This window comes from Cyprinus carpio, chromosome B2 (genome assembly GCF_018340385.1).
Source record: "Cyprinus carpio isolate SPL01 chromosome B2, ASM1834038v1, whole genome shotgun sequence".
NCBI classification, from domain to species: Eukaryota; Metazoa; Chordata; class Actinopteri; order Cypriniformes; family Cyprinidae; genus Cyprinus; species Cyprinus carpio.
The window spans coordinates 10,817,718-11,045,193 of record NC_056598.1 but is presented as its reverse complement, the minus strand read 5'-3'; the positions used below and the strand labels follow the sequence as shown (position 1 = coordinate 11,045,193).

Genomic DNA, 227,476 nt, shown 5'->3' with positions numbered 1-227,476 from the left:
TAGTCCAATGGCTAATGTGCTATTGCCACAACAAATACCATTTTACACAATCAATCATACCATTTTGAATCATTTTACTTACTGATTTGAAATATTAGCAGTTTGCCTATTTTAATTTAGCATAATCATTTAGGCAAATATACCTTTTTTAATTTTCAAAACAATTGAAACAGAAGGATCTGCTGTAAGAATCTATTGACAGTCAAAAAGTGTCTCAATATGTTCCTGCCACATGCTTTCTGTCTTTACTAGAGTATGTTTACTCAGCTATTCATCCTGAGCTATCACATTTTGCATATGCTCTGGCACTGTGTGATAACGGCACAAAATTAGGCAAAATTCACATTATATCACACACCATTTGTTAGTTTTAAAAAGGTCAGTTTGTAGAGAAAATGAAATATCAAGATAAAACAAGATAAAGTATACACAAACAAATGTAGATATTATGTAAAAACACCATGAAAATTAGAACAGCCTTATGGATCAAGATGAACCATACTTGGTTAAAGTTATGCCATATTGACAGGGATTTTAAGCTCCAGTCAGTGATCATAACAGAAATTACACAATTCTCTTACTATTTAGGAGCGATCTCTGTATCTAAGGCGATGCGCATCAGTATAAGCTAATTCAGTCCACTAAAGCTAAGCTAATATGAGTTAATCCATACCAAAAGTGTCTTATGCTTCTAACACAGAGTGGGAGGAGGGGGTCTCACTTGCAATGAGATGTTAAAGCTGCTCAATCAAACTTTCTAGGTCATGTTCAACATCAGCCAACTATATGCAGTTATTGTGAGTTTAGAAGATGTGGCTGAAAAGGCTTTAAAATCAGTGTGGAAAAATAAAATTGATTATTTTTCATAGGCTGGTATAATTCAATCTGGAATAGTTTCTCGTCGTATTAGTTTTTGTGTAAAAACCACAGGAAAAACATTTGTTGTGTAGGTACACAGCATGAAATGCATACTGCAAAAACATAATTGTATGTTTACAAAGAAGCAAGCGAATTTGTTTAATTAACAGACATCAAGTGTCAAATGGTAACTCTGCACTTCTCTCTAGATTGGACACAGCTAGGCAGCCATCTCTGTAGGATCGCCTTGTCTCACCTGGAGATCACCTCCTCTTACAAGAGAGGATTAAAGAGGTGGTGGAGGGAGTCAAATGGTAACTCTGCACTTAGCGGGTCACCTCGCACAAATGGCAAAATACACATACCCCCATCTGACAATGTTTATTTTTACTACCCAGAGACACACAAGTCCACTGCTTGTAAGTGTCTTAACAGTGCAGCATCACTTCGGGTATACATCGCACAAATGGCAAATATTTCCAAAATAGCATTACCTGTAAATGTCTAAGAATAAAGAAAAATGAAGAAAAATATTATACCTGTAAATGTCAAGTGAATGTGTCAACATTAAAGAATTTTTTGAAGTGTATAGAATATTTGTTTTCCTTCTAATGAAATTTTCCATATCCACCCAGAAAATCCTTGTGTATACACAATTACAAAACAGATGGACAATAGACTCCTTTTCCACTGAACAAAATCACAGGAATAATCAATATCCAAATTAAATCTCTCTAACACACTTTTGGCTGGATATATACCATGTAAAATTTTTAATGTAACCTTTTTACTTGATTATTTAAACCGAAACATGCCAAGTTTTATTCCAATTTATATTTCTAAATACATTGTTCAACAACAAGCCTTTATATCTAAATCACCTGTTATAATATTCCTATTAGTACAACTAGTACAACTTCCTAGAAACATGCTGTCTTTGATTAACATATATTGCCTCACATGGTCTTACAAAATCTTATGCTAAAAGTCAATCGGTTCCAGTGTCATGTCACAAGTCACTCTGCCCTCTAGTGGATAACTGTTATTATGTTATAATCATTATGAACTGGTAAAAATCATTAATCATTAACTTTGGCCGAGAAACACATGAAAATAAACATCTTCCTTTCAGATGGACAGAGAACTGAGTAACATGGCACTCAGCAGTAAGTCAATTAACAATGATGAGTCATTTTAGAAAGAATATCTGCTGAATGCCTTCAGTATAAAAGTACATGCACTTTTATAACGTTTTTAAAATCATTACCGTATTTTCCGCACTATAAGGCGCACTTAAAAGCCTTTAATTTCCTCAAAAAAATGACAGTGTGCTTTATAATCCGGTGCGTCTTATAGTGCGGAAAATACGGTACTTTTTAAACTAACAAAAAAAAAATTTCTTTCTTTCTTTTTTTTTTGATATTGACATGTTTCACATTTTGGTTACAGACTTTCTGCTGTGAAATGGTAGAAGAAAGAATCACAACATCATCAAGACTGACAATGCTGTTTCCCAAACAAACGTTGCGTAAGATACTGGAAGGTGCTTGGGGCATTGCAGAGGCCAAATAGTATATGGTCAAACTCAAATAATCCAAAAGGAGTAAGAAAAGTGGTCTTGGCTTTATCCTTTTCAGTAACCGGAACTTGATTGTAGCCACTGGCTAAGTCAAGAGTAGAAAACCAGTAGGCCCCAGAGAGTGTATCCAAAGACTCTTCAATACGAAGATGGAGTATTCTGATGATGACTTTCATACCTTTTATGGACCTTGACACTGTTATTTACTTGGCAGTCTATGTGATAGTAACAGGCCTCCCGGTTTTCATCCAAAATATTGGAACGACACGGGGGTAAGTGATTATTGACAACATTTTCATTTTGGGGTGGAGTATCCCTTTAACATGATGATAACACGATTAGGGCCTAGTGCCAAGTTTTGACATGGCAAGCACCACTCACATTTTCTTCAGAATATATTTATTTTTATTTAACTTTTTAAAACACAATACCCTGTTAGGGCAACCTAATGGCTGCACTTTGTTACCCTTTGATGCACTATGTTTGTTAACTTTAACTTTAAGACAAATGGATTTGTTTTTTTTTTTGTTTTTATGTTATTTTGATTTTGATGTAGCTTTTTTGGGGGTTTTTTTGGGGTTTGTTTTGTGTGTTTTATGAATAATAAATTTGTTTATGAAAAATATTGATCTGTTGAAAGCAGTTATTTTGAGTTAGATGCAAAATGTTCTCATCCTATTCAAATTTGACATTAAAGGGTTAGTTCACCCAAAAATGAAAATTAGCCCACGTTTTACTCACCTTCAAAGCATCCTAGGTGTATATGACTTTCTTCTTTCAGACGAATCCAATTGGAGTTATATTAAAAATGATCCTTGCTCTTCCAAGCTTTAGAATGGGAGTAGGTGGGTGTGTTTTTTTTCAGCAATCCAAAAGTAGTAAAATAAAGTGTGAGCATCCATAATAAAACTCGATGTGATGCATACGTCCTACATCATCAGCCAGAACAGCTTGCACGTATGACAGTTAGCGGAAGTGAGAAAAAAAAGTATTTATAAAATTTTACATAGGGATATTTTTCTTACAAAAACAAACAAACATCTGTTCTAATCACCTAGGGTGTCTTGAGTGAAACATGGGCTAATTTTCATTTTTGGGTGAACTATTTTAGGTATTTTTTAAGGTTGCATACATATTTTTTGACCAGCAGCTATATATATTTATTTACATTCGCAATATGATTTTCAAAAAAAAAAAAAAAAAAAAGGAAAAACGTGTTTGTAAATAGTTTAATTTTCTAGTTACAATTATTATACTTACATGTTGTTTATTTATTTTTTATTTTTATAATCATTAATTAGAATTATTTCAATTTAAATTAGACTTTTCTCTTGTCCAGTATAGATGAAGCAACAAGAAATGATTTAATGTATTTTTCATTATATGAAAATAATTAATTATATTCATTCACTGACTTCCCATCACCTATCATGTTTCCCAGGTGGACTGCATTTGAGCCATGAAATGCTAATGCGGTTCTATTGACGGCTACAAAGCTTAATCTGATGTGATGCACCTGGTGTTAAATATGAAGGGAGGCTTGGTGAGAAATAGACACACACACACACACATACACACTTAAACACACAGAGGTGTTGTGACAAGAAAACACAGGTGTTTTTGTTTTGTATCTGGGTCAAGTCACCACTTATTGAGATGCAACAGTCAACTATGGATCAGTTACAGACAGAGCATTTAGAGCATTTGTACTAAACATTCAACCTGAAACCACACACCTGTACAGGTGTGAAACATCCACAATATGACTCCAGTCCATCAATTAACATCTTGTGAAGTGAAAAGCTGCATGTTTGTAATAAACAAGTCCATCATTAAGCTGTTTGAAACTTCAAACTGTTGCTTCTGGTTAAAATACATCCATTGCTTTCTCCAGTGACATCTCATCTGAATCAGGAGAGACAAAGGAACAGATCAAGCACTGTTTCCGAGTGAAAACAGGTCTAAACAAATATGTTGGTGGATTTTGATGTGAATGGTTGGACTTTTCCACTAGAGAAAGTTTATGGAATATTGCATTTTGGCCAGAAGTGACAGTTTAAAGAAAAAGAAAAAAATCTTGAGGGATTTTTTTTTATTTCAACCTTTTCGCTTCACAAGATGTTAATTGATGGACTGGAGTCATGTTGTGATTTATTGTGATGTTTTTATCAGCTATTTGGACTCTCATTCTGACGGCACCCATTCATCCATTGGGTCTTTTGGGTGAGATATTCCTTTAATGATGCATCCTGTAATAAACCTATAATGTAAAAAACAAGGTGTTTGTACGAATTGTCAGTTTGTCACATTTAGTTGATGAGACAAATATAAACAATGACACTTGATAATGATAATTAACACCTACAAAACCTTATGGCTATCAGAAAAGCATTGCTAAAACTTACATCACATGCATTAGTCACAATGCCACATATGAGTTATTATGGCCACATTGTTTACAAATTTTGTTCATGGCAAAGTCTTTGTGGCTCTACGATAGTTCTAGGTAATCAAATATCAAAGTTTTCAATGTGAGGTTGAAGGGTTTGTGGTTATAAAGTTTTACAAATAAGGTTAGATTAGAGAGAACATTTAAAATACAAAATATTGCAGAACATTTCTCCAGCTGACGTCAGTCACAATCATGTAACCTTGTATTTAAAATGTTGCACATCCTACTATAATATTAAATAGGGATCATACAACTTAAATACAATACACAATAAAATCAAACACCATGCTCAATAGTATGTCACAAGCTGTCACAAATAGTAAAAACATTCTAAACACAATAAAGCTGAAAACAGTATTGTTTAACGTTAAGAGTTATATTCTGTGACAGAAATTTGATCTGAAAGCAGCCATTTTCTGGAACTGGAATACAGCAAGGGACAACTGAATTGTGATTGAATGTGTTGTTTACTTTCAGTGACAAAGCGAACAGGACAAGAGAGACAATGGGAAAGTCAAAGCATTTATTAATACACACAATACTGAAACGGGAGGATTACAGATGCAAAGGTATAAGTACACCTTGAATGCTGCTGTTTTACCAAAAAAAAAAAAAAAACTTGGAACAGCATCCATTTACTCTCACAGACAGAAACTGATTTAATAGTTCTGCACCCATTATTTAATTAGTCACAGGCTGTTTAGGCCATTAGTTTTTTTTTCTTTTTCTGAATGCCTTTATATTAGAGATGTCTTGTCATGCTATGCAGATTGTTAAACAGCAGAATAAACTGGAGTGAACAACAAAAGAAATAAATGTGCCCATAATGACTACAAAATACTAAAATCACTTAAAACCATGCATATTTCAGAATACATTATATAAATCATCAAAACATGCATTAACACTTTACAATAAATAACACACATTTTATTTACATTATTGTATTTTTTTTATTTAACCTTAACATCTGTTTATTATGAACAAACACACTAACAGTGGTAATATATATAATACCAACATTGTTAGTACCCTGGTATTACACCACAGAGAATAACCTTCTTTCAAAATAATAATCTGAATGAAAATATTTTCTGAAATGTATATCAAATATAAACAGAGATAGAGAATCAAACTCCAGTTTTTAAAGCTTAAATACATACTAGCTTAGCAGCGTCCTGTTCAAACACAGTTATATATGCAACACAGTTATATGCAAATGTAATAATTTAACCTTTCAGCATTATTTGTTCTGCAGAAATTCAGTCGTTAACATTTTCACCCTCAAACAGAAATGAGCTGCATGTGAAATTTTGAAATGACTACCAGTTTCAGAACTCTTTGTATGTAGTATGATCTAGCAGTATGATTTAAGTGTATTAAACTCTTAATGATGTGTCTCATTTACTTTGTAGATGTGCATTTGAGAGTACAATGACTGCTAACTTACCTAAAATGCTTGTTGGCACCAAAAATAGCCTTAAATTAATCAGTCAAAACATTTAGATTCAGATGATTCACTATATAAAGACAATTTAGATAAAATAATATATTGTGGCCAAAACAACTTTATGCATGGGCACCTAAATTTAGTAATTTTTAGTAAATTTAGACTTCATAATGAATGTTTCACATGACTAAAAAACCTCCATAGACAGTGTAAACATGTAAACTACCATTCAAAATTTAGGGGTCAATATGATTTTTAAAAATGTTTTTGCTCAGAAAAAAACTTTTTGTTATAGGCTGCGTCCGAAAGCCTAGGCAGCTGACTTGCTGCCTTATGAGGCAATGATTTTGCAAGCAGCGGTTTTCCACGAAGGCACCTCATGAAACATGAAACTTCAGACAGGATTCTGAGGCAGTGTAACGGTGTAACAATCTATGACAAAATAGAACAAGTTTTGGTGATAACTAAACAAATATTTCATTACTGTAATGCTGATTTCTCGCAAATAACATCAAAAGTGCAAAAAATCTGTCAGAAATATACATTTACACACACAAACCACCAAATGCAACTTTCAGATGCCATCTTTATTTATTTTTTTAGCTCAACCATCACAGAATGGAACACACAGGATTGTGGGATATCAAAGGCAGTGAAGGATACATCTATGATGCCTTCAAAATTTTGATTCGGATGTGCTTTGATGCTTTCCCGCCTTGGAATGCTGCCTCCAAAGGCAGCATTTTTGAGCTTTCGGACGCAGCCATATTCTTTTAGCTATATTTAGCTTTATAGCTGAATAATTTTTTTTTAATCTTCTTGATCCCAAACTTTTGATGTTGTTAAGATTAAGCAAAAAAAAAAAAGGTAAACTTAGTTTTGTATCTTTTGTTGACCTCCCTATTCCGTGTTTTAAATACAGAGGCCACTGTCTATTTGTTAACACTGTTGAGACACTGTTGTCCATCTCATCCCACTTGTTTATAACTTATACAGTTAACTCGGCGAAGTCTGACCCCTCAATTTCGCCCTCATGCTCTGTTGTTATGGCAGATGGGATGCTGGTGGCCATACAGGTGGAGGCATTAGTCTCTATACTGGCTGCAGTCTCCGCACTGGTTATTGTTCCAGTGCTGCTGCTCTCTATGCTCCCAGTGTGACCACAGCTGCCACAGTTTCCCCAGAAGCAAGGCAGAAATCGTGGCATATTCGTGTAGAGCTCTTTGCAGCGCAGGCCAAACACCACGGGGCTCAGGGACTGTGCAAAACTGAAGAGGATAAAAATCGACACTGCTATGGGGAGCGTCTCCTGATGCCGGGAAATGATGATGAGAGAGGGAAGAATGTGCAGGCTCATCTGCAGGCTGTGGATGAGAATGGTGCGGCGGCCTTTACTGTTGGATCGTGTGAAATGTCCAGCACGTCTGCCTTCCAGGTAAATCACCACGTAGCTTATGATAATAAGCAGCACCAGCAATAACAGCAGTGCTAAAGCACTGGCAATGCATGCGGTGCCCTCCAAAGCCGTGGAGCACTCGATGTCCAGCCCGACCACATAGTCCCACGGAAAGCGCACACAGGCTAGGATGGTGAACACTACGGGGTTGAGTAGAGCTAGAATGCAAGCCACCAATGCGACCCAGCGGTATAAGCGCTGGACCAGAATGGGGTAGCGGAGTGGCATGCAAATGGACAGACAAGTGCTGATGGACATCAGTGTGAGGGTGATCATCAAACCTCGTGCCATCACCACCTGCAGGTCGAAGAGGATCCAACAGGTGATTCGAGAGACTGGCCAACGTAGGCTGCGAAGAGTGTGTACAGCTGCACCCATGATGTTGAAGCCGGTCACACAGACACAGTGCTGACACAATAGGATGTAGCTAGGGTTCTGATGCAGCTCCTGCTTGTTCCGCACTGTTGCTATGATGAGGCAGGTAAAGAGACCAGTGACAATGAAAGCTCCAAAATGGACAAATGATTTTATGGTCTCCAGAAGCCTATTGCTGTCAGCTAGATTGGGGCTGGTCACTTGAGAAAATGAAGAAGTAAAAAAAAAAAACAATGATAGCTAGATGGAGATCGAGAACATGAAGTCACAAATCTACAGAAGCAGATGATCATGTTGTGTTCATCTGAGAAGTTTGAGAAAACAAGAAATCCACTCACCTGTTTGAAGCACAAAAGCCAAATCCATCCGATCACTGGTGTTAGTCATTTTTGATCTGTCACTTGTTACTGGAGCTTGATTAATAAATTGTTCAATCTCAGAAAGACCTTCTTCCTCAGTTTGTTTGGAGCCAAAATGAACAACTTTGCCTTTTAGTATCCTTCCCTGTGGTCTTTGTCATGCTTATTCACAGATGCAGACTGTCCGAGTGATTCTCACCTGCAGCCAGCTGTCTATTCACAGCATCTCAGGTTCCCAACATCCCCCCCACGAATGGTCTTTTACTGTGTAGTGACACATTGCCACGCAACAGTAATCTACTGAGCGTATGAGGGGTGTGTTTTAACCACAAGCCCATAAATAACTCAAGTCTTATTATCTCAAGCATACCGTTATTTAAAATAATCAAGGAGAGCTGAGGTGATTAATTGGCACTTCTCCAATGGCTGTGAATATCTGAGATATAATTGTTGTTGACGGGTTTAATGACTGCTAAAGCTGATTCTGGATTGCCATGGTTATCTACTTATGGTTCAAAGGAATCCAGCAACAGATGAGCTGTGAAATAATTGGACTGGAATTTTTTTTTTAATTTTTTTTTGGAACTTGGATAATTGGTCGTTTTTATACCAGTGTTTTTACTAATAATTGAAGTATTTGAATATACTGTAAAACATATTATTGAAACGTGCTATTTATTTTAATGATCAAAACAGGACCGTTTTTGCAACAACATAACATTCTAAATTTTTCTACATTTTAGGTTTTTATTCACAAAAATTGGCATCTGACAGGACAATACTGTTGGAACTGTGGGAGTTATGTAGAGAAAACACATGTTGCGTAATCTCAGTTTTTGGATATATAGTTAAATAACCCCAAAGATTATTATGTGGCTATTATGTGTTTATTTTACAAGAAATGCAGCGTAAATATCATGATAAGATATATATATATATATATATATATATATATATATATATATATATATATATATATAAATATATTTCAAATATATATGAAATATATTTCACCTAAAACTGGTTCTTTGGCTAAAAAAACATTTTAGATTTGAGCAAATGTAACAGTGTGCACACTATTTGCAAGAGTGAATCTTCAATGCAAGAAAAAATAGTGCTTAGAGAAATCAGACTTAAAAAAGGCTTGGCTTTGTAGACAGTCTTCAATCGTTTACTCCAAAGGTACTGAAGAGGGATTTGGCTCATTTTTATCCTCACAGGGCGGATTCTCCTTCTGCTTCCGGCGACTAATCTGCATCTGCAGCTGCAGCTTGTTGGTGAAGAAAATTGTCCTCCAGCCAACCTCCTCAGCTAAAGCCTCCACTGTTGGTGTCACAGTGTCACAATGCTTCCTCACTGTCTGCTCCCAGAACTCCTCAGAGTTACAAAGCTGGAGAGAAAAAAGCCCACAATGGAGTTAACAGACAACGCAGACAATTTCCATGTAACCATTTAACACACAGCAACCTCAAAAAGTAATGAAAAAATGGAATAATGTAAAAATGTTAACATTTCATGTGAAATGTTTTGCTTGAAATGTGTGCTTGAGCTATTTTATTTCAAATAAAAGCCATTTGGATTTGTTAAACAACAAAGGGATTACAATAGGCCTTACCTCTCTAAACCTACGGCAGGTGCGTGAAACGACTGAAATGTCTTCAAGGTCCAGATGTACCATGATGTTGAAAAGTAAAGCATTGGGGAGATGGACAATGTAATCATAGTGTCCCTGGCATAAATTTTGGGAGTATTGCAAGATGTGAGGACCAAATACCATGCCCACTTGATCTGGATGAGACACATCAGACTTCATTTGAAATTTAGCTTAAAAATATGAAGTGTATACAAGTCTGGAATACAGGTCCTTCTCAAAAAATTAGCATATTGTGATAAAAGTTCATTATTTTCCATAATGTAATAATAAAATTAAACTTTCATATATTTTAGATTCATTGCACACACCAACTGAAATATTTCAGGTCTTTTATTGTTTTAATACTCATGATTTTGGCATGCACAGCTCATGAAAACCCAAAATTCCTATCTCAAAAAAAATTAGCATATTTCATCCGACCCATAAAAAAAGTGTTTTTTAATACAAAAAAAGTCAACCTTCAAATAATTATGTTCAGTTATGCACTCAATACTTGGTCGGGAATCCTTTTGCAGAAATGACTGCTTCAATGCAGCGTGGCATGGAGGCAATCAGCCTGTGGCACTGCTGAGGTGTTATGGAGGCCCAGGATGCTTCGATAGGGGCCTTAAGCTCATCCAGAGTGTTGGGTCTTGCGTCTCTCTACTTTCCTCTTCACAATATCCCACAGATTCTCTATGGGGTTCAGGTCAGGAGAGTTGGCAGGCCAATTGAGCACAGTAATACCATGGTCAGTAAACCATTTACAAGTGGTTTTGGCACTGTGAGCAGGTGCCAGGTCGTGCTGAAAAACGAAATCTTCATCTCCATAAAGCTTTTCAGCAGATGGAAGCATGAAGTGAGCATTGACCCTGCCCTTGATAAAACACAGTGGACCAACACCAGCAGCTGACATGGCACCCCAGACCATCACTGACTGTGGGTACTTGACACTGGACTTCAGGCATTTTGGCATTTCCTTCTCCCCAGTCTTCCTCCAGACTCTGGCACCTTGATTTCCGAATGACATGCAAAAATTTGCTTTCATCCGAAAAAAGTACTTTGGACCACTGAGCAACAGTCCAGTGCTGCTTCTCTGTAGCCCAGGTCAGGCGCTTCTGCCGCTGTTTCTGGTTCAAAAGCACACGCCTGTGCACGGTGGCTCTGGATGTTTCTACTCCAGACTCAGTCCAGTGCTTCCGCAGGTCCCCCAAGGTCTGGAATCGGTCCTTCTCCACAATCTTCCTCAGGGTCCGGTCACCTCTTCTCGTTGTTCAGCGTTTTTTGCCACACTTTTTCCTTCCCACAGACTTCCCACTGAGGTGCCTTGATACAGCACTCTGGGAACAGCCTATTCGTTCAGAAATTTCTTTCTGTGTCTTACCCTCTCGCTTGAGGGTGTCAATGATGGCCTTCTGGACAGCAGTCAGGTCGGCAGTCTTACCCATGATTGCGGTTTTGAGTAATGAACCAGGCTGGGAGTTTTTTAAAAGCCTCAGGAATCTTTTGCAGGTGTTTAGAGTTAATTAGTTGATTCAGATGATTAGGTTAATAGCTCATTTAGAGAACCTTTTCATGATATGCAAATTTTTTGAGATTTTAAAAGCCTCAGTTCATGAGCTGTATGCCAAAATCATCAGTTAAATCTTTTTAAAAACAATAAAAGACCTGAAATATTTCAGTTGGTGTGCAGTGAATCTAAAATATATGAAAGTTTAATTTTATCATTACATTATGGAAAATAATGAACTTTTATCACAATATGCTAATTTTTTGAGAAGGACCTGTAGTATGAAGCACAATAATATATCCTAACACGGACTGAATGACTCACTTTGCAGACGACGGTCTTCTAAAAAGTCTTCATGTGATTCTCTCAGTTGTCCTGGTGGTGTGTTCCTGCAGTCTGATCTCAAAGATATCTTCCACCAGCTCCAAATTACCTGCAGTGAAGGATGTTTGTAATTGTGATAAATAATATCAAACAATAAAGATCTTGAAGTTATTTTCCAGATTACATTTTGTAGGATCTTCAGTAGACACCAATAACTAACGCCTTTATGTAAAACACTTAAATTTTTACATTTCAGTGTGATCATTAAAGCTAGTAACTTGTACAAAAAACTTGTGCCAAAAGTCTGCAATCCCAGACATGATGAAGACACGCATGTATTAATTTTGTTCTCTACCACCAAGCAGTTTGGTAACATTTGTGATTTGTAACTTACAATTTAGCCTTGCGTTTGGACGGTCTAGAAGAGAAGAGATAAACAAACAGCACACTTTTGGTCATGCCGCTAACTGGTGTTAACAACATAAACAACTCGACAAACCTGAGATTTTGTTATTGCAAAGTGGAAATAGTCCTTTATTGGTGCAGGACCTTGTCCACTGATCTCAAAGAGAGTTTCTCCCAGTAAACTCGCCATTTCCGGATTCCGTTGACGCGTTACCAGGACAACATAAACTCCACAACCTGGCAGCCTGCGTCATCTCCAGAGCATGGGCGTCGCCATTCAAACATGTATGTTTATAAGCTTTTTAACATTTCTATTTAAAACGATATAAGAAGAGGTAGAATAAGACAAATAATAAGTTAGCAATCATATGAAATTAGTATTAATAAAATAATAATTTGTACTACAGAGTGTGCACAGAAGAACACAAAAATGGCTTGTACATTTTCATACGTTTAATGAGGCTCAGAGGTGACATGAGTGCAATTAAATTCATAAATTCATGTGGAGATTAATGTTTTAAATATAAAATTTTGAATACAGAAATATTAAATACCTAAAAATGAAACTGAAACCGCAAGCAAGCGGCGAAGGTCACTGCTTTTAACACTGAATCATTCCTTCAATTGATTCGTTTGAACAGCTGATTCATTCAGGAATGAAGCAAGTGACTGTCTTTATGAATGGGTGATCATGAATCACTGACTCAAAAGATTCATCCAAAAACGCACTTTTATTCATTAATGAAACACCGCTGTTTGCTTTTAGAGATGCGCAGCGGCTCAGCTGTTACTTTGGGCGAATTACAAACGAAAGTGAAGTTATGCCCTATTCGCTTAGAAGGGCAGAGCACTTGAAGTGTGTTCTTTGAAGGGTGTAGGGCATTACTGTGTCTCGTAAGCGTTTGGTACTCCCTTGGTGAAGGGAATGGCCATGTTACATTGACAACGCTGCGCGTGCAGCATTCAGCACTCCGTAAGTTGTTGCAAATAAATCTTCTTATTATTTTATTCAAAAATTGTCTAATTGTGTCTTATTTAGAACGTTTTCAATCTAAACTAACTTACACTATCGTCTTAAATCATATTTTTATCACTGACAAATAAGTTTTCTTACATTAAAATAGACTAATTTAATTAGCCTATTCTATTTATGTTTGTGTGAACTCGAAATCAACCCAAACTTTGCTTTAAGATCACATAATCACAAACGGAAATCACTTCCGTGAAGTGACCTTCGCATGTTCCCTTCCCTAAGGGACTTCTGGAAGGGCCCTTCGTGAAGGGATTCATTTGTTCGCATTCGTTTGGAACGTCCCTAACCAACGGCGCCCCCTTCCCGAAGTGCCCTTCAAGGGTGCAAAAAAGCCGTTTGGAATTCGCCCAAATTTATTTGGAACATTTTTTTCGTTTATGAAATAGAGCAAAATCAGGCTGTACTTATTTCGTGAACTGTTGTATTAAATCAATATCACATTTGCAAACTTTAATAATTATCAAAAGCTGTTACTTCTTATCGCGATCTGTGAGCGCACAGAAAATGAGTGCGCGCAAGTGAGTTTTCAAGACTGAAGCACGTGCAAATGATACATCGCGTCATCTGCCATCGCGTAATAAGCGCGGACGTTTCGTGGTTTTGTAGATTTGTTATTAATATGCGGGATTGAGTTGAGTTATTATTGTTTGCTGTTTTTTCTCTGTTAATTTCAAGTCCTGTGTTCTTGCGAGCAGCGTTATGTTGTCAGTGAGAAGCTGCAGCCGTGGCGTGGATGATTTTTGGTGTGCGGCAGAACAACAACAATGCGCTACATGTTTCTTTTCCCCTCAGTTTTTTTCCAATTGACGGAAATTTGTCATAGATTTGTCATAGCAAAGCATCTGAATACTTAATTTACATCAATTCAGTATTTCAAGGCTTTTTTTTTTCCTGTAACTGCAAAGTTCCGTGTTTATGGCTTTGTTACCGCGTATTTTAGTGTAGCCTAGATGTGAACAATTAAAATGTGAAAAAAGTAAATGGTTTAATTTTTTTTATTATTATTATTTGGAATATAATGAATATTGAATTTATGATTCTACTATTCTACTATTTATAAAAATAACCCGTCATCATACATCTTTGTTGACAAAAAATAAAATGGATGATTTCATCTGGCAGCTTTAACAGAATAAATGTAGAACTCATGAACCTGGTCATATGTATAAATTTGTTAATTAAAATGTTCTAAAGAACATCTGATGACCGTTCATGCAAGAACAGAGGGGTTTAAGTAATTGATGAAGAAAAAAAACAACAACAGGTGTCTCTCAGTCTGTGGGTGTCAATTTGATTCATTAGTTCCATCTGCTTTTTGTAAACGCAGCCCAAGATGAATCTGAATTTTTCAGCATTAAATCTTTCTCTTCTTTGCTATTATTTACATTACTAATTGAAATAACACTGCCAGCTAAGTTTACAATACATTCTTAATGTCACTTATGCTCACCACTGCATTTACTTAACATAAATAAAGACAGTAATATTGTGAAATATTATTACAATTTAAAATTCCATTTTCTATTTGAATATATTTTAAAACGTAATTTCCTTTCTGGCAAAGCTGAATTTTCAGCAGTCATAACTCCAGTCTTCAGTGTGACATGCTCCTTCTAATACGCTGATTGGGCGCAGAAGAAACATTTCATATTATCATCAATGTTAAAAACAGTGGTGCTGCCAAATAGTTAACACCCTTTTCGTTCAAAACCATTAAAAATATTCTTAATTATTCCAAACTATTGTCCAGCAGTGTAAAGTGGGAGATATTAACATTATAACCATACATATCACTTAGTTAGAACAAACTAAAAACTCAAGCAATGCTCAAGGAAGTACTAAAAACAATAAAATGAAACAAACAGATGCATGTTACACAGTATTTAAAAATCATTTAATATTTTATACATATATTTATATATGTACACATTAACTTGTATACCTGTAATGGTAACTTTTGATGTTGTCAAAAATCCATCAACGGAGATCACCGCAGGTCAGACCTGTCAATTTCCCAAGGTGCAGCAATAGAGACCCAGAGGGGAGATCATAGAAAAGCGAAATCTACCACTTACATCTACTTCAGTCCTTTTGTGCTGTATAGACACCTGCTTTTTTATCTACATAGTGCTGAGCTCCTCTGCCCTAACAACAGATGTCAGGTTTTAATCCAAACCATGTTTTCTTACCTCCTTGAGGCGATTAGTGGTATCTATTCCTCACAATGTGTTTTGGCCTCAACAGAACGAAACATTTCTGCTAGAGCAGGTGCGAAGGACAAACTGAAGTTGTTTGTAACAGCTAATCACAGCATCCCTAGACACCATTGTGTTCCGCTGTACGGTCACAGTTTCTTTGTGAATAACATGGTTTTAAAAGGACTACAAATGCTGATATGCACAAGGAGCTTACTTTCTAGGCATAAAACATTACTTATTGAGTCGAAGGCATAAATGAGGAGGGTTTTGTCCAGAATACACAGATGGGTGGGGAAGACCGTCACCTGCATATCCACAGCTCTTTCTCTAGAAATGTCGAAGACTCAGTGCAGTAAATACAAAATCTGAATACTTTCAGATTCTTGAAGACAACGTTTTAGAGCATTGGTGATGCGGAATGTGTGCATGAGATGTGGCGTAAAAAGCAATTTAAAGAAAGGGGTTTGTGGAGGAACCTCCTGTGGGGTATGGTCCTGCCGGACCTCCACCCTGAAAAGAAGAAGACAAGACAATGTAACCATCAGAGTTGATGAAGAAACATTGTTCTGAAGGTGTCATTCATAGCAAAAACAAATGAGCACATTAGAAGTGCTGTTACTTTTCAAAGGAAATTTGACTTGGCCAGGATTGGAACTAGGAACCACTGCATTAAGCATCTTCAGTGTAGCCTAATATCAGAAAAGACTTAGCGATTAACGCATTAAAAGTAGTTTGGTGCTAATTTAAAACGTTTCAAACATTAATAAATAAATTGTGTTTTTTTTTTTTTGACACATTTTATCTTAATGTGTAAAACTTTTTGTTGTACTCATAATAGTTTTCTACAATTGTTTTAATTATGTTATAGGGCTGCCACTAATGATTTTGCTGATTATGTAAATCTGTTTTATTATGTCTTCAATTAATTAGATAAAAAAAATAAGCTCTTTATTTTTGGCATTTAACCAGTAAATTATTCTACTGCCTGCCCAATGTTGTCCTACAAACAATGTGCAAATTAAATATAGTGAACGGATCTGTTTAGTCTACACCATACGTTATGTGAAAAAAGGGTTAAAATATTAACATTACATTTTAAAACTAGACAAAAAACGAGTGTAAATATGGGATGGCATACATAAGGAGGTAAGATTGGCTGACGGAGAAAGCCCTGAGTAGTGACACCAAAGTCACTTCTCTTTTGTTCGTCAAATAAGAGAATTTATTATTGTGTATTCATATAATAATAATTGCTAGCTAGAATCGCTACTTCTACAAAATGTAATTTTAATTTTTGTGGAATGTGGGACTTAAAACACTGGCAACAATATGATATCTAAAAAGTGCAGTGAAGATTAAAAGGTTTTCAGACCTGTAGCTTGTTTACTTTGCAGTTACTTTTGGGACAACATTGTTACATGGTTGCCAAAAAAAAAGGCAAAAGTTAAAAACTAACCTAATATGGGTGCACTGTCTGTGTTCCAGGGTTTAGTTCATAGAAGCATTTTGGATTTCAAGATGACTTTTGTCGTCTTTCGATTAAATCACCATTATTTCTGCATTCCAGTTTTAAACAAAATTAGAGTTTTCTTATTTTTCCATTTAATTTCTTTATTCTTTAATTTTTCCTTTATTTAAGGTTAGTAACTATAGATTTTAACACATTACAGACTACAGCTCTTACAAGTTTTAGAACACAAACACAACAGCTCCCAGCTCTCTAAACAAAAAACAAGCAGCTTTGTCAAAATTATAGCTGATGTAACACAAGAAAAGGGCTCATGAACTGAGAATTCAGTATTTCCTTGATCTTTTGAAATGTAAGGGGTCATTGTGCTATAAAAACATTCCATAAGTTTCAGAAATCAAAACTTTGTTGCTATACTAAATACAGCTTATATTGAAGGCAGTTTGCCAAAACGACAGCTTTTGGAACATGCCACTCTATGATGTAATAGTGTGGCTGAACCCCGCCTCTGCAGAAGATCAACACCTGCTTCTATATCACTGCCTGTTTAGCCCCACCCACCGGTCCATGTTGTGGAAAAACAGTCAATGTTGGGAAAGAGTGGATGAACTTTATTTTTTAACGAAGATCCAGACCGCATCAGTAAGAATTTGGTCCTTTGTTTACTTGGATTCACCGTGGATTCGTTTACAAACAAGGCACAATTCGATGCAGGATCTTCAGAAAGATTGAAACTAAAATACGATGCTGTGCCGACTATACTGAATCTGACAGTAATGCCGCACAAGTGTTTTTATTACATGGTCACTAATGCTTTGTCTCTTCTTACAGATCTTGACAACATTATAAGTGGACATCAGAAAACAGAACACAATAAAAAACAAAGGCAGTTCATGACCCCTTTAAATATTTTGTTGGACTATGAGGGGCCTTTGAATATTGTGTTGGATTATGGGGGACGTTGAGTCCTAAAGGTTAAGAACAACCATTTTAAAATAATGAATGAAGGATTTCTATCATACTTTGTATTTACATCCTAGCCACTGGCTTGCTTACCATGAATGGGTTGCTGGAGATGCCAGGTCCTGTGACCGCCTGCCCATAGTTACCCAAAGGTTTGGCCTGTCCATAGGCTGGAAAGCCCCCTGAGGAGGACCATAAAAGAAGAACGGCTATGGAGCTAATGTATTACACTGAGAGACAATGCTGAAGCACTGAACCTGCTACTCCATCACATGCAACACCAAAACTCACATCAAAGCATGAAAATCAAAAAGAGCTGATGCTTAATAAAATACAAATCAAGCCTTTCTCATGACTTATAAGAGTATGCATAAAAGAAAGGCATAAGCCACTGGGGGATCGGGCCACCGCACACTCACAAAAACACAAATATAGTCTCACATACCATTGGGCTGTTGGTGGAAGGCTGCAGGTGGGGGAAAGGGACCTTGGCCAGGGAATTGCTGCTGGAAGGTCCCACTAAAACTGGTTGGCAGGCAGTAACTGGATGTGTTCCCAAAGCCAGCTGGCATGCTCATAGAGCCTGTGCCAAATGAGGCTAAAGTAAATAAAAGGAGACCAGAGGAGGAGTAGCAACATGTTTCACCTGCTCATTCCTTAAATGGACACACACATAACGGGCATGCTGATGTCGACCAAAGCTAGGTTTTACCTGAGGCTGCTGCTCTTCCATTGGTTTGGAATGGATTTGTGGACATGGGCTCCTGAACCATCCCAGCCGCCACAAATGGGTTTGTGGAGGGGGCAGCTACACAATAAAAAGAGTCGAGTCAGTTAAAAAAACAAATGTTAAAACAAACTTACTTAAACGAGTTTTGCAGCTCCACCTGCAAAACCCTGTTGCATGTTGGGTAGTCCTGGCTGAGTTGGAGGTGCAGCAGCTCCTGGGACACCTCCAAACACACTGGTAGCACATGCACACACAAAAAGACATACGTGAGCGCACAAAAAAGATTAAAGCCTAAAAAGTAAGGTGGATTGTGTAGCAAGTAATAGAGTAATCTCTCACCCTTGTACGCTTCCACTAGTGGCGGTTGAACTGAGGGCACTGTCAAGCTCAGCCAAGGCAGCGTAACGGTCCTCTGTTGATAAACTGCTCTGAGGCGGGGCAGGAGCCATACTGGGTAGTGGAGGAATGGACATGCCTCCCCCTGAATGGCAAAAATGATCTTTAGCCTAAATTTATTCAAGATTCTTATTGGATTAAATAAACACATAAGGATCAACAACAAAACAGTTTTCACAATAAGAAAACTGATAAAGGGTGCACTCTTTGTATTCATGCTGGTTTGTTATTATGGCTTTTATCAAATTTCCAAGATAATGACGTGGTATTACCATCAATTAAAAATTAATACATATTATTTACTATTAAATAATAATATCTAATATCTATTAAACATTGAATCAAAACCTTAAAAAACTTGTTGCTTGGGCAATTAACTAATATACTAAAATAACTTAAATACAAAGTTACATAGAAATATAAAAACAAAATAATAAAAAGGAAAGCACATAACTAACATTACTCAAATTAAAATGAGGACTAAAAACACAAAGTTCATTCAAAATGTTAATAAATACTGTAATAGTATATAAATAATACTTAAACAACACAATTTACTTTTTAACGCGGGTTGCTCCACATGACATTAACAACCTGAATTAACCTTGCTTTTTCACACAGTTCTGCAGGGGTCCTCTCTAGGATATATTTTCCTATTTTATACTCAATTTATGTTAATTAATTGATTTTTTACCCATATACTTTGGTCGCACCACATGACTTTTGGTTCTAACAAAGGTTTTTCAAATATTAATATGCAGTTTTGTTTAATTATTTTTCCCCCTAGGAAATTTTAAGTTAAGATTATGTCCAACTACTTAATAATGTTTTCTTTTCAAGACTAAATTCTTTTATTGATTTTTGAAAATGATTATTTCTTCATTATAATATCAGGACAGTTGTATCACCCTGACTTTTCTGACTTCATGCACCCAGAATGAATTTTAATTCAGAAATGAAAAACATGCTCATTATAGAAGAGTTGATTGAAGTCATTCTATGTATGAACTGCATTTTAAATGTATTATTAAATAAATCAATAGATGAAGATTAAAAAAAAAAAAATAATTCACTGACCCATCCTCTTCCTTAAATGACTGGTACATTACTGTTAAAGTAAGACAACAGCAACAACAGCACAGATGTGACATTTAGCCGATTACATTCTGCAACAGCCATGAAAGGAAATGGAAATAACCGTGAGCATAACACACAATGGATAGGGCAGGGTGTGGTACCTGTGTGGGGTTGTTGAAGGGAAGGCTTTGAGGGGGGTGATGTGCCAAAATGTGACGGTACACTGGCATTTCCAAAGGAATCAAAGTTGGCAAAGTCTGTGGTGGAATTATTTTGTGCTACACGTGGCACAGGGTGAACAAAATACATGAATGAACAGGACTGATGAGGAAAATTAAGTGACAGTGTGAAATCATGGTTCTGACATAAATTTAGGCAACCCAAAGCAAAACAGTGAGCTGACTGACATCATATACAAATGGTTGGTAGGCTGGAATAGTTGACATCACGAGATTTCAAGCAGTGACATTTAAAAGGACTGTTCATCCAAAAATGAAAATTCTGTCTTCATTTACCCACCCTCATGTCAACTGCTTTTATACCTATAGTGAAAATCACTTTCCCCACATTATTTTTAAAATTTTTTGTGTTACTTAGAAGAACGCAAGCCATGCAGGTTTGGAACAACATGAGGGTGAGCAAATGAAGACCATTTTCATTTTTGGGTGAACTTTACCTTTAAACGAATGACAGAAAGCTACAAAATGATTAATAGTGGTGAAACAATTAAAGGAACTTGTTACCAGCCACAGCATCTACATGAGCTCTTCACCTTATACATAAATTAGAGCTGTCAATCTATTAAAAATTGTTACCTGAGGGCCTGTTAAAATGTGCAAAATTAGCAAAGTTTGAGGAGCTGGAAGTTTGAGCTTGAGGGGCAGCAAAAATATCTCCACCCAAGTCAGAGAGGAGGTCAAACTTCTTCTCCTGGCCTGCAGACTGAGCCTGAACACGACTGGTCACTGGGGACTGAGAGAGAAATGCGGGGGAGTCATGAAGAGGAATACAGGGCATAACCTGGTTTTTGTGAAGAAGAACTGACTGTTCTGTGGGTACAAATGTCAAGGTGGTTGTGCGTCATTACCTGGTTGGCTGGAGTCTTGGTAAGATGCAGGGTTTTGAGGGGCTGGGGAAGAACCTCTGGGGTGCTACTGGTACTGCTAGCAGATGAACCAGATATTGAGGCCTGCACAGAGGCGATCACCTTGGCTTGTTCTGGGGGAACATACCTGCAAATGATGATGGGACAATAATAGAGCTGTCAACTTGTAGGCCAACCTGAAAGGCTAATTTGCCACAGGCACCCTGGGGAGTTTTTAGAATAAAAATTTTTGATTTATGAGTAAAATAAGGTCTGTGACTGGTTAACATGACTTCAAGAGCAAATCAGCAAATGTGTTAGGAGCCAATATTTTCTGTTATAAATTTTTTGTCAAAATTATTCCATGGCGCTTCAGGTCTGTCAGATGTCAGATAGTGTTCCTGCTAAAATGTGGATTTAGAGTTCTTTTTAGCATTTTTTATTTTATTTTTGCATATATTGGGAAGAGAGTACAGCCTTGGAAACTTAGTGTAGTTTCCTGATTCTACAAAGGATGTTGGGGTTTCCATCAGAATTTACTGAATAATTGATTTCAGAACCTCTGTATAAAATTGAACAGCTTTATAGCACTACAATAACAATAATGCCAGTTAAAACGATGAAACTGCATAATCTCAGAAGCATTTGTCTCATCAGACACGTGTACAAAGCAAAAAGCAACATGCTGCTACACAAAAACACACAACACAAAAGAAGGATGGATCTGACCAGAGACTCCTTACCATCTTTTCTTCTCATATTTCTCCTGAAGAAACTCTTTGACTTTCTGAGGTTCACGGAAATCTGGGACACGGAGCTCTTGTCATCATACAACCCCAGCCAGATGTGCTTGCAGCCCTGAGAAAAAAAAAGTTGAACCTCAGTATGTTTATATATTCTAATGTACCCTTTGTGTAAAAGTATGTAGTACCTCGTTGCTGTGTTTTTGTAAGAACTCGATTTCCTGTTGGGTGAAAGTTGTCATAGAGATGGACTTCACTCTGTGTGGAGGGTTGAGGCCTCGCCTGGGGTACAAATCAAATGACATAAGCATCACAGATTGGTCACGGCACAGACAATACTAAACTTCGAGAGCCCTACTTCTACCACTCATACATTATTAGTGGTGCTTCTATTTGTTATTCTTTTAGACAAACTTTCTTCGCACTTTAAGCACAAATGATACCTCAAAACATTTTTTTTTCCAAGAGAGATTTTCTATAACATTTCTAAATGATGATCAAACTAAATATTTTTGTTGTAAGTCTAGCATAATTATTTGTTGATTTTTGGCATTGTCAGTTAATAACTAAATTTGACATAATATTAACATGTAAAATACATTTAAAATCATTTTAATTATGAATCAATTATTTCTTACAAAAATGAGAGAAAAAAAAATCCTATACACTTGCACTGAAAAGTGTGACAAGCCACGAAGAAGCCAGAGCCAAGCTATCAGCCCAGACACCAAAATAGCAATATATCAGCATGCCATGGCTATATGAATGAACCATGAGGGTGGCCTCTTTTGACACGAGTGGTGTACTGAAGCACCATTAAGAGGCCTTAGGCTTTGTTTGGGGTCTCTGGGGGCCCCTGTCCTATTTAGTTGTATCTTAGCACCAGAATAGAATAAAGACACTTAAATCAGGGGCGACTTATTGGACTAAGAATTGTAAATTGAGGCTCACTGCGGAGCCCCAAAGCCTTTTGGGGGCCCTCGGAGGCTCTTATGGGTCCCTGTCATATTTAGTCATATCCCTGCACCAGAATTAGTGGTCGCCAAGAATTACCTGAATTAGTATATCGCCAAGGCCAATATATCGGTCGATATTTGCCATTTTTTAAATATCGGCATTGGCCAATAAGTTTTTCTGCGTGGCCGATGTATTCGAGGAGGGACTTTTATTTTGACAGAACACAGAGTCCTCACATTCTACCTCCTGTTTACTGTCGTTGTTAACAGTTCTGTCTAATACAGATAGAAGTCTGTCTAATAATCCGATAGAACGGTTAAACAAAGAAATTAATGTACACAGAAAGTATTATAACGATTGCTTTTATATTATTAGTAATAGAAAGGCAACAATTATAATACTTTCTCATTTGCCGTCAGTATTAAGCTAATACGCATTTATATAATTTAAACAAATATTTGAATGACTAATGAACATTTAATTTCACAAACCTTGCAAACTTAGTCGAATCCAGCTGTGAGATCTTGTGAAGTGTGCATTTTTATCCAGCATGATCGCGTGTTCTCTGTGTGACGGTCGGTCCGTGTGAACTGAATGCTTTTAACTCGTGATTTCAAATTATGCTGCGCTTTATGCATTTGCTCACTGTCATATTTATGTCAGTTTCTCTGTGTGCTGTATGTAAAATGAGTGTTATCCTTGCTTTATTTGAAATGATTCCCAATGCACACAAACTTCCGAGAATTCTGAGTGCCTTGTTGGTTACAGTGTTTACTTCCTTTTTATTTATATTTTTATTAAATATTTATTTATTTGTGAAAAATACTTTGTCATTTAAGTATGTTTATTTTACATATTATTTTTTTAATCCATTGTCAAGTGATTTCAAATTTCTTAAATATGAATAATAATAATAATAAAAATTATATTGGCTTTATATTGGCCCCCCTGTTTGCCAAGATATCAGCATCAGCTGTCAAAAAAACCAATATCCGTCAACCACTAACCAGAATGTCATAAAGACACTGACCACAATGGTGGCCCTTTTGACTTAAGACACTAAACTGAGGCCCTGCATGGAGCTCCAAAGCCCTCTGGGGGCCCCCGTCTTATTTATTCACATCACTGCACCAGAATTTCATGAAGACACTGACATTGAGGGTGACTTTTTTGACTTAGGACCCTAAATTGAGGCCCTGTGTGGAGCCCCAAAACCCTCTGGGGCCCCCAAGAAGATAATAGTTGTCCCCTGTTGTATCTCAGTACCAAAATGGCTCTTCTGACTGGCTAGTGAACTGACATGGGCCCCAAACTCAGCACCACAATATCATACAGACATTGTCTGTAAGTTCAAAACCACTCACATTTTCTTCAGTTCATCCAGTTATCGACATAATCTATGCATAAGCACCTGTCGTGTTTAAACATGGGTGTGTCACCCGTTGAATACAATACTTTCCGAACACACACTCACAAATAACACCAACGTCACACTGTCTTATTTGAATAGGAGCCGGTCCTATTTGAAAAGTTCGGCTGCTTTGGCCCTGAATCTCGTGCTATTTTTGTGAAAGCTGATGTTATGATGATGTTAGAAAGGCAGCTGGGACACATTCTGCAGATGATCTCTCAGATGGGAGGGGTTGTTAGGCGTCTGCCCGTGCAGACTCTTGGGGGAAAACAACAAGTTCATACACCATCTGTTTGAATATGAGGGGCTTCGTTAAAAACTTACAGTATTCCGGAACAGGTGGTGCACACAAACGAGCCCACTGTCATGTTGGCGTAGGTCGGGCCGCGCTGATCGCAATCAAAGCATTTCCTATTGGGAGGCAGGCTGGTCATCTCCCGGAGCATCTTCAAGTGTTTCTCCTCCTGTTTTCGTTTGGCACTCGCCGCCATCCCGAAATAATAAAGCTGTCGAGTCTAGGGCAGGTGGAGCTGTGAGTTATTGGTAAATCTAGTGCAGAAACACGCCCGGCAGCGCTGGAAAACCGTTCCACATAGGACAGCCAGGAATAGCCATAAACGTCTGGTTCTTCACTGGACTGATGTGGAGCGCTAGAGGCTGTGCATGTCAATACTGCCACCTACTGCACCGGCTGGTACACGCCTCTGCTGGCACACGTTCAAAAACACCATAAAAAGCTCCTTAATTAATTAGGTAGGTTCAGAATCTTTAGACTCTTAGGAAATTACAGCGATGGTAGAGTGCCTGATGGTAATAGTTTGGTATTAAATGATTGCCATGTTATTTACATGGTACTCAAATGTACTTTGAACACAATTAAACTATAAGAGAGTAGAAAAGCCACGGTATCATGTCTAAAAAACAAGACAGATCATTAGTTGGTACTTTGTAGTTTGTGGATGTATCAAATGCAAATAAATGCAAACATAAAGCACAAAGTGCATCTGACACCAGAGTTAAGGGTAAGTTGATTAATAAGTAGCCCTTTGTGAATGAGTGAGTGAGTTACTCACTTTGTGACAAAGTGAATGTTGTACAATGAGCTGTTTTTTTTTTTTTTTTTTTTTGGAAATTTAAAGTTGTTTAGCATTTTAAAAATTCTAATTTGAACACTTGAAATCTTAATTGTTCAGTGATTTAATGTTCTGCTAGTAAATAGCAAATTATAGGTTGTATATTATGAAGAATAGAAATAAAATGCAGAATTGAAATATTTCGTAGAATGGTATCAAATTAACATGTTGGTAACACCAAATTAACAATGGAACAAAGTCTTTATGAACTAAAAAAATATGAACCATTTTATGTTATTGATCATCATTTCTTACTTTGATAAATAAAAGAAATATCACATGAAAATTGTGTTTTTAATAGCTTTTGTGAAGCATTGTTTCAACTGTACTCTGTCTACAAATGTTACTACTGTCTAATAAGTGTTACTGTTTATGGGTTATGGACTCGGTTTAAAGTTAAAATGCTTTAGTGATGGATTAGTTACTTGTAAACATGCAGATTTTCACTTCAAAAGATCGACTGACTGGTGTTGATTACTTGTAGATTATTGTGATGTTTTTTATCAGCTGTTTGGACACTCATTCTGACGGCACCCATTCACTGCAGAGGATCCACTGGTGAGCAACTGATGTAATGCTACTTTAAATTTCTGTTCTGAAAAGGAAACAAACTTATCTACATCTTAGATAGCCTGTGGGTGAGGAAATGTTCAGCTAATTTTCATGTTTGGCTGAACTATTAGTTTCAACACAAACCACACTACTACGGCAACAAAGAAACACAGTATACTTTTAGAAATAAAAAGAAGTTTACTGTAATTACATACAGGCTCCTGAACAATTTTGTAGGCTACATGATACAAAAACCTTAAAAATATATATTTTCTTGGCACTGGTGTTGCCTTTGAACAATATAAAACCTCAAAATACACATCTAAAAAAGATCCATGCCATTACACTTTTGACTCTTCGGTCCACATGATGGTTTGATCAATACTTTTAGATTCATGATTCAAAAGGGTCCTTCTTATTTCATTTTTGATCGCTTTCTCCCACTGGATGCTTCCACAGCTGCAGACACAGCCTAGATAAGGAAGATAAGATTGTTTGTTACAACGTTCAAGCAAGCAATCAATTTACACTACTTCTTAATTGATATCTGACCTTTCTCCTCCGTGCCGCAGGGAAAAATTCTTCAAGACGTGACTGTCTAGTTTGGCCCATTTTCTCATCCACCTCCCTCTTTTTTCTTCTCTTTAAGAGAGACTCACGAAACTTCTTCATGCGTCCACGCACCTTTTCTTCCCTTTAAACAGTGAATACCGTCACATACCCAAAGAAAGGTTAAATGCACAACAAAAAAACTAATAATATTAAATAACATCAGTTAATATCTCACTCTTGATCAAATAATGTCAGATACTAGTAAATACTAGAACACAGATATGTACTTCAAAAGCCTCTTTTCGCCCAGGAACTGCACCAGACCCTCTTCATCAGGCTCACTCCAGGCCAGGACAGGGTCGTCGATTTTTGGGGTTTCAAAAAACAGCTTGCGGGCATCCTTGTACTGCCAGTTTGGAGGGATTGGGTGTGTCTGGAAGAATTGACAGCCAAAGTTGCCGTTTATTTTGATGTATGAACAACCTGAACATTCTTCTGAACATCTATTTTTGTGTTCCACAGAAGAAAGAAAATAGGGTTTTAAAAGTACTTGAGGGTGAACAAATGATGTCAAATCTATCAGAATGTTGCCTTCTACAGACTTCTAAAGTCATGATGTAATTCAGATATTCGGATATAAATCACAAAAGACGAACACAATTCCCGCTAACTTTAGCAGTGCTTGATTTTTTTGGCTTATATTTTTTTTTCCCTGAAAAAGCACCTTTCTGTTGACATGTTCCATCACACCCTCTATTGTACGGTGTTGTTTAATAAGCTTCAGTGCTCGCCTCGGCCCAAGACCCCCGATCTTCTCGCAGTAGTCACAGCCCAGCAAGATACACAGGTCAACAAACTATGAAAGAGACACAGGAAGAAAATTAAGCAAACCAAGACACACTATTTTAACAATAACCATCTAATTCTAATGGTACTCAAGATCTAAAATAATTTACAACCACTACATTCAGAATTTATGCCAATTTCATTGATACATTTTAGATATGAATATTAGCAGCTATTTACATTCAGGCACTTGGATTTGTTTCAAAAATACAGAACAAGTGTCAGCAATCTAGTAAAAAGATAGCAAGACACTGAAAATACCTCTATATATGTCAGCTGTAGAGCTTTCAATAGCTTTGGTAAGGAGTACTCTGTGACCTCACTGTGAGAGAAATGATTTAAAGACATAACAGTGATAGTTATTGCTGTAAATATTGCTGTAATACACAATTAAACAGAAGGTCATTAATAAAAACATTCTTTATCTCTATGTCAATTTAACATGTCAGGAAACATGCCTTTCCAAATATGTGTAGGAATTACTATTAATACCTGTAATTCTATAAATGTATATATATATAGTCAATATGACATGAAATAATATATGTATTATGCAATACTTGTAACAAATAATTTGGTTTGCAAAAGGTGATATGATAAAAACAACAACCTTCATAATAATTATTAACGTCACTAATAAAATATCCATTATTAATATTTTAACGCGTAATATTATTATTACAATTATAAAGCATAATTTATTTAAAGCTCTAAAAATTGAGCTCATGAGGATTAATCCTATGAGCCAGCCTGTAGATGGAATAAATGTTGCACACCATTCATGCCTTATGTTTTATATTTACATTTGCTTAAATCTTTGTGAATGTATTCATCTATATTCATATGCTTGTAAGATAAAGTCATAGCAAATATTTGTAATTTGTAGCTGTATTTTAAAAAAAGCATGGGTAACACTTTATTTTAAGGTGTCCTTGTTACACGTTACATGTGCTTACCATTATAATAACAATAAATTATGTATAATTACATGCAAGTAACCCTAAACCAAACCCTAATCCTAACCCTAACCATATAGTAATTGCATGTAGTTAATTAATATTACTCAGTACTTAAATGTATAAATTCACTGTAACAAGGACAACTCAAAATAAAGAGTAACCAAAGAATGTTTTATACTTTAATGTGAAAACTAAAACAATATTATTGCTAATGTTCTCCGGCAAGATCTACAATCAGACTACTTTTTCACCTGTCTCTCTTTGCATTGAGCTGGCGGAGCAGAACAGTCCCTCCAAACGCCAGCGTGTCCATATCCTCTGAAGCTACAGCATTAACTGTGCCACTTTTGACCAGGTGGGCACACAGCGCTTCTGCTTCACCTGGAGCCTGACATTCACGGTGATGAGAAAGTCCAAATAAATCAAACAAAAACCTCTCAAATTAATATGTGTGAGGATTTATTTGTATACATGTAACTAAATTAAAATACCTTGATGCATGGCACACCCATGAGGTGCAGGAGACGCAGGCAGTCCTGTTTAAAGTTGGACACTAAAGTACAAAACGGTATACATAAAGGCCATATTCACCAGCACACTAGAAATAATGATTAGCTGAAACAGTGTGATGAAAACAATATAATGAATAGTTTTATTTTAATGAAAGGAAATTCATTATTTATGTCGAAAATTTCTACTTCAAATAAATGCTATTCTTTTGAACTTTCTATTCATTATTCATGAAAAAGTATAACTTTTTACAAAAAGATTATGCGGCACAACTGTTTTCGACACTGGTAATGATAAGAAATGTTTCATGAGCAGCATGTTAGAATGATTTCTGAGGGATCATGTGACGCTGACATCTGGAGTAATGGCTGCTTTACAATCAAACGAATAAATTACATTTAAAACATATTAAAATTAGTGCTGTCAAACGATTAATCGTTATTAATCTCATCCTAAATAAAAGTTTTTGTTTACATAATATATGTGTTTGTACTGTGTATATTTATTATGTATATATAAATACACACACATGCATGTATATATTTAAGAAAAATATGTTATGTTAATGCATTTAAAATATTTATATATAATATCAATTATTCATATAAACATATACATGGAAATTATTCTTTTTTTAAATATATACTGTTTGTGTGTGTATTTATATATACATAATAAATATACATATATTATGTAAACAAAACCTTTTATTATGAATGCGACTAATCGCGATTAAACATTTGACAGCACTAATTAAAATAGAAAACAAGTCAAATATTTCACAATATTACTGTTTCACTGGGTTTGTTTTCACCACATATTTACAATACAACTGCACACACCTGTGTTGGAGCTGTGTAAGCTGTTCCAGCCTGTGCTTTGAGCTCTTTTCTCCAGCTAGAGGGATTACAATTATATGATATATTATTACATACAAAATAATTACACAATTATTACATGTATAGGATTACTAAATGATTATTCTCACCACAGCTCTCTTTTGATCAGGTGGTCTGCCATCAAGAACAAAGACAGGCTTGATGTCATGCTCCAGGAAAGTGAGAGTGCGGTAAAACAAGCCTGTGAGAGGGCTGCAGCATCACATGTTCATATTATAAGATAACACAACTATACCTAAAACCTCATAATATTTACAAAAGACTCTGATATTAATGTATTTTAACAAGCTCTGTGACTGAATAATACTTTATGCTGAACTGACCTTAGCTTCAGATGACTGGGGAGAGCCGAGCGAAACTGATTCACCACAATAGATGTATCCAGTGCAATGATCTTCCCTAAATCACAGATATATGACCATGAGTACAGATTTATGCAAATAAAAAAGAAGAGATGTACTTACATTTACATTTAGCAGAAGCTTTTATCCAAAGCGACTAACAAATGAGAATAGAATCAAAACCAACAAAAGAGTAATAACATGTTAAAGTGCTATAACAAGTCTATACACACACACACACACACATATATAGAGGCCTTTCTGAGTAACGTTAGATAACCACTAATAACAATCTAACTCTGAAAAGTAGATTCGAGATTCATTTTTCGCCTGTCAATGGTTTATCTTACTGTTTTGTCTTCTTTCGATGAGGTTTAATATATTATTGGATGCATTATTTTCCAATTGTTAGCTGTTCTCTTACATTTTCAACAGTGATACATTGATCTTACCAGAATAATCGCCGATCTCTTTGTTGCGTATAGACTCTGACGCGTCAAAATCAATTAGATTCGCTAACTTTGTAATCCCCATATTAAATTAAAACCGACTTTAAATCGCGCAGGTACGACAGTTGTTGTTGTCATTCATCACACAGCTTCATTTCCGCATTGTGCTATGGTTGCCGAGGTAACAGAGCGCTGATAGGCCACCGCGACTGTCGCCAACTCGTCACACAACTCGCTTGCCGTAGACAAAGCTCCAGTGCGAAAATACTTTTGAAAGTGATGCGCGTGTGGAAGCAGAGGACGGACAGACTTTGAGTCTGAAAGATTGTGTAAATGTTTTATTAGGTCAGTTCGGCCTAAATTTTCCCAGTAAAAATGGAGCAAGAACTGGAGATGTCAGCAGTGATTCCTGCATTGCAAGAACTGGCCAGGTAACCTCAATGGCTGCTAATAACGATAGGTTCTCTTGTTAAATTATCTTGTAAAGTGTCCTCAACACATATACATGGAAATTATTATTTTTTTATTTTTATAATATATACTGTTTGTGTGTGTATTTATATACATACATACATATATATATATACATATATATATATATATATATAATAAATATACATATATTATGTAAGCAAAACCTTTTATTTTGAATGCGACTAATCGCAATTAAACATTTATATATCACTGCAAAATATAAATACTGTCATTTTTCTATCATATCATTGTATGCATAACAAAAAGAATTTTGGGGAGCATTGACTGCCATTTTATGGAGGAACAAAAACCACTGAGACCTTTCTGAAAAATACCTTTATATTCAGCAGAAGAAAGGAAGTTTTCATGGTTTTTAACAACATGCAGAATATGAAATTATGACAGTTTTTTCTGAACTGTCCCTTTAAACAAATTAATAGAATATTTGAATCTATTGGAACTTTCTCTTCATCCTTCTCATGTAAACGAGTCTCTTTCCAGTATAATTTTACTGCTTTTAGTCCATGTTTAGTTTCATGTTTAGTTTTACTCAGTTTTTTTTTCTCACATTTTAGTTGCTCTAGAGTTATGTAAGAAGACCAGTTCTGAGCCTGTCTGCCTCCATTCTCCCTTCACAGATTTCAATAAATGGACCATTAACCGCCTCTTGCGAATTGCTGCTTGCCCAGAATGTGAAGATCTTCATGTGAATATCTGTGATATCTCGTCAGTCATCTGTTCCTTGCTTCATATTTTCAGAGCCAAGGGTCCAGTCCTATTTGGCGTTTTTTTCCACAGAGCTAATATGTTTAATGCAAGATCTAGTGCATATGAATCTCATGGTCAGACCATCACCACAGTGGCCAATGGTGGTGGAAATTTGGCTTTTTTTTTGTGACATTTACCTGACCCCCACCATCCTTAATTTGTCCTCATATGCCTCAGCTCAGGTGTTGTTAGTAACTTCATTAACGGTGCTGACAGATATTTTGCAAGGCCTTTTCTTCTCAAGAGAAGTGGCCATCATATGGGACTCTACTTGGCTTATAATGTCTCACGGGAGCCAAGACTCAAGGCAGCATCAATGGTGCTTTTAACATGCATTGTGACTCTGGGAGGTTTCCCTGAAGACCATTAACAGCCATTTATATATATATATATATATATATGCAAATTAATTTTCTGCCAGCAGTAGGCGTTATTAGAACGGGAGAGATAGAGGTTTCTCTGGTAACGGCTGTGCACAAAGTGGTGCTGAGCTCACAAACGCTGCTTTATCAGACATTACATGCAAGATGAAATGAAAATGACATCGAAAATTTTCTGAAGACAGTTGGTTTCCCTCTGAAATACAGTGATATAAAAACACCCGTGCTGGTTTCTGATTTTTAATTGTGCAGTGCTCATGTTTATTCAACGAAGTCAAAGCCTTTTGGAAAATCTATTTGTGGCGGTCAGTTTTGATATTGTGGGCAGCCTGCCAAAAATAAATCAATGTATGGGAAACCCTGATATAAAGTTTTATTCATATGGCCTTCTAATAATCGTTTTAAATAATAGTAATTACAGTATTGACCAGAATAATCATGATAATGATTTTTGTTATAATCGAGCAGCCCTACGCTAATTTGACTGAAGTAATGAGCTTTCTCTATCTCTTTGTTCACAGCGGACACTACAGGTCCTTCCTACAGCTTCAGCCCTGATCCGCACTATTGCCAAGCAACTGAATGTCAACCGCAGAGAAATGCTAATCAATAACTTCAAATATATATTCTCCCGTCTTGTCTGTTCCTGTACCAAGGAGGACTGGAAATATTTAAAATTCAATAAAGAGCAAAAGACATATTGCCTATTATGAAATCAGGAGAGTAGTGAGGAAAATATATATTTTTTATATTATTATTATTATTTTCACAGAATGAGACAGAAATTGAACTGGGCAGTCTGCTGAGACAGGATTTCCAAGGTCTTCATAATGAGCTGCTCTTGCGTCTAGGCGAACACTACCAGCAGGTCTTTAATGGACTTGCTATTTTAGCTTCTTTCGCCTCCAGTGACGACCCCTGCCAGGGCCCAAGAGAAATCACCACCCCAGGATGCATGGTACAGCTGCTCTAATAATAATCATCAGATTAAGGCCCTTGAGTATCTAGCAATTAATCTTTTACAAACTGATTCAAGCACAGTTGAATGCTTTGGAGTTTCAGTTACAATTTCAGTTTTCTATTATAGTCATTGTTCTGGAAATAATGCTGTCTGTCACGGTACTGTATGTCTGTGCAGGCAGATTATCTGCAGCCCAAGCTCCTGGGCACTCTGGCTTTCTTCAACATGCAGCTATTGAGCTCTAGTGCTGGAGAGAAAGAGAAAAAGAAAATGGTAGGTGTTGAATACTATTCGTCTGGTTTTAATGAGAAACATTAGCTTTCAGTAGCTATGATCTGTTTTCTTGCATTATAATTTGACCATACACCATGTTCTAGGCATAGCATACTGTAATAGTTTATTTTCTGTCCTCACTGAAAGCAAAATGCTGTGGAAAAGGACAAATCCACCTGTCAGAATATATTTAATTTTTAATATGCTGTTATATGCAGCTGGATTTTGAACCAGTGTGATTTTTCTGGGGGTGGGGCAATATGTTCTGTTCTTCATTGCTTGTCATGGCTGGTTAGGACAAAAGGGATAGTTCAGCCATAAATGAAAATTCTTTCATTATTTACTTTCTGTCATGTTGTTCCAAATCCACGTGATGACTTTCTCTCTTATATGAAAAATAAAACGTTTTGAATTGACCGAATCAATACAGGAGCAGGCTGTTATGCATCAAAAATTATAGAAAAAAAACTCAAACACCAAAAAAGTGTTAGAAAATTAAATGTTTAGTCTTACTTGTGAACTAAAGCAAACATTCTTTGCAAATTCTCATTTTTTGTTCTCAGAGAAAAATAATATGAATCATTTTATGAAAGAAAATGAAGAAATGGCTTTTTTTGTCATGTCACAAGACAAGTATAGTTCTCCATAAACTCTGGATTTTAAGTATGTAATCTTTATCAGTGTGTGGGTTATATAGTTCAAAGAATCAAAAGCTGTAGGAGCTCTTGAGAAAACTTAGTACTTGACGTAGCAAGATTGTTCTAGCGACATTATGTCTGTAAATTTATGACCTTTTTTCTCCATTCAGGCTCTGAACAGTTTAATGGCCCTGATGAAGCTAATGGATCCAAAGCACATCAGCTCAGTCCGAGTGAAGATGATGACCACACTCAGAACTGGCCTGAGGTACAAGGACGACTTCCCAGAGCTCTGCTGCAGGTGTGCTTCTCGTTGTGTGGTGTGAATGCACAGAAGCAGCTGTGCAAACAGATTATGAAGAGGATCAGAAGCACCACATGCATGAGAGTGCTGCCGATAAGATCCAGATTGTTCTTTAATAACTGCAGGGAGCTCAGCAGGACACCAGATTTGCATTTATATTTTAACGTTTAAGCACAGCAAGAACCATCTGTATCTAATATGCAGTCAGGCCAGAGGATGAAATTGTAATTGCACTTTACCCACAAAATAACAAGGATATGGGCTTTATTGTTATCTTGTTTGTTTACAGGACATGGGACTGTTCCGTGCACTGTCTTACCTGGGTCTGCTTCTGAGTCATGTAATCGTTGCTCTATTACCTCTCATCTCCATCCAGCTTAAAGAGACGGCAGTGATCATGTACTACCTCATAGTGGAAAACAGGTGTGTGCCATTCCTCCTTTCTCTTTTATGTTGTAGGTTAGATTTAGTTTTATTTCTTTATAAGGTTTTTGATGTTTTTTTATATGTTTTTATTAGTGCTGTCAAACGATCAATCGCGATTAATCGCATCCAAAATAAAAGCTTTTGTTTACATAATACATGTGTGTTTACTTTGTATATTTACTCTGTCAATATAAACACACACACTATATGTTATGGTTATATATTAAATGTATTTATTTGTAAAATAAATTATATAAATATATACATGTAAAAGTATTTTAAAAATGTATACTGTATGTGTGTGTATTTATATAAAATATACAAATTATATAAATGTTTATATAAATATTTTATATAATTATAAAAAATTATATAAATATTGTGAATAATCATTTGATAGCACTAGATAGATGTTTTTTATTAATGTGTTGACAACATACTTATTAAAAGTAAAGTGTGTAATTTTTGCACAACTATAGCATCATCAAATGGAGTTGCAAAAATTATTTTCAGTCAGGTTGAACACTCCCCCCTCCTCCATTAGTTGGACAAATAGATATTGCCACCCCAAATTCATGCTATTGGCTGAGCCAGTTTAGTTTATTGTCTCTGCATATTAAAGGAGAAATTATTTTAACGACTGCACTCTAACACTAATTAATTATACTAAATATCATTTGTTATTAATTTGCATTTTGTTTTTCTTGGTAAAATCTTTTTTTCATGATTTTCTTATCTTAGGTAGGAAATGCAAGACTTTCTTCATGAAATCTACTTACTCCCTGACCACCCAAAACTGAAAAACATTCACAGTTTCCTTCAAGATTACCGTAAGGTACAACCTAAACAAACTAATTATCTCATCAAAGAACAAAAAAAAATAAAACAACATAAAAGTCAGATCTATAAAATGAAATCATTTTAATAATTATGGTCAACAACAGCAAAGCTGAAAGAGCACTGACATGCAGGCAGCGCTTCAGCTCTCCATGCGGGCCATCCAGCATGAGAATGTGGACGTACGCATCCATGCACTCACCAGCCTGAAGGAGATGATATACAAGAACCAGGTCAGACTCACTCTTAATAAATAAGAAAGCATTTCCAGCTTGGATGCAGATACACGTATAGGTGTCTTTATTTTGAGGAGGCTTAAAATAAAACACATCAAGGGCCTGAAAGGTTGATTTACATTGTATTCGTTTGTTCTACAGGATGCTCTGTTAAAGCATGTCTTGGACAGTGAGATGGTAGAGCCAGTGATCTCTCAGTTAGTGACGGTGTTGCTCTGGGGCTGCCAGGACGTCAATCCTTAAACCAGGCTTTTGTGTGGGGAATGCCTGGGGGAGTTGGGAGCAATTGATCCCGTTCGACTTGATTTGTCACCCGCTGACACTCAGGGAACTGGCTCGACATTTGTGGTAAGACGTTCCTCAGACAGTTTTGTTCCTGTATGTGTCAAGCAGAATCATGAAGATCGTGTTTTAAGTGTGAAGCTTTGCATTTTAGGCATTTTGAGTGTTAAGCACGGAATCAAGAGAATGTCTTTATGCTTTTAGAGTGGGATCGACGATCCAAACTTTGCCTATGAACTACTGACAGAGCTGACCAGAGCCTTTACAGCCTATGCAGATGATGTGAGAGCTCACACTATGATAAAGATAATGACCTTTGTGACTCACTTTTAGTCTTGCATTGAGCTTTTAAAAGTGTTTAGCAAGTAGATTTTTAGTCAGTTTTTTACTCGCTTGAAATGGATAGAAGCATAGAATTAAACTATATACAAATGTTAGCCTGATAAATGGTTGATATTTCAGTTTTATATCATTTTGTCTCAGTAAATTTAAAAATTAAATATTAAAAACTAAAATCAGATTGAAATGCTGCAAGTGAATTTAGGCATGTACAGTATGAAAAATGATAACCATTGAGTACTGCATTCAGGCTAGTGTTATTAAATCAATAGTGTGTTTAAAAACTAACTTTAAGTGGGCGTTAGATGATGACAAAGGTAATCTAAATGTGAAAATTGTGGAAATGAGCATGCATATTTAAAATTCTAGATATCGACTGATACTGATAAATTAAAAAAATCTCAAATATCAGCAGATAAATGTTGTGGTACCAATATGTTGTAAGTTTTAGGATAGTTCAACTCTGTAACCTTCTGTTTCAGGAACTGCTGTCATTATTTGAATGTCGGGAGGGCAGGACTGACTCGCCAGGTCGCCGTCTATGGAGAAGATTCCCAGAGCAGATTCAGGAAATCCTGGAGCTGCATCTCAATACAAGGTTGGGCATGATCCTTATTCTTGGCTTGTTGTCTGCTGCTTATTGTGTATCCAGTGTTCATAAAACAGACTTGTTTTTATCATCTAAAGGTATAAGACCTTAAAAATCCTATATACTGTATCTTACCAGCCGTGGAAGCAAATTCTCTGACTGGTCTGCAACATGGGCAGGATATCTCATCAGTAAAGTAAGTCCACATCCATTTGTTTTCCAGCCTCAGATATACCTAAAAGGCTAATTCAACCTTATTTTTGAATGTGTTTCAGGTTAGACATGAACTTGCTGGCAAAGTGTTCAACTGCTGTAGCTATATCATAAAGCATGATTACAAAGTGACCATCCGCTACCCCATATTTTGGTCTATGTGCTGATTGGATGCACTCAGGAGAAGCAGCGAGAGGTGCAAATTCAAGCTCTGTGGAAAGGACCCACAATTCATTTTTGATAGGAAACTGCTCATGCAGTTTTTCTCAGTGAAATCTAGTAAAAGAGATAGTGAAATGCTTAAAATAGTGTTTCTGTTTGGGTCCTGTAGTTGAATGAATAGATGATGGCAGTGCTAAAGGAGGGTGACCCGCGGTTAATGCGACTGCAGGAGAACGCCTCCAGTCTGAGTCAGCTCAGCACACAAACCGTCTTCTCTGTGCTGGACCACCTCACTCAGTGGTCCCGCCACAAGCTGCAGAGTCTGAGTATCAACAAGAGGCCAGGCAAACATGCCAGAGAGCAGGCGCAGCCACAGGTCACTTATTAGATAACATTTTAATTTAATTCAGTCCTGTTTTCTTCCCTAAAAGCTGATGGTTATTATTTATTCATGTCTTGACATTTTTTGGGAATGATAATAGGCAATATGTCTTTTGCTCTTTATTGAATTTTACTTCTCCAATTCCCTTTAAATATTATTATTTGTGACCCTGGATCACAAAGCCAGTCATAAGTTGCACAGGTATATTTGTAGCAATAGCCAACAATACATTGTATGGGTCAAAATGATCGATTTTTCTTTTATGCCAAAAATCCTTAGGATATTAAAGGGATACTCCATCCCAAAATGAAAATTTTGTCATTAATCACTTACCCCCATGTCGCTCAAGACTAGACCTTCGCTACAAATAGACCGTTGACAAAGGAATTATTGAATAAAGTCATTATTTTTGACTTGAGTCAAAAATACGAAAGAAAAAATTCCATAAAGTAATTACTTTTATGTTCAAATTTGACACAAGAATGATATGAAATACATGAAAGGAACACAGCCACACTTCTGTTCAAAAGTTTGGTCATTAAGGTCATTACGTTTTTTTGTTTTGTAATGTTTTCGAAGGCTCACGCTTATGGCCTAACGGTTAGAGATTTGGACTTGTAACCAGAAGGTCGCAGGTTCGAGTCTCGGTGCTAGCAGGAGTTGTAGGTGGGAGGTAGTGAATGAACAGCGCTCTCTTCCACCCTCAATACCCATTGCTGAAGTGCCCTTGAGCAAGGCACTGAACCCCCAGTTATATCCCCGGGTGCTGGATATAGCTGCCCACTGCTCCGGGTGTGTGTTCACGGTGTGTTCACTTCTCACTGCTGTGTGTGTGCACTTGGATGGGTTAAATGCAGAGCACCAATTTCGAGTATGGGTTACCATACTTGACAAATGTCACGACTTTCACTTTCTTTCATGATTTTATGCTCACTATTTATTTGATCAAGAATACAGTAAGAACAGTAACATTGTGAAATATTATTACAATTTAAAATAGCTGTTTTGTATTTTAATACATTTTAAAATGTAACTTAGTCCTGTGATGATAAAGCTGAATTTTTAGCAGCCATTATTTTAGTCTTCAGTGTCAACCACGAATAAGTAAACTAGAAGTAAACTAGAAGTTAAACAATGTAACACTAGTGACATGTATGATTTATATATTTCAACTCTATATAATTTTGCATATTTAACAAAAACAAATATATTTTTTTTTGTGCAAAATGATACAGAGTCTATGATGGACCAAAACTTGTAAAAAATACAAACAAACATATAAATAAACACATGTGTCACATGATTCTTCAGAAATCATTCTAATATTTAAATTTAGTGTTCATAAAACATTTATTTTTATTATCAATGTTGAACACAGCTGTGCTGCTTAATATTTGTATGGAAACCATGACACACTTTTTTTTCAGGATTCTTTGATAAATTGAAAGTGCAAAAAAAAAAACAGCATCTGTTTGAAATAGATTTTACCATCACTTTTGATCAATTAAAAAAAAAAAAAACACTTACTGACCCCAAACATTTGAACTGTAGTATATGTACTGTAGAAAATCAGTTGCCTGAGAAAACTGCTGTTATGTACTTTGTACAATGCTACAGTTTATCAATCAGAAGTTTTTATTCCAGAAAGTCATGTAATATAATAAAATACAATCTGATCTATCAAATATGCTTAGGGTTTGAAAATATTCACACATTAATGTACATTAATCTTGTTGTAATTTGTCTAGAAATCAGATGTACTCTTAAGTTCTGTTGTAACCTGTCTGTTTTGCTGGTCCTATTCTAGACTATATATGCAGCTATGCACGAGCCAGATGGCATGAGGGGTGTGAATGCTCTGAGGAAAGAGGAGCCTTCATTGAGAGAGCAGATCCTGGAGCATGAGAGCATTGGACTACTGCGTGAATCCACTGCCTGCTACGACAGAGCCATCCAGACCAGGTGAGAACCACACACACACTTATTCGTATGAGTAGCTGCCAAATTCAGGTCAGTGTGTGCTTCCAGTGTCCAAACAGACAAGTTAGTTAACAGTGAGGAGTGATTATCAGTGAGGAGTGATTATCAACACTATATAATTTTGCACAAATGATACAGTGTCTATGAAAGACCAAAATTTTAAAAAACAAACAAACAAACAAATAAATAAATAAAGTTTGTTTATACAGCTGTTTATATTTATGGAAAATTGTAATTCGACATAATATGAAAAATAACTTGGTGAAAATATCTTGGAATTCTCCCATTGATCTGCAGTATCCCATAGAAATCTGGACAGTGTGTAAAGTAAAAAAATACAGAAAATAATTAATAAAGGAAAAAGTATTACAAAAAATTTAGCATGTAGAATTACATTTAGGATTACTCTGAATTAAAAATTGAATTGTTTTTGTTTTATCAAGTAATTTTCCTTTATTTATGTATGTATGTATGGTGCCGTGAAAAGGTTTTTGCACCCTTCCTGCTTTTTCTTCTTTTTTTTCTTTTCTTTTTGCATATTTGTCACACTACAAAGATTCAGATCATCAAACATTTTGATATTACACAAAGATAATGCAAGTCAATAGAAAATGCAGTTTTGAAATGATGATTTCATTTATTAAAGGAAAAAAACTGTCCAAACCTACCTGGCCCTATGTGAAAAATTAAATGCCCCACCTGTTAAATCATGAAAGAACTGTGATTAAGCACATTACTTTAGAAAGCTGAGTTATATTTCACTAGCCACACCCAGGCCTGATTACTGCCAGACCTGTTGAATCAAGAAATCACTTAAATAGACCTTCTGACAAAGTGAAGAATGCTTAAAGAGCAACACATCATGCTGCAATCTAAAGCAATTCAAGAACAGCTGAGAAACCAAATACATGATATGTATCAGTCTGGAAAGGGTTATAAAGCCATTTCTAAGGCTTTTGGACTCCAGCGAACCATGGTCAGAGCCGTTATCCACAAATGGATAAAACTTGGAACAGTGGTGAGTGGCCGGCCTACCAAAATTACTCCAAGAGCGCAACATGACTCATCTAGGAGGTCATACAAGAACCCAGAACATCTAAAGAACTGCAGGCCTCATTTGCCTCAATTAAGGTCAGTGTTCATGATTCAACAATAAGAAAGAGACTGGGCAAAAACAGCATCCATGGGAGAAAAGCCATTGCTGACCTAAAAGAACAAAGGCTCATCTCACGTTTGCCAGAAAATATCTTGATTATCCCCAGGACTTTTCAGCAAATATTCTGTGTACTAATGAGACAAAAGTTTAACTTTATGGAAGGTGTGTGTCCCATTACATCTGGCGTAAAACCAACACAGCATTTCATAAAAAAAACAAAAAAACATCATACCAACAGTCAAACATGGTGGTGGTAGTGTGATGGTCTGGAGCTGCTTTGCAGCTTCAGGACCTGGACGACTTGCCATTAATGGAACCATGAATTCTGCACTCTATCAGAAAATCCTGAAGGAGAATATCTGGCGGTCAGTTTGTGACCTCTAGCTCAAGCGCACTTGGGTAATGCAGCAGGACAATGATTCCAAACACACCAGCGAGTTCACCTCTGAGTGGATCAAGAAAAACAAAATTAAGGTTTTGGCCAAGTCAAAGGCCACTTTCAGGCTCGAAAACCCTCCAGTCTGGCTGAATAAAAACAATTCTGCAAAGAACAGAGGACCAAAATTCCTCCACATCGATGTGAAAGACTCATTGCCAGTTATTGCAAACGCTTGATTGCTGTTGTTGCTTCAAATGGTGGCACAAGCAGTTATTAGATTTACAATTACTGCAATTACTTTTTCACATAGTGCCAGGCAGGTTTGGACAGCTTTTTTCCTTTAATAAATTAAATCTTTATTTCAAAACTGCATTTTGTATTTACTCAGGTTATCTTTGTGTAATATTTAAATTAGTTTGATGATCTGAATCTTTTAAGTGTGACAAATATGCAAAAAAAAAAAAAAAAAACAAGAAGGGGGGCAAAAACCTTTTCACTACACTGTATGTATGTATGTATGCAGATTTGGGGCTCCATAAGAGTCAAACCATTTAATTTTATTTAATTATAGAATGATGCAATTTATATGGGGTTGCTGGAATATTTGATATGCTTTTCATGACTGAAAATTCAAGCAGCATATTTTGAGAATTACCCAGGCAAATTCAGTAGATCCGATATGACTTGTTGTTGTTGTTATATCCTGTGGAATCCTATGCAGTAATTTAAGTTAATATCTTTTATAATACAAGTGAGGTTCATATCTTTTAAGCAAGATCATATTGGAAACATGATTTGATTTAGTTTAACTTGAGAGTGTTCTGTCACTGACATTTGCATGGTTATTCATGTATTTTCTAATTTTTAGTATTATGGTAACTACTTCTTTTCCCTCTCACTTGCTTATCTTTGCATGCAGATTGTCCATTATCATGGTGTTATGAACTCTACAGTATGTTGGGTCTTGGCCAACTCTCTACAGTAATAACCCAGGTCAGTGGAGTTCTGGCCAGCAGGTAGGTGTACTGATGTAGACGCAGCATTCTGACGCTGTTTCATGCAGCCCCAGGTTTTGTGTTTTTAAACTGATGTTATTTCCTTTGCAAAGGCCACGATGGAAGTCCGGTCTAAATGCTTACCGGGTCGAGGCAGCATGGAAGCTGTCAAAGTGGGACTTAGTTGAGGACTATCTCGCCTCTGGTAAAGGATTTTTGCTGTTTCTAGAAACATAGAAATGTTTTTCAGATTGAAGAAGCGTTAATGTTTGTCATATCGGTTTTATAGATTGTAAGCCCAGCACATGGGGTGTCAGACTTGGCCAAATGTTGCTAGCTGCCAAGAAGCAAGATTCCGAAGCATTCTATGAAAAGCTTAAAATAGCCAGGAAAGAACAAGTCGTCCCTTTATCAGCATCCAGTTTTGAGTGTGGTACCTATCAGAGAGGATATGAGTACATTGTCAGGTAATCTAGTGGTTGACCATTTTGGAAAAAAAAAAACTACACATACAGCATGCTCAACTTTCGTGTTGGGTCTTAGGCTGCACATGCTGTGTGAGTTGAAGCATGCCTTCACTGAGCTGCAGAAGGAAAGCGCAGAAAAAAGCCTGAGCCCAAACTCTATTGGGACACCCGCCAACATATGACCCAAAACTCGTTCAGAGCCAAGGAACCCATCCTGGCCCAGCAGAGTGCTCTTCTCAATCTCAGCAAGAGGTGTGTATGATATGAGGTGTGTACTTTCAGTTCAAAATACAAAATGTTTTATTTCCATGTCAGAAATCCAAGTAATGAGTTCATTTTTGAATATGCTTTTAAATATACTTTTAGTATATTTAAATTATTAAATATACTTTTTATTAAATATACTTTTAGTATAGTAGTAAATTGTCTTTTCTGTTTGTAAATCATTTTAATTCATTAGGGTTAGGTATTCTGTAACTACTCTGTTTGAGTGCTGATATATTTAGATGTGAGAGAGTGCGCTTGTTCTGCTGATGAAGACTTCTTTGCAGTTCTTCATGTGAGGAGCAGGTTGGTGAGTGCTGGCTGCAGAGCGCTCGTGTGGCCAGAAGAGCTGGTCATCACCAAACAGCTTTCAACGTCCTGCTCAATGCTGAGAACTCCCACCTCTCTGAGCTCTTCATCGAGAGAATCCAAATGGCTCTGGTCTAAGGTATAACAATTGAGCTAAATGTTGCTTATACCAATGCAGATCTCTTTGATTGAGGTCTTATCCATCATTAAAATTGTCATAAGATAAAAATGTTGTTTTTATAGGGGGATGTGCATGAGGCTCTAATAGTCCTTCAGAAAGGTTTGCTGCAGTGTTTTCCTGATGACCAGCCACTCGCGGACCCAAAGAAAATCCAGATTAAAGGGAATGCCATGCTGCTGGTGGGCAGATACATGGAAGATACGGCCGACTTTGAGAGCAATGCTATAATGAAAATAGGTATTTCAGTTACTTACTGCCGAGGACAAATGCAACAGGAATCAGATCGATTAGACTAGGGCTGGGTGATATGTGGAAACATCTTTTAACTAAATAACTTAAAAATGTAATTACAACGAGATTCAAGTACTGTAACACTCTCTTTATTAAAACACATGAAGTGGTCAACATAGTGTAAATGTAAAATAAATGCACTTTTCCATTGTTTCATTGTTTATAGTGAAAAATGGTTCTTTAAATTTAAATTATTATTATTATTATGTTTTTCACAATTAAATATCTTCAGCCCTAGTTTAGACAATGACAATGGCAATGATGTCACACATCTGTTACCAGAATGGGAGGATGGTAACTTCTATCTGGCCAAATATGACAAGGTGATGCCCATGGTCACTGACAACAAATTGGAAAGACAGGGCAACCTCATCCGTTATATCGTCACATATTTCGGAAAGTAAGATGTTTTCTATTGGTAGTCCTCCTATAGGAGCAGTTCTGAATTAAATGTGTGTGCAGTAGATGGATACAGTAATGCTTGCTCTCTTCATAGAGCCCTGCAGTTTGGCAGTCAGTACCTCTATCAAGCCATGCTGAGAATGCTAACCTTATGGCTAGACTTCGGAGCCAAAGTTTATGAGTTTGAAAAAGGTAAAACACAAAATGATTTGCGATAGTCTGTAGTGTTAAAACTAAGCATTTAAATGATTAACTTATTGTATTACAAAAACATAGATTACAAATCTTGTAGAATCATATGCATTGATTTTGAAATATTTCAATTTTTTTATTGGCCTGCAATTGATAAGTCAATATAATCCATCAAATCGATTAGCTATTATAGTTTTAAAAATAAACAGTTAAAAGATTGACTCATTTTATCAATGCGTTGATTATGAATCGAGCAGATTCATATGCATTGTTCTTTAAATATTTCAACCTTTTAAATCGTTTGTTGACCAGTAATTAATTTCTAATGATAAAAATTGAAGGATTTGCTAAAAGAGAAAGTGCAATATTACAAAAAAGTGAAAATATTAATAGTATTGTTGTGATACTAGGTGTAATTCTTAGTTGTGTTATTTTTATTATTCATATTGTGAAGTTGTTTTTTTTTCTTGCCTAATGGAACTGAATTTGCAGTGGCCTAGTTAATAAAATCAATGTACTAGTTATAACAGACCACCATGATACACCAGCTTCCTCCATCGCTCTGACTGAGCCCAAATGGGTGCTGAACTCACTAAGATCAAGTCTGTCATCAGCGAACACACCAGCAACCTCTCGCCCTACCAGTTCCTCACGGCCTTCTCACAGCTCATCTCCCAAATCTGCCACTCCAACAACGAGGTCTTTGCTGTGCTGATGGAGATTGTGGCCAAAGTTTTCTTGGCTTTCCCTCAACAGGTCATACATCTCAGTCACATCTACAACCATAAATAATGTCTTTTCATGGAAATCAGCTGTGTAATGTATGCTTCTTGATCCTGAAGAAGGCTGTCAGTCTAAATGAGTCATTTGGGAAATTTATAGGAGATGCCAACAGACTGACTGACAAGCTGGTGGAGCTCGGCAATAAACCAGTAGGACAGACTGTACCGCTAGCAAGAAAAGAATATTTAGATTTCCAAGGAAACAGCTTTTATGCATTTATTATGAATCTTTAGCATTCCTCAACTTTCCCCGTAGGCATTCATTTTAAAATCAGTTGGTTCTAAAATTACTCTTGACTGTTTAATTGTGTAGGTGGACGGGAACAGCAGCACCCTCAGCATGAGTGTACACTTCAAAATGCTGAAGAAACTGGTGGAAGAGCCCACCTTCAGTCAGATCCCCATCCCCCTGCAGTCTGTCCTTATACCCACCCTGCCTTCCACTGGAGGAGCCAACCCCAAACATAATGCCTTTCCAGGACACTGGGTCTACCTCGCTGGCTTCGATGACACAGTCAGGCCCACTATACTCCAGTTTTTGAGCACATAATGCATCACTCTCATTTTCGACGATACTTTATTCGTGATATCATTATACGTTTCATTACATGAAGGTTGAGATCTTGGTATCTTTACAGAAGCAAAAAAAATTTTCGCTCAAGGGCTCTGATGGAAAGTTCTACACCATGATGTGCAAACCTAAAGATGACCTGAGGACAGATTGCTGCCTGATGGAGTTCAACTGTATCATTAATAAGGTACTAGATTTGTGCTGTTCACGATTTACTTGAACGATGAACTGCATTTTCCTGAGAACTTTTCTAAACAAAATGTGCCTTTGTTAGTCTTTGAGGAAAGATACAGAGTCTAGACAGAGGGATTTGCACATTTGGACATACGCAGCCATCCCTCTGAATGAAGAGTGTGGCATAATATATTGGGTCAACAACACGGCATGTTTATGGCACATCCTCAAGAAGCTGTATAAAGAGAAAGGTGTGCTGATTTCATAGCCTCTAGTTCTCTTAAGGTTATAAAGTGTGTCATAATGGAGTAATGCTATGTGTTGTTTTTATCACCAAATAAATAAACATAGGCCTACTGCCATTCAGATCTTTGGGGCAGTAAGTTTTTTTTTTTTTTTTTTTTTTTTTTTTTTTTTTTTTGATAGTATGCATTAAATTGCTAAAAACAAAAAAGGGGAGTGAAGACATTTTATAATGTTACAAAAGATTTCTGTTTCACATTCATCAAAGAATCCTGGAAAAATGTAATAATAAAAAAAAAAAATAGGCAGCACTATTTACAACATTGATAAAAATAAGAAATATTTCTTGAGCAGCAAATCAGCATATTAGAATGATTTCTGAAGGATCATGTGACACTGAAGAAAATTCAGTTTTGCCACTACAGAAATAAAATGCATTTTAAAACATATTCAAATAGAATAAAACAGTTATTTTAAATTATATTAGTTTCACAACATTTCTGTTTTAATACATTAACATATAAATATTACATTAATACATTTTTATTTGAATGGTAATGTATTTTATGTAGGCATGAAATGTCGGTTAACCAATATTTCAATTCTAGAAAGCGTAACACATGCTGTTTTAATATTAAGTTTTTTTTTCCAGACTGTTTTCACTTCCATTTTTTTTTTTATTGTGAAATTGGTGTCTTTTTTGAACAGGGATCTATGTCAGTGGGACAGAGCTGTGAAAGCTGATTTTGCCAAAAACAGCATCTTTTCAGGAGAAGCTGAAGCTGCACAAATATGTGCTGTGTGCCAGACACCCACCAGTTTTTCATTGGTGGTTTTCAGTTGCTCCTACGGACGTTTCCTGATCCCACTTCTTGGTATACTGTATATTACAGGCTTTCAGAGTTTTATTCATATTCAAAGTATCTTTGCACAGTAAAATGAGTTTTGAGTAATTCATTAGAAAAGCACTTACTTGAATGTCTTCACACACAGCACAAATGTGGCATTTCACAGTTACAACAGCAGGTCTGCTTACTGTCGCTCTACTGCGGTCATGTCTGTGGTGGGCTATATTCTTGGCCTTGGCGATCTCCATGGAGAGAGCATTTTGTTTGACTCCCTAACTGGCGAGTGTGTCCATGTGAACTTCAACTGCCTCTTCAACAAGGTGAGATAAATGAGGAATGTGACCATTTTATTACTCCCTATATTTGATATCTTTGGGTAACTGAAGAATAAATGTGTTTTTGGTACTTAAGCGAGAGACATTTGATGTTTCTGAGGTGGTTCCCTTCCGGCTCACTCAGAACATGGTTCATGCGATGGGGCCGATGGGCACAGAGGGCTTGTTCAGACAGGCCTGTGAAGTCACACTCAGACTCACGAGGGACCAGAGAGAGCCACTCATGAGGTCAACATCTCTGAATGTACACAGGCAGACAAACTTACACTACAGTTCAAAAGTTTGGGGTTGAAAAGCTGCATTTATTTGATTAAAAATACAGGACTAACTGTGATATGGTGAAATATTATATTTGAAAATATAAATATATATTTTAAAATGTAACTTATACTTGTAAATAGAAGGTTTATAAGAATTGCCTTTATTTGAAATAGAAACCTTTGAAACCCTTTAATGTCACTTTTGATCAAATTTAATGTTAATGAAATAAGTGAAAAGTGCATGAATTCTGAAAAATTTCTCAAACCAAATCTCTGTTCTATGTTGAGTGTGTTTGATTTGTGTCATGAGTTTAACATTTCATACAGTATTTGTGTAATACTTAAAATTTCATGATGTCTTTTTATTCCTTTTCACCAGTGTTTTAAGAACATTCCTGCATGATCCTTTGGTAGAGTGGAGTAAACCTGTCAAGGGTTCCTCTAAGACACAAGTCAGAGAATCTGGAGATATCCTCAATGAGAAAGTACTTGAAGATCCTTACCTATGATGTCTATCATATGTGCTTTTATATTCAGCTGAGCAGGCTTGAATTATGAATAAACAAGGTATTATGGTTAGAAATTAGAATGCACTTGTTTTGAGTACTTTAAGTGCCTCGTCTTTACATGCAATTTGAGCTGCTGCATTTTAACTATAGATTAAGTAATGAGCTTAAGTGATGGTTAATAAGTAAATAACCATAATTTAATTTTATTCCACTCTAGGCTAAGACTCATGTTCTGGACATAGAGCAGCATCTTCAGGGAATGATCAAGAACAGGAATAAAGTGATGGGCCTGTCTCTGTCCATTGAGGGCCATGTACACTACCTCATTCAGGAAGCCACGGATGATAACCTCCTGTGCCTCATGTACCTTGGATGGGGTCCTTATCTGTGATCGACATTTGCACTTTAGAGTTGGAGAACATATTTCTGTTTAGTTCTGTACTTTTTTTTTTTTTTTTCAAAAATGGTTATGTTTGTCAGTGTTATTTTCAGTGTTCCTCAAAACGTTAATTAAATTTTGTCCACATTTCAAGAATCTTCATTCTTTTGATTTGTTTTGAAGAAATTCACAAGTAAAATATAAGCATTAGTGAAATAATACAAGCAAATATTAAGCATTAGCTTTTAGCACTAAATATTTAAAATGATTCTAAGGATTCAAATTGCTTTTTTTATAATATAGCTGGAGTGGAATTAGTGGGTTGGTGTGATACACTGGTTTTCTTTCATTTTTTTTTTTTTTTTTTTTAGGAGAATATATTCTTAATACTCCGTTTGAGCCGAGCCTGGAGGCTTTGTTTCTCAACCAGAAATGTTATGAAAGCCCTTCAGTGATATTTCAGTGTCCACAGAGTGTGAAAACGTTCCGCGCTCATTGTATCCAGGGGTATGATCAGTGAGTGTTGATGCTGTGTTGTGAGCGTTATTCTGTCTTCTGATTGGCTATCCTAATTATCTTCACACGCGCGCTGACAGCCAGAGAGCATCCCATCCTGTCACGCGCCTGTGAAACACCAGCTCCCGCCAAACGCCTTCTGTCACAATCTGCTTCAGGTATGTATTGAAATGACGTGCTATTCGAATTCGTTTATTTATTGGAATTCAGTATGCTGGGTTTTGGGCAAAAACGTGTGTATCAAGGCGTTGCTTAAATGAAATCGAACGACGAGCTGGAAGCCAGTAGGGCAGAGTACGTTACAAACCGGAGTTATTCCTAAATATAAAATCAATGGCATTTTGTTTTTGTCAGGCATTTACGATTGGCTCGTTACCGTTAGTATGACCCGTTGTTTATTGGAAATTATAGAGCCAAATAATGCTCAATCTTGTCATAATATAGGCTTCTTGTGTGACCTATTTTATAAGCTACACAGACTGTCCTTGTGATATCAACGAAGTGCACAATAACATCCTTTTTTTATTATTATTTTTTTTACTACGAATAAACCTGTCATCTACTTTAAAATATGCGTAGTATAAATACTACTAGACGTATTACAATTTACCCGATTACGTCTAATAATAGCATACATCAAAATAATATTGTCGCTGTACTGTTTAATATTACTGAATAGTATTCACATATGTATGGCAGTGAATGTTTTAGCTGTCAGGAATAATAAAAGAAAACCCCCAGACACATAGGTTATGTGGGATCTGCATTACAATTATGTGAATGAGTTTAAAATCCTTTCAACATTGTTGTTCAGCTGATAAGAGCAGTCTTCATCTTAATGTTTCTTTTATTTTTCTCTGAAATAATGTTCATTACTTGTTTTGAAGATTCGTTTGATGTGAGTTTCTGTTCAAATTTCTCTCTGATCTCATAGCCAATTTGAAGTGTAGATTCAAACGCATCAAAAACTAAAAACATTAGACATAAAAATGTTTTTTTTTTTGTTAAGTTTCTTTGAAATGTTCTTAATCTTGTTCAGATTTGAGTGATAAAGGACGAGATAGCAAACACATTTATAATTTAAGTACAATATAATATTACAAAATATTTGAAAAATGGCCTAAATTACAGTTAAATAAAAATCACAAATAATCCTCCTATATTTACTGTATCCTGTATTTGTCTCATGTCTAGTTACAGTTATGTATATGAAAACATGGAGCTGTCAAAGAGCAAAGATTCTTCAGATGATCGGAAGAGGTCAAGTAAGGCACATGGCCGATGTAAAGGGCCTGAAGAGCACAAATCTCAAATCGCCATGAATAATGGATTTGTGAATACACACAGTACTGATGAAAGCCCATCCTCACTGCCTGTGCCAGACACTCTGGCCATGCTGTCTCCAGGGGTTAGTGATACATTCTCAGAAGGTCACAGACGGCTCCGTAGCTCTTTTAGAAGAAGCAGAACCCATGACTGTGTGAGAGGAATGGGACAGCAGCAAGCTGAGAGCCCTGGATACAAAGATGGGACCAACTGGCGCCATCACCATAAGCTGGTGACCAGTGTCAGCTTTTCAGGGTTCGAGGTGCCCCTAAAGTTGCTTCGTGAGAATCGGGAAGCATCTGGCAGCAGTCGTGAAATCATCGATTACCGTAACCTAACGCCTCAAGTGCCCTTTGTGCCCTGCATAGCCAAATCCATTCCTAAAAAGAGGATCTCCCTGAGGAAACCTAGGAAGGCCATTAAGGACTTGTTTGTTCACAAAAGACACAAACATGAGAAAGCTATGTCACCAAGTACACCTTGTCGTGTTGTAGGTGAAAATGTTCCATCATTGAAACGGACGAGGAAGACGGTAAGGCACAGAGAGCGTACCACTGCAGGAAGCAGATTTAATGACGAACTCAGTGAGACGCCCTCAGATTCTTCCAGTGATTGTTGTGCTAATGTCTGTGAGGATGCTGCTTCATTAAAAAGCTTTGGATCTCAGGCTGGATGTGGTGAGATATTTGCTGATGATCTCGTATCACCTGAGGGGGTTCTTAGTCCAGAGCGTGAACCTCCAAAGCAAAGCCCTACTACTGTAGGTTTCCAGGGAGGTAAGGAATGTCTGGCCTCTCCAGCTCACGCTGAGGTCCTGGATATGTTTGGGTTGTGGGAAACCCTAAACAGAACTTTGCTATTAGGGCAAAGTTCAAAAGCACCAGGACATGCAACGAAATCCACGACACCTATCACAAAATCTCCTTCCACAACCAAGTCAGAAGATGTAACAGCAAATACACCACTACCTGTGGAGTCTGAGATCAGGGAATTTAATACTGATGTGATAACACCCAAAAGTGACAACCAAGGGAACACCAGTGATGAGGGCTACTATGATTATGTTTCTCCTGGTTTTGAGGACCACAGCAGAAGTTCCCTCACTCCAGTACACTCCAGTAAGTTCCCTAGGGACACGTACAGTGGAGATGCTCTTTATGAGCTATTCTGTGACCCCAGCGAGGCAGAGATTACCCCAATCTTTGATGATGAGCTCGATCTAACAGACAGCATTGTTGGTCAGTGCAGTGATCTTCCATTGTCCATGTACAGCTTCCATGTTGGAGCAGAGGAGAACCTTGCCCCACCTTTGGCTCAGGACTTTGTTGGTCAAGAGCTTCTGCAAAGTAAATGGATGGGGAAGGATTGTTTACTAAAGCTTTGTGACACTGAGATATCTATGGCTATGGGTATAGTTAACTGGCTAAAGCATAGGACAGACAAAAGCAACCCAACAGAATTGAGATCTTCAAAAATTAACAGTGAAGATACAAGGGATGTATGTCTGAGATGCGAAACCCAGTCAGCAAGGGTTAGAAAACCAACAAAAGGAGCACGAACTGTTAACGGTAGAGGAGACACTGTTCATTTCAAAGAGTCAAGTCAAAAAAGTGTTGGTGTTCTGCCTTCAAAATATGATACAAAAACAGTGATGTCAACCTTGGCCTCCCCAGAGAGCCAGCCTAGGACCCCAATGAGTGGTGTGTGTTTCAGGATATTCAATATTGACTCTCCTACGACTACAGGTGGAGATTTGCAGTCCCCAATGGTAAGCTCCCCTGGCTCTGGGACAAGGTCTTTGTTTGTGTTGGCCATAAACAAGGATTCTCTTTGTGAATCCTGCAAGAATTCGCTGAAAAATGGAGCTAAAGAAATGCACCTATGCCGTTCTTGTATGTCTCTCATTGAGCACATCAAGACTTCAGACCTTTGGGCCCATGCCAGTCTTCCCAGATCCACTCCACAGCCTATTACCAGAGACCTACTTTCTCCAGCCAGCACCTGCGGGATAAGAAGTGACATCAGCATAGCTTCCCTTGTTGAGCAGTGTGCTAGTCAGTTGTCTTTTATGAAAATCAACTTAACTCAAGCTCCCTCAAGCTGTGAGATAAGAGATGCCCTTGTGCTTGAGCAACTGGCAAAAAGGAACAAAGAACAATCTGAAAAATACATGAAGTCAAAGCATAAGAAAAGCCCAGTGGCAACTACTGAGAGAGGCTTACAGGCTAGACATCGTTTGAGGAGGTCCAGCTTTTCTGAAGATGTGAAACCTTCCCTTTTAGAGACTAAGGGACTTGTCACTGCCAATGCTTCCGATGATTTGGTGTTGGAAACTTACGGTCCATGTGATGTTGAATCTGGTGATGCAGACGTATCTCAAGCTACCAGGCCTACATCTCTTCCTCTCATGGCCTCTGCCTCCTCAGATTTTTTTTGCAGAGAGGACCACCATAATAAGGTGGAAGAGGGAAACCCATCCAAAAAGAAGCATAGATTACGGCATCACAGGAAGTCTGCTGTGAATAGTGAGGGATCATGCAGTGTCTTTCAAGGGGATAGGAAAGTAGAACGCAGATGCCGAATGAAGAAGTGAAACAGGTGCTGGATTTATCTAATTAAGAGTTAATACATATTTGCACAATTATGTCTTTTCAGTGCTGTCACATCCATCCATCCAACCATCCATCCATCCAAATTCGGTTAGACTTATTAAAAATATTTTATTTAATTAAACATTTGGCATTAAATATGATACAATAATTGCAATCTGCAGTCTAAAATATATTTAGACACTTGCCACACTGCAGGACATGGCCACTGTCACATGTCATGGTGACTATCCAGTTCATTAATTTCTTTTCTTTTTTTTTAAATTTCCTAAGCTCTAGATTTCAAGTGTTGACACTCCTATTATGGCTTAAGACAATTTGTCGTGTCATGCATATAGTATTGCATACATACATATATATATATATATATATATATATGTAGCTTTCCAAATTACTGTAATCTTATTGCAAGAAAAATAGAGCTAAAAAAGTTTTATTATTAATGACTGTAGGGGTGCTTGAGAAGCACCTTTGCTAGTGAGGCCTCAGAGGAAACATGTCACTTAGTTCTTCTGCTGTCAAATTCTCACATGCCTTGCAGGTATACTCACAGCAAGCAATTTCTCCTTTAGTTCACTCACAAACAGTGGCAAGAGGTGAATAAATTGGCATGCTGTACTGTAACAGGCTGTCAGTTGCAGGAGGAGAGCATTATGCAGTTTTTTTTTAAAAAATAGGAAAATTGTAAAGGTTCAACAGCATAATACTTAAACTATTCTAATATCTTCTTTAAAGCATTTTCAAAGTAGTTTATTTTTACACTGCCAGTCATTATAGTGCAGAAGCACATTTTGCAGATCAGGGCCTTTAAAACCTCTTCTTTAATTACATCATAAGGGAGTCAGTGGCCACTGTTTTGTGCTTGTGTCAGGGGAAGTGTTTGTGTCTCAGCATTTGAAGGCTTTCTGGGAATGATTCTGCTGTAGCTGGGTCAGCAGAGGTGCTCGAAGACTCTGATCTATAGGTTGTGTGGTGTGTGCGTCACTAAGCTTTGATGGACTGAATGTGTAATTAGGATTTTAGAGGGAGGGAGGGTTTAGTCATTTGGTCTATTATTAGTACTCTCATGCAAACTATTCCACAAAAAAGATCTGAAATGGCTACACATTGTCTACTGAAATACATTAATATGGATACATTGAAATCTACAATAAGCATCATCTCTCTGGATTTGTTACTTTATAAATGACTTACTTGGCAGCTTTAGAATTATAGTTCTCCAGGCGAGAGTAAGTAAATGAGCACTAAGGATAGCAGAGCTGCTTTTGATAGGGCTTCAAGGTCAGATATCCTCCCTACATATCTGTCTTGTTCTATATTTCAGCTGATATCTTGAAACCATAGCAACAGCACTTAGATGGGAAAGCTCTCAGTATATTGGCAGTGTACCAGCATGAGTGTGGAAATGATGTGAGTGTCGTAAGCTTCTGATTTAGGGTTTGATGCTGCAGGTAATTCTTTCATGCAATTGTTTTATATTCCTTAGGTGTATGGAGTTGTGTTTTGATGATGATTTTATTATTTTTATTTTGCTTAGATCCTTTTTGGTGATTAGGACTTTTTGTCTGAAAAGAAAACATCTGACCTGTGGTAATTAATAATTTAAAATTATAATGGTGGAACTGAAAGTAAATGGAATTTGAGGAGAATAGCTTGTTAATAATTTAACAAGGCTGCCTAGTCCTGTTGAAAAAGAATTTGATTCAAAGGTAAAATGTCCTAAATGTTTTTATTTTTCTTCATTTTTTTGTAAACTTTTGATAGACATTTTATAGCCTTTTGCAAATCTGCTTCCCCCATTTCTGCTGCCAAAAGGGGCCCCAAAATGTGGTACCACAAGAGCACTGATTGTGTCAGATTGCAGGTTGCTACATATACTTATTTACTCTTAAGGAACATTTATGTTTACATATTATTTGTCTTGAAGGCCCCCCCATTGTCCAGCACAATATTTACCCCCCCCCCCCCTCATATTGGCTAAGGATTTATGACAATGCTGTTTGTTTTCAACCTGGGAGTATTGATATATTAAATTAATCAAGATTAAATATTTTTTTTTTCTGTATGTGTTTTAAATAAAATTATATTTATTGAGAGGAAAAAGTATATATATTTAATTTTACCATATTAGATATTTTTAAGTCATCCCTTGGCCCCCTTGGAAGTGAACCAGTAGTCTAGGTGCAATGTTAGATGATGTGGAATTTTGGGAAATGGTAAAGAACCAAATCAACCCTAACAAGTTTTAGACAAATAGCCTTTTAACTATTACTTTGCCTGTGTACCATAAAATGCTGAGCATAGATGCTAAACTCATTTTGAGTTCCCTTTCACTCTAATCAGACTAAAGTGGATTTTTATCCACCTTCAGTCTGTGCCTGTTCTTAACAGAGCTGCTTTAGGAGATAAATAAGCAAATAAAACCAGGACAACATCAAACATTTTTTTTTTGTTAGAGTTTGTGTTTCTTATTGCAAAATCAGTGTACAATAAAAATGTGAAGCTTGTTTTCCTTAGCAGGAAATGTATTTGAATGTGGTAGGTATATTGCTCGGCTTGTTTTGGATGGTAATATCATGGTCACAGGGTTCGACATGAGCAGTGAATGGTCTATTGACATGCTTTTATTTCCTGCTCAGCTCTCAGTGGATCTTCACACAACAGACAGCTGTTTGCATGCACATCTGGAAAATATGAAAGCGTGTATTCAGTCTAAGCCACCAGTATCTTGCAGCATGGTGGGGGGAACAGTTCAGCCAAATATGTTTTATTATGAAGTGATAGATGTTGACATGTTTGTTTTTAATTAAATGGAGAGGTTTACAGATAAAACTGTTTTTTTTTACACTGTAAAAGTGTAGTTTGGCCACTATGTGGCAGTAAAGACATATCACAAACCCAGTATGAGATTGAACAGAATGGTTAAACCACCTGCATTTCTTCACCAGAATCAAACTAAGCCTGTCTGTATTTCCTCATACATTATCTTTCATCAGAGCAGGACATTTTCTATGCATGCTTGTCTCATCTGATGCTGCTCTCCAGCAGTTCGGCTTGCAGCCAGAGGGGAAGGGGTTCATGTTGGCTTTGACTGGTCTATAATCCATCAGTGTGCTCCTGGGAGTGTTCTTAGCAACCCGGGAGCCACTACAGAGCAGATGTATAGAGCTGGCTGACTGCTGCCCATTGAGAGAGGTGATGCTGAACAGGACTCTGTTCTGTTTTCTGGCTTAGGGAATAAGCCTCATGCTGTTAGTTTGGTTTCATGACTCTACGGATGATTTAGTCCAATGACGTGGGACACAATGGGGGACTGTCAATACTGAGGGATGGAATTAGCTATTTGTGCAGGACACTAAGATGGAAAGGGAAGAGACTGCACTGATGGAACGCTAAACCCTTGTTGAGCTGGTTGATGCTTAAAGGAAACAAACATTTGCCTCAAAGTAGAGTACTTTATCTGGTGCAGCTGCTCCAAATAATTGGCAATGACAATGACAGGAGTGAAATTTACTCACTTCCGATGCTAAAAGAGTTTATGAATAATTATAGGATCACAGTAGTGTTTGAATGTCACAAGATCTGTCTAAACATCATAGTTTGCATAAACAAAAATGTAAGAAATGTTTAGGACCATTATTATTATTATTATTATTGTTTTTGTTATTTTTATTATTATTATTATTATTATTATTATTATTATTATATTGTGACATTTAAGCACATTAAGCAACAATTCTTGTTGTTGACAGTCCAACCAATAAATGATTACAAATAATTAAATAAATCAAATTCTCCTTATTGTAATGTGAAAAAAATATATATTATTTAAATAAGTGGACAGGTACATCATAGTATTTGTTGTAGTTTAATGTATGCTTATCAAAAATGTATGCTTTTTTTTTTTTTTTTTTTGGGAGAAATAATGTCAAAATACATAACATCTTTATCTATAAATGTATAATTTCTTATTTCTATTTTAAGTCTTATTCATGTGTTTTTTTTATTTTGGTGGGGGACATATTTCTTGGTGAGATTCAACCTTACAGCTACTTGCACATTGAAACATTGAATCTTTTTCTAATTTTTTTTTTTTACAGATTCTGAATTTGTGGATCCTGACTGTCTTAAAATCGTTTATTTCGTCCAGTACCTCAGCCCTCCGGTCAGCTGACCTCTCGACCAGCTGTCAAAGTCTCTACCTTTCGTCCGCAAGAAATCTGACATGTTTGCTTATTTTACTGTCAACTCAGCATGCGACACTGTCAGCCTGGAGCAACAACAGGTCTGTTGATCTGTTTGTTTGAAAAGTGTCATTTGTCTGAAACCTGTCATATCAGTGTTTTTCTCTCTCCATAGTGTTTCTGCAATCACTGCTATTTTTTATTGCAAGTTTATTGCTGGAGTTTTCAAACCAAGGATCAGTGACAGTACATACTAGTGCAATAACTACAGTAACACTTTATTAATGTCCAAGGGATGCATTTTAAACTGTTGTATTAAAAAAAAGTTATGGAATTTGACATTGTGGGAAGTTATACTTTAGCTTGTTTTTGTGTATCGAAACAATCTGACAAGCTTTTTGAAAAGCTCTATTCTGGAGTTTGGAAGAGAAACAGCCAATTTATTGAAAGGATTGGGACAGCTGGAGACATAGCAATGGAATCAACTTTGCATTTTCATTTGTCCAATTAAAGTTCAAAACAGAGACGGATAATTGTGTATCAGTGAATAAATGAGGTAAAGTAGCCCTTTGAAAGAACGTCTCTGATCTGGCTGATGTGACCAGAATTGATGAGAGCCCCCCAAAAAGGGTCCATTCATACATATAGTAGGCCTCTTCACAAAGCAGGCAGGTGGCACTTTTACTTGTCGTCTTTGTCCATTTTGGAATGTAATTCTGCCAGTTCTGTCCCTTTTTCACTTGGTAAATACTTCAACTCAACCTAGACTGCCTAGGGTTGTTATTGAACAGAATTCCCATAAATACAACCCCTGGTATGACTATTAATCTATACATGTCTTCACATCTATCTTTGAACAGACAGTTATCTGCTTAAAAATAGACGTCTGTACATCTATATTTTGGTGGCCAGTTAACATTGTACTTAACTTCGAGCCATTTATATATACGATCTTAATGGTTATGGATGTACTGTATATATGAATTAGGGGTGGGCAATATAGTTTGCATGCGTTTGTAAGCATTGCAGTTTAAAAACAAGTGATATTAAGCACTGTCAGAAAGGGGCACGTGAAGACGATGCTCATAACGTAAGTATTGAACGGAGTTATTTTTGCCATTTTATAGGCCTGGAACAGTTAAATACACACACTTGTATGTATCAAAATGGCGTCTTTGCAAGTTTCCTCATAAATACAGTAATTAAGGTCTTAAGTGAAAGCAAACAGCTGAGAAAGAAAGCACATGTGTAACAGTATATTGGATCTGGGCAGCTCTTAAAGTGACAGCAGTCTAATATTCCTGCTGTCTGTCATGCATGTAAATCAAACAGCAGAAGAGAGGAAATCTCTCACTGCTCTTGACTAAATCACTTTTGTAACTTTAATAAGAAGAAATATATATTTAATTTAAATAGTGAAGAATATGCAGATTTTTATTTATTTGATTATACAATGTAGCATTTTTTATTTGTTTGTTCTACCGTAGTTTTTTTTTTGTTGTACTGTTTGTAATTAGTTTCTTATTTAATCACTCTTGTGTTTATTGAGGTTGATTTTTTTTTTTTTTTTTTTTTTTTTTTTTTTTTTTTTTTTATTTTTTGTTTTATTTTTTTTTTTTTTTTTATTTAGTGTAGTTTCTATGGTATAAAAAATTGATATTCTAAAGACCTCATTTAAAGCAAAAATAATCATAATGTGATATATATTGTTACCGTGCAATAAAATTACTCATATCATGATAAGATTTCGGTGATATCACCCACCTCTAATATGAATAAACCAAAATTTTAAAAGATAAAGTCAGGTACCAAAGAAATGGTACCTTTAGAAGTGGCCTATATATGCACGCAATCCTTGCTCTAAACAAATGTAAGCCAAAGGGTCATTTCGAAGAAGCCCTTTCTGCTATAACCTGAGCAGCTATTAGTAAAGTATTATATTTCAGGGCCTCAACCTGTTTTCCATTAGATCAGCATCAGCCATAACAACATCTGGTACAGAGTTGGTGTCAGTAATGAATGCAATGTTAATCCTCAATAAAAGCACTCTAGTTTGGCATTGACAATTAAAAATGTAAGCACTGAACAGAAGCTTTTCAGATAGCTTACTTTTTCTCATATTATTTGATAAACTTAAAATTGGGGAAGTTGTTTTATCTGTGCTGTATTTATTGTACAAATGTAATTATATTACTTCTCAGGACAAGCTGTGTCAAAATCCAAGAATTAGATAACAGATAATAGCATGTAATGTTTGAACCACTGACAATATCCTAATAATATGAATGACTATATTGCAAAACGAATGTGTTGCATGAATTTGTAGACTATATAAACTATCTAAAGTGTTGATTTTGTTGGAATGGAATAGTAAGACGGTTATTTTGTCACCTCTTAGTGCCATTATATTCTTTTCAAGACAGGGCAGCTGACAATTAATCGTAGTTCTGTGCAATATTTATATTGATGTACTTGCCTTTGTCACTAAATATTAATAAAAACCTATTTATGAATCCATTTAAATTACATCTTTTTGTATTTGTGGTGTACTAATGGTTGATTTCACACTCAAATCACTCTGAGCAGAGGTGTCAGCAATGTACGTATTGACTATAGCGCAGACATTGCTTAATAGACAGAACAATAGCAAAGCAAACAACAGAGTGACTGAACAGAGCCCTGTATCAGGCCTGGCGCCGGCTGTGCTTTAAGACAAAATCACGTCAACAAGTCTGTGATTGAATGTGGGTGTAAAAAAATGACTCTCTCTTCACAGAGCCATTGATTTGATGCTTTTTCTCTAAATGGATTATAATAATGTCAATATAATACAATAAAGAGCTTAATGTTTTTATGGCCAAGGGTCTGTGAAGATACAGCAGGGGTCAGTATGACATGCAAGATAAAGGAATAGTTCACCCAAAAAATGAAAATTTGCTGAAAATTGAGTTTTTGGAGAGATTTGGCATTACATTACCAATGGATCCTCTGCAGTGAATGGGTGCCGTCAGAAAGAAAGTTCAAACATCTGATGAAAACATCACAATAATCCCCAAGTAATCCACAGGACTCAAGTCCATCAATTAACATCTTATGAAGAGAATAAAGATGTATGTTTGTAGCAAGCAAACCATCTAGGTTGTTTTTAACTTCAAACCGTTCTCGCTAAAATGTGTCCTCTATTTATAATATTGCTTTCTCCAGTGAAAAAGTCATCTCATCTGGATCAGGAGAGAAATATGCACAGACCAAGTGCTGTTTACAAGCAAGTCCGAAGTCCCAAACAAATATTTTGGTGTATTTTGATGTTAGAGGACAAAAGGGGGTGGACATTTTCACTAGAGGAAGCATTATTATGGACTGGTCTGGTATTTTGGCCAGGTCTAAAGTTAAAACTCCTTAATAATGAATTTATTTATTATGAACACACAGCTTTGCGCTTCAAATACATTAACTGATCAGCTAGTTGTGTGGATTACTTGTAGATTATTGTGATGTGTTTATCAACTGTTTGGACTATCATTCTGACGGCACCCATTCACTGCACTCAGGTTCCATTAGTGAGTAAGTAATGCATTGCTATGAAGATGAAGAAACAATCTTATGTACATCATGTTGTACAGCCTGAGGGTGAGTAGCCTACATTTTCCACAAATGTATATATTCATGTGAACTATTCCTTAAAGACAATGATTTTGATCTTATTAAATCATTTATTAATAATATTTATTGTTTTATAATCTATTTTATATTGGTGGTCCCTGTCTGGATGAGGGTCCTTGGGTATGTAAAGCTTATACTGCATTTCTTGACAGTAATAAATGATCTATTATTAAAAGAAACTGCTTAAAATACGCAACTGACCTCATAATTCACATCCGAATCCACACTTAAGTTGTTTACAGTGCAAATGAACGTACATAGATGATTTCATTGATTTTAATGTGAGTGTTCTAGTTTGTCGCGTCGCGCTGCACGTGTAAACAAACTCTTTGATTGGTACACCGGGGGCGTTGACGTCAGAATTCCATCCACTACTCTGATAGCTGGCAGTGTACACAAATTCGCGACTTGGAGGGCGCGTTCAGGTTTGTCGCGTCGCTCGTTTATTGTAGACGGAGGAGGTGCTGGATGTGAAACTCTCACTCCTCTCCCCCCGGCTGTCACCGACAAACAACGTTGGACGGAGGAATTTGTTATACCACACCACAGAGACTTTTGCACTGGTTTTTATACACCGCCGCGTCACAAGTAGCCTAAATCTCGCGTTTCGCGGAGCTGGAAAATATGTTTAAACTACTGACAGCGGTAAAATAAACTTTGCACTATCACCCGCGGTTGAGTACCCAAAAAATGTCATGCACTTTTCAAGAGCCTTTGCCTTCTGTGACATTCAGAGGACTTTATAACAACCAACATGAAGCAGACAGGTACAGTTAGAACGCTTTGCCTATCCTAAAGGGCTTTTAAACTTGTTGAAATAGTTGTAAACATGGAAGAGGCAGGCGCTGGGAACGGTACTGAGACGCAGGGTTGTGAACCGGAGCGTTCTGGAGACGGAGGACTGGATGAGGTCCAGATGCATCTCGCCTGCTTACCGGAGAGATACATGAGAGCGAAGTTCTCCCTCTCTGCGTACTTATTTTGTTGGACGTTAGTAAAGTTGTGTCAGGTAAGGCATGTTACATTTGAAAGTACAACATGAAATAATGACCCTCAAAATATGAATATTTTACTCGGTATATTTGTCTTGTTTTCCAATATAAATATCTGAACATTCTTAAATCAAGAAACGTTTACTTGTAAAGAAAAATAGAAAAGAATGTTAAGTATTGTTTCCCGAAAAAAAAAAAATACAATAAAAATAATAATAATAATAATAAATAAAAAAATGAACTGACTTCATGCTTTAAAGCAAGTTTTATTTTTCTTATACCATTAGCAGGTTTGTTTGTTTATTTATTTATTCATTTATTTTTGCATTAAGTATACAATTTTAAAACATTTGTCAAGTCATTATGCTTTTAAGTAAAATGTATCTTGGCGGTTCACTTAAATAGCTGTGTAGAATGACAAATTTATTTTTAAGAGTACAAATGTTAAAAGTAGATATGTGGTCATAAAAAGTGTAGGTATAATTATTATATGAGACATGGGTTTTCAGTCTTTACAAATATCTAAGCATTTCAATTAAAACTATTTTAATCGAACTTATAATATACCGAGGCCCCCCTGGAAGTTTGCCGAGACCCCCTAGTGAGACCCAGCCCCCTGGTTGAGAACAACTGATGTAGAGTATAGTCTTGTTCATAACAGATGGTGAAGGTTTGCTAGACTCCCTCCCAGTCAGAAAGTTAAAAGTGCTTTGAGTGGAGTCAGACCCTCCACCTTCCCTAACCCAGGAGGTCTGTTAAGCTCATCAGTATTTAACTACCCAACCCTTCCCCTCAATCTCACCCTTTTTATACCCCAGTCATATTATGATATGATGCAGTTGAAAGGTGTGAAATCATCTTCACACTGGCCATTGTAAGTACATTAAATGGTTGTTGGGGGTCTGTGAAAGGTAAGGTTTATATACCAAAAATTGTAAGGGGCAAATGTAATTGTTCTGATTACTGTCCTTGATTAAATCAGAACTGGTCTGATCTCCTTCAGCCTGTTTATGGGACTAAAACAAACAACTTCCAATTAAGTAACACTCGCTTTTCAGTTCAATAAGACCCATTTCTTGTATTGTCTCCATATTTGCCTGTTAAAATGCAGCCAAGTCCTTGAACCTGTTCCAAAAGTGCAGTGTTTCTCAGGCCACTGAAACGTCTGTAATGGCTGGCTGACTGTGGCAATTGCGCTATCCCTCTACCAGCCTGTGAAATGCTGCCAATTTGCTGCAAATCACAGCAACTTCACAATGACCTGTTAGGGGTTTATCTGGGTTTTAGCATCTTTTATTCTAAGCAAGGCGTAGCTAGAATCTCTGCATGCCCAAACATCAGCAACAAAGTGGTTTCTTGGACTATTGAGGAAATAAAAGACTGGAGTTTGTATTATTAGTATTTTTTTGGTAGGCACTATCATTTCAAACACCTTCAGTGATCCTATTCATATGTGACTTCCTAATGTATTAATGGTTTAAAATGGATACAATCTGACAACTTAATCTGATATAATAAAAGATGATATAAATAGTGTACCTTGTAATGAAACCAAACCGGCTGTCTTAGGTCGGAGGTCACAGCACAACCTTGAACTGGTTTTAATTGTTTTGATTGGTTAAAGAATGAACACTGACATTAAACACTCAGCAGGAGTTCGTTTTTTTTTTAAACATGGTAGAGAACCATATGGCTGGCTAGTAGATCAAACAAAGGCATGTATTTATTAAGACATTTATGACCGAACCAAAATTGCACAAGAAACAGTAGCTTTTAACAAGCACCACGGGTTGGATTTTTCTCTTTCATGTTTATTTGGTAGCATCACTTTTAACTAAGATACCTGTTTAACCTCAAAAGAAGTCGTGATATTAAAGGTGTGGGCCATACGCTAAGAAAATCTTGTTTACCTCACCCTAATTAAACACTAAATATGATTGTTCCAGTAATACTGTACCAGTTCCCTGTGGTTTGCATTAACGTCACATTGCTTCTGTTTTGTACAGAATTGTTGGTAGTTTAATTCACGACACACCTTGAAACGTTCTTGTATATGTTTCCTTTTTGTTTGTCTCCAGAGATTAAGACCGTCGCCAGTTCTTCCCCAGGTAAGCTCAGTCTTTCTTTTGAGTTTGATGAACCTGATTGTACTCTTCAAATCTCATACCAACAGAAAAACACACATAATTTACACTGTAGCAAAACCGTATTTTGCCATAATTCCCATTCAGTTCATTTAGATTATTTAACCAATGATGCAGTGAGAGTTTATTATCCAATACTCTTAGATCTGTCATTTTCCATTTAATGCAATGATTCATTCATTTGAATTTAATCCCACTAAGCGTCTTTCAGCCAAAGGGTTTGATGTAATCATCATCGAGGAGCAAGCATGCACCATCAGGACATACTGTACTTCTCCTCACATGCTGCCAACAGCTTATCTGCCTTCACCCCTGTAGAGGCTGTGCCTTAACTTGTCGGTTGTTGCTAAGGAGTTGTGCAATGCATTGAAGTCTGATGTCTGCAGATGGTTGGTGCACTTTACTGACATCATGAACAGAAGATTTGCGGTGTGTTGTGTTGCTCTGATCAGGTATGAACAGGCCAGAAAATGATGTTGGTTTTAGGCAGTGTTGCCTCTTATTTAATAGAATGATTAGTCCTGATAGTTTACCACTCCTCCCTACAGCAGTAGTTGTTGATCCCTGTCATATAATTTGTTCACTTCCTTTCTTGTTTTATTGAAATGTTACCTAATATTATTGCATAATATTTTTCATTCATTAGGAGTTATATATTAATAGGAGGCTCATAGTTATAGTTTTTGCATCAAGGTTTTATAGGCACTAATGATCATGTTGAGGTCAGGTTAAAACATCCAGCAGAAGTGTTATTTTGATTGGCATTTATATGTTCACTTCTTTTCTGAAGTTATGGCAGAATAAGACAGAACTGGATGCGTAGAATCATAGCCTTTGGATGAATTCAAACTGGATTACAGGCATCTTGCATCATATTATTAGCATTAGGAAACCTTGTTTAGAGTCACATGAAAAATTATTAAGACCCTTAATCCTCTGCAGAGTTGTTATTTAAAAGAAACTCTAAAATATTCTGCTAGTCTAAGTATTTAGTCCTCACATTTTGATATTAGATATTAGATTAAAAAAAAATGGAACAGTTTATAGAGCTTTAAGACAAAAACAAACAAAAAAAATTTGCATGTGTGTTTTTTGTTGAGTATTACATTTGATACGTCAGCTCATATAGCTCATAATAATATGATATAAGAAAATATGAAACTCATACTTGAGGAGCAAAAAACACACTGAGCAATATATGCAATTTGGTGTAGTTGATATATATATATAAGCAAAAATAAGATGAAATTCACATAACATATAAAACAAATAATGCAATGCAGAGATGCATAAATAAATGTTCCTCAAAAGCCCGTTGTGTCATATTTGATACTCACATTTTAACATAGATAATCAAATAAACCTAAGTTGCTTTAGTCCACTAAGTGTTCATCATCAAATATTACTAACAAGTTATTCTTATGTTTACTTTATAAAAATCAGCAAAGACTTCACAGCAAAAGACGTGCACCACAACCTGAAGGGGGACGTTTTAGAATTATATTAAAATACATTTTACTTGCTAATTAGGTATATAGTACTTTATCAGTCAGAGTGCTTGTAGCAGATTGTGCACAATTTAGATGCATTGTAAATTTACAAATCAAATATGATGCATTAGGCTTTGTATGTTGTGATAAGCGTGTATATCATAGCATAACTGACAGGTGTGAATTTGACCCATTTATCCTGGCAGATTTGCTGTTCTTCTGGTTGGTTTAGTAGAGAAGGATTAGTCACACTTCTTGGTGCTGTGTTGTGTTAGACTTGTGCAGCATATATTGATTTGATTGTTGTGTCATTTAACCATAAAATCTTTCATTGTGAGCTCTGTTATAGTTTGTGGTTCTCTTGAATGCCATAGTCTATTTCAGTTATTTGAATGATGGCATCTGTTGTGCCACCCACTTTTAAAGGCCAGTGTTATGCAGAGCTCTTGATATGGTTGACTGCTGCACCTTTACTACATTCCCCACTACTGCACTTTGTATATCTCACCAAAAGATCTTGGCCTCGCTGTGCTTCTCTCACAGATCTGTTTATTCCCACTGAGAGTGTGAGGCACAACCTTTCAGTCATTGTCTGGGTGATTTATGTAGCTTTCTGTTGTTGATAATTGCGCCAGTAGTGCCTTTTGGAACATCCAGACTTGCTTTGGCTGTACCTCAGAATTTTCTTTGGAATGAGGTTTCATCTAAACACCAATAAAGCAGTGAAGATAAGCACTTCTACAAGATCACTGAAACACCAACGTTCACAAGTTTGAGATTGGTATGGTTTTTTTAATGTTTATGAAAGAAGTCTCTTATGCTCAAGAAAGGCAGCATTTATTTGATCAAAAATGCAGTAAAACAGTAATGTTGTGAAATAATATTACATTTTGTATATTAAATATATTTCAAAATATTTAAGATTTAATTAATTCTATTGGCTAAGCTGAATTTTCATCATCCATTCATTATTATTATCATTATTATTATCAGTAATCATAATATATATATATTTAGGATTCTTTGATGAATATAAAAAACTGAATGTATTTGTGTATTTACAGATAATATATATTAGCAGTGCATACAAATAAAAATATCACAATAAATAAATTTGTAATTTAGTAAAATATGAGAATGAATTTCTAATTATACTATTATATATAGTTTTGTATAATTACACATTTATGGCTATTTTTAAATGCTTGCTTAAATAATAAAACATACTATATATAACAAATTAGGCAACTTTAAAGTGAAGGTAAAAGCAGTTGCCTTTAATGAAAAGGATTCTTGTAGAAGATGAAATACTGGTAGAATTTCATGCTTTTCCAGCTCAGCTCTAATCTGCCTTTTCATGTCTCAACTTGTACCTATTTTACAGTAATAATAAAGTCAGCTGTGTCACTTAAATCATCTTCTGGGCGTTTAGCCTTATTAGAGTTTCGAAAATTCCTTTGAAAAATATCTGAGTGTATAAGTTGTAGAGGTTATGGCTTTGACTTTAGGATTTAACTTGGTACAAATGCATGTTTGTATATTTATATATATCAGTCTAATGGTTCCTTCTGCACAGTATGGTCTTAGTTGAGACTTATGAAAATCAGGGTTATATATAGTGTATGTATTACAAAGTATTTGCATGCTTTAAATGGTGCACCATTATGTTCAGCAAGCCTAGTGATATATTCTTGGATTTCTGGTCACGTGCTCCTCTGAAGTATGCTTTGAAGGGTTGTGCCCTACAGGCAATGCAAGCTAGAGGCATGAGTTATAATGCCACAAACATGCGAATAATGCTGCATCAGTCATAAACTCCCACATTAATTCTAATAATAACAAATAATCTTCTAAAATCACAGCATTGCCCTTCTTGTTTGTGGACCGGAGGAAGAAGCTGTCACAATGCTCATGACCCAGTGCTGAACTTCAGAGTTGGCTTTAGACTGTTGCATTGGCTGTGGTAAACTCTCTTGTGGCGAGCGTATGATAGCAACGGACTGCCAGGGTAAACTTCACCCTGGGTAAAGTTCTCTGGATACACGCTCCATAATTACTCTACTTTAGACAATGGGTTAAACACTACTGTAATCACTAAAAATGTCTGGGAACCACAGAGATGTGAAAAGAGGAGAGTTGGCAGTACTTGTATTGTTTCTGTGCTTCGGATCTTTCTTCTGTGGATTAGCTGGAATGACTGGGTTTTTTCCATGCATTTGAAGTTCAACGCATTTTTACGTCGTCCGTTAATCAGTCATGCATCGGAAAGAGCTCCTCATTATCATGTACCGCCCCACTTGCATTGTGACCTCTTTCAGCTTCTGACTAACAACTTCCCTCTGTGCTCGCTCCCCCTCAACCCGCCCAACGCTGAATAACTGATTTTGATCACTCGCAGTAATAAAAGTCACATGTCTGCCTGGAACAATGGCCTTTCATTTGGTGGCTGCATTCATTATGACTATAATATGTTAGTATTTAGCGCAAGATGCTAGGTGAGACAGAGGGAGAGTGAGAAAGAGAGAGACCGACAGTTATTCAGGGGTATTCGTTATGGACTAAACAAAGAGATCTGGAAGTGCTTGCTTTTCTTTTCATTCCCTCTCCTTTTAGAATAAAGCGACTTCTCACGCACACTTTTCTTCTTTGGAGGTGGTTGCCGCAGGCGAAAGGCTGCAGGAGGTGTGCCAGATTTGTACTGGCAAGCTGTTTATTTATTTCCTTTTGCCTCAAAGCTCTTAAACCTGCTCAGGTGGACTACATAGAGTTCATATATGAATGCTGTCCTGTGGATAAATACTTGAGTCCTTATCAGATGAGTGTGATTGGGCTTTAAAATGGGAATTGATGCTTCCCTCCTCTGATAATTGTTCGGTGATTCTCAGCCTGGGGGATAGTTGGAAAGATTTCAAATTTGTTAAACCTAGAAAACAGACATTGCAACACAAAACTACTGAATTGAAAATGTAAATTTTAATAGTAATGATAATAGTAATAATAACAAAAGATTGTCGGCCTATGAATTAGGGGTAGGAATTTCTGCAGGTTACATTGTTAGTGAATCTTTGACCCAACTGATTCATTCAAAAATGCTTATTAATTCAGACTAAAACATCTTTATAGATGAGTAATTGAATTATTCATTTAACTGATTAATTTAAAAACACTGATTATTTCAGCAACAAATCACTTAAATGTCTTTTTGAGTGAGTTATTGAATTATTCACTCAACCAGTTTGTTCAAAAACACTGATTCATTTTAGGAACGTCTATACTGTGAACTGCTTGGAACAGTTGATTCTGCTTTGACTAGACTCTGGAAGTTAATCCACAGGAAAAAGTGGTTTGTTTTTTGCTATCTTTAGTCAAAATCTAAAAATTTGCTTCCTCCATGGAATGGAGTTTAATATCTGATGATATCAGTTTGAGAAGAACCTTGAGTCTGCTGTGAACTAGAGTTGGTGTGGATGTGTGCAAAAATCAAGCCCCGCCCTCCATTTTTCTCATTTAATATTTGTTTCACTCAAACTTCTGAGTGCAATTTCTGGTTCACGCATACTTTAAAGGGAGAGGTCGGCCTAAAGGAAGCTTTGAGTTTGATTTTAATGCAAAAGTGAATCATTGTACAGTGTGGATGAAAGGGTAATTTAGCATTATTAGGCTGTTGAGTTACCTAATAAGACAAAAACATCATTAATAAAACAGCTTATTTTTCAAAACACTTTACGCAAATCACACCCTTTGACCTGAAAGAACGCGTTTTATATTTCTTCCACTATTGTCCATCTGACCTGCATGTTTTATCTCTTTAAAACATTCACTTGTTTGCGGAAATCTCACGAGGAAACGATGCCATGTAAACACACTGTTGTGAAAATAAAAGGAGTGCACCGACTTTACCTGTCAGACTGCACTGAGAAATGATTAGCATCCTCTGGGCGAAAAGGAGGAGGGAGTCCGCTCCCCTGTGATTGGTTGTTTCTCTCCCTCTCTTTATTCAGAAAGCCTCAATTTCTTAGCGGCATCAGGCTGTCCTGACTGGCCCTTTTCTCTTATTCCATTTTTTTCCTCCCTCTTTCACTCTGTGTTTTGGGATGGGCTTCCTCCTCCTTTGTTTTCGTGTCACTGTTTGAGCCACAGGCTGTGGAGTGAGTGCACTGTAAGTCTCAGTGCTTGAGGAGCAGTCAGGGCGATGAATGCACACTGGGACCCAGTCTGGCTGAACTCAGATCAGCTTTCTGAGAAGAGTGGCTGTTAGGATGCCAAACAGAGGCTGTGGCCACAGAGACATGGCACAGGTATGTCTTGATGTAGATCTGATGACCATATTGCAGTGTTTCTCTGGTTTCTTTACTTTAAAAGTTCCATTGGTGCATACTTGGCAGTGCAGACACCTGCACAGGGGTCAAACACATTGTGCTTTGTTCAGCCATGTTATTTTACACCACGCTGTAATGTCGCCACCAATGTGTTTTGTTTTACACTGATAGGTTGGGAATTATTTTGCCATTTTCTTTAGATGTTATGATATAATAGATCATATATAGAACCGTTATGGCAGTTGCGCTCTCCAGTTTTCTATGGCTAAGCCAATCATTTGTTGGTGTATATGAGTATAGGCATTTCACACTTGGACGGATTATATAATAAAACTCCATTGTTTAGATGTGAAGCCTGTAATCTCAGGGATTCCATCACACAGCACTGATCTTGTGAACTCTTGTTGTATACAGTATTCGTATTGTGTAAATTTGAGTTTTGAGATAATGTTTGTATAAGCCTATACAATGCTGATGTGGTTCTGTATTTTATACAATACTGATGTGGTTCTGTATTTACAATTGCATGCTACAGTTCTAAGTTTTTAAACGTTTACTCTATTTGAATAAGAATTCAACATGTGTTTTATCTAGGGAATTATATGAATAGTTAGTCTTGACAATGAAACCACAGTACACTTTGGACAGCTTAGCATAATAAAATAAATGAGTGAATATCACAAAAACATGGCCATTTCTTGCCAAAATCTGAAGAAAGTAAATAGGATTATATTTATTTCTATTTTACATACTTAACATTCTATGAATATTTTTTTCTGCATTGTTGCATTATTTTTTATGACAATTACAAACCAGATCTTCATTATTATAATATGTATAGATTTTTAAATGTATTACAATATTTATTTAGCATAAATTAAAATTTCAGCTTGATTAAATGCTGCTCAACAAAATTCCAAAATTCCAAAATTCCCAATTTAAGCAAGAAATGCATTTTTTACATTACAGTAATAGTAATGAGATATAGTATTTTTCATTACGGAAATGAAGAATTGACAGAAGTGAATCCAAATGATGCTTTGCTGATGCTCTCCACACGTTCCCTGTGATTGGCTGTTTGCTGCACGTGTCACACATTCAGGTGCACGCGCTCCAGAGTTAATCACAAACTCTGAGTTGAGAGAAGGTTTATATCGAGCTTTGTGAGCCCAGTGAACCTGATCTTAAACAGATTGGCTTTATCGGGTTTTGTCAACTCAAAACTTACTCTGCAACTCTGAGTTTGTTCATCTTGCTTCATGCTACAGGCCACAGAAATCTGCTTAATTGTTCTTAATAGTCTGCTTAAAAGTGTTTGTATATACAGTATATATTTTATTTTGTATTATTTTATTTGTATTTTTTTTCATGAAATTCACCAAAAATATCTAAATGTAGTGATAGAACAAGCCGATTCAAAAATATGTTACTTATCCTTGAAGCTGTTTTCTGCTTCATTTCCTAGACTTCCTATTGGATTAGTTGGGCTGAAGCAGTAAATGAGGAATTCTTTATTTGTCCATGTCTTGCTGGGATGTCCTGATGGAGCCCCCTAGTTTTAGAATAATCTGTTGTGCCCGTCACGGGCTATTTTAAACTCCTGCCGAGTTCAGAGTTAAAGGGCAGTCAAACAAAGCAGCAGAAGTCACCATCCATCCATAAACTAACAGTCTCTTATATAGCACTGATTTAGTATCACAGCAGGTACAACTACAAGTGTCAAATGAAACTGTAAGACAGTTTGATTGTAAAACTGCATACTAATAGCTGGCACTTGTCAGAATCCTAAACAAAGAAAGACAGAAGAGAGCAGAACAGCTTTTAGCCATAAATGTTTATAATGTCTTATACAGAACTAGTTTCAACATTTGTGTCTTCTCCTGTCCTTTGGGATGTAGCTGGATAGTGAGATATGGACAGCTCTGGAAAATATCTGTTGTGCTCATGCCGATGGAATTGTTGCTGTGTCAGGTACAGTAGTATTCTGCAGCTGCTAGTGTATGTCACGAAACAGCTGTTGTTTTTATCATTGATATCATTTCTTTTTTCCTTTTTTGCACATAGCCAATAATAAAAGTGCGTTAGGAGCGCGGTTCAGAATAACAAACAAGGCGTGGTGTTGTGTGGGGGTCATGAATGTGTTTCATCTGTCCCAGAGGAAAAGAAATGTGGAACGTTCCGGTCTCGCCCTGTACTGCCTGCCAGCCTTCCAGCCCCCGTCTAGTCCTGACTCCTTCAGAGCCAGAGAAACATCCTGGAGTGGGCCTGATTTACAGTAACAGTCTATCAGGTTTTGCATAAGTTTGCTCACAAAAGCCTCTGTCCTCTGGTAGCCAACTGTCAACTGTGCTTTTCCCAGAGGAAAGGGGGAAAACAGCTTCTCAGGACACTGGAGATGAATGGTGCTGAATACTAAATAGTGTCCATAGTGCACAGTCTTGCCCAAGCATTCTCCCTGTCTTAAAATTGTAGGGTGGATGCTTTCCTATCCAGGATCTGAGGCTGAAGTATTTTCGCTTCTCCGGTCCATGCTGGTTTTTCCAACTTATACACATAGAGTAACTAGAATATGACATTGCCAGAAGCTAGTAGCTCATTTGTGGCTGAAGAAAGCTGGACAGGATGATTGGTTGCCTCAAGCTTGCCTTTCCTTGCAGATCTGGACCACAAGACTGGGGCAGCAGCCAAGCGTTCTTTTGAGCCTTTATCCTGGTGTTGGTGTCCTGGTTGGACAGCTGTAATGGAGTTTGACCTCCTTTTCTGCAAAAGCCTTTCAATCGGTGATCAATATAATTAGATATTAGTTCACGTTTAAACATCCTGTATGCGGTATATTTGTACAGTATTTTGATGCAGATTAATCTGTCACAAATAAGACATTGACAGGTTTTGTTGTTTTTATTTTTGTGATGTTTTATTTAATGAAGTGAAGAAATATACTGTGAAAAAAAGTAAAAATTTATTTGAAACAATTATCACTCAGGAATTGCTAAAGTTCACAAATAATTAAAGGAACAGCAAATAACACTGAATTAAACATGGAACTTTGAACTACTGACTGAAATACTCCAATTATGTTTGTTTTATTTACAACTTAGAATTTTTTTTATAGTGTATATACAGTAAAAGCTACAGTATTTAATATGATACAATACAATAATAATACATATATAATAATGCAATAAAAAATAAATAATACAAAACAATAATGCATTCATTTTTATACAGTTTTATGTTTACATTCCTCCTTTGAATTAATATTAGTATTCATTCGTTTTAGTTCATTTTTAGTAAAACTTCATAAAAAGGTAAAAACATTAACAATATAGTTGTCAATAAATAAATGAATAGATCGATGGATAGACAGATAAACTATAACAGACAGAACCTATAACAGATCTAATTTTATATTAATATTATTAAAACATCTTTTAAACATCTAATTTTATTTTAGAAAATCTTGCCAAAGGACTGCAGTTGAAAATTAGCCGACTGGCTAACACTGGCACATTTACAGAAATGTTGATTAATGTGTGTTGTAAAAAAAATGAAATATTAGTGTAATTATGATGTGAGTTACAGTACGTTCTGACTAGCGCGTAACATCCCTTTGCAGTGATCATTTTCTTTGCAGATGTAAATTATAATGTTAAATTTATGTTGTGTATAAGTAAGTAATTTCATGTGTATATATAGAGTGAATTTTAATGAGGCAGTTTCCTGATATCAAAGCGGTTGCAGTGGGCCATATTATTTCAACCAAATTCTTTATGGATTTTATTTCTTTAAAGGATGTTGGTGCATTGTTAATACCTTGAACTGTTTTTGTCAGCATGCTTTCATCAGCAGTGCTTTAATTAAAAATGGTCATATTTTTTCTCGTCTTCAACAGCATTTTTGATGAGATTAACAACACGTGTGACCACAATGTGTTTAGTGCAGTGGGTTATTGACTACAGAGATCAAAAACACATCATCAACATTCCCTATTCAGCTAATGTGACATTAATAATTGTACCTATTGTTTGGCCTTATAGTTCATGGTAATGTTACATTTCAATATTAAATTTTAAGGACATTTTTGTTGCTTTTGTGTCGAGTTGCTACTTGATGTGCAATGAAAGGTCCTGAAGCAAAACTGGTTGAGAACCACTGCACTACACCCTAATGGCTTTAGAAAGTAAATAGTGGTGCTAGTGTGGTTTAATGTCAAGAATTCAAGTAATTTCCTGGGCTTTCCTTCTGTAGTATATCGGCCTTCTGTCTGGAGTTACGCAAGCTTTTCATAGGTCCCTTGACCCTGTGTTCTTATTGGCAGTCCTGCAGCTGTATGTAAGAGTGAGAGCAGCACTTTTTCTAGTGTTCCAGACCTCTTGTGTTTTGTCCAACACTTTTGTTCAGCAGTCTGATGGTTGGAGATCTTTCTTTCGTTGTTTCTTTCTTCTCTTCTTCCCTCCCTGTGAGCTAACCATAGACTTGTACAGAACTACACTCAGTACCTACATGACAGATATCATAGTCCAACTAAAAAACGTGTCCAACTCCTTGGAGAAATTTCAGCCAACAAATGAAGCAGGGAATTGGTTGTCAGATGTTGCTGGGAGACACTTTTGAGGGTTTCCAGAAATCCCATTTCTTATTCTGGACTTGTTTCTTTGTCTCGTCCTGTCTGTGTTAAGCCTGAAATGTTCTCTATGCAAATATGTTAAAAAGTTCACCCAAAAATGAAATTTCTTTCAATATTTTATTTACTTAATCTAATACTGTAAGATTTTTTTTTCTTTTGCTGCACACAAAAGAAGGTATTTTGATAAAGGATTCTGTGTTGTTGTTTTGTGTACATACAATATAAGTCTATCCAAAACTTTTTGGTTACCAACTTTTTACCAATATCTTCTTTTGTGCTCTGCAGAAATAAGAGAGTCATAAAGGTTTGGAATGACATGGTGAGTAATTGATGACTGAAATTTTATTTTTGGGTGAACCACTTCTTTAAGGCAAATTATTGCTCCAGGTTTATTTCACTCTTTGTTGCATTTCAGAATGTGTTAGAACTGCAACACAATTCTCAAAAAGCTGTGATGATTTCTACCGATTTAGTTGAAACGATAGCATACACTCCTTGCATCAGTGTCTTTCTATGTTGATGGCCATTCATAAATTGTGTTTTAGCAAATAGATTTTTTGCAAGCAACAAATATGTTGCTAAAATTTCATATAGTGGATGTTAGGGATGTAACAATGCCACCCGAGCCGGTTAAAAATAACGATAACAATAAAACTAATCGCGATACAACTGAGGGTTGGGGTTTATATGAATGTATCTCTGAGTGGAACTGATCTTCAGAAAGATGGTAGTATCTTTCCATCTTGCCTCTGTATAATGCATATTAAATGGAATGTTCACCCAAAAATGAACATTTTGTCATTATTGTGTCATTCTGTCAGAAAGCTCTCGGATTTCATCAAAAATATCTTAATTTGTGTTCTGAAGATGAACAAAGGTCTTACGAGTTTGGAACAACATGAGGGCGAGTAATTAATGACAGAATTTTCATGTTTTGGTGAACTATCTCTTTGATGTAGTATTTATAAGCACAGTGCTACTTTGTTTATAGCGGTAACCAAGGAAACATGCTCTTGTCATTTTTACCTTAATTTCCCCTCCCCCTGTGGCGTCTCTTTTCTGATGACCTGCACGCTGCCACGAGGGTGGGACAAAAACCTGTCACTCAAATGAGATCACAGCAATTAGCAACCGACAATGATCCAGTCAATTGCCCCTTTGACAAAATCAAGTCTCTCCCCAAATTTTTTCTTGTTCGGGAAGCTATTTTACTTGAATATACATCACATTAGGGAAGAAAAGATGATTGCAATTTCTCTTTAATGCATATTTTAAGGGCAATGACTATTCTGATGCCTAGAAACCACAGCTTATGATAGTTGTTTTGTTGTGCCATTAGCCAATCAGTTCCAATCAATGTCTTTTTTTCTGGCTTACAGTAACTGACACACAAGTATTCTAGAAAGCCTATAGGCCATCCTCTAATAATAATGTGTTTGTCAGACTTGTATATTACACAAGAACAACACACGCTATATTTCCAAAGCTGTCTCTAACACTCCTTCCATGGCAACAATGGCCAAGCCAGAAATGCGCCAAGATTCCAAGAAGTCATGCCCTTCTATTGGCTCACCGCACCTTTGCCTTCCTGTGATGCAACAATTTACCTCACATGCAGACTGACAATTAAAAAGCAAAAAACATGCATGAACAAGTCTGCATCAGCTTCAGATTCCCCCTCCAGCTCACCAGGAACTTCGTTTGTCTAGAAGAATTGCACTTGTTATTCAGGGCTGTTGGTGCAGGTGTTGTTGGCTTGTGGGTTTGTGAAACAGATACCCCATTTTCTCCCTTCTCTTTGTTTCTTTCACAGCAAAGCAGATTTATTTAAACGGAGCAGTGGGATAATGCCAGCAATGCAAACCGATCTTGAGTCAGAGCTTCTCCTCCGCATGGGAACACGTTGATAAAGGATCTGGTTTCTCTCTCACCTCCTTTGTTCTGTTTGAGGTCGCTCAGTTCTGGCTGAACTCGGAGTGTGTGTTTTTAGATTGTTTTTGTTTTGTCAAGTACTGAATAGTATTGGACTTTTTTTCAAATTTGATTTCTTTAATGTGTATAGCTCTTGTCTAGGGTTTTCAAGTCATATTTTTAGATTCGGCTTTTCTAAGATGAGGGCAAACACATTATCATGATTAAAAGGTTAGTTCAGCAAAAAATTAAAATTATGTCATTATTTACTCACTATTATTGACTTTCTTCCAAGAAACACAAGGAATGTCGAAGCCACTGTTTTCTACACAATGAAAGTGAATGGTGACCAAGGCTGCCAAGCAATTCTGTCATTATTTACTGTCAATAATTACTCACATTCATGTTTTTTTGAAACCAATACGACTTTCTTTATTCCAAGGAGCGTGAAATGTATAATGTCTAAGCAGCTGTTTTCCATACAATAAAAGTAAATGGTGATCACAGCTGTGAAGCAGTCAATGTTGACTTTGAATTTCAGTTTTTTTTTTTTTTCACACAAAGCTATCACTTGACTTCTGAAGAAGTAGTATGGATTACTTTTATTATGCTTCTGTGGAGCTTCTTTGTCCTTTTCAAGTCCCCATCTATTTTCATTTTACGGAAAAGAACAGCATGAACATTCTTTTAAACTTCTACTTGTGTGTTTCACTGAAGAAAGAACATCAAATTGCTTTAGGTGAGCAAAAGATGGCAGAAGTATTAATAAAGTATTAATAAAGCAAATAAAGCCCATATAGAGTAGACAAATAGAGTAATTAAACTCACATGTATGGCCTCTGCCCATGTGGGAGTCTCACAGGACTCAGTGGTGCTCCAGAAAGGCTAGATTCCATTTCCTGCACCTGCTAGTTGGTCCATCAATGTGATCATGTCCTTTCAACAGCATTCTGCCTTTCTTGTTTACTGTGGTTATGACTACTAGGATTCATATGATCGACAGGCATGTTTTGGATGAGCCATCCAGTCTGTAACGGGTCTAAATATTTGCTCTGACAATGACAGATTCAGTTATGACAAGCACCTAAAAAATACACTTTGTGCTATACATTTATGGTAACCTAAAATATTCATGTCACATACAGTGATAAAGTTGCTATTCATGTGCATGAACCAACTGTATTCAAAAATATGCTGTGGAATATTAAAAGGAACATGTGACAAAGGTGGACTCAAAGACAGGGGAGCCAGGATTTAAATTAAATGCTTTAATTATAATAAATAAAGGAATACAAAACAATAGGAGTACCAGAACCGAGTAAGAACACAAAGCAATCATGAACCGGAAGAGATAACACAAACTACGGTAATTGCTAGGGAAGACAACCAAACCTTAAGGGCTATTTACAGTATACAGCAGATGATAAGGAAACATAACACACTTGAACATAATCACTGAATTAATCAACAAAGAAACTACAAACAGATTACAAGACTAGGGCAGGAAATAGGAAACCGCGTAACTGGAACTGCAACATAAATGTCCAAAACAAGATACAAAATGGAATTTTGTGACAGAACAATATGCCTTTTTTTAATTCACATATAGTTGTATATTCTCATGAAATAATATTCTTTGTAAACAGCAGGTATTGCTAACATTTGTGGTGCTAGTCAGCCATTTGTGTTGCCATTAAATAATTTTTCCGGTGGTTCCGTAATTAGTCACATGGAATTAAGGGATTGCCTCAAAAACAGTGTACTTTTCTGTAGCCAAAGTCAAGTCAATTCTCTCGGCGGCCATATTTAGGTCATGTTATGCTAACTCCTGTATTCTTGAATGGGGAAACACAGGAAAAACTGCTTGCCAAATTCACGTTTAAATGACATTTCAAATCAGCAACATGATCTGCCATGGAATGGACTGACCTATAAATGTTCTTTGTTACCCTTAGATAGCTTTTAAAAAGCATATATTTCAGTTTGGTAAAACCAATGTGCATGCACAGTCCCAATTAGGCATGTCTGTTTTATGGGAACTGGATCTTCTAATGGCAGCTGCAGTGATGACTTTGCCAATTTGTGATTGACTCTTTATTTAGAAGGTGGCACTTCCACCATATTGCATATTGCTGTTTCTTGCATTCAAAGAGTTACGATTGATTGTCTTGGTACATTGGATGCACTGGATTTTCACTGTCACATTGATGCAATCTACATCCATAGTATGTGTATGCAAGTATGTATTTTGCTGTGATGGAGGGGTCAGTACATGTGTATGGCACTCAATTCTCTTAGGAGGAGGGATTGAAAACACTTGTGCCTCTAAATCACCACTTGTTTGCTATGTTTCCACACTCTTAGAGCCATGTGTCATTATGGGCTTACAAATGGTCACGTCACGCAACTGGTGGAATAAAACAAAACAAATACAAGACTAACATGCATGGCCAGGAAGACTCATGTAGGAATCATGGGCTATGTTTAGGCTCTGTGCAAATGACCAGCACTGAGTCGTATAAACATGGATAAACACAGACCAATGTAATGCTCAGGTCTTGTTGCATACTGGTTGATGCATGAGTGTCTCAAATGACATTTAGCAGCAGTGCTCATAAGTGAAGTATATAGCGCTAAGTGATGTTTTGGAAAAGCTCTAGGATAATTTGTGTCCTCTTTGAGTCTTTGTTCAATCTGATTCATGTTTTTCTGTAGAACTGGACACATTCAGAGTGGCTTATAAATGATGCATAATTGATTCTCTTCCTAAATACCCTTTTCAGGTGAGCAAGTATTTGCAGCTTAGAAGAGAATTTTAGTAAAATTAATCGTTCAGCAGCTGCTGAAATGAAATTATACCAGTGCTTCGTTGATTCTTGATTGGTTATCAGAAGATTTCATTTCAAGATGATGATTAATTTGCTAAAAAATCTAGATGATAAGATCAAGATGATATGATATATGATAAAACAATTTATTATTAAAAATATCATCATTACATATTGAACTATTTTAATTATTAATATTTATATTTAATTTATATATAATTTATTTATATAATATTCAATATAATATTTAATTAACATAAATTAGTATTTCAAAAAATGTATACCATAACATCCAAAATCAGCTGTCTAAAATTTAAATTGGCTAGAAATTTAGTTTTAAATGTAGTTTTAGTTTTAAATGTCATGTTTTCATTATTATAACAAAAAAAGTTTCAGTCCAAAAGAAGTTAAATAAAAAGCACCTATCCATAAAAAAGTGTCTCACACACCTCTGGGGTGAACAAAGGCCTCCTGTAGCGAATCAATGCGTTTTTGTAAAAAAGAAAAGAAAATCCATATTCAAAATGTAATAATCACTTTAATCTAGTTTGCGTTCACCGTTGTAAATGAAGTAGCTCCGGGAGCATGATGTATGAGGTCAGCGTTGCGCATGCGCCGGTGAGTCTCATGAAAACCAATGTTTGTTAACAGGAGCAAAGGAAGCAAAGTTTCCTTACATTAGCAAAGGAAAACCAGTCTCCTCTTGGCTTATATCGAAATCCTCTGACATTCTTCTTTACAAATCCTCATTTTTTACTTCTAATTCTTGACTGTTGTTTTGTTTTGATCTCTCCGCTGCTTTTCCGCGTGTGTCACTTCTGAGCGGAGCATGCGCAAAGCTGACCTCATACGTCACCTGCCCGGAACTGCTTCCATTTACAACAGTAAGCGCAAGATTCAAGTGATTATTACGTTTTGAATATGGATATTTTCTCACAAAAACGCATCGATTCGCTACAGGAAGCCTTTGTTCACTCTCCAGAGCTGTGTGAGACACCTTTTTTATGGATCGGTGCTTTTTATTTAAATTCTTTTGGACTGAAGCAATGCAACACCTGTTGACTGCAATGATAGAGCTTGAAAGATCAAAGACAATATTTACTATAACTCAGAATGGATTCGTCTGAAAGATGAAAGTCATATACACCTAGGATGCCTCAGGGGTGAGTAAAACGCAGCCTAATTTTCATTTTTGGGTGAACTAACCCTTTAACCTAACATTTTGTTTTTAATCCAGAAGTGTTTGGATCACTAAGTGTAATGCTGTGTTCAGGCCAGGCAGATCTGCAAGTGTAATATATCCTTGACTCTGATGATTGAGAGCTCAGTGTTGATCTTCCAAGTGTGAGTTCTGTGTGTTTTATGGTAAATGATTCATCTTCAGAATCCATGCCATTTTCCTCACTGTTTCAAAAATGCAGCGATTTCACAAGCTCTCTGATTGACAGGCCCTGGAGACCATTGCCTTCTCTTCTCCAAACAGTTGGTAGTAATAAGTGAAGGCAGTTAAATCTGAGAGGGTTTGTGCTCTAAAGGTGGGAATGGAGGTTCTTCTGAGAAGAACACTCCATAGGAGGCCTTTGATTTGACCCTCACAGTATCAATGAGCCACTGTTGCCTGGACAGCAGTGTGTAATATGCACCAACAACTTAATTGTGTGTGTTCTTAAGTTGCCATGGGCAGCATGTTGCATTGTTCCTGCTTCTTTCTCACGCTCCGTGTCCTGGGAGGTTCTGTTGTCATGGGCTGGGTTATAGTCTGTCCGATGGGAATGACATCCCTCGCCTCAGGAACACGGACTCTACAAATCCAGAGCTCAAGAGCTATCAGTAAGATCTTTCTCCACCTAGACAGCTCCCTTGGATTAATAACATCTGAGGTTACCTCACATGTATCATTACATATAACACGGCTCCCTGGAATACTTTACTCTGATTGGTTGATTGTTCTACTATGACTGCTAAACTGTATAATTGACTGAATTCCTACTTACAGTAGATGGGCTGGTTTTCAAGAATATTAAACTTAAATAAATTTCATGAATATTTATTTATTGATTTGATAAATTTGGATATGTAAAAAGTAGGATAATGTAACATCTGCTGTTTATCACAAAACAAATAAATCTAAAATAAATATTTTATTATTATAATGACAATATATATGTATATTATGTACATATATACTACCGTTGAGGTCTGTAAGATTTATGTTCTTCAAAGAAGATTGCATTTATTTGATGAAAAGTAATACTGTGAAATATTATTACAATTTACATTTTTTAAAATATATTTTAATTAGTGCTGACAAATGATTAATCACATCCAAAGTTTTTCTTTACATAATATGTTTGTATACTGTGCATATTTATTATGTATATAAATACACACACATGCATGTATATATTTAAGAAATATATGTTATGTTTATATATTAAATATATCAATTATATGAATATAAATATATACATGTGAATATTTTCTAAATGTAATATTTTCTAATTTTCGTATACACAGCACACACACATATATTATGTAAAGAAAACCTTTTTTTTTGGATGCGATTAATCATTTGACAGCACTACTTTTAATAATAATTTATTCCTATTATGGCAAAGCTGAATTTTTATCATCAATATTTCAGTTTTCAGTGTCACATGATCTTTACAAGGAACTTTTCTTATTGATATCATTATTACTTTGTGGAAACCTTTTTTAGGATTCAGTCTGTTTTCTGGTTTGTGTCTGTGTATATATTTTTTTAATAATGATTGTGTTTAGCTGAGTTTGCTGTTGTCCGTATGAGTGCATTAACCGCCATTTCTGTTAAAAGAAGAGGACAGAATGAAACCATTTTATGATGAAGGCCAGCATACAGTAGCTTGAGAAAGCAAAGCAAACTGCCCTATTTTCCAGTCCATTAGGTGCACATCTATATTCGAAAGCCAATATTCAATGTTGATTGTGAAAGAACGATGGTGGGATGAATGAACTGAATGATGAATGCTGTGGTCTGCTCTATATGCCGATGAGCTTACCCATATTCTTTGATCTAATCAATGCGATTTAAGTGCATAAATATTTTAAAGGGGTCATATGATTTTGCTAAAAAGAACATTATTTTGTGTATTTGGTGAAATAAAATGTGTTTATGTGGTTTAAGGTTCAAAAAACACATTATTTTCCACATACTGTACATTATTGTTTCTCCTCTATGCCCTGCCTTTCTGAAACGCATAGATTTTTACAAAGCTCATTGTTCTGAAAAGCGAGGTGTGCACTGATTGGCCAGCTATCCAGTGCATTGTGATTGGCCGAATACCTCAAGCATGTGACAGAAATGTTATGCCCCTCAACATACTGTGATGCGTGTCCCGGTCAGAACACCGGTGCCACAAGACAAAAACAATAAAACCTATTACAAACAAGCCATTTGTTGCATCCAGTGGGGACATAATTACTGTTTATAAGGACTTATACTGTTTTCTTTTATACTGTAAAACCATGTCTGCATTTGTGATTGGAGAAAAGACAAACAGCAAGCGCTACTCTACACTGCTCAAAACTTGTGTTTGAATCATCATTGGCAAATTCTTTAAATATAAAAAAACGTACTTACAGTCTGTGAGTCAGAACAGCCGGCAGATCAGGAAACAGTCCTCCAAAAAATATTTGGATTTGAGACTGTAGTCTTTGCAACTTTACAGATCTTCTTTATGCACCAAGAGCTTGTGACACTCCAAAGAGAAAGGAAAAATTGAAATTGCATCATATGACCCCTTTAAGTTGTTCGGGATGCTCAAAAACGCAGAGCTAATTTTGAATAACACCCACAAAGCAACAGTGTTGCACTTTTCATGAAAAGTGGCCTGCAGATGGTTTACTGATAGACGTCTCTGCATGTTGAGCTGAGATAGGAGAAAGTATTTTATCGGAAAAAAATGATACAATTTCATGTTAACTTTTGAAAACATTCACTGCTGATAAAATAAATGCCATCATGGCATAGACTAAACATTTTGTTTTGTTGGAATTTAGATGATTAAATAAGTCAATGTCCTTTCATGAAGAAACTCCTAAACAGGTTCTTTTTTTTTGTTGTTGTTGTTTTTTTTTACTTGTTTGGAACAAATAAAAACACAAAACTGAGAACACGTGACTTGATACTAGTAGACGAGTTGTCATGTCATGTAATTGGCCCACACAATGTTTGAGGGTCATGTTAAACGTGTCATGTCAAGGTTTTGGGACCCTGGACACCTCAGGGTGTTCATGCTACATGCTTTTTAAATTTGTCTTGCAAGTGACTGCTGTGACATACTATGACATAAAGGTTACAGAACTTGTCAGTTCTAAAACATGAACCTGTGAAGATAAACGTCTCTCATGCTTACGGGATTTTCCACAATATTACTTTTTTTTCCAGTAAATGAGTAGTAAACAACATGTCTGTGGTATTTTATGAACCTGTGAAGATAAACGTCTCTCATGGTACACAATGGTAATTCAAAGTGCTTTACATAAAAGAAGGTAAAATAATCATGAAGAAAAATAATACACAAAAATAAAAAACAAAGCAATTTTAAAAACATAAAACAGGCAATTTTAAAACATTGGAAATGATTTAAAAATTGACGTATTTAAAATGAATTTAAAACAGTTAAAAATAGAAAATGATTTTACATAGAATATAGTGAATATGTAAAATACAGTGCAATCAATTCGGACATCGCACATTGCTCATTCAACAAATGCACAGCTAAACAGATGAGTTTTGAGTCTAGATTTAAATGTGACTAATGTTTTAGCACATCTGATCTCTTCTGGAAGCTGATTCCAACTGCGGGCGGCATAGTAACTAAAGGCGGACTCCCCTTGTTTTTGTGTGAACCCTTGGTATTTCTAACTGACTGGATCCTAATGATCTGAGTGGTCTGTTAGGTTTATATTCAGTGAACATATCTGCAATATATTTTGGTCCTAGGTCATTGAGTGATTTATAAACGAGTAAAAGTACTTTAAAATCAATCCTAAATGTAACTGGAAGCCAGTGTAAGGACCTGAGGACTGGTGTGATATGCTCAGATTTTCTGGTTCTAGTCAGAATCCTGGCAGCAGCGTTCTGGATGAGCTGCAGCTGTCTAATGGTCTTTTTGGGAAGGCCGGTGAGGAGACCATTACAATAGTCCACCCTGCTGGTGATAAAGGCATGAACAAGTTTCTCTAAGTCTTGACTGGAAACAAAACATCTAATTCTTGCAGTGAGAGTTTTGATGATAGTATGCTGATTTAGTTTGTGCTTTGACATTAATGATTGAACTAAGGTCTGTCTCCAGAATCACACCAAGATTCCTGACTTGATTTTTAGTTGTTTGTCCCCTTGAGTCAAGGTATGCATTCACCTTGAAAACTTCATCTTTGTTTCCAAATGCAATAACTTCAGTTTTTTCCTTGTTTAACTGAAGAAAGTTCTGGCACATCCAACTATTAATTTCATCAATACATTGGCAGAGGGAGTCAATGGGGCTGTAGTCATTTGGCGATAAGGCTAGGTAAATCTGGGTATCATCAGCATAGCTGTGATAGGCAATTTGGTTCGTTTCTCATTATCTGACTTAGTGGGAGCATATACAGGCTAAACAAGAGCGGTGCCAGAATTGAGCCTTGTGGGACTCCGCATGTCATGGACGTCCACTTAGACTTATGCTCTCCTAGACTCACATAATAACCTCTCCCTTCTAAGTATGACCTGAACCATTTGAGTACCATCCCAGAAAGCCCGACCCAGTTTTCCAGTCTCTCTAGTAGTATGTTATGATCGACAGTGTCAAACGCAGCACTGAGATCTAGCAATACCAGCACTGATATTTTGCCAGAGTCAGAATTTAAGCGAATATCATTTATTATCTTAATGAGCGCTGTCTCTGTGCTGTGATGCAGTCGAAAACCAGATTGAAAATTGTCCAGGTATCCATTTGAGTTTAAGTATTTGTTCAGCTGATTAAAAACTACCTTTTCTATAATTTTGCCTATAAAAGGAAGATTAGATATTGGTCTATAATTGCTCAGAATGGTGTTATCAAGATTGCTCTTTTTCAGGAGGGGCTTTACAACTGCAGTTTTCAGGGAGTTTGGAAATGTCCCAGAAAGAAGTGAGGCGTTCACCACTTCTAAGAGATCTGCTTCTAAACAGTTAAGCACACTTTTGAAAAAAGATGTGGGAAGTGTGTCAAGATCGCAGGTTGACGATTTTAGGTGCTGCACTATTTCTTCCAAAATTTTGCTATCAATTGCTTCAAAAATGGAAGTTGTTTATCCCTGATATTGCGTCCAGATCTGTCTGACCTCTGCATTACTTGAGGATGTGCTAATTGCCTTCCTGATATTAATGATCTTCTCAGAAAAGAAGGAAAGCAAACTCATTGCATTTGGTAACTGAGAGCATTTCACTGGGAATCTGACTTGGGGGGTTTGTCAGTCTCTCAACAGTGGCAAAAGAGAGTACGAGTGTTGTTTTAAGTTACTGTTTATAAGGTTTGAGAAGAAATTCTGTCTAGCTGTGGCTAGTTTCACATTAAAAGCATGAAGGCTGTCTTTATAAATGCTATAGTGAATTTCAAGTTTCGTCTTCCGCCACATCCGCTCGGCTTTTCTGCATTGTCTTTTCATAGTCTGAACTGCTGTTGATCTTCTCCAAACTGATTTCTGTCTGTTTGTTTTCTTACTGACTATTATTGGAGCAATATCATCAATAACATTCTTAACTTTTGAGTTAAAGGAATCAAGGAGAATATCAACAGAGTCTGCAGAAATGCTTGGTGTTAGAGATATAGCCTCCATAAACCGCACACTAGTGTTATCGTTAATGCATCTCCTTCTGACAGAGACAGATCTTAGATTCATTGGTAGCAGAGATCAATATATAAAAGAAAAATACAGAAGTGATCAGATAGTGCTACGTCCTTAATAACAATGGATGAAATGTTTAGACCCCTACTGATGATTAAATCTAGAGTGTGTCAACCTTTGTGTGTGGGTCCATGCACATGCTGAATCAGGTCAAAAGAGTTTAGAACCATTATCATTTCTTTTGTAATTTTGTTTTCTGCATTATCTATATGAATATTAAAATCCCCCTGCAATAGCAAAACAGTCAAACTCTTAGGAAATCATTGATAGCATTTCTGTGACCTCTTCAACAAAGGCTGGAGAGTATTTTGGAGGCCTGTAAATAATGATAAACAGAATGCGTGGAGCACCTTTCAGCACAATCCCTAGATATTCAAAAGACAAGTACTGACCAAATGACATTTGCTTGCATTGATAGACATCTTTAAATAGAGCAGCTACACCTCCACCTCTCCTAACAGTCCTGCAGACACTCATGAAAGTAAAGTTAGGAGGGGCTGCTTCATTGAGGACTGTTGCACTGCAGCTGTCTTCTAGCCATGTTTCATTTAGAAAGATAAAATCCAGATTGTTTGTGGTTATAAAGTCATTGATTAGAAATGATTTATTTTTTAGTGAGCGAATGTTTAAAAATGCCAACTTGATGGCAGTACTTTGTGTCTTTATATCAATCTTAGTTTGATGCATTATAGGTCGCAGATTCGATGAGTTTGCCCTTGAGCTTGAAAAGACCTTAGACTTTCTATCACGTGATAAAACTGAAATATAGAAAGCTACAGGCACGCTGGGTTCCCGCTTGTTCTGTAAACATTTGTGAATGTTGCTGCTATTATAGCGGGGACCCGACACATATCACTGAGAGCTGCTATCAGTTGTTTTTTTTGGTTCACCTACAGCAGATGGAGGGTTTGGGCCCTGGCGTTGTGGCAGCGGTGGGAGAGCTCTCACAGGAGCAGGGCCCACAGGCTTTGGTGGTTGGGGGGCCCGCCGTTTTTTTTTTGGTGATATTTGCGGGCTTGCAGCGAATGAGTGAGAGAGTTTAGTCCCAGCATACACCAATTCCTCCATTTTCTGTGAGAAGCACAGAAGTGGAGATGCTGGAGAGAGGGATAATGTGTCCGGTGAGAGGGGCTGTGTCTCTGGTGTTTCCAGTGACTGTGATATGTTGTCCTGGCTTCCCTGGCTGTTTTCCAGAAGGTCGTCCTTGGGTGCTGAGTCTTGTATCTGTTTTGATACATCACAGTCTGTCTGTGAGGAGCTCTGTGGGCAGGGCTCAGCCGGTATAGTGTCCATCAGAAGTGCTTGTTGTGGCTGGATGGTGTTATCAGTGTCCTTGTGGGATATGTCAACCACATGATGACTCGGACCTGGTGTGTGTGTGCTGAATGAATTGACATACTCTGCTGAAGGATGGCGTAAGCAGAAGTAGAAATTGTCCTTAAGCACTCTAGCTCCAAGTTTGTTAGGGTGGAGGCCATCCGGTTTAAACAGTTGTCTATGGCCCCAGAACAGATTGAAGTTGTCGATGAAATTTACTCCTTTTATATTGCAAGATCTTTTTAGCCATGTGTTCAGCCCAAGCAACCGTGAAAACATAATTTGTTCCCCTTGCTGGAAGTGGTCCACTGATGAACGACTGAACTTTGAGTCTTCGAAGTGTTTCAAAGAGTTCACTGAAGTCCTTCTTAAGGAGTTCTGACTGCTCTTTCCGAATATCATTCTTCCCCACATGGATGATGATTCGATTTGCAGTCTTGTGCTTCATCAGAATGTTCTGAAGTTCCTTGTTCACATCAGAAACCGTTGCTTGAGGAAGGCAGCATGTTGTTGTAGTCCTGCTACTGATGTTTCTGATAATAGAGTCACCCACTATCAGAGTCCTGGGCTCGGCTGCGCTCTGAGCTGAATGCCGCTGTCTGCTCGACCTTGAGCGCCTGTTAGTAGCAGTGTTAGCTGCTGGCTGATCCGATACATGTTTAATCACATTTGGGGATTCCTCACCCGCATTCATTAATGCTTCAAATCTGTTCTCAAGATGTATAGGGGGTGGCAGAATACCAGTATTCACAAGCCTTGTAATAGTCGAATCTGGGGTAGAGGATGCTACAGCAGCAATACGAGAAAACTCGTGACAATCTGATGTCTTGTGTTCCTTTGGGTCTCGCTCCCTGTTTGTGCCATCGATTAGTGTGGCGATCAGTTTCGGCTTGTTCCTCTACACTTGGTATAAACTGTTGAGATTCAGAAGATTCATGGGACTCACCGGCTGTATGCTGAGAGGGTCCATGACGACGGTCTGCTGAGTGTTCCGCCTGTTTTGGAAGTCCAGCAAGTAACTTTGTTTCAAGAACCACAATCCTTTGTAGAAGTTTGCAGCAGTTTATGCAACAAGTATATTCAACAGGAGGCATTTTCTCTCTCTTCTGTTTGAATGTAGGCAGTTGTTTTCCCGTCTCCGGAATGTAAGCTGCTGGCAGTGGGAGGCAAAGTCTTCTTTTTGTAGTATAATTCCAGTCCCAAAGAGTTTTTAGTTTTAGGTGTTTGTGCCAAAAATCTGTTGTTTGAGCACTGTGCTGATCTGCTGAAGTAAAAATCTTAGAAAAATCTGAGAAAAGTACAGAAATAAGAAGCAAAGCGCAGAGCAGTAAGCTAGAACGTCCGAACGGTAGCAAAGCCGGAAGCATAAAGCAGTAAGAAAGATAAACTTACAGGGAGCAAAGATCAATATTGTATAAAAATAAACTAAAAATTAAACCGACAGTGTATAAAATAAAGTATCAAAAAAGTTTAGTTTAAAAGTTAAAAAGATATAACTTTTTACAATGAATTTCAGTTTGTAATACATTGAATTAGTCATCTTTCAATCAATTTATCTTTTATTTTAAAGACCTAGTTGTCATTATGTATTCATTATAAGATAATCGTAGTTTATTTAAACATATCTAATATTTCTTACTGCAAAAACTTTGGAATTGTGCCTGTAATTGTGCCCAAGATCAAACTTATTTTTATATGAGCTGTTTTATTTGTTATTATTGTTCTCTCAAAATTTGCAATATGTTTATAGCAATAAATGATAAATAAATAAGCATACAAAAGACTATATATTTATAAATATGCTGCCATTCAAAAGTTTGGGATCGATAAGTTTTTGAATGTTTTTTTTTAAGTAGTTTCTTATGCTCATCAAGGCTGTATCTATTTGATCAAAAATACAGAAAAAAACTGTAATTTTATGAAATATTATTGTAATTTAAAATAGCAGTTTTCCATTTTAATATACTTTAAATTTCATTAAACTCACATATAATTTATTTCTGTAAAGCAATGCTGAATTTTCAGCATCATTGAACAGCAAGCGCTCATTCAAAAGAGATTTAAATACTTCACATATTGATAGCGGGTCCCTGAAGCACGAAAATTCTATTACTCCAAAATTCTAGATAAGTACTTTTTTTTCTTTCTTTTTTTTTCAGAAAGGATGTGTTAAATGGATAAAAATTGATAGTAAAGACTTATATTGTTAGAAAAGTTCTTTTAAACTTTATTGTTCTTTTTAACTTTTTATTCATCAAATAATTATCACAGATTCAAAAAAGCACATTAGAATGATTTCTAAAGAATCATGTGACACTAGAACCTGGTGTAATGGCTGATAAAAATTCAGCGCTGCGTCACAGAAATAAATTATATTTTAAGGTATATTAAAATAGGAAACCAATATTAGAAATTGCAAAAATATTTCACAATATTACCATTTTTCTATCAAATAAATACAGCCTTGATGAGCAGAAGACACATCCATAAAGAAAAGAAAAGAAAAAAAAACATTATTTATTGAAAACTTCTTAAAAATATATATTTTTCTTTTCTGCTTTCAGCAAAACAATGAAATTCATACAGGTTTTGTAACAACATGAGGATGAGTAAATAATGACAATTTTGGGTGAACTATGCTTTTAATAATGGTTAAAAGATAATACATACAACATATTTGATTTGTTATATAAGTACTGTAAAGTATTTTATTAAAATTATAGTAAATTTACTAAAAGTTATTTTATTTGATATAAATGTTTATTGAATATTAAATACAAACGAAAACAATACTGTATTTGTACCTCTGATGCTTTAAAAAAAAGGGCAATGGGACACGTGCAAAGACCTTATATATTTAATTTGCAAGAATGAAATACTAGCCTAGTAATTTCCTGAAGAAGTTAAATGCGAGTCCTGTATTGCTTATATAAATGTTGACCTTTCGCTACAGCTTCCGTTTGGGACCACGTGCACACGGGCCGTTGTGTACATTTCAGTGCGGGTGTGTTTTCTTGAGAGCTTTTGCATCTAGAGCGGTGCTGAGTTGTCAGAACCGTGGTGGGAGGCCGTGTGAGTGATCTGCTGGGTAGCTGAGTGCTCTCCGACTGCTTTTGTAATTATAATGCGTTTTGTGTCGATTCCCGGCATACTGCCTTCCCACCCCTTTGTCTCTGCGAAAGCCTCTTGACAGGGTTCATATCCATTATGAGAATATCATAAGCTTCTCTTCGGCCCACACAAAGCTTCTCGACAGAGTCCCGCCGTCTCACTCATGCTGTGGAAATCTTCATCTTCTAAAGTGCGGGAAATCGAAGAACGGAGGTTTTCCTTCGTGACTGTCATTCAGTCGCTTTGTTCACAATGGCCTCATTCAAGAAAGGCCTCCGACTAAACAGTGTCAAACTAAATTAGAGAGAGAAAAGTGTGAGGGAGAGAGATAGAGGGGTACCGGTCACTAGAGCTACTGGTCCGTCGCCAACTGCCCTGACCGTCTACCTCCCAGAGAGAGCTGACACACTGAATAGCCCCGAGGGAGGCTGCCGTCACCCAGGGAACAGCGGAGTCTACAGGCAGAGACACAGAGGACGGGCTTGAGGGGTTCGGCTGAATCGTCCGTTGTTGTGGGCAGCAGGCGGTGATTTGTGGTCACAGCAGACTATGAACGAAGCCAAAAAAGTGTAGACAAAACAGAGAATAAAAGACGTTCTTTGATGTTTTTGTGTAAAATAATTTAACTATAGAACAAAAATAGCAAGTAATTTGGATTTTTACAGTCTGGTTGTAAATCTTAACACTTGTCACCCTTCTCTTCATTTGGATACATTGCCTTTCTGTTTTTTAGCTGGCAGGTGTGCAAAAATAGGTTGACCTGCTTATAAGATTTTAGATGACAATTTTTTTTTTTTGCTTTTGATACTTGATAGCTTGATAAATCCTCATAATAGTTTAAATTCCCCAGTACCCTACCCAGCAGTGATCTCCGGGCCTTTACTGCCCCTCGGTTGTATTTTCACATTTGTACAGCAGAGGGCGCCCTCTGTCAAGAACTCCTACACTATTTCAAAGCTTGATTAATAATGTGAAATGTGAATCTGGATACAGAAGTTTTATTCTGTTTCCTGCCAGCATTATGCTACTGTCACACTGACATGATTTAACAGGCCCTTTTGTGTGTGAAATCTTTTGTGGCAGTAATACAGTACTTTGGAATCACTGTCTTTTCTATTAAATTACTCAAAATTTGTCTTTCCTCATCCACTCAATTTGCATCAAAGAGATGCTTTAAAATTCACAACAAGAAGTCCCCTCAGTTCATCCTGACCGTTTGTGGAAATGATTAATTTTGAATCAGGAATTTGATTTGAGTAAGTTCTATTAACACACTTTGATTAGGCCTAAAAATGCATTTATAGGAGTCTTTAAATACCTAACCTAACAGATCTTTGGCAAGAAAGAAACAACTATTCAAAAGATTTAATTCGAAAGAAATTAATACATTAAATGAGAAAGCATTCATTAAATTGATCAAAAGAGACAATAAAGTCATTAAGGATGTTACAAAAGATTTTTTCAAATAAATTCTTAAAGTTAGGCTTTTTCATTAAAGGAATAAATTAGATTTTAAAATCTATTGAAATAGAATATAAATGTATATTATTTTTAAGTTATATATATATATATATATATATATATATATATATATATATATATATATATATATATATATATATATATATATATATATATATAAATAATTTGTGATGTAAAACACTCTTAAAAATAAAGGTTCCAAAACAGTGTCTTTGCAGTGATGCCATAGAACCTTTCAGTGAACAGTTCCTCAAAGAACTATTTTGAAGTACTTTTTTAAAATCTAAAGAACCTTTTTTGACTTTAAAGAACCTTTTCTGCATTTGAAAGGTTCCATGGATGTTCAAGGTTCTTCATAGAAACATTGATGCCAATAAAGAACCATTATTTTTAAGAATGTAATGTTGCACAATATTACTATTTTTACTGTATTTTACTGTTTACTAGGGTGATCATATTTTAGTTTTCCAAAAAGAGGACAGTGGGTGCGGGGGGCTGGGGTGTGGTTGGTTGGTTGTTAAAGTAATGCCAAAAGTAGCACAATGACCATATCCCAAATATCAAAACTCAAAATATGTCATTTCCATACCTAAAATACATATTTTACATTTACAGTCACTGTTATGCATAATGACCATAAACACAGCTAAAAAACTTCCTACCAGTGGCCATCATTCACAAAAAAATTAAACATCTAGAATGCAAAATGTTTCAATACAAGTATTTCAGTAAAATGTAATTTATGCAACATTTCAAACGGGGAAAATCAACCCATGGTAACAGTTCAAAAGTAGCCCAATTTCTTCTAGAAAAAAAATGTGGACTTGACAACCCTGCATCCAACACGAGTCAGATTTCACTGATGACGGATTGAGAGGAGAGATGGCTGACAAGATCATGCATGAAGATTTGCTGTTCAACAGATTCTGAGCTCATTGACAAATATCTTATCTTCCTTTACACAGAGTGTGCGTGATCGCTAAATCGATAGTGAAAGTGAACAGCAAGCGCTCATTCAAAAGAGATTTAAATACTCTGCATAATGATAGCAGCTCCCTGAAGTGCGAAAATTCTCTGCAGTATTAGAATGTTTGCTGGAGCACTGGACACAAAAATCACGGGAGTGGGCGGTAATGGTCAGAAATTGAGCGGGACTGGGATTAATAAAACAGTCCCTCTTAGGGCTCTAAAACAAAAATGCACACAATGAATGGCGACATTTTTGGCGATTTAGAAATCCCGGCCAGACTCAATTTTTTAGGTCCGAAAAGGAAGAATAGGACGTATGGTCACCCTATGTTTACTATTTTTGGATCAAATAAATGCAGTCTTGGTGAGCATAAGAGACTTCAAGATGTTCAAAAACATCTTATTGACCCCACATTTTTTAATCGTGTATGCAAATAGTGTATGCAAGTGTATGTAGTGTATGCAAATAAAGAAAATAGAGAGACAATACTGAATCTTGGAGAAAATTATGGTCAGGTTTCAATGAAAGTATCTTTATTACAGAGAAACGGAGAGTATTGTTTCACCAAAGCTACGTATTTAGTATTGAGAATTTTTTGTGCAAGATAACATTAAGTGGACCACCAGGGAAAAACAAAAGAATAAAATGCTACAAAGTGTATAATATCCCCCCTTACAGGTAACTATATGTAAGCTATCTGTCGGTTGATTTCTCTGAAAGCAGCCGTGGGTCTGTGGCACAGTCAAAAGATTGCTCTGTTTGTTTGATCTTAACCAAACTGACACAACCAATGGCATCTATTTGGGGCAGGACTACCTGTTTGGTTAGCCAGTGGCAGACGGAGAAACATAGAAACAGTAATTTAGTTGTTTTTGGTGACACAAGTTACACACTTCAGGTTTAAGTATACCTCTGCTATAAGACGGAAATCACTTTCCACTGCAGGTCTTCTCCTCATGGGTTAAACCTTCCTACAGTATGTTTCTCAGCACTATCATGAACACGTGATAACACCAGGCTTTTGGAGAGCGTGTACCCACTTGACCTCACTGCAGGGACGGGCAAGTGATGTTTACTTTTACTTCACACTCATAGTGTTATATAAATCAAGACACTGCAGGTACAGTTGCTGGGCGGGAGGTTTAAGATTAAAGCATTAACACAGACACTGGGCGTTCCACAGACATTCACCCAACAATATAAAAAATCAAATAAAATGACCTAATGCTTTCCCACCCACAACACCCTTTTTAATCCACCCCAGCCCGACTCACACGCTGTTATTGTACCTCAGACTGGCCTCAGACAGCGTAATTAAATCTTTTTAAGATGCTTGTAGGATCAGAAGTGAAATGGTTAAATGATTCTCTGGCTAAGACGGTTGTTTTTACATAGCTGAGTTGAACAGAGGAGTGCTCATTGTTAGGAAACTTAAACCACTGGCATGGCATGACAGGTTCATTCTGTCTCTCTCTGCATGTCTCTCGCTCACTTTCTGTCTCTCTCTGGCTGTGTCATGAGTCTTAGAGCGCTCCTAAATAGCAACAAGTAAGCATGTGGCCGGAACAGGCTGGAGAAACTCTCAACAGGACATGAGGATAGAGAGAGAGGGTTAGAGGGGGAGTGAAAGAGGATTGAAGCCGTCCCCTCCTCAACACACTCACAATGTTGAGTGCTTTATACTTCATACGAAGCTTCTTTAAGGTAAGAGTGCTTTAGCTTGTTTTCATAGCTCTGTGTTGGTTACGGATTGTCAGAACGGATTAACATCACAGTGTCATTGTGGTTAGTTATGGCATTCAGTTAATTTTCATTTGAAGCTGTTCTTAATAGGTTATCTTGCAACTTTGTTTCTTGGAAAGAGGACAGCCTTGAGTTCAAAGGAACATTTTTGACATATTTGCTTTGGTGAAAGATATGCTTTAGATGTTTTAGATTAAAAATGTCATAGCAGATAATATTAGCATGTCAGGATCTGATACATTTGCTTTTATTCAGTGTAATTATATTAAGTTTGCTCTTTTTGGATTAGTGATTCTTTTAGTATCAAGTAAAGATGTATTTTTTTGTTTTGTTTTTTTGTGAAATGTCTGACAAACTTCCTATAATGGCAGTTTGGTTGTATACTTTGGCTTGTTTCTTGAGATCACATATGTTTTTGATTTAATGAAGGACGCCTAGATCACTGCCTGGACTTTCTCCCACTGAGTCAGTGAAGCTTCACCAACGGCCGCTTTAGTGTGCGTGAGTGGACTCGCGCAGTTGGGAGGCAGTATTGGCAGTGTCTTCAACGTTGTCATGGATTTGGGGAGGTGCTGGTTTAAAAAAATGGTTTTCAGTGGCATAACAAGGCAAGTAGTTTTTCAGCTTGAGGAGGGTCAAACTTAACTTAAATAAAAGAGAGAACAAGAGTGTCCAGCTAGCTGAATTTACAGTTATTGTCACTGCCGAGGTGGAAGCCTTTTGACATGCTGCCATCAGCCTCCAGTGAGTCAGTGTGTGTGGAAAAGTTTTGTCATTGCAGTGTTCCTGTTTTTAAATACACATTCATGCATACAAAATTCTTCAAAAATCAAAAGAAATAGTGCCAAGATATGTACTGTATGTTTGGTCACACTTTATTTTAACGTCCAATTCTTGCTATTAACAAACCATTAACTATGAATTTTGCCTCAATAAATCCCCAGTTTGCTGCTTATTAATAGTTAGTAAGGTAGTTGTTAAGTTTAGGTATTGGGTAGGGTTAGGGATGTAGAATATGGTTATGCAGAATATGTGCTTTATAAGTACTGATAAACAGCCAATATGTTAATAATAGACATGCTAATAAGCAACTAGTTAGTAGTGAAAACTGGTCCCTATACTGAAGTGTTACCGTATGTTTTAAAACATACGGTAACACTTTAGTATAGGGACTAATTCTCATAAGCAGTTCTCTTAAAATAAATAAATCTTAAAACAAATATTTTAATGAATTAATTATTTACATTTTTCGGAATTGCATTGAATACAGTGATGGATGTCTAACATTTTGGAATAAAATGACAGACTCCTTACATTCGTAGCTAGCATTTTATGTATCCTAAATGCACATAATTACTAAACAATTACTAAATAAAATATTGTCACAAATTAGAATTTTGGCATCAATCAATCAATCAATCAGTCAATCAACAGACAAAATGGCAATATTGACAATATTTTGTTTAAAAGTGATATTTACCTTTTTTCTTTTTCTTCAAATCATAATTCCTATTTTATCTTTTATTTTATTTGTGATTTAGATACCATTCAGAATGAGACCATTTGGATAACATTTCATTAAAAAATGAAAATTCTGTCATTTACTCACCTTCATGATGTTCCAAACCGGTATGACCATCTTACTTCTGGTAAACACAATAGATAATTTGAGTTTTCTGAAAAATGTCTCAGTGTTTCTTTTCTCCATACGATAGAAGTCAAATTGTAATGAAAACTGTTTGGTTACTAACATTTTTCAAAATATCTTTCTTTGTGTTTCACAAAAGAAAGAACGTCATACAGGTTTGGAGTGAAATGACGGTGATGAAATTATGACAGAATCATCATTCCATTTTTAGGTGAACTATCCTTTTAAGTGTTTAAATATTTCTTGGAGCCACTGTACATCATGTCTGCTACTTCTTAAACTGCTAGAAAAGCAAACTAAGCTGGTTTCATGGAATGTTGAAATGTGCCATGTAGATCTAGCCACCTTCCCAGATAGCAAAATTACTGAGGCCCAGATCAGGCCCACAACTGACACTTTCATCTGACCCAGATACTGTGTGGAATGATTGCACTTTGGCGGTCCACACCTGTTTTCCATATTTAGGCCACGAGTAAGCCAAAAGAAGGCCCAATGTCAGCCATGGATAAACCAAATAAAGCAGAACTGGCCCAAATCTGGGTCACATTGGTTTTAATTCTGGCCCAGATCCGGCCCAGATCCAACAACTTACTTCGGCCCACATACTGTGAAGAATGTTGACATTTGGGTGGTCCACTCCTGTTTGCCAAATTTGGGCAACAAGCAAGCCAAAGGAAGGCCCAATATCAGCCATGAATAAACCAAATAAAGCAAAACTGGCCCAGCTTTGGCCCAGATCGAACACCTTGCCCCTGCCCACATACTGTGAAGAATGATGGCATTTGGGAGGACCACTCCTGTGACCACTTTAGGGTCACATTCAGATTACACATTGCCGTCAACACTGCAACTTTACCTACAGAGGCTCACATGTGATTTGATCCATTTGGGCCATTTTTGCTATTTTACATACAGTATGGGCCACTTCAGGCTTACATCCATTTTGTCCGGGCCCTAAGAAGGCCAGCACTGCCATATCATTGCCTTAAGTGGCCCACATCCGCATGCTATCTGGGTTGTAATGAAGTATGAGTGTCCTGAAGCAGGACTGCAGTTGCAGCTCAGTTTAAGCGCAGTGTTATGTGTCTTACTCAGCTCTTCCAGCAGCTTCATCTGTGATGTAAGAACTTGAGGGGCATTGTCGAATTGCAATATGTCATGCACAGCATGAGTCAGATTATGGTTGTGAATTAATGCATCCCCACAGCCTGGCTCTCTCTGAAAGAGATTCTTTTGAATTCATATTTTGCCTTTTTTTATGCATGGGAATGTGGGCAGTTTATGCATGCGCTCAGTCAGCATTACTGCCTCCTGATCAGTGCAGCCATAATTTTGTTGACATAAGCGCTCAACAGCTTAGTCAATCAGTTGTCAAACTTCATGCTATGAACATAAACTGCCTTGACTTTTGACCTTTTATATCTCTATGCTGCCAGCTGAAATTAAAGCCGGGAAACAGCACTTTTCCCAAACAATACCGTTTTCAAGGGAAGAGCAATGCGACAGATGATCCGTCCCAATCTGCTCTCCCGCCAGGAATATGAGCGATCAGATTGCACATGAATGGGAGTTGTTTTTCCCATCTGTGTTTTCCTGGGGCAGTTTGATTATCCGGTTTCTCTTTGAATCACAGTGTTTTGGCATGTCAGAGCTAAACATGAGTAAAAGTATGGGTGTGGATGCATGTGTTAGCACGCATGTTGTTGTTTGGGACTGATAGGTGTATGTGTGTGTGTGTGTGTGTGTGTGTGTGTGTGTGTGTGTGTGTGTGAGTTGATGCTCGAGGCCCCCAATCCCTCTGACATATAGGTTTGAGAATGCCGATTACATACCACATTCAGTTACTCAATACATCGGCTTCTATTACATTTGGCCTGACAGGGAAATGGACAAATTAATTGAAGAAAAAAACAGTGGAGCAGTGAGAGATTTATGTGCTTCATTAAGCAAAACATTTAGTGAAATTTGAGTCTTGTGGCATGTGACACATGAGGAAGCTCAGAAGTGTCTGTAAATGCAAGCAACCAAATGATTTTAGGTATTATTTTTCAGTAGCTTGTGTGGCCTTTCCAAACAATCTGATTTAGAGTATAACATGAAAGCAAGAACTGATTGTGAACATGCAAATGAAAGTCTCAGCTAAAGAATTTGTTATGTAAAGCCCTAAAGCTGTTTAAACGTCCCACAATGAGGCATTTTCAGTGTCTTCCTGAAGTCTCATAATGTTTATAATAGATGTGGACAGATTTTCTATTTCCCCAGAGTAGAGACAAGACCAGACCATTCAGACACAGAGAATGAGTGCGATAGCAGGACAGGAATGTAAACCAACTCCAAGAGGCTACTAGTTAACTAGTGTGAAGTAGAGGTGTTGTAGCCCCCCATCTCTGACCCCATCCTGTGCTTTTCTTAATAGATGGTCTATGATTTTTGGCCATAAGATCTCATTTTAAACATTACCTCTGTAGCTTAGTCAGATTTTACATAAATATATACATTAATTAGATGACTTTAAACAAGTATTGTGTGGAATCGGTTCAGTGATTCTTGAGATCGTAGGTCATACACTCTCAGAAAAAAGGTGCAAAACTGTCACTGGAGCATAAGTGTACACTTTAGGTACTAATATGTACTTATAAAATACTGTACCATTTAGGGGTAAAGAAGGTACAAAGTTGTATCTGTTATATCTGTGTTTTGTTTTACATATAGCATTTAGCATTTAGCAATGATTCAATGGATGTGTTGTGCAAGTTATGTCCCTGCCCTGTAAACCTGTTTTTGGGAAACAGCTCCCTTGTGTTTTGGCGATTGTGACTGTTTAGATTATGCAACCACTGATAAAGTATATATCATTCTGTTTGGTAAACAAACTTCTGCCGATTAGAATGGACAAGAGAGATTAGGGAGCTGTGGCATGAGTTTATAGGGCAAAGGTCATTTCCCTGTGCATTTTTCTTCTGTCTCTTTGGGAGTTATCAGAGCAAGGCTTTAAATTCTGTCACTCAGCAGGGGAGCGTTGCATAAGCTGCTCATCACCTCCTCATTAGGAACAAGAAACCACTTGTTATTTGGTCCACTGATTCAACACGCAGTGCCCTTTATCAGGGATCCCTTATAGTTTAGAGAAATTGCGGGAATGAGGGTGTATTTAACCGCTTGTGCTTCAGTGCATCATGAGGGATTTCAGATAATATGATAATCAGATTTGGAAAGCAATAAACAGACTGGGAGATTACGTTCTGCCATCAGACTCCTGTGAGAAAAGTCTGACTTATGGTAAATCAGGTGAAAAGCACAGGTTGTAAATCACATGATCCAGTTCATGCATAGCGAGTGCCATGAAAATGTAGTAATCAAAAAATATTTGGGCAATTCAAGTAATTTTAACGTGTTTTATGGTTGTCAAAGTGCAAGCAGAGTTGAAAATGGCCGATCTCAGAAACATAACATTCCTTAGCGAGGGAACGAATTAGTAAATCGTGCACACAATTTATAAATCGAGGGAACAAAATAATAAATCATGCACATGATTTAGCCTACTATTTTTTCTTGGATGCCATGTGCGGGGCTCTGTACTCTACCATCAGGGCAGTGGTAGGAAAATATTAATGCATTATAGTTCATTGCACTTAATCTAAATGTTTAATTGTGGGTCTACAATTTTTAACCAATGCAAATACAGTCTCAAGGCTGTTGTTTACAGTGTTTTTGAATGAATGAGTGTTTTAAAAACATTAAGGATATTGTAAGAAATGGCATGGCCTATGGTGTTTTTGGAGAGAGCTTTGTTTATAGCTGTTTGTCTGATCTGAAGTCAGCTGATTTAGTTGGCACAGGGAGGATCTCAGTTGTGTGTGCACCTGCTCTAAATCAACACAACCACTTCTTATGCACAGCAGTGCTCATGAAGGCTTCACTATACTTGAAAAGCTAAAGCTCTTAAATATATCCACTGGGTTTTATTCAGATGCATTTCAGCTAAAATTATTTCTAAAGCAAACATTTCTGCAAAAACATCTTACTATTTTACTATTACTTTAAATCCTGTCTGATGAGACCTGATGATTTGAATTTTTTTTTTCATATTTGTCATACTTAAAAGAATTAGATCATTAAACTAATTTTAACATTACACAAAGATAATGCAAGTAAATACAAAATGCAGTTTTTAAATGATGATTTCATTTATTAAGGGAAAAAAGCTGGCCAAACCTACCTGGCCCTACGTGAAAAATTAATTTCCCCCTCCTGTTAAATCATGGAAGAACTGTGATTAATTTTAGGCTAACATTATTTTAGAAAGCTGAGTTATATTTCACTAGCCACACCCAGGCCTGATTACTGCCAGACCTGTTGAATCAAAAAATCACTTAAATAGACCTTCTGACAAAGTGAAGCATGCTTAAAGAGAAACACATCATGCTGCGATCTAAAGCAATTCAAGAACAGCTGAGAAACAAAATAGTTGACGTATCAGTCTAAGTGGGTTATAAAGCTGTTTCTAAGGCTTTGGGACTCCAGCGAACCACGGTCAGAGCCATTATCCACAAATTACTTCTAGAGTGCAACAACGACTCATCCAGGAGGTCATAAAAGAACCCAGAACAACATCTAAAGAACTGGAGGCTGCACTTCCCTCAATTAAGGACAGTGTTCATGATTCAACAATAAGAAAGAGACTGGGCAAAAACAGCATCCATGGGAGAGTTCCAAGGCTAAAGCCACTGCTGACCAAAAAGAACAAAGGCTCGTCTCTCATTTGCCAAAAAATATCTTGATTATCCCCAAGAATTTTGGGCAAATATTCCAACACAGCATTTCATAAAAAAAAAAAAAACATCATACCAACAGTCAAACATAGTGGTGGTAGTGTGATGGTCTGGAGCTGCTTTGCAGCTTCAGGACCTGGACGACTTGCCATAATTGATGGAACCATGAATTCTGCACTCTATCAGAAAATCCTGAAGGAGAATATCTGGCCGTCAGTTTGTGACCTCTAGGTCAAGCACACTTGGGTTATGCAGCAAGACAATGATCCCAAACACACCAGCAAGCCCACCTCTGAATGGCTCAAAAAACAAAAAAGTTTTTTAAGGTTTTGGAGTGGCCAAGTCAAAGTCCGGACTTAAATATAACTGAGTTGCTGTGGCATGAAATTAAACCGTCCATTCATGCTCGAAAAACCCTCCAATGTGGCTGAATTAAAACAATTCTAGAAAAGAAGAGTGGGTCAAAATTCCTCCAAAGTAATGTGAAAGACTCATTGCCAGTTATCGCAAACGCTTGATTGCAGTTGTTGCTTCAAATGGTGGCACAATCAGTTATTAGATTTAGGGGGCAATTACTTTTTCGCATAGTGCCAGGCAGGTTTGGACAGCTTTTTTTCCATAATAAATTAAATCATGATTTAAAAACTGCATTTTGTATTTACTTGCATTATCTTTGTGTATTATTACAATTTTACATGATGATATGAATCTTTTAAGTGTGACAAATATGCAAAAAATAAATAAAAAATACGGAACTGTATTGCATGATATATTACTACTACTACTTCTACTACTCCTAAAACTTTTATTTATAGCAGCCTTTCATGGCATACAAGGACACCTTGCAACATAAGTCAATAAAACACAAAGTAAAAGACTGAGTTAAAGTAGACCTAGACCCAACAAAAAGGACTTCAGTTATGTTGGCACTGTGCTTTAAGAAATTCTTTGTCATCCAAATGTTAACATCCTGCATTAATAAATATTACCTTTTGTAGATACGTACAGTTGTGTATCATCGGCGTAAAAATGAAAATGAATGCCAAAAGTCTGATGAAAAATATGACTAAAAGATAAAATATAAAATCCATAATAAATAAAAATAATAAATAAAAGCAGACCCAACACTGACCCCTGTGGAATGCAGTGAGTATCTGAAACTGGCTCAGATTGAACAAATTGTATTTTTATCACTTTAAATACAGTGAAAGAAGTACAATACAACAAAAGCCAGTCGATCTAATAATACTGAATGACAGTGTCGAATGTGGCACTAATATCTAAAAGAATAAATTTGATTGATTTGATGGCATAAGACCTTCATTATGTTAAATCTGCTTCCTGTGCTCCTCGCCCGTATATTTAGAAATAAGAGCAGCCCTCATGTGGAGCACATGTAACTTAACCAAAATTATCACCTATACTGAAAATATTTAGTGGAGAAATCATTTTCACTCAGAAATTGGTAATAAACTTGGCAAGTAACGTTAAATGTGAATTTTGAAGTAGAAAGACTAAAATTGTGTTATTGTAAAATGCACTCTTAATAATCTTTATTTACATCTTTGAATACAGTATATTCAATATAGATTTAGACTTGACACAAAATCATTTATGAATATAGCATAAAAAAAAAAAAAATTGAGTGTGGGTATCTCCTGACAGCGACATCCTTGCATGTGTGCAGATGTGTTTGTGTGTGTTTCCCTCTCTGCGGTTGGCCTCCCTGATGGGATGAGCTCATGCTCACGTTGACATAGCAGCAGGATCCTGTAATTGCAGCACTTCAGTGTGCCAGAGTGATCTGATGCACCCTGTACCTCCTCCTGAACCTCAAACACCTCCTGACTTTAAAACCACCTTCCCCTGAAATCAAACCACTGCTCCTGAATCATGAATCCTCATAAATCTAAACTGAGGAGGTTTATAATGCCTGTGTGTCTTATGTGATGTTTCTTGGCTGATGTTTTTATCGTTGTATTCTAATATACAATGCATACATAAATAGATGCATAAATAAAACAATGACAGAGAGAGGATGTTGCTTCTAAAACTTTGTAAAAATGCACAGCCAGTTTTCCCCTTTAATAATTATTAAAACACTGTTACACTGTCACATGACCTCAACACTGCATGTGCAGTAGTAAACAGTATGTTGATGTTACATTTGCATGTCTTCAGGGTTAGAGGAAGCAGACGCTCAGTCTGGACTGTTCAGCTATCCTGCACCCATGAGGAATGATGTAAGCAAAAGAACGCTGAGCTCACTGTGTATTCTCAGTGTATCTCATTAGCGAGTGCTCTCTCTCTCTCTAGTGCTGTTCCAGTGACTTTAAGACACTCCATTGCGGGGATTTAAGATCAGAACAATCTGATCTGCCACACAAGTAATGGATATTAGTAAATATCTGGGAGTGTATACCTCATTATTATTATGACCGGTTCAGCAGCAAATTGAAAGACTGTGATTGCATTTTTGCTTTTTATTTATTAGTTAATTATAATCTCTTATTATTTTTCACTATTTGTACTATTGCTGGCTGAAGAATCATGTCTGATGTATTTATAATGGAAATGACAGCAGAAAGGCTGTAAGAAACATCTAGCCTATACAGCAGATGGTGGTGCAGCTTGTTTTGGTCCAACTGGTGGAACTGATTCAGACCTGCTTCTGAATTTCTTACATAACTTTTTTTATGTATTCTGTAACAGCAGTATAAATACTGTTTATTATTTTCCACTGAGACTTTTATTTATCACATATTTTGGCGTCTTTTTATTGAATACGTTTATTCAGCAAGAACACATAAAATTCATTTAAAAATGACAATAGAAACTTTTACAGAAGATTTCTATTTCAAATAAATGCTGTTCTTTCAAACTTATTATTCAACAGAGTATCCTGAGAAATTATATCATGGTTTCCACATATCACTGTTTTGACCGTTGATGTAATAATAATATTTGTTGGCTACTAATAATAAATGTTTTTGAGCACAAAGTCAGCATATTAGAATAATTTCTGAAAGATTATAACGTGACACTGAAGACTGGAGTGATGACTGCAGAAAATTTTAGCTTTGACAAAATAAAAGCAGTAAAAATTTCACTAGTAATCACAGACTTTTAAACGTGGTGAGAATTTCTGATGCTCAGTACTCTATATTTTGATCTGTAAAAAAAAGATTAGACATTAAACTCAAGTAACAGAAAATGATGAAATGTGAGTTGGACTGGTCTCTTTAGCTCACTATCAGAGTTGAACATCTTAGCAAAATTGCACAAGCTTGCTGTTGAATGGAGATAATTTGTGAACTTTGTGGTTCAAAATTGGACTGAGCTCTGGGATTTGCTCTGGGACTACTTCAACTACATTCAGCTACATGGAGAACATAATGTCTTTATTTTTTGAGGAATACTAGATGGCTTTTGCTGTAATTTTTTTAGATTCATTATGTTTCTGAATGCTTCGCTGGAAGAGAACTTTACAGATCATTGAATATTCATGACCTGTCATGCATCATATATTCATGAATTGTATGTAAGCTAGACAGTAACTATACTGTAGTTTTGTAATAGTCCTTTTTGTTAAATTGATACTTTAGTTTTCCTGGATGTACATGGGCTCTGTCTTTCCATTTTTACCTCATATGCCTACTGTATATACTGTATATTCATGCTTGAACACAAACCCAATCCCCCCATTCTCCTGCACAGCCTACGATGTAGTGTTAAGATGTTAAGCCATTTAGGGAACTCAACTGTAATCAGTTTGCCAAAACAAGCTCTGGTTCCTGAATGGGGTCAGATGACGTTGTGTTGTTGGCTGAGGCCAATGTGGACAGGTTTTACTCTTGGCTAATGCTGTACCCCTATGTGCTCTGTCACAGTTTTACACTGATGTTTTGTTAAACATGTAAGACATAAGTTCTGTTAATAGGATATTGAACTATCTATCTATCTATCTATCTATCTATCTATCTATCTATCTATCTATCTATCTATCTATCTATCTATCTATCTATCTATCTATCTATCTATCTAGTATTAATACTTCCAAAAATAAGATTCAAGCAGACTGTGCAGGAGTAATTGGCATTCTTTGATACCTGTATGTTTGCTCTAAGCTGGATGATGGCGCAAAAGTCTGCTCTGGTGCAAGTTCCAGTCCCTTTCGACATCCTACTCGCTATGAGTGGTGCTCAAGGGGTCAAGTTTTTTCCACTTAAGCATGGTCCCTAATGGTAGATTTTGTAACCACACTATCTGGCTACAAATGCATTTTTCTCTATTGACTCTGATATATGGTGTTACTTACACTATGTGCAGTATGTTGTATTGCTGTCATTTACTTTTCATAAGCTTTTTTTTTTTTGACAGTTGTTAATTTTTGTTCCCATGTTGTTTGTGCTAACATGATGTTAATGTTTCATGCAATCTGTTGTGCTCTCATGTGTTCATTACATCTGCATCTGTTCATCATCATGTACAATTTTGTTTGTGGGAAAACGATTCCTTGAACAAATGAGCTAATGGATCAGATGCTTCATATAAGCAAATGCTTTCTAAAGAGCTTTGATTTGTAGCTGCATGAAGCAGGACATGGTTGAGTGACACATTAGTTCCAGGTGTGAAAGGAAAGAATTCAAGAGTAATTGAATGATTATCATACCTCTGTGGGTAACTTCGCAAACATATGTTCTTCTTTAGAGTTAAAATGATTGCAGACAAAAAAAGATAAAAAAGAAGACAAATTATTAAATTCCGATTTTGAATTGCTTCACTGATGTCACTTATCAACTGTTTACTTTAAGAAAAATAAAGTCCTCTTTGTTAAGAACAGCAAAATAACTCACATATTCTCTTTGTCCTCTTAGGCCTCAGCTTTAGAGGACTCTGGGAATGAGGCAGCCTGTCTGGATGATGGGGAGTCTCCGCAGGAGGAGCATGGAGAGCAACAGGACCATCAGGAATGGTGTGAGCCAGTTTCTGAAGCAGCACAGGACACAAAAGAGGAATATTTTGACACACACTCACGGCAGAGTGACACTTTCTCTGGCTTGAGTCATGAAACTAAGGACTGCTGCAGGACACCGCTCAACTCTGTGGGTCATCTGGCCTCACACTCAATTTCAGTTAGAAGGAGAGATCCCTCTTCATCAAAACAGCATCATTCTGTCAATCATGCTGACAGTCTCAGTAGAACAGAGGATAGAGAACAATTGCAAAAGCAGACTGAAAATATGGGGATCATGTGCATGGGAGTTGATGGCACTGGAATGTCTGAAGCTAAGGGTGCTCCGGAATGTGAGGAGGTTTTCAGCAATTTTCCAGCGGGATCTGGAGTTGATTCTTCTTCAAGGAATGACCAATCCTACATCGTAACACCCCTACTGGCATTAGAGAATGCTGTAGAACCACAAGCACTCACTGAGCCATGTGCTAATGACTCATTATTGACCTTAACAGACTGTGATGGAGCCAAGTCTCAGTTTGCTGACACCTTTGAGGGAAGATCAAAATGGGATCAAATTAACAAAAATATCACAGACACTCAGTCAGGACACAATGAGCCACAAATACAGTTCATAACCTCACGTGAGAAGGAGTTACAGCAAAATGAGATTGGCAGTAGTAACACTGAAGTACAGTTGATTTCGAATGCACCTGTTGCGAATAGTAAAGATAAAGAATGTCGTGAGCTGGGTGTTGATGAAAATAATATCAGTTTATCTGTATCACGTCATCTTTCTGTATATGAGTCTGTATCAGTTGAGAAGCCTATTGAACAGGAATTTGAAGAGTCAACAAAACACAGACAATCACAGCTCTCAGTAGAGCACAGCAAATCACAGCCCTTAGTAGAGCACAGCAAATCACAGCCCTCGGTAGAGCACAGCCAATCACAGCCCTCAATAGAGCACAGCAAATCACAGGCGTCAACAGAACATAACCAATCACAGGTTTCTATAGAATGTAGCCAATCACAGAATTCAGCAGAACACAGCCAATCACAGGCATCAACAGAACATAACCAATCACAGGATTCTGTAGAATGTAGCCAATCACAGAATTCAGCAGAACACAGCCAATCACAGGCATCAACAGAACATAACCAATCACAGGATTCTGTAGAATCCAGCCAATCACAGAATTCAGCAGAACACAGGCAATCACAGGCCTCAACAGAAGACAGGTCATCACAAGATTTTGTTGAACACAGCCAATCACAGAATTCAGCAGAACACAGGCAATTACGAGACTCAATAGATCACAGTCAGTCACAGGATTCAGTAGAATGTAGGCAATCACAGAATTCAGTAGAAGACAGCCAATCACAAGACTCAGTAGAACATAGTCAATCAAAGGATTTTGTAGAATGCAGCCAATCACAGGATTCTATAGAATGCAGTCAATCACTGTATTCAGTAGAACGCAGCCAGTCACAGAGCTCAGTAGAAGACATGCTATACCAAAATGTAATCATCAACAACAACAAATCACAAGACCCTCTGACCTCACTACAGCACACCCAATCACAGGATTCTGTAGAACTTAGCCCATCTAATGATTCTGTAGAATGCAGCCAATCACAGGATTCAGTAGAAAACATACAGTCACATACTACATCAGAACACATTCAGTTACAGAATTCTATAGAATGCAGCCGATCACAGAATTCCATACAACACAGGAAATCACAGGATTTAGCAGAACAAAACCAATCACAGAACACCACAGAGCACAGCCAGTCACAAACTCCAGTGGAACACAGCCAATCACAAACTCCAGTGGAACACAGCCAATCACAAACTTTAGTGGAACACAGCCAATCACAAACTCCAGTGGAACACAGCCAATCACAAACTCCAGTGGAACACAGCCAATCACAAACTTTAGTGGAACACAGCCAATCACAAACTCCAGTGGAACACAGCCAATCACAAACTCCAGTGGAACACAGCCAATCACAAACTCCAGTGGAACACAGCCAATCACAAACTCCAGTGGAACACAGCCAATCACAAACTTCAGTGGAACACAGCCAATCACAAACTTCAATGGAACATAGCCAATCACAGGTTGATTTCATTAAGACAAATTCTATGGGCACCCAGTGGACTATGACGGAGTCAGAATCTGGTTTTATTTCAAACACAGCAGCTCTTTATGAGAAGGGACAATTAAAACAGGACTGTGTGGACGTATGCATAAATTGTGAAGTCAGTCAATCCTTCAAAACATCTGGAAGGCTTTCATCAAAGGATACTGACAAAGAACTCGATTTGAACTTCGAAAAGAATAACAGTCTAAATTTTAAAAAGCAGAACTTAAATGACACCCCACCTGTTGTTTCCGAATGCGAGTCTTTTTCAGCCGAGAGAGCTTTCTCAAATATGCCTAATGCAACTTCTGCTGGAGTGTCAGATTCACTGAATCAACATGTGATCAATGACCAGACCTCAGAACAGTCAGATCTGCAGGCTAGACCTCATTACGATCAACAAAATTTCCCAGTTTTACAAATGCACACTGAAAAAACGGATTCCTCAGTTAGTAGTTATCACATGGACAGTCATTGCTTAGAGGACATTGTTTCAGGGGAACATGAGCCTGAGGCAGATATTTATGAAACCCATCAGTGCCCTAATAGCAGAATTAACTATAACACACAGGGTGAATTCACTGAAGCACAAGTGTATGTTAACACTGAAACTTTTGATACCAATGATGGTGACGTTTTAGAAGGAACGCTGAAGAATAGCAAAACACATCACATTATTAAAGGGTACCAGAAAGAATTTACAATAGTTCCCTCGGTAGAACAGTCAGTAATTTACTCTGATAGTTCGGGATGCATAGAATACACTAGGCCTAAGTCATTAAGTGTCGCGTGTCCTGACATGAAGAGAGCTGAATCCGATGGATGTCCTGTAGACAGTCCTGTCGAATCTCTGGCTAGTCTGTTCGAGATTTCGTATGACAAAACTCAAGTCAGCCCCACAGATGTTTGCTTTGAGCTCAGTGATGGCCTTCATATGAACTGTAAACAAGTGGCACATTGCGTTATAGAATATACAGAGACCTCCAAACAATTTCATCGACCCGACACCCTGTCTGACAAACAAGCAAGACAAAACGAGTCGGTTGAAACAATTGAGCCGGATGTTGATACTTTGTCTAGTGCATGTACTGATCCTTTCACAAATGCACAATCCCCTTTTGATTATTCCCAGCTGAACAGTAGAAAAGATGAATACAGCTCAGACACAAATAATAATATTAAAGCAATTACTTTTGAAGAGTGTGCCTCAGGTGAACAGATCTCTTTGCCCAATTCTTTGCAGAAATACAGCAGGTTTGGTATCAATGCTGGATCTTTAGTCTCAAAAGGTGGTGATTGCAAAGACAATGTCCTTCCTATTCAGGCTACTCCCTTTAAAGCACCTGAAATGAGGTCTGCAATTGACAGAAAAGATAATGTTGCTAAACCTTCTGAATTCAACGAATTCAGCAGCCATAGAGATGCTATACTAAACCAGCTCTGTGATTGCTGTGGTGGAAAGGAGTGCCAGCTGCACTCGTCTGCAGTGGAAGGAGAGCAGACAGCAGGAAGATTTCAGTTCAAGGGCACAGATGGCATCAGTCAGAGCAGAACTGTAGTGTTGCAAACCTCGAGTACCTCATACACAGATGACCAATGCAACACACATGGAGAGGTTAATGCAGACTCTACAAACTGTGAATTTTCACATATTGGCCATTTGCTTGCACACAAACATCCGGAGTCCGTCCAAGAGAAAAGCATATTACCACTGAGTGGCTCACTCAAGGTCGATGATATTTATGCATCGGAAAACAGCACTGATTCAATATGCAAAACTTCTGATCCTCTTTGTAAGCAATCTTTGCAACTGTGCAACTCTGAGACTGAGGGCGCATTTGTTACATGTTGCCGTATTTTACCCATCACTAATTTAGAGGCCATTTTGGAGTCAGACCGTTCACCGGAGAGCTCATTTGTGATAGAAAATGGACTGGGGGAGCAACAGGGAGGAAGTCCATTATCAGAAGGTGGATTCAGTGAGGAATGGAGCTCTTGTGATGATGTCACAAACCGCCCACATGCAAACATTTCTGCCATGTGTACAAAAGCCAACGTAGCCACTGTCATGAATGAACAAGATTCTGGAGAAACAATTAGCTCTTTATCAAATGGTTTTGATAGCAGTGATGGTTATAGTTTTTCCAGTGAAGGAAAAGAAGAGACGGAGGACAGCACTCAGTCATCATCTAGTCTTTATGGTTCTGCAAGAAATAAGAGAACCCAATCAGGGAAGGGCTCTGTGTTTTCTGTTTTTTCTCGAATGCCCTCATTCCGCAAGATTAAACGAGAACACAAAGGCAATAGCAAGGTTGATCCAGAAATTAAGGACTCCAGTGAGGAAGGAGATGAACGGGGTGAGTTGAAGTACAATAGGTCACCCACACAAAACAAATCCAACTCTTCACTGAACAAGACTTCTATTTCTCAAAGTACAGATCATCTTTCAGACATTACAAAGTTTGTTGACCACTCCAGTGATGATATTTTTGAAAAAGCTTTTGCTTTAAATATGCAGAATAGAGAGAAATCCCCAAATTTGTATCAGCAGCACAAAGATGGAGATGTACTGAATTTTAGAGTTTCCCCAACGACAGAGGGATTTCAACAAAAAAGAAGCAAGAGTACCGATAACTTAAACTTGCGCATGAAACTCGCAATGGCTCACAAGTCTCTGTCTAGCCTGTTTGAGTCCAGGTATCCTGAGAGGGACAACCAGGAGCAGATTGCACAGTCAGAGAACGAGGAGGTAAAAACCAAGCAGTCCTGGAGGAAGTTGAAACGGTCTAAGGAAGCAGAACTTTGCAAAAGAACTCTATCGGTTCCTGGGATGGTCTGTGACAAGTCCATACATCAGAGCCATATCGATTGTGCCTTCTGTGCTCCTCAGAACAGGTCCAGACTTAATAGCTCACCAGCTTCCCAAAAGAGTTTGAGGAACACTTGCCATTCTGATTCACAGAGTTTGAAATCTTGTCCTCAGGAACAGTCTGAAGACAGAAAATATCTGGAAGGAGGTGAGCTGCCTTGTGCTCCTTACTTAGATTCTTACCAGATCTCAGAAGATGGCTTCGAGTCCAGTGTAGAGGATAGGTCGCAATCACCTGTACACCCAACTGTTTTTGCACTTGCAAACCAGATGTCACCTACCTGGACCAGATCTTTAAGCTGTTTTGAGACCACTGATACGCCAACAAGGCCCATGAGCCCTAAACCTCACAGTCCTGGTCTGGGCTGGACACACCGGAGGAGCTTCCGTTACCCCTCGAGATCTGTTGCATCTTCTCTCTGTTCGCTCGGTCAAGGAGTGAGCACTGACGGTATCTCTGATCCACCTCAGAGACCGACGTCTCTGAAACCAAGAACAGCACAACTCACAACAACCCACTCTTTTGATTCTGAGTCCTTACTAGAGGACAGCAGTTCAGACAGCCAGTCTCAAAATAGCCTGAATTCAGCATCCCTGATCAACAAACCAGAGGTAAGTCAAAGTCAATTATGAAGTTAATGATGTCAGGAGAGCGTAAATGTGTCCTTTGAATATTTTGGACAGGATTGCTATGTGGTTTCTCACTTTCTATATTTAGCTTTGCTGTTTGTATAGTAATTCTACTTAAGTTTGATTTTTCCCAAGGCTGTTCATATGTCAAAGCAAAAGTGGATTGTTAAGGTGCTTTTTGGAATTGATCTGGATTAGCCAGCATATTACAAAGGTTGTTACATGTTTAAGTCACAATATTTCTCAAAGGTAGTGCCATCTAGTGGTTAACAAGGAGCATTTATGGTCACATTGTCCACCCTTTCACAAAGTTTGGCCTACAGTGCAAAAAATACTTAATGATTTTTTTTTTTTTTCACCTAAAGTAACACGTAAAATATTTTAAGGTTTGTTTTCATAGATTGTATCTCGAATATAAGTGTATTTTGCCTTGGTAGATTTTTTTCCATTAGTTCAGGGTAAAAAATCTACCAAGTTGAGGGTTGGTAAGATTTTAAAACGTATCTTAAGCTCACCAAGACTGCTATAATGTTCAGATTTGGTGCTTATGAAATGTTTCTTATTTTTGTTATTGTTGAAAACATTTGGTTCTGTAATATGTTTTTAATGCATCTTTGCTGAATAAAAGTACTATTTTTTCCTAAAAGATCTTACTGACCCCAAACATTTGTTATGTTATGTACTAAACTGCAAGTGCAGACGAAATACACATGTATTAGGCATATATTCAACAGATTAATAATGTAATAACTGAAAAAAATTTTTTTGAAAATATTTTAAATGAATATGTTGATATTTTTTAATTGTTTACTTTTAACTTCTTAACATTATTAAAAGTCAACATATGACAAACTTCATCCCTAAGTGGAAATCCATCGAAAGACATGTACATGTACTGTACAATAACCACCTAAATTTGCACTCAAAGCATGTACAGCACAGTACTGAGCCAGCCATCCAGTCAGAAGAGAGAAGACAACAGGGAAGTGCATGTGTGCTTCGGGTGAAGTCCAGACAGCAGGGTAAAGCTGCACCCAGACCCGTCTCAGACATCTACGGTTGGACCGTGTCTCTTCAGGGCATCAGGGAGGTGGCGCTTGATCTGGAGAGGAAGAGCAATTCGACCAAAACACGTCGGCGTTCATGCTCATATGAAACATTGACTGATGTGGAGAACATCCATAAAAAGAAGCTTAACATGCGGCAAAGTTTGCGTCAGCTTAGCACACCAACATCTCAGAAGCACAAGAAAGTAAGGAACTCGTCAAAAAGGGAGAACAGCCTGACCATCAGAATCTCCCACTGCACCTTTTCTTCTCTTCTTCTACTTTCTTTCTGTTTTGTGCTCCTGGAATCATTCCCTTGTAGTGCCTTTAGGATTTCCAATTTCTGTTCCGTTTCTTGTAATTTGTCTGAATACACAAACATCTGGCTCAACACTTTCACCATTTACGATGTCTTTTAGAAATATCAAATGAGCTTATGAATTTGAGTCATTTAAAATGATTACAGTTTTTCCTCAGTACATGTACACAGTACAGTACATATTGACTATAGTATCATATTTAATAATAATAATAATAATGATTATTAACACTTTCTCAGTGCTTTTCATCATAAATAAATATAGATATTAATTTTTATTTATAATTCACAATATTAATAGAATATTATAGTAATATATACTGTTTGTCACTGTTTTGTCAGTACTTTTCATTATAAACTGTATATACATATAGTAAATAGTACGTAGTAGAGTAAAAAAGTATATATAGCAAATATTATTTACTCATTATTATTCACAATATATACTTTTATCTCATCCATAGGTGCGTGCCAGACTTTCCCTCACTTCTCCAGAGCAGTTCCCCTCTGTTCCTCTCAAAGACCACTTCTTCTCCCAGAGCACACCTGTTGGGCTGGACTTTTTGGGCTGGCCTCACCGTGCATCATTTTCAGGTACGGAGCATTGGCATTTAAACTTTCTATATATTGCACCACAACCTTTTATTACAGTGCAAAGTATATTGACTTCCTAAATCTTTCCTTTAAGTCTTGGTGTACTTTATTGTCCTCCAGGGGGCAATGGTTACCTTCATTCTGCAACCTTTGATAACCCTCTGTGAGTTATTTATAGTTCTGTTTGTGACAGTCGGAGCCCAGAGACTCACAGACGTCTTTGATGTAAATTTATAGTCTTTCATCTTCAAACACTAACCCATATGCGTTAAGATACCTGGACATAAATCTAAGGAGGTCCTTGCTCAGCTGCAGTCACAAACAAACAGTACATCTGTGATGAGAGATGAATTCCACCTACAGCGTGTGATTTCTTAAGAAGAAGCTTTATTCAGTCGTGTGTGCACGTAGCGGGAGCACAGAGGCTATCTTTGTGCAGTAATGCATGGAGCTCAAAGGCCGCCAAGTGCTGATCCTCTCTCTTTCTGCCAAACAATCCTGCTGATTATTTCTCACCCACTCACTGGCGCCAGGCCCTCTCTCGCTCGCTCTCTGAGTGTAGAGGTAGACCTGGCATGGGTTAATAACCCCCACTCTTACATATGCTCACATACACACACACATTTAAAAGGAGACTTTGATTAAGGAAATTGAGTAGAGTGTCTCAATAGAAGTGTAAGCTACTATGAAATGGGTTTTGGCTGACCTTGAGTTGGCTGTTTTGTTTGCCTGCTGTTATGAGAATTATGTTTCTATGATCAACATGAAACCCTGACTAAATCTGAGCCAGTTATATATTAAAGAGTGCATTTTTCCCCCCACAATCTCTGATCTGAACTGAGACTTCTTGATCTTTTTAACTGTTGTTCTGTTTCATTTATATTTATATTCTTATATTTATTGATGTATTGTTGTTTTGTTGTTCTCTGTATTTTGCAAGACCTCTGTAAATGCCTTGCCTTATGTAATATGGATTCCTATGAGGAGAAAGAAACAATGACCTCATTTTGCCCCTTGCTGACATCATGCCCACTCTACGACCTTTCTGTACGCCGCATGACAAGCCAATGCAGGATTCCTATTGAGGTTATGCTAATGTAGAACGTCTAAGTTTGTAGTTTTAGTTCAGGAGTTCTTCATGAGAGAAACTAACACCGATACATGCTTCTCTCCACAGAATCGAATCTCAGCACACCAGCACAAGAGGCACATGGACAGGTCCCCCCTCTGGGTGAGTTTGCTCCTTCTGAACCACAATATGAGCTGGACAATGCTGTGAAATATTGAAGGGACATTTAAATCTGTTTGTTTGTTTATCTGTGGCTGTTGAGTTGAACTATTGTATTTTCTCAGCTTGTGCATTTTTATGAATTCTAATATGGTGATTATATTATGCTATTTTATTCTGCTGGCTAATAGTCCAATTGGCTTTTTAAATGTGTGTGATTTAAACTGGGGGTTTGATGTCATTTGATTGTCTTTTTATATTTTTTTTATTTATAATGGGGGTTTTTTTTCTTTTTTTTTATGTATTGTTGATGTTTGTCAATATTTTCTCTCTCTATATTAAATATTATTACTAATAAAAATATAATTTATATGATAATGAATTATAATAGTAACATTTTTACTGTTACTACTACTATTCATAATAATAATAATAATACATTTAATAATAAAAATAATAATAAATAATAATAGTAAAATGTTACTGCTGCTACTACTACTAGTACTAATAATAATAATTATAATAATTGTGAGGGAACCTTTTCCAATCAATCAATCATTAAATATATAAATGTTTTTATTATTATTTTTCAAATACTACTTACAATAATTACTATTTTCCAAATGTTATTTTTTATTTATTAATTTATTTTATTTTATTTTTTTTACACTGAACTTTTCCACGGACCCCCTTGGGGCCTCCTGGGGATCCCCCGACCCAAGTTTAAAAACCCCTGATCTTAACCAGTGGCCGGGCTGAACTGTCATATTCAAGAATGTGAGGAATGTTCCGCTGAGTTTTATCTTTGTTTCGGATCCAGCTCCCTTGTTATGTAAAGAGTGGTCACAGCTGCAAGGGTTCACACAAATCAACATTCTCAAGTTTGAGTCTGATGAGGATGGCTTCACACCAGCCACATTCCTTTCTATTCTTAGTTTCCAGAGATCCTGACCATTTCTGTGGAAATCACGTCCTTTGGTATCACATCAGCATACTGCGCAAGCATGCTTGGGCTTTTTGTTGTGATAAATTGCGAACATTTTTGGGCTCGTCATTAGTGTCTTCTCAGCTAATTATGGGTTAAATTCTTAGAAGGTGTTTGCAACTCTCAACATCGCTAGTGCTCTCTCCAGGCGCTGTCTTTTGGTTTACTAACAGCTTGGCTTTAACAGTGGAGGAGGGGAGCTCAAGGGGGGACTGGAAGGGAGGGGGAAGGCGGTCCGTTTCAGCGCCAAACCGAGCGTTTCGCATTGAGCCATGTGAGTCATATGAATCCTCCTCCCCTTAAAGGATCCCCAGTGATGCCAGCCTGTGACTGTATGCGTGTGCGAGAGAGAGAGAGAAGGCTGATTGTGTGTCTGGGCGTCTTGTTTTGAGCCGTGAGCTCTTTGAGACTGTGCATCCAAGAGTGAAAGTAAAAGAGCAGGAGAGCGAGTGAGGAATGACAGAGGGAGGCTGAGGCTACGCCAGCATACTTGAGCCTCGGAGACACGCTTTGGACCCGACACCTGCCCAAGCGACACCACCCTTCTTCCTCTCGCTGTGCGTCCACATGCGCACCCAGCACAGTGCCGGTGAGGTGGGCGTCCCGCTGGCAGGAGGTGGCTGCAGTGGTGGCAGCTCAGAGCAGTCACCAGGCTCTGACTCAGACTGTAGCCCCGCTCTAGGACTAGCCGGAGGGGTTAGAGCAGTGCGAGGGGTCATGTCCCATTACTGGAGTCTGGAGAGCCTTCACTCCACCAACGGTAAGACTCTCTCTCACCTTTGGAGCTGAGATGTTTTGAGCTGCATTTCGAGCTTGACGTCAGTTGACACTCATGCAACGGGTGACGTTCTGCCTCTGTGAGATTCTTGTGACAGCTCTTGTTCATTGTATTGCAGTCTTTCGGTCAATGTGATGGTATTGTCTTGAGCCCTTGATGGACAAAAAGAGGTAGCTGAAAGAGCCACTGTCTCTATGCAAATGTAAACACATAGCGTAGCTGTCGCTCATGCGATTCGCGTGTCAAAGCAACAGGAGTTTGTCTTCTGACCAATCGACATGTATAGAAGCAACATGAGTTGGAAATTGAGGTGGCGATGTGGGAATCGAGATACCTTGCTGTTGAATGAAGATGCCACTCTCTTTACCGTCTGCATCTTGCTTAGATTATTGCATTACTGTCACGGATGTCATCTATTGATCTATGTTCCTGCTGGCTCGTAATTGGTTAAGTGGTAATGTTGTGGAAGCCTCTGTCAAGTGAGCCAGTGTGTACGGTAGATGTAGATGGATTGCTTAGGAGCGAAGTGACAGCTTTCCCTTCGTTGTCTGCATTTCTTGTGTTCAGCAGCAACATGTATTCCCTCGCAGGATATTAATGTGCAAAATTAACATGCGTTGAGTTTTTCCACACCTATGTGATATTAAACACTATGGCAGTGTCATGTCAGCATTTGTGTAAAAATGCAGCATTGTATTCAGCACAGTATGAGTGAAAGCACAGGCTGTGTTAAAAATATTTAAGGGGTAACCAACACTGCCCCTTTTGCCTCTATGAACAGAGCCGATATATAGATTAACGCAAATTCTTCAGGTTTCCTTTCTAAGATTAGAGCAACACTCTCTCTGTGCTTGTACTACCCATAGCCGTATAGTAGACAGTGCAAAATGAGTGATGTGAAATGAGATGAGATGCCAGTTTGAGCAGTATTTTGGTCTCATTATCTTCTCTCAGGGTTGGCATGGTGACAGACAAGCCAATGACCGTCAGCCAAGGTAGCACTGATGTCACAAACGGCCACCGCTACCAACGTCAGCTGCAATTTGGATGCTTTTTCTCATTTTCTGCTTTGTCCTAAGAGATATGGGATGCGATTTTTCCTGTGATGGAGGGAAATAAATGGTGCACTGTGAGCCGGGGGCAATAGCTACAGACATTTCAAATAGCGCTGTCACCTCGTCACGGTCCGCTGACCTCATTACAGCGCTCATATAGCTGATCGCAGAACAGTCGGAAGAACAAAAACTGGAGTGACACGTGAGAAATGTGTTGAACTGGAACGTTTGTAAGTTTGAACAGTTGAAGTGTTTGATGAGAGTTTGTCTGTGCACAAATCCCAAAGCTCTTTCTTGGCATCTCTAGACAGAAAGAGATGGTTTGGGTCCAAGCCAGACTGGACCCGCAGAACTCATTCACTAAAGTGAGAGACTCTCTACCCTAGTGTTGGGCAACCAGAACTGGTTTTTAGTGTAATTACTGACTGGGAGGTCTACAGTATGTACTTTAATATCTGGAGAAAGCTATCCATTAGCTTTCCGTTTGTCTCAGTGGCATTTGCTTAGCTGGTGCAGGATACCACAGAAGACTGTGACGGTCCGTGTCTAGTTCACTTTTAAGAGTGGTAACACTTTAGTATAGGGATCAAGTATCACTATTAACTAGTTGCTTAATAGAATGCCTATAATTATAATAGCTATTATTATATTAGTAGGCCTACTCATAAAGCACATATTCTGCATGACCAATCCTACCCAATTCCTAAACTTAACAACTACCTTACTAACTGTTAATAAGCAGCAATTTTGAAACAAAATGTGTAGTTAAAAAATGTGTTATCAAAACATGCTATTAAAAAGTATTTTTCGTTTTTTTCGTTATAATACAGTGACCTCAAAAGGTATTTAGACATTTAATTGTAATGCATTATACAATAAAATTCAAGTGCTGTTTATAGTAAAGACACAAAATAATATGATCACCTGGGAAATAGGCAATATTTCATTATTAAGATGTTTTGTACCATGGATATTTTTATTTATTGGGATGTTTTGTATATTTTTTTATTAAGATCTTTGAATAGTCTCCAGTCGAATTACTTTGTCTTTAGATTATTAAGATGTTTTGTACCATGTTGGAGGAAGGAACTGGCTACTTACTTTTCTTTCCAAAACTGCCCACAGTGGTTGACAATATTCAAGTCAGGTGATTGAGCTGTAGAGGGCGGATGTTGAAGTTTTTCTGGGTGCTTAGTGGAGTTTATGACCATGACACCATATTTTTCACATTTTTCATATCACTGGTTTCTGTGATAAAAGTTTTAGCAGTTGCTGCTCTTTCATGGATGTTGTTGTTTTTTAGTTTTTTTAAGTTCTCTGTGGTCATTTATTTTTTTAGGAATCATGGTCTTGAAGGTGAATATTGAAGTTCAATGTCACTTTTCTAATGTAGTTCTGTGTTGTTTGGACACAGTCATACTTGTTTGATGGGCCCTATCATTCACTTTCAGTTTTCGCCCCTTGTTCTTCTTCACTGATTAAGTCTTGCCATGCTTTGCGTTTGCATTCATAATCATAAACCCTGTTGGACTTAAAACACCAAACAATTTGGCCGTTAAATTTAGAGACACTCCTTGTAAATGGGCTTCCCTGATTTGCCCTTTTTGTAAGTCTGATAAATCAACATTTAACCCACTTGAAGGCTTGTACTAAACACAACACAACTATTCTAAAATGATTTACAAACTAGAGAATATAAAAAACAGAAAGATAAAATAGAAAACCATCACAATATTTGTCTTTTCACTGTGGTCTACACAAGTTATATTAACCCCTAATAATAATGAGTGTTCACATGATTTTGTCCAACTCTTGTATATATGCAATAAATTTATCAAAAGTGGCAATAAGGACATTTATAAAGTTACAAAAGATTTCTATTTCAAATTAATGCTGTTCTTTTGAACTTTCTATTCATTAAAGAGTCCTCGAAAATATATATCACAGCTTCTACTAAAATATTGAGCAGCTCAACATGAGATACTTCTTTCAAGAACATCTCGCTGAGCCCAAGCTTTTGAACAGTTTCTGCATGCATCATGTTAATGCATGCACCCTGACACATTTAATACCACAAATGGCTTTTCCTGCATTTACACATGTCAAGGACACCTGCAAGTATAGATGTGGTATAGAAAGGGTCTCACAGAATGTGTCACCACCACCACTCATCAACATATCGTGCTTCTATAAATCCTCTTCTCTTCTGCTTTCATCATTTGTGTGAAATGCACGACCACTTCTCCCTTGTCTCAGAGCCAGAAATAGAAAGTCTCAGTTCTTCTCAAAAGCACTTTCATTAAAGTCTTGAGTTTCCACGCTGGAAGAGGAGCAGATGTGTTGCTGTCCGTATTGTCCCTGCGGGGTATTTTGTCTTTTGCGGAATCTTGTGATCGCCCAGTGTGAGCCGGATCAAGTGATCTCGAACGAGTCTGAAGTTTGTTTCTAAATGAACACTCATTGCTTAATCCTCATAAATGATCGTTCCTCAAGAAACTGAATGACATGCCATTCAGTGTTTAATTTAACCAAATGAATTACACTACGCCTTTGCTTTTCATAGTCCAACAATTGCTCTCCTAATCTTTTTAGCGTGTATACGGTACAGGGGGCCTACAGCCCCTCAGGCCCTATCACGACTGACGGCAGTAAGACAGATGGTGTTTCATTCACACCTTTATACATAAACCACAGCCGTACAGCTTTACGGTATGATAGCCTGCTTCAGGCACATAATGATCTTTCTCCATATACTTTAGTGTCTTTTTCTGGTTTCTCTTATGCAGAAAAGAAGTGAAGGGATTAAAAGTGTTTGACAAGAGCTGTTATGAGTGTTAAGTCTCTAAATAGATATTCAAATGAGGGCTACATCTCTACAGGATTTCAGCATTTCTCTTCAAAATTTAGGTTCTTTGCAACATTTCAGGTTCAACGAAGAACACTTGAGTTCTTAAGATGACTGTATCATTCTTTGGAGACTTGTTAGAATAATCATTATTATAAACACTGCCCATATTTATCGCTTTGCTTCATACCATTTGTGCTGCTCACAAGAATAATAGCTCAGGTCATGTGACCTGTTGAAAAGAGGTGAAGAATTCAGAGAATTCAGACTTATGATTGTCACTTGGCAGGAAATAAATCATGAGAAAATCCCATATACTTGTGCTGCAGGAGGATCCCGAGCCACAGAAAAACATACCCTAGCAACCACATAGCAACACAGTAAAACCATAACCCATAACTCTTTAGAGTAAACTAATAACTGCAAACCATATTTTTGAGGATAATTTAAAAGATATTTCGGTTAAAGCCTTTATATATAATTCATTATAAAAGTAGTTTTAATGCATTAATTATGCCTTATAATGCACTTTACAATACATTGTATGATCTTATGAGTAACTGTAACCACAGTTATAATGCATAATAATACTTATATCTATTCATTGTTACACCATTAGAAAGTATAATGCATTAAAACACATGACAAGCAAACCTTCAAATATTCTAATGCATTTTTACTTTGGTTACAGATATGAAAAGATATAATGCATTACAATGTACATTACCTTTATGATGCGTTACACATAAAGTGTTACCAATGTGTTTCCTATGGCATCAGGCTGTACTGTATCAGCCTTGTTTCATCACTGTTACTATACACAGTGTTTGTTTGCAGTATCCACTGTGACTCAGTTGCTTTGCTCTTTGAGGTATTTTGCTCAGTCTGTGGGTGAAATGGCACTGCAGTGTGATGCTACATCCACAGTCACAATGAGCAGAGGCCCACACGGCCACAGTGTACTGCAGCACTGACCGGAGGAATGCTCACTATTGTGTGAACGCCTCAGCTCGGCTCTCAAACAGATCACACTTTGTTGAACCAGACGGCTCAAAGGCATCTTTTTATGGCTATGTTCTTCCTTATTATTATGATAGCAATTCTTAAAACTGTAGCTGTTTTAGAGTAGCAGATTTTATAGGAAGACACAGGTGAGAAAATCTCAGCCTTAATTTCACTGCGGTCAAGATGTGGTGTTCACACCCTAATTCCATCCCTCATAGCCACAGCATAGAGGGAGACATCATCACTGCTATGAAATCATTGTGGCATATTTTAATTTTCTGCGAGTTCATAGAGAGATTCCAGACACTCCTCCCTCTGTTTGGGTCATTTAATAAACTTTGATCCTGTTTTTCAGGGTTAGTAATAATCTGCAGTCTACACAGATTACTGTTCTAGACCTCTGTGGCACTGACATCAGTCTGCCAGGAAGTCAAATGAGGGTAAAGGCTGGAGTTTTGCTGGTTGAGGGTGAGAAAAGACAGGAAGTAAGATCAAAAGATAAATAAAGAAAAGAAGAAGGAAAAAGAAAAGAAAAAGTAAAAGCCCAGAACAGGATTGGAGCATTGATGTAGTGAAGAACATAATTCATATGGCCCTTACAGTTCCATTGTTAATATAGTTTGAAGTCTAAGTTCAATAGTTTGCATATTATTGTTATATATTGGCTAAACTGGTAATGTTTTCAGTTACTAAAAACTGTAGTGGCTTGTGGCTTGTAGTCCATGTGTGTTAAATTTGAGGTCATACATATGCTAGTGTACTCCTAAACATTGACAAAATCAGCTTTTTGGTGAATTTGGTTCAATTGATGTTTTCAGTTACCAATAAAATTTGACCCATTTTATTGTACTTAAAATGAAACCATGGCTTCTGTGGCTTTTAATCCATGTGTGTAAGCTTTCAGGTCATTTATATGCACATATCTATAAAATCTATGTATATAAATTGGGCTTATCAAGCGATTACACACTCAAAAAAGGCCTGTTTAGGCCTAATAGATAAGATTATTTATATTAATTGCATTTAAAATTTTCAATCATTTGTATTACACAGTATTAATATAAACTGATAAACATAACATATGTGATGCATATTGTCAGTCATAAATAAATGAAACAAGAATACACAGTAAACAGGATTATATATTAATCACTAGTAAATTAAATGTATTATATGTAAACCAATCTCATATATATTTTAACTAACTGGATTTTGCTTGTTATACTTATAAACCATGTGAATACTTTTTAACCAGTTTAATTGTTTAACAATTACCAGAATGTGAATATTTTTTTTTTTTAAATATGAAGATTTAAATACATTTAAGTGCTTAATAATAAACAAAGCTTGAGTACAGGATCTCATCCATTGATGAGCATTGTTTTTAACATTGGTTAACATGTTTTCTGTTGAAACAGAAAGTTTAAATGGGACACAATGAAGAGCTTTTGTTTCTATAGAATTCAACATAATGAGGGCACAAAATACTGTAGCAATCTTGCAAATTAGCAGTTAATCAGTCAACTTTAAGCTTGATGCTTTGTATACTAAACAGTGAGAAGAAAAAACCAGGTGAAGGCTAATTGCCCTCCATTTTCACCTCAGCCCTCTGTTTACTGTCTGAGCAACACTTTACCCAGAATTCCTCAGCCATCGTCACTTTGCCTGGAGTCCATCAAACTGTCCTGGCAGCTCAAATGCACATCAGTAATCTTGCCACAGACATGTTTAGCTTAAAGTGAGGAATATCAAGCAGCTTTAATTTGTCAGTTAATGATGTGCGCCTGTCTGTAGTGAGTACAGCTTATCAGTTCCTCTAGTCTGTTGTCAGACAGGCACCAGCAGGACCGCCCGGCTGAGCTGTGCTAGGCACAGGCTGCTCCTTTCTAGCCCTAGCACAAGCCCTAACGGCTGCTTCCTCTTAGTTCGAGTCACTTTCACAGCTTGTTTTATACATACTAAATTAGCATGTGTATTGTGTCTTATACAGAATAAGAGAAATGTTCTTTGGAACCTTGTTTACACTGTTTTACATGCAGTACACTACTGTTGAAAAGTTTGGCATCAGTTTGTTTGGCTGCATTTTTAAAATTAAGTTAATTCTTTGATGGCAAATTGCAGCAGCCATTACTCCAGTCTTCAGTGTGTCACATGATCCTTCAAAAATCATTCTGATATACTGATTTGGTGCTCAAGAAACATTTCTTATTGTTGTAAATGAAGAACATTTGTGCTGCTTAGTATTTTGTGGAGTTTTTGATTAATAATAAATAAGTGTATACATTTTTAACTTAATAGACATCTTTACGGATACTTTTGATTTAATGTGTCCTAGCTGAACAATAAAACAAACTTACTTTTGAATGGTAGTATATATAATATATAATTCTGTAATTCAATTGATGTGTGCTCACTGGTGTGTATAGAACCTATTTTAGAAATGTCTTTAGTGGCAAATCCAGTCAGTTGTATTTCCAAAATAAACTAATAAGATAAACTGACCCATTATTGTACAAGGCTCTTATTTTGAATGTCAGGTTCACAGCAGACATTTGTCAGATGACTCTGGCGTGGAGTGTGAGTAATACTCTTTGACTGGATGTGACGTGGAGATTCCTCACAGGGCCGGCTGTCTCTTCTCTGATACACAGGGAATGTCAGACTCCACTGGGCTGAATGTTTACTAGTGAGGATCTTATCTGTGACTCACACGCTATCTTTCTTTGGTCAGACACTCTTAGCATAACTCTTCATCAAGAGTGCTTATCTGTGGCGAACTGATTAGCTAGCTTCATTTTTCCCTCTAAATATATAGTCTCTGTCAGTCCAAACATAAGTTTAAGCTGTAATGTTCTTTCATTCATCACCATAACTTGATTGTAAGATTTTTAAATGTTTTTGAAATAAGTATTTTATGCTCAACAAGGCTGCAATTGTTTAATCCAAAATACAATAAAAAACAGTAATACTGAGAAATATTATTTTCAGCTGCTATTACTTCAGTCTTAAAGGGATACTCCACCCCAAAATGAAAATTTTGTCAGTAATCATTTACCCCCATGTCGTTCAAAACCCATAAAAGCTTTGTTCGTCTTCGGAACACAATTTAAGATATTTTGGATGAAAACCGGGAGGCTTTTGATGGTTCCATAGATTGCCAAGTAAAATACACTGTCAAGGTCCAGAAAAGTTTGAAACGCATCATCAAAATAGTCCATCTGCCATCAGTGGACTATAAGTACTAGTAAACAACCAATATGCTAGTAATATCCATGCAAATAAGCAACTGGTTAATAATGAATAGTATTCCCTAATCTAAAGTGTTACTGACTTACTTTCTTTAGTTGAACACAAGATATTTTAAAGAATGTTGGTACCTAACAGTTACTGGTAGCCATTGACTTCCATAGTATAGGAAAAAAAATACTATGTAAGTCAATGGCTATCAACAACTAAAAAATATTTTCTGTTGTGTTCAACAGAACAAAGAAACTCATACAGGTTTGGAACAACATGAGGTTGAGTAAATTACATTTTGGGTGAACTATCTCTTTAAACTCTCCATGCTGATGCAGACTCTCTCTCTTGTTTCACGACAGAACTGGTGCATTTGTCCATGCTAGCCTCATACTGTGGTGTGTGCAAATATCAGCACATTATGCACATATGTTTGAAAATGAAGCACATTCACTGCTTGCTTAACTGATTTTTTTTGTTTGTTTGTTTGCTCCATCTGTGTTGTTGCCTGCCGTACAATCATTTCACCCATTTACATTGGTCAGGCTGAGCCGTGTGATTTGTTTTTATTTTTGAGTTAGACACTCATTAAAGCCATCTCACGAAAGTAGGCTACATGTGCAAATGGACTCTGTGATTTGCCTCGGGTCCTGCAGCTCTGATTTCAACAATATGTGGGTAGTAAGATCAGTGGTTTGTGAGTTTTCACATTGTAATGCAGTGGTAATGTGTGTGGTTTACTTAAGCACAGCATCATTACTCCTGGCAGGCTATGACAGCTCTGGGACATTCTTCTGCTCAGAGCTCTGATCTGAATTTGAATCAGACACATGTTGCTGTTATAGAGGCGGAGCTCCATGTCTCACACATTTGTTTCAGATGCTGCAGTACACCTACGCATATGGTAAAGTTAATGTACAGTACCTTAACAATTATGCTATAGTCCTACTGTTTTACTCCTCAAAGATTAAAATAAAGACATTTATAATCCCAAGGAAGTATGGCACTCATCTGATCGATTTGATGCTGTCTGTTGTTTAAAGTAAATGTAGGATACCTTTGGAGTGTTAAAACAGAGTTATGTGATCATGAGCTGATGAGTTTTTTTTTTAGAAGAGCCCTTTGGGCTTATAGATCTACATTGATCTCTGTGCCACTCAAAGTCAGCTTCTAAACCAGCTCTTTAAAGTCTATTACATTGAGTTCGCCTGCTTTGTGAACTCTGTCGCACTCGCATGCAAAAAAAACCCCCGGTGGTGCATTGATTGAACTCTGTTAGGAAGAGTTTGCAATCAATATGAAATAAAATCTTTATTTATTGCTGTATGTCAAAATATTGGGCCTATGGTAATGGTCAAGGTTTGCAGGGGCTGTATATATTAGCTGCTCAAGGACTGCTGGGATACATTAAAGGGACAGTTCACCCAAAAATTATCAACTTTAGTTAGTTACCAATAACAGTACTGCATTGTAGTACAGACAACAGCTGTAACATTCTTTAAAATATCTTTTTTTGTATTCCATAGAAGAAAAAAAATATGAGGGTTTAAAAAGTGAGGGAACAGATTTACATATTTTGAGTGAACGGTACTTTATACATTAGTGTTGTCACAAATCATGCCCGTTTTGTCCCCCTCTGAATACACATTTTAATGATGTAATGCCATAGAGTGTTGAGTAGTTATCCTTTGTGAAGTCCCAGTGTGGACATTGCATTATGGCCACAAAGGGGGCGCTCGTAAGCAACCATTTAAACCATAAAATCATTAATGGGACACCCTGCGGTATTGTTGGACTTTGCGGATGGGCATGAGCAAAGGTTACAAGACCACAACTCAAAGTGAGCCATTTGGGAAAGGGCCATAATGTACATTATACATTTATCATCCATCAGTATGGCTGCTTTTATTCTAAGAGCAAACCTCTCCTCTAAATGCAGGTATTGGTTCAGTTACAGAAAGAAAAAAAATATAATTGCCTATAATTTGTTCAGTGTTTTTATTTATTGATTGATTTATTTATTTTTTAGGTGAATGACCCCTCTTTTGTTGACTTAGTGGATAATGAAAGTATTGCGATTTTTGACAAGGAAATAAAGTATATCTACAATACAAATGAATACTTCTGCAACTGGGTTTTGTAAAACTAATCTGCAGCAGTATGAACATTATTAGCTAAATAGATTTGAGACTTGACTTGACAGATAAGACTAAGGGACTTTTCTGACTTTTCTTCTCTTAATTTTTATGTTAGTTCTTCGGTGTTTGCCACTAACTTATGTACTTCATAGGTTTTGTTGACTGTTATAATGGAAGTTAGTGTCATTTTAGAACTAGGTCTTAATCTTTAAAGTGCATGTGTATTAGGCTGAGTGGAAGTCTTCATGTGCATGGCTCAGAGGTGAATTTGTGTGGTCGGGTGACTTTATCTGAGGATGTGGACTCATAAGGAAGCAGGTCAGTGCGCATTCACAGTCCTGCCTATTTGATCAACTCCTTATATTACCCTCAGCAGATCATGAATCACACATAAAGATATATATGTTTGTGTGTGTTCATGCATGGGGCCTTTACATGGTAAACAGATAAAACATGCACGAGTTAACACGCTCAGGTGCGTGGATGCTTACAGTCTTTGTGCTTTTCAGGGACTGATTCTAGACTACATACAGTGCTAGAGTTTTTATATACTGTACTCAAAGAGCAGTTTTATTACAGGAATATTTCAGGATCAAAACAAGTTATCCTCAATAGACAGCATTTATATCCTTTTGTTGATTAATAATAATAATAATAATAATAATAATAATAATAATAATAAAAAGATTTAAAAAAGATGTCTTGTTTTCTTTAAAAAAAGCATAAGTCAAGGTGATGGTAAGATATTTACAATGGAATACAATAAATTGCATTGTTAAAATATATTATTTACCTGTTTACCTAATCATTTTACAGTCCTTTTAAAGTTTTATGCATTATGTTGTCATTTTAAATTGGATATTTTGTCACAGAAAAAGTTTTTTTTTTTTTTTTTTTTTTTCACACTAAATTCTTATTGAACACAAAAATAGTGTGTATTTTAATGGATTGGCCCCATTTACTTCCATTGTGCTTCACTTTATCCCAGAAGGAGGGATAATTCAAAATAAATTTTGTGGTAATCAGCATTATTCCACAAATGCTGTTGATTGAGCTTAACATGTACTGAATCCAGAATATTTCTTTAACTGCACCCATCAATGTAAAGGCAATATACATTTATACAAATAAGGCTTTCAAGTTCTTAAAATGGCATCAGTTGAGAAAATCTTATGTTTATGCAGTACATCAGATTTCAAAGTCTCCTCACTGATTCTCCATCTAATACCTTCTTCAGATCTGTGCAACAACATCCTCCAAATGCTTGAAAACAAAACCCAAACCCTGTTCTGTTCTGTTCTGTTTTAAATCCAAAGGCAATATTACAATCAAAACATTCCCTTGTTGCACATGAACACAGTTGTCCTAGACAGGATTGTTTGGGTTACCCCACTGTGACCGTCTGACTTCGGGCTCTGAGTGAACTATATTTAATATCATCAGCCCATGTGGCTGTAGAAATGCTGAACTCTGCTGACATGTGCTGTCGCGTTGCTCTATGCTTTGAGCCATACTTAACAGCCTATAAACTAATCAGGACGATTTAATGCGCTTGTCTGTCTTGCTAATCAATCCACGGCACCACAATTAACCTACATAGAAGATCATAACAGGATTACCAGATGAATTTTCACACGTACAGACAGCTTTTGTTGTAATGACTGCAAATCTGCTATGTATTTAGGGTTGTTTTTTCCCCCAAAGATCCATTTCAACAGACATGAAGCCACTCTCACCACAGTTTCAATGCCAGTTACATTCTCTATTACATCTTCAAGATTTAAAGCAGTATTCCCATTTACCCTGATTTCACGGACCGTCCTCTCATGCAACACCAGAACAATGGATCTTTCAGAGGGTGTAAATTTCTCTCCCATCCATTTATTATGAATGAGACAGGAAGAGAGATGCTTGGCCAGGTCTACTGTTCCTCACTGGTTTACTGCACACTAATAAATAATAGCAATCCTGTTAGTAGAGAAGCCAGCTAGCTATAGAAGCAGAGAGTGTTCCCAGTGTTTCAAACAGCAAACACATGAAAGGGCACATTAATGTACCACTGTGGAGCCAATAAACATCTCACCAGAGTTTTATTGGAGCATTTTGGTCACACTGTTGGCTCAAAAGTGAAAGGAAACGCTAACTGCAAGCTTGTTGTTATGGTCCCCTTGAGTGTCTGCTAACAATCTTAAAACCACTGGTTTGTTAAGAAAGCTTTGTTTTGATGCTAGACCTGTTTACAGTTCTGGTGACAAGTGCTTTGGTTACTTTCTAAAAGAAAGTTTAGCAAAATACTAAGTAGAAGTGAATCAGAGGCTGTCAAAGAACAGTACTTTGTTTTTATTAAACGAGTCACATGATGCAGGAGACTTTTTCTGTTGCTCTTCATTATTGGTTTCCCTGTTTGTCATGTTTTTGGATGTACTGTTGCTGGGACAGTACAGATTTAGCTTCAAGCTATTGTTGCTACAAATGACACAAATTTAGCTTGACCATAAAGCATTTTTAAAGGGAAAACAACAAACTGTGGGACAGATGTTTATGCGTGTTTATGCGTGACGCTGGATAGTGGATTAAAAAAGGATGGAAGGTCTGAAGATGTGTGTTTAGAATCAGCATGTCACAGGTTTGGCCTTTCAGTGTGATGGTATGTTGATCTTCTCTCAGTATGTATCAGCCAGCTGTTAATAAGATGCAGCTAATCAAATATTCCAACTGCTAATTAGTGGATTAATGCTCTTATCAAGTATGGCCATACAAGTGGAGGTAATTAAATTTCCTGGCTGGGGAAAGGGTTGGTAACCTCAGGCTTCCTGTGGTAAACATTTGAATCTTGTCATCTGGTGACTGTAAGATTGGTTAGATGCTAAATCAGTTTTGAAAAAATCTGCATACTTAAAATTTTGCTCTTGAACTAATGAATAGTATCTGACATGAATCTGACATGTTTAAAATGATCATGTCAGGGTCACATAGAGTGACACAAATTAAATTAAATTAAATTTTATTTTATTTTATTTTATTTTTTATTTTTTTTCTATGGACCCCCTAGCACCCCCTTGTGGCCTCCTGTGGGTCCCACCTGGCCTAGAAAAAGCCATTTTATTCCATGTAGAGTGGGTCACATAGAAGGCACCATTTTTGGATCACATGACCAGTCAAATACTATTGCATTTAAGGTATTTTTTAAGACATTTGGTTCAGTCATAGGCCATTACTTCACTCTAAGACCACTGTCATATTGGCCAACAAAACATAAACAAAAATGACTTATTAATACTTTTAAACACTGTAAATATATCATATACTGTTTAAGTGTTGCAAAATGACAATTTTATTGTGATCCAAACTGAGGATTTATAAATCTTTTTGTATCTTTTAAATACTTTCAGTTTGCCATATTAACAAACACAATATTATTGCAAAACTAAGTTGAATATGCATTTGATCTTGACCCCTGAACTCGACCCCTAAATGTTGCAGTACTGACAGTTTTGTGCTTTACTTTTCAGCCTTGGTGATAACTGATGGACCGCAGGATAAGTCTGGCCTTGCTGATGAGGTGGGGAGTGAAGATGACCTGTACAATGAGTTTCGCAGCTCCTCCAACCGATTCGGACACCCAGGAGGAGGAGGAGAACAGCTGGCCATAAATGAGGTAGAGCATACAGGCTGTCTATGTGTCACTGTTTGTGTTCACAGATTGTGCTTGTTTCTCTGTCAATGGCAAGACATTCATAGATACATGTTCGTTTACATCTTTGTTTGAAACCCAAGGCCTTACAGTGCCAAAACAAACTGTGTTTTTGTATGAATCTAACTGGTTACAGACAGGCTTTCAAGGCACCACTGTAGTATAGTATGTAGCTGTGCTCTTGATTCAGTGTTTAAACATGTTGGAATTCAGTCACTGTTTTTTAATAGTCTACTAGCCATCTGTTCCTCTCCTGAGGCCTGAGACCAGCAGAATGACCTGCTGCCACTGTACTTCTCCCATCATCTTCAGCATGACTGAAGATGAATCCGTGTTGTAGGAAGATGCTGTTATCTACAAAGAAATTCAGAGAATATGCAAAGTGTTGGAGTTTGATTTATGACCGTTTGGATTCATTTTCGAATGCTGCTCAGTAACTCCATTCAGCATTTTAGTTAGAAACAGCAGAAAAATCTAATCAACAGCCGGGCCTCTGGGAGCTTGGTGTGCACTGAGCTGCACAGAAGCCCTGTGCTGATGCTGTTGTTATTGTTTTAGCCCTTCTGTCCTCGTATAGTATACAGTAAATAATAAACAGGCAAAATGAAAGTGTCATTGTTTTAATAGGGAGCTAAGTCAGGAATCACTGTTACTATTGCTCAGACATTTGAAGAACCCCTAGTATTAAAATTTAGCGTGTAACTCATCCTGCACTGTTCATGCTGCAGACATGACTGATACAGTACCTCAAATCATGGTCATAATCATTTTCACCTGGAGATCTAAGCTTGCATTATATATAAGGGCCCTGAGGCTTATTTAGCCACCAGAATATAACCCCTCAGCAGTTCCTGGTTCGAAATCAGCAAGCTTTTAGGGTTGTGTTTAGTAAGTTTTTTCCAGCCTGAAATAGTTTTCTTCAGATTCAGTACCAGTTTTGGTGGAAAAACACCAGTAGAGATTTAGGCCACTAAGCAAACACCCACAGTAGCCTAGTTTACTGTAAAACATATATGGAAACACTTTAGTATAGGGACCAATTCTCACTATTAACTAGTTGCTTATTAGCATGCTTATTATTAACATATTGGCTGTTTATTAGTGCTTATAAAGCACATGTTCTGCATGACCATATGCTACATCCATAATCCTACCCAATAACTAAACTTAACCACTACCTTATTAACTAGTAATAAGTCGCAAATTGGGAGTTTATATATATATATATATATATATATATATATATATATATATATATATATATATATATATATATATATATATATATATATATTTTTTTTTTTTTAAATAAAAAAAATCTAATATTTTCATTGTTTGACGCATAAAACAAAATAAACCAGAAGTAGCAACAGACCTTTTCCTCTGTAGTATGATATACATCTGAGTAAAATGGATTATAATAGACTTGGTTCTATCTATTGTTTGTTGACTGGATGGAGGCAGTTTTAAAAATGGGAGTTTTTGTGGACTAAATGACTGGAGAATCCGGTATATATCCTATACAGGAAAGATCCAGTTATGGCATTTTTACAAAAAAATAGAAAGGCCAAAAAAATTTACATAATAAAACAAAATAAAACACATGCACAGATGAAATGTTTGCAGTTAAAACAATAAAATGCATTTTGAAAATACAGTAGATAGAAATGAAATGATTTTCCATGTCATGCTGACTGAAAACAATAAGCTTCAGAAAAGAGAAATAAAGGATTAATAAAATTTTAATTCAATCCATTATCTTGTTTTGCGCTTATTTTGCTTCAAGTTTATATTGTTTCAAAGATATTTAAGAATATTTTTACTAAAAAACATGACAAAAATACTGATTGCCACCCAGAACACCTTATCAATAGCATAGCAACACATTAAAAACCATTTAGAAGACATTAGGTACTTCATAGTAGCAACCTGCAAAATTTTTTTACATTCTGTAGGCACAACTCTCAGTGAAATAGCAAGTTCTGTCATGAAGCTCTAGATGGCACAGGCTGATGGATCATTAATGCAGACTGATAATATTCACAACGCTTAACTGCTTGGCACAAGCTGATTAGTTCATGTTGCGTACATAGCCAGTGATATTACTGCTTTACATTTAAATGGCTGATTAGTGTTCACTAGAGCAGTTCACAGCGCATGGACCTTTAGAGTTCCTTTTGAAACCTTCCACCTCCCCTAGCTCCACCTGTATAGATCTGCTACAGGTTATTATATATGCTACACATGCAGCAGCTGTCTTAAACACTCACAGCACCGTATGGGCAGTAGCAAGTTCTTGTATTTGCTTTGCAGCAGCAGCAGCAGCAATAATCTACAACAACAGCAGCGTAGCAGATCTATTCTGCCAAGACCAAACACAGTAACATTATCATATCCATTACCATGCTAAAATCATCTGAGAGTTGTCAAGATAGAAATATATTTTCCACGGAAAATATAAAAATCTAGTTTTAGTGTTAATTTCTTGTGATGGGGGGAACAGCTTGTTTCAGTGTTGGGAGAGTGAGTGATTATTTTGCTTGTGTGTATGTCAAAAAGGCACAGCTGCTGATTTAAAAGGAAGTATCGTGCTGTGTGACACTGTGACAGTGGGGATGGGGCTCTGCGGCCGAGAGAGAGAGAACAGCAGGTTAGTGGAATCAGAGGCCTTCACTAATCCCATTAGCTGTGCACAAATTGATGCACAGGAACGAGACGAGTGAGGATGACTGCGTTAATCCTACCTCACTGACACCGGCCCGGGTGAGGAAATGAAAGCTCAAGAGACGTTTGGCATCTCATGCAGTCTTTAATTAATATCTCTAGCAGCATTACCGTCACCGTAGCACTGCCTCAAGACGTGCTCGCTTTTACACTGGAAGTGCGGCTGACGGGCGGCTGGCTCGGCCAATAGAGAAGCGCCAGGATAGAAAGGATGTATTGTGCTGCATTCTCTCGCATCCCTCCCCCCACTGCCTGCCTCCCTCCTGCTGCCGCTTAAGGCCGGCCTCCTCTACTCTGGTATCCTGGATACGCTTCACAGCACCGCCAGCCGATTGGCTGGGAAGGATGAGAGGAAAAAAACAGGAGCAAAAACAGAAGTCAATTCAGGGAGATGGATGGATGGTTTTTGCTAGAGCTGCTAAGCACAGATGCAGCTACCATTTGCGCCCCTCAGCTTTGCATTTTGCAAAAGAGACGGTGAAAAGAGAAGGGATTTCAAGTGCGTTAATCAGATCCAAGGGAATTAGCACGGCCGTGTGTTTAAGCAGAGCAGGAGGACGAGGGACGGGAACGAGGGGGAGGCAGCGAAGGGGAGCATAGGAGGAGAAAAACAGACAGGAAGGGGCACAAAATAGCACAGAAGAAGAAGAATACATGGAGGCGGAGAGACACATCCACCCCTGCTCCTGACATCAGCAGTGCGCGGGGAAAGATCTGAGGGGAGTGAGGGACGAGGAGGAAGAAGATAGCGTGCACGCGAGAAAAAGAGAGAAAGAACGAGAAGGGAACGGAAAGGAAGTGAGCAGGTAACTGTGGACGTGGAGGCTTTTCCCCCTCCCTCTCACGTTTCGCCGAGAACACTGAGAGGATCCGGCCGGCAAACCGTGTGCCGTCGAGCGTTTGCACATAGACCTCTAGGCGAGGGGGTTTCCGGCGCCATGGCTCGCGGAGGCCAGCGAACAACGTCTCGGCAGGGCATGGCTCACTTCCTGTTGCGGTGCAACCTCAGCCCGGAGGCCCAGAAGTTGGTGGTGTTCGTCATCATGATGTTGCTGGTCATCATCAACGTAGTGCTGATGTTCCTGCTGGCCTTCCAGTAGGGCGCAGCCGCAGTGAGGAGAAAGAGCGAGGGGAGGGGTGGAGAGGAAGACAAGGAGGAGGAGGGAAAGTTGGTCCCTCTCGCTCACTTGTGGATGGGTTTTCAGGATGCTGACATCACAGTGCAGGTAACAGGAATGGGTGTGACTGTGTGTGAGGTTGGCGGCATTCAGCCAGAAGTAATATGCTGGAACGGCAGTGTGTTAATTATTTACCAAACCGTAACCACTCTTGAGTGGCTTCTAGGGGTCAGGCTTTGATTTCATCTTTGAAGTCATCTGAGGGCATCTTTAGACGTTTTGTCTGCTTCTGTAGGTAGGTTTGGGTGTTTATTTGTCAGAACCTTTGATTGACTGTGCTTGTTTTGTTGTGTAACTGTCAACTTATAGATCTATATGCTTTGATTCTGACTAGCGAGCACAATAAACATGGTGTTTTTGGCTCATGAGAGGCTTTCTTTTATGCCAGACTTTGTCCCAGAGGGATCTGCGCAGTCCTTTCACTGGTGAGCAAAAAACAAACAAAAAAAAGAGGTCACACTGGTGAGCTTGACACAGTTATAGTGGGGTTATAGTTTATTAGAGCAGCATGGTGTCTTGGTGAGTAATAAAAATCTAGAAGGAAACAAATTAGAAAATCAACCAATGAACTTTGCATGTTTTGGCTCATCAAAAATGGTATTCTGGAAATATTTGGATACTAGAACATCCAGACTAGTTTTAAAAACCTTGTTCATTCATGATCATTCATAATATTCATTAGTTTTTTGTATGTTTGTACAATATGTGCCAGGGCTGTTTCTGATCATCTTTGAACAAACCAAGAAGCTGCAACTCACAGGCCGTGAAGAGGAGGCACATGGGAAAGTATGTGGGTGTGTCGCTAGGCAACAGGGTACATAGGCACAGCTGTGGTGATGAGAATGCTGGGCTCTGGATTCAGGGGGTGTATATTCAGCCTTCGAGTCCATCGGTGCTGTGAGCACAAAGTATGGACAGAGAACAGAGTCTGATTATTACATCAGCATCGATAGATCATGTTTAGCTGTGCAGCAGAGATGGTTTGATGGAGGCTGTTAAGCTTGCCAGGATTTCACTTAATTTTCTCTGTAGCCAAGCTGAACAGTGTGGCAATATATTACCCCGCTTTTTGTTTACTTTGCCAAATCAATCCTTGCAAGCAGAAAGTGGAAACTTAAAATGAGCACTCAGGGAAAAAGCAGACTGCAGACAGAAAAGCCTTAATTTGGTAATTCTTTCTCCAGTGATACATTGCATTTTGGTTTTGGTTAAGTGCACAGAATGAAGGGTTGTATATCATTGCATGATAACACATTATATGCCATTGAGATACTAAAACAGGCAGTGAAACTGAATGCTCTGTGTTATTACAAAGTATTTAAAAAAAAAGTATTTATTTATTTTTTGCAGCGTAGTAAGGAAAAAATGTATCATTTAAATAGCATATATATATATATATATATTTATATATATGTGTGTGTGTGTGTGTGTGTGTGTGTGTGTGTGTGTGTGTGTGTATATAAATATATATGTATATATATATATATATATATATATGGGGATATGGTGAGTAATTATAGCCATCCAGAATTTTTGTATAATTGAAAACCAAGCCTAAAACTTCACATTATCACATTGTTTTTATTTATCATGTATTAATACTTACAGAACATTTAATTTAGGTGAACTTAAAACAATAAATTGAAGAAAATCAATACATACTACAACAACAATTGGAAGATTAATTACTTCCATTTATTTGCACAAATATAATGAAGTAATAATTAGCTAACTATATATATTTTTACTAAGGCATTTTAATGCTCTACATTAGAATCGCTGAGTGATTATTGTTAACAAACAGTTGAGTTTTGAATGGATGCATCGACAGATAATTTGATCTGACTGACTTTACTAATTTGAAGGAATTTTTGCTACTTGAGATTAATTTAGAGAATCTATTACAAATGTCATGCAAAACGTAAAATAAAAAATGCAGTAAAATCCTCACAATAGTGTTGTATATTTTAACACCTGCAAAATCCTAACAAATAAATTGTAAATATTCAATATATTTCTAAGCTCCAATGTAAACTGCATGTTGCTGTACAGTGTGTATTAAACAGCAAGAACAATTAAGTGTAAGAATTTCCATATACTAGTCACATAAATGAAATTAAGCAATGAAATGAAATGCAACTGTGATAAAAAGACTTAATACTTGTCATTTGCATACATATTTGCTATTATACTCATGTTAAAGTAGTTTCTGGTTTAATATGATCAGTTACATTATACGTCTTGTGTCTCAATAGCTGATCAGTGATGGCAGCGTGTGCGCGGAGGCTCTATGGGACCACGTCACCATGGACGACCAGGAGCTGGGCTTCAAAGCTGGAGATGTCATCGAAGTAGTGGATGCCACAAACAAGGAGTGGTGGTGGGGCCGGGTGCTGGATAGCGAGGGCTGGTTCCCCGCCAGCTTTGTTCGGGTAAAGGAGAACATAACAAAAAATTGGATTACTGTCACATTATGTCATCACTATTACATTAGGCTAGAATGAGGTGTCATGAGGGTGCACCAGTGTTCTTTTTGCCAAGTACATTGTGAACATTTAGGACCAGATTAACTACAATAAGAGAGCCGACGGGAGTGGAAAGTTCTGAAGGTGATCTGATGACAATGTGGAAATTAAAGAACACAGGCGCAGTCAGATCATTTCCATAATGACCAACACAATCAACCAAGAGCAGTGCAAGTTATTGCAGGGATTTTAAGCACAAAATAGGTTAAGACATGCTTTTCTGGAGTGTTAAATAATTGCACAAATACCAGTAAATTGATTACTGCGGACCTAAATCACATTGCATGATTTATTCAAATACTCTCCTCCTATAAATTTTGAACCTGCAAATACATATGCAGTAAGGGCATCCGCAAATAACTGTCAGTACCTTTTCATCACTTTAGTAAATCCTGATGGTATTACCCTGTTTGTTATTGGTAGTTACGCGTGAACCAAGATGAACCCATGGAGGAATACTTAGCCCATCTGGACGGGGCCTCGGAGGGGGGTGGGGCCAGCATGGGGGGCCCCTTAGGGCCCGGTCTGCCCTGCAAGGAGCAGATGAGAGCCAACGTCATCAATGAAATCATGAGCACAGAGAGGGATTACATCAAACACCTGAAGGACATCTGTGAGGTCAGTTTGCCACATGGCTCTGATCGATCGGTTCTACTTCAGCATGTGGATCTTGTTTCAGAGCATTACAGTGTCTGTAGAGTCACTCAGCTCTCTGTTTACATGCTGAGAGAACGACCTGATTTATATCAGCTGCTCCATAATCCAACTAGCTGTGCTGTAGCGTTAAACCTTTGACTTACTCACTTTGGCTTCCAGGGCTATATAAAACAGTGTCGGAAGAGGACAGATATGTTCACTGAGGAGCAACTGCGCACTATCTTTGGGAACATCGATGAGCTCTACCGTTTCCAGAAGAAGTTCCTCAAAGCCTTGGAGAAGAAATTCAACAAAGATCATCCTCACCTCAGCGAGATTGGCTCCTGCTTCTTAGAGCACGTAAGCTGACTTCCATGTAGGCGGTGATGTAGGATGCAGTTTTTAGGTTTGGATTTTTATTCTGTTCTCATCACTTCTTTTCCATCCAGCAAACAAACTTTCAGATCTACTCTGAATATTGCAACAACCACCCCAATGCCTGCGTGCAGCTTTCCAAACTGATGAAGATCAAGAAGTATGTGTTCTTTTTTGAGGCCTGTCGTCTGCTCCAGAAGATGATCGACATTTCCTTGGATGGATTCCTGCTTACTCCTGTTCAGAAGATCTGCAAGTATCCTCTGCAGCTGGCAGAACTGCTGAAGTACACCAACCCACAGCACAGGTAACTGCCTGCTGTTACACATTTACTACACTCTCATATATAACTGGGTACCCAATCAAAAGATGCTAATATAAAGGTGTGCCTTTTTAAAGGGTACCAACTTTTCCACTGTTTTTCTGAGAGTGGACTGTATGTCCGCATTCATGTGTGATTTAGCTATAAGATGTAAATGATATTTTGTCAAGCATTTTACTGTATTTAATAGAGATCTTGAAATTAAGCACATATGAGCACATTTAGCTCTCTTTTAAATAAATAAAATGTGAATTATTTGTGTAGATGACACTTTAAAAATCTCCATATCTAGAGAGTTAGATTTGTGCTGCAGTGCTCTTCACTCATGTCAGTTGCTACAAAATAACTGCATAGAAACGTATAGCATATATGCATGTCTGTAAATAAGAAATGAAACACCCCCCCCCCCACACACTTTATGAATATAATTGGTGATATTTCACTTGGTTGAGCATCAGTGATAATCAAGTGTCATCTTATGTTAAATAAAAATAAAAATACAGATACATATACTAGTGTTCAAAAGATTGGCTCAGAAGTCTATTTTAAAGAAATTAATACTTTTTATTCAGTAAATCGAAAAAGTAAAAAGATTTCTTTTTCATTGTCTTTAAATGAAATGCTGTTCTTTTGAACTGTCTGTTGATCTTGAAATAAAATATAAGAAATGAAGAATGTATAAGAAATAAAAAAAATGTTCCTTGAAAACCAGATCAGCATGTTAAAATGTGACACTGAAGACTGGAATAATGACCGCTGAAAATGTATCACAGGAATAAATTACATTCTGTCTTTTATTTAAAAATATTTTAAATGTAATTTATTCCTGTGATGGCAAAGCTGCTTTCTCAAAATATTTGGTCTAGATGGATATTGCTGCCCAGTAGATTAAAAATATCAATGCAGTAACTTAAAGGAAAAAGATCTATAATTCATGAGCGCTAATGGATGATGGTAAATCACTGAATCACTGAAAGTGTTTTGAATGATTTGATTCACATTTTAATAATTGGCATTTCCAATCTCATATATTTTGCTTTTCAGAGATTATAAGGATGTGGAAGCTGCTTTAAATGCAATGAAGAATGTGGCCAGACTGATCAATGAGAGAAAGAGGCGTCTGGAGAATATTGACAAAATTGCTCAGTGGCAAAGCTCCATAGAAGACTGGGAGGTAAATTACACGAGCATCTTGATGATATTCACACACTGATTCTGTGTGGTCTCACAGGCTCTTTTCCCCTTCATTAGGGTGAAGACATCTTGAGCAGAAGCTCTGATCTGATTTTCTCTGGAGACCTGACCAAGATCTCCCAGCCACAGGCCAAAGGCCAGCAGCGAATGTTCTTTCTCTTTGACCACCAACTGGTTTTCTGTAAGAAGGTCAGTTGCTTACTGTGCCAGTGAGAGCAGAATTACTGTCATTTATGGCAGATGTTTTTTTACTTTTTTTTTGTGAGTTAAAGTAGTTATTTTATATGATTGTTCTACTTGCTTGGCACCACAGGATCTTCTTCGGAGGGACATCCTGTACTACAAGGGTCGGTTAGACATGGATCAGATGCAAGTGGTGGATGTGGAGGATGGGAAGGATAAGGACTTTAACGTGAGTGTGAAGAATGCCTTGAAATTATGTTCTCCTGGGGGAGAGGAGGTCCACCTTCTGTGTGCCAAGAAACCCGAGCAGAAGCAGCGCTGGCTGCGAGCCTTTGCGGATGAACGGGAACAGGTCCAGCACGACCTCGAAACAGGTGAACAGGCTCTTAGTAGCGCAAATAAAAGCATTGATTTGATTGTCCACAGTCTTTACATGCATCATTTGTTCTCCAGCAACAAAAATGGACGTAAATGACAACTTGAAATCATTTGGTGATTGAATTTACAATTTCCACCTATCAGACGATAAACCAAAAATCATCTAGAATTACATCCTTAGTCATATCTAGGGACTAGAAAGGCTTGGGCTCTTTTAAATTAAACCAGTACGCAACAACCTCATACCCTGGCAGCCAGAGTTATTTTAGTATTAATGATATATTATTTCTATGCTATAGCTATAGTTTTTATTCATATTTTGAATTTATTTGTATATATTCATTCATTATTTATCTGTATATTTTCAGTTTTCCTTTTAATTTTATACACACTTAAGTCCTTTTAAGTAATTTTTGTATCTTATTTTAAAATATTACTATTTAGGTATAATATTTCAATTTTTTGTTTCAGTTTTAGTTTTTATTTATTTACTTGGTCTGTTCCCCACAGTTGATTAATTGTATTAACGTCTTTGTTTTGTCCTCCTAACAGGTTTTACGATCACAGAGGTCCAGAAGAAGCAGGCCATGTTGAATGCATCTAAAAGTCATCCAACAGGGAAGCCCAAAGGTGAATTTCAGCTGTTTTGTCAAGTTGACTTGTCTTTTCTGGAGATCCAGGATATAGTGTGGAGACTGTTTAGCATGTAGTGAATGAGTTGTGTCATGTGTGGTCTCTGTTCATCTGTTCACAAGCACGTGTTTGACCATGTTTGTGTTGTGTTTCATTATTACCTCGCTGCCCTGGAACAGCTTTAGCTTTACAGCATCTTTTGGCACTCAGATCTCCTTCACTTCTTCACCCAAAAACTTCCAAGTGCCTACGTTTTTCTGAACCTTCAGGACCTCTGGCTCCCAGGGCCACCTTAACTTCACCTCTCCTCCCTGAAGGCCCTCAGCGTAGGCAGGGGCGGGGGGTTAGGGTGCCCCCTGGGGTCCTGCGCAGGGCAATATCTTGGGTGTCCTCTCAAAGTAGAGAGCCGATCGAGTAGTCCAGGGTAATTCCACAGTGTGTTAGTGTGACTTATCTGCTTATATAACTGAGGCTGGGACAAAATATTGATTTTCTGATTAATCATGATCAATTTTTGAATCATCATTTACCAGATTTTGCAGTCTGAATTGAATATGATAAAATAAAAAGATGAAATTACAGCTTTTTTTGAGTTTTCCAAACAAGGGGCATACAATAACATGCAGAATGACTTGTGTAGTCTGATTCATGAACAAAAGACTCTTTTATAGCAGGAATTTTAAGGGATTTAACAACATACAAAGTAACTAATTTGGTCCAGTTAGCTAACTAATGAACCTTTTAACCAGAACCATACAGAGTAATCAGTGTCGTGTGATTCACAAACAAATGGCTCTTTAAAACGAGTTATTTATAGTGAATAACAACATGCAATGTAGTTTTATTCACAAACGACTCTTTTTAATTGGATCTTTTTAGTGAATCAAAGAATTACAGCACAACCAGTGTAGCCCAATCCACAAACAAATGAATCTTTTAAAATGGTTATTTTTAGTGAATCAAAAACATGCAGAACAGTGTAATCTTATTCACAAACAAATGACTCTTTTAAACGGGATCTTTTTAGTGAATAAAAAAATGCACCTCGCAAACAGTGTGTGCCAATTCACAAACAATTGACTTTTTAGTGAGTTGTAGTTGTTTTAGTGAATCAACATAAAGCGCAAACAATGGAGTCTGATTCACAAACAAATGACTCTCTTAAACCAGTTCTTTTTAGTGAATCAAAAACCCACAGCAGAACCAGTGTAGCCCAGTTCACAAACAAATGAATCTTTTAAATTGCTTTTATTTTATTTTTAGTGAATCAACATGCAGAACAAACTGATTCAATCTGATTCAAATGACTCTTGTGAGCCAGTTGTTTTTAGGAACTTTTGCCACTCTTTAATGGGAACTAAAATATGAGTGCATATGTTTACATTATTTTAATGTTAATTATTATTATAAAATAAAAATAGCAGTTTTGCATAAATAAATGGCATTAATTTTTGTAATGCCCAAGATGTACAGCATTAGCTGAGGTGAGAATCACTTTCATCATCAAATCAGAAAATCTGTATTGATACCCCAGACTTTTTTTTTTCTTTTTTTTTACAGTAACTGATCTAGTTTCTGTAATTCATTGGCAACCCATCCTTCCCTGACAAGTACACACTTAACCCATTTACAGCATAACATTCAATAATATCGGCATACTCTAAACTGGTCTGACTCAAACATGCAGAACCAACGACCAAAACACGCTCGTCTACTAAACCCATGTGTACATCTGTGTCCCGTTCTCTAATGACCGAAATCTCTCAGGTCCTGACCCTTTGTTAATGTCCTCTTTCCTACAGCTGTGACCAGGCCCTACTATGACTTCCTGCTGCGTCAGAAGCACCCCACGCTTCCCACATCCTTGCCCCAGCAGCAGGTCATCATGTTGGCTGAACCCAAACGCAAGACCTCCAATTTCTGGCACAACATCGGACGCTTGACACCGTTCAAAAAATGAGAGACTCGGTACATTCGCGGTTGTGCCTGAACTCGTGTTTTTATCCCAGTGTAACACGTTTATTTTTCTTGTCCAATTGCGAAAGCACTTTATGGGTTGGTTACAATCACGGCATCGCTCCCAGACGTTGTGGAACATCGTGGGAGGGCGTTCCCGCTATGTTATTATTAACGTCGAAAAAGACGGCTACTACTGCTCAACCGCTCCACTTTCCGGCACTAACACGACTACTGCTGCAAGTCATCGTACGGACACGCTTCATCGAAAGAGCCCTGCTTGAAGAGAGGACTTCTTTATATGTTGGTTAATTTATTTTCAAGTTTTCAATGTATGCCAGCTATCCACAGTGCCCAACTACTAGCTTTTGTATGTAATTTGATACTTTTGTGTAATCCATGATGATGTTTGAAGTTTCAAAGGGTTCCGCACAAGATAAAAGTAGACCGTGTTGAGATTTATTACTGTATTAACTTCCTGGAGGCTGTCACTCGAAGTCCGTCGATATCATGTCAGTCTGTGTATGCAACTATCAACTCCTCCCAACTTTCTCCTCATGAAGCCTCTGAAATGAAACGTAGACGACGTCCCTTCGGTACTCACCGTTTCAGATGAGTGTTTCATGTATGTGCTCATTTGATTCTGCTGCCTAATGACTCCTCTGTAACGAACTTCTCTTTGAAGTGCCATTCCAAACGTAAGCCACATATTGTGATGGGGGTTGCATGAATTTGCTGTGAAACTCGACATTTTCAACCCAAATAAAATTCTCAATATTCTGTCATTCTGATAGATAATGGTACTATTAAATTAAAGACTATGTTTGACAGTTGTCAAATATGTATGATAATCTTTGACCACAGAACAGAATATGTTAATAAAAAGCATTTGCAAGTGTTATGAATCTGACATTTGGGGAACGGAAAACTGATGTTTAATATTTTTAATGTTGAAAGACTTTCTGTTTCAGCTTAATGTGCAAAAACAACTATAAGTAAAACATTCATAGTTTGTATTTCCCAAAGAGCAGCTCGACCAGTGTTATTTTATTATAATTTATATAATAGTATATAGTGTTTATTCATATTTTGAATAAGCTTTTATTTTATATTTTCAGTTTATTTAAGCAGAACCCTGTTATCATTTCCACTTGTTCCAAACCTGCACAAGTTTCTTCTGTTAAACACAAAAGATGATATTTTGGGCAATGCTGGTAATTAAACAGTTGACAGTAGATATTGACCTCTATAGTCATCTTCGGAACATATATTAAGATATTTTTGATGAAATCCCAGAGCTCTCTGACACTCTATCAGGGGTTCAACCATAATTTCGTTTAGCTACAAGAATACTTTTTGTGTGCAAACTTTTTGTGCATTATTTTTGTTTTCTTTGCGCACAAAAAGTAGTCTCGTAGCTTTGTAAAATTAAGGCTGAACCCCTGATTTCACATGGACTATTTCATAGATGTCTTTGCAACATTTCTGCACCTAGAAACACTGCAGTTGTGTGGGAGGGTCTGAGAACTCTTGAATTTCATCAAAAATATCTTAATTTGTGTTCCAAAGATGAATGAAGGTCTTATGGGTTTGGAATGACAGTAATTAATGACAGCATTTTCATTTTTGGGTGAACTATCCCTTTAAAACTTAAGAAATTTATTTATTTTTTTCATTTTATTGTTTTGGTAATTTCACTATTTCAACTTATACTTTCAGTTAGTTGCCAAATTTTCATTATTTCAGCTTTAGTTCCTGATTAAACAGACTTATGTTTATTGCCACATCAGCTTCACAGGCTATTTCACCGCAAACAAAGATTATACATTAGAAAAACAATAAAGTAGTAAACGATACAAAATATAAAAATCAAATAAAGCAATTACAAAAAGTTTTGTACATGAAATTCTATAAAAGATTCTTTAAATTTACTTTTGAAAGAAATTGTAAATATTTTTCTGGCTCTTATAAAACAAGTCTTTAAAGGGTTAGTTCACCCAAAAATTTTAATTCTGGCATGAATTACTTACCCTCATGTCATTCTAAACCCGTAAGACCTCCATTCATCTTTGGAACACAAATTAAGATATTTTTGACGAATTTGTATAAAGTGTTTGTTCCCCATAGACAGCAAGGGTCCTTATGTGATCAAGGTCCAGAAATGTAGAAAGGACTTTGGTAAAATAATCCATGTGACATCAGGGTTCAACCGTAATTTTACAAAGCTACGAGAATATTTTTTGAGCACAAAATAATAAAATTATTATTTTAAACGCGGATACGCTGTTTACGTCATTTCTGCTTTGATTTGAACGAAAACAACGTATCTGTGTGGCACAGCTGACATAAAACAGCATACGCAATTTTAAGTGGATATTCTCCAAAATGGCGCTAGGATGAACTCACCCTCATGTCATTCTAAACCCGTAAGACCTCCATTCATCTTTGGAACACAAATTAAGATATTTTTTGCAGTTGAACCCCTGATGTCACATGGATTATTTTATCTCCTTGGTACGTTTGTGGACCTTGATCGTGTAAGGACCCTTGCTGTCTATGGGAGGGTCAGAGAGCTCTCGGAATTCATCAAAAATATCTTAATTTGTGTTCCAAAGATGAACGTGACATTAAGTATTGGGCAGACCAAAAGCACATGTTTCACCGTCAAGCGAGTCACGCAATATTGAAATTTTGGTGCTTCTTCACCAATCAATAAACGTCCATATAGCATATCCAACACGACACCTTATATACACAACTTGATCACGCCTAGATTTAACCTCTTAACTGTCACTGCCTAAAATTACTTCACTATATTACAATTAAATCCTAATCTATCGTTGGAAAGGTCTAAGACTCCTAAATATATATTTTACCAATGTTTTTTGTTAAAAATCATGTAGGAAAAGTAATAGTTTAATTTATGACAAGAGTGCACCCTCAAAAATCCACATCATAACAGGAGGTCTGACCTTTGTCCAAAAAAAACAATTTCTATTAAACTTTAGAAATAATCAGAAATTATATATCAACTGAAAACTTAATCTCAAAATTCATCCTTTGAAACCCATTTTTAAAATCCGACATTGCATTACTATGAAAATGGTACATCAATATCACTTTACAAATTGTTTTCGTTCATGAATCATAAAAATGTAAGTTTGGATCATGCACTTTACAAATCTATGTTTAAAAATGTGATTGACAGTTAAGGGGTTAAAATAATAAATATATCTTGTTCCTAAAACAGAATTTATTTCAAAAAGTTTGTTATTTTGACATTCTTCCCATTCCACTTGCCATTTCTTCAGCTTTAGCTCAGTTAATACTTTTATTTTTAATTAACAATAACAAAGCTTTGTCCAGGCAGTGTTAGGAAAGCATTTCCACACACTATCACTATTTTTGCAGTTCTGTTTGGTGCCACTACAGTGAAAAACTGCACCAGTGATAAGAGGCATGTTGGTAGATTTTAGCTGCAATGATTACGTTTTCATTTTTTTACAAATTGAAAATACTGCCACCCAGTGGTCAAAATTCAGGTCAGCATTTCTGTTCACTGTTACTATGGTGTTTTTTTTTTATTAGCATCCAGTGTGTGCAGCTTTGTCTGTGACCTTGAAACAAGACGATATGATTAAAAAAAAAGAGATTATTTTCTAAAAAAAATAAAATAAATAATAATAATGAAAGATCACTTTAAACCGCACCAACCAGGTTCATATAATATTTATTAGAGCATCATAGCACATTATAGCACAAATAATTAGTTTAGCAGTAAAAAAATCAGTTGGCACATAAATCTGATGAATAGTTGGCAATCTCTGACTGCTTTTCGTTACTGTAAGGCTACTATGACACCCCTCGAATGGCAGAAGAGACGTTCACACAACAGGACATGGCAGTGTAGAAGACTTTTATATTGCTTTGCACTACATTAAACTCTGATCTTTCTCTGATCACATCTGGAGTGTTACTCTTGTCAAATCACATCTACAATGTGATTTTTTTTTGCACTTCTCCCTGACCTTAATTGAGCAGCTCCAAGTAGGTAATTGGCACTTTGCCTTTCTGATTCCCCCTTTGCCCCATCAGCCAATCAGAGTCCATGTCTGGCACACTGCTCACGGTGATCACCTGATGGAAATATTTGACAATTAAGACTTATAATTCATTTTATGACAATCTGAAATGACGTGATGAACTCCCACCTCATCGGATAATAGAGAGAGCTCACTGCTGCTGGCAGCGTCGTAGTCATAGAGCACACGAGCCTTGCGGGTGCCTGAGGTGCTGCGGAGCTCGTTGAGTGCGGGTGAGGCCTGGCTGGGCGGCGGAGCGGGCAGTGAGGCGGCCGGCTGTGCCGTGGGAACCCAGATGCTGGCGGAGGAGCTGCCAGCCGGCTGATTGTTATTAGAGAACGTGGATGGAAAGCTGGAGGAAATATGGATACAGTTAATAATGGTGGGTTTAAATATAAAAATAACTAAATGTACATACACTTGTTAATTAATAAACATTGCTTACATCGCAATTTGACTGTTTGAGAGAACAGAAGATTCCATTGTGGATGCATTTAGCATAAAACAGAGGATTTGGTTTAAAAAAAATGCATAACTATTAAAAAGAAAAGCATAGAGGTATAAAAGTGAGCCAACCTTCCCAGCTGTTTCTGAAGATTGACCATGTACTGGTAACACTGGGCATAATATGTAGCTTGAGCGTCCACAAAATCATTCAGACAGCGCAAATGATGAGCCTGATCACAAAGAGGAGAGCACAGCCATTAGCGCATATTACATACATGAATATACACAGCAGTGTTTCCCACACAATCTATAATTAGTCATAAATCCACAGTAATCCTAACATATTTAAAGCGCTTTTAAATGTTTGGATTTAGAAACCAGTGGGATCTGTTCTGACAAATCCATTGAGTAATTAATTTAGACTGATTCATTAAAACAACAGTCATGAAGGCTGATTGAAAGAATGATCTGTTTGACTGGTTCATTAAAAATGGTCCCATAAATCACTCATTAAGATTGATTTAAAGAACGAGTCTTTTGATTGATTCGTTAAATGACAGGCTGGTATAAGTCATTCATTAAGACTGATTCAAAAATGAGCCTTTTGACTTGTATATTAAAAGAACAGGCTCATAAGAGTCATTCATTAAAAGTGATTCAAATAATGAGTCATTTAACTGATTCATCAAATGACTGATTCATTATAAGAACCATTCATTAAGACTGATTCAAAGAATTACCCTTTTGACTTATTCATTAAACGACCAATGATTGATTAACAGAACAGGACCTTCATTAGGACTGATTCAATAAATGAATCTTTAGACCAAATCATTAAATTAGTGATTCATAGAATAATCTAAGAAAAGTAATTAATTTCATGCTTGTTGATGATTTGATTTGATTTACAAAACCCATCGCATTAAGAAAAGTAATTAATTTCATGCTTGTTGATGATTTGATTTGATTTACAAAACCCATCGCATAGACAGAATTATCCCTTCAAAGAAAGATATTTTAAAGAATGTTGGTAGCAAACCATCTTGGTAATCAAAAAAGGACATACATGTTTGGAACAACATGAGGTTGAGAAAACGATGACAGAATTATCCCTTTTACTTGGGTAACGCATTATTTCTTTTGCTGTGGTGCTGCAGAAGGAAACACTGATACACATAAAGCTTTTGTGAGCGTACATGAGTGCTGCTGATACCCTCCAGCAGAAGTCTGGTGATCTCAGCCTGCCGGTCAAACTCGCTCTGTGCTATCCTCAGTTCTGTCTCTGCCTGAGGGAAACACAAACATATACATAAAAAAAATCACTGTGGCTGACATGCAGATCAACAGGCTCAGAATCATATGGACATACTGCCTGAGCTGGTTTCTGTGCAAAGTAAATGCGACACAGTGGCAGGTGGGAATATAAACTTTGTAGCTCCCTCTGCTGGACACAAGAATGTGTTTGAGTTGTATGTAAGAGCAGTTCCGCATTCACGTGGCAGGGTGAGTTCATATCAGACAGCTCTATCAGGGCGAGGCAGGCCAGGCGTTTCTGTTTCCCTGATAAAAAAAATGTGTTTTCTTCAACAGGCTTAAGGGAGGAAAGAATCAAGCACACTCACCTGCTGCACCTCCTCAGCCCACAGCTGGCCAGCATTCAGAAACAGTGACAAACTCGTCAGGTCAAGCAAAAACATCAACTTAAACCACACAAACCAATCACTACTCACAATCAACAGCTTTCATAACTAATCGTTATGCAACTTAAATGGTTTCACCATTCATGCACAGACACATTCACTGGAAGGAACCAAAACAGGGAGCTGACCACTGTCTACAAGTAATAATGTGAAGCATGCAGCAAAGGGAAGAAGACTCGAATCATCCAGTGTCACAACAGGTGTGAGCACACGCAACAGTTAAACATGAGCCAAACACATTCCCCTCATCGTGAAATGTTTTCTAAGTTTACTAAAGTAATGAATCTTGCATTCTAAAGTATTTTATACCATTTTGAAGCGTATCCTTATGCATATTGGAATACTTTATCAATATGATACTATATAATTTATATCATTATAAAATAAGGATATGAATATATAAAATATGAATATAAAATCTATACTATTTTGTTTTAAGAAATAAAGAACAAAACACTTAAATCAAGCATTTTAAATGGCACAATTAAATTCAGGCATCACAATATTATTTAGAACAGTATAATAATAGATCATCTTTTTTGTCTCTAAAAATTAAATTTTACAGTGTTATAAAACTATCAGTTATTGAATTTTTTTAAAAAAGTGAATGCTGGATGAAGTCAAAGGTATAATGATCTAAAAATGTAAAATGAGCATCACAATTAAATACCAATATCGGTTGATATAAACAATTAAAATAAAAAAAAAAAAATCTAATATTGGATGGTAAATAACGTGCATCTTTAAAACAAATCATACTGTTAGTTGAGACTACACAGGCACAGATATTCAGACAACAAAATCACACCAAATTGCATTCTGTTGCCCTCAAAGTTAAATAATAGCACAAATATCTCACAAATTAAGATGTACATGTACCAAATAAGAGGTTATGAACGACCACAAACATGTGCTGAATTGACACAGCTATTTCTGTTCAGCTGGGGCCTGTACCATGATGGTAGATGAACAAATTCAGAGTTACAGGATTCGTTTTGAATTGATAAAACCAAACCACTCCAATCTGTATTTGTTGGTACCATGATGCTGATCATCAACTTTCTTTGTCAACTCAGGCCTTGATCCTGAGTTTGTGGAGCATGTGCACATGAATGTGTGACATCACTGGCGAAAAGCCAATCACGAGCCTAGGTTAAAGGTTTTGCTTAAGAGATTGAAGAATATGATGAATTTAAATGCATTTACAAGGAAAAAAAATACTTGTTCATGAAAGAGGACAAATAAAATCAATTATCTTGCTTCATCAGTGCAGTCACAAGTGAAACTTGTTATATACAGCGACAGAGACTCGAACATGTAAGGTCACATAGTCATTTTTAAAGCATTATCTTATGATTCTACAGCTTATTTATATTACATACATTAACATATATTAACATTTAAAATAAATTATTTATAATAACTCATAAACTAAATTTGCTTGTGTGTAATGGATTAATAATAATAAAAATCACATAATTATATAAATCATATAAAATAACTAAGTTATTATCATTAAAGCCAGACATTTTTTAGTACTGGTGACCTTTAATTTGGAGCAAGATAAACTGGGAGAGTGACTTTTTTGTGTCAGTTTGAGATCTCTAACTCAGAACATAACCTGCCCTGGAGCAGGTCAGCCATGGAGTGTAAGTTACTATGGCAATGAATGCAGCTAAAAGCCAAGCCACTTTCATGGTACCTTAAACCCAGTTTGGGTGCAAACTAAACTGAAATTGGTGCAAACTAAACTGAAACTTACCTGGCTAGCCAGCTAATCTGGCTTCATGGTACAGGCCCCTGGACAGAAATACAAGCATGTATTTATCAAAATGTGGTTTTGAACATAAAATGTTCTGCTCACATAAGCATTTTTGACTTCTCCCCAATGATTTGTGAAGGGCAAAAGAGGGCAGATGTTTTATTAGACACAGCAGACAAACCTTTAGCCACCTGACATGCAAGAAGCTGAGCATGTAAGAAAAGTGAGCCACATACTCCTCTCCCAGTGGAGGGCTTGAGTTCAGCTCCCAGACGGAGGCAGGCAAGCAGACAGATAGAAACATAATGAGAGAGAACTGGGGAAAATAAGAGAGGTTAGAGATCCAAAGACAGCAGCACACACGCAAAAGGGCATTTAACACAAGCATCTTCTCTGTTAGTTAAACCGCACTAAGAGCATAAGACAGCTGGCAGCTAGCTTGGGGAAAGATGAAAGACAGCCTTCACTCTTCGAACTTCTCTTCCCGAAATACATATCTCATTTTAACAAGCTGTAAAAGCTGTGAGTGTATGGTTAAGCTGAAAATGCCACTTGTAGAAAAAAAGTGCTGATTATTGCATTCTCTGTGTGTGTGTGCGTGTGTAATACTAACTGCAGAGCGAGCATCAGCCACTCTGGCCTTCTTCAGTCTGTTTTTGGCTGCATCCAGATCTAGACGCTTATTCTGAAGCAGTTTGCGTTCTTTCTGTGAAAAGAACACAACAATGTAAATCTAACAGATTAGAAGATACAGTATAACATAATATAATATAAAGGTTAATAAAGGCATGTTCAGTGGTATGCTGATGCTCACCGATATGGTTTTAAAATCTCCCTCAATGAAGTTCCTAAAGGGAGTGAGGAAATTAATGGCGGAGCTCTGAATGAACTCTTTCTCTGCACTGCCTAACAGCTTCTCAGTCTCCCCACATTTAATGAGAGCACTACCTGCGGTATATCAGAGGATGAGAGGACATTTATCTAAACCCACAAACATTAGGAAGTTAGGAACATTTGTCAGCTGAAAAATAAAATATACAGTATATGGATGCTACATAGGGTTTATTAACAGCCACAATTCTCAGTTCTTTCAACCTTTATACATTATACTATATAAAAGACATGTAATGTTACAAAAAAGTCTATTTGAAACTCTATAATAAAAGCTGTTTTTTGTCAATTCATCAAAGAATCCTTAATAAGAAAATGTATGTTATAAACATGAGCAGCGTCCCAAAGGTAAAGGGGGAGGTGCTGCTTCAGTTTATAACAATATTTTCAGTATTTCTCAGAGGGCAGGCTTCAAGTATAACTCGTTTGAAGTAATGGTGCTTCATATAACATTATCCAAAGAAACAAGTGTAAATGCTTCTTGCAGATAAAGTCTTAGTTGTTGGTGATTTTAATATCCATGCTGATAATGATAAAATGCATTGGATTGGGATCAGCATTTCTAGACATTCTGAGCTCTACTGGGGTTAGACAACACGTGTCAGGTCCTACTCATTGTCAAAATCATACTCTAAATTTAATACTGTCACATGGAGTTGATGTTAACTGTGTTGAAATTCTGCAGCAAAGCGATGACATTCTCAGATCATTATCTAGTCTTGTGTAAACTCCAGATAGCTAAAACTGTAAATTCGACTTCTTGTTACAAGTATGGTAGAACCATCACTTCTACCTCAAAAGACTGCTTTTCTTCCTGATTTATCTCAATTCCTCAGCATATCCTATAGCTCAGAAAAACATGATGATGTAACAGAAACTATGAACTCTCTCTTTTCTAGCATTTTAGATATGGTTGCTCCTTTACGCTTAAGGAAGACTAAGGAAAACAGTCTGACACCATGGTATAATGAGCACACTCATGCTCTAAAGAGAGCAGCCCTGAAAATGGAGCGCAGCTGGAGGAAAACAAAACTAGAGGTATTTTGTGTTGCATGGCAGGAAAGTACCCTATCCTACAGAAAAGCATTAAAAACTGGTAGATCTGATTACTTTTTGTTTCTTTTAGAAGAAAACAAACATAACCCCAGGTATTTATTCAATTCAGTGGCTAAAGTAACGAAAAATAAAGCACCAACAGGAATTGGCATTTCCCAACAGCACACCAGTACTGACTTTATGAGCTACTTTAATTCCAAGATTGATACTATTAGAGATAAAATTGTAACCATGCAGCCATCAGCTACAGTATTGCATCAGATTTTTGTTGCTATAGATCCCCTGAGGAACAATTCCACTCATTCTCTACTATAGGAGTGGAATAACTTTATAAACTTATTAAATCATTTAAACCAACAACATGTATGCTAGACCATATTCCATCTAAGCTCCTAAAAGAAGTGCTTGGATAAGTCATAGTTCCTCTTCTGACTATTAATAATTTGTCATTGTCATTAGGATATGTCCCCAAAACCTTCAAATTGGCTGTTATTAAGCCTCTCATTAAAAAAAACACAACTTGACCCCAAATATCTAGTTAATTACTGACCTATCTCAAATCTCCCTTTTCTGTCAAAGATACTAGAAAAGATTGTGGATCAGCACCTAGAGACGACCTCTACAGCACTGAATTTCAGCAGAGACCAGGACATCTAGATGAGCCCCAGAGACGAATCCCCAGTGAATACTTTTTCTCCTATATGGCCATCTGGACAAGACCACGGAACCAGATGAGCCCTCTGCACAATCTAACTTTGCTGCAGCATGGATCAACCTGCTGGTTCGTCTGGCCAGAGGAGAACTGGTCCACCGACTGAACCTGGTTTCTCCTAGGGCTGGACAATATATCGAACGATATGATCATGCGCATCTCGTCAGTAAAGCCGGTTCCATGATTAGCGGTAAATCCCCATCACCTGCTTTCAAATGGAGCTGCAGTTAATACACAGAGCCGTAGTTCACTGAGAAGCTACGCTATATCGAGTTCATTATTAAAGGCGATTCATCTTCAATAATGAACTCGATATAGCGTAGCTTGTCAGTGAACTACGGCTCTGTGTATTAACTGCAGCTCCATTTGAAAGCAGGTGATGGGGATTTACCGCTAATCATGGAACCGGCTTTACTGACGAGATGCGCATGATTATATCGTTCGATATATTGTCCAGCCCTAGTTTCTATTTGGGATTTTTTTATGGGTTCTTATGGAGTTTTGGTTCCTTGCCGCTGTTGCCTCTGGTTTGCTTAGTTGGGGACACTTAATTTCCAGCGATATGGTCGACTTGATTGCACAGATTCTATTTAAACTGAACTGAGCAGGATGATGACATCACTGAGTTTAATGATGAACTGCCTTTAACTGAAAATTTTATGTTTTCTATTTTCCTTTTGCATTGACACACTATTTTCCTATTTGATACTGTAAAGTGCTTCGACATTGTCTGTATTCTGTATTGTTAAAAGCGCTATATAAATAAAGATGACCTGACTTTACTAACAACGGTTTTCAAAAAATATTAAGCCGTTTTCAACACTGATAATAGTAAGCAATGTTTCTTGAGCAGCACCAAAAATATCTTTGACTTGCAGACTTGCACTTGAAAAATGGTTTGTACTGACATCTTTCCACTGAAACAAGATACCTTCTGATGTTCATTCATGTTTATTTTGTGCTATGATTAGCAAAGAGGAAGAGACGATTGGTTAATGTGCTACTTGAACTGAGGCGCTGTCACGACACATTAAAGAGCCACAAAACAGTATTTTTGGTTTGAATTTCTTACAAAATGACAAAATTTCAAAGCTGACTTGGGGGCGGGGGGGGGTATGGGCTGCACAAAAATATCACTAAAAGTTGCTTATCTGCAGAAGCATGGTTGCTTTTAGTGATATCACAATAATTTCATCTATACGTTCATAGCTCCAAAAACTAGCTGATACTGTCAGGGTCCAGTGTTAGTAGGATGATATTATGCAGTGAGTTTACCGTATGCTGTTCCAGGTCCAAACTCGTGTCCAGAGTCGATCATGCACTCCCCCAGTAACTCGTGGTTGTTGGCACGCATTGGGACTTTTTTGTCCAGCATCTCATAAAGGAACTCCTCCATCCGGACATCTACAAACATCAGACAAATTCAATTAAGAGCAGTGAGAGTCAGATGGGACCACATGCATCCTCTTAAGCAAGGCCTATTAACCATTACTGTTGCTGAACATTAAAAATATCTTACAAAGTGTTACTGTGAATCATGAGCTTTCACCTTTATCATTGTATGAGGTGCTTGAAAGATAAAGCAAAGTGTGGTAAAAACACCAATATGTCATCAAAAACGGGAATGAAGACAGGATATGTTTCTTTCTTACTGTAAGAAAATCTATGATCATAAATGTAAGATATAACCCACACTGTTTTGGTTTCCTGCCTAAACAGCTAAAAATACTCATCATTAGGGCTGGGTCTTAATCCCATTACAAGGAACAGATGGGGAACTTCACACTCTCCCTTGCAATTAGGTTTACTGCAATAGTGAGATGATTTCACCAGCTGTGACCCTGAGTTCACTTCCTCTGTACTGGTGATACAAATGAGCATGTATTTTTTTATTGTAACTTGCAGTAATGCTAAACTACAGTCTTGTTTAATCAAGTATTTCTTCTTACTAGGGTTCGGCTGTAGCAAAACTTCTGTCTGTTTCATGATCTTCTCCGTCCAGTGCTTGGTGGATTCTGTCCGACTCAAAAGGGTCTCTAGATGAGCATCCAGCTCAGTCTTCTCCGCCTGCCCAAACTTCTCCTCTGTGAACTACATGGATTGCAAACAATCTGTTGGCTATTCTAACATATATTTCAGCAATGCAGTTTATAATATATATTAAAGTTTACATTATACAATTGACATTTTACAGTTGGCTTACTAATGTTCACACATATACAGCTTAAAAACAAAAGCCTAGTGAGCTGCTGACCTAGATTGCATTTCTGGCCAACATTTGTCCTTTTTCCATGGTTTACATTAATATTAGTAACAATTATAATATTTTTTTATTTTGTATAGTGCCTTTAAATGTTGCTTTAAAAGGCCAAAACAGAAGAACAAAACAATCTAAACAAATAATGCAGTAATAAATAGGTTCAAAAATAAAAAAACTAATAAAAACATACAAAGTGTATAAATTTAAAGGAAAATGCTTTAAAAAAAACCCCACAAAGTAAAAGCTTTCTTAACATAAAATCTTTAAAGATGAGATGTAAAAATACCATATGATGCATTGCTTGGGTATATTATTGCAGTTGACATACTTAACTAACTTAAATAGCTGATAAACTGTCTTAACAGTCAGTAATGAATATATTTAACACAAAATTGTTATTACAATTGTTGTAACATGACAAACTTTCATTGCTACAAATAATGAAATTTATTTACTACTTTTTGAAGAGTTAGTGAACTCCTTTTTTATGAAAATGTTGTCTCCATCCTCTTATGTTCTAAACGAAAATTCGAATGAATGTTACTTTTTTTTTCTGTTACGTGCACAGTAGAGCACACACAATTAGGCAGAACGACAGTCTTGGTCACCATTCACTTTCATTTTATGGGGGAAAAAAAGCAATGAAAGTGAATGGTGACTTCGGCTGTCGGGCCATAATAACAATATGCCTTTGTGCTCCCCGTCATACAGACATGAGGGTGAGTAAATCATGACAGGACATTCAATTTGTCTGAATATTTTCAATAAAGAAAATACAACCTGGTTAAAAACAAACACAAGTTAAGCCACGAGACACCTTTAAGGTCATTTAAAGAAATTCACCTGCACAGCACGACTGAGGAAAGTGCCCGCGTCCGCTGCTAGTCGTCTAACGTTGAACTCCATGACTGTTTATAAAATACTGATGTTTCAAACGATCGGTCTGAGCTGAATCCTGTTAGCAAACACAGATTAGCCTGCTATAACCTCTCTTCACCCGGCCAAAACACTTATGTATTCAGCTCGCTTTGTCGTAATAAGCGTATAGTCCATGTAAAAACGCGACTGAAAAGACAACCAATTAAAAATAAACGCGTAAAGCTTTAACGTTGCGTGTTAAGACTGTCTGGTATTGTGGTATATTGTGGTATAAGTATTGTGGTGTATCTTGTCAGTAGTGTAGCTGCTAACGCAGAGCAGCAGCTGTTAGGAGTGAGGGAGTGTGGAGAGGAAGGACAAACTCAACGATAGCCAACGGATGTGTCTCAAACCCTAGTGTGCAGCCTGCTTAGACAGCAGTTTGCCCATCAAACATATTATTAATAATTAATAATAATATTTCCTGTTAATACTATTTTTAATATTTATTATTATTATAAATTGCAAGAAATCGATAAACAAGTGATAGGAAATAAAATATATATAGTTTACAAATAATAATACTAATAATATTATTAAAGGGAAATAATAATATATTGGTGTGTTTTGAGAACTTGAAAAATTTCTAATATAACTAATATAAAATCTTATAAAATTTTATATTTACATGTGAAACTGCTGAGGTTTTCGTAAAGTCCACTAGATGGCGCTAATAATCAGAACAGGCTTTCTGATATTCAGGTGTATGTGGGATTGACACCGAGTGGTTGAACTAGGTATTGCAGTCCAAATTCAAAATATTGTAGAGGGTTTTTTTCACCCGGCCCCTCCTCCTCAGACTTGAAGCACACGCAGGTTGCCAGATTGACGACAGCAAGAGGAACGAGCACACTTGACGATGAATGAAATTAAATACGCTGTGTTTTCCGCCAACTGGCAACCCGGGGTGACCAAATACAATGGGTAAACTGGCAGTGGGTGGGTTTCACAAACCAGAATAACTGACTGTAGCATTGTTTCTCAGATAAACAAGTATGTTAACTTAGCATGTTTCTTAAATAGCTGCAAACATATTATGGTATTTTTATGCTTTAGTAGAGTCAAAAACTTACATACAACACCTTTAACTCTTGAGTAGTTGATCTTATCTTACATGTTAAAGGAGTAGTTCTCTTCCAGAACAAAAAATTACAGATATTGTACTCACCCCCTAATCATCCAAGATGTTCATGTCTTTCTTTTTTCATTCGTAAAGAAATTATGTTGTTTTTTGAGCAAAACATTTCAGGATTTATCTACATATAATGAACTTCTATGGTGCTTCTGAGTTTGAACTTCCAAAATGCAGTTTAAATGCAGCTTCAAGGGGCTCTAAATGATCCCAGCCGAGGAAGAAGGGTCTTATCTAGCGAAACGATCAGTTATTAAAAATATGTATATAAAATTACAATTAAAAAGATTATATACTTTTTAACTACAAACTGTTTTTTCCAGTTCATGACAGTTAGGATATGTCAGAAAACTCATGAATATCATTTTCTCCTCCAACTTCAAAATCATCGTAAATCATCCTACGTCGATGGTTTGCCTTTTTTTTTTTAATTGAAAAGGACATTTGATCTTCTTTGCATGTTCACTTTCTAAACACTAGGTCGGTACTTCTGCAGCGATGTAGGATGGTTTTAAAGTTGGAGGAGAAAATGAGATGGGAGTTTTTAGACCTACCCTAACTGTTCACGCAGAGCTAGACAAGACGAGCGCCTGAGGTGAAAAAGTATATAAATTGTATTTTTTTTTTTTTTTTAGAAAATAACCGATCGTTTCACTAGATAAGACCCTTCTTCCTCGGCTGGGAGTCCTTTTAGGCTGCATTTTGGAAGTTCAAACTCAGGGGCACCATAGAAGTCCATCATATGGAGAGAAATCCTAAAATGTTATGCTCAAAAAAACATAATTTCTTTACAACTGAAGAAAGAAAGACATGGACATCTTGGCTGACAAGGGGGTGAGTATATTTTCTGTACATTTTTGTTCTGGAAGTGAACTACTTTAATAAGAGTAATAAGAAGACAAATACAAATTGTATTCACTAAACATGAGTTTAATGCCACAGTGTGTGTCAATTTCTGCATGCCATGTTGTGATTTAATAAAACAAAGGTATCCAGTTTTAACTTCATAATATTTCAAGCTAAAACATTCATTAATTGTCTCATCAATCACAACAGCCATGAAATATGATCTGTAGGTAAAACTCAGAAGAGCTTGGTTGATTACATAATTATATCCGGTTATCATCCACTTATTTACTTTGCATACTAAAAAGTTTAAAGCTGTTGGAGAGTAACAACTTTCTTTGCGAGAACCAACAAAGTGCTGTATCGCAAAGTCTTGCTTTTCCAGGAACTTGGGATTCCTTCAAGTCCAACCTGAAAAAACAAGTGTCAGTATTAGAACCATTACAAAACTGCAAGAGTAACTGCATAGTCGTTCTGTCATGTATGTATGACATAATCATCCAATGAAAGATTGGAATGGATAGTTCAGAGAGATAAGCGTTCGGATACAGATAGCACAAAAAGAATTTGACCTTAATTACATAAAGCCTACTTTGTTTTATGGATAGAACAATGTGGTAACACAGATCACAAGGTCATGATTTTTGGCAGTACCTGAGCGCCAATGCAGGCACCGATGAAGGAGCTCCTGCTACAGGTGCACCCACCGCAGCTCATAGTGTCCCGAATAGCCTGTTCATAGCCACTGGCTGTCAGAACCCCATGCAGTGCTGCCTGGAATGCACCCGGCAAACCTGAGAGACATGATAAAGCTGCTGAAATACCTGTGACTAACTGTACTGTGTGCAAAGGATAGGCATAAGAGAATAATAAAATGTTAACCTCAAGTATTTGGAAACACAGTGGGAATGAGCTCTTTGGGTTTCTTGCTCAAATTGTCCTTTACTTGATGAATGTGTCCTAAATTAGAAAATTAAAACAAAAATAAGTTTGATTTCTGATATTAAATGATGTCTTTGTGATACATGCAAAGGTTGACATGAATCCTGGATAAAGATGATGTATTAGCGAGAGACAAAAGATACAGTATATCCTGCTTCATCTGTGACCAAGAGTGTGTTAAAAACTTGTAGTATGGTTCTTTTTTACATTATACATTTAGCATTCACACTGTCAAAGTTCTTTTTAATCAAACCAAAGCTGCCAAATGTAAACACACCCTAAGTATCCAGCTCACAATACTAATAACAATGTAAAGCTGTGTATACCAATTATAGCTTTGTCCAACTCCTGAGGGTTTTTTCTGTTTGGGTCACTGAGCTGTTTCAGCACTGCATCCAAGGCCTTGGGATCAGGACCATTCAGGATGAAATGCTCCAAGAACCTGAAGAAAAAGGAAATTTAACACTGATATTTCCTATTAAATTATTGGGATCAGCTCCTATACCGTTTCCACACACATTCTAATTTGTGATTTTCCACCATTCTGTGGTGGAAACCATAATGAATAGCCTAGTTTTTGAGGCAAGCTGTGCTAAGTTGTATGTACACATCTCATATCAATCATATATTACCAACCTAGCAGCAGCGAGAGTTACCGCCACACATATGTCATTGTCTTGCGTGACCCGGGTGGCTTCCTCAACTCTCTCCAACATCTCTGGTTTTCCAGCATAGCATGCTACGATGGGAGCCAGCTTTGCCACTCCATCTATTTGGTTATCAGTTTCACAACCTGAAAAGTGTCACAATGAAGATTTAATATATTATATTGCTCTATTATCTCCTTCCAAATGACTGAAAATGTTATTATAATTATATATTTGAAAGAACATTAAAATGAATTAGTATTTATTAGCAATAATGTGGCTACACAAAATATTTGTGATGGTTATCTCACTTCATTTTCAGCAACATAACTGACCGTACCTGTCTCTGGCTTGCCGGCATCCACATTTTTAATAAAGCTCTTAAGGCTTGCTTGTCTCCAGGGTCCTTCAATAGGTAGCTGAGGCCTGGGAGCTAGAAAAAAAAAAAGTAAAAGTCATGAATAATTCAGGAAAACTCGTATTTTAAAAACAAAACAAACACCATCTGTCTAGAGTTATGAGTCAAAATGACAGCTAAATGTGCAAATGGTTATACTGTATACGTTTTTAAATGAAATATATAGCTGAAATGAAATACAAATAATACACAATAAACTTTAACTAAATGAAAGTTTGAAATGTTTCCTTGGCAACTAACTAATATAAGCTTAAGCACTAAAAATTAATAAAAACTAAATTAATAAAAACTAAAACTAAGTAAAAAAAATACAAAAGCACATAACAAAATTACTAAAAATGAAACTCAAACAAACTGAAAATGAAAAACAAAAACTTTTATTGTATGTACATTTATAATATATAATTCACATTCATATTGTATCATTAGAATCAAATCAAATAAAAGGACATAGACATAAATAAATATATATGCACTTCTTTTCTTTTTTTTTTTTTTACATTTGTAATATAAATGACTGTTTGAGTTGTTATAGTGTAGAAAAACTAATTAACTAACTATTTCAAGAAGAACTAATATAAAAAGTAAACAAATATGAAAATGTTGAGGTGCAGTAGATTCATTTACCTCCTTTGTCTCTGTAAGGATCATTGACTGGTGTGTCATATTCAGATCCGGGTCCAAAGAATTTGTAGGTGCGCTGCTTTAAATCTTCCACATTCAGACCTGCTTGAACCAACAAACAAATAACTCAATATTTAACATCCTATTAACCACAACATGGTCAGCTAATATGGTGATATTCATACCATCCTAGTCAGATTTTCAAACACACAGTTTCGCCTTTCATATTCTTACATACTGCAAAGTATCTATCTTGTATTTTTCACCTTCACACTCAGACAGGGACTCCAGGAGGACGAATGCTTGATCTCCATAGCAGCTCTGCTGTCCAGTGTTCCTCCTGTAGAATGGGTTTGCAGACTCAGGGCGGAATTCAGGCTCAGGACTTTCAGAGAGCAACATGCTCAGCTTCTGCAGGTCATAGACCCAATGGAGTGGTTGTGCTGCAGAATGTACAGTATCAACAAAAATTTGTCAACATTTGACATTTTGTCAACATTTGATTATAGGATAATACTAGATTACAGTGTTCATGTTTCACACATTACCTGCAACTATAATTGACTACAGTAATGACAAAAATAATGTATGATTACATTGCATCTCCATAAAATAATGTATAAATAAAATAAATATATATATAATATGGCTTTTTGGTATATTTGGTATAGTATTCAAAAATAATGCAAACCTGCAGCATCGGCAGCTGCTGATCCAATGATTGCTCCGATAGCCCTGTCAGCCAGGGCAAGAGCCATCTGTGGCCGCAAGATAAAACCCACGTATTAAACAGAACCCAAATAAATAAAAGAGAAATTGTAGTGCTTACCTTATATAGCTTAGAATATATACGTCGTCGGCAATATAGACACATGAAACTCGTACTAATGGTTAATACAGTTTAAAACGAAACCGTTTCTCACCTTGAAATCTTAAATTCTTCAAACGGAGTCCGAAGGGAACAAGTTACACAACGCATTTGAAGTGAAAGCGCTTGTGTTATGGAACTGCGTTTTCCTTGCTGCTGATTGGATGGAATTAAGCACGTGACAACACAACCGCAATGCACGTGCGATGTTGTATTTGTTCGTGTCAAATCGAACGCCTGATTTAACTAACTAAATAAACAAGAACAAAAATTGTTTTTTTATACATTTGCTACTGGCCGATTCATTCGTTTTATTAACTGAAGCACACGAAATATTACAAATTTCGCATTTATAAAATTATCTGAAGCGTCTAATAAAAATAATTATCGTTTTAGATATAAAATATGCACATCTGCATTACTGGAAGAGCATAAAATAACTTACTGTCTATGTGTGAGTTTAACTTACTCCTAAACCCACTTATCCGTCATTGTTTGTTTAATGATCGGAAAGCCATGTTCATTACATCTGGAACGTCCTCTAATTCTCACTAAAAGGGATTCTTTTATCTATAAAAAGCTGCAAATTATTGCATTACACTACATCATAATTCTTTATGTTTTTCTTTGTTATGAGATTGTTAACTACATGATTGACATTATTATTTATGTTTTAATTTTTTTTTTTTTTTTTACAGTTTTAACAAAGTAATACAAATGCCTTCAAATTCAGGATGATACTTACAGGAAGGCTAGATATATCTGCAAGAGGTATATAATACCTTCTGTAGTTAAAAGAGTCAATCTGATAGTCAACTAACGGAAAAGGAAGCGCATTTGATAGGGTGGGGGGTGAAATTATCCTACTATGGTGAAGACTTGCTCATTAATATTCATGAGTTGAATCTTCGCCACTGGTAGATCAACAACGCAGCGTCAACAATATTAATGAATATTCATAAGCTTACTTCACCATTGGAAGATTGTAATGCAACGCCACACACTACACTTATTATAAAACCTTCGACATACTATAATTCATAACTCCGCTGATGGGGATTTATAGTTTTGGTAGACCGCGGATAAAACCAAATTAGTGCTCACAAGTCTCAGTTTTGGCAACTAGGAGCGCAAACTCAAAAAGAAGAAGAAGAAGAAAAAAACAAAACACGGATGATAAATCTAACGCAAGGTGTGCGCTCTGCTTCGGCTGTTTCATTCAGCTGTGACAGATTTATTTAACAGTTGGTGGCTTTAATTTTATACGCGTATTATGGAGTACTGGAGGCAGTGCAGCTTGTGGTTGATCAATTGTAAAGTTTTGCCCCGGAGTTATCAGGTCACGGCGGATTCGGCGCAGGTTTTTGATTTGGCCCAAACTCTTCGGGATGGGGTGCTTCTGTGCCAGCTGCTGAACAATCTCAGACCCGACACCATTAACCTGAAAGAGATCAATCTCAGACCACAGATGTCACAGGTGAGCGCAAATAGAAAGTCTAGCGTTATTTTATTATTGCTTATGAACTAATTTGTATCCTTTATAATATAACGTTACTCCAGTTACGGAAACACTTTGGACTCAATGGCATGTTCAGTATGTGAATATCTATTTCAGTGCATTTCTTTTAACCTGCATATTATATATTTAGTATATTTTGACAGTTTTGAAAGTTAAAGTCATTTAAGGCTTTATAGTAGGTACTAGCCAGTGCTATAGAACAAGTGGCCCCAGTGCAAGTGGTAGCATAGACTTCTCTTCACAATGGGTCCAGTGGTAGATACACACAGATCTCTTTGTATATACAGCATCATTTAGTCAGTCTGCAAAACTCTCAACAAACTGGGTAAACATTGAGCTAATGAAACATCAATTTTAAATGTACATCGTGTTTTGGTAGGGACCCAAAAGGCATCCAGATGAATGTTCTGTCTGTGTAAGTAAGTGTTTAGGGCTGAGAAGTCTCAGGCAGTCTGCCCAGGCTAAAACAACTCTTCCCAGATGCCCCTGTTTCACTCCAGTGACCTGATAAAATCCAACTTTGATCTGACTGATTTTTAAATGTACAAATCCACCCTTCTGGATTGACGAGACACAGTCAGTCTCCATCAGACAGCGGAAAAGAGCAATTTTCAACAACATCCCTTGCTGCGTTAGTCGGCATTCCTGTTACTTTTTTGACTCATGCAAATGGTGTATTTTGATAAGTGTGGGTTTAGTGCTTTGGAATTAGTTCACATTCATTTAAATACACAATTTTGAACTAATGGCAATAGACTGATAGTAGTGGGAAGTTAAAAGCAACCTAATACATCATTTTCAAAGTTGTTCTGTTGTGCTCTTTAATAGTAAGAAAATGCAGAAGGAGAAATATTGCTAATAACACCTATTAGGCAAGAGAGTCTGTTTGTGATTAGCTGGAAATCTCATTTCCTCACCTACAGTAGGGAAAAGCCGTAATGATTTCACTAATTCATCTATCTCAAGGCCACATTTTCACAAAAGATTCCTGTGATATCCTCAAAATGCTTTGTCCTGGCATTTGCATTTACATTTTGTTTTGTAATGATATGTACAAATAAGTGTCCCTAATTAAAAAGTAATTGTTAAATAAAGTAAAGTTCAAAATTATTAACATGAGATGTCGGTCGAGACTTTCTGATATAAAAATTAATAATAAACTTTATTTGGAGTACTACTATGCACATTTCTTAATATTAAGCCTAAAATGTGTGTAAGTGTCACTATTGATGAGGTTTGTATGATTTTGTAATAGTTTTCTTTTTTAAATGCGAGATATTTAAAGTGTAACTGAAGTATTGCAATAGCTTAGTTCCACTTTAGCACAATCAAATATACTTTAGTATATCTGGAGTTGTACTTCATTACTACTTCTGAAAAATTAAGTGCAAAAATAGTTTTTTCAATTTAGCAGAAATGAAGTATACTAGGTTAGTATAATAAAAGTGCAAATGCAGGTTATTTTTATTAAGTGCCTAAATATGTAAATTAAATTAAATTAAATTTATGCATTTAGCAGACGCTTTTATCCAAAGCGACTTTTTAGCGAATTTTTACCTATCATGTATATGTAAATGTATTTGTAGTAGACTTAGCATGAAATAAATGTATTTGAAATACATTTTAGTATATTTATTTTTCACTAGGTGTGCAAAAACAAAACCTTTAAAAATGTTTACAGAATCTTGTTTTTTTGCTTTATCAGTTCCTCTGCCTGAAGAATATTCGTACATTCTTGTCTGCATGCTGTGAAGCATTTGGGATGAAGAAGAGTGAACTGTTCGATGCTTTCGATCTCTTCGATGTCCGAGATTTTGGAAAGGTAATCAAAACGAAAATCCTTTTTCAATAATTTCTTATTAATAATTTTGTCACCAATAGCAAATTGTTAGTTCAATCTATTATAAGATTTTTTTTAACACCATAACAATAATGTGCACCATTATCATAGTTAATGTATGAATGGATATTAATAATAAATAATAGTAATTTGTTGTTAAAGTTATTTTATTTTGAAATCATTGATCGTAGTATCATAATTACTTGTGAAATAATGCTGACTGTTAATGAGAATAATATGAATGCATGAATGAATGCAAATGAATGTGGGTCAGACAGTATATTGATTGGGGGTGGGGGGTGGGATTAATGTTCAGTCTTTCTTTGAACATGAATCTCTATCCCTACATAAACATTTCTTTATTAATTCACATTTTCCATGCAATGAACATAATGTGTTTAATTTTCCTCTGAAATTGTAGCTGTCTCTTCTTGTACTCACAGACACTTGTAAATGCCTGCCTGATGTGCTTGTGGTCTGGCCTCTGAAAGTCACCTGTAATCAATAGCTCATTTATTTCCCAAACCTTCCCATGTACAACCTCTTCCTGAATGTTTGGACTGTCTTGGTCTGGCAGTGTAATACAATAATTCCCTGAGCCACAGGAGTAACCAACTCCAGTAGCTTCCTCCTGGCATTTCTCTTCCTAGCAAGGGAATGGCCTCATGTGGGGTTAAACATAAAGTAAAGCTTCCTTTGTGCTGTGAGGGACTGCACTGTTTTCACAGAGGGGTTCAGCCATTATTTGAACTTATAGGACACATCTGCAGCCATGCAGAATCATCAGCACAGCCCTGTAGGGCTCAACCACACTCCTGAAAGAACTGACTAATGTAGGGAACAGAAAAGCTGTTCAAACACTCCCACTGCACAGTTTTTGAAGGCTTATGGCTGAGGGCATGTGTGTATGCTGTTAATGGTTCTGAGGAGTGTCATTTGTTCAGTATATATCTGGATAACTTGGTGTTTTATGCAGTCATAAAGTAAAATGCAGGTTTAGTAGTTGATGTTGAAGTTGATTAAAATAATGTATGGTGGGGAAACTAGCTAAAAGTACAAAGTTAGCAACGCTACTAATTTAACATCTTTCAGTAGCATGAAATTTTGAATAATGATGAGGCCATTTAATAAAGGACCTTATAGAGGACCTCAGTAGTCCTCCTTCACAGATTAAAAAAAAAAGATGTTAATATTTTTATTCAGTAAGGATTAAATTGATCATATCAAAATGTTGTAGATGAAGTTGTTGTTGTTATTATCATTAATAATAAACTTTTTTTTAGCACTGAAGTTGTGGCAATTTTCCATTTTAATTAAAGTTATGAGACAAAAGTCTTTTGAATATTTATTTTTCTGCAGGAGAAGGTCTGCATTCATGCAGTCATTCAGGGTTGACTGTAGATTGCAACAAAAAGGCAACACCCAAACTTAACATTTATACCTTCATCAAATCCGGATGCTTTGATCTCATCCAATCATAATGCATATTAAACATATATGTCAATTTAAAGTGCCTAACTATGTTATCCGTTTCTAAGAATTTAATGCAAATCATTTTCTAAGGAGCCAGGATGTCAAAGAAACTAAAATAACATTCCTTGTCTTGCACACATACACAAATAGATTTCCTGTTATCTCTCAGCTCATCAAAAACTCAAGCACTCAGAGACAGTCTAAAGAACATTCTTTAGTACAGTGAAGCAAATAATAATAATATTTCAGATAGAAATCAAATTACCTCCACAGCACCTTTAGAAATTGCATCTCAAAAAGCTTTATAAAAAAGTTAAAATACATTGAAATACAAAAAAAGAGATGAAAACATGCATCAAAACAATTACATTTAGAATATTATTTAAAATAATACAGTTACAAAGTAATCACATAAAAGCTACTCTGGAAACGTGAGTTACAAAAATTCAGTATGTCTAATAACAATTTAATATCATTAATATTATAATTTATAATAATTTAAGTATTCTATAATATATTAAAATGTAGTTTTTTTTTCAAGATAATAAGATTAAGCTCGAAATCAACATATTAGTGAGTTCTGAAGTATCATGTGACCCTGAAAACTGAAGTGATGGCAGCTAATAATCCAGCTTTTTCATCATCACATGAATAAATTACATTTTAAAATGTATTAAAATATAAAACAGTTATTTTAAATGAATATTTCACAGTATGTTTTTACTGTGTTTTTGCTCAAATACATGCAGCCTTGGAGAGAGTTAAAAAAAATCTCAAAAACAACAACAAAAAAAGTCTTGCCTGCACATACAGATAATTAAATACTTTTTTTGACTAATAACTTTAAGATATTTTTAAGTAAGTTTTGCTACTACTACTTGCTAACTATATGTGCACCTAACACTGACCAACACAGTGAAGCAGTGACACCATTGTAAGAAGTGTTAACATTATTTCACACCACACAATTTTCCACTGCAGTTATTGTGTTTTGCCCCATTTATAGGTCTCTGTGTGTTCTCAAGGGTTAAGTTAATCCTACTTATAATCTTTGCCCAGCGGCAATCTTCTAACATGAGTGTGCCTTGTAAGTACGCATGTTACATCCACATCCATTAAATCTGCTTTAAATTAAATTATGAAGTAATGATATAAAACACACCACAGATTTTGAGTTATGTCCTTATTTTACTATTGAGTAAAATAATCTTTATAAAACATAATTCAGACTCTGATTGGATGATTTGCTATTTAAAGCCTTTGTAAAAGACTGAAAAAACACATGCCAAGTTGCATATACTTTGCCATACAACCACACATACACAAGTATATTACTTAAATGGAATAAAATTCTCATAATTGTTAGCTCTGTATTGAACATTAGTGTGTTTTTTTCATTATATTGGTGTTTAAGTCAATAAGTCGCATTTTACCATGTGTAAGAGTGTTGTAGGAACTCCACTTTATGTGGTCCCTTGTAGTACATGGCCTCTCATTGCTTATTGTCTTCTTATAATAGTTTCTCATGGGGTTACACAGGTGTCATTGTTGTTGAACTTTGCTCGTGGTTGCTATTGCTCTCATGAAGACCGCGCATCTGTTTGGAGGTTGTTTGGTTTTAAGCATTTCTCACCTTTCATCTTCCTGTGCTGTTTCCTTAGAGACTCCACGGCACATGCAGTCTTATGCACATGTAGTTGTTTCAGTCACTTCATATGACAATAGAGATATGGATTTACTACATGCCTTCCAGGCATTCTCTTATTATTAGGTTACTGGGGTAGCATATTGACACAACTACATCCAATCAATAGGTGGTGAGAGTTTTGTCTTCACAAGATTTACTGACATGATTAATCATAAACTGCTTTATTTGCATCACATATGATTTGAATACATTAATTTAGAATAAAAATCTAACACTGAGAAGGCCTACAGATATTTTTGATTGTTTTTTTGTGTTCCTGTGGCTCAAGTGGTAGAGCATTGCGTTAGCAGTGCAAAAGGTTGTGGGTTCAATTCCCAGGGAACACACATACTAGTAAAATAATGTGTAGCCTGGATGCACTGTAAGTCACTTTGGCTAAATGCATAAATGTAAATGTAATGTAATGCTGTTTGTTGTGTTTTTGTTTGTCTAATCGATATGCATATAGTACATTGAATGGATTGTTATTGTACTTTTATTGACTGCATTATTTAGCTGACATTTATAATCACGGTCCTGTCCCTGATTTCTAAATTTCCCAAATCCCAACCAGGCTTAAACAGTGATTAAACAGACAGTGCTGCGTTTTCAACTTCCCTCTTATGAACATGTTAAACCAAAGAAGCACAGGAAATCTTAAAAAAAAAACCTTGTAAGGTGACAAGACAGGAGGGATAATAAGAATTTGAAGTTCTTTATGGCTAAAATGTTAAATTAAAGCTGTCATAACTCTTGGCATGGTGCCTCATGGGATGATTTTTTAACAGTATTAAAGCAGTTTGCATGTCTGCTGTTTTTTGTTCACTATCTAGTCTAACATGTCCAATACAAATCATTAAAATTTAAGATTGGTATAGAACCTGTTGCTTGAACAACATAGTAACGCCAGGGTCAAGAGCTTGATTCCCAGGGATCCATGGGCTGATAAAATGTACACCTTGAATGCAAGGAACGTCTTGTCTTTCAAATGCATAAATGTAATATAAATTGAATGAAATGAACAGTTTTTATTATATCAAAGCTGATTTTAGGCACTCAAACACAAAATCCTTCAGGTTTGTGACTGGTTGTTTATACTGAGAGAAAATAAAACTAAACTAAAGAAAGTCTTACCTTCTGCACACTCACACTTGGTTTCAGAACTGAAATGTATGAATGCGCAGTCTATAAAGATTCAGTATGAAAAGCTCACCTCTGCTGCGCTGCTTTATGGTGGAATTGAAATTCTGCTGCGGTCTGACTGTAAAGCTGCAAAAGCTTCGACCTGCAGCTGGCATCTTAGCTTTACACTGTATAGGTGACCTATTTTAATGTTTTTGTACAGAACTTCAAAAATGTTATTCCTAAATGCAGGTTATCTTACTAATAAATAAAACGATCTGATTTTATTCCTTCATATACTTTGTGGAACAGACACTAGGGAAATGTATAGAAGTACAGATTGCTGCTGTTCACATCTCCACAGAATGCTGCCTGTAAAAAGAGTTAAAATGCTAAAACATTCATGCAGTTTAGGATGCATGAAGTGCGAATGAAAGTAGATGACAACACCTCTTATCAGTGGCGTGAACAAAAATAACTTTCTAAAGGAAGCAGGGTTGGTTTTCAACAGGTGTTCTGAAGCGCGATTCAAAGACCCAAATGGTGTGCTATCATTGAGATCTGTCTATTGTAAGTGTGTTTGTGCTACTTGCATGTGTGTTACCATTTGCCAATCTGTATACGTCTGTATGTGTGCATGAGTGTCAATGTGAGAAAGCAAGCCCACATTGCACAAGCTTGGCATTGCAAGACCACTTCCTTTCCAGAGAGTGTGATGCCTCTCTAATAACATAGCTTTTTATAGGTAGACTATAACAGGAATCACTTCTTCTTTTCAGCTGAAATAGTACATAAATAGTAGATTCATTCATTCTATTAGTTACTTAGAACTAGTTTTAAAGAACAATTTAATAGTTCAACTGTTTGCTATATCTTAAGTAAAATGCAGCAAAGTGCTGTTGCTGATTTCACATGTAAAGAGGGTGTTTACAAAGGACAGTCAATTTAATTCTAAACAAGATGGCAGAAAACATTCAATTAATTCTATTCACTTATTATATTATATTAATTATATTTTCATTATATTTCTTTCTGAAGACCATGTCCCATACAGAAAAAATAAAAAATAAAAATTATATATATATATATATATATATATATATATGTGTGTGTGTGTGTGTGTGTGTGTGTGTGTATATATATGTGCTCTATGAATGTGCGTTCACAAACTGATTCGGCATTTGGCGCTACATCAGCCACATCCTTTCCTTTACCGAATCTAAATTAAAGTTCTCACCAGCTGCCACTCCGGGATATGATGACTGTTTGGATGTTTGTTCACTTTTCTTGTGTCCAGCTTTAAGTTTTAGTTCATGTTAATTCAGAGTGCATTAGCTGTTAACTAGCACAACTTTTTTTTTTAAATAATGCATTAGTAAATGTTGAAAATAACATTAACTAAGATTAATAAATGCTGAAGTAGTATTGTTTATTTGTTCATGTTAACTGAAGTAGTTAACTAATGAACCTTATTGAAATGTGTTACTAATATTAATATAAATTCTGTCCAATTTTATTGTTACTTTCAGTAAGAAGTATGTTTTGTTTTTTAAATTCAGCATCATTAAAATTGAGTTAAAATAAAAAGTCTTACAAAATTACTTTGTATTATTTAATAAAATAATAAATAATCATTACAAAGCATTTTCAGTTTTGGTTTTCGGGCAATTGCATCCAGAATTTTCGGTTTCAGCCCAGAATTTTAATTTCGGTGCATCCGTAATATATATTCAAATGTATTTCATGTATTTATTTTCTACCATCATATTTTTTGGCCATATTTGTGTATTAAAAATATACATATTTGCTAGGAAATGCTTGTTTTGTTTATTGTGTAGTGACGTGCTGAAATTGCGTTTGGTCTCGTACTGTATCGCGTACCTTATCAGTGTCGTGCACTTTGCTTTACCATTTGTTGTGATAAAAAGGAAAGTGTGTCCAGCTTAAGTCAATTTGAGTTTTGTTAGATGAATATAAAAAGGTTAGTATACCATGGCAGCAGTTGCGGCAGCCCTCCTGTTAAGCCCTCCTCATGTGAAGACCGAAGGGTGTAAAGACCATCGACTCCACTGAACAGGGACACCGGCAAGGGACAAAAAGTATTGCTTTTGAATCATTCTCTTTTCTACTACTTGTTTCCCTTCAGTTTTCAGTTTTTATAACCAAATCTTACTATGTGTTTCCAGATCCCTACTATCACTACCACTTGCAAACCATGCATCACACACTGTAGGCAGGGCAATCCTAACAACCTGTGCACTTTGCCTATGTTTACTAATACACTACTTTCTTTTTCTATTGGTCTCTGGAATTTCCAGTCTGCTGTAAACAAAACAGATTTTATTACTTCTATTACAAGTCATTCAAGACTAAACCTCATGGCCCTGACAGGGACGTGGATCAAGCCAGAGGACAATGCTACATCTGCAGCACTCTCCAATAATTTATCTTTTTCCCACTCCCCCCGTCTGACTGGAAGAGGTGGAGGTACTGGTCTGCTTATGATTGGAATTTTAATCCTTTACTATCTCTGAGTATCAACAGCTCCTTTGAATCACATTCAGCCACTATTACCCACCCTCTTAAAATCCATTTTAAAGTTGTTTATCGAACCCCAGGACCACTAGATAACTTTGTGGAAGAATTAGATGTGCTGCTCTCAAACTTTCCTGAGGATGATACTCCCCTAGTTATGCTTGGAGACTTCAACATCCACATGATCTCAAGAGAGTGTTAACTATGGCTACTCACAAATCAGGCAACCTAATGGACCTTATTTACACAGGACACCGCTCCACTGATCATGTATTGGTTACACCACTGCACACCTCAGATCACTTCCTCCTCACTCTTAACCTCAACATGGTTCCTGACACAACACATACCCCTGCACAAGTCATCTTTCGATGTAACCTATGCTCACTCTCACCCTCTCGGCTATCTGGTATGGTTTCATCTTCGCTTCCTTCCCCTGAACAGTTATCATCTTTTGATGTTAAAACATTTTCCTCCCTCCTTTGACCTCCTCCTCCCCCTCCTTCATCAACTCTAACAGCTGATGACTTTGCCACGTACTTCATTAATAAAATTCAAACCTCAGTGCACAATTTACCACACCACAAACTGTCAAACACATCTTACCAGCAAACATACAATCATTTTCATCCTTCTCTCCACTCTCTGAGGCAGAAGTCTCTAAACTCATCCTTTCCAATCAGCTTGCTACTTGTCCGCTTGATCCTATTCCATCTCATCTCCTTCAAGCCATTTCTCCTGCCATTGTACCTGCACTCACTCACATTGTTAACACATCCTTTCACACTGGTGTTTTTCCCTCAGCATTTAAACAGGCTCGTATAACCCCACTTCTTAAGAAACCCACTCTTAACCCAACTCTTTTAGAGAACTACAGACCGATTCCCTTCTACCTTTCATTGCAAAAACACTTGAATGAGTTGTGCTCAACCAAGTCTCTGCCTTTCTCACACAGAACAACCTCCTGGACAGCAACCAATCTGGCTTCAGAAGTGGACATTCGACTGAGACTGCCTTGCTCTCAGTTGACTGGCAAGAGCGACTTCCAAATCTTCTATACTTATCTTGCTGAACATGTCCGCTGCTTTTGATAGGGTGAACCACCAGATTCTCCTGTCAATCCTATTGGAAAATGGCATCTCAGGAACCGCACACCACTGATTTGAGTCTTAACTCTCAGATAGGTTCTTCAAGGTATCATGGAGAGGTGAGGTGTCCAAGTCGCAACATCTAGCTACTGGGGTGCCTCAGGGCTCAGTTCTTGGATCACTTCTCTTCTCTGTCTACATGGCATCACTAGGTTCTGGCATTCAGAAACATGGCTTTTTTATATCACTGCTATGCTGATGACACTCAACTCTACCTCTCATTCCATCCTGATGATCCGACGATAGCTGCTCGCATCTCAGCATGTCTAACAGACATGTCTTGTCGGATGACGGACCATCACCATCAACTCAACCTGGCTAAGACAGAACTGCTTGTGGTTTCAACAAACCAATCACTTTATCAAAATTTCACCATCCAGTTAGGCTCATCAACCATAACTCTTTTATAAACAGCTAGAAACCTTGGAGTTGTGATTGATGATAAGCTGAATTTCTCAGACCGCATTGCTTAAATTGCCTGGTCCTGCAGATTTGGTTTATACAACATAAGGAAGATCAGGCCCTTTTTTTCAGAACATGCAACACAACTCCTTGTTCAAGCTCTTGTTCTATCCAGGCTGGATTGCAATGCTCTCTTGGCAGGTCTTCCAGCAACTTCTATCAAACCTCTACAATTAATCCAAAATGCCACTGCAAGATTAATCTTTAATGAGCCAAAAAGAATGCATGTCACACCTCTGTTCAATTTACACTGGCTACAAGTAGCTGCTCGCATAAAATTCAAGACATTAATGTTTGCCTACAAAACCACCACTGGCTCTGCACCCATTTACCTAAATTAATTTCTTCAGAGTTATGTGCCCTCTAGAAGCTTGTGTTCTGCAAGTGAATGACGCATTATTGTGCCATCTCAAAGAGGCACAAAATCACTTTGACGGACTTTACATTAACTTTTCCCTCCTGGTGGAATGACCTTCCCAACTCAATCTGAGCAGCTGAGTCCTTAGCCATCTTCAGGAAACGACTTAAAACACATCTGTTCCATCTTTATTTGACCCTCTAACTCTAGCATTCTATTCTATTTTAATTCTACTTTATTTATTTTTTTATCTTTAAAAAAAACTAGCTTTTTATTTTTTCTATTCTATCTACTTGTTTTTCTTTGTGTGTGTGTGTGTGTGTGTATATATATATATATATATATATATATATATATATATATATATATATATATATATATATATATATATATATATATATATGTATATATATACCTTGCTACGTGTACTGCATTAGTCTAACCGAGACTTGTCATTTGCACTGATATATTGTTGCTCTTTTGTTAGTTTTGTCTGCTTTTATTGTCCTCATTTGTAAGTCGCTTTGGATAAAAGCGTCTGCTAAATGACTAAATGTAAATGTAAATATATACGTGTACATACAGTGGTGTGAAAAAGTATTGGCCTGATTTCATATTTTTTTGCATGTTTGTCACACTTTAATGTTTCAGATCATCAAACAAATGTAAATATTAGTAAAAGATAACACAAGTAAACACAACACGCAGTTTTTAAATGAAGGTTTTTATTATAAAGGGGAAAACAAAATCCAAAACTACATGGCCCTGTTTGAAGAAGTGTTTGCCCCCCTGTTAAAACTGTGATTTATCACACCTGAGTTCAATTTCTCTAGCTACACCCAGGCCTGATTACTGCCACACCTGTTCGCAATCAAGAAATCTCTTAAATAGGACCAGCCTGACAAAGTGAAGTAGACCAAAAGATACTCAAAAGCTAGACATCATGCCAAGATGCAAAGAAATTCAGAAACAAATGAGAAAAGAAAGTAATTGAGATCTATCAGTCTGTAAAAGGTTATAAAGCCATTTCTAAAGCTTTGGGACTCCAGCGAACCACAGTGAGAGCCATTATTCACAAATGGCAAAAATATGGAAGAGTGGAGAACCTTCCCAGGAGTGGCCGGCTGACCAAAATTACCCCAAGAGCACAGCGACGACTCATTCAAGAGGTAACAAATGACCCCACAACAACATCCAAAGAACTGCAGGCCTCACTTGCCTCACTTAAGGTCGGTGCTCATGACTCCATCATAAGAAAGAGACTGGACAAAAATGGTCTGCATGGCAGAGTTCCAAGAGAAAAAACAGCTGCTGAGCAAAAAGAACATAAAGGCTTGTCTCAGTTTTGCTAGAAAACATCTTGATGATCCCCAAGACTTTTGGGAAAATACTGTGGACTGACGAGACAAGGTGTGTGTCCCATTACGTCTGGCGTAAAAGTAACACCGCATTTCAGAAAAAGAACATCATACCAACAGTAAAATATGGTGGTGGTAGTGTGATGGTCTGGGCTGTTTTGCTGCTTCAGGACCTGGAAGAGTTGCTGTGATAAATGGAACCATGAATTTTGCTGTTTACCAAAAAATCCTGAAGGAGAATGTCCGGCCATCTGTTCGTGACCTCAAGCTGAAGCGAACTTGGGTTCTGAAGCAGGACAATAATCCAAAACACACCAGCAAGTCCACCTCTTAATGTCTGAAGAAAAACAAAATGAAGACTTTGGAGTGGCCTAGTCAAAGTTCTGACCTAAATCCTATTGAGATGCTGTGGCATGACCTTAAAAAGGCGGTTCAAGCTCGAAAACACTCCAGTGTGGCTGAATTACAACAATTCTGCATAGATGAGTGGACCAAAATTCCTCCACAGCGCTGTAACAGACTCATTGCAAGTTATCGCAAACACTTGATTGCAGTGGTTGCTGCTAAGGGTGGCCCAACCAGTTATTAGGTTTAGGGGGCAAACACTTTTTCACACAGGGCCATGTAGTTTTGGATTTTGTTTTCCCTTAATAATAAAAACCTTCATTTAAAAACTGCATGTTGTGTTTACTTGTGTTATATTTGACTAATATTTAAATTTGTTTGATGATCTGAAACATTAAAGTGTGACAAGCATGCAAAAAAAAAAAAAACGAAATCAGGAAGGGGGCCAACACTTTTTCACAACACTGTGTGTGTGTATCTATATATATATTTTATGTATATAAAATCTGTAAATATATAACATATTTTATGTATAAATGTGTGTGTGTGTGTGTGTATACACACACACACACACATATATATATATACATATAGATATATATGTATGTATATATTAGGGCTGCAAAACAATTAATCAAGATTAATCACATTCAAAATAAAAGTTTATGTTTACAAACTATATGTGTGTGTAATGTGTATATTTACATATATGTGTGTATTTGTATATACATAATATATATACACAGTACACATACATAATGTAAACATAAACTTTTATTTTAAATGCAATTAATCGTGATTAATCATTCTGCAGCCCTAATATATATACATATATACGCACACACACACACACAAGTACACATACATACACACACATATATATATATATATATATATATATATATATATATATGTATATGTGATATATATATGTGTGTGTGTGTGTGTGTGTGTGTGTGTATATACACACACACACACCAGATATACATATATACAGTATGTGTGTGTGTGTGTGTGTGTCACATGTGAACAAAAACTTGATTTGTTGTCTATAACGTGTGAACATATAACATTAAAAAAAAACTTCATCAAGGAACATAATTTAACATGCTCAAAAATGCAATATTGCTATAATAAATATTAAATATTATAAATCATTATAAATCTAGTTTTGATCTCTATAAGGCCATCCACATTTGTATTTAGCATAAATGTAGGCTACTGTAAGGAAATGTATTTTCTTGCCCTGTAAATACATTTAGAAATGTACAGTATTTTGGTATATAAGGGGTTGAAACTAAATATATTATATATATATTTTAAAATTGTATTTCATTGAGCTTCACTGTTTGCAACATATCATATATATCTTATGTGTATATATTTATTAACTAAAATAAGTAAATATAAAGTCATCTCACCAACTCTTACAATTAAACTATTTTGTACCTTTAAAACTCACTTTAAAACTCAAAGTGTTCTTCGTTTCCTAGAGCTGCAGGTTTTTTTTTTTTGTTATGTATTAAATCAACAGAAGTTCCACCAACTTGCATTGCATCACAAAACTATTTAAAATGGGACAAACACTGTGAAGGTTGGACAGAAATGATCAACGATCTTGTTAAAAGTGAAAAAATAAATGTTCTTACAAGTATGTCCAAATGTTGCTATCTCACATTTTTAAAACAGGCTGCTTGGCTGGCTTTTTTCACTAATTGGTCTTTTTTACTTGGAGAGGATGTTCTGAACAGTTTGTTTTCATCAGTACATAATACATATTTGTCTCAAAAGACCAGAGAAACATGCTGAAAAACACAATTACTACAGATAAGCTAAAGGTCTATACTGTACATAAACCAAAAACTGAAACCGGCCGACACACATTTCTAATTTGCAAATGAACAACTTGCATTTGTCTTTCCAGGTCATTGACACCCTATCAAAACTCTCTCATACGCCTTTTGCACAACAGATAGGAATCAAGTGAGTTTGCATTTACAATGCAAGAAAATAATCAGTTGTACACATTAAAAATCATCTTATTCTCTGAGCTAAAACAAAGAATTCTGTACCGATTTCACAGGCCATTTCCCACAGAGGAAAGCACTGAAAATGAAGACATATATATCCATTTGGCAGATCTGATTGAGTAAGTATGAAGCTCTCAATCTAATTGAGCAGTTGTTTTGGAATGAGATATTAGTTTTTAACTGAAACTCATTAGCACTTGTGGTTTAATCACCCACGTTTCGGAAGAACAATTCATATTTTAAGTATTATATGAGATCCATAACCTACTTTGGCATTGTGTGGGAGGATTGTGAATAGCTGATTAATAGTAAGTGCGAAAACAGGAAGTTACACTGGAATTTTCTGTAGAAATAGACCTATACATACAGCAGTGCACTGATCTATTACATTTAAAAACCAGTAGACGCAAAGTCTGAGAGTTTTGACCAGAACTGTTGTGTAATCATGTTGTGTTCATATTTTAATGGCAATGTTGAAGTCCTAATTTGAATGTGTTTGTGTGAACAGTAAGGAGCTGGAGGAAGATATTTATGACCCAGTGTATGGAGATGTGGAGGGAGGAGAGGTGTATGAGGATCTGATGAGGACAGAGGCTGCTGCGTCTCAAGCGGTACTCAAATGACTCAATAGCACACACACACAAACTCTCCTAATGCATCAGTGTTGATTTCCTTTGTAAAACACCTACCTTCTCCTACCCGAAATATGGTCGCTTTTTCATAAGTATCTCTATGAGTAAATTCACTGTAAACACGAAAAGCACCAGAAAAAACAAACAAACTTTAAACTGGATGGGATGCACTGTGACCCTTTAAAACTTTATTAGGTTGTGTTTTTGAAGCTGTTTTTTTTTGGATGACTGGCTGTAGTCTGAATAAGTGAGCTGTGTTGACAGAAACAGGCCGAGGTGGATATCAGAAGCTGCTGTCTTCTAGAGATCAAACAGACAGAAGCCAAATACACTGAGACCCTGGAGACCATTGAGAAGGTGAGATTCACATTCGCAGGATGGAGAGTTTTATCATAACATGCTTCACATCTAGTGATGGACAGATGCTCCGCTGTTGACACACAATGGAGGATATAACTTTCCTACATGGAGCTAAAAAACCTTTTATTTCTGTCGTAACAGTACTTTATGATTCCACTGATAAAATTCATCTCAGCAACAGAAATTGACAAGATTTTCATCAATATACCAGTGAGTAAAGCTGACTGCAATGTTTCTAAATTTTTTGTTTTACATTTTGTCTAACATTTCCAACAAATTTCAGTTATGTTTATATGTATATCTGTGCTTCACAGGACCTGGTTAAAGTTCACAAAAACCTGTCGGCTGAGATTCAAGACTCTGTTCAAAATAAAAATGCAGAAAACCTCCACCAAATCTTCATTCTTTACAAAGACAGGTATTACTGTATATATGTTATTTTCCAGTAAAAACATCTAAACATTCCTAAAACAAGATACAAGTAATAAATAAATAATAACAAGTAAATAATAAATAATAAAATAAAAAAAGTAAAAAAAGTTACTTGAAAAGCAAAGCTGTGTAAGACTTACTACTATATACCATGGGTGGCGACATCGGTCCTGGAGAGCCGCAGCCCTGCAGAGTGTGCCTTGCAAAAGTATTCATACCCCTTAATTTATTTCACATTTTGTTATGTTGCTGCCTTGTTAAACTGCTTTGAATTACTTTTTTCCCACATCAATCTACACTCCATACACCATAATGACAAAGCAAAAACAGAACTGTCACAACTTTGTAAATTTATTAAAAATAAAAAACTGAAATAAGTACGTTGCATAAGTATTCATACCCCTCAAAAACCCATACTACATATTTAGCTGAAGCACCATTACAGTCTCGAGTCTTTATGGGTAAGATGCGACAAGCTTTGCTCATCAGCATTTGGCTCTGTCAGGTTGGATGGGGGCAGATGCAAATGTTCAGGTTTCTTCAGAAATATTTTATTGGGTTCAAGCTAAGGCTCTGGCTTGGCCACTCAAGGACATTCACAGAGTTGTCTGTAAGTCACTCTTGCTGTGTGCTTAGGGTCGTTGTCCTGTTGGAAGGTGAACTTTCTGTCCAGTCTGAGGTTCTGAATGCTCTGGACTAGGTTTTCATTAAGACTATCTCAATATTTTGGTGCATTGAGCTTTTCTTCTACTCTGACGAGTCCCTCAGTCCCTGCCGCTGAAAAACAGCCCCACAGCAAGAGGCTGCTACCAGAACACTTTACTTTTGGGATGCAGGTGATGAGAAGTGCCTGGTTTCTTTCAAACATGATGCTTAGAATTGAGGTTCATCAGACCAGAGGATATTGTTTCTCACAGTCTAAGGGTCGTTTAGGTGCTTTTTTGTAAATTCCAAGTGGGTTTTTGTGTGTCTTCACTGAAGAGAGGATTGAGTATTGCCACACCTCCATAAAGCCCTGATTGATGGAGTGTTGCAGTGATGTTTGTCCTTCTATAGATTTCTCCTATCTCCACATATGATCATGGAGCTCAACAAGAGTGACTATCAGCATCTTGGTCACCAGTCTAGACAAGGCCCTTCTCCATCAGTTGCTCAGCTCTAGGAAGAGTCCTGGTTGTTTCAGACGTCTTCCATTAAGGATAATGGAGGCTACATGCTTCTGTGAACCTTCAATGAAGCATAATTTTTTTCTGAACTCTTCCCCAGATGTGTTGCTTGATGCAAACCTGTTTCTGAGCTCTACAAGCAGTTTGTTTGACCTTAGGGCTTGGTTTTTGCTCTAATATGCATTTTCAGCTATTAGACCTTTTATTAAAATGTGTGTGCCTTTCCAAATCATACCCATTTAATTGAATTTTCCACAGGTTAACTTCACTCGAAGTGTAGTAACTTGTAAGTGTACTGTAATAGGAATGCTCCTGAGCTAAATTTCAACTGTCCCAGATAATATGAAAGGTATGAATACTTATGCAATGGAATCATCAGTTTTTTTTTATTTTTCATAAAATTGCAAAGATGTTAAAAACCTGTTTGTTTGTTTTTTACTTTGCCATTATGTTGTATGGCGTGTAGATTGATGTGGGAAAAAAGTAATTTAAAGCAATTTAACATAAAACAGCAACAGAACAAAACACACAAACACACAATTTATTTATTCTTATTACATATATTTTTCTTATTTATTTATTTATTACATTTTATGTGAAATGTTCAGTGTTAAAGATGTCGAAATTGTTTAGAATCAAATTTTGTGGAAATCTGCAGAGCTAATAGTTAATATTTTATATTTCTAGAATGATATTACTGAGCACTGCTGATGTGTGTGTTTTTTGCTAACATTTACCCTGTCTGCTTTAGGCTTCTGCTTTATGGAAAATACTGCAGTCATGTAGAATCTGCCATTTCTCTGTTAGACTTCATCTGTAAGAACAAAGAGGGTGTTCGACTGAAACTAGAGGTTCAAAACACAGTTTGATTTTCTGTCTTAATTAAAATATTTCATTCTCATTTTATAATCATGACCCAGAAAATATCATTTTGTTTAGAATCTGCTTTTCCCAAAACCAAATCACTAAACAATAATTTTATTTTGAGGTTTTGTAGAGACTTCTGTTTTCCAGATTCAGTTTATTTTGTGTTGCAGGAATGTTCAAAGAGAGCCAATAATGGGAAATTCACTTTGAGAGACTTGCTTGTGGTTCCCATGCAGCGAGTGCTAAAATACCCACTACTGCTTCAGGTACAGTAACATACAAGCTATTAGCATTGTTCACTTCTAACACTTTGAATTGACACTAGACCAATGCATATCACAATTTTTGATGAGGTTTTCTGTATGCAACACTGTCAGAATGACCCTGTTTGATTGTCCTACTGATGTTTACCACATGGGGGAGCTGTCTGGCTAGATTTCTCTTATTTTCTGACCAAGATACTACATGAGCTTACAGAATTTCTCACTGCTGTAGGAAAGTTTTATTCCCCTGTTTTCAGATGAAGTACAGCTTGTTCAATCAATACATGAGGTCATTATATTAAAGTCAATGTGAAACTTTAGTCACAACCCGTTTTACATCAATAATTTCTAAACATTACAAGGATATCCAAATAAATGTAGGAGGGACCATTGGGAACTTTTTTGCAATGTTTTGCAAACTGACAGACGATGAGTGACTTACTTTATGAGGTATAAATTATTTTTGAGGGAGGTAATGTGCTATAGTGTGATTTTTTTATTTAATGAATTAAGTTGATGTTTTTAATTGTTTTTTTGTTGCTTAATTTTTCTTAAGAATGTTTTTTTGGATAATTTGGATGAATACCGGGAGGCTTGTGACTGTCCCATAGACTGCCAAGTAAAATACACTGTCAAAGTCCAGAAAAGTATGAATTGTGACTGTCCCATAGACTGCCAAGTAAAATACACTGTCAAAGTCAACAGTAAATTTTGTTGGTGGTTTTTATTTTTTTCCAACTAGATTTAGAACTGAAAGTGAGTATGTATCTTGGTGTATGGACAGATATTAAAGGGAAAGTTCACCCAAAATGTAAATAATTTATACACCTTCACGATTTTCCAAACCTGTATGGCTTTTTTTCCCTGTGGAACACAATATATATAATATATATATAAAAAGATTTATATATATATATATATATATATATATATATATATATAATATATATATATTATATATATATATATATATATATATATATATATATATACGTGTCTTCTTCTTTTTTTTATCCCTGTAATGAAATTCACTGAGGCCCAATGGCGTTTAGACCTTTCTGACTTTCAAAATATATTGTTTTGTGTTACAAAAATTATCTGTAAATTTTAGTAGGCAATATCTGCTGATAACTTTTGAACTACTTTTCCTAAAATGACCACCAGAGGTGCTATGACCAAACAAATCTACTCAACCTCACTGTGCCAGAAATAAAATACAAACACAAAATAAATGTTCTAAGTTGTTAAATGTGGAGACAGCATATCTATATGTAAATAATATAATCATCACAGTTACTACACTAGTCCATGCTAAAGTTTTGTATGTGAGAGGTCCTTCACCACAGGACAGAGATGGCATGAGAACAGAAGTGAGTGGACAAGTGTTAGAGATGTGTGCCACCACACACCTGCCAGCCTGATACACACATACACAAACAAAAGCAGGGACAGGTGGCAGTGTATCTGACACTCTGCCCCATGCAGTCCTGTTCTCAAGCACATTGTGTCCACTTCCTCTGGAATGACGCAGACATACTTTTTAATATCCTATTTGTAGCATATTTGATTTTTTTTTTTTTTTACATATTTGCATGTTTGCAGTTGTTTATATAATAGAGCCTCCAAATCACATGAAATCTATAAATATGTTGTTTCATATCTGGTGCAGTTTTATTTTAGTATGATACTCAGTGATACTAATTCAAAATATTTTACTTAACATTTTTTAATTGTTAATTTGTTTTAAATATATGTATGGTTTTTATAAATTTTATTTAAAAGTTTTTCTTTTATTTAATTTCAGTTCATTTCATATTTTATTTCAAGTAACAAAAATATTTAGTTGTTTTTAGTTGTAATTAACTAAGATAATCCTGATCTGATTAATTTTGTTTTTGAAAAATAGTTTCACTCAGATTCAGATCATATTTCATGTAGTTTTTTGTGATTTATTATGTGATGCAATTGTAACATCACACATTTGGCACGTCACACATCACATGTGTCACTCAGCATATTTTGAATGAGAAATGCACGAACAATAGAGGAGTTTTAGACACTACATATTCACTATTGTGTAAATGTGGTAAATACAGTCTGACACTTTTATTTTATCATTTACGTTATGTTGTTTTCAGTCCTCTCTTCGTCTTGCATTTTTTGCCTTTGTGCTTATGCATAAGTCATTACTATGGCACAATGAGCACAAATAAATCAGATTTCATAATTTGAAAAAGACAGTTTAGATTAAAAAAACAAAACAAAAAAAACAACTAATACAGATCACCACTCTCAGTGAATTTTGAGACCGAAATACAGATGAATGTGTGAAAGGGGCAGGATTTACTGGTAGAGCTACAGGGATGAACACTGAAATCACATTCATCCGTAAGGTAGGTAATTGGGTCTCCATAAGCTCCTGTTATACCTCCAATATGTTTAGGAATATGCACACACCTAAGTCTAGGTCCACGTCCTCACACACACATTCCCAAACACACATGCTTGAGTTTCCATCCAAGTCACAGCAGTGGTCTGGGGCAGAATGTAAATCTGGAAAGAGTGCTGAACTTTCTAATCACCTTGTTTACTCGCTGCGATTGGGCTGTTTGTCTCTCTCCAGCAGCATTCGATTGCACTCTGAAAACAAATGCATGTTTCTGATGAGCTGCACAGATTTCACACTTGGAACAACACCATTTCTCTCCCGGCGTGTTTGTGTGCTCACGAGTCTGTTTGCGCACAAATCCAAAGGCCAGATTTGTTTATCAAGTTAATTAGTTATGTTATAGCGTGGATCTCGAAAGGTTCTGTTGACGTTCTTCTCCATATCGTGGAATAAATCTGGTTCAAATCAAATCGTCCGGCATTCCCTCAAAACTGAGCTGGTGTGCTCATTGGAAAATTGGCACTGTGGTCACTCTGTTCTGTCCTGGGGTTTTCAGAAGTTTTTAGTGAAGCGGTCTAGTCTTGACTCTTCAGAGTTTTCATGATTATGTTGTTACTTCATTTCATGAAAGAACAGGGAATGAAGTCATTTTCAAAGACACACGTGTGATCATGACAAAGAAAGAAAAGGATAAATTATTCAAAATATCTAGATTAAAAAATACATCAAATTTGTAGTAATATGCTTTAAATAGGTTTCAAAAACTTTCTACATTTGCACAAAAATATTTCATTTGTTAAGTTTATTTTAAGTATTAATAAGTAGGTAAGCACTTTTGTACAGAGCCACACACGTGAGACATGTGAGAACAAGATATTGTGGCCGCAAAAACTAAACCAAAATGTGGGAACTTGTTAGTACAACATGGCCATGATTTGCCCAAAATGATGGAAAGATTTAATAAAATGTGTGATATCTCTTTTTTCCTCACGTAATGTGTGTAGGTCTGTTTCTAATTCGTCGTTTCATTGTTCTGTAATAAGAAATAATAAAATACTATGCCAAACTACTTTCATTTCAGTTTTAATTCTTTTTTTTTCCCCTTTTTCTTTTGTTATTTGTGATATCTGGACAGTAATGAAAAACATGCTTATCTTAAAAGAGGTGAATTCAACTAATTTTTCTCTCATTTTTTAATATAGGAATTGGTGAAATATACTAGCGAAAACACAGAAAAGAGCAACCTACGATTAGCCCTGGATGCCATGCGAGTAAGTATAGATTTCTTATGGAATCCACAGCAACATCTTTCAGAAAATACAGATTTAAGGATTTTTAGACATTATTAGAGATTATTAAATGCTCAAGAAATACATTAAATGTCTTTACAAGTGCAATTTTATTCCCTGCTTCATGTATTTCCTACTGAACCTGAATGTTTGGCAGAGCTTTTCCCTTTAAAAGTTGCCAATAGGCTTTCATTTTGTCGCATACATGAACCACGAATGGCTACTTGCTAGCTGGTTGCAGGTCGTATGTAGAATTTAAAAAGTACTTTGCAGTTTTGTCAGTATTCAGGAGTTTATGACTACATGACCTCAACGTTAACACATATAGACTAAAAGCCACAAAACTCTCATCATTACCAGCCATGATTTCTCTTTAGCATGTGTCATCAGTATAAGATCATCCCTGTGTGTAGCCTACTTGGTAATGTTTTTGTTAATATCTATGAGATTCTAGTATGTGAAGTGATGTCAACGGCTCATTTCAGTCTCACTGGCAGAGTAGGTGGAAAGCAGATTAATGGCTATGTGAGATGCCGTAATGGAACAGAGGCCTGCGATGATTTAATTTGTTGGAATTATCATCTCAGTGTTGATTGGTTTAGCCGGATGGGAGCTGTGAGAGTTGCTCAGACAGGGACTGAACTCATCTACCTGCCTGCCTGTAAAATGGTGTGTTTAATTTAGACTCATAAGTGAGTGTTTGAGCAGAGGCTGCCTTTTAAAATGGAAATCAGCCGAGATCCACGTCATCCCAGTGGAGTCCTTTGAAAGGCCTCCTTCAGTATTTGGAGATGTTTGTACTCACTGATGAAATTAAATAATTTCCTGGTTTAGAGATAAATACTGGATATATTTTTTCATTCAAAACGTGATGTTTTTCATTCATTTTATAGTTCTTTTATTAGGGTACAATGGGGCTAAAGGCGCCCCGGGGTAAAAGGTGCCTTTGGTATTATTTTCCTCTAAACCACTAGATGGCACAAAAGCATGGCTAGCACTTTCCAAAACATCCACTTTTCAAGATGCACGTGCATATTTGGCTGATACTTGACGCGATCACGCAGCACCGCAAAGTTGATTCTGTGCTTACTTGATCTAATATTTTATGTTTTTTAAAATATTGTATAATAAAATATTTTATTTTTCAAAATAGGCAGGGAATATTACAAACTTTGCTTAAGTGATTGTTTTGAACAAGTATTTACTTAGACATTATTAAAAAATAAAAAATAAAAAAAAATAAATAAATAAATATATATATATATATATATATATATATATATATATATATATATATATATATATATATATATATATATATATATATATATATATATATTAGCTGAAGTATTTGTATCAATACTGTGTGCCTTTTGCCCCATGCTGGTGAGCCTTTTACCCCGTGTGGGATAAAAGGCCCCCCTTGCCACTTTATACATTTATAGGATTAGTTAACACTATAAATCATACAAGTGACATTAATCAATGACTTGTTCACCAACATGCTTATTACAAAAAAAGAAGTATTAAATAATATTTAATAAATGATTTTTTTTTTTTTTTTTTGTAATAAGCATGTTGGTGAACAGGTCATTGATTAATGTCACACATTTACTAATCTGATTAGTAATATGGAATTATTTCACACGCACACGCACACACACACACATATATATATATATATATATATATATATATATATATATATATACATATATATATATATATATTACTTTTGATAATTTTATTTTTCTTTGTATTTAGCATGGATGCAATCAAAAATGACAATAAAAGCATTTATAATGTTATATAAATACTGTTCGTTTGAATTTTTTATTCATTAAACAATCCTGAAAAATGTGTATCATGGTTTCCACCAAAATACACTATATGTTGCCAAAAGTATTGGGACACCCCCTTTACTTCCAGGCACTTCTAAAACATTTAAAGTCACACCAGAGGTGTTCAGCTGGGATTAAGACTTGCTTTATGCAGACCAGTCAAGTTCTTCCACACTGACTGAATCAATCATTTCTTTTTAAACCTTGCCTTATACATAGAGGCATTGTCATGTAAGAATAGAAAAGGGTCCTGTTCAAACTGTTGCTATAAAATTAGAAGCACACAATTCCCTAGAATATCATTATATCCGTATTCCTTAAGCATTAAGAATTGTACTCATGGAAATTACTAAAGTAGTCAAACCTGTTCATTAGAAGGGAGTGTCTATTTATAGACTAGAATAATGGCTGCTGAAAATTTGCTCAGACACCCCCCCCCCATAAATTAGTATATATATATGGTATGTGCATAAATCAAGGTCAGTTTTCTTTTCCTTCATTAAACAGGACTTAGCTCAGTATGTAAATGAGGTGAAAAGAGACGTTGAGACTCTGAGGGAGATTGATCAGTATCAGAGATCCATTGAGAATTTGGTAAGTTGTAAATAATAAACATGACCTCTGCTTTAAAAAGCATAATTTACTCATGTCATTATTGTTTTCCTGTCTGCCCATGTATGTCCCTTCACAGAACCAGTGCTTACTCTCTTATGGAAGACCGAAGGGTGATGGTGAAGTCCGTTTGGTGTCAAATGTGGACAAGCGCAGACAGGACAGGTGAGGCTTAAGGCAAAAACCTTTACTGCAATCCACTCTTGTTTTTATTTGAATGCTATGTCATGACGTGTCAATATTGCAGACATATTTTTTTGTTCGACGTCGCTGTAATTGTCTGCAAGAGGCGCGGGGACAACTATGACATGAAGGAAGTAATCGACCTCAACCATTTCAAGATCACAGATAACCCCACTACTGATAAGGACTGCAGAAAGGTCAGTGAGAAACACAGTAACAGGAATGTTTGTAGGCTCAGAAGACTGCACCCAAACATCAAACAGTCATATTTTTCTCACGATTCTAGCATCTGCTATTCATCATATTGTTCCATTCTGAAGGGTTTTATAGAGATCGGACTAGCACAATTCAAGTGTTCTGTAGAATAGAAATCACTCTGATACTTGCATTCTTCACAGATGGCTCCAGTAACTCTCCTTTAGATCTCCTTTGAACTGTTAGAGTGTCATAGAATAAAGTCTTTGCAGATTTTTTTCCCCTCTGTTAAATGTTTATGTCCTTTAGGTTGCTGTAGGATATTCCAGTAATATCCAAACCATTTTAAGGACAGTGTGACTTACCAAACTGCATTTTTATGTAAATTAGTTGTGCTGTTGTAAGCTCTTTAAAACCGCTTAAGTCAGTAAAATGTTCACATGCAGAACATAGGAAAGGTTGAGGTCTTTATCATTTCTAAACAAATACATGCTTTTAAAATGTTCTTAGATCAAATAAATAATTCTAAAAAACAACAAACAAATGTTTGAACAACTTTCAGGTACTACTGCTTCTCAATGCAGCTTTTCAATTACAATGTAATCTTTTTTTTTTTTTTCCTTTTTTTAAGCCAACAGATATAGCAGCTGAGTTGGATTAATGCATTTCTCCGTTTAAATAGGCTTATACTTAAAAATATTTTGTAAGTGTTGTCTTCTGAGATGAGTAATCATGCGATGCCCCTTTGTTGTTGTCTTTGCTCTCCATATACATTTCTTGCAGTGATGAATAACATAATTGATGAATAACATAATACTGAACTATTTAAAACAATGTACATAAAGAAAACAACTTTCAGATAACTATTCAGGTTATTATTCCAATAAATCTTCCTAGTTATTAATTTATATATTACTTTAAATTGATACACCAACAGAAGTTTTTTAAATATGTTTTAAGTATTTTTTATATTTTTCTCACATTTTCGAATTGCATGTACTTAATTATTACATATGAGTCACTTGTCATTCATCAACCTTAGATTTTAATAGGCCTTAAAAAAAAAAAAAATTCATCCTGTCCCTTACACTGTATTGGTGAGTGTAACTGAGATCATGTTGGAGAGCCCATCGCAGACTGTGGCAGACAGATGTTACTGCTCTTTATGTGGGTTGATGGATGGTGACGGATTGCTGCAGCATGTCAAGTCAAATTCTGCATGCTGAACCAACTGCTGTGGAAAGACTTGGTTGCTTTTGACGATAAACAGTCTAAAGTCTGTGTTCATTGTGCAGAGTTTTCCATGTCATGTGAATCAGAAGTGGCTATAGTAAGTGTAGTGTGTATAGAGGTTGCAGAACTGTGTACTCAGACCGATGTGTTTTTTCAGTCTGTAAAGGTGGACAGCTCAACCTCAGGTTACCTTTGGTTTCTGATGTTCTTTTGGGGCTTGGCAATAGGGATACAGATGTAAAAATAATGCGAATATGTCTTTAAACTTTTGATATTTTTTTCTCTTTTATGCCTTTCACCAAAAGGAAGGTTTCTTCTGAACAGATGGTCTGGTGAAATCTGTCTCAAGGAGACCTTGGCCAGGCAAAGCCCCGCTGGCTTTTCTGTTTGAAGTGCGTGAAATCTGTCTCAAGGAGTAATACACTTTCTGCCCCTCCTCAGGACAGCTGCATACACTCCACTTACATACAGACATGATTAGCTATGTTACACTGATGGATCTTATTCCTTCACGTCTTTGACAAGACCTGTACACAACTGCAAACTGTCTCCAAAACACATGCACACAGACATTATTAGCTATGTTTCCATTTACCGATTTTTAAGCGCATTTTGGATTATCGCATTAAAAACCGCTGGATGGAAATGCCTAGATGCGCCCACCCACATGCCGGCCCGAGGAACTTGCGCATGAAAAACAGACCACAAACCACACAACACCTCTTTTTTCTTTAGGCCACGACTTCCCCAAGGCCATGAAAAACGTAAAAAACTTTGCACAACTGAGTAGGGTAAACTTTTTATCCGATAAGAAAAAATGCGCATAAACTACGATGGAAACACATTACGTCTGCTTTCTCTGAAGCGCAAGTAATTTATTACATATGAAGATTATTATTTTCAGTGGCTTCTCCTAGTTTTCTTCGAGATATTTAGGGCCAGTTTATCAAGTGACGATTTTGTTCTCTTTGACTCGTTGGATGGAAACGGTGCTTTATTCGCAAATGTTTTATGCGATATTCCATTTTTGCGCATAAGTTAATTAACATCTTTGGATGGAAACATAGCTATTGACACATTGGAAATCTTTAAAAATATAGTAAAACTTCACAACAACCATCATTAATAACTGTTATAAATATTATCACATTACATAATGCTCAAAACTTATATTGCAAACATACTAGGGCTTTAACAAAACAACAACAGCAAAAAAAAACCTGGAGTGCAGTTTCATTGACTTTACCCAGAAATCTTGTCTGGATTTAATTTAAAAATTACAACTATAAATTGGCTGATGTTTTTCCCAATTCACCAAAAGATGAGAATATATATATATATATATATAATTTTTTTTTATAAAATGTCTTGAGGTATATCCATATTGAAAAGTTAGATCTTTACATGTAAGTCTAATTTTTATTTTTAAGCAGTTATTTTGCTATTTGTCTTGTCCTCTGGCAGTGGTGCTATGGGTTCTACCTCACTCACCAACAGGGGCAGAGTGGATTTGAGTTCCTGTTCAAGACAAAAGAGCTGAAGAAGAAATGGCTGGACCAGTTTGAGATGGCAATGTGAGTTTCAAACCCCAAATCACAATTCCCAAACCTGAATGACTTCCTTTGCTCAGTGGAACAGTTTTGCTCTTTTCTGTGCAATTTAAATAAAGAACCAGAGAATTCAAGCTTAAAAAAAACACAGAAGGTATTGGGTGGCATAAATGTATAAATTTAAGTTCAGTAAATTTGGTACTGTTCTGTGACATGTGACTCAGAATCCCAGGAAAGCAGGATCTCAATGCAAGGGGTACTTTATTGAACTAAACTTACAATAACATTAAGTGGCATAGTTAGTTTACTGGGGTTTATAGATACACAGGGGAAGACAATCAAGGGAACCAATCAACAAAAAGACTACAAAGGGACAAAGACCAGACACAATTTTCTTACAAAAACACAGTTTTTCACTTCACAAGATGTTAACTGATGGACTGAAGTTGTTTCAATTACTTGGGGATTATTATTATAATTTTTTTAGCATCCATTTGAACTCTCATTTTGATGGCACCCATTCCCTGCAGTGAATCCACTGCTGAACAAGTTATGTAATGCTACATTTCCCCACATGTATTCTGTTCTGTTCTGGTTTACAATATGTCATATTAGACCACTTTTATGAGGGTGAGTAAATGACAAAAATATTAATTTTAAATTAAATAAATCTGAGGTGACCTTTCACACTGCATTCAAATGCTCCCTGGAACTTTGGTCAATGCAAATTCCAGAGTAGTGCACAATATGAAGCAACTTTTTTAGGTTAAAAGAGAGGAAACATTTGCACACATCATCTTACTTTCAATAACAGTACATGGTGACATCCTGTGCCTGAGATGTTGTTGAGATTTGATAGCACAATGTATTTAATGTGGAAGAAATGAAAAGAGAGACAGAGAGGAAATCTAACAAGAGTTCTGATTTAGAAATTGTGTAGGTTAAAGAGGATACGCCGTCCCTTGTGCTGAGAGTCTGTAATGATGTCTCCTCTCCTGCTTGATTTATATGTCACCCTTTATAAATGTGTCTCTGTACTTGCACGTTTATGTGTGGTTGACTGCGTGATGATCTGAAGGGTGCATTCAAACAACAAATTACACCTGCCGCTTGCACACAGCTCTCTTGATGCAAGAATCAATCTTAGAGTTGTTCGGGAAAAGAGCTTCCCCACTGCTCTGATTCATGCCCAGAATTGGAAGGTCTGGTTCCGGCTCCGTGGGCAACAACATTTACCAGCGCTTGGCCCTCATTCACTCTGTCCTCTTAAACTAGCAGTTTGTCATATGCTCATTTTTCTAATCAGCCAAATTTGCACCATTGCTTTACCGTATTTCTGATTTTCCATTTCAGATCTAATATTCGACCTGAGAATGCCACATTTAACTCTCACAACTTCAGGATGCACAATTTCGAGAGGGCCACCAGCTGCAGCTCTTGTCATATGCTTCTCAGGTGAGCTGACTTTGCACTTCTGAGACATTTTGTGTGCTGAAATCATTTAAAGGGGTCATGAACTGAGAAACCAAAATTCCGTTGATCTTTTAACATATAAGAGGTCATTTTACAATATAAAAACATCATGCAAGTTTTAGAACTCAAAACTTTGTTTTTAGTCTAAAAACAACTTATATTGAAGGCGATCTGCCAAAAAGACAGCTTTTGGAATGTTCTACTCTATGTTGCTACTCTATGATGCCAGAGGACACAGTGTCTCTTTCCCTACCCAGGGAACCAGGGTTACATATGTAACCTGAGACGTTCCCTTCTGAGGGAACTTTGACCTGCATCCTCTAGCGGTCGCTATGGGGAATGATACACCCATGCTGCCATGCTGAGAAGAGTGCATGCCAAACAACAAGACAAGCACTAAGTACCAACTCTACCAAGATTATGGGATTTGCCCCTAGGACGCATTGAAAGCTGTCAATGACACAACCTCCTTTGGCCAGAGCTGCGTACCCAAAGAACTTACCTGTTAAGGGCTGGGCTTGAGGAAGCCTGAACCTAGGGCAGAGCTCGAAGACTTGGTATAAGAAACAAAGAGATTCCTTTTAGGGGATATGGCCAAGAGTCTAGGGATGATATAACTAGACCCTGGCCTGTCACCCAGGGGTTACCACCAGCTCTCTCAAGAGCTTGCTCTAAGGAACTGACACAAAAGATCCTTGGTAGCAAACACCCTGCTTAAGAAAGGTATCACCAAGGATACATCAGTAGAGTGGAGCCCAAGGTGAGACCCGGGGCCTGAGGCAACTCAGAAAAAGTGTTTGAGGCTGGCAGCGCATAACCCTTACCATAAAGGATTTTAGAAAGTGCGCAGGATGCTTGGCATGCACACTTACCACAATGTGGATTTTAGAAAGTGCACAGAAGCTCAGCGTGTGCATTTAACATAAACTTGGATTTTAGAATCACTGTTGCTAAGGGGTTACCAAGGCCGTGACTGTGACACGCTCAAGGGAGAAGTTACTTAGTTCAGTGGAAAGCCTGCGTGCTCAGAGCACATGTGGACTGGAAATGGCAACCTCATGGAAATACCCTTGAGGAGAGCATCACCAACTAAACCATAGTAGTCACAGGATAGGCTCCGTAGAATTATACTCATACAGCATCCAACTCTCAGAATGAGAGGGAGACACAGATGCTTGACTTGGGAGCAGTGTGCTCATAGATGAACGTCTAGTGTGAGGGGAGCACTACAAGCTCAACCACAGGAGCAGCCTGTCAGTGAGGCAGAAAAGGAACAACCCGGTATTGCTGTCTCACGGAGCTCTGGTGAGAAATTCAGATGCTTAGGAGGGAGCGGCATGCTCATAGGTGACCCTCTAGAGCAGGGGTTCTCAAAGTCTACATTCATCCAAATCTGATTTTTCATCAGGCAAAGGTCCGGAACAATTGGTTATTAACCAATTGCAACCAAAGCATGTTTTTAAAAAACATGCATAACAAATCAACACAATTTTTTGAAAAAATAAAATACCTTTTGCATTCAATATACATTAATAACAAGTGCAAAAGTGGCAAAACAATTAATTTAAGGGTCAGCAATACAGGTCAACCAATATGGGTCTTTCTCTGGTCGATGCCGATATTTAGAACTCAGGGCAGCCAATATATGATGCTGATTTTTGGCATTATTTGGCAATATGTTTGGCCAATTTTCTTTTTCCCCCTTCATCTCATAAAAAAGAGTTTGAGTAAACTTTATTGCAGGGTACAATATATAATAGTAATAGTAGTAGTACTAGTAACTTAATTCATAGTAATACATGGCTCAAAACTTAAGCACCTTCTCAAAACAGTTCTGAAACTTTTTGTTTATTTTTGCTGACAGACACCAGTGTTTCCCACAGAGATGCAAATTCATTCTCTGCCAGCAGGAGACGCTGTTGGAGAGGGAGATGTAGTGGTTTCCATGGTAACGGCTGTAATCAAATAAGTGCTGTACTCACAAACACTACTTTATCAGGCATTAAAGTAAAGACGAAATAATCCGAAATTAATCTGGATCCGGATTGAACTCCCTCCAGGTCTGGATCCGGACCAGAATCTGGACTTTGAGAAGGGTTGCTCTAGAGCGAGGGGAGAACTGACTCTGTTAGGGGAGACTTCAGATGCTCAATTGGGAGCGGCGTGCTCAAAGGCGATCCTCTAGCTAAACTACCTGGTCTTGCTGCCAAGGAGCTCAAGGAGCGGAGGGCTTGACAGAGTTCCGAGGTTCAGAGATAGAGGGGCAGAGTTCCTAATTCTCAGGTAGAGAAGAGGACTCACATGATCTGCTTAGGAGTGGTGAGCTCACAAAAGATTCTCTCCCTTGGGAGCACTGCCAAGCTCGGAGAAGCAGATTGACCGCAAATGGGGCTTATGGTTGCACATGGAGTTCTCAGGATCAGCTCTCAGGCTGAGGCAGGCCCTCATAGCTCATACTGGGAGCGATAGGCTTTATAGCTAACCCTCGCAGTGAGGGGAGCAATTCCTAGCTTGACCAGAAGGCAGCGTTACACTAGAGGGGGCAGTTTAACAGGGCCTGATGAAAGACTGTCAGCTGAACACAGTCCCATGCTCTCTGAGCCAAGCTCGAAGGAAACTGCAGAAAAAAGGGCCCTTTAACAACATATCGAAACTATAGAGTGGAGTGAGATTGCTCAATGCCTCAATGAGAGGAGCTCTAAAGAAAGTGCACAATGGTAAGTGGATGACTCAAAGCTCAGGAAGCCCCTCGGAGTGAGACATGAGTAACTTGCCCTGGCTGGGGCAGTTTCTCAAAACAATCACCCAGCAGGCCGTCAGGGAGCAGGGCATATTCCTCAAGTAGTGCCCTGCTCAACCTGAAAGCTACGCCCTTAAGGTTAGGTTGTAGCGCTAAGGTTAGGGAACCAGCTTCTGCGATGGTGACCTACTCACAAGTAGCCATCAAGCTAGCAAGAGTTGGAGTATGGTCAAGTCCCTATCTCCAGAGAGCATGGTACTCCACCACACCCAACTGTGGGAACAGGAGCAGCAGCTCAGTTCAGGGCCAAGCATCAAGGAGGCTCGCAAGCCAAAATTTGAGCACAGGGAATCATATAACCCTGAATGAAAGTAAAGGCGCAGAAAATTGGCTCCCGAAATGCAGTATAATGTGGTTATCTGATAAGGACATGATATAAATCATATGTCCAACAATTGCAGACAGATATCCACATTATGCAATTCCTTATATATAAGGAATTATGAACATCAGGAAAAAGATTTGCTGTCAGGAAAACCACGAATTGCGGGCAATGGACAGACAGTTCTTACCACAACGAACAGCATATTTATCTCCTGCGTGAGCTAAACACGCTTTGTTCACACACTAGATTACCTTAGAAATCAAGCGAGAACAGAAACCACTGCCGTGAATGCATCCCTATTCCTGCGAGAGGCTAACGCACTCATGTAAACTCAATCTACGACCTCGGGTAAATGGTAAAGTACTCTAGTCCTGCGAATGCATCACAATTAGCACAATCTGTCTCCTTGTGAGTTTAGCATGTTCAATTCATGCTTATCCCTTACAAAGAAATAAGCAATGAATGCAATGAACACATTCAAATCCCTCGAGAGCTGAATGCGCTTGCTCTTCACCACACACACAGCACGAAAGCCGTGTGACACTGCGGGTACCAGAGCAAAGCCTCAGGTGAGAGATCATGCACTGCTAGTCGTGCTTAGCTTCCTGTGTAAACAAACGGTCAGTGAAGATTAAGAAGAGGATGATGTGTTCACACAGTGCCCTTTTATACTGAGGTTGCACCAGTAATGATGTCATAGGCTGTTGCCAGCCAATGTTATTGTCGTGTTTAGATGTATGCTTTAGACACTGGTCATGCCGAAGGTGTTGCCCATAGTGACCACTAGAGGACGCAGTTCGAAGTTCCCTCAGAAGGGAACTTTATTTTTAATGACGATCCAGTCCACGTAGAACGTGGTCCTTTGTTCACTTCATTTTACTGTGGATTGATTTACAAATAATGCACAATTAGATGCCGGATTTTTAAAAAGATGGAAACTAAAAGATGCCTTAACAATGCTGTGTTGAGTATATTGGATCCGACATTAATGTCACAACTCAAGTGTGAGTAACTCTTTTTATTACCTGGTCACTATTGCTTTTTCTCTGCTTATAGATTGTTTGATATTGTATATTGTTTTGATAACCACCACACCTATTCAAACAGAGCGTTCTGATGAGGGGTTTAAAACAGGACAGAAAATAGCTTATTACTTCTAAATTATGATGTTTTTTAATGTAAAAATCTTGATAACATTATTATTGACCTCAGAGAACAGTACAAAATAATAAAAAGAGGCAGTTCATGTTGTGTTTAAAGACCTTATGAAATTAGAGTTTTCTTTGTGCCCTGTGTTTTCTGTTTGTTCATCTTCAAAACACAAATGGAGATATTTTAAATTAAACCTGAGAGATTTCTGTGCCTTTATTGACAGTCCAGGTAACCAAAAGTTTCATGATTCAAATATTGTAAAAAGTAGTCTATAAGAATTGAATGATGTAATCCAAGTCAATCCAAGTAAATCATTTTATATGCACATCAAGCAAGTAGGGTTGAGCTTCTACTGTATTTCATGAGCTCCATTAGAGGATAAGACCATAATCTTATATCACTATATGAGTTATTTTATTTCACGGTAACAATATCTATCTATCTATCTATCTATGCTATAAATAAGGTCTTTATGATATCCAATTTTATGATACCATAGAAATGTCTTAATTCTTGTCCTCAAACGAATTCTTGTTCGAAATTATGTAAATAGCACAAATAAATAAATAGAACAAATATATAAATTACACAATTTAAGTTTTTTCACGTTTGTAGGTGTCCAGCTACAGAAACTGAATAAACAAATGTAAAATATCATTGCATAGTTTTCACTGTATAAGTAAATATAGATTAATTCTTGTAAAACTACAAAGTAATTCAGTAAAGAGAAGTGAGTGATTTTAGTCTGAGAAAATGAGCGCGTTTGATTTTGCTCCCTTGGTGACATGGCAAAGTGATCTCATTATAATATTACCGGCCCTTAATCTGTAAGTTTATACCCATGGTGCCATCATTTTGATTTTGCAAGCGACAACGGTGTACCGGTTCTAATGTCATGGCAAAAGTTTGAGCAAAACATACTAACTGCTCTGCCTTTGGCCTCACAGATGAGCACAGAACATTATTTAGAGTCCCAGCCAATTATTGATTTATTTACTGTATTTTGCTGCTGCCACACAGATCTAAAACCTTCACAGACATAACCAACTGTTTTTGTAACTCGTGTGTTTTTAACGTAAACTTGTGTGTGAATTAGAACTTAGTTTAGTACTCACATGCTGTGACAGCCAATTTCCATCCGTTTCTTTAGATGTGTGCACTCAGAAAACTGTATATCAGAAGTTTAAACTAACATGGTTTAAAACGCATAATTTCAGTGCGATAAACATGATAATCAGAACCAAAACAGATGTTTTTAGCAGGTCTGACCTGTAATGATGCAGCTCTGTTCTGGAAAAGGGGGCGTGGAGCAGTAGCTCATTTGCATTTAAAGGGACCGGCACGAAAAACAGTGCGTTTCTGCTTTCACTCAAAATAGGCATTTTCAAAATGATATAATAAATGATCTGTGGGGTATTTTGAGCTGAAACTTTACAGACACATTCTGGGGACACCAGAGACTTATATTACATAATGTAAAAAGGGGCATAATATGTCACCTTTAAGACCTAAATTACTGTGTTTACGAGGATACTTGTAAGGACGGGCATTTTGACGCATATAAGTGTGTGTATTTAACAGTTCTATGCCTATAAAACAGGGGAAAAAAACAAAGTTAAATTCTCCCGTGCTCTATGAACACTATATTAACGTGCATGTGCCTCTTTGATTTGTTCTCATTTGTTTTGAAACCGTAATGCTTAAAAACACATGCAAATCATACGTTTTTGTGACCACATAGCACAGCAATTTCTACTAGTTAATCGTATCTACCATTATCGCCCACTCCTAAGCTCCTTGTATGTGCATTGATCAGTGTTTATATGTAAATAAAATTGTTAATTCAATCTGTTCATCATACAGTGCTGTCGTGTCTTTTCAGAAGACTTGGGTTAAATGCGAGTCATTACTTTGCAGATTCACAATCGTTTTGTTTACATGAACTTTCCATGGATGGGGGTGGGGAAATCTAGGTTTTATTTGTTTGTGTTTTGAAAATTTAACAAAAGTTTTCAAATTTGGAACAACCTGATGATGTGTAACGTTTCAGTTACGTATGGTAACCCTCGTTCCCTGAAGGAGGGAACGGAGACGTCACATCGGTGACCAACAAATTGGGATAGCGCTTCGATAGACCAATCTACTTTGAGTGTAAACTAAACGAGTCAATGCACATTGGCATGCAGTTATTGCATCCAGCTGCCGCTGATCACAGCGTGAGTATAAGAAGGCAGCAGGTGCAATGCATACCAGTAGTTCCACTCACCATTGTCAAAGCACTACCTCTGTGGAATGCTGTGGAAGCCCCATCCTTCCCGTAGGAGTTTTCGGAAGCAAATACACATATAGCATCGGTTTAGGTGTATATGGAGAAACCTGAGGTGATTAAAACTCTCTTGGGAAGGCAGAAGTCTGCCAGGGAAACATGGGCTCTAAGGCTATACCGTGGACTATACGCATACGAGTACTGCTTAGGTCTCAATATGGAACCCAGCCTTCCATGGTTCTCACGGATTCATCATGAAGGCTTGGCGCCGGACGTTCCACCACATCCAGCTGCCTAGGGTGATGGAGGGACTGAACAGGGTCTACAGTACGGACACTGGTTTTAGCAAGCCGACACTAACCGGGCTCTCTCTGTGTCACTACCCATTTGAGGTGAGAACACAGGAGGATACCGGCTCTACACGAAGGCTATAGAATCTAGCGACTGTGTTAGGGGTCGCCCATCCCGCAGCTCTACAAATATCTGTCAGCGAGGCACCACGAACCAGTGCCCAGGAGGATGCAACACTTCTAGTTGAGTGAGCTTGCAACCTGAACAGGCAGGGCACACCCTGTGCCTGATAAGCCAGGGTTGTGGCATCCACAATCCAGTGGGCCATCCTCTGCTTAGAGATGGCATTCCCCTTCTGCCGGCCTCCGTAACAGAAAAGAGCTGGTCTGAGGTCCTGAAGCTTTGTGTCCTTTGTGTTTGATGCTACATAGCATCTCAATGCTCGGACGGGACAGAGCAAAGCCTGGGTCTTCCTCCTCCAGGGGCAGCACTTGCAGGTTCACCACCCTGTCTTTGAAGGGTGTAGTGGGAACCTTGGGCACGTAGCCGGGCCGGGGCCTCAGGATTACCTGGGAAGTCAGCCACCCCAAACTCCAGGCACGAATCGTCGACCGAAAATGCATGCAGGTCCCCTACCCTTTTGATTGAGGTTAGTGCAAGCAGGAGCAGAGTTTTCAACAAAAGAAACTTTAGCTCAACTGAATGCAAAGGCTCGAATGGGCCCTGTTGTAGTGATTTCAGCACCAGAGTCAGGTCCCAAGAGGGTATTGAGGGGGGCCGGGATTTTAACCTCCTGGCCCCTCTAAGGAACCTGATGACGAGGTCATGGTTACCTAAAGACTTTCCATTCACGGGGTCATGGTATGCAGCAGTAGCGGCAACCTGGACTTTGAGGGTGGAGGGAGACAGCCTTCGCTCCAGCCCTTGCTGCAGAAAAGAAAGCACGACCGCAATCTGGCATCTTCGGGGGTCTTCTCGGTGAGAAGAACACCACTTGATGAACAGGTTCCACTTCAAGGCGTAAGCGTGTCTTGTAGATGGTGCTCTTGCCGAAGTGATGGTGTTCACTAGCTTCTGGGGTAGGTCACCTAGAACCTCCGCGTCCCGTCCAGGGACCAGACATGGAGTTTCCAAAGGTCTGGACGCTGGTGTCAAATGGTGCCCCATTTCTGAGTCAGTAGATCCTTCCACAGAGTAATCGGCCAAGCAGGGGCTGTCAAGAGGAGCAATAGTTCGGGGAAGCAGGTCTGAGGTCAAGACTTGCTCCTCGTCCTCCCAGACTTTGCACAGTGTCTGTGCGAGGAGGCTCACTGGGGGAAACGCATATTTGCGTGTGCGTGGAGGTTAGCTGTGTGCCAGTGCGTCTGTGCCGAGAGTTCCCTCGGTCAGGGAGTAGATCAACTGGCAGTGAGAAGTCTCTGGAGAAGCAAACAGGTCTACCTGAGCCGCTCCGAAACGACCCCAAATCATCTGGACCATACGGGGGTGGAGTCGCCATTCTCCCGGGAGCATTGCTCGAGTCAGCTCGTCGGGTGTATGGTTGAGCAGGTATGGTTGAGCAGGCCCGGAATGTGAACAGTACGAAGGGACCTCAGAACCTTACGACTCCAAAGGAGGAGGTGGCGGGCGAGTTGCGACATGTGACGTGAGCGCAGACCACCTTGTCGGTTGATGTACGCAACGGTCGCTGTGTTATCTGTTTGGACCAGCACGTGTTTGCCTCATAAGCGACCTTTGAGACGGTTCAAGGCAAGGTGCACTGCTAACAACTCTAGGCAATCAATGTGCCATTGCAGGTGTGGGCCCGTCCAAACCCCTGAGACTGCATGCCCGTTGTACGTGGGCCCCCAGCCGGTGGTGGAGGCATCCATGTAAACCACACCATGCCTGGAGATCTGCTCTAGGGGCACCCCTGCCCAGAGAAGTGCAAGATCTGGGCAATGTAACTTGGACCCAGTGAGTGCCGTGCTTCCACGCCCACCTCGGGATTCGGCCATAATACCAGTGCTGGAGCGGTCTCATATGTAACAGGCTGAGCGGTGTAAGCACCATATGCCCCAGGAGCCTCTGAAAAAGTTTCAGTGGGACCGCTGTCCTCCCCTTGAACGTATTCAAGCACGCTAATACTGACCGCAATTCAGGCTTTGCCACCATTCCGGAGGGCGGCAGCATGTCCGAATCTTCCTCCAACAGCTCTCCCTCCGATGCTGAGATCGACATCCGGTCAGTGGGAGGCCCACTGGATGCCACTGGTACGCTCTTTGAAGAGGGCCCAGTGCGTTCCGTGGGTTGCTCCACTGGATCGGAGGTGCAAGAGGAGTGGTGGTCCCCAGAGGGTTGGTTCCCTGCGGGGTTTGCCACCACTGTGACCCTCAAACCACCCATGCTACTGCCGGAAGTGGTTCTCATTTGTCCGCCAGAACGAGCCCCAGATTGCGGCAGAGGCAGCGGGACTCCGCCCCCCTGAACGTAGCGGAGCCTGGTTCGCAGCTCCAAGATGGTCATCTTCCCGCAGTGGGAACATGACATATCCATGAAGGACACCTCAGCATGCTTGATGCCCAGACACGTGAGGCAGTGAGGTGCTAAACTCTTAGTTCACAGCAGACACAGTTGAGGTGACCAGAACAATACTGTCGCTCGGCTCCGAAGCTAAAAGCTGGTATGCATTGCACCTGCTGCCTTCTTATACTCACGTTGTGATCAGCAGCAGCTGGATGCAATAATTGCATGCCAATGTGCATTGGCTCTTTTAGTTTATACTCGAAGTAGATTGTTCTATCGAAGCGATATCCCAATTCGTCAGTCACCGACGTGACGTCGAGAGTGACCGACTGAAAGGGAACCTGCAAAGATGGCTCAATTGTCATTTTTGGGTGAACTATCCATTTAAAGCTAAATGATATAAGATGAAAGCCAGAAAACTTTATATTTCACAAGGTCTATAATAGCCATTTATGCTATATTTATGATATATGTAAATGAATGAACCCAGCGCTGACCCCATGGTCCTTCTGCTCTTCAGGGGAATTTTTTATCAAGGCTACCTTTGTCCTAAATGTGGAAACGGGGCTCATAAGGGTTGTCTTGGAAAACTAGGAGCCTGTGGAAGGGCAGGTAATGGTCAGTAAAGAGCTTCTGCATTAACTAAGTTGGCATTTCACTGTTCAAAGAATTATATGTATTCCTGGAATTTATACCCAGATAATTTCAGATTCTTTTTCATGTCAGAGATTCATGGGTTTTGAGACATACCATAAATATTTTAGTGAATGTTGTAATTTAACTGTCATACCATAGTTTGAAGGTAACAGAGCTTGAATATTCCTTTACTATATAAATAAAAGCTCATATATACACTCCCCTCCAAAAGTATTGGGACAGTGAGGCCAGTTCCTTTATTTTTGCTGTAGACTAAAAACATTTGGGTTTGACATTAATGTTTTATTTCCAGGTATTTACATCTGGATCTGACAAACAACTTAGAAGATATCACCCTTTGTTTGAACCCACCCATTTTTCATGTGAGCAAAAGTATTGGAACAGATGGAATTAACATAGATTAAAGTGAATAAGATTTAATATTTAGTTGCAAATCCTTTGGTTTCAATAACTGCATCAAGCCTGTAACCCATTGACATCACCAAACTTTTGCATTCTGTTGTTGTTTGTTTTGGGGGGTTACCCCCTTCAGTCTCCTCTTAAGCAGGTAAAAGGCAGGCTCTATAGGGTTTAAGTCTGGAGATTGACTTGGTCAGTCTAAAACCTTCCACTTCTTGCCCTGATGAACTCCTTAGTTGTTTTGGCAGTGTGTTTTGGGTCATTATCTTGCTGCATGATGAAGGATCTCCCAATAAGTTTGGTTGCATCTTTCTTTAAATTGGCAGACAAAATGTTTCTGTAGACTTCTGAGTTCATTTTGCTGCTGCCATCATGTGTTACATCATCAATGAAGATTAATGAGCCTGTCCCATAAGAAGCCATGCAAGCCCAAGCCATGACATTACCTCCACTGTGTTTCACAGTTGAGCTTGTACAGTATGTTTGGGATCATGAGCAGATCCTTTCTTTCTCCAAACTTTAGCCTTTCGGTCACTTTGGTTAAGGTTTATCTTTGTCTCATCAGTCCATAAAACTTTGTCCCAGAAAGGCTCGTCTCTGTACTTTTTGGCAAATTCCAGCCTGGCCTTCCTATTCTTCTTGCTAATGAGTGGTTTGCATCTTCTGGTGTAGCCTCTGTACTTGTGATCATAAAGTCTTCTGCGAACAGTAGATTGTGATACCTTACAGTTTACCTTACACTTACAGTTGTTTTAGGGTCTTTCCTGACAGCTCTCACAATATTTCTTACATCAACTGCAGTTGTTTTCCTTGGTCTTCCTGTTTGATGTCTGTTACTTAGTACACCAGTGGCTTCTTTCTTCTTCAGGACATTCCAAATGGTTGAAATGGCTATGGCTAATTTACCTGCAATGGCTCTGATTGATTTTCCTTCTTCTCTCAGCTACACAATTGCTTCTTTTTCACCTATAGACAGCTCTCTGGTTTTCATGTTGATTATATCTCTTAACTATAAATGCAGTTTGAACAGGCAAAACCCAAATCTGAAACTGAATGTTGACATTCAGTGCTAATTATTGTTTGAATAATCATTGTGATAGAACACACCTGGGCAACAAAATACACCTATCAGTCACATGTTCAAATACTTTTGCTCACATGAAAAATGGGTGGGTTCAAACAAAAGGTGATATCTTCTAAGCTGTTTGCCAGATCCAGATGTAAATACCTGCAAATAAAAACTGGCATGTAAATCTCTTGTCTGATGAATATCTTTTGATGTCAAACCCAAATGTTTTCAGTCATAGCACTGCAAAGTGGATTCTGTGCTTACTTGATTTTATGTTTTTTTAAATGTTGTAGATTTAAGTAGCAAATTAGAATCGCTAAATTTGATGCATATATTTTGAGACAAAGGTCTTCTTAACGATTTTCTTTTGCTTAAGATAATTAAAGCAACAGTTTTTAAATAATGAAAGAATATGTAAAAGTAAGGTATTTGGGGTAAAAAGCGCCCATGCTGTTGGGGCTAAAGGCACAGTAAATAACATGATGATTAATAGATGGCTAACTTTTCCATTTGTTGACATGATATGGTTAGATTCAGATGGTAAATATCATATATTATGTTGGGTGTCCATATTAGAGATAATCACTATATCTAGAATGAAACCATCATATTTAAAAACATGATATTAAAGAGTTAGTTCACCCAAAAATTAAAATTAGCGCACAAAATTTCTCACCCTCAAGGCATCCTAAGTGTATGACTTTCTTCTTTCAGACGAATCCAGTCGGAGTTATAATAAAAATTGTCTTTGATTTTTCAAGCTGTTTAATGCCACTCAGCGGGTGTTGCATGCATCAGTCCAAAAGACGTTAAATAAACAACACCCGTTCATAAAAAAAGGTGTTTCACACGGCTCCGGGGGATGAACAAAGGCCTCCTGTAGTGAATCGATGCAATTTTGTAATAAAAATATCCATATTTAAAACTTAATAATCACCTTAATGTAGCTTGCGCCAACAGTTGTAAATGGAAGCAGCTCTGGGCGCATGACATATGAGGTCAGCATTGCGCATGCATCGATTCGCTACAGGAGGACTTTGTTTGTAGCCGTGTGAGAAACTTTTTTTTTTTTTTTTATGGATGGGCACTTTTTATTTAACTTCTTTTGGACTGATGCATGCAACACCTGCTGAGTGGCATTAAACAGATTGAAAGATCAAAGACAATTTTTAATATAACTCAGACTGGATTTGTCTGAAAGAAGAAAGTCATATACATATAGGATGCCTTGAGGGTGAGTAATTTATGGGCAAATTTTCAATTTTGGGTGAACTAACCCTTTAATCATATCATATAATAAAATATCATGTGTTGTTACTACTGTAAATATATATTATTGGATCTCCTTCAATGCTTTAAGAATCTTTACTTATTAAAATGATTTTGTTTCTGTATTTTTTAAAATATATATATTTTTTATATTAATATATTTTAATGACAGTATATTTATTGAACAAAAATTAATTATTTTAGCTATTTTTCAAAATAGGCCCAAATTTTTGCCCAATGCTGGTGAGCCTTTTATCCTGTGTGTGGGTACATACATTCATACAAGAATTTCTAAACAAAATAAACAACTTGAATTATTTATTTTCACACAAAATCTGTTGCCTTTAGCCCCGTTGTACCCTATATATATATATATATAGGGTACAACGGGGCTATATATAACTTGTCACATTTTGGAAAAATGCAACACATACATATATTTAACATACAAAGGAAGGAGTACAAAGCAACAACAATAGTAATAGTAAAATAAACAAGTCATAATAAATTTAAAGAACAAAAAAATCTGTGACTATCCCCTTAGTATGGCTCTCTATATATAAAGCAAACAATTCTACTGTATTTACTTGCTGAAGACGTCTATAATAGTCTAAACTTTAGATTTAGATTTGTTTAAACTTTAGCAACAGATTTGTAATTTGTGCATGTACAGCCTTTTTGCTTTCTTTACAATTTTTCTTTTCCTCTCTCATCATGTTTTCAGGTGCTGCTGTTCAAAAACCACAGGTGAAACCACAGACAAATTCATCTAAATCTAAATAGTTTGTCTATATAATAAACTTAAAAGATTATATTTCCAGACTGCAATATAAAATGATCTTCCTTTATGGATATTTGAAACAAAGAGGAAAATGATTGTATAATGCTGTCTAAAGTATGTTTTATTTTCATTTAAATGTATGTTCATTCTACTGACAGAATGCAGTCTTAAACAGGAATAACAGAATCAATGTTAGATTGTTTCTTTGTGTCAATGTGTAAATTCACCTTGACAATATTTTTACCAGTGTTGCAAAAAGCAGAAAATTATAGCAGAGTGTGTTCATATTGCAGAGAATCTGTTAATGATATTCTCTCCCTTCTCTTATTTCACAGAGAAAGACAACACCTAGGAAACAAGAAGACCAAGGTAAGTGTCTTTCTCTTCAGCATGCTTCTGTATATAGACTGTGATGTTGTCGAGACTGGTGTAAAACTCTCTTATATATTATTATTTTAAACATTTAATGTGATACACACAGTCTTTTGTTCCACATCATCAACCTTATTGTTGTTCATATGAGGAGGTTAAATCAGGTGCTAATTGCTGGGAGCTCAGTGAGTAATTCTTTGAATTCAGATCCATGTGGCCTTCCCAATACACTGTGTATCATCAGAATGATGATGAGGATGAGGGTTATCTCCATTATCATGCAATAATATTTGGGTAGTTGAAATACTTCTGAGAATGTTTGTGGAGTGTGTAACTTACTCCATCTAAAACTATAAAGAGCAATTATGTTGCACTCACTTTTATGACCTCATATTAATTCATAATTACTTTTACAAATTCATTTGTGACACCGCAGGACTGTTTAAAAGAAACAAGCAAAGGCCAAATAGTTATAAAAATGGTGAGAAACTTAAAGAAAGTGCATTCATCTAAACTGTAAACTATAGTGTTGGAAAAAAAGCCTGTGGATTTATTGTTTGCCAACTACACACTTACTACTGGCAGTGTACCACAGCTCCTTCCTGCACCTGTTTAAATAATTTATTTTATAACAAATAGTTTTCAGTCCATAGGGCAACAGTTTAGCATGGTGTGTGAGATCTCTTTACTGTCTTGTCAAGTTAATTATTCCATATATTAAATAAAAAAAATGGAAAAAATAGAAGAATTAAAAGTATTGTTTATAAAATATGAGTGATAACAGACTGTAATATGTAATTTGCTAAAAAGAAAATTGTCATTGTTTTGTGTGTGCTATGAAATCAACATAACCAATACATTTTGTTGAAATCATTTACCTAAAAAAAAAAAAAAAAATTTAAAAAAAAACATTTTCTATTGAATTGCATTGCAGAATATTCTGTTTATCACCAGTCATGATGATTCTCAGAACCATGTCACGATCATATGCACAACCAAAAACAAAATGAGCAATCAGCTCGAAACATCATGTTTCTGGTAAGAAAACAATTAAAGTAGTTTGAAAGTAAAGTTAGATGGCAACTGTGTACCGACCTTGTTATGCTTTTGTCATTCTCAGAAGAATTACTTGTAAACAGTCAGGAAAGATTCTAATTTTCCTCCAAAAACACTACCACATCATTTTATTTTCAGAATGGTGCAACTTCGTGCTCAGCTTAAACAAGTGCTGATTTTCAAAATTGCTGCTGTTCGGTTTTGCTCTTCTGGGACTAAATAACAATCCTGAAGTGCTGAAGAGACTTTCACATGCTGTTGAGGTTGGAAGGGGTGTCTTTATATTGATGGGAAGTAGAAGTGGTCAAGACAGTATATTATAGAAACGGAACAAAATTACCTTGCTTATTTTATTACTGTATAATTTGAATGATACGTTTCTGATTTAACAGAGTGTTTTGACCAATGAGATACTTCTAAATAAGCTTGAGTGGAGTGTGCTGACAACTGAAGTGATAGAAGCTCACAGTTGAAGTCATTTTATTATCTTCATTATTTACACAGTTCTCTCTAGTGTTTTGAAAAAAAAAAAAAAAAAAAAAAACACTGGCACATTTAGCTGTGATAATTGAAGCATTCGCTTCTACGACGTTTTACTTCTCAGTAACTGCAGTGGATTAAGTGCTTGTATTGAGAAAGTCTAATCTGAACACATTCGTAAATGGATTCTTTTTCCGGTCGTCTAATGTTCACACAAATTTCAGCAGGTTAAATATCTCCTTGATTCAGGCAGACGATAAACCGAAGATAACAAGTCAAGTTATAAGTTATCTAAGAACACAACTCTTCTTCCTCTTTAGTATCATCCTCAGTTTCCTCACGTGGATAGGTTATTTCAGGATTACTATCTGGAACACTTTTCTCTTCCATAGATCTGCTTTGAGAAAATTGTAATTGTATGTTATGATTTAAGAAATTTGTCACAGATTTGGCACTCCTGGTGAACACCACAGAAAACACCTGGGATGTCAAATATGTGTGATCCTTTAAGTTAGCTTAAGGCAAGGGCTGCTGAGCACCAGTCAAAGCTGCCAGGGTCAATTGAGTGTGCTGTATAGTGGCAGGAAAACTCCTCCTCTGAGCTGTCCGTTATTGCTACTGCTGTACCATATTATTGCTCACAATTCAAAAGACCTCAGACTAAACAGCCTAGCTTAAATATAAAATGATCATTTTAAATTGTAATAATATTGTACAATATTGCAGCCATGGAAAGCATAAGAGACTTTGGCTACACATACATGCATACATATGCCACTATATTGTATATCACTACCAGAAACATGCCTTGGCTGTCACATAATCAATTCTTGGTTGTGAAAGTCACAGTAACTGTCATATTTAAATTAACTATATTAATCATGTCAAAAGGCTTAATGATCACATAGTATTTAGCTTTTATACTGTACAGTATATGAAAGCAAAGGCAAGAAGCATAGTTTAGTAACAGAGGATGCAGTTCAGTCTAGAGGCATAGATCTCCATAAACCTCTCCAGTACATGTAAAACAACTGTTTTTACTGTCTACTTTAAGACCCGGGCACCTGGCAGTATTAAAAACAACACGTTTATAGACTGGATACTAAGGAGCTGTTTTATACTAGGAGCAACCCCCAGCCTCAATCTAAGGCTTCAGGGAGAGTTTATGTTGTTCCCCAGCCTTATTAACTGCCATACACTGAGGCTCTAGAGTAAGAAACAGCCTAAGATGATCTCCTTCTCTGTCATTGCTTAGTGTCACTGCCTCTGATTTAGTGGATAGGGTTGTGGAAACAACAATTGTTGCTGTGCGTCACTTTATTTGTCTTTTGTGAAAGAGAAAAGTGGACATTCGCTTTGGGTTGGAAGGGCCACCCACTGAGCTCCAGCACAATGCTGGAGTGGAGCAAAAACAGTGGTTGTGTTGCTTGATGTGAAATTCATTTCATAAAAGGCCACTAAGAATAGTTGTTATTAAGTGTATCATAAGCATAAGCTTTCTGGCTTCATTTATTTATTTATTTTCTTTATTTGTATTTTATTTAGCCTAATTGCTGTCTATTCTATCAGTTTTATAAAACACATCACCTGTAATCTTTTACATAATTCCTTATTGTACTGTATTTAATGTAAACTTGTTCTCAAGCCATTTGACGCATGTAATCTGATGCATTCAATTAGACAATGAGTTGGATTTGACTGTTTCCATTGTTAATTATTGTTCATTATTCCATTGCTGTTAATTATTGAAGACTGTGAAAATTGGCTGTTAAGTACCAAAATGGAGTCAAGTGGTTGAAAAATGAGAGGGTTGGTGATGTGAAGTAGGTCAATTATTTTTTTTGAATTATGTACACAAATGCAACATGCAAAATAAGACCAGGAACATGTTTTAGGAATAGTGCCAATATTGCTTTTATGTCACATTTTATTTTTACAGGTTTGCCAAAAATTATGGTAATCAGAGACTATTTTGGGGTTCCCAGGCCTCCGGGTGGACCGCCGCTGAATTCTCAGATTGGTGATGTCATAGAGGTCATCTGTGCCGATCCTCACAGCTCCTGGTGGGAGGTCAGATAAAATACAGTAGTATTTTAACACCAAATAGTGGAATTGTGTTCTGTGGTGTCACGGGACCCTGAAGTAGAGACCTGCGCAGGACAGATTTTTCAGGCTACTGTGTGCATGGTTTGCCATGGAAGAATGCGAGCGCGCTTCCTTTATTATCACTAAAAGATGACATCTCAGTTAATCGCGATCTCATAAAGCTCTGTTATAACACAATAAATATATGCACAGTGAATCTTTCACAATGTCTACACATTGTGTGTTAAAATGAGAGGATTCATGAGCACGCAATTTCAGCACTGCGGTGAGTAGATTCTAACTTAATCACCTGTGATTGGCTGTTGCGTTCCAGAAATCAACAGCTGAGTCTGTGATTAGCTACATTGCGTAACCCTCTAAACACGTGTTATAAATAGAAACTTTGCCTAGCTTGTGCATGTCAATCATTTTAATGTTAATATTGGTTGTTATTTTTGCTTTTGTGCAACATATAAATAACAATTTATATATTTTAGACACTTTGTTTAGATAATTTCTATTTTGCGGGAGTCCCGCATCCCGCACACACATGAGTCTCTTCCTGCCCGCACTCACCCATCAAGAGTTGTCCCGCGCCACACCCTGCTGTGTTGGGTCCCACGGGTCCCGCGGTACTCCTGCGGGAGTGCAGGTCTCTACCCTGAAGCTTGATCACAACACATATCAAAGCAAATAGGGCACATATAACCTTTTCTACAAATATGTCTTATGACATTTCAACCAAATGATAAATGCAATAGCCAGTATTTCCATAGGCAACTTACTGTCAGACCATTAAGGGTTAATTATAGATTTTGATTTAATTCACTTATATATATATATATATATATATATATATATATATATATATATATATATATATATATATATATATATATATATATATTTAACTTTTTTATTTTTAAAATGAATACAATTATTCTGCAAGGGTTCATTAAATTGATAAAAATTGCATTATACAGTGTTGGCCAAAATTAATAGAACATTAGCATTTTCACCAGCTAAAAAATGGTTTTAAGTCAGTTATTTCTGTATTTTGCTGTAGTGTGTCAGTAGGAAATATCTTGTAATGTCTTGTTATGTAATGTTTACATTTCCAAACATTCATTTTGCCATTAATTGTAATAATTCAGTGAAATTTGTGTTTGCACAAGGAGTCTGAAAACTGCCAGTGCTCCACACAGATCTGATCTTATCATCATCCAGTCTGTCTGGAATGACATGAAGAAACAGAACTAAAATCCAGAGACTAAATCCAGATAAACTGTGGCAACATCCCCGAGATGCTTCAGGGGACCTACCTGAAAAACTATGTGCAAGTGCAACTAGGCCAAAAGCTGCTTTAAACGGAAAAGATGGTAACACCAAATGTTGATTAAATTTAGTTAATAGAAGTTAACTGATAAAGAAAATCTATTTATGACATTATTTTTAACAGCATCCTCATTTAACAGTACTGTAGCTTTGCAGGTAGGTTTCTTAAAGCATCTTAGAGACGTTGCCACAGTTAGTCTGTCTCAGCTTGCTCTGTTTCTTCATGTGATTCCAGACAGACTGGATGATGATGAGTACTGGCTGCTGTCAGACAAAAATCTCACTGGATTATTACAATTAATAGCAAAACGAATTTTTGGAAATGTAAAAAAGATATTTCCTACTGACATACTACAGCAAAAGATAGAAATTAAAAAACCGACTTAAAACCATTTTTTTTCACACATGTACTTAGTACAACTTTAGTACAATATACAAAAGTGTAAACTATAAATGATGACTGAAAACGTTCCTTTTTTTCACATTGCTTTTAATTTGAACTGATACCTAAATGAGCCATCAGATATAGTGACTACAGAGCACAGTCTTTGTTCAGGCATGTTTCGGCATTGCCGTTTTGTTTCTAGCTTATTGTCACAGAATGTTCCTGCGTTATTTATTTCTGGCTCGTGCCGGGCTGCTGTGGCTCTTTTTCTCTATGGTTTATGGTGGCACTAAAACTTCATCTTCCTCCTGGTGTTGCTCCAATCTGGCCGACGTGTCTCGAACAGCTCGGCGGGGAATAGACACTTAGCGAGATTTCCCATGCTTTATGCTGGGCCATTTCTGCCTGATAGCACACACCGAAGTAGAAAAAAACCCTACAGCTCAAAAATGGATGCCAAGAGATTCACGAGCCAACAGACTGAGACAGGCAGCGGCTAGACGTGCGTGTCAGCCGTGGTTCTCCACGCACCAGGCAGGTCATAGAGGGGAGCGAGAAGCGCTGCTGTTGAATGATAATGCACATCACTGCTTTATTTTATCTTGTGTGAAACGACACTTAACTCTTAATAAGGCTACTAAATCTTCAGGATCCCATGACACCAAAGAATGGAATTACAGAGCACTAAGCATCCATCTCCCATGTTACTAGAAGACAATTATCTCTGTCCCGTTGCCAGAGCAGTGCAATCGATCACTGTAATTTAATTTGATCCTTTAGGCTGCCAACTGTTTACTCTAATAGGGTAATAAGTTTAATCTTTATCATACGCTTATCTGTGGCGTAACAAATATAAAGGGCTTTCAAAAGCTACGGCGAAACATTATTAAGCCGAATAAATCATGAATACAGTTCCAGTTTGGGGCTCCAATCTAATTTGGGGTAGAGGTGCATTTTTCTGAAATTCATTTCATACTTGTTAAAGATGATCTTAAAGGGGGCCAGTAAAGAAAAAAATATATTTAGCAGTATAGTTGTTTGAGAAGAGGCTCATTACACCCTCAGTCAAACCTTCAGCTAAACTCACAATCAATCATAGGCTGCTAAATTTTGGCATCTGGTTCCACTGCATTCACAGCGCATTATAACCTCCCAGCTGTTGTTTCATACCGAGTCGGGGGGAATTGTCGGTTTTTATCCAAAAATATACAGATAATTGTGGCTGAAGCCATGCAAGAAATGAGCCTATTTTAAAACTGGCATCCGGCCTGCGATTGCTCAATACAATCTATTGCACGAGGACATAATACGAAACTCGGGTCTAATGTAATTCATAAATCCAAATATGCTCGGAGCAGCAATATCAAACAATGGCTTATTGGCGAGTGTCGTGATTCACGAGGTTCTGCTGTGGAAGCTGTATGATTATTCAGCATTAGTTGATGCTTTCATTCTGATGTGTAATGGAGTTTAACCGTGGGTAGGGACTGAACAGTAATTAACTGTGGCTCTAAATGAGATTCACTGCTTGTTGTGTGCTAATTGTCTTAGATTTATTAAAGCAAAGGGGAGGGGGAGCATTGCCTCAAAGCAAATATAATGCAATTAACAACCACACGTCTTGGCAGGGCAAAATCCTGACAACGCAAGAGACCGGCTTCTTTCCAAGTGATGCAGTCAAACCCTGCCCATGTGTATGTATATTTATATGACTTGCATAATCATTTTAATGCTGTTGATCTCTATTTTTGTAAACTATGTACAGTACATCAGCGGCCAAAATTTTGAATAATTATGATTATTAAATGTGTTTGAAAGAAGTCTCTTATGCTCACCAAGGCTGTATTTATTTGTTAAAAAAATACACTAAAACGGTAATATTTTTAAGTATTAGTACAATTTAAAATAACTGTTTCTATTTGAATATATTTGAGAATGTAATATATTCCTGTGTTGGCAAAGCTGAATTTTTAGCAGCCATTATTCCAGTCTTTAGTGTCATATGGTCCTTCAGAAATCATTCTAATATGCTGATTTGGTTCTCAATTAATTATTAACAATGGTTTGTATTATCAGTGTTGAAAATGTTTATATATAATGAAAAACTTAAATGGGTATAACTTGTAGTGTATATAAGTGTGACATATTTTATAATGTTTCTCATACTCAGGTACCGAGGACAGTCGACTATTCAGCTCAACCCTGGTATGTCTCAACAATAAATGTTTAATCACATTTATTCCAGTGTCCACATGACACAAAAAAACGTGCAAGACTGCATGTGCTGAGTGTTGTTGTTTTGGTTTTAACCACGTGCATGTTGGCTTGTGCGATCAGGTTCGCCGGGCCCATGGAGAGGCACCACGCAGAGTCTGAGCTCATGGAGAGAGAGAACAGCACTTACCTGGTGCGATACAGGAGCCGAGAGAGCAGAGAGTACGCTATCAGCATCAAGTACGTGTAGCTATTATCCCACTTCATATATTTGAGCCAGCATGTTTTTATTGCGCATAAAATTGGCATGACAGATAGTCATGAGGTCCTTGCACGAACGTCCTTTTGCATGCAAAGCTTAGATTTCTTCATGCATTTCCCTCCCTGCAACCCAATGCATTATGCATTATGCATCATAGAATTTGCATACAGCTACTAATGTGTAGCATAGATTTGGTCGGTGAGTGATCACGTACATACTCACTGTGGGCTTTATTACCTCAGAACATTAAATAGTTGCGTGCCTCATGCTTAAACCAATCACAAGGCCTTTATCAAAATATTTTATCATCTGAATGTGTTGACCTGTGGTCAGGGACCGACAGCACTATTACACATCCTTAGGTTATAGTTAACTCTACACAACAAGCTCACATTGAAAGTTTAAAGGGGATTGTGGATTTTGGTTAAAGGTTATAAAATAACCTACGACTGAACATTAGATCTTTTCATTCTCATGACATCTTTAGATTAAGTATTTATAGGAATAGTTCACCCAAAAATGGAAATTCATTTACTCACTTCACCTTTTAGGTGACTTGTCCCTTTAACGCTCACTTATTGCTCATCTTAGGCTCTTTAAAGGGTTTTTAATGCCCATTTAGTATGCACTTTTTTAATGTGCTTCATAAATAAATGTATTTGTTAAAACTTATTTGTTGAAGTTGACATTATAAGTTTACATGGACATCATAATCTAATTATTTACCTTATTCTGAATAAAACAATATTATGAAGAGTTGCTTTTAGAATATTCCTTTCATGTTCCCTTTTTACAAGTTATAGTACATACAGCAGATCGATTAATGGCACACGTCATTACGTCACCATGCGACGCCATCCGACGTCCCCTCCAGAATTTCACGTATAAATACATAGTTCATCTTCGTTATGATGCCATATACAGTTTTGAGTGTTTCATTTTTAATTTACTGAAAGCTTTGAGTGCAGTTAATTATTTGCCATGCTATACGTGCAAACAGACGACGGTGGCGTTGAAGCTCTTTTGTTTGCCATCAAACGGTTGACTACTGCCGTGTGTGTATCCTGTCGCAAAATGTGGCGAAAAGTCCTACACGGTGGTAATAATGTGATTAAGGTGTGTACATGTCTGTACTGCACTTCAGTAATGCGACTAAAATAGGAATACTCCACGTCTTAATTCAATTTGTGTTTACTTATGACTTTAGTCAGATTAAGGAAATCAAAAATCTCTTTTTTACATGGTAGATTCTTAATCAGAGTATAGTCTTAATCGTGTTAAAATCGGAATATAGTTGTCCATGTAAACGTACGAATAATAGACAAATTATATGTTTATATGTGAGAATCTGGAGGGGACGTCGGATGGTGTCGCGTGGTGACATTAATCGATCTATATACTATAACATAAAATGGAACATGAAAGGAATATTCTAAAAGCAACTGTAAACACCTTAATCATAATATTGTCTTATTCAAAATAAGATAAATTAGATTACTGATGTCCATGTAAACGTAGTCAATGTTGACGTTGAAGTGGAAATATTGACATTCTTTTAATAGTTACTGCAATTCTCTGCCATCTGCAGGTACAACAATGACGTAAAACACATTAAGATCCTCACCAAGGAGGGCTGCTTCTACATTGCTGAAAGCAGGACATTCAAGACTGTGTTAGTAAGTGGGTTTGAGTTGCACAGAAGCAATGGTCTTCATCATCATTTGCTCTATTTATCATTACCATATGAATACATATGTAGGGTGCTATAATTTAGTGTCGCTAGCTGTGCTGCAGAGACCTGAGCTTTTTTTATCGAAAAACCAGAACATGTGCTGATCTGCATATTTCTGTATTTCATTAACATAATTAATAATGGGAGTCCAGCTATTAATCCATTAGAGTCATCAATACTACTGCAGACTTATGTTTTCTTCTACATGGTTTTAAAATTATCAAGTTTCCCAAATAAAGTACACGGTGGTGACAGCATGTACTGTAAGAAGGAAAGCTTTAATGTATACAGTAGTACTGAATGATTATTAATTCATACATCATGGTACTCCAGGGTGTGTCAAAGAATAGTATTACCATTTCCATAAAACAATGTATGTATGTTTTTGTAAATATGAGCATCTATAAGCAATTGTAGCGGTTCCACTGAGTTAAAATAAGCCTGGAGGCCTCCCCTCGGACAGCACACCATATATGCATGCTATTCGCTCAATCTGATGACAGAAAAGTGAAGTGTGAAATCGTGAAAATAAATTAACATAATCAAAATGAAACACTTACTAAAAAGATGCTATATTTTGTTTGTTTACCTGCATGTGATTTAACCATTAACCAACAAAAAAGAGAATTGTGAACGTGTTGATAATTATTGAAATATTAAATTAATTAAATTGTAATTAAATTACAGGGGTACTTCAAGTAAATATTTTAGGTCACAAAGGTTCAGCTGACATTTTGGGAATCCCTGAAATAAGTGGTTAAACTTGTGAATTTTTTTTTCTTTTTTTTCTCTTTTCTGTCCAGGAACTGGTTGAGTATTACAAACAACACTCTCTGAAAGAGGGTTTCCGTAATCTTGACACTACTCTGCAGGTGCCCTATAAGGAGCTTGGTAGTGGACTCGCACCTGCTGGTGAGTATCGTATACCTTGTTTAAATTCACAATGACTATATGATGACATTAGTTCAGACTGTCAGCATAATAACACATGAAATATGATTTTTTATTTTTTATTTTAAATTTGATTCAAAACCTATATGGAGATGGTTTGAAGTGCAATTCGAATAAGATTTTTACTGATGCATCTCAGTCTGGATGCTCTGGCTGCTCAAATCAGATTTCAAATAGTCTTTTGCATCGTTCTTAATGTGACAAACAACAATAACGTCAAACCGTTGATGGGGATGCCAGAAGTATTTATAGTATACAGTATTTAAATGAAGCCGAAGCCGGCTGTGACTATGGCATGGAACATCGCAATATATACCAGTCTCCTCCGTTGCTCAGTTTTTCTTGTATGACAGAGAAATTCTGCATCGCAACTAAATAGGGTGCTTATTTGGAGATTAAGATGATGAACATCTATTTTTCCTGCATCTTTTGAAACCCTCATCAAAAAGTGGGTATGCTTGTGTTGTGCTATGCAGATAAGTTGGTTATGTCTAAACACACAATTCGGATTTGATCACTTGCAATTAAAAGTCAGCCTGAAAAGATCTGATTTGCCTGCAGTCTTGGGGTATTTGGACTTGAGACTTAGACTCTGACTTGGACTCAGACTGCAATTATGAATGAACTTGGACTCAGAAGTGCTCAGGTGGGCTCAGACTTGGATTTGTCTGAACTCAGAAAAATGTCTGTGTCCAAAATGTCCATGTCATGTGTAACATAAAAGATAAGTAACAACATAAAATGAAGATAAAATATCTCTCACTCAAACTAAATTGATTAAAAACTAGGACGCAACACTGACTCGACAAGGTGGGGTCAAACCCAACACAAATATTAGTCTCTTCTGCAACTCAAGAAAGTTGAAAAAAAAAAAATGGTTATCAAGGTTATTATAGTTTTGCATTTTCAAATTTATTTTATTTTAATATCGTTTTCAAATTTGCAATACAATTTAGTTTTGTTTTTTATTAGTTTAATAATTTTGTTTTAGTTTAGTTTTTATTTTGTGAACATTTCTATTCAGTTTTTATATAGTTTAGTTTCAGTTTTAGTTTTATAATTAAAGTTTAGCATAATTAAAAGATCACTTCCAGAGCGCTGACAAAAGAAAGACTTAATTTAACCTTAATGATGCAATTAAATCATGCTGAGATTGATTAGGATAAAAGTATACAAATATACTTTTATCCTAAATTAATGTAATTTGTTTATATTAGATATCTTTTATATTATCTTATCTTTTATCTTACCGTAATCATGATACTGTAGCCTGTCGTGTCTTGCTTACTTTGGATTCACGCTGCAGCTGAAGTGAATGAAAGCTGGAAGTGTTAGTTGCTTGCTTTCTGTAGCCTATATATAACTTTATTTTTAAGTCTTAATGCTTCTATAAAGGACAAACAGCCACGTATACACTGCAGAGTTTGAGGAGAGACAATCGCATTTAACAGTAAATTCATATTTAAATGTTCTTTTCATTTATGAAGAATTATAAGATGGCAGATTATTCACAATATGTAGGCAAAAGTTTTGTATTGTTTATAGAAAGGATGTGCGCTCTCAACTTTTTTCTGTTTTCTGCTTCCTGTCTATTTTTCTTCAAAGCAGCAACTTAGAATGCCTAATTTTGGTTTGATTGCTTGTGTTACATGAGAAAATAAATAATTTTGCCATACTGATGCAGTAGATTTAATGCGGGTGCGGTTCACAGTAAATGTTTATGTCAAATGGTTCGGGTACAGAATTAAAATAGTGCTGCTGTTGGTTAACGGGTTGGGGGTTCTGTTAAAGTTGGGGTAAGTGATTTCTGGTAGCCAATGTTGATATTTTAAATCAACAAAACAAGCATGCCCCTACCCCAAAAGGGTCTTGTCCCTATTTTGATAGCTCCGCCCCACACATACGTACGCAACCCAGGCAACGATTATGGCAGAATCTGCTGTATTAAACATATTATCTCCTGGTTTTGGCACACTGAGTCAAAAAGGTAGGTTCTCTGACCGAATCACTGAATCAGTGAGTTGTTGACACAAGAACAGCTGCAATCAGATCATTCTGATTCAGGAATGAATCATTCATTGTAATTTGCACTTATGCGATTATAACTTATTCAGCATGTTTATTGAAAAGAATCATTTCATTCACAAAAAATAAATTGCTTTTTAGATGACAAAGTCATCTAAATTACATGATATAATTACATCATCATTACATATAATTACATCATCATCTTCTATAATTACATCATCATTTACATGACTAGGTCTGCAAGGTTTGTGAAATTACATTTTCATTAGTCATTTAAAGGTTTGTTTAAATGATATGCGTATTTGCTGAATGCTGACGGTAAACAAGAAAGTATTATGCTTGCCTTTCTATTACTAATAATATAAAAGCAAATGTTATAATACTTTCTGTATACCTTTTAATTCATTTGTTCAACAGTTCTATCTGATTATTAGACAGACTTCTATCTGTATTAAGCAGAACTGAATGAGGACAGCGAACAATAGGGAGAATGTAAGCACTGTGTGCTCTGGCTCTGCCGTTCTCAGCTCTGTCAAAATAAGTCCCGCCTTGAACATATCGGCCAAGCACAAAAACTTATCAGCCGATGCCGATATTTAAAAAATGCCAAATGGTATTGGCGATATATCGGTCGACCACTAGTAAAAATAATTATATTATGCTTTGGAATGTAACAAGTGAACATTTGCCAAAATAAAAACATTCAGATAAAGTACAAATACGTGACTCCTGCCCACCACTGGTGTGATATAATGCATTACAGTGTGCACTGCTGTAATTTATATCCAATCAAAAACTTTCCCCTGCAGAAAGTGAGTTTTTAGCAAAACTGATTTGTTGCCAAAATAGAAAGACATATTAATTTGCACTGACAATACAGTTTGAAGGGTTCCAGCCAGTTGTGCATGCATTAACACTAGGGCATCCAGCAGCAGGAATGTCTACTAGCAGCCAACAGTACAGTGACCTGTCGACCTTCAGCGATTAAAATCACAGTCAGTGTGAATGGGTCTTCAGACAGGTCCTCTTTTAATGCCAGGAGGCATAGCTGGCTCTCAGGATGTGTTTTTAGCTGGTGAGTTTCTTATGCGTCCCGACACCTCTCAGGCTCTTTTGATTAAATATAAAGGTTGGGTGAAAACATAGAGTGTGCGTATACACGTGTTGCTTTATTAGTGTATAAACGTACTTGTTTACTTCAGCTCTCATTGCCCAAGATGGCTCCTCAAAGAGACAGACAGATGCTGTGAAGCGAGTCGTACACACTCGGCACCTGGCAGCAGGAAAATGGCTGTTTGTGTCTGGCTCTGCAGCCGGTGCTGCAGGCGATGCGGCGAGAGAGAGAACTCAGCTAAACAAGACGCTGGCGCTGCGCTCAAGTAGCACCGGCAATCTCTCTGACGTGACATGACAGTTTGCTTTGAGTTACAGGAAAAAGCCATGATGGATGCTAAGCTCCCCCTCACCTGTAGGGACTCGGCTGCTTTTCTCTCTCACAGCTAAGAGAAAAAACAGTCCCTGCACTGAGAAATGAAAGGGCAGCTAGTGGAGACACGGAAAGTCAGCTTTATTGAACAGAGAGAGACGTGTCACGTAGAAAAAGGCTTAGCAAACGAATACGGCTCTGTTGATAGAAAGAACGGGATAGTGGGGATTGTGAATTGGGGATTTCGCTGTTCTATTTGTCCTTTTTTCTTCAGCATCCTCGGCTTTTTAGAGGTGTTTATGTTCGACTGCCACTCTCAGTGACGCATTCTTTCACGAACCTCGACAGAAAATCCGGGCCCTCGATGCATCCTGGGAAAGCGCTCTCGCTGATGTGCCCCAAACCAAAACACACGCAAATACTCCAACAGATCATTCGGCGTGTGGGCGCTGCCACGTCTGCAGGCGGCGAGTGTTTGGTAAACACGTTGAACACAAAGGGAGATATCAGGGTTGTGTTTGATAAGCTAATGTGAGGAATATTATTTACTAGACAGATCGGATCGCATCGGTTTCTATTCTGACTATAGATATCCAAAGTGTAATTGGCTGCACCATTTCTGCAGGTGATTTCTGAGTGACAGTGTCACAGGTAAAAGTAGTTGGCTCATCGCCCACTGCTTCGTTCCCCCCAAAGGAGATGCAAAGCAGGCAGGCAAACATATTGTGGATTTGACGTTTGCTAGTTTACATATTAGAAAGTCCTGGATGCTCAGATGGGCTTTCAGATGGTAACAGGACTCACGCTCTGTATGAACGCTATCACAGCTGTGTCAGTGACAGGGCCAGGAGCACACACTCATGTGTTTTTGGCAAAAGCCATCAGAACACCTAGAGAAAAATACAAAAAAATCTAAACTTACAGGAATGGGTTGCCTATGTAATTTTTAACCTGTATAATATATTTTTATTTTTTTTAAACTGTATCCCAGCTGCTTCTGCCCATATAATGCAGTATGCGGTTCATAAAAGTAGACCATATTGCTGAAGTAGTCTAAATGTTGGCCTTTTCTGTTATCCTGTTTATACACCCCCATGTCATTCCAAACCTGCATGACTTTCTTGGAACATGAAAGAAGGTATTTTGAGAAATGTGTTTTTGTCCATACAATAAAAGTCAATGGTGTCCAAAATAGGGCTGTGCAATAAATATATGTTGTTATTTATTTGAAAAAATAAATCCATGGTACTGGTATTAATCTAAATTTTGATGTTTAGCCAGTATTTTGTAGACGATCAGATGTGTGTCACTAAAAAGTCTGCATATTCTGCATATTCTCTTTGTGAAAGGGTACCGCAGTTAATAATAATAGTGCAACATTATTAAAACATGACATTGGTAATTTTTTGTATTTTTATTATTGTTCACTTTTTCAAGAAATATCATACAACCAATATATTTTTGTCCACATTTTAATTTATTCAGTATACAAGTTGTTTTGGAAAATAAATAATAATAATAATAATAAACATTAAACAATGCAATGTTTTGGTGTTAATAGATTTTTAATTTTTTTTTATATTTTAACATTAAATTGATCAAAAGCTACAGTAAAGTCATTTATAATGTTACAACAAATCCTAAAAAAAAAAAAAAAAAACGTATCATTGTTTCCACAAAAATACTGAACAGCAAAACTTTTCAGCATTGGTAATAAGAAATGTTTCTTAAGCACCAAAGCAACATATTGATTACATGTTAAAATACTAATTCAAACTGTTTATGTTTTATGAATTAATTTTAGACAATATTTCTGATGATACATTTGTACAGAATCATCATCATAACAGAATTCATAAAAAAAAAAGAAACTGGATGATTTCATGAGGCCCTAAATTAAAATGTTGCTTAATCTATGTTGTTTACATCTTAAGCTATGTTTATATTCATTCTTGAGGTCTAACAAACATGTGGGATGCATTTCCTTCCCCATTTTTTGTATGAAATTAATATTGTATATTATATACTGAATAATACATTTTTGGCAGTATTATTGAGCAGCCCTAGTCGAAAACAACAGTGGACCTTATTGACTTATTTTATGGACCTTATTGACTTATTTTATGGACCTTATTGACTTATTTTGTGTTTATTAAGACATTTTTCATTGAGACATCTTGTGTGAATCTCAAGACTGGCATATTTCAAGGAGAGTGCTCATTCGTCCAGTGCTGTGTGGAGTTCCTTATATCAGCTTGTTTATGTTTGTTTTGTTGAAAATGTAAAGATCTCTGGGTTTTTGTGTTCTTATTTTCTTTGCTCTGCCTCGGCTTGGATCCTAGCTCCAGTGCTGTGTGGGCTTTCCGTTTTGAGTCCCACCAGCTACAGTTTTGTTCCACCCTCCCCCTCACCCTTCTGGTCAGGTACAGCTATCAGCCACCTGTCTTATTCATTTCCCCCTCCAGCCATCTCAGTCTCTGCTCCCTGTGTTTGCTTCAGCTCTCTCTGTAGTGAATGTGTGCTTTCCGAGAGCTGCGGAGAGAGTGGATCTGTGTCCACATTTTGTGTGTGAAAATGTCTGTGCATGATGCAATGCCATTTGTGCCAAAATCTCCAATCATCTTGTTGCACGTTCAGATGGTTTGTCCTACTTGACATGTCTTGTGGAAACATGGGTGTCTCACTCTTTTTGTCTTTTTTCTAACAACTTGTTTTTGTCCCCTTCTCCCTCAGTTTTGACTCCGAGAGTGCTTGGGATTGCACTGGCACGATATGATTTCAGCTCCAGAGATACACGGGAACTCTCTTTGCAGGTGGGCAACCTGGTAAAGATATACATCAAGTGTACCAATGGATGGTGGAAAGGTGAAGTCAATGGCCAGGTGAGGAAAAACACTCTTATACACCATTATTCACTTGAAGCTCAAGTATGAAAGCAGTGCTCTAGAGGTTTTGGTGCTTTCATGTTTGTTTAGATAGTGTGAAGCCTTTCTTCCAACCTTGCACCTCATGGAACTGAACTCTTGCCCTTCCATGCCAATCACAGTTCATGGTTTCTCAAAAGGGAAATGCTAGGCACACTGCAGCAAAATAAATAAATAAATATAATGGTTGTCAAGAGAACTAAATCCAGTTCTGTTCACACACAGTCACATATGAAGAACTGACAACAGAATTATATAACCAGTATAGTATAGAAGAATCCTAATATTGACCAGTGATCAGTTATCAGACAGAATTTTAATACCTTGCATTTATAAATACTGTAAGAATGTTGATCATGATACATAATGTACTTGATGTAAAGTGTTACCAACAGCTCTGTATTCCGTTATAGTTATACATGAAATCATTAGTCAGATTAGTTTAAAAAAACACTTTAAAATATTGTCTGTTAATTTAATATTTTTATTTTCTAATATTTTATGTTGACACTACTGTTCAAAAGTCAGAAAGATTTTTTTAAAGAAATTCATTTTATTCAGCAAGGATGCATTAAATTGATCAAAAGTGAGTACAAAATGGTACAAAATATTCCTGTTTCAAATAAACACTGTTCTTTTGAATTTTCTTTAAAAAATGTACCATGCTTTTCAAAAAAAAAATATAAGGCAACACAACTGTTTTCATTACTGATAATAATTAGAAATGTTTCTTATACACCAAATACTGAAGTAATATTTGCTGGAAATTCAGCCTTACCATCACAGGAATAAATAATAAATACTAAATAATACTATTTTACTGTAATTTTAAATTATGTATGCAATTTATATTTTAATTAATTTTATACATATTAATGATGCAGTAATGAATATGGTCATATGTTTCAGGCCTATTGATTTACATATGTTATAATATATCAGTGGTACTTGTGTTCATGTTAAAACATTTTTTTTTAAAAACATACCCAGATCCATGACACAGCAATATAGAGGTGTGAGACTGTGACTGACATTTGAGATTTAAATTAGATTTTGGCCCAGCATTTCCCTGCAATATAGCTGATCTTAACTCTCCAAGACACCCGAATCTTTCCTCAAGCCTTATTATATTTGCTTTTCTTCATTTCATATGCTCAAGTGCATTTCTAAGAGAGATGATCAACTGGAAGTGATGACAGAAGATGGCAGAATGACTCTTAATGATTCTTCTGCACGTCATTATCAGATCTGACCCACAAGTCACGAAGAATAAGAGATACGCTCCGTAAGTCTTCAGTAATGTTTACTAATGCTGTTTATATCACAGGTGGGATGGTTCCCTTCATCTTATGTGGAGGAAGAGGAGTGATCAGTGCAGGACGTTATCCTCTCTATGCTGTGACAGTGATAGGCCACTTGTTGGCTTTGGACAAGAAACGTAATAGTGAACAATGCACCCTTATTTGAGCGAAGCATCACAAACACAGCAATTATCAGCCTCCTCTAATGGGATCCGGTGGTCTGCGGTTGAGAACTGCAGCGTGATGCATCCGAGGCCCCGTTGGCTTTGACTGTTTAATTAGTTATGAATGTCCCTCGCTGCTCCACATTCACTCCAGACATCTCTTTCTCTCACTCTTTTCCTCCCTCTCACCCTGTCACCTCCTGAAATCTTCACACAGGGCCTGGGGCCCCCCTCTCTCTGCCTGTTTAAAATTTAAACTCCATTTCTGTGCTGTGCCGGACCTCCCATAAACTCAGGAGTGGCACGCAGAGAGAAAAGCCCTGAGCTGGCCGTTTTTTCTCTCCACTCGGCGACCTTTACGTGGTGCTTTCAGCTCACCTTGTGCTATAATTGATGATTTCATTTGCCCGTCTGACTCGGCAAAGTTTGGCTGGGGTGAGACGGAGTGCCGTGCTGTCACGAAGCCTTCCTCCCTGCCTCCTCCTCTTCAGGCCCGATAACACTTAGCGGTGCTGCTCTCTAAGGGCGCTCGGAGCACTGCACAGTGACAGGAGGCCTGCCATTCAGTGCGATATCCATCTTAGCCGGCCTAACGTGCTGCGCTGTGATCAGTCATCACTCTGTCTGTTTCTGAACCTCAGGTGCTCCCAAGCAGAATGTTGGCACTGATTTTGGACTGAAGTCAATTTCTTCTCTTGTCATGCAACGGAACGACTTGTTAATGCTGCGGTGTTTGGGGCACTAAGGCTCCTAGACACTGCAAAAAATATTTGATGAGGTTTATGCCTCAGATAATGGAATAATACAAAATACAATACCATTCAAAAGTTTGGGGTCAGTACGATTGTGTTTTTTAAAGAAATGAATACTTCATGAATACTTCATCAGGGACACATTCATTTGAGTGTCAATATGTTATGAAGGATTTGTATTTGAAATAAATGGTGTTTTATTGAATTTTCTACTCATTTTAGAGTCCTGAAAAAAATAAGTTTTATTAGTTTACACAAAAATATCAAGAAGCACAACTGTTTTCATCATTGATAATACGGTAATTAGAAATGTTACTTCCAGCAAATCAGCATAATAAATTCAGAAGGATCACATGACACTGAAAACTAGAGTAACGACTGCTGATTATTCAGCTTTGCGTCACAGAAATAAATGACATTGTCAGATATATTCAAATATAAAACAGAAAAATCGTACATACCCCAAAGTTTCGAATGGTAGTATATGTTTAAGATAGTTTCTCTGAAAATAAGTATTAATATTCTGCGTCATTTTACTTCTCAGGTATGTTTATCTTGTTATGAGGATTTGTTGATTTTTTTACTGGAAAACTAGACTAAAACACTGATATAGAATAGGATTTTTGCACTGTAATAGATATATCAGCTCCCCTTGAATTTGGCAGAGTTTTTTCTCTCAGATGAACTTTTGTTTAAAATGGTTATGCAAGTTGTTTGTAAAGGAAGTTGCTCTCTAAATGCACACATATTTATTGCAAGCTGCTTTTTTTTTGCTAAAATCTAGGTCATATGGTTTTCTTAGTATAGATATTTACAAACATTTAATTTTTGCTGCTGTTATAATTGTTAAAGCACCTTTTATGCATTCATGTTGTCTGGTTTTCTTCAGAATAAATATAAATTATCACTTGTTTCACACTGTTTAGAGAGTGGATTTTGTATGGTTGTGTACAGTACAGGGACCAAACGTAAGTTTTTGCCATGTTTGCCAATGTTGTGAGAAAATTTACTGGATATAAATGCATTTCTTACTGGCCATGAAACTATTTTGTACTACTTATTTTTTTCTACCCATTACAGTGGAATTATTATAGCTTTTTTTCCCCTTGTATAATTGTTTTTTCTTGAGCTTGTCCTACTATTGTTTTTTTTTTTTTTTTTTTGTGAGAAATATTCTAGCAAATGTACTTCTCATGGCAAAAATAAACTTCTGATGGAAATTATTTAAAATATGCATTATGTTGCAGTTTCTAATCAAGTTATGGCCAAGTTTACATTTTACTTCTGGTGCTCAGCAAATGATAATTTTGGGCATTGGCTCTATATTGGGTCTACATGGTACTTATTTAAAAGTGATGAGATTGTGGTCTCTGTCCAGTGATGAGATCAGTATCCTGCAGCTATAAAATTACACAAATCTCAGAACATCAATATACTAACATAACTGTTTTTTAGAATGTTTTCCTCCATATCCTTTCCGTCCAATTAGTTGTTTGTTTCCCTTTAATAATCCCTTAAAGCCACTTCCTCATTGACATCATCCACCAGGAAGTGACATCATTCTTGAGAGACAGCAACAGCAAAACATGAGTAAGTATTAGCGATGGATTTAATGAATTTTTGTTTGATTTAACATTTTTAGTATTTTTTTGTGTGTGTGTGTGTGTGTGTGTGTGTGTTAGTTGGTTTATCTTACTGAATTATTCTGTCCTGTCTGATAATTTTCAAAAATCAAAATTACTTTCAAGTTAACGTTTTAATGTGAGCTCAGTAAGAGCAAAAACTAACCCAGTAAAACTTGTCAGTTCTCCTAAATCTCCACAAATAATGTAAGTGGGACTTTATTTTCATGTCATATATCTCCTGTTTCAATAGGGTTCCAAACAAACTGTTTGGGGTATAGTTTTGATTATTTTGTTCTCTTTTCAGAATTCCAGTGTTTTTGTCACGTA

The 227,476-nt window shown here is 37.0% G+C and overlaps 8 protein-coding genes and 1 pseudogene across 27 annotated transcripts; 3 read left to right on the top strand and 6 right to left on the bottom strand.

The window, feature by feature from the left end:
* Positions 1-5,445: 5,445 nt before the first annotated feature.
* On the bottom strand, positions 5,446-9,439 carry LOC109110736 (olfactory receptor 2T2-like). Its single transcript, XM_042718008.1, has 2 exons — positions 8,509-9,439; positions 5,446-8,370 (listed from the first exon to the last, which is right to left on the bottom strand). The coding sequence occupies exons 1-2, from the start codon at positions 8,555-8,557 to the stop codon at positions 7,328-7,330; spliced, it is 1,092 nt and encodes a 363-aa protein (XP_042573942.1). The 5' UTR covers positions 8,558-9,439; the 3' UTR covers positions 5,446-7,327.
* A 99-nt stretch (positions 9,440-9,538) lies between these two features.
* LOC109054414 (F-box only protein 36-like) lies at positions 9,539-13,014 on the bottom strand. Its single transcript, XM_042719304.1, has 4 exons — positions 12,496-13,014; positions 11,997-12,105; positions 10,145-10,317; positions 9,539-9,919 (listed from the first exon to the last, which is right to left on the bottom strand). The coding sequence occupies exons 1-4, from the start codon at positions 12,589-12,591 to the stop codon at positions 9,701-9,703; spliced, it is 597 nt and encodes a 198-aa protein (XP_042575238.1). The 5' UTR covers positions 12,592-13,014; the 3' UTR covers positions 9,539-9,700.
* A 2,295-nt stretch (positions 13,015-15,309) lies between these two features.
* LOC109054403 (arf-GAP domain and FG repeat-containing protein 1-like) lies at positions 15,310-25,115 on the bottom strand. Its single transcript, XM_042718007.1, is given in 13 exon segments — positions 15,310-16,142; positions 18,157-18,245; positions 18,509-18,661; positions 18,776-18,871; positions 18,951-19,027; positions 19,133-19,274; positions 20,428-20,544; positions 21,082-21,238; positions 21,354-21,498; positions 22,094-22,163; positions 22,166-22,208; positions 22,282-22,375; positions 24,786-25,115. Coding segments are annotated over 13 exon segments (1,410 nt in total). The 5' UTR covers positions 24,953-25,115; the 3' UTR covers positions 15,310-16,082.
* A 1,206-nt stretch (positions 25,116-26,321) lies between these two features.
* Positions 26,322-30,917, bottom strand: LOC109055161 (probable flap endonuclease 1 homolog). The gene is made up of 11 exons (XM_042718006.1): positions 30,706-30,917; positions 30,236-30,311; positions 30,002-30,104; positions 29,856-29,910; positions 28,995-29,056; positions 28,755-28,891; positions 27,806-27,866; positions 27,423-27,554; positions 26,986-27,131; positions 26,699-26,840; positions 26,322-26,618 (listed from the first exon to the last, which is right to left on the bottom strand). The coding sequence occupies exons 1-11, from the start codon at positions 30,785-30,787 to the stop codon at positions 26,562-26,564; spliced, it is 1,053 nt and encodes a 350-aa protein (XP_042573940.1). The 5' UTR covers positions 30,788-30,917; the 3' UTR covers positions 26,322-26,561.
* On the top strand, positions 30,872-58,890 carry LOC109055160 (annotated as a pseudogene).
* A 2,474-nt stretch (positions 58,891-61,364) lies between these two features.
* On the top strand, positions 61,365-143,775 carry LOC109055155 (rho guanine nucleotide exchange factor 4-like). 13 transcript variants are annotated; one of them, XM_042717997.1, is made up of 18 exons: positions 61,378-61,990; positions 64,052-64,081; positions 106,122-107,383; positions 107,465-111,830; positions 112,777-113,100; positions 113,678-113,807; positions 114,985-115,038; positions 130,591-130,736; positions 136,930-137,106; positions 137,623-137,817; positions 138,016-138,195; positions 138,285-138,517; positions 139,577-139,706; positions 139,784-139,915; positions 140,040-140,283; positions 140,840-140,917; positions 141,100-141,344; positions 142,723-142,860. In XM_042717997.1, the coding sequence occupies exons 1-17, from the start codon at positions 61,811-61,813 to the stop codon at positions 141,336-141,338; spliced, it is 8,100 nt and encodes a 2,699-aa protein (XP_042573931.1). In that variant the 5' UTR covers positions 61,378-61,810; the 3' UTR covers positions 141,339-141,344; positions 142,723-142,860. The 13 variants fall into 13 exon arrangements, 12 of the variants coding, with proteins under 12 accessions (XP_042573931.1, XP_042573928.1, XP_042573929.1 ...); XM_042717994.1 differs by having other exon boundaries at positions 106,122-111,830; XM_042717995.1 differs by lacking the exon at positions 64,052-64,081 and having other exon boundaries at positions 106,122-111,830.
* A 2,814-nt stretch (positions 143,776-146,589) lies between these two features.
* LOC109055150 (endophilin-B1-like) lies at positions 146,590-157,030 on the bottom strand. Of its 3 annotated transcripts, none has more exons than XM_042717993.1 (11): positions 156,630-157,030; positions 155,476-155,617; positions 154,802-154,930; positions 151,682-151,815; positions 151,481-151,573; positions 151,049-151,183; positions 149,028-149,051; positions 148,602-148,691; positions 147,535-147,635; positions 147,088-147,310; positions 146,590-147,013 (listed from the first exon to the last, which is right to left on the bottom strand). In XM_042717993.1, the coding sequence occupies exons 1-11, from the start codon at positions 156,690-156,692 to the stop codon at positions 146,906-146,908; spliced, it is 1,242 nt and encodes a 413-aa protein (XP_042573927.1). In that variant the 5' UTR covers positions 156,693-157,030; the 3' UTR covers positions 146,590-146,905. The 3 variants fall into 3 exon arrangements, with proteins under 3 accessions (XP_042573927.1, XP_018927919.1, XP_018927921.1); XM_019072374.2 differs by having other exon boundaries at positions 151,049-151,135; positions 156,630-157,029; XM_019072376.2 differs by lacking the exons at positions 149,028-149,051; positions 151,049-151,183 and having other exon boundaries at positions 156,630-157,025.
* Positions 157,031-158,750: 1,720 nt separating this feature from the next.
* LOC109055149 (crystallin J1C-like) lies at positions 158,751-162,387 on the bottom strand. 2 transcript variants are annotated; one of them, XM_042717992.1, is made up of 10 exons: positions 162,237-162,387; positions 162,005-162,071; positions 161,580-161,756; positions 161,317-161,415; positions 160,612-160,704; positions 160,261-160,417; positions 159,951-160,066; positions 159,565-159,642; positions 159,337-159,476; positions 158,751-159,093 (listed from the first exon to the last, which is right to left on the bottom strand). In XM_042717992.1, exons 2-10 carry the CDS (start codon positions 162,069-162,071, stop codon positions 158,992-158,994), a joined length of 1,029 nt encoding a protein of 342 aa, XP_042573926.1. In that variant the 5' UTR covers positions 162,237-162,387; the 3' UTR covers positions 158,751-158,991. The 2 variants fall into 2 exon arrangements, with proteins under 2 accessions (XP_042573926.1, XP_042573925.1); XM_042717991.1 differs by having other exon boundaries at positions 162,143-162,285.
* Positions 162,388-163,037: 650 nt separating this feature from the next.
* LOC109055147 (guanine nucleotide exchange factor VAV3-like) lies at positions 163,038-226,748 on the top strand. Of its 5 annotated transcripts, XM_042717990.1 has the most exons (28): positions 163,038-163,658; positions 165,406-165,522; positions 177,953-178,011; positions 178,112-178,177; positions 178,567-178,669; positions 178,955-179,047; positions 179,192-179,260; positions 179,365-179,468; positions 181,400-181,499; positions 181,686-181,781; positions 185,370-185,438; positions 187,805-187,891; positions 187,989-188,074; positions 188,157-188,289; positions 190,985-191,094; positions 192,424-192,525; positions 202,403-202,494; positions 206,001-206,023; positions 206,393-206,426; positions 209,905-210,035; positions 213,399-213,464; positions 213,941-213,975; positions 214,108-214,224; positions 215,835-215,922; positions 216,782-216,890; positions 222,726-222,806; positions 223,117-223,265; positions 224,635-226,748. In XM_042717990.1, exons 1-28 carry the CDS (start codon positions 163,455-163,457, stop codon positions 224,674-224,676), a joined length of 2,565 nt encoding a protein of 854 aa, XP_042573924.1. In that variant the 5' UTR covers positions 163,038-163,454; the 3' UTR covers positions 224,677-226,748. The 5 variants fall into 5 exon arrangements, with proteins under 5 accessions (XP_042573924.1, XP_042573922.1, XP_042573923.1 ...); XM_042717988.1 differs by lacking the exon at positions 222,726-222,806 and having other exon boundaries at positions 178,961-179,047; positions 202,403-202,500; XM_042717989.1 differs by lacking the exon at positions 222,726-222,806 and having other exon boundaries at positions 163,039-163,658; positions 191,018-191,094; positions 202,403-202,500.
* Positions 226,749-227,476: the final 728 nt, after the last annotated feature.

Bases quoted from the DNA above. Each gene is read 5' to 3' on its own strand.
- LOC109110736 (XM_042718008.1), bottom strand. From the start codon at position 8,557: ATGACTAACACCAGTGATCGGATGGATTTGGCTTTTGTGCTTCAAACA. The intron at 8,371-8,508 runs GTGAGTGGATTT...CATTTTCTCAAG, and splicing joins GGCTTTTGTGCTTCAAACAG to TGACCAGCCCCAATCTAGCT.
- LOC109054414 (XM_042719304.1), bottom strand. From the start codon at position 12,591: ATGGCGAGTTTACTGGGAGAAACTCTCTTTGAGATCAGTGGACAAGGT. The intron at 10,318-11,996 runs GTGAGTCATTCA...TGTCTCATCCAG, and splicing joins AGAAGACCGTCGTCTGCAAA to ATCAAGTGGGCATGGTATTT. The intron at 9,920-10,144 runs GTAAGGCCTATT...TTTTCTCTCCAG, and splicing joins CCTGCCGTAGGTTTAGAGAG to CTTTGTAACTCTGAGGAGTT.
- LOC109055161 (XM_042718006.1), bottom strand. From the start codon at position 30,787: ATGGGGATTACAAAGTTAGCGAATCTAATTGATTTTGACGCGTCAGAG. The intron at 29,057-29,855 runs GTGTGTGCAGTT...TTTGTACTTTAG, and splicing joins CTTACACAGCTCCAACACAG to TGTCCAACTTTAAACAGGAC. The intron at 26,619-26,698 runs GTCAGATATCAA...TTCCTTATCTAG, and splicing joins CTGCGGCACGGAGGAGAAAG to GCTGTGTCTGCAGCTGTGGA.
- LOC109055155 (XM_042717994.1), top strand. From the start codon at position 61,811: ATGGAAGAGGCAGGCGCTGGGAACGGTACTGAGACGCAGGGTTGTGAA. The intron at 61,991-64,051 runs GTAAGGCATGTT...GTTTGTCTCCAG, and splicing joins CGTTAGTAAAGTTGTGTCAG to AGATTAAGACCGTCGCCAGT. The intron at 115,039-130,590 runs GTGAGTTTGCTC...TTTACTTTTCAG, and splicing joins TGGACAGGTCCCCCCTCTGG to CCTTGGTGATAACTGATGGA.
- LOC109055150 (XM_042717993.1), bottom strand. From the start codon at position 156,692: ATGGAGTTCAACGTTAGACGACTAGCAGCGGACGCGGGCACTTTCCTC. The intron at 149,052-151,048 runs GTTTGTCTGCTG...AATGCTGGCCAG, and splicing joins TGCATGTCAGGTGGCTAAAG to CTGTGGGCTGAGGAGGTGCA. The intron at 147,311-147,534 runs GTTGGCTCACTT...TATTTCCTCCAG, and splicing joins CTTCAGAAACAGCTGGGAAG to CTTTCCATCCACGTTCTCTA.
- LOC109055147 (XM_042717990.1), top strand. From the start codon at position 163,455: ATGGAGTACTGGAGGCAGTGCAGCTTGTGGTTGATCAATTGTAAAGTT. The intron at 163,659-165,405 runs GTGAGCGCAAAT...TTGCTTTATCAG, and splicing joins TCAGACCACAGATGTCACAG to TTCCTCTGCCTGAAGAATAT. The intron at 213,976-214,107 runs GTATGTCTCAAC...TTGTGCGATCAG, and splicing joins GACTATTCAGCTCAACCCTG to GTTCGCCGGGCCCATGGAGA.